The sequence below is a fragment of the Manis javanica genome, chromosome 7 (assembly GCF_040802235.1).
Source record: "Manis javanica isolate MJ-LG chromosome 7, MJ_LKY, whole genome shotgun sequence".
NCBI classification, from domain to species: Eukaryota; Metazoa; Chordata; class Mammalia; order Pholidota; family Manidae; genus Manis; species Manis javanica.
In genome coordinates this window covers 85,341,250-85,595,361 of record NC_133162.1, presented here as the reverse complement: position 1 = coordinate 85,595,361, position 254,112 = coordinate 85,341,250, and the positions used below count along the sequence as shown (strand labels likewise).

Genomic DNA, 254,112 nt, shown 5'->3' with positions numbered 1-254,112 from the left:
TATCTGTACCTGAGAGGTGAGCGGGAGGGCCAGTTTTGCTTCTGCTGGAGCAGGAAAGAGAGACAGCCCAGGGTTGCAGTTTGTGAGCAATAAACAAATTTTAAGCTTTATTTCTCCCTTTGACTGATTTTGGTTTTTAGAGGTACTTTGCTCTGGGATTTCCTTTCCCCAGACTTATGAGACGTGCTAACTAACACCTGAGAAATGATCATCTTTGGTGCACTTGCTTGTTTGGTTTTCCTTTTAATTCCAGTTCTCAGCCACCCTTCTCCCTCCCTTCCTTCTCTTGTCTGACCTCCAGAGAATCCCAAACCTGCTTGCCCTCCTTACAGCCTCTGCTCTTCCCTCTTCTCTTCCATGTACCAAATCTTCCCTTTTTTTGTGTCCATTCCTAGTTCCTTATTGTCCCTGCACCCTCCCTAACTCTGCACGTCCTTCTCGATCCATCCTAATCTCGTGACTCTCCCATCTCCTAATGATCGCTCCTTTCAGGGCCACTTGAAGCTGAGTCACTTTTGTTACAAAGAGGAAGAAGGTAAGAGGAGATGACAGGCCAGCACATGCCCTTCCCCAGCGACCAAGGATGGCTCAGGGCCATCACCGCCACCGTGGGGCATTCACCACACCTGATGGTGGGATCTTCCAAACCCAGGCCCCTGTGCTGCTGTGCAGGATTTTATGTCACTTTCAGAAGAACCAAAGAGGCTGATTGCCTAGCCTGCACAAGAAGAGCTATGGGTATTTGGTAAGGCTGGTTTAAGTCAGTGAGCACAGCACTTGTCGGTCCCAGATCAACCCAGAGAGACCCATTTCCTGTCTCCTCCTCTGGGACTCTACGTGCTCAAACCACCTCCTCAGCTTGTGGAGGGGGATGGCCTAACCTGCATGAGGGCCCTCCCTGCCCTGCCATGGGAGAGTGGTCCAAGGGTGGCTGTGGAGCTTGTCAAAGCCGAAGCTGGCCATGTCCCCGTGACGCAGTCGTGCTGAGGCATGTTGGTCAGGCCATGGCTACTGCGGCCACAGTGTGGCTCTGGGCTCCTGCTGTGGGCAGAGGGGAGAGGCATTCATCTGCCCATGGTTGCCCCAAACTGCTTCTCCCTAACACATCTGAGCTCTGTGATTCCTTGGACATTCGGACTTTGCCCTTTCCTCTAATTAGATGCTGCTATAAAGCCCAAAATTCATGTGTTAAAAAGGCCTAACCCCCACAGGGATGGTATGTGGAGTTGGGGTCGGTGGAAAACAACTGGGTTTAGTTGAGGTCATTTGGGTGAGGCTCTCGTGATGGGGTTAGTGCTCTTATAAGAAGAGACACCAGAGCACTTGCTCCCTTCCCCATGTGAGGACACGGCAGGAAGGTGGCCATCTACAAGCCAGGAAGAACCTCACCAGAACCCTGCCATGCTGGCACCCTGGGCACGGACTCCCAGCCTCCAGAGCTGTGAAGCAGTCAGTTCATCTGGCCTCGTGATGGCAGCCCTTGGAAACTACTCAGCTAGTTTCCTTATTCTCAGTCCCACCTAAGAAACCAAATGTGATTACTGTTGGAATGATGCTCTCTGGCGCTTTGCACATTTTGAGAGCATAATGAACAATCATTTTGCTTAGGATGCCTCTCGATCCTGGAACCAAGTTTAAATTCTGTCTACTCCAGAAAGGCCAGGCCATTCCCAGGACATCAAATCCTACTAGCCCAGCCCACTGGCCCCCCAGGGGCCTGGCCCCTCCTGCCCCCCAGGTACCTTCACCTACCTTCCTTGTGTCCTCTCTCTCTCCCACTTTCCTTGGACTCCATATGAGAGGGCACACGAGGTTACTCCCTGGCACTGTGGGCAGGAAGCTCATTCTTCCCTTTCTAAATACAAAGCAGTCACTATGTACAGCCTCACAGAGGAAAAATGCAAATGAGGCTCTGGGTGTGGCCAAGGCCTAGGGTCCCAAGTGCTGTCCTGCATTTTTAAACTAAGGTCTGTGTTTTCCCTTTAAGCAGACTGGGCCTGAAATATGAAAATAACCTAAAACACTTAATATGCCACAACGTGGACATCACAACAAACTAGGTAACAAGGGTCACTGATTGAAGGAATGCTTACTTAAGGTTAATCAAGAAAACTTAAGATGCCCTGAAAGCTGTGGATTGTAAATGAAGGAGAAATTAATTGCAGTTTTCCCAAACTGACAATCCCCAAATCTATGTGACTAACAATCATGAGTTGTGAAGCTGAAACTCTCCTGAACTTTAAAACAGTATTTGATCAATTGTGCCAAAGAAAAGAACTTGTTATATCGGCTTCTTTTTGTGTATGAACTACTCGAAGCATGACTGTTTCTGCAGATGAAAACATGGGTACCTATTAAATAGAAGAAGGTGAAACAATAGCAGACTGCTTAAATGCCTTTCCAAGGACTCCTGGAAAGAACTGGATCTAGTATTCCCCCCAGGAACTTGAACAAATTTAATGTGCAGTGACTTACCTAGAGCAGAGTATGATGCTAAAGTGCTCATTGGTCGTAAACTTTTCATTTTATTTTCAGGTAAATAGGGAATATTCCATGCTCTTGACCACTGTGAACCCAACTGATGCTGATTTCCCTTTCTATCCCATATACACTGAATATCAAAGTTTTAATGAGATTATTGAATCATTAAAGAAGCTCTTCTGAGCAACAACCCTGAGAGGGTTGTACCATTTGTCTGTTTGCTTAGATACCAGTTAAGGAGTGTTGTAGATTTGGAGTTTGTTACAAATGATTCCACTGTGGCTATCTGACTGAATTACAACCTAATACGCTCATTATTGGGAGGGATTAAACATTCTAACAGCTTTATGGTGATAGTTGCACCAGTTGGTGAAGTTACTAAAAATGACAGAACTGGATACTTGTAATGGGCAAATTTCATGATCCAAGAAAGTTGTTTTAAAAACCTAATTGGCTTTGTGGTCTTTAAGTTTAGGAATTAAAAGGAGGTGAGAAAAGCAATAGGTATTTAAGTTATTCATATTTCACAAAGAGTAAGATTTATTTGTTGTAATAGGAACTTAACACAGGAATAATTTTAGATTGCAAAATCCTATCACTAATGCTATCTCACCTACACCCCCTTGACTCCGTTAGCATTCCTGAAATCTTTGAAACCCTTAGCATTCAAAATTTAAGTTCACAATGATGCCGGAGTTCTTGTTCATGAAGCTGAAAAATGAGCTTCACAAACACTCAAGGTAGGAGAGCAAGGTACAGGCTTTTATTTAGAAATAAAGTGAGAAGAAAGAGCTTCTGGCTCATGCCAGGAAGGGACAAGAAGCCCAGGGTAGTGTGTTGTCTAGGGAATTTATAGGCAGTTGAGGATTTGGGGGAATTGAGGGTTTAGGGTGTGGATTTGTACCACCTGTCCTGCCCTGTGGGCTAGGTTGTTGCCTGTTTGCTAGGTTTATTTACAGTGAAGTCACGGGTTATGCTGAGATACCCTTGCAGAACACTCAAACATTCCAGGCCAAGTTGCTCCTGGCCTTTTAACCTTTAACTGATCTCACTGAAGATGTCTATATTCCTAGTCTGGTATCTTTACCCTAGAAAATTAGTGTGACCTAGACTTTGCATAATGCTGAACACAGAGTTGCAATAGGGACTTTACATTTGTTACATTGCTTTGACTGTAAATATCTTGCCTTGCTTTTTCCAGAGGCCCTCACCCTACTCTGTCTAAGCCCATGGTCCCTGTCTCAATAATACAGACCCAAAACTCCCCAAGAAATGGCTAAGAACAAAAACTACTACCCAAAACTCCCCAAGAAATGGCTAAGAACAAAAACTACTACTAGTATGAACCAGTTGCTCATTCAATGATGAATCAAATACCTAAAATGTGCTGATCACAGAAATGAAGAGATCACTACATTTTCTATCCCTTTATCACTACATTTTTCCATTGCTTTCTTTTTGGCAAAACAGATGTAACTCCAGGGAGAAAATCCCAGGCCAAAATGCCTTTGAGACTGAAATCAGTCAAAGGGAGAAATAAAGTGGGAGAAACCTGTTTATTGCCTACAAGCAGTCATCCACTTCTGCTTGTGTCTCACAACCCTGGGGCAGAAAAAAGGAACCCCACCCAACCTCTCTGGTTCATTCCCCATTGTAATTACCTATTGATATGGAGATGACTACTTCTCTCCAACCCTTGGAAGCACCTATTCTATGGAGATGTACTACGGCCAGGCCAGAGATTCTGAAAATGTTGCAATTCTACCCACAGCAGGATACATCATCACTAAGAGCAAAATCAAAGTCTTTTAGGAGTGGAATCTGGAGAATGAAAGCCACATGACACAAAGTTTTCGGGGGTTGAATTTTTAAAATGTCAAAAAAAGCAATAAGTCTGTGGCTACTGTAACTGCGGAAGTTTCATCTAATAATTTACATCCACAATATAAATACATACAGTTTCCATTGTCTAGGGGAATGCTTTCTTAGTTGAGTGATACTTCTGGTTACTGTGTTCCTTCTAGGGGCCTTTATTAATATCCAAAATTGAGTTGGTGATGTTGTTTCTAAAAATCATACATTTCTGTAGCTGGAAGCATGCATCAGACAGTACAGAGTGCTCTTTCCCTAGAAAATACCAGCAAATATTTGTTTATTGAGATGAGCTACTTACCACCTCAGAAATTCTCGCCCTCTGAAGTGGAACACAGAGAGAGACGTTTTATAGGGCCCTGGGTCTGGGGAGGAGGTGTGGCAAAGGTCTGGGGGATGGGCATGCCGTGATCAGTAGGCCTGGGGCAGCTGAACAGCTGGGGTTCCTGGGTATCTGGGAGCTCAGTTGGGGCAAAAAGTTCAGAGCTTAGTAATGATTCTTGCTGGTAGCTGGATCTCAGCAACCATGCAAGGGGCAAAACAGAAATTCCTTCACTGGTCTAACTTCTCATCCATTAAATATTTAAAAGAATTTCTAAGGACAGCTGACAGATAATAAAAAAGATAATTTCGTGCCAATGTTATATTTGTTTCCCAAAAGTTAATTCTGAACTTTTAAGTACCTGAACACAATAATCTGGGAAGGTCTATAACAATTACGGGGAGATATTTCTCACCATTTTGGCTTCCCAGCATCTGAACTCCCTTCTATCTTGGGAGATTTCCTGCTTTGAGAAATAGAAACTCCCACCATAGATGCTGAAGGTGCTAGATTCTCATGTTTATGGCTGCTGTGGGTACACAGTCTAGGCTCTGCTGTTCAGATGGCCCTGACCCACACTTTGAAGTGGAAATTCTTGACTTAGAGAAACATGAAATGCATAATCTACTCTAGAGAGAGATTCACTTGTCCAACACCATTTACAACACCTTCCCTGCCTGCCTCTACTATACAAGCTGGTCATGCCAGCATGTATGCTTTCCTAGCTTCCTCTGTATCTCTAAGGCAAAGATGGCTGTGTGGCACACTTCTGGCCAGGAAGATGGAGGTGGAGTTCTGTCTTAAGATTTTTCAAAAACTCTTGCCTTTCTGTTATGGTAGTCAGCCTTTCTGTCTTCTTCCAAATTCTGCCATGAATGCAGATGTGATATCTGGAGATGCAGCAGCAACCTTGTAACCACGAGGAGACAATGCTGAAGATTAAAGCCAAAATGCTGAGGTTGGTGCAGTAAATCAAAACAGCCAGGATCCCTGGCAGATTTTTTTGGACTCTTGAATTCATGCTTGCAACACGTTGCTTCCAGAATTGTAAGAAAAAGTACACGTTTATTTTTAAAGTATTATTAGCCAGGTTTTCTGTTATTTGCAGCTGTTTTTATTATTGCAGGCAGTTTCCAGTGTCCAGCATTGGTGTGGTCTGTGATGCAAACTACTGTGTCAGAGCTATTGGGGGAGTGTTGTGTATTTTCCTCAGTCACTGTCCCAACCACGACTAAGAATTGAAGGACAGAGATACAGCAGTGAAGCAGAGTAAAAGTTTTATTTAAAGTTACTTAAAGAGAGAAAAAGTATAGGCTACCTCAGCAACGGGAGGCACCCTGAAAGGTTGGAGAGAGAAAGTTTGAGATTAAAAGATTATGCTAGAAAGTGCAGATGACCTCAGAAAGAGGAATGCCCTGAGAGGTTGGGGATTCCCCTTTTTAAGGATTTTTTCAGGAATATGTCAAAGGGCTGGGGGTGCAGACCTGTTAAGTGGTCCCTGAATATTTAAAATTAACTTAACACAAACAATTTACTGCTTTGATTTCTCCATGAGATAACCAGCATCTTGGTCTGGGAGCATATCAAACAAGACCACCTGCCCACACCCCAAGTGGGCTGAGTTATTGTCTGTTTGCTAAAGAATAAGTTAAGAATCTTAATTCTTAACTTCCTAGGTGTTAAAATGCAAACTTATCTTTAAGATGAAATCCTTCTTGCCTTTTACTATGTTGTCTATGGCTGGGCCTCCTTGCTAAATTAGTTGCCTAGGTTGCACACTACTTGATTAGGTCCAAAGGAGAAAAAAACAGCATATAGGTAAAGTTAAAAAAGAAGCTGGGCCTACATGATTAACACAATAAAGACATGAGCTATGCTGAAGTACTCTCCTTTATCCTTTATCCGGGGAATATTCAAACATTCCAGGCCAAGCTGCTCCTCGCTTTTAACCTTTAACTGATTAACTCTGGGTTGTTGTTGTTGTTGTATTTTTTTTTGAGAGGGCATCTCTCATATTTATTGATCAAATGGTTGTTAACAACAATAAAATTCTGTATAGGGGGGTCAATGCTCAATGCACAATCATTAAGCCATCTAAAGCCTAATTCTCGTCAGTCTCCAATCTTCTGAAGCATAACGAACAAGTTCTTACATAGTGAACGAATTCTTACATAGTGAATAAGTTCTTACATGGTGAACAGTACAAGGGCAGTCATCACAGAAACTTTCGGTTCTGATCACGCATTATGAACTATAAAAAATCAGGTCAAATATGAATATTCATTTGATTTTTATACTTGATTTATATGTGGATCCCACATTTCTCCCTTTATTATTATTATTATTTTTATTTTTAATAAACTGCTGAAGTGGTAGGTAGATGCAAGATAAAGGTAGAAAACATAGTTTAGTGTTGTAAGAGAGCAATTGTAGTTGATCAGGTGTGTGCCTGTAGACTATGTGCTAATCCGAGCTAGACAAGGGCAATAAAACATCCATGGATGCAGAAGCTTTCTCTCAACACAGGGAGGGTGAGGTTCTAAGCTTCACCACTGTTGATCCCCAATTTCTCACCTGATGGCCCCCCTGCGACTGTGCCTGTCTTAGGTTGTTCCTCCCTTGAGGAATCTTACCCGTCTCTGCCTAACCAGTCATCTTCCGGGGCCATACAGGGAAATGTAAAGTTGGTGAGTGAGAGAGAAGCCATATTGTTTGAAAAGGTTAGCTTTTTACTGCCTTGCAGATTTATGCCCTGTGGCTTCTATGCCCAGCACTTGTCTCGAGGTATCTTTACCACCTGGAGGAATTTTGATACTCGGTAAATTCGATATGAGGCACGAATTCTATTTAAGGGTTGTAATTAGGAAGGAAGAAGAAAAGCTATAGAGGTAGCATATGGAAGAAAACATGGGAAGATTGATCATTTCTTCGACACATCTTCTTATAGAGTACCTTAAGTATGTATAGGTTTTAAACTACTAACTAACTTGCGCACACATATTAACATAATAGGAATACGGTGACATAAACAAAGCAAATCTATAATTACCAGCCATCTCCAGTGAAGCCAAGAAAACCATTTAGGCACACTAGGCAATTGTGAAAATTAGTCTATGATATGATGGATATTGTCCAACTGTACTTGAACAGTCTGAGAGAAATCAGACAAATTAAAACAACCCATTTCTGGGATCTGTTCACATCCTATATGTTCTTTTAACCGTAGATAGTCTATAGTCATAAGATTTTAGAGTGCTACAACTTGCACCCCTCCCAACTCCTGATTGAGTTTCAACAGTACAGATCCGGTCAAATTCCTTGTCTCACTGTATGCACATGCCAGCCTAGACATCTCCCTCCTCATTCCTATGGCAAGTCCAGGAAATGGTGGGGTGGACACAGCCACAACCACAGCATCGCCCGGATCCCTGTGGAGGCTTTTTGATGATCATCCCCTGGCACGAGTCCTCCAGAGAGTGCTGATGCCGGAAGCTCCTCCTCATATCGTATCTTAGTTCATTTTCTGGGTATCCAAGCTAGGCCTTGATCTTCTGCATAGAAACAAACAGACCCTTTGCCCACACTTTGACATGCCCTCTATACCACTGTGTAGAACTCATTGGAGGTCAGCACACCGGAACTGCTTTTTTTTTTTTTTTTTTTTATTAAGAGAAAGGAATATTATCAGAAAAGAGTACCTCCATAGCTGATCATCTGACACCCTTTAAGTGATCAACATTAAGGATATTTAAAGCATGCGCTAATCTTTGATTTACCAATTGTTTTATCCTGTCAAGGAGTAATCCCCCTTTTCTTTCTTTCTTTTTTTTTTTAAAATATTTAATCTACACTTACATGAAGAATACTATGTTTACTATGCTCTCCCCTATATCAGGTCCCCCCTAAAAACCACCTTACAGTCACTGCCCATCAGCATAGCAAAATGTAGAATCACTACTTATCCTCTCTGTGTTGTAGAGCCCTCCCTCCCCTTTCTCCCCCCCCACATGCATGCTAATCTTAATACCCCCCTTCTTCTTCCTCCCCCTTATCCCCCACTGCCCACCCATCCTCCCCAGTTCCTTTCCCTTTGGTACCTGTTAGTCCATTTTTGGGTTCTGTAATTCTGCTGCTGTTTTGTTCCTTCAGTTTTTCCTTTGTTCTTATTCTCCTCAGATGAGTGAAATCATTTGGTATTTCTCTTTCTCCGCTTGGCTTATTTCACTGAGCATAATATTCTCAAGCTCCATCCATGTTGCTGCAAATGGTTGGATTTTCCCTCTTCTTAGGGCTGAGTAGTATTCCATTGTGTATATGTACCACATCTTCTTTATCCATTCATCTACCAATGGACATTTAGATTGCTTCCAATTCTTGGCTATTGTAAATAGTGCTGCGATAAACATAGAAGTGCATCTGTCTTTCTCAAACTTGATTGCTGCATTCTTAGGGTAAATTCCTAGGAGGGGAATTCCTGGGTCAAATGGTAGGTCTGTTTTGAGCATTTTGATGAACCTCCATACTGCTTTCAACAATGGTTGAACTAATTTACATTCCCACCAGCAGTGTAGGAGGGTTCCCCTTTCTCCACAGCCTCGCCAACATTTGTTTTTGTTTGTCTTTTGGATGGCAGCCATCCTTACTGGTGTGAGGTGATACCTCATTGTAGTTTTAATTTGCATTTCTCTGATAATTAGCGATGTGGAGCATCTTTTCATGTGTCTCTTGGCCATCTGTATTTCTTTTTTAGAAACTGTCTGTTTAGTTCCTCTGCTCATTTTTTAATTGGGTTATTTGTTTTTTGTTTGTTGAGGCATGTGAGCTCTTTATATATTCTGGATGTTAAGCCTTTATTGGATGTGTCATTTTCAAATATATTCTCCCATACTGTAGGGTTCCTTTTTGTTCTATGGATGGTGTCTTTCACTGAACAGAAGCTTTTCAGCTTAATGTAGTCCCACTTGCTCATTTTTGCTGTTGTTTTCCTTGCCTGGGGAGATATGTTCAAGAAGAGGTCACTCATGTTTATGTCTAAGAGGTTTTTGCCTATGTTTTTTTCCAAGAGTTTAATGGTTTCATGACTTACATTCAGGTCTTTGATCCATTTTGAGTTTACCTTTGTATATGGGGTTAGACAATGGTCCAGTTTCATTCTCCTACATGTAGTTGTCCAGTTTTGCCAGCACCATCTGTTGAAGAGACTGTCATTTTGCCATTGTATGTCCATGGCTCCTTTATCAAATATTAATTGACCATATTTGTTTGGGTTAATTTCTGGGGTCTCTAATCTGTTCCACTGGTCTGTGGCTCTGTTCTTGTGCCAGTACCAAATTGTCTTGATTACTATGGCTTTGTAGTAGAGCTTGAAGTTGGGGAGTGAGATCCCCCCTACTTTATTCTTCTTTCTCAGGATTGCTTTGGCTATTCAGGGTCTTTGGTGTTTCCATATGAATTTTTGAATTATTTGTTCCAATTCATAGAAGAATGTTGCTGGTAATTTGATAGGGGTTGCATCAAATCTGTACATTGTTTTAGGCAGGATGGCCATTTTGACGATATTAATTCTTCCTAGCCATGAGCAGGGGATGAGTTTCCATTTGTTAGTGTGCCCTTTAATTTCTCTTAAGAGTGACTTGTAGTTTTCCGAGTATAAGTCTTTCACTTCTTTGGTTAGGTTTATTCCTAGGTATTTTATTCTTTTTGATGCAATGGTGAATGAAATTGTTTTCTTGATTTCTCTTTCTATTGGTTCATTGTTAGTGTATAGGAAAGCTACAGATTTCTGTGTGTTAATTTTGTATCCTGCAACTTTGCTGTATTCCGATATCAGTTCTAGTAGTTTTGGAGTGGAGTCTTTAGGGTGTTTTATGTACAGTATCATATCATCTGCAAATAGTGACAGTTTAACTTCTTCTTTACCAATCTGGGTTCCTTGTATTTCTTTGTTTTGTCTGATTGCCGTGGCTAGGACCTCCAGTACTATGTTAAATAACAGTGGGGAGAGTGGGCATCCCTCTCTGGTTCCTGATCTCAGAGGAAATGCTTTCAGCTTCTCGCTGTTCAGTATAATGCTGGCTGTGGGTTTATCATATATGGCCTTTATGATGTTGAGGTACTTGCCCTCTATTCCCATTTTGCTGAGTTTTTATCATGAATGGATGTTGAATTTTGTCAAATGCTCTTTCAGCATCTATGGAGATGATCATGTGGTTTTTGTCTTTCTTTTTGTTGATGTGGTGGATGATGTTGATGGATTTTCGAATGTTGTACCATCCTTGCATCCCTGGGATGAACCCCACTTGGTCATGGTGTATGATCCTTTTGATATACTGTTGAATTCTGTTTGCTAATATTTTATTGAGTATTTTTGCATCTACATTCATCAGGGATATTGGTCTGTAATTTTCTTTTTTGGTGGGGTCTTTGCCTGGTTTTGGTATTAGGGTGATATTGGCTTCATAGAATGAGTTTGGGAGTATTCTCTCTTCTTCTATTTTGTGGAACACTTTAAGGAGAATGGGTATTATGTCTTCTCTGTGTGTCTGATAAAGTTCCGAGGTAAATCCTTCCGGCCCTGGGGTTTTGTTCTTGGGTAGTTTTTTGATTACCGTTTCAATTTCTTTGCTTGTAATTGGTTTGTTTAACTTTTGTGTTTCTTCCTTGGTCAGTCTTGGGAGGTTGTATTTTTCTAGGAAGTTGTCCATTTCTTCTAGGTTTTCCAGCTTGTTGGCATATAGGTTTTCAAAGTAGTCTTTAATAAATCTTTGTATTTCTGTGGGGTCTGTCGTGATTTTTCTATTCTCATTTCTGATTATGTTGATGTGTGTTGATTCTTTTTTTCTCTTAATAAGTTTGGCTAGAGGCTTATCTATTTTGTTTATTTTCTCAAAGAACTAGCTCTTGGTTTCGTTGATTTTTTCTGTTGTTTTATTCTGTTAAATTTTGTTTATTTCTTCTCTGATCTTTATTATGTCCCTCCTTCTGCTGACTTTAGGCCTCATTTGTCCTTCTTTTTTCAGTTTCGATAGTTGTGATGTAAGACTATTCATTTGGGATTGTTCTTCCTTCTTCAGGTGTGCCTGGATTGCTATATACTTTCCTCTTAAGACTGCTTCTGCTGCATCCCACAGAAGTTGGGGCTTAGTGTTGTTGTTGTCATTTGTTTCTATATATTCCTTGATCTCTATTTTGATTTGTTCATTGATCCACTGATTATTTAGAAGAATGCTGTTAAGGCTCCATGTGTTTGTGAGCCTTTTTGTTTTCTTTGTAGAATTTATTTATAGTTTTATACCTTTGTGGTCTGAAAAATTGGTTGGTAGAATTTCAATATTTTGGAATTTACTGAGGCTCTTTTTGTGAGCTAGTATGTGGTCTATTCTGGAGAATGTTCCATGTGCACTTGAGAAGAATGTATACCCTGTTGCTTTTGGATGTAGAGTATAGATGTCTGTTAGGTCCATCTGTTCTAGTGTGTTTTTCAATGCCTGTGTGTCCTTATTTATTTTCTGCCCGGTGGATCTATCCTTTGGGGTGAGTGGTGTGTTGAAGTCTCCTAAAATGAATGCATTGCAGTCTATTTCCCTCTTTAGTTCTGTTAGTATTTGTTTCACAAATGCTGGTGCTCCTGTGTTGGGTGCATATATATTTAGAATGGTTATATCGTCTTGTTGGACTGAGCCCTTTATCATTATGTAGTGTCCTTCTTTATCTCTTGTTACTTTCTTTGTTTTGAAGTCTATTTTGTCTGATATTGGTACTGCAACCCCTGCTTTCTTCTCAGTGTTGTTTGCCTGAAATATGTTTCTCTATCCTTTGACTTTTAGTCTCTGCTTGTCTTTGGGTTTGAGGTGAGTTTCTTGTAAGCAGCATATAGATGGGTCTTGCTTTTTCATCCATTCTATCACTGTGTGTCTTTTGATTGGTGCATTAAGTCCATTTACATTTAGGGTGACTATTGAGAGACATGTACTTATTTCCATTGCAGGCTTTAGATTTGTGGTTACCAAAGGTTCAATGTTAGCCTCTTTAGTATCTTACTGCCTAACTTAGCTCGCTTATTGAGCTGTTATATACACTGTCTGGAGATTCTTTTCTTCTCTCCCTTCTTATTCCTCCTCCTCCATTCTTCATATGTTGTATGTTTTGTTCTGTGCTCTTTTTAGGAGTGGTCCCATCTAGAGCAGTCCCTGTACGATGCCCTGTAGAGGTGGTTTATGGGAAGCAAATTCCCTCAGCTTTTGCATGTCTGGGAATTGTTTAATCCCGCCATCATATTTAAATGATAGTCATGGTGGATACAGTATCCTTGGTTCAAGGCCCTTCTGTTTCATTGCATTAAATATATCATGCCATTCTCTTCTGGCCTGTAGGGTTTGTGTCAAGAAGTCTGATGTTAGCCTGATGGGTTTTCCTTTATAGGTGACCTTTTTCTCTCTAGCTGCCTTTAAAACTCTTTCCTTGTCCTTGATCCTTGCCATTTTAATTATTATGTGTCTTGGTGTTTTCCTCCTTGGATCCTTTCTGTTGGGGGTTCTGTGTATTTCCATGGTCTGTTCGATTATTTCCTCCCCCAGTTTGGGGAAGTTTTCAGCAATTATTTCTTCAAAGAGTCTTTCTATCCCTTTTCCTCTCTCTTCTTCTTATGGTACCCCTATAATACGAATATTATTCCTTTTGGATTGGTCATCTTAGTGTTGTTTCGTTCCTGGAGATCCTTTTATCTCTCTCTATGTCAGCTTCTATACGTTCCTGTTCTCTGGCTTCTATTCCTTCAATGGCCTCTTGCATCTTATCCGTTCTGCTTATAAATCCTTCCAGGGTTTGTTTTCACTTCTGTGATCTCCTTCCTGTCATCTGTGATCTCCCTCTGGACTTCATCCCATTACTCTTGCATTTTTCTCTGCATCTCCGTCAGCATGTTCATGATTTTATTTTGAATTCTTTTTCAGGAGGACTGGTTATGTCTGTCTCCTTCTCAGGTGTTGTCTCTGTGATCTTTGTCTGCCTGTAGTTTTGCCTTTTCATGGTGATGAGATACTTTGCAGAGCTGGTACGAGTGACCGCTGGAAGAGCTTTCCTTCTTGTTGGTTTGTTGCCTTCCTCTGCTGGGAGAATAGCGCCCTCTAGTGGCTTATGCCTGGCAGCTCTGTTCAGACAAGGCTTCTGCTACCTGCCTTGTCGCTATGGAGTTTATCTCCGCTGTAGCTGTGTGTGGGACCTGGCTGGGGTTGCTCCTCTAAAATGGTGGAGCCCCTTTGGAGGGGGAGTGGCTGGGAGGCTATTTTCCTCCGTAATGGACCTCTGTGCTCCCTGTTGCCCAGCGGGTTAGAGTGCCCAGAGATCCCCAGATTCCCTGCCTCTGTGCTAAGTGTCCTGTCCTGCCCCTTTAACACTTCCACAAAGCACTCTTCAAACCAAAACAACAACAGCAACAACGAAATGGGAAAAAAAAAAAAGAGGAAAAAGCACGTGATTTTCTTTGTTCTCACGCGCCGGTCTCAGGCACCCGCTCTCTGGTCTTGCTGCCCTGTTTCCCTAGTATTGGGTTCCCTGTCCCTTTTAGGCTTCCAAAAAGCAGTCACCAAAAATAAAAGGGGAAAATACATGATTTTCTTTGTCCTCAGGCGCCAGTCTCTGGCATCCGCTCACCGTTCTTTCTGCCCTGTTTCTGTAGTATTGGGGTCCCTGTCCCCTTAAGGCTTCCAAAAAGCACTCACCAAAAAAAAAGGGAAAAATGCGCGATTTTCTTTGTCCTCATGCGCTGGTCTCAGGTGCCTGCTCACTGGTCTTACTGCCCTGTTTCCCTGGTATTGGGGTCTCTGTCCTGTTATGGCTTCCAAAAAGCACTCACCAAAAAAGAAAAGAAAACTGCTCCGGTTTTTTTCCACCAGCCGGGAGCCAGGGGGAGGGGCGCTAGGGTCCTGCCTGGCCGGGGTTTGTATCTTACCCCCTTCGCGAGGCGCTGGGTTCTTGCAGGTGTGGATGTGGTCTGGATGTTGTCCTGTGTCCTCTGGTCTCTATTTTAGGAAGAGTTGTCTTTGTTATATTTTCACAATTCTATGTGGTTTTGGGAGGAGAGTTTCGCTGCTCTACTCACGCTGCCATCCTGGCTCCGCCTCTGTTGTTTTTTTTAGTGGTCTTTTTCTTAGCCTTATTCTCTTTCCACCCCACTCATATCTATTTTCCTGCCTAACAGAACCAGTAGTGGTAGCAGTACTAATTTTATAAAACCAGTTCTGTAGCATTATTTTGGATATCATTTCAATTTTTTAGCCTAAAATGTCCTCCATAAGTCCTGTAGGTTGTGCTTTTGATACATCCTTTTTATGCTTAAATTAACCAAGTTTAATAAAAAGTAAAAAAGACAAGGTCATTAGTATGGTTACGGACTCAATATGCCTAGCATCTTTATAAAATGGGGAAATTTAGACAGAGACACACAGGAACAACACCCTGTCAAAATGTAGGCAGAGATCAGGGTTTAAAAAAATTAAGGAAAGTTTATTTCTGTTGCTTGCAATTAAGAAACCTGAGAAATACAGAAATTGAAGCTAGGAGCAGAGGCAGCCACAAATCCTTGGGGATGGGGGTGAATTCGAGATTCATTACGTGGCTTGGTTGGACCTAAGGACAATGAAAATTCAAGTAGTATTAAGACAGTTCATGGCACAAATGATTATATGAGGTCACTTGCAGGGAAGGTCACCCCATACAATGAGGGTTCCTGAAGTCAGAGCATTGAGAAACCATGTGGTTGCTGCCAGAGAATAGCTGAAGGATCAGAAAACTGTTGGGTGGGGTGGTACGTGCTACAGATTAAGAAATGAATGGTGTAAGGTAAAATTGAGCCAAAATGACCAGGCGAGGAGGCAACAAAGGAGCCAAAAGTTTAATAGGGCGCAATCCTGGGCAATGTTCTCCAGTCTGGTTAATCACAGGCCGGAGAAGTCATGCCCGGCAGGGCAGGCAGTGAGTTTATAAAGAAGTTAGGGGGAGGGAGAGCATAGGTCTACAGTGGCACGAGGATTGGCTAGCCTAAGGCACGTGTCATTGGCCTTTACAGTAGACAAATTACTAGAAAGTTACTACTCCTTTTCCAGGTTCGAGGGGATAGCAGGTGGGGATTTTGGCATGTCATCAGGCCGGAATCTGCTGGTCTCTTTCCCTTACTAGGCTGGGGTTGGGGGCTTTGCTGCCGCCTTTCCTTATCTGATGAGGGCTGAGCTCATCTGATGTGCTCACCCCTCCCTCCGGTGCCTCCAGCCTTACATATGGCAGGTCTTAAATTCTAGTTCAAGGCACAGTCTGAAAACAGGGGACTATCAATGACCTTGCTAAAAGAATATCTTATCTTTTGCAACCAAAACTAAACCAAAAGGGAGACTCTCTGGGTTCCTGCTTTATGACATCTGTTAGATTCACAACCTTCTCTTACCTCTCACTGGTAGTTAGGAGACTGAACTGGGAAGAGTGAGAATTGGCATGTACAGGACTGATGACTCAGCACACACAGCTTCCCTGTCACAGGAAGTAACCCCTTCCTCCGTATGAGGCTCTTCTTCCCCAGCTTGAAAGCCTATAATGTTTTTGCCTTAAGATGTCACCTTGCAAGGGGAATCCAGGCCTCTTTTTCTCTCTTCCCCTCATTGTCTTCATTCCAAAACCAGAGCTAGATACCAACATGTCCCTTTCATTATGAAGCCGAACCAGCATTGAGGAGACTTGTGGATTTGGAAAATAATTGGCATCATTTTGCCCTTTATATTGAGAAAAGTCTTGGGAATGCATGTTGGAATTGATTCCCTCAGAACCAAATTGATTCCAAGAGATTCTATCTCCTTGTGCTTCCTGGAGCAGGGGGAGTGTTTCTGGCATTGGCTTGCTTGATTGGTTGAATGAAACCTGGTGGCCCACACCAAGAGATGTTGATATTCCTGAATTTCTATGGCTTAATGTAGAAGCAAATATCTAAGGAAATAGGAAGGTTGCTGTGGATTGATTGTGTATGACTCACCCACCCATCTCCTAACTCTGTACCCTGAGACAGACCTGAAGACATTCCCTTCATCAAGGCATTGAGAAATACATTGTAGAGGAAAGTGCCACCACCTCTCCAAAGCACTGTTGTGGCTATTTTATGTGTATCACACATGCTGTTGAGAGTTCAACAGACTCCCTCCTGTTTGCAAGGACCCCAGGTGTCAGAGGCCAGAGGTAGCACAGCCCCCAGGAGAGGCAAGGTCATCTCAGTAGGAGGCATGATTAAATGAGTGGGATGATTTCTGTCCCTTGGTAGCAGCTGGCCTTACAGAATGATGGAGTGACCAACTCTAGACTTAGTTATAGTGCCAGCTGGAAGACATCCCTGTGCAGAATGTAGAATACCTTTTGATCTCAAGGCCAGTATATGGTAGCGTTTCTCTTCCCCAGAATGCAGCGCTACAGGCCCCAAGAGCAAGGCATCTCTAACATGCCCAAAGGCTAATTGCACATTTTCTGTTTCTGTTCCCTTCACCTTGGGGCTCTGCTAGTTTGAAGACCTTACCAGCCAACGATGAATTCTTCCACCATAGAACTCAAGCATAGGTCCCTTGAGACTGAAATGGAGACACTGGCTATTTCAGGCCCCTTGCACCAGTGGGTAAGATTTCAAAAAGGAGTGTTATAGTGTTGGCTCTGATGATGGTGACAATCAAGGGGACTTAAGGTTGCTGTTGTAAGATGGGCAATAGGAGACGAATAGAGAGAATTCAGCCATAGTGGTGCCTCTTGCTACTGGCATGCTCAGTAGAAAACAATGTTTTTGTTAAAAAAGTTAACATACTCAGATACCTGACCTGTGAGTTATCCCCTGGCTAACTGAGATGCTTGGTAAAGGGAAAGGAGGATTTTGTAATGTGCATTAAAGAGAGGAGTCAAAAACAAGAATTCTAATCTCTACTTTTATTTTCTTCCCTGCTGTGTCACATGTATATTTACATATCTTTTAACTAACTGCTCTTTACTTTTAATTTTCTTCTGTTTAAATAGGATAAATTAGTGATAGATATCTTAACAATTTAATCAATGAGATCAAAATATCAAAATAGGACTGTGACAGAATTAGAGGAGGAATGAATATTGCCCAGAGATCCTGGAATTTGAGCAGACACAGAAAATTATCCTTTAGTGGGACCCCTTTGGGAGGAGCAGAGGTTATTTTTCAGTTGTATAAGGGGTGTTGCATTATATCAAGTGGGAGTATTTTTATTATATATAGTTTTTATTTTCAGAATTTTAAGAATAGTAAGAAGCACATATGATGCTGAGTAGTCAAAGGGACAGACTGTTGATGACATGTGGCATTCCTTTGGGCTGCTTTGGAAGTGTAGCAGACTGCTAGTTCCTCTGCACATCCATTTCCCCTTCATGCATAATAACAAAACTGTGACTTTTATTAGCTGTGCATATTGCCAAATGGAATAAAGACTAGAATCCTCAATCTCCCTTGCAGTAACCTTATTAAGGTACTTAAGTTCTAACAATGATGCGAATGCGAACATGAATGCTTTGTATGATATTTCCGGGAAATAGGGACAACCCTTTAGACCTCCATGTTCCTCCTAGCACCAGTCTGGGAGCTGGACACAATGGTTAGATAGCCAGCAGCTATCTTGGATCTTAAGTAATCTTGTGAATAGAAGTCTTGCACAGTAGAGGACAAATATCAGAGCCTGGGTTTCTGATGACAAACTGTCCTTTTCATTATATTAAAATGCATACAGATATTTTTTAAATGCCAAGGCAAGCACAGGGAAGGCGCTGGTAAACAAAACATAATTTCTATCCTGCGGGAACTTATAAACAAGTGGGGTGACTGACAAATACGCACAGTACATCTAGCCTAATCCTGAATAGATGGTGGGTAATGTGGTCTGGGAAGACTTTCTGGAGGAAGTAACCCCCTTCCAGATAAATTGGATTGGCCAGCTATTGAAGGGGTGGAAAGAGCTTTCTTGGCCTTGGGGACTCCTTAACACCTCCCAAGAGACAAGTCAGGGAGGTAAGGCAAGAGTTTGGACTTTATCCTCATAACAAGAGGCAAGTGAAAGGAATGTAAGCATGGGAGTGATGTGGTCAAATAGTCCTAACAAAGATCATGCCAGCTGCTCTGTGCAGAATGGATTGAGAACAAGATCAGAGGTGGATAGACCAATTCCATATTTTCTCTTTTAAATAGTGGTAGGAAGAGAGGGAAAGTTTGACACCAATGGCCACTTGGTCCTGATGAAGCACTGAAATACACTAGGAGGGTGCAAACACTAAACAATTTGGAGGAAAAACAGGACTGGATCCAGGCTCTACAGGGCCCTTTTTAGGAAAAAGAACACAGGATTGGTCATGAAGGTGACTATTAATTTACGATGAGAAAAAAAAACAAGAAATTACTGAAGCCTTGGAGATTCGGGTCCCTTTCTTCTGTCTACCCAAATTGCTTGCCTAAAAATGCTTCTAGATGGCAGCTCGGCGTCCTGACTCCGCCCAGAGCGCCCTACGACTCGCGGCACCCCCGGGATAAAGCTGGAGAGGCGCCCGAGGCTCCTCTGCAGAGCGGCTCGCTTAGCCGCAGCGAACCAGGGAAGCGAGGGGCTGGTGGACAGAAGGTCCTACGGTTTGGGTTGGGTGGATCGGAGTGGGAGGCAGGGCGCCGAGGGCGGTCACACGTCCCGCCACTCCGAAGTCCTGTAGGCTCGGCCGCTGAGCCGCCCCCTTGCTCCTTGAGGGGCTGGCTGCACTGGTTGGGAGGTGAGGGGTGCAGCGACCGCGTGGGGCGCCCTGCGTGGATCCTGGGAGAAAAAGTTCCTGCTTATCACCGGGACCGGAAGGCAGCCACAGAGACCATGCCTTTCCTCACTCTCAGCATAAAACTTAACCTCAAAACAACCATGTCTTTGGCATTTTGGATTTCGAAATAACATCACCAGAGCAGATGTCCAAGAAAAAACACCAGCCAGCGCAATAGCCACAGATCAGTAAAGTTTTATTTTTTAATGAGAAAGGGCTTGCAAAGTTCGTTCCTGTTGAAATAAAAGAATTAACTTCTGCAAAACAAGTACCCATTAGCAGGAAGCCCAAGGCGCGGAGCTCCGTCCTCGAAGCTGCAGGTGGCGCGGGCGCGGGCTGGCGCTCCTGAGGGCTCCGGGCGCGGGTTGGACGACCCTGGGGACTCCGGGCCCGGGGCGAGCGGCGCGGAGTCCAGTTGAAGCACCCGAGGGGGGCGCGGCGCGGGGTCGGGAACGCGCAGCGCGGGGGCGCGCTGGAAGGGTGGGCGCGCGGCGAGGAGCAGGGGTGGGGTGCCTGAGGGGGCTCAGGGCGCTGCGGGGAGCGCGGGGCTGGCGGGCGCGCGGGGGCGGCGGGCGCGCGGGGGCGGCGGGCGCGGCGGGCGCGGCGCTGCCAATCGCAGACAAAGGCCGCCCCAGTGAATCATGTGGTGTCGGGGAGGAAGTGCGGCTTGTTTTCTTTCCTCCAGTCGCCGGGCTTCGGCGGAGCGAGATGCGCGGAGACCTTCGCGGGGGCGGCGGCGGCGGCGGCGGCGGCGGCAATCGCCGCCGCGAGCCCCGATGAGGCCCGAGCGCCCCCGGCCGCGCTCAAGCGTCCCCGGCCCGATGGAGGTCCCTCCGTGGGGCCCTCTGCGCAACGACTCGCTGCAGCCCACGCTGACCCCGGCCGTGCCCCCCTACGTGAAGCTCGGTCTCACCATCGTCTACACCGTGTTCTACTCTCTGCTTTTCGTGTTCATCTACGTCCAGCTCTGGCTGGTGCTACGCTACCGGCACAAGCGGCTCAGCTACCAGAGCGTCTTCCTCTTCCTCTGCCTCTTCTGGGCCTCCCTGCGGACTGTCCTCTTCTCCTTCTACTTCAAAGACTTCGTGGCGGCCAACGCGCTCAGCCCCTTCGTCTTCTGGCTACTCTACTGCTTCCCCGTGTGCCTTCAGTTCTTCACCCTGACGCTGATGAACTTGTATTTCACGCAGGTGAGTCGCGGAAGCAGCCCCGGCGGTCAGGAGGTACCTGGAGGGCGCTCACCTGGCCGTGGGCCCCAACACAGCGCCGATGCGGGGGCGATGGCCTCCGCGGGTGCCGGTATCACAGCCCCAGGGCCGAGAGTGTGGGGAAGAGGCACTGGTCTGGGCTCACTGCAGGCCTTTCTCTCAGGTGACCCCCTCCCTTCCATTCCTAAAAGAGGCAGAGGAATAGTACAGGAGTGCTGGGGGTCCCCGCCAGTCTGCGCTTAGCACCATACCATGCAATCGGAAGTGGGCCTCCCAGCGCGGGGGCCTGCGGCATCTGTGCGCGCGCCAGAATTGGTGCTGATGGGAGGTGTGCGTTGCCAGGGAGGCTTGTACTCTAGAATTTCCCCTTCGTACTCTCGTTCCAAAGCATCAGACCCACAGCCTGGCAAGGGCATCTGCACATTGGCCTCCAGATTTGGGCCAGACCGCTCACTTTTTTGACTGATGGCTGAGTGGGACTGTCCTGCTTCGGATGAGATGTTTTGAATCTGCTGCCTAGGAACCCTGCTGAACTAAGACTTTCTAACTCATTTCATTGGATTGTTAAACGGAAATCTGGGGTAACACCCGGCCCCCAAGCTGCTGCGGCAGGAGGTCAGGCTTGCTGTCTGAGCTCATCCCAGAGGCCCCAGGAAAAAGCCATGAAGGTTTACTGGAACTCTTTTACAGGCAGGCGTTCATTTTATGATGCACGTTGTTAATAAGCTAATAGGAGCTCGTTCAAGTTGCCTTGGTCCCCATGACCACTGACTTAAAGAAAGCACACTAACTGTAAAGTACTTGCAAATGCTGTATAAAGTGCTGTGTCAAGGTTTAACAACACAGTGCGGCTACCATTGTCATTTATTTCCATTAGCTTCCCAAGCTCGAAAATGTCCATTTCACCAGGATTGTGCCCAAGGGAAAGGCATTAATCCCATCACCTGGGGAGGGTAATGTAAGAGCTGTCACGTGGGGAGGCGCCTCGAGCAAACAAGCATTCCATTCCTTTTAACAGTGTCTCTTTCTCTAAAGAAAATGTCAGTGATTGGAAAAAGGAAGACAAGAATATGTAGAAACGGATTGCCCTGGTATAGTGGGAGTTCCTGGCTGAAAATGTATCAGCATATTTTGCAGTCCACGAGTAATGCATATTGTCTGTCCAAATACTAGTTTTAAGACTGAAAACCAGGTCAAGCAGTCAGCTACATTGCAGATACTCCAGGTTTTTAATTGGATCAAAAGGGGTGGTCCCAACAAGACAGAGAGAGCAGGTCAGGTAGGTTGATGTTACTTCCAGAACTGTGACAGTGGTCACACAGTTTATTGAAATTTTAATTTGTGTGTCTCTTTTTGAGAAAAAACAGGGAAATGTAGGGCACTGCTATAGCTGCTATAGTTCTCTGCTAATCACATGCAAATCTGCACTCAGCTGGATTAAGGGCAGGGCTGTACATTTTCTGCACCATCTGCTGGTTGGCAAGTAAATGCTGAGTGAGGGAGAGTGACCAGGCAGCCAGGGTCACTCAAGCCCGAAGGCTGCAAGCCACGGCTGACTTTCCATCTCCTGCGTCTTTTTCTCCCTCTATCTCCAGGGTGGCTAGCAGGACAAGGTGGTACCTAAGAGCTGCCATCTCAGACCCTGGCAGAGCAAAGCCATTCCCTGGCTTCCTGATAAATACTCTGAGACGTGGCTGTGTCTACATCATAGGATCAACTTCACCCTTTGACTCCCAGCTGCTTACCACTCTCTTCCTCTCCCCTCCCACACACCTGCTCTAAGACAAGGTTCCTAACCATTTAAGAACTTTAAGAATTACTTTAAGTTTTTCTTTTTTTTTTCTTTTCACTAATTCTTTTTACTGCTATCTGGGCCTCATCTCAGAGCAAGTAAATCTGATTTTGGAAGGAATGTGGCAGCAGCTAACAATTAAGAAGTGTGTACTATGTGCCAGGCACAGTTCTCAGTGGTTTGTCTTATTTATTCTTCAGAAGATGCCTCTGAAAAAAACACCCATAGTGTCCATTTTATAGAGGAAGGTCAGAGAGGTTAAATGTCTTGCTCAAGGCCACATGGTCAGTACAGAGAGAAGCTAGGAGTCACATCCCCATCTGTGACACCTGTGTGTAAGGCTTACCTTTCTGGCCCAGCATTTGAAACTTTATAGTGAGAAAACATACCCTACTCCAAATGTCACACCTTATGCTTCAGACGCTGAACACCAAGTGGGGAAATACAAAGTTTACAAATGCCACAGTTATGTAGTAACTTCAGGGAATTAAGGGAGTGTATATTTAATTTTCAGGAGACTTGAGCTGGACCTGAGTCCTCAGAGAAGGAAGTGGGTTTGCGCCAGCTCCTGAGGCCGAGGGGCTGGGTGCAAAGGAGGAAAGGGCAGCAGTGAGGGAGCATGGGGCAGAAGTCTGGAGTTGGGAATGAACTGGAAGGGGGTTCCAGACAGAGAAAGCTTTTTTATTGGTGTCATGTCCTTTATGCCTGGCCTAGCACCTGGGGCTTACTTACCCATCTCTGGTAAGCCTCTCTGATAGGAGGGTATTATGACTCTCTCCTTTGAGACTCAGAGAGGTGAGGAAGCTTGCCCACACTGCTCGGCCCCCTGTGTGGCACCTCTGAGCCGGGTGTGGAGTGACCCTGCCCCTGCAGTTGGAGTGCCACTGGCCAGTCCCTCCAGGGTTTGGAGTGGAAGGAAGTATCCTGTTAGCCTCTTCCCCTCCATCTTTGCAATCTGGGTCTGGCCTGGGAGGGGGCAGGGTTGTCTCATGTGATTCTCTGCTTGTCCACCTCCCAGTCTTGCTCTTTCTCTGGCTCTGCCACATGGCTGTGTCTACATCATAGGATAAACTTCATCCTGGCTCCCTCTGCCCAATCCCTCCTTCAGGTGGGACCACACAGGTGACGGGCTGGCACCCACCAATTGTTTCCTTCTATGCCTCTACCTGCCCCTCTTCATTCTCTGCTGCCTAGAGGCCTTGCCACCTACAGAAATCTGTGAAGGTGGGGAGGTAGCTAGTGGTAGCTACTGGTCCTGCTAACTTTTAGCAGCCTGTGTGTGGTGTATGTACGGCTCACCCAAAATGTTTGCAGCTCTTGTTGGAACACAGAGTACTGAGTACCTGTTGTTTCCATTTCTGGGCTCTAGGACCATTTCTGGGGAACAGCAGACTCCCAGTCAGCTCCCTGCTGCTGAGGACATGCTAGAACCAAGTCCGGAACCCAGGCCTTTCTTGCAGCACCTGTTCTTCTAGCACTGTGTTAGTTTGCCTTTTAAGTGGGGTTTTTGAGCAGGGCAGGACTCTGAGACCTAGGCACACAGGGGTCTCTGTGCATGAGGTGGTAAAGTGCTCTTCACCACCAGACTGTAGAGCAGAGGCTTAGAAGCAAAGGCTGCCAGCTTCCATGCCAGGGCAGCCCCTGGCAAGGCAGGTCTGTCTGCAGAGCCAGGGCAGAGGGTCAGGTGTGGCAGTGGGCTAGGGGACACCTGGGCAGCCGTGCTTCCTTCAGAAGCCATTCTCATTCAGAATTGTGAGTCTGGACCTTAGATTCATGGAGTTCTGAGTTTGGTTGAATGAAACAGGCTCAGCTTCTGGTTCAGCTTCTTGAGTCCTTTGACAAATCCCTGCCATTCTAGCAGGGCAGTTTGCGGAAGGAGAAAGGAGAAGTGAGCCCTGTCAGCGGGGGAAGAGTCAGTGTGATTGATGCATGCTGACGCAGGAGCCAGGACCGGGATCCCCCTCCGAGGACAGCTGGGAAGCTGCAGGGGTTATTTTAGGGCCTGGGGCTTGTGGCAGGGGCAGGGCCTCCTGGTGGGTGTTGGAGCTCATCTTGGGGAACTTGAAGGCCTGTGTATCTGGAGGCAGCCCCAGGGGTGGAAGGAGCAGGTCTTATGTGGGCAGAGCTGAGTTTGAATCTTGGCTTTGCCCCTAGTGGGGCTCCCGCGGCTAGTTACTGACCTTCCTGAGGCAGTACTGACATTCTTTGTCAGGAAAACGGCAGCTGTGGTGCTCAGCCCAGGCCCAAGCAGGTCAGGGGAGACTGTGCTGTGCCCCTTTGCTCCTCTTGGCCCTCATCTAAGGTGCCCTTCCTGCATCTCCCAGTGGCAGCAACTCAGGCTCTTGTTCAGACACCAAACCACAGTCATGAAGGTCCGGCTCCAGCACTGGCTCTGCCCTTTATCAACCCACTGTGTCATCAAAACGCCTTTTACCACCAATTTGTAATACTGTGTTTGTAAAATGGCAGTGACACTCAGCTTACCCTTAGGGACAGCATGGAAATCACCCTTCCTCACAACTGCAGCTCCTGATGTGAGGACTGAGGAAATTGGAGCAGCCCAGCCCTTCATCCTGCAGGTTAGAAAATTCTGGAGACTTGTCCACGGCTGCTAGCCAGGCATGCAGAGCCAGGACGATGCCTGGCGCCACCGAGCTGTGCTGGCTGCACACTCCACCCCCAACTCGAATGCATCATTTCCTTATGCCTGCTGATTGGGAAATAGGAGGCAGTCAGAAACCTAATCCAGGGACCCTCTGTCCACCCTGCCAGGAAAAGGCAGGTGGTGATTGTAGGAACCAGTGGGTCTTGATATGGCTCTTGGCAGCCAATGTAATCAAGAAATGTTTGCCACATACCTCTTGTGTGTCAGGCCCTAATCTAGGAGTCGTGAAGAGGGGTGATTATGAAGAAGTAAGAAGCTTAGGAACATAAAAGGCAAGTCTTTGCCAGTCTTTAAGTGCCTCATTTCAAAGCTGTCACATGGGCAGGGAATATGCTCAGCCTCACCTCTGGTGTACCCTGCCCATGGCCTGCTGGCCTCTGGCCCCAGCTCCTTCTGGCCATTCAGTGGGCTCACAGCCGCCAAGATGTGTGTGTGTAGGTGTGTGCCTGCTCAGTGGGTGTGCCCGTGTGTGCCTGTGTGTGTACCTGGTGGGTGCCTGTGTGAGTTCATGCCCACTCAGAACCCAAGAGAAGTTTCCTTATTTGCATTCAGTTTACCATCCATCCGTCACCAGCACCTCCTTGGAAGTAGCGTCCTAGTTTTACTTCTAAAAATTTCCCCGAAGAAGCAGCCTTTTAATTCTACAGCCCAGCTTCCTGGAATCTGTCCTCCAAGCGCTACTTCTCAGTTCTCTCTGCCCCACCATTGCTGCCTCTCTGCCTAGGGGTCCCACTTGCCAACTTAAGGCCACCCAGATTTCGCTGATGCCCTCAGCACTCTTAGGAACAGTTAGACCTTCACGGCATATCTGAATTCCGACCCCACTGGCCACGGAGTCTTGATTTCCCCACAGCAGAGGCTGAGCTGAGCATGGCCAGCCTTGCCTTTGGACAGTGAGCACAGACTTGCAGCTCCTGTCGCCATTGAGAGCCTGAGTCTGGGTCCCATACTCCCCACTACCTGCAGGGTTTTGCTGTCGTCATTCCCTGAGTCAGCAGGGACCAGCCGGGAGGCAGAGAGAGATCACTGTCTAAGCCCTGTGACATTACTCAGGTGGGTTACCCACAGCCATGTCCCACAGCAGATACTCCCCAGCACACCCCCCAGAGGGCGGTGATGTGTCCGTCATCGAGGCGTCGGTGCCTGGGAGCATGTCCTCCGGGAGCCACGGGACAGGCTGGCCAGAGAAGAGCACTGGTGGTATGGAAGGCTGCTCATCCTGAAACATCACCAGAAGATTCTTGGGTTTTTAAAAACAGCGTATCATCTGATCCTCGAGCTGCTCTTGTCCATTGGTCCCTGTGTGCCTTGCCATTCCAGCCAGAGGAGAGCAGCTGCTCCAGGGTGGGTGGTCTGCCTCGGCCCTGACTTTCTGGAAGGCCAGTTTTCTCAGGACAGTCTCAGCTCATCAAATAGTGCAGACGGTACCTGGCACAGAGGCATTCACAGAAGTCTGCAGAGGCTTGTAAATATTTTACTTTCTATTTGTCCTGTGGCTAAAGTTTAGAGTCTGTTAGCCTGTGAGGACAGATGAAGTCCAAGGGGTTTTACTCTACAGGTGGGATGATTTCCTCAAACTTATGTGTGGAGAGCTGTAAGAGAGGAAGTAGCCACGGGTGCTGCGTCACTGTTTTACGTCTTGTGAGCCACGTATGGTTTCTGTGGCATATGTATTTTTTAAAGATATCTTTTAAAAGATAAAAACTATTCTTAGCTTACAGGCTATACAAAAACAGGCTGCAGGCTGGACATGGTCCTCGGACAAGATTAGGACAAACCCAGGGCTTGTCACCAAGCCCCCACCCACCTTTATTCCATTATTTTTGCTGGGACAAGTTGGAAACAGGCTTTGGCTTCTTGTCTTGTGGTTAGAGTATCATTCCATCTGAATAAATCTTGCTGGTCACCTATACACAGGTGCCTGGAGACAGAGACAGCATGTTGGGGTCTTGTCTCTGAAGGGCCACACAGTATTCAGTCCGTGGGAAGGACTGACATAAATAGAAGTGGCAATGCCAGGAGCCACGGCCACCCTAGGAGGGAGCCTCTTCCCTGCCTGCTGGCCGGGCTACAGGGAGAGGCATGGACAGTCATTTTGTCCACAGCCCTCCCACCTTTTCATGGCAGACACACTTGCGAAGCTCTGCAGTCTCTAGTCCACAGGGTAGAAGCCCATGTGCATGATAGAATCAGCTCCCCGGGCTGCACCCCAGCTTCCAGACCTAAAAGCTGTCAGAAGTTGAGTTGCCCATCAGGCGATGTGATGGTCCAACGGCAGTGCATGACCAGTGGCAGACAGAGAAGTGGACAGAATGTGAGCAACACAGGCTCCCAACAGGCCAGGCCCCAGTCAGGACCAGACTTCTGTCCTGATGAGAAGGCACACATCTGTCCACACAGAGGCCTGGGACCTCCCAGGGTTCACACAATAATACAAATTTCAGTTGGAACCTGGAGACTCATGTCATTGATTCAAAAAGTGCATGTTTATAATTGAGGTCAAATTCACATACCATAAAATTAACCAACTTTATATGTGCAGTTTAGTGGCATTTAGTATATTCACACTGTTGGGCAACTGCCACCTCTACTCCAGACTTTTAGCTCCAGGACATTTTTATCACATCAAACCCATTAAGCAGTCACTCTTCCGGCCCCCTCCTCAGCCTGGAAACCACCAGTCTACTTTGTCTCTGAATTTACCTGATGTTTCACATCAAAGGAATCATACAGTAAGTGGCTTTTTGCATCTGGCTGCTCTCACTTAGCATAATATTTTTGAGCTTCATCCATGATGTGGTGTATATTACTACATCATCCTGTTTTGGGTAATTTTGTATTGAAAGCTTAGACTATAATTTGTTTCCCTCCCATCCATTAATGGATAGGTTGAGTCATCATGTGTTTTTGATTGCCTGCCATTCTGTGGATGCTGTATAGACTGGATTAGGGTCAAGCATGGTTCCCTCTTCCATGGAACTTAGCATAGACCCGGGAAAACAGAGTACATACATGGCATCTCCATTGTGCCATTAAAGCGCAGACACGTATTGCCCACAGGTCTGGAGGCTGGAGTCCAGGATCAGGTTGTCAGCACGGCCCACCTCTAGCCAGGGCCTTCTTCCTGGTGCACACAGCCAGCTTCTCCCTGTGCAGTCTTCATGTGGTAGAGAGCAGAGAGGGAGCTCTCTGGAGTCCTTTTACAAGCACTGATCCCATTCATGGGGCTCCACTCTCTTGACCTTCCTGATGTCACCACGTGTGGGGTTAGGGTTTCACCATGTGAATTAGGAGAGTGTGAACATGCAGTCCACAGCAAATGCTAGAGTGGCTCCAGCAAGGGCACGAGGTCCCAGGACACCTCAGAATTCTCACTTCTGAGGCAGAAAATTATTTGGGGAGGAGAGAAAATGGAGGAATTTTCACTGCAAACTTACTTTGTAGATTTTGTATAATTTGCCAGAGGATCGGGATCTGGGTAGCGCAGTAAGACAGGCCCTGTGGCTGCAGCAGCACAGAAGCCTTCCCTCAGGGTGGCCTCTGGGCCTGGCCGGCTGGTTCCCAGGCGAGCTTCCTGCACTGAGAACTTGTCCTCCCTGTCCTCTGAGTGACTCACATGCGGCCTTATTTGAGCCCTGTTGGAACAGTGATGGGCAGGGTCCTGCCTGGTCAACTATGGACTGTAATTGTGGCCGGAGCTGTTTGGAAACATAATCCTCATAATAGTAACTTGTTTGGCCACAGCCCTTCCACTCATGAGACTAAAGATGGAATCCTGCCAGGGAGGCTGGCCTGCCTTGTTAGTCTCCACCTGTCCATGAGAGGACACAGGCTTCCTGACACAGCCTCCGGGCAGCAGGACTAGGCTGGGACCATCTGCTGTCCCTCCCGTGACCTGCTGGGCCCAGCCGCTCAGCAGCAAGCTCAGTATCACTACCTGTGGCACTTCTAGCATGGAGTACACAGGCTGCTTTCTGGGAAGGCACTTCCTGAAAGTTTTAAAAGTACACAGCCCCTCAGTGAATGTTTGTACCAACCCTTTTATTGTACTGAAAGATGCTGAAGCCCAGGCAGGGAAAGGGTATTCATCAGGGGTGAGCAGAGCGGGTTCCTGGCGGTCTGGCCAGCTGCACCCCTACATCTGGATTCTCAGGTGACAGGATGATGAGGAAAAGCAGGGGAACTGAAGGCTGGGCTGGGTGTGCAGCCAGGTTGACCCTGGAGCCTTTGGGTGGAGGCGCGCTGTCCCAGGACCCTGCTCCGCACGACTGTGACTTGCTCAGTGTGGGACCCACAGCCCTCGGGGCTGCCTGCCCGGCATTGGTACTATTGGATGGAGTCACAGTTCAGTTTATGAAGACAGACAGGGAGGCTTTCATGAACTAATGAAGGGGTGGAGGAGGCAGAGAAACCTGGCTGGACTGGTGGGAACTGGACAGGGGAGGAGCCCTCCGGGAGGTGGAGGAAGCAGGTGCAGCCACCTTTCTCACGGGAGACCTCTTTGCCTCCGTCATTCACTGAGTAAATGAAGGCTGAGAGTAATGTGAGGCCCACTGTGGGGAGAGAGAGAGAGAGAGACACACACACACACACACGTGCGTGTGCCAGGTCACTGAGTAAATGAAGGCTGAGAGTAATGTGAGGCCCACTCTGTGGGGAGAGAGACACACACACACACGTGCGTGTGCCAGGTCAGCTGGACAGGACAGTACATGGAGCTCTCAGGAGGGCTGGAGAAGGCCCGGAGTACTTCCAGGGAATTCCACACCTTAAGGAAGTTCAGAGGACAGGCAGTATCATTGCTGGCTCCGAGATCACAGCTTGCCTAAGTGCTGGCATGCTGTGTCCTGAGGGCAGCAGGAGGCCAGGCAGTAAGCAGGTGTTGCTCCTTGAGCCCTGCACCTCTCAGGTGCAAAGGCAGGAGCTGACAGCCTGAAGACCAGACCCTGGAACCCAGACATCTCCCTGGGCCTCTCAACCCTGGTCAGCCTGGGACACAGAGCACACCCTGGCTTCAGGCTACTGCACCCAGAATTCTGTGACATGAACAGCATACTCCTTTTTCTTACATGGGGTCCTGTGGTTTTACAAACATGGACAATCTCTGCAAACACAGAGACATTCTCCTGGTCCTTGCTTTCTTAGAGCTGACTTGAGTGCCCTGAGGCTGCTGACTAATGACTTCCCCTGGGGAGCCCAGGGCCTTAGGGTTTGCAAATTTCCCCAACATACCAGGAAGTGGGCTGTGCAGAGGGACCACGCCAGCCAAGTGCGAATGTGTCAGTGATTCATGACCTTGTTCGGTCCCAAAGTTCCTTTTATGGTCAACGAGTCACTTGTGATCACAGTTTAGTAATTGTGCATCTAGATTCACAGTTTGAGAACATACACCTGGACTAATAGTAATGACAGTGGTTGCTGCAGAGGTGGCAGACACTTACCTGAACATTTACATAGTGTCTCTTTAGTGGCAGGCATTTGTCTAAGTGCTCTATGTGTATTAGTTCACCTAACTGCAAAAACTGATAAAGTGGGTACTATTCTTGGTCTCATTTTTACAGATGAAGTGCTAGAGGCACAGAGAGGTTGGGTAACTTTTCCAAAGGCACACAGCTGTTAATAGGTGGAACCAGGATGCAAGCCCAGGTGAGCCAGCTCCGGAGTCCACACTCTTAAATCACCTGTTCAATGTCTCTGTGGTGGAGATGGACACACAACTGTGGCCTGTATACAGTGGAGCACTATGCCTCTGTGAGGATGCATCAGTTAGAACTGTGTGTTTCAACATCTGTACATTACAAATGCATCATGATGGATGAATGAACAAGTTACAGAAGGGTATGGAAGGTGGTTCAAATAAAGTGAAAGACCAGGCAAGATGGTCCTATGTGCTGTTTGTGAATACATACATACATAAACAAAGTATAACCCTGCCTGGGTATAACAGCACCAAATTCAGACAGTGATTACCTTTGCAGGGAGGCAGGCTTTAGAACCTTTAGAACTTGCAGCGAGAGAGATGCTGGGGGCTTCCATGGTGTCTTTTTGTTTATTTAAGAAAACACCAGTGGAACAAATGTGGCAGTGGTGTAAGGGCTGACTGCACTGGGAGGTGGTATGTGAGTATTGGCTGTGGTGTTTCCTTGTGTGTAGGTGACTTATAATAAAGTTTAGACCTACTGTAAATTTGTAACATTTTCAAATGAATTTGTGTAGCTGTACTTAATAGCAGCGCATGTGTGAGAGACAGGAGATGGACTGGTTTCTTTGGACTTCACTCTGCGCTTTGTGTGCACAGAGTCAGACCTGCCCAGGGACTCCGAGGGTGTTCCAGGGACCCCAGCCCTCAGGCAGAGCCATGGCACCAGCAGGGGCTTTGGGGCTTGGAGCCAATGAAGGGTGGGAGGGCTGTGAAGTGTCCACTCTGCCTGCATATTTCTAAGGGGGCAACACTTCAGGGGGTGGTGGCCCAGAAGAGGAGGCTCAGGGACGCAGGTTGTGGTTGGGTGTCCCCCCACTAATGGTGACACAGAGCAATTCTGAATAAAGTGCAAGTCTGGAAGCATAGTGCTTCATTTAGTCATCACAGACACTGCCTCTGGGGACAGAAGAGGTTCCTTTTGTTTGGTGTCACTGAATGCACAAGGGACACTGTCATACCCACAAAGGATAGATGGGACATTTCTGCCAGAAGCGCTAACATGACATTAGGGAAAATGATTATAAGGCAGCAGATGCCAATTGGAGTTAGCAGGGGATAAACAGGCAGGCAGGAGCTCAGAGCGGGGGAGCAGAATGGGTGGGATGTGAAAGGCTGTAATTTATTGGGATGCAGAGGTCAGCAACAGCTGCTGGAGCCTTTCTGCTTCTGTCGAAGCCAGTGCGTCATCCACCCATCTCTGGGCCCCTCTGCGTTATCTGATGGTGGTGGGTCGGCTGGGGTGGCTAAGAGGGCAGGCAGCGCCCACGGTGGGGAGGTGAGGGCCAGGCAACCCTGTGGAGAGAGCTGGGTGGGAGGAGTGTGGGCACCACCCCCTCCCCAGCCCCTGGCCTGGCTGGGCATCCTGCTTTGCCTCATGCCCACCGGGACTGGATCTTAAAACAAGAAGGAGAGAGGCCAAGATTACTCACAGCGGCACCCCAAAACCTGAATTCTGTCTTGGGGAGGATCTAGCTTTCCTCTCGTTGGCATTAGTTCTAGGTAGGATTTTTCAAAGCCGTCGAGATGATGCCGAGACCCAAGGAGACCTGTGACAGGGGTGGTGCTTTACTTCCAGGATGTGCCAAATGGATGTGGCTGCTTCAGTCCTGGTCCCGTCTTCTTCAGCCTGTTGCCCTGCCCCATACCCCCATCCCTTCACCACCCTGGGGGCTCCTGAAAAGCCCTGGTGTTTTCCAGACTGTGTAGACTTCTTCGGGAGGGGATGGAAAGGAACCCGACCCCCTTTTGTTTCCTGCTCATCTCTCCCAAAGCCACCATCCTGCTTTAAGGTCCCCCTGGGCCAACAGCAGGCAGCCACCTCCTTCCCTCCCTCCCTCCCTCCCTCTTTCAGCCCCTGGCCTCTCCTTTCCCTCCTCAGCTGCCCTGGGACCCAGGCTCCTTCTCCCAGTCTCCCCAGCGAGGTCCTAGCTCCCTGGAGGAGCCTCTGCTTCATTTCACAGGTGAGTTTTTAAAGAGCAGCTTATGCTGTGGGATTGATGCACTCCGCCACCTCCTGCCTGTGTCCCATTCACCGGGCCCACTCCTCGGGCTGCGACAATCAGCGCCATCCGCCCAGCTACTCTGCCTTCCTGGTGGGCAGCGGGGTGTGGCCTGGATCCCCCAGCGTGCCCTGCCTGCCTCAGGCTCTGACCACCCCGGCCGCTCCCCCGCCTGGCCTGTTTGCTTTCCTTTTGCCCCTTCCTATGGATGATACACAATTCACAATCCATACAGTTGCCCTGTTAAAGTGCACGGTGTTCACGGAGCAACTATCAACACCATCCGTTCTGGGACACTTATACGGCCCAGAGAGAAACCCTGTCACCATTAGCAGTTGCTCCCCTTTTTTCCCCAAACCCAGGCAGCCGCTCATCTACGTTCTGTCTTCAGTTTACCTTTAAACATTTGCCTTGGTTTTCACCTTCTCACTCAACCCACAGTTACCACCACTGCCGCCTCTCTTAGAACACAGACCTGAGCTCTAACTGTGTGAACTACTGACTCCACTGTGCCCTCTTGCACACGGTCGCATGCCCTGGACCTGGCGTTAAGGTGCTGCTTCCTAGCCTGGCCTTTCTGCTGCTCACACTGCTGCCCCAGGGCTTCCAGGTGAAACTCAGTCTCCCTCGCCTGCTCATGCTCCCTTGTGCCTCCCCACACGTTGTTTTGTACCTCACCCATCCCCTCACATCACCTCACACCTCCTCCCAGTTGCCCACATTACCTCCCACCTCCCTATACCACCTCCCACCTGCCTTCATCACCTCTCCCCTGTCCGCACCACCTCATACTGCCTTACATCTCCCTACACCACTTCACACATGCCCACACCTCCTCACACCATCTCACACCACCTCATACCTCCCCACACCTGCCCACATCTCCTCATACCACTTCATACTTCTCCACACCTCTTCTCACCACCTCACACCTCCCCACACCTTCATCTTCCTCACACCACTGGCATATGTGTGTCTTGTTGTGAATTTCCCAAGATCAGGAACCAACTTTTCCTTATTTTCACAGTTCTTGAGCCTTAATTCAGTGCTCTGTGTCAGTTGACATGATGTGGGTGGACACCACTAATCTGAATGTGGGGATGATTACAATTTTTAGCAGGCCTCATTTGTTCCTTAGCTACTCATACTGTCTGCCTGCCTCCTCTCCAGTTTTGTGAGTCCAGTTTTGCGTTGGGCAGGCAGAGCTCACCCTGTCAGCAGCACTGTGAAACAGGAAAGAGTAATTAATCTTTGTCTGCCTCCCGCTCAGAAGCCATCTCCTCCTTCTAGCTGAGTTCCTGCGAGGCCAGTGGGAGCCAGCACAGACTGTAGGAGATGGGCAGCCTGATAAGAGGTCTGCAGCAGGCCAGAGAGCAGGAGTTACCCAGGAGGCTTAGCTCCAGCTCTGGGCACCAATCAGTCTTTAATGAAGTCTCTTGGAACTCAGAGTGGGGTGCAGTGGGGAGGAGAGTTTGGATTTATTTACTTATTTGAAAACATGGTCCAGACATTTACACACTTTAATTAATGATGCCAAAAACTACTGTAAATAAATATATATATGTGTACTGCAGTTTAAAATGCTAGGTATTGAAATACAGCTTTAAGGAGCTGCAGTTTAAAGATTAACTGGGCAGTTACAGGAGGAGTTCCGAAGCACAGCTCGGACAGGCCCAGTGGAATTCAAGACCTGTAATTGCCACAAATCACAGAGTCGATGGAGCTTTTACAGATCATGGTCAAGGCTTCTGTATGATTTTATGTGGTTATCACCTTTCCTTTCAGCTTAGAGATGAAATGATTTAATTAGTATCAGACAGTGCTTTTACCTGGTGATGGCATTTTCCCATGGACAAAGATCTGGACTTAATGATGAAAGGAATTCAAGTTTTGTGGGGTTTTCTCATCTTTTATCACACAAGTCACTCTATAGGGTGGGTCCATGGGTCTCTTTTAGGGTGGAATGCCTAACCCACGCACCCCTCATACTTGGAGCACTATTTGATTGCTGTCCATGTTTATAGGGGTGAAGGCTGAGCATCATTTTAAAGTTGCTGTTGCTTCTTGTTTGTGTGTGGTATTATTATTATTCTCATTATTACTAAGGCTGCAGTGAACATTCCATGCATACGTAGCGCCATAGGCAGTGTTTCCAAACTCTGTTCCCTGGAACACTTACTAGGAAGACCTTAAGTGGCTAAGTAGGTTTGAAAAACTCCTGCCTAACATATGTTTCTCTTGAAGATTTACAATAGGTGTCAGGCTTTTAAAGTCGCTGGCAGTTTCTGCAGGAAAAAACAGTTTAGCAGCAGTTTCTAAATTTGTTTGATTACATGGCACTTATTCTAATATCATTTACTAATTTCCCAATTCTGTGAGAACTCCTGGAGTATCCCTGCCTCAGAATAAATTCTTACAAGTGGAACTGTTGGGACAAAGCTTATTATTGTTTATTAGGCTCAAATGCTGGACCAAATACTTGATGGTCATGAGTGGGAACCCTGTCCAGGAAGGGTGCTCTGGGCCCAAGCTGGTCTTAGAGGCTGTCCCACACCTGACTCTGTTCAGTCCACCACCATTGAATGTGGGCTGATGGAGCTGCAGGGGCCAGGGGCTGTGGGAGGTAAAGAAATGTCTCCTGTCTTATTTATAAAGGAGGATGGTGCGTAGGTGGGTGTTCTTGCAGTGGGGACCGTTGCTGCCTTTGCAGCTCTTGGCTAGGAATATTGTTCTCTGGGTCTCAGGCCCCAAAGACCCAGTACTGGCCGCGTGGTGGGAGTCAGTTGGGGACCTTATCAGCCTTGGCTTGATTTGGATCCACCTGTACTCTGTTGCATGCCCAGCAACTCATGTGCAGAATCAGGTGGTATATGGCCAAGGAGCAGAGAAGAGCCAATATGCCCACCATGAGGTCTTGCACATCAGCTGAGCCCAGAACCCTCCTGGTTTGCATCTCCTCTGTTGCTTCCTCTGTCTGAAGCCTACATGTCTGGTAGGGGTACAGGCCTGTTGAAGGCAGGACTAGTCATATTTTTCATTCCTGGTAGCACTTTGCACAGATCTGAGTCCATAGGACCGGGCCACCTGGTTGTGCTCCAGCTGGAGACGCCATCCCACAGAGTGCCCCATGGGTGGTGCCGGGGAGCCCTGCACTGGGCCCTGGTGTGTAAGAGCAAACCGAGTGACCTGGACTGAAGGTACTTGCTGCTGAGTAAGGGCCCTGAAGTGTGGCAAAGTATTAAAACAAGATTCGTATATCTCTTGACAAGGTAAAATGCCTTAAAAAATACTGTAGTTTCTTCTCACTTTAACATCTGTGAAGAATTCTGTTATTAAAAGGAAGCTCCCCAAGAATTGCTTAACCTGAGAGCATTTTTCTCAGAGCACTCTTTAAGTGTCGCATGAATGGGTGTTATATTTTGTAACAGAACCTGGAGTCAATGTAATCCATTCCTATTCCTAAGAGAGGTTGTTTTGTAACATTTCTCCTATGGGCTGTGGAGAAATAACCAGAGTGATGTGACTTGCCTAAAATCCCATGGAGGTTGTCAGATAAAGCTAAACTCAGGACTGCTTTAAAGTAAGGCACTGTACTCAGGCCATCTTTGTGTTTTTACCAGATATTTGAATTTACTTATGATGTTCAACCCCTAATTCCTACCTCCTTCCAAAAAGGATTTAGAACAGAGACAAAACCCATAGCAGAAACAATTCTGCTGTAAGTTCAGAATACTCACCTGTGAAGCTCTGAAAGTGTGTTTTTAAAAAAGAGAGGTGGGCCAACAGACACATGAAAAGATGCTCCACATCACTTGTCATCAGAGGAATGAAAATTAAAACCACAATGAGATATCACCTCACACCAGTAAGGATGGCTGCCATCCAAAAGACAAACAACAACAAATGTTGGCGAGGCTGTGGAGAAAGGGGAACCCTCCTACACTGCTGGTGGGAATGTAAATTAGTTCAACCATTGTGGAAAGCAGTATGGAGGTTCCTCAAAATGCTCAAAATAGAAATACCATTTGACCCGGGAATTCCACTTCTAGGAATTTACCCTAAGAATGCAGCACTCCAGTTTGAAAAAGACAGATGCACCCCTATGTTTATCGCAGCACTATTTACAATAGCCAAGAATTGGAAGCAACCTAAATGCCCATCAGTAGATGAATGGATAAAGAAGATGTGGTACATATACACAATGGAATATTACTCAGCCATAAGAAAAAAACAGATCCTACCATTTGCAACAACATGGATGGAGCTAGAGGGTATTATGCTCAGTGAAATAAGCCAGGCAGAGAAAGACAAGTACCAAATGATTTCACTTATATGTGGAGTATAAGAAAAAAGGAAAACTGAAAGAACAAAACAGTAGCAGAATCACAGAACCCAAGAATGGACTAACAGTTACCAAAGGGAAAGGGACTGGGGAGGATGGGTAGGAAGGGAGGGATAAGGGCAGAGAAAAAGAAAGAGGGCATTATGATTAGCATGTATAGTGTGGCGGGGGGGGGCAGTGGTGCATGGGAGGGCTGTGCAACACAGAGAACACAAGTAGTGATTTTACAGCATCTTACTACGTTGATGGACAGTGACTGTGAAGGGGTAGGTGGAGGGGACTTGGTGAAGGGGGGAGCCTAGTAAACATAATGTCCTTCATGTAATTGTAGATTAATTATACCAAAAAAAAAGAGAGGTGGATTGCTTATTGTAAAATCTGTAGGAATACCTTGCCTCCCCTGCCCCTGTATATGGAGTCTGTGGGCTGGGGTCTGCCATCGGCCACACATTGGAAGTTTGAGGTGGAACGTGTGTGTATGTGTGTGTGGGGCTGTCTGTGTACTTGAGCTTCCCTCATCTCTGCTCTTAGCACTACACCCTGACTCTTGAGGTGTCATCTGACTATTGTGATTGCCTATTTCAGTGTGTTTTAAAAGAACGATTGCAAAGCTATTCAGGAATATCAGCATCTTACTATGCTTATGGACAGTGATGTAGTGGGGTATGTGGTGGGGACTTGATAGTGGGGGGAATCTAGTAACATAATGTTGCTCATGTAATTGGACATTAATGATACAAAAATAAAAAAATACAAAATAAAAAAGAATGTCAGGTTTGGCATTTCCCTCTCTTTAGGTCAGTATTTCTGAGGAGGCGGTCCTTGGACCAGCAGAAACAGATTCATGGGAAGGTTTTAAAAATGCAGATTCCTTGGTCCATCCCAGACCCGACAGGTTTTCATCTCTGAAGGTGAGGACCTGCCATTTCCATCTTTTACAAGTTCCCTGGTGATTCTTAAATATGTGTAAGTCAGAATTACCACCGAAGATCCTCAGAAGAATGTCTTTTAAAGGGTCCCAAAGGGAAAGGACTTCTCCTAGTGCCTGCGTGTCCTGGGACTTGGCCAATCAAGTTGCCATAGAGGTCCCCTGCTCTTGCTGTGCCTGTGTTAGTGGACTTAGTCAGGCACCTGGGACCCCCTGAAGGATTTTCTGGGGTCATTTTCAAATATCCCTCTTGTAAATGGATTTCTCACTGCTTCCTTAGACAACTCCTGTCCTCCCACAGGTGCCAGAGCCACTGTCCCCTCTTCCCCTCCCTGCAGAGCTATACTCAGACCCCCCCACCTTGTTTCCCCTTTGTCATTCCTACAACTCAGGGGAGTTCACCTGGCATGTTTGTCCTCTTCAGAATCTGCAGAGGCTGAGCAGGTCCTGAGAGTAGAGCCAAGTGAGAAGAGGCCGAGAAGAAGGGCAAGCATGCATGGCCAGGGCTCGGGGGAGAGGCAGAGGTGGGAGGGGATGTCAGAGTGGTGGGTTTCCCAAAGACTCATGGCAGCTCGTAGGGCCACCATGAAAGGCTGAGGCCAGCAGCATATTCAAGTCATCTGATACTCTCCATCCCTATTAAGATCATCTGTGAAAAACTATCCTCACTTCTGCAGTCCTCCATACCCTTCCTTCAGTGCTACTGTCACTCCCCGAACACCAGGGATCCTATGCAAAGCTATGCACTCCTGTACTGCTGCCCCCACCCTCCCAACCAGGCCTTGACACCCTGTGGTCCTCCTGACTGCCCCTGAAGCTCCAGTGCACACACTGTGGACACAGCAGCCGTGTTGCTTGGGGCTAGAGCTCCATCTGACCCCTCTATTCTGTCTCTGTGCCCTCTCCAAGGCTCTGCCAGGCAAGCCACTGTGCCCCGCATGGACACCTTGGCAGTCTGGCAGGCTGCTAGAGACCTGGAGGGACGCCAACATGCAGCATTTCTCCTGTGGATGACGATCGACTTTGATACGTCCATCCTCCGGGGACGTTTTCAGTGTGCTGCGAAGTTTGAGGCCTGGGTAGATGGACACTTACATTCAATGTTAATTTGGTGCCAGTGAAAATTCTCATAGAGTGTGAGGGTGGGCTGTTTATCCCAAGGGCAGTACGGGCCCAAATACAAATCTTAATATAAGAGTCTTGGCAGCGGTAGAACAGTAATACTTTTGCTTTTTTTTTTTTTAAACCATTTTAACCATTTTAAGATACCTTTACTTTTGAAAATGTATGCATAGCTTAAAAAGTCTTGAGCTTAACAAATTTCCTTGCAAAGAAGACATCTCAGTTTCAGAAACTGCACTGCTACCTGGGCATAGAGGGAAAGGGCAATTCCAAGCAATGATGACTGTGTTGGTGTCATTGTATTGTATCCCCAACCTGCCATGTTTTTCTGTCATTGCAGGTGATTTTCAAAGCCAAGTCAAAGTATTCTCCAGAATTACTCAAATATCGGTAAGTATCCAGGGCATTTTTCTCTGCCATAACAGGTGGAAAGCTCATAGAGTATCCGTTTCTCTAGGTGGGGTTTGCACACATCACTCCTCTGTGAGCAGCCCCCAAACAGTCCTGCTGTGTTGGACTGCAAGTGTCATATCCATTGGCTGTAGCAGGCACTGAACCCCGACTTATAGGCCTTGCAGCATATTTACCTTGTTTAGAGACAAGAGCCAGGCATCTTTCACAACCAGGGAGAAAGCGGAGGGGAGAGAAGTGATGCATGCTGCATCGAAACCTTTCAGTGTCAATATGTGAACTAAGGGCCTCAGCAGAAGGAAGAAGGTTCCCCGAAAATGCCAGCTCATGGCCAGGTGTCCCTGCCACCCCCTAGGTACCTGTGAAGCTGTGGGAGAGCCTTGTCCCTCTGGGGCTTGGCCCTCCACCTGCTGGCCTGACCATCTCATCTGTAGCTGCTGACTGCTGGCAGGGGTTTTCTGGAACACCACAGTCCATTGTGTAGTTACTGTGACTCATTACACAGCTGCTTATTTGCATCTCCATCCACATCCAGCAAATGTGTTTTTGGCCATGGGGTATTCAGTCAGGCACCTGAGGCAGAAATGTAGTCTGTGTCCTTGAGAGGTACATGCTCTGTAAAGATGTCCTGAACCATACAAACACTTGCAGAATCAGGCCAAATAGCATGCTTGCAGGAGGTCTGTGCTGCTGCCTGTGGACTGTGAGAGTCCCAGGTACTTTGTGGACGTGAATTCTGTGCTGGGCTGCACAGGAAAGCCTCATAGTCTGGAAGGGAAGGCCTGAAATGGCATGCTGAATTTATGGGAAGAGGTGGATATGCATGTTTTTCTTGTGGAGAGGGTTCATAAATTTCCCCAAATTTTCAGAGAGGTCTGTGACTTTACAGCAGCAGAGCCAGTGGCTTTCTGCATGGTCAGACTTGGCCAGAAGAGGCAGGAGACAAGGTGAACAGAATGCATGAGGCAGGTGTTCTGATGTTGCTGCCCAGGAGACTTCCACTGCCAGGGGAAAAGCAAATTTGGCCAATCAATCTTCTTGAATCAAAATGAAAATTTAATTATTTTGTTACTTAAAAAATATGTAAAAATGTGTACATATCTTCTTTAAATACACATAATCAAATTTATGAAGAGTTTTTATTTGGAATTCTGTAAGTGTAATTTTTTAGAGATATAATTGATATAATGTTATGTTAATTTCAGGTGTACAACAACACAATTTGATAATTTGTGTATGTTGTCAGAAAAACTTTTTTCTTGTGATGAGAACTTAGAAGATCTTGAAAGTGTATGTTTTATCTGTCTTTATATATATATTTACACTTAATAAATATAATTGTATATAAGTACATGTTTATATCCCCAATTTTATACCCAAGGAAACTGAAATTCAGAAAGTATGTAACATTTAGTTTTAATGTATCTGCTCTCTCTGTTCACTACAAATGATGTTGGTCCTCAGGAAGACAGTTTAAAGAAGCAAGTCTGGGCAGACCATTCCCTCCCCTCTTTGCTAACACAATAGCTAGCTAGCCTTTCCTCTGCATGCATAGTCTCTACCCTCCATCCCCTGCAGATCAGCTGGGGGCCAGGGCTACGGAGCCAAGAATGAGACTGGAGTGGGTGAGGAATATTCTGATTGTATCATGGAGCCGATCTTCCCTTGAAAATGGTTGGCTGAGGCTGGGGAAATGAGGTGTCTTCTAGGCGTGAAATATGATAGCGATGGTCAGAAAGGAAGACAGTTTTAAACGTTAACCTCTTGGCACTTGGAGTGAGGTCTGTCAGGTGAGAAGATACGTGCGTGGGGCGGTATCTGACCCTTGAACCAAAGTACCAATAGCAAGATGGGCTGTTTTTATTGGGAGGGGATTTGCAGAGATGAAGAGAGAAGGGTAGAAATAAAATGGGATGAGAAAAAGTGCAAGTTTCTTGAAGCTATAGGGGGTTATTCCAGTGGGTTGACTCAGATCTAATAATTTAGTTACCAAGTGTAAAGAAATCCTTGGAGTTATTCGTGTTTGGGGAAATCTTCAGTGCCCTTTATTTAATTCCCCATTTTTCATAAGCCAGATGCCACTGTAGACATTTCAGGCCATGGTTTATCCCTTGAGATGCTTTGATATGTTCCCTTCTAGAGAGACTGGCTTTTCTCACTTAATCAAAACTCATTAGTCTAGAACTTGTTGAAACTTCCCATCTCAGGCTACACCTGTAGCAGTTGAAGATAATTTTGGGGAACAAACATTGTTCCCACAGGAACACGTTCCTTTGTGATATGGTCTCTTCTGCCCCCTCCTTTAAATCTCTCTCCACACCTCCAAATCTCTCTGTTTCTTCCACAGCTGCAGGCAAAGGGAGGAGAGCTAAATTTTGCAAGCTACTTTTTATTACAAGTTATGTAAGCTCATTAGAAAAAAGTATAAAATAGGAAAAGAGAGAATTTGTGAATATAGACATGTGGAAAGAAAGAAACCCAATCCACTGAACTGGCCCTTACCCCACCTCTGTAAATCCCCTCCAACTCTCAGGAAATACAATGCTGTATTTAGTTCCTTGTAGGTTTTCACACACATTTTGCAAGGTGGAGTTGTTGTTTTACTGCTTTTGCCTTCTGACTTTTTATCTTAATGTTAGGTGATAAGTACTTTTCCCATATTGTTTCACATCTCACAACCCAGCTTCTTTCTTTAAGACAATAAGACAGTAATGGTCTTTGGTTTAGCAAGTGGTCCTGTATGCCCGGAGAGTAGGATTTTATAGAAACCAAGGAGCAGGAAGATTTTAGGCAGAAAGATCAGCTTGTGTGAAGACAGGGAGGTGGGGACACCTGGATGGGCTTGAGGGCAACGAGTAGATGGGCTCAATCCTTGATTGACTGGCGGTGCAGCAGATACAGGGAGCACAGGCAGCTTTAGGGTGGGAGTGAATCAGGACCCTGTCAGTTTAGTTCTGAGCCGAAGGTGTAAGGCAGTGTGGTGGTGAGGATGCGGAAGGGGGCACAGATAGGAGAGCTGGTTTATAAAGAATGTGCTGAACTTGGCAACTGATTAAATGGGGGTGGAATCAAAGATCTTCACAGCTTAGAAGGCTATTAAAAACTCTGGTGCCTTTAACAGAAATGGAAATTTATGAAGTGCTGGAGGAGGGACATCAGGAATTGAGCTTGGATGTGGTCTGAGATGACTGTCTTGACAGCAGGCAGTTGGGAATGTGAGTCCAGACATGGGACAGGCAGTGGCTCTGGACAAGCTCTCGGTCGTACAGGAGCTATCATTGAAGCTCTGGGGGTGAACATATTCTCAAGGAAGAGGATATATAGAGAGCCAAGGATGCCGTCACTTGGGGGAAGAAGAGGGAGAGGAACAGAGGCTCCCCAGGGACAGGAAAACGAGGCAGGTGTGGCAAGGAGAGTTCAGTCTTTGGGCTCAGGGAAGAGGTCGTGGGCCATCAGGGGAGTCCCTGTGGAGGAGAGAAGGAAGGGAGCAGGTGAGGCTTTTTCTAGAAATTGCTGTAGATGGAAGGGGAAGCTACGGTGGGGGCTTGAGGCTCTGGGGGGTGAGGACAGAGCAGACACAAGACAAGAAGGCACAGGATTCACTGAGTGTCCTGGCAGCTCTGAGGCAGGTAGGAGTCGGTGTCTCCCTTACAGATGAGGATGTGGTAGCCGAGCATGGCCGGGAAGGAGGTGGCCTGCTGGCCACTGTATGAAAATTCCAGCTGGAAGGGGCAGCAGAGGCCATGCTAGCATCTGACAGGGTGGCGAGTCGTAGAAAGTGTGTGTGCACCAGAAAGGCTCCAGGAACAATGGGGCTGATTCCAGAGGGCTCTGGATGTTCCCAGCCTGTGTTCTTCACAGAAGCAGAGCAGACAATAATAAAATGATATTTTTAAAAAATGGGGCTTTCAAGGAACCAGAATGTAGACTTCTGGTGACTCCCAAATGATCCTGCTTTTGTCTCTCCTTCCATGCTGATTGCCCCCAGCACTGTGAGAACATGGTGAAGAAAGATAAATGCCTTAGTAATTTACCACGAGCCAAATACTGTACAGTACTCACTGTCCCACATGCATTCTGCATGGCCCCCCCAACAGCCCTGCAAGTCAGGTATAGAACTCCTGCTGTGCCTTGTACAGAGGAGGAAGCTGAAGCTTGGCCAGGAGAGGTACCTGGCCCAAGGTCACAGGCACTCTTCCTTTGCTACAATGTGGGCTCTGAAAATGATGTTGCCAACGATACTAAATTATTAATTGCAAGACATAAAATCCCATTCAGATTAGCTTGGATGAGTGGGGGTTTATGGTCTTGACACCAGGGAAGTAACACTGCAGCTGCACCTTGTCCGACTCCCATCTCCTCCCCCATCATGCGGGTGCCTGTCAGCTACTTGCTTTCTGAAGCTGGGCTAGAATCCAGGTTTCCGCGTTCCCACCTGTGATGTCTTTTGAAGATGCTGACATCACTCTCAGCTTCAAAGCAACTTTTAGTTGGCAGCTTTCTGCTTTTGGATTTACAGATGTATGCAACTTAAACCTATTTTTTAGCCAGCCTGTTCCCTATATACATGTCTACTGGATGATGTCCACCTGCAGTCAGTGTGGCATGGACAGTCCCGACGAGAATCTGAGGCTGCTGATTTCAGTTGTTATAAGTCTTTCTATAGACCTTGCGCAGGAAGGTCACTTAGGAAGTGTGCAGCATGGGGAAACTACAAGTTAGAAATGGCCCGTGATATATAGGTAGTTTGTGTCCATGCAGCCTTGGGCCAGGCCCTGGGCCGGGCAAGGACTGTTCCAGGTAGAAGCGAGTACTGCCCAGACTCCTACTGCCTCAGTGCCTTTTTTGGGGGTAAACATGCTCACAATCCTTAAAAACAACTTTTTTAAGTCTGTTTCAGATGATGTCACTAAGGCTCAAAAGGATTGATTTTGCCCAAGGTCACAGGTACAAAATTGTTCTGTTCTCACCAAAAACTCAGCTCTGCCTCCGAGCCCACGCTCTTTGCTGCCAGTGTGTCCTCGAGAGTAGCGAGCATTTGGTGGGAGCTGCAGCCAGTATGCACTCGTCTGGGTCCTCACCAGCCCCCAGTCAGGGAAGGTAAGGCTCACAGGGTGGAGTCTTCCTAGGGGCACAGTTTGTAGTTAATTTGTCTTTCTAATCCAGAATCTTCAGTGTTTAACTTTGGTGTGTTCTGCGTCTAGCAGTTAATCCCAGAATATCACAGTTTACTCTGGGTTGACCTGAACGTACACCAACATGCAGGGAATGGTGCTTTAAATTTCACCCTGGTCCTTTCCAGGTTACCCCTCCACCTGGCCTCGCTCTCCGTCAGTCTCATTTTCCTGCTGGTGAATCTCACCTGCGCGGTGTTGGTGAAGACAGGAGATTGGGAGAGGAGGGCTATCGTCTCCGTGCGAGTGGCCATCAATGACACACTCTTTGTGCTGTGTGCCATCTCCCTTTCCATCTGTCTCTACAAAATCTCTAAGATGTCCTTAGCCAACATTTACTTGGAGTCTAAGGTAAGGTGGAAACATGGCCAAGATCCTTCCATTAAACATGTTCTAAAAAGTGTCCTGGTTTGCAAACAGAACTCAATAAATACCCTTCACCCCTGACCTCCTGCAAATGATTAACCATCCTGTGGTTGCTGAAACCAAGGTGTGGAGTTCACTGAACTTTGTATGCAGGAAGAGTTCTATCCCAGGAGCCTCAGAGGGTATTGGAGTGTGCAGAATTACTGGCAGAGTTAGGTCTCTGGTTTAGCCAACCTTTTACCCTTTTACAGGATTAGTGGGGTTGATTGTGCTAATAATGTTAATAGAAGCACACATCTGTGCCTCTGTTCCAGGCATGTCATAAGCACTCTGTATGTATAAATAAATGGAATCCTCCCAGTTCTAGGGAGTAGGTATTTCCCCCACTTTGCAGATGAGGAAGCCATGGTGCAGAGGTCGGAAGCCTGCCCAGGCTATGCAACTTGCAGAGCCAAGATGTGGACTTGGTCTGACTGTGGGGCCTGTCCTCCTTCCCGCCTCTCATGCTGCAGTTCAGACTTGGTCCCAGATTGTCCGTGCCATGAGAGGGTTCCCTTGGACAGTGGGCCCTGCCCTGGAGTTCAGGATAACATTCCCATCATGTCAGTTGTTCAGAGGTGGAGCCCAACATGGCATGAGAAGAAAGCTCCTGCCTGGCCTCTTTTTGGGGGCTGTGCCTACCCTATTGAATCTCTGTCTTTTCCTCTCCTTTCATGTTATAAAGAAGTGCAGATATGCTGCATTGTGCTGTGGTGCCCCAGTGCCCCGGGTTAGCTTGACCTCAGATCTCCTGTCAGTGAGAAGCTGGTGACCTGTGGAGGTCAGGTAGCAGGTGCCCTGGGCTCTCACTGGCCAAGGGACCCCAGCCCCACCAGGCACATTGCCTCTCTGGGCCTTGACTGTCTCACTTGCAAACAGCTTATTCCTGGAGGTCCTCTGCTTGTGAACACAGAGACTTTATGGCCTGTGAACACCCACCGTCTGTCTGCTTTGCCAGGTGGCCCATCGGGCAGTCAGGTCATACGGGGTAGCTCCGTCTCCCATAGAGGCATGTGTTTAGTCATGATGAGATTAACATATGTGCTCTGTCTTAAAAATACAAAACTTGGCCAGGGCATCCTGTGATTTGGCTGCTCTTGCTAAATCCCGAAAGTTGGTGTGGCAGAGTAGTTTTTTCACTTATAAATTTTGATGACTTCTAGACTTATTTTACCTTAACTTCCTCTGTTATTTATATTGCCTCCCATATAATGGCTTTCCAAGGCTTTTAAAAACAGAATTGTAGTTTTAACAGGAGGTATTAATTTTAGATTGTCATGTGCCATTTGGATTACCCCTGTGGCAAGCAAGCTAAAGAATTACTATTGGCAAAATAAAATAATACCTTGGATTTAGTGTCTTCAAAAATAAATTTCAGTTTTTTGGTTATGTTCACTGTTTCTAGCTAGGAGTCCTTAACTGGCTTTGGAAATTGGTAGCTTATAAATTAGGGCACAAATCACTGGTTTCCACAAAATTCCACACCTTGGGTCACATTGGGCCTCCAGTGCTCCCAGCCTGGAAGATTCTGGGTTTTGAGAAAGGGCTCTCTGCCCTGAGCCCCCGTCAGCCACATAGCTCTCTCCCAGCCACCATCCCTCTGAGATTGTCGCTAAGCCAGCTGGGGATTGGGCTCAAAGGCAAGAGGGTTCTCTTGGAGCTGAGCAATGTGGCACTGAAAGATTTAATAGAATAAGCATTGACTTTCTTGTTTTTTACTCCCTAGCCTTAGGCAAATAACCCCTATTTTACATCTCCAAACCATGTCCCAGGTTTTGAAGTGTCTGTATGAAGATAATTTGAAAGTTCAGGAAGGGATGGGAATGAGGTGGGTTTAAGAAGGTTGGGTTTAACGTCTGAGGGTGGAGAGTTCTGACAGGAGTCAGGGGGAGTCTGCGGGGCCTGAGATCCAGAGCCCCTACCAGGTGTGAACAGAGGCCAAATTCTGGGAGGAGGCCCATGTCCTGGACCTAGAATGGTTGCATCCCTTACGGCTCCTGTTTTTCCAGGGTTCCTCCGTGTGCCAAGTGACTGCCATTGGGGTGACTGTCATTCTGCTTTACACCTCCCGAGCCTGCTACAACCTGTTCATCCTGTCATTTTCTCAGAGCAAGAACGTCCATTCCTTCGATTACGACTGGTACAATGTATCAGACCAGGTCAGTCAGTGCTGATGAGGTGTCACCTGAACAGTGACTCTGCAGCATCCTGTGTGGCAGAGAGGTATATACCCCTGCTTCTGATGCTCAATAGCTGGGTGGCCTTGAGAGTCACTTACCATGTGGTATCTGCATTCTCATCTATAAAATGGGATCATAGTACCTGCCTTATTCCAGCTCACATGTCTTTTGAGAAGATTAGGGTATATATATATATATATATTTACACACACACACACACACACATATATATATATATATTATGTATATACACACATATACTTCTTCATACTTTCCTGGGGCTCATGGGAAACATTTCTTAAATTTTTTTAAGTGCTTCCATATAAATATAAAATGGTCTTATTTAAAGGGTTGAACTTGCACAGGTAAAAACAAATTGTATTCAGGTTTCAAAAAATACATAAAACCATGACTTCTTAAAATAGAGCACATAAACTAATAGCATTTGCAGAAGTATCAACAAAAGTGACTGACGGTATTAAGGTGTTTGTAAAAGCTCATTTTACCTCTGGGATCAGTATGATACTCTTTTTTAGTGTATTCTAGAAATTCACAAATCAAATTATTAAGCAAATGAACAAAGGGAGTGAAATATCATCTGGCAACCATGTTCACAAAAGCTCAAAATAAGAAAGAGTGAGAATGAGTAAGGATTCTCTTGTTTGAAAGAGATGAATTCCTTGTCTTGAGACCTGGACAAAGTGCTGGGGATACAAAAATGGGTACTCACTCCCTGCCTGTAGGAGTCCATATCCACTGAGGAAAAGAGACACACCAAGAAGCCATTACAATAAAGAAATAGAACTTCTGTGATAGGAGTCGATTGGATTGAATTGTAAAAACTCTAACTTTTCTTAGAAAAATACTGGATACCTATCTATATACAAATCCACCTGTAAAATCCCAACAGTGCTCAAACCTGGACTGAATTAAGACTCTGGCAGAAAGAATAAAATGACCATGATACATCAAACCTGTGAGGACAAATGAAGTACAGAAGAGCACCTGGAAGGTAGTATAATTAGAAAGGGTTAAGACAACAGCGGTAACCATCATTAGTCCTAATGCAAACCAGCACCTCAAATATAGGATGGGACAGAATTGGGGAAGACATTGGTAAGGATGTTTTTTGAGGAAATCAAATATATAAAAGCCTGAACTTTAAAACAATGATAAATTAGAAATGTAACACACAGAAGATTTTATTATACACATAAAATTTACCATTCCGACCATTTCTAAGTGTGAAGTTCCAGTGTCATTAAGTACATTCACAGTGTGCAGCCTTCACCACCATCCATCTCCGGGACTTTTTCATCTTCCCAAACTAAAACTCTGTCCCCACTAAAGAACAGAGATTGGTTTCAACAAAATAATTATTTCAATTTTTCCTTCCATTTTAAGAGCTCATATTTATCATGAGTTTAAAGTATGATCATAGTTTTAGAATTCTTTTGCTTTTAGGGGTATTTTATTATGGATATATATCAAAACTCTCTGTTTCAACCAAAATAATCTAGGAGCAAGCAAAACAAATGGACCTAAGTTGCATGTGTTAATTTGTGTAGAATGGAAAAAGAACTGTATTATTGAGACATATCATAGGTGGAATAGGAGATGTAAATTGTGAGAGCAATCTTTTCAAAGAGTAGCGTGATTAGCTTTGGTTACTGCCCTTTAAATGCAATGTAATAGAGAAGACAAAAGGATTAAGTTGAAGTGATTGGCCCTTGATGGCTTGACTTGGGTGCTTTGTGTGTGAGGAAGTTATGTTTACTCAACCCTATCAAAAAGGTTGTCCTATTGAAGAAGGACAATAAGCCATAATGGGCCCTACAGGGACAGGGACAGGGAACACTCTACATGATGTCTGTTTGACCATCTCAGTGGGCCAGAACCCAAACATCCTGGACATGTTTGCTGAGAATTTTTTTTCTTAGTCTGGCCTGCAACAAGCTTTAAAGGGTAAAGAGTAGAATATGATTCATGTAAAGAAAAGTTTAAAAATTGACCTGTTTCTCTTAGGATAAAACTAAGGCTAACAGTAATATGCTGCTCTCAAAAATATGGAGCGCAACATAACATTGTCATTATTCAGTTGTTGAAGAGAAGAAAATCAGTTTAAAGTCATTATTCAGTTGTTGAAGAGAAGAAAATCAGTTTAAATTTGAGAGATAATTTGGGCATATGGGAAATTGTGGAAGGTGAAGTAAAAAAAACATCAGAGCTTTCTGCCTTTGAATATTTTGAGGATGGTAATTTATCTATCTTGTTTGGTTTAAATAACTCCGCACCTGAGGTCTGGACCGTTAGTATTATCTGGCTTCAGCATGCACATTTTAGGGGAGGCGAATTGTATCACATTAGAATTAGTCTCAGTTCACATAAGAAAGAAATCAGATTTATTTCCTCTGCGCTCTAATGACTCCATTTTGTCCCTCTTTTCAATAGGCCGATTTGAAGAACCAGCTGGGAGACGCCGGATATGTGGTGTTTGGAGTGGTCCTTTTTGTGTGGGAGCTCTTACCAACCACCTTAGTAGTTTACTTCTTCCGAGTGAGAAATTCTACCAAGGACCTTGTGAGTAAACCATTTTATATTTGCAGAAAATATCTCCTAATTCTAATCATAAACACAGCTAGAACTTTTTCTTAGATTTTCAGTAGAGAGCCTGTTCCATCCTATTATTATATAGAGTCCCTTGTTTACTTACTGAGACTTGCTTTTCCCCTAATTCTTTTTTGAGGGAAATTTATTTTTCAGTTTAGCTTTGTTTTACTAAAGAAATGAAAGTAAGTTGCATCTCAACGCCTGGATAGAGATTAACCATTTTCCTTAATGCACCAATAGGCTCACTAGTATTTGAGCTTTGACTTGATGTGAACCAAATACACTGGCAAAGGAAAATAATAGAAAATGGTAATTCAGTTCTTTACCCTTGTATTATGCTGGATGGCGATCAGGAAATGGGGTGCTAGGGAAATAAAAACATTGTGAAAATGCTAAATACCTCCCCTAGTTTGGTCACATTTCTGTTCAACCATCTTTATATAAATGTCTTTGAGGGCAGGACAGAAACTGCAAAACAGTAGACTGAGGAAGCCTCTGTGAGCTTTGATCCATAAATTATTCCATGTACACTAACTAGCGGTAGAATTTTGAATCACTGATCTATGAAACCCATAGAAGAGTAGAGTGGTTTTTGGCCAATATGAGAAAAGTGTGGGTGGTAAGGAATGTATAGATACAGTAATCAACCTGTTGTGTTTTGTTTGTTTTCTTATTCATCTCTGGGAAGTCACTAATGAGTCAGGAATAGGAAAGAAAAAAGTAAGACTGCAGGGCAGCAGGTGGTAAGAGAAGCACAGACTGATCGGACTCTTGCAGAGACAATGGCAAGGAGCAATGTTGTCTAGATCTCAGGAGCAGTTTCCTCCCCTTTATTACCTTCAGAACAGTGGTTCTGCAATTTGTCTGACCTTTACTTGCAGTGGGAAGACTTGGAAGCTTCTGTAAAGTCAAACCCTATTTATCTCCTCATCACTGGCAAAGAAACATGAGAAGTAGGCAGAGGATTCTGCCTACTTTTCATTGCCTTGTTTTTTATTCCCTCTTTTGAAGAAAGAAAGCTCAAGTTTTCTGGGAACCTTGTTTGACTAAGGGATAAGTGAGGGGAGTCTTAAGCAAAAATCTCAGTGCCTAGTGAGGCTACATGGAGGCTTTCCCTTTGCCTTTTCATCACTTCTGTTTTCATCATCTAGTGTTTCAGAGGCTTAGGAACTATACTCCCTAAACCCATGGCAGTCTAAGGAGTGAAAGGATAATGTGATGTTGTTAAAAGTACTAGTTTATTAAATGAATACAGAATAATATTGGTAGCCTAATCTGTACTCTCAGATCTCATTATCCAGGGAAACATGTCATCCTTAACATCTCTATATGTATATAGAGTTACTTGGCTATTGTGTTTGAATATATCTACTGTTTAGGATGTTACTTAGAGTGTGGTTCTCAAACTGGTCTCAGAACACATCACACTGATAAATTATTTTTTGTTTTGTATTAATTTTTAAATTTGTAATTTTTGTTGAAGTAGCATTGCCATTGTAATAGTTTCAGGTGTATGATATGATTTGACAATTTTATACATTTGTTCATCATGGTAAGTATAGTTACCGTCACCATACAAACTTATTACAATATTATTGACTATATTCCCTATACTGTACTTTCATCCATGTGACTTATTATTATAATTGGAAATTTGTATCTCTTAAGTCTCTTCACCTATTTTGCCCATCCTCCCATTCCTCTTCCCTCTGGCAACCACCAGACTGTTCTCTGTATTTGGATGTGTTAACTTTATAGATTCCATATGTAAGTGAAATCATAAGGTATTTGCCTCTGGTTTATTTCACTTAGCATAATACCCTCTAGGTCCATCCATGGTGTCTCAAATGGCAGGTCTCACTATTTTTTAGGGCAGAGTAATATTCCATTGTATATAAACATCTTTATTCATTCAATTATTGATGGACACTTAGGTTGCTTCCTGTATCTTGGCAATTATAAATAATGCTGCAATAAACATAAGGATGCATGTATCTTTTTGTATTAGTATTTTGTTTACATTGGGTAGATACCCAAAAGTGGAGTTACTGGATCATATGGTAGTTCTGTTTTTAATTTTTGAGAAGCCTCCATACTGCTTTCCATAGTGACTACATCAGTTTACATTCCTACCTACAGTGTATGTTCCCTTCCTTCATATCCTTGCAAACACTTGTTACTTCTTGTTTTGATACTAGCCATTCTGACCAGTGTGAGGTGATACTTCATTGTGCTTTTAATTTGTATTTCCTTGATGATTCATGATGTTGAGCATCTTTTCATGTGTCCATTGGCTACCTGTATGTCTTCTTTGGAAAAATGTCTATTCAATTCCTTTGCCCTTTTTAATCAGATTATTAATTTGTTTGGTGTTATGAGTTCTTTGCATATTTTGGATATTAACCCCTTATCAGACATATAATTTGTGAATATATTCTCCCATTCAGTAGGTTGCCTTTTCATTATGTTGAGGGTTTCCTTCACTATGCAGAAGCTTTTAGTTTAATATAGTCCCATGAACTTTGCTTTTGTTTCCTTTGCCTGAGGAGACATATCCAGGAAAAAAAGCTGCTAAGGCTAATGCCCAAGAGTTTACTGCTTGTGTTTTCTTTTAGGAATTTTACGTTTCAGGTCTTACATTTAGGTCTTTAATCCATTTTGAGTTTATTTTTGTGTATGGTTTAAGAAAGTAATCCAGTTTCTTTCTTTTCCATGTAACTGTCCAGTTTTCCCAACATCATTTATTGAAGAGGCTTTGTATCTTTTCTCCTTTGTATATTCTTGCCTCCTTTGTCATAGGTTAATTGACATATATAAGCAAAGGTTTATTTCTGAGCTCTCCATTCTGTTCCATTGATCTATGTGTCTATTTTTGCCAGTACTCTGTTTCGATTACTATAGCTTTATAGTATAGTTTGAAATCAGGAAGCATGATACCTCCAGTTTTGTTCTTGTTTCTTAAGATTGTTTTGGCTATTTGGGGTCTTTCGTGGTTCCATATAAATTTTAGGATTATTTGTTCTAGTTCTTTGAAGAATGTCATTGGTATTTTCTTAGGGATTGCATTGAATCTGTAGATTGCTTTGGGTAATGTTACCATTTTAACAATATTAATTCTTCCTATCCATGAGCATGAATTTTATGTTGTTTTCAATGTCTTTCATCAATGAAAGTACAGGTCTTTCACCTTCTTGGCTAGATTTATTCCTAGGTATTTTATTCTTTTTGGTGTAATAGCAATTCAGATTGTATTCTTAATTTCTCTTTCTGCTAGATAGAAATGCAATTGACTTCTGTATGTTGATTTTGTATCTTCCAGCTTTACTGAATTCATTTATTAGTTCTAATAGTTTTTCGGTGGAGTTAGGATTTTCTATTTATAGTATCATGTCATCTGAAAATAGTGGCAATTTTACTTCTTTACTAATCTGGATGCCTTTTCTTTCTTTTTCTTATGTGATTGCTGTGCCTAGGACTTCCAGCACTAAGTTGAAGAAAAGTGGTGAGAGTGGGCATCCTTGTCTTGTTCCTGAACTTATAGGAAAAGCTTTTAGCTTTTCACCACTAAGTGTGATGTTAGTTGTGGTTTGTCATATACAGCCTTTATTATGTTGAGGTATGTTCCCTCTATACCCTCTTTGTGGAGATTTTTATCATGAATGGATGTTGAATTTTGTCAAATGTTTTTTCTGCATCTATTGAGATGACTATATGGTCTTTTTCCTTCCTTTTGTTAATGTGGTGTATCACATTGATTTGCAGATGTTGAGCCATCCTTGCATCCCTGGCATAAATCCCACTTGATCGTGATGAGTGATCCTTTTAATGTATTTTTGAATTTGGTTTGCTAATATTTTATTGAGGGTTTTTATATCTTGTATATCAATGATACTGGTCTCTAATATTTTTTGGTAATGTCTTTGATTTTGGTATCAGGATAATGCTGGCCTCATATGTGAATTTAGAAGCATTCCTTCCTCCTCTAATTTTTGAAATAGTTTGAGAAGGGTAAGTATTGTCTTCAAATGTTTGGTAGTCCATAGTATAGGGACTAAAGTCATATAATCCTGGACTTTTCTTTGTTGGGAGTTTTTTGATTACTGACTCAATTGTGTTACTAGCAATTGGTCTTTACAGATTTTCTATTCCTGATTAAGTCTTGGAAGACTGTATGTTTCTAGGAATTTATCTATTTCTTCCAGGCTGTTCAATTTTTTTGCACATAATTTTTCACAGAATTTTCTTATAATACTTTATATTTCTGTGGTTTGGTTTGAATTTCTCTTTCATTTGTGATTTATTTGAGTGTTCTTTTTAATCTTGATGAATCTGGCTAAAGGTTTATTAATTTTTTTTTCAAGGAACCTGCCTTTAGCTTCATTGATTTTTTCTATTTTTTCTTTAGTCTCTATTTATTTGTGCTCTGATATTTATTATTTTCCTTTTTCAACTTTAGTCATTGTTCTTTTTCTAGTTTCTTTAGATGTAAGGCTAGATTATTTGAGATATTTCTTGTTTTTTTGAGGTAGGCCTGTATTACTATAAACTTACCTCTTAGAATTGCTTTGGCTGCATTCCAAAGATTCTGAACCATTGTGTCCCAGTCTCATTTGTCTCCATGTATTTTTTTATTCCTTTGATTTCTTCATTGATCCACTGGTTGTTTAATATCATGCTATTTAGCCTCTGCATGTTTGTTTGTTTCCCAGTTTTTGTTGTTTGATTGATACTAGTTTCATACAGTTGTGGTTGGAAAAGATTTTTGATACAATTTCAATCTTAAATTTAATTATTGAGACTTGTTTTGTGGCCTAATATGTGATCTGTCCTGGAGGACCTTTCCTGTACACTTAAAAACAGTGTGTATTCTTGTGATTTTGGATGGAATGTTCTGTATATATCTGTTCAGTCCATCTGGTCTAATTTGTTATTTGAAGGCACTGTTTCCTTATTATCTGTCTGGATATCTATCCATTGATGTAAAATGGTTGTTAAAAGTCCCCTAATATTGTACTGCTGTCACATTTTTCCTTTATCTCTGTAAATATTTGATTTTTATTAGGTGCTCTTATGTTGGGAGCACAACTATTTACAACTGTTACATACTCTTACTGGAGTGACACCTTTATCATTATGTAATGCCCTAGTCTCTTGTTCATTCTTTGTTTTGAAGTCCATTTTAAGTATTGCTATTCCAGATTTTTTTTTTTTGCTTCCATTTTTTCATCCCTTCATTTTCAATTTTTCTATGTCCTTAGGTCTGAAATGAGTCTCTTGTAGACAGCATGTAGATAGGTCTTGCTTTTTAATCCATTCAGTTACTCTGTGTCTTTTGATTAGAATATTTAGTCCATTTACACTTAAAGTAATTATTGACAGGTATGTACTTATTGCCATTTTGTTAATTGTTTTCTGGTTGTTTTTGTAGTTCTCTCATCTTTTCTTCTCTTGCTCACTTCCCTTGATTTGATGACTTTCTTTAGTATTATGTTTGGATTCCTTTTGCTTTATTTTTTTGTGTACCTGTTATAGGTTTTTGGTTTGTGGTTACCATGAGGGTCATATGTAGCATCCTATACATACAGCAATCTATATTACTTTGATGGTCACTTAAGTTTGAACACATTCTAATAGCACTTTAAAAAAAATTATTCTCCCATGTTTTGTATATATATCCTAATTTACATCTATTTTGTATATCCCTTGACTAATTTTTGTGTATATGATTTTACTTTTATATTTTGAACTTCATACTAGCTTTGTAAGTGATTGATCTTCCCCTTCAGTGTATGTCTGTTTTTACCAATGAAATTTTTTTCCTTTCATAATTTTCTTTTAGTTATGGCCTTTTCATTTTAAAGAACTCCTTTTTGGAATTTCTTGTTAAACTACTTTAGTGATGGTGAAGTCCTTTTTAACTTTTGTCTGTCTGGAAAACTGTCACTCCCTCAACTCTGAACGATAACCTTGCTGGATAGAGTATTCGTGGTTGTAGGTTTTTTTTTTTTTTTTTTTCCTTTTCAGCACTTTGAATGTATCATGTCACTCCCTTCTGGCCTGCAAAGTGTCTGCTGAAAAGTCAGCAGATAGCCTTCTGGATTTCCCTTGTATGAAACCAGCTGCTTTTCTCTTGCTGGTTTTAAGATTCTCTCTTTAATATTTGCTATTTTAATTATTTTGTGTCTTGGTGTAAATCTCTTTGGGATCATCTTATTTGGGGCTCTCTTTACTTCTTGGACCTATGTGTCTGTTTACTTCCCCAGGTTAGGGAACTTTTCAGCTATTGTTTCTCCAAATGTCTTCTGCCCTTTTCTTTCTTCTCCTGAGACCTCTATTATGTGAATGTTGTTTCACTTGAAGTTGTTGCAGAAGATCTCTTAGCATCTTTTCCTTTTTAAAAATTCCTTCTTTCTTCCATTCAGCTTGTCTTCCACTATCCTGTCTTCCAGGTTGCTGATCTATTCTGCATCCTCTCATCTGCCATCGATTCCCTCTAGTATATTTTTCATTTCAGTCATTGTATTCTTCAGCTCTGACTGGTTTTTATATTTTGTCTTTATTGCAGTCCTCCCTGAGTTCATCCATTCTCTCCAGTCCAATTAGCATCTTCATGACTGTTACTTTGAATTCTGTCTTGTAGACTGCTTATCTGTCTCACTTAGTTCTTTTTGTCTTGTCCTTCATTTGGAACTTATTCCTCTGTCTCCTCATTTTGTCTGCTCCTTGTGTTTCTATGTATTAGTTTGGTCAGCTTTGTCTCTAGGCCTTGAAAGTAGTGGCTTTGTGTGGAAGGCATCCTGTGGGGCCCAGCAATGCAATTTCTGGTCACCATAACCAGGTATTCCAGGGGTACCCTCTGGATGGGCTGTGTGTGCACTGGTGGGTAGGCTGACTGGCAGAGAGGACTGACAGCAGTGTGGGGGCTTACTGGTTGGTGGGATTAGCCCCTAGGGCTGAGAAGCCCAGCCGCAACTGCTGCAGATATGTTGGGGGGTTGGGCTGAACTGCTCCCCCCTCAGAAATTGCTTTGGAGGGGCATGATGAGTTCATGCTGCTTGGTGTGGCAGGGCACTAGTAGCTTTTTAGGGACACTGGTCCTAATTGAGGCTGCCTGCTGGGTGTGGTAGTGTGGGAGCTGTTTTGGAGGGGCACCTGCCAGGGCAGTTGGATTGGGTCCACAGAGGAATGCTGCAGTGGGGTGAACAGTGCTAACAAGATAGATAATGTCAGAACCAGTACCTGCCAGCAACAGGCCAGCTAGGCTAAAGGAAGGCAAGAGAAATGGTGCACACCAGCACTTCCATTACTGGACAAAGTTCCAATAGATGCCTAACCCTCTAGCACATACCCTAAAATTTGTCAGTTATTCTCCTTCCTGTATAGACCAGGCTTTTCTAACAGCTGCTTCCATGCTGTTTCTCAGAGTGAGTGATATAATCTTCTGGCTCTTTAAGAGCAGTCTCAGTTTCCTATAGCTCTCCTGCTCTACCAGAGTGAAGCCCTGTTGGTTTCCAAAGCCAGACCTATGGGGGCTCATCTTCCTGTTACAGGTCCCCAGGGTAGGGGTGCCTGATGTGGGGCTTGATCCCCTTGCACCTCAGGGAGGACCATCACACCTTTAATATCCCTCCTACTTGTGGGTCACCTTGCCAGGGTTTTGGTTCCAAGTGCACCTCTGTTCCTCCTACCCTTCTCAATGTAGCCTTCTCTTTACATCTTTAAAGAGGAAAAGTTGTTCAGCTAGTCTTCAGGTTGTTTTCAGAGTGAGTTGCACCATATGTAGCTGTGGCCTTGATGTGTCAGTGGAGGTGAGCTTCAAGACCTCCTCTACTATCTTCCCAAGATCCTCCTTTGCCCATTTATAAATTGAGTTCTAAGAGTTCTTTATATAAATGGTTTGTCAGGTAGATGATTTACATAAATTTTCTCCCATTCTGTGGCTATCTTTTCACTTTTTGAAATACAAGTTTAAATTTTAAGTGCAGTTTATCTGTTTTCTTTTGTGGCTTATGCTTTTGGTACATCTAAGAATCCTTTGTCCAGTCCTAGGTCATGAAGATGTGTCCCTATATTTTCTTCTGAAGGTTTTATAGATTTTACTCTTACATTTAGGTCTTTGATCCTTTTTGAGTTACTTTTGGTGTATGTGTGAGCTAAGGGTCCAACTTCATTCTTTTGCATAGACATTCTTGAAGTGCTACCAATAGCAAATTTCAAGGCATTCTATACTATGTAAGTTACACTTGGTTTCCTATATTTGGCTATATTAATCTTAGAAAAGCAGGAGTTCACAAATATCATAAAACAACTTTGTTTTACACCCTTATCAGTAAACTTTTATAAATAAACCACTAATGATATGTAAGTACAAGGATGACAAATGCTGGATTTTGTGCCGCATTTGGTTAGCCATTTAATACAATTATGATATGCTTACTTAAAATAAGTCACTTGAAATATCCTGAGAGGTGAAATCAGCTTGGGGACAGAACAGGATGATGGAAACTGGATTTAGAAAGCTTCTCAAAATTATTTCATTATTATTGTTTTAATTTGTTGTGAATGCTCACATTATGATGCAGATTTATATGCAATTTTGGATTATTAAGTTTAGCTAATTTGGACATTGGCTGGTTTTTTAATAAGGGATTAGAACAGTGATAATTCTTTTGTAAGAAGATTTTTGTCCATACTAGTAAGAGAAGTTGATACCTCTTAATATAAAACTAGTAAGAGAAGTTAATACCTCTTAAATATAAATATAAGAAGATTTTTGTCCATACTAGTAAGAGAAGTTAATACCTCTTAATATAAAACTAGTAAGAGAAGTTAATACCTCTTAAATATAAATATAAGAAGATTTTTGTCCATACTAGTAAGAGAAGTTAATACCTCTTAAATATAAAAGCAACTGAAATGAACACTCCAGCTGAACAGGCAGCCTCCATCCAGATGAGAACATCTTTAGTTTCCTGCAAGAAAGAGATCGATCTTTGTCTAATGGGAGGCACCCTGTCTGAAAATATACTAAACAAGTTACTGTCCTTCTAGACCAACCCTGGAATGGTCCCCAGCCATGGATTCAGTCCCAGATCATATTTCTTTGACAACCCTCGAAGGTATGACAGTGATGATGATCTTGCCTGGAACATTGCCCCTCAGGGACTTCAAGGAAGGTAAGACCATAGTCCTAGTTATGTTAGGTATGGTTGGGAGGATGAGGCTGCAACAATGAAATGGATTCAAAGTAGAAGAAAATGCCTATGTAAAAACCCTGGATCTGGCAATAGGGTGAGGCAAATGGGAAGAGGAGGGTAAGGGCCTGGGTATATGGGACTAACTGCAGGCAGTGGAGACCCAGTCCCAGGATTCTGCACTTTGCATACTTCAGCCACAGCCATGGCCTGAGAAACAGGAGTGATTAGCTACTGGGATTTCCCTCCCACCTGCTTTTTTTTAGGAGAGCCAGGGCAGAAGCTTTTATTGAGAGATACAGTAAGAGGACAGAGCACCTGGCTCACACCAGGAGGGGATGTGAGAGCCCATGGTGGTGCGTTGTCTAGGGGTTTTATAGGCAGTTGAGTATTTTTGGGAATGTGAAAAAGCTTAGGGGTGTGGACTTCTTAAGTGGTCCCTGAATATTTAGAATTAACATAAGGAATTTCCTGCTTTGATTTCTTCCTGGGATACCTGTGTCTTGGTCTGGGAGCATATCAAAAGGCTGCCCAAGGTGGGCTGAGGTATTGTCTGTTTGCTAAAGAGTAAGTTAACAATCTTACTTCTTAAACTTCCTGGGTGTTAAAATGCAATCTGATCTTTAAGATGGAATCCTTCCTGTCCTTCACTTATGTTGTTTAGGCCTGAGCCTGCCTGCTATATTAATTGCCCAGGTTACTTATTACTTGATTAGGGGTTGGAGGAAGAAAAGCAGCATCTGGGTAAAGTTAAAGATAAACGGCCTTTTAGCAGGTTAAAGTAAATTTTACAATAGCCTCATTTACTTGACACAAACAAGACATGGGCTATGCTGAGGCATTTTCTTATCTGGGAGCTGTTCAAACATTCCAGGCCAGTTATTCTTGGCTTTTTAGTTTTAACTAATCTTCACTGAAGAATGCTTATATTCCTAGTTTGATATTTTACTTTAGAGAATTAATGTGACTCTGACTTTGCTTAATTGTTTAATACGGAGTTTTGGTAGAGGTATTTTTCCAGAGGCCCTCACCCTACTCTGACTACACCCTTGGTCCCTGTCTCATTCCCCCCTCTACAGATAGAGACCCTAGCTGCTGCTAGGGAAAGGGGGCGACCACCGCTCTGGCTGCTTCATGCTGAGAAGGGGCACAGTAAAGGGTGCAGTTAGGTCTCCATCACTGGTCAGTTGAGAGGGCCTTGGAAGATGGGCACTTCTATTACAGATTCCATTTCTGTTACTATTTGCAGTTTTATGCCTTCTAGGCAAGATAGAACAAATCATGTTATTAGGTTAAGTAGCAACGTCTGGAGTTGGATTTTTCATTCTGGAAGAACTTGACAAGGAGATTAAGAATGCATGGCTAAATATGAGGATTAAGACTAGTAAGATTCTAATTGAATTTATGGGAGAAAACAAACATCTGGAGAATCATAGCCAAATATCTTGGGGAAACTAGAATTCTGGATCTAGTCTATGTCCCAGTGACTAGTATTAGGATAGTATAGATAAGGCTGCATTATTGAAACAATGAAGGCTCTGTTCTGATAGGGACTATGTGTGTTGTGTCTGGAAATGAAATGCAAGTATAATTTTAGCACCAGTTATTTAAAATCAGGCTGTATTGCAGAAGATAAATTTCTTCCGTTTCAGGGGGTTTAGTTTAAAAACCTCCCAATTTTTGAGGATAATGATGAACCCACTAAGCAGAATAGATTTTAACCAAAAAAAAAAAATTTAGAAAACTAGTACCATATTATAGTAGTCTACGGGACTTTTGACTATTTTCCTTCCTTGTGGCAAAATATATTTAGCTGCATAACCTTATTATATTGTATACTTCTTTCAGGGGTCAAGCCTCTCTAATGAGAGACTTAGTATTGAAGCCACACTTGTGTGAAGAAGATAAGGCACTACCCCCTTTTACAGCTTAGGGATCGAATTGCTCCCAGTTCCTCAGAATGCATGCCAGAGGCGTGTCTGGCTTTAAACTTGAAGAGGAAGCTCCCATCCAGAAGAGAGAGAAAGACAGGTGTGTGAAACCTGGTCGGCCCTTCTCTGTGAGGGCATCCCCTCGCCTTGGAGCCTAGGGACAATGGTCAGTCACCTCCTCTTCCAGGCCTACCGGACTTAACCACTCCTTACCAGCGTGGCCTGCACCTTGCCTTGATTCCCCTCTTGCCTTCCCACTCAGCAAGTCGCCTCGGAGCTCTGGATTTAGTGGGACCTTACCAGTGTGCTCCTACTTTATGGCTTTTGGGAGTTTTCCTAGTTTTTTCTACACAAGCTTTAGTCATTCCTTGAGGACCCCCTGCCTGTCCAATAAGTGAAGGGTCTGTGTGATCTCTCGCTGCCAGAGCCTTGGTCAGTCACAAGCCTGTTTCACTTCCTTGGGGCCACAGAAAAGGAAACTAGCCCAAGGATGACTGCCTCTAAGGAAGGCAGATCAATAGAATAGAGCCATTTACATGTTGGTCTCAGGTTTCAGCTTGGTTACTTTCCAGACGTCGTATACATTACACAGGAGAAAGTGGTGTAGGCCTAAGAGGACTGATTTGAATGGGAAGCAGGGGAACTTTTTCCAAGGCCAGAAGATAAAATTTAGAGGCTGCCACGGACATTTATGGGGGAGGGGGGTCTATACTCTTAAACACGAGTTTCTGCCACTGCCTGGAATTATCCTGCTAGTCACCCACTGTAAGAAATCCGATCTGTGTGTGGGACAAGAGGTTGGGGGGTCATCTGCAACTCTCCCATAGGTTCACTCAGCACCATCGGATCGATCAGCCAGTGCTGAGATCCAGGACCACTGTCTACTAGTCGGTCTGCTCTTGGAGTCCGCAGATAAGGATAGGAAAGTAGGAAATCGGCTCAGCCACTCCCCGACATTCCCGTCCATCTGGAGGCAGGGGATCAAGGAGCGGCAGACACCAGGAAACCTTTCACCTGAGATTTAAGACTGGTAGTCGACGCTAATCGTCTTATAGGTGGCTAACAGGTGCCCAGACACTTTTTTGTGAGAGAAAAAGTACAGCATTTAGTCAGGAATAAGAGTGAAGTGTAGGTCTCCTACCTTGTGGTGGTGAGCATGAGGTTTTGTGAAATTAATGAAGTTAGAAGAGAGTTTGGGATGCCCCCTGCTTCACCTAGAGGCCAGGGCGGCCTGAAGAAGCAGGCTGAAAGTCGAGAGACAGAGGGAGACACTCCTCAGAGATACCCAGTTGGACTGTCGGGGTCTGATTCCAGACATGTGGGCCTTTGAGAAGCTGCTGAACTGTAGCCTCAGCCTAGACTCAGGCAGTTGCCCACGGCTTTCCTCAGTCCCTCGCATCCAAGGAGATGCCTCTGAAAGGGAATCCTGGCCTCCACTCAGGTGACTTTCCCAGTTCCCAAGGGAGACGGGGGATCCACTGAGGGAGACATAGGGGAACATGTCACTCAAGACTGAGAACAGCAGCCGGGCTAGTCCCATTTATTTAAGTGGCTGACGAGTGCCCGATGTGTGCCATAGACAGCTTCTTTCTATAAGGACAGTGAAAGAAAAGGCAGGCTTAGATGCCGATACTCACCACTGAGGTTATCCTGGATGAGCCCCCAAAAAATGATGCCGGGGTTCTTGTTTGCAGAATTGAAGAATGAACTTAGCAAACAGTCAAGGTAGGAGAGTCAGGGCAGAGACTTTTATTGAGAGATACAGTGAGAGGACAGAGCTCCTGGCTCATGCCAGGAGGGGACAAGAGAGCCCTCCCTCCCCTTTCTTCAGCCTGCTGATGCTTCAGCCATCCTCCACTGCCCAACCATCAGGACTCCTCTTTCAGGCTGTGGATCTGGTACTTGAACACCAGTAGGGAAGGAAGGAGCAAAAACCGGTGGATCTAGTGCTTTCCGAAACTTTCTGTCTCCTCTTCTCTCTGCTTATCATGCCAGGACCCCTGTACTGTTTCTTGGAGAGGGAGGCTTCAGGATGTTTCTTAGAAGTGAAAGCTTATCTTACACAATCCTTTGTGAATTTGCAGACATATCATTAACATTTTAACAAAACCTTTTTTCCTCTGGGACAGAATGAGAGAAGATATGCTTGCTTTTCTATTCCTTATTACTGATGGTAAAAGTTCTTAGAAACCTTAAAAGAACTCTGAAAGTGTTTTAGGGACAGGAACACTGAGGAAAAGTTATACATTGCTTTCCTAGTGGATCAGGGAGCAGAGAAATCCTGGTAGATAGAATATAAGCAAGCAGACCAACCCACCACCAAGCCAGCAGAAGTGAAGAACATAGTCATTTAGAATGATAAATAAGGTAAGAAGTCCTAACCCTCTTCCCTAAAACTGTTCTGTTTTACAGTTAACCCCACTGCAGTTCCTACTAGCTATGTACATCCCTGTCAGAGCAGCCCTCACCCCTCACCTGCCAGAAGTAACATAAGAGCTTAAGGAGTACTCACTATCCACGTGAAGGAAGATCCTTTTTTCACTGCATAGGGGAAAATAGCAGTAATAATAATGTACATTATTGAGTGCCAACTATATCTTATACTATTCTAAGCACTTTAAAAGTATTAACTCACAAAAGCCTAATAAGGTAATTATACTATTACTTGCATTCTACAGATGATAAAATTGAGGCACCAAAGTTATTTATCCAGACACACAAGTAGTGAGTTATATTCTATATTAGGATTCAGATATAATTTGTTGCTAAAACATTTTGTTATACACAGTGATTGGTTTATGGTTCTAGTAGTATTAGATAAGTAACAGTATATACTTCTGGGGCCTATAGAGTTCAGTAGACTTGTGGGTAGATTTCTTGCCCTTGCATGTGGCACTGTTCTATGGGAAGATGGACTTTGAGAAGCTTTTAAAAACTTTGGTTTTCAATGTCTGTAGTTTATACCAAATCCCAGTTCTATATATCTAAAATAGGCATCAATAGTAAGAGTAATGCTTCAGATCACTCAAACACCTATTTTTCTTTTTAAGTTTCACTCCAGACTACTATGATTGGGGACAACCACCTAACAGCTTCCTGGCACAAGTAGGAACTTTACAGCCAGACTCGATTTTGGATCCTGAGAAAACCAACCATGGGTAGCACCAGTTAACAGTTTTATGGAATACTCCTCAGCTGAAAAGCTTCAGAAGACTAATTTAATGACAAGCTGAACTTCTAGGGCACTGTTCCTTAAGAAATAGGACTTGATATTTTTATCTGTTACAGGTTTCTAAAGGCTCCACAGGACTAAGCAATAATTTGGATTGATAAAACCTTATGTTAGTACTAAATAGTGAGCCTGACTACCTATATCAGTGGGTATAATTTAAACTTAAAAAAAATTCTGTACTTTTATAAAGATGCATTTTGTATAACAATGCTAAAATATACTAGGTTTTTGAGAATGTTTTTGCAATATATGTTGTAGTTTGCACAGATTTTTATGCATAATTCACTTTAAAAGTATATAATATATGGTCTGATGGTTTTTTAAGGCTTTTGGACTAAAGTGCTCTTCAAATCCTTACCTCTTCAGGTCACTCAGATTCTGTGCTCCATGCTGGTAGACTCTAAATATATTTTACATCTAGAAAGCCAGTTGCACCTCCAGTGTTCAAAGTTATAATGTAGCAAGAATATCAAGAGACTACATGTAAGGTAATTGACTCTTCACATAGTTAAGGCCCAGATGGTTGATCCCTCAAAGAATCTCTAAATTTTGCCAAAGTGTGGTACTCCGGTCAACAGGGCACTGATGTATACACTTCAATGATAAGTTGATGTTAAAAATAGTGACTTAACTTATACTATTAAAACTTCTCTGCTATATTCAGAGATTTTACATAGTTTCCAACCCAATGAAATCTAATATCTATTACCTCAGGACTTCAGCAGGACTGCACCTTTCCCACCTCACTAACATTCATTACATTCAAGGAACAAAAAAGAGGCTCTCAAAGGGTATTAATAATAAATACCCCTGGCCCTTGATCCACACTATGTGGTATCCTAACAGTTTTCCTGTAAATTCCAGCCATATTTAAAATAATTTCCTGTATTTGAAAGTAGCTGTGAAAGCAGCCTGCTGGAAACTGCATGTTTTAAAATGGGATTAGCACTGCAACCCTATATAGCATGTGTCCTGTCTTAGCCAGGTACAAAGATGGGTTCCAGACAACTGCTTCTAAGTCGTCTTCAAGTGAAACATGTCATGAAATACTAGTTCCGCAACCATAAATGCCATTCTAAAATCTTTGAGATTATTTACATATACATATAAAATTTATATATCTATGTATACATATATACAAATAAATAAATATTCATTCTGTGGTTGTAAACTGCCTATTATAGGAGACTGTGGCATATGGTTCTTGACAGGGAAGATAAAAGCTCTGATTTTCTGTAAAACAGAGGTAAGATATTAGAGGAAGTACTGGTACCATAGAGAAAGGGTCATTCTGCTCTGCCTAAGAAATCCCATCTCAGGACAAAAGGAGGGGCAGATGAAAGGAACTTATTAGTTCTATCTACAGGATGAAATCCATTTTAACTGTCTTTCACTTCCGATTTTGGTCTTCAGGAACAACTGGCTCTCTGGTGTTATTTCACAGAGATCAAGTCTACTCCTCCTATCTTGATGGTATTTAAAAATTGGGATCTCAATTTTTAAATGTGTCCCAATTGGATTTTTCACTTGTACAAAACATCTTTACCGTTCATAATTCGATAACAACGTTATTGCCTTTCAGTATATGGAAGGATTTGGATCACGTATCATTTAATATAGTAACTGTCAGGGAAAAATTCTACACTGAAGCGAAATTTGAACAGATAATTCAGGTTGCCTTAAAATACTGTAAGTTGTTATTCTCAATAGCTTTAGGGACCCCCTACTTGTCACACTTTGTTACTAAAACAGGAGAATTTAAAGGCAGACTCAGCATATGTTTAAAACTATGCTTTCAGAAAAGTCCTGCAATTCTTCAATATTAGGTCATTCAAGGGTTGATGTATCTTCTAAAATACAATGATGAAAGTACCACTAAAATCATGCAATTATTATACTCATCCTATAATGCATAAACACTTTATTATTTGTTATTACTGGCAGGAAAATTGAAATACCTAGCATTAACTGAAAAAACCACGATTTATTATGATAAAACTGCTAGTACTTACTTGAATGATTAAAGATGTTCTTAGTGCCCACTTTTCCCTTTAAAAACATGATGCCAGAGCACAACTACTGTAAACACATCTAGACTCTAAAAAAACTGCATCAAACTACCCTCCTCTCATAGTAAATGACCACATATACCCTGTGAAATGCTGTACAGGTATGGTGTGGAAAGGAAAACAGATTCCCTTTAGCTTCCTAATTTACTTGCACTGCTGACTATGCTAACAAAGCTACCTCATATGTGAAACACTAAAGGCTGAGAGAAGGCAAAGAATGGTGATTACAGGTTGTAAAATACTCAAATGTCTTCATGTTTTATGGCAACATGATGAAATTAAAACCCGGATCATTTGAAAGTTAAAAATGGGGAAGAGGCAATTATCAATGAAAAATCTGTACTGTCATTCATGATTGAACACTATAAGGCTGCTGCAGGAGAATGTTTCTGTAGTTATTGAAATAATGGGTGTCCACTTCTGCAGTTACTTGTCTAAAAATTCCAGCTGATCTGTGTAGGTATCTTTAGTTGGCTCTTTTTCCTTTTTATATAATTGAGCCATTTAACTGTGCCCAAGATGAAAATACCCAGTGTGTGTTACATGCAGAACTGGGGACTGCAAGTTTTGATTCTTACAGCATTTACATCAGTCACATTTAGTCATGCCAGTTGTCTCTTGAGTAGTATATCAGGTACATTAGTAACTATCCTGGCCACCATATTTAGCTGCTTAGATCAGGCACACGTGCATTGCATCCCCAGATGTCCTTTTACCCCAATCCAGAAGAACCGTTCTTTGTTGGCCTGAACACCTAAGCCCTATTACGAGGAAAGGAATAAGCGTCAGTAAACCCTAGAGTGTGCTAAGTGCTTTGATATCTGTATTTACATAATGGATATGACTATAATATTGCTTCTGCTTTTTTCACACAGGTGAATGTATATTAGAACTAAATGGGTCTAATTGGAACTATAAAGATTTCCAACTAAAGAAACAAAAAATACCTTGCTTTCATTTGAGTACTGCATGATAAAATATAGACTAGTATAGGTCTGATCAGACACACAGCTAATATACATTTCCATTTTTCATCCATGGAAGCAATGAACTGTTTTAATTAAAACCATTTATTGTGCATAATGCAACTTAAGACTTCTCAATACGGAAAATCCAGATAGAGGAGCTGTTAGAAAGATCAGGCTAAAATTAGTGGACTCCTTATCAAAGACTACATGGAATCCTCATCAAAGACTATAAACTGAGTAGAGGAAATATTTATTTAAAAAAGGACAGTGAGGATAAGGAAATGGAATTCAGTCCATGTCCACTGAGTGCCTATCATATGTTAGACACCGGGCTAGGTACTTGTCATGCATCTCTGGGGCCACCCTATAAACTTAGCACCACCCTTAAACCTTAATCCTACTCTTTGCCCTAGCAGGGGTATATGAAGAGTCCCGGCACCAAAGGGTCAAAGTACTTTCAAGTCTGTTAATGATGTCCCTGTGCCCCCCAACCTAGATCTCTTGTGCTGATTCCCCATGCCAGTCATCCAGTTCCTCTGCACCTGGGTACTGATGGTGGGGTCATTTGGTGTGGGGTTCTGAGATTGGCTGTATGTGTCATCAAGTAGGGGTTCAAAATCCTCGGATCCAAATCCAGTGACTCTACAGTTCCTAATGGTAACTACCTGGTTCCTACAAAGCTGTATTCCTTACCTCTGTTCCTTGACTGTGGCTGGGACTCAGCCTCTATTTATTTTCCCAGAAACTTTCCAGCATTTATTTAGCTTCCAAACCTGGTCTACTTTTGGACCTTGGCTGCCCTACCACTGAGAACACTGGACTCCATCTCCAGAATGGATTTTCTGCCTCTGAACTTCAGCCTAGTCAAAACCGAAGATCAGATGCCTGCTCTCTCCAGCTAGGTCACAGATCTAGCTTGTCTTTGGCCTCTATGAGCCTCAGAATCCCTCCCTTTCTCTCCTGATCCCTATTATTATGACTTTTCTTGCCCTTGAACCCCAACTTCCCGTGAACCTTGCCAACCTACAATAGTCCCTCCAGTCTCTCTGTAGTCCCAAAGCATGGTACTGCTTGAAGGCATTAACTGATGTGTGAAAAGGGTACATTTAGAATAAACAATGCTTTAACCAAGGCTATTCAGTTTGGATACTGAGTATCCCCGGTGCTATCCTCTTGGTGAATTCACTAACCCAGAGTCTGGGCTTCAGGTTTGCAGACTTAAAACTTGTCAAAGAGAACAGAACACTTACCTGTTTGGAGGTATATTCTGTGGAAGAAATCCACATGGAAAGTTAAATCATTTATCAGAATGTTGCAAGTTGAATGCTGACTCTGTTCTGACCGAAGGGTGTTAGGTGGATGTAACTGCTCTTAATCCATCTATGACAACTTAATGGCACTGTCAAGGAGACACTAAAATTCATTTGCATTGAGGGCATCTTTTCATAGACAAGTTTCTATGTTAGCTACTCTTCTTCAATTGAAAGATTCTTTCTCTGGATGCAGTCTCACTATAAACCAGATATAACCTAGTTAGGTCAGGACTTCCTAAGTTACACAATGGCAGGGATATTTATTTTGTTCACTGCTGTATTCCGAACTCCTCAAATAGTGAATGAACTGTCAAATCCTTTTCCTTTGGTAGATATTTTTTAAGTTAACTTCTTTCACTTGTACTTTTATACATTGCATATAGATTTTACAAGTTTAATACTCATTTAAGGGCCCCTACCTGTATTCTTTTTTAATTTTTTAATTTTGGTATCATTAATCTACAATTACATGAGGAACATTATCTTACTAGACTCCTCACATCAACAAGTACCCCCCACATACCCCATTAGTCACTGTCCATTAGCATAGTAAGATGCTATAGAATCACTACTTGTCTTCTCTGTGTTGTACAACCCTTCCCATGCCCCCACCCCACATTATGTCTGCTAATAGTAATGCCCCTTCTGCTAATAGTAATGCCCCTTTCTTTCCCTCCCCTTATCCCTCCTTTCCCACCCATCCTCCCCAGTCCCTTTCTCTTTGGTAACTGTTAGTCCATTCTTGGGTTTTGTGAGTCTGCAGCCATTCTGTTCCTTCAGTTTTTTTCTTTGTTCTTATACTCCACAGATGAGTGAAATCATTTGATACTTGTCTTTTTCCACCTGGCTTATTTCATTGAGCATAATATTCTGTAGCCCCATCCACGTTGTTGCAAATGGTAGGATTTGTTTTCTTCTTATGGCTGAATAATATTCCATTGTGTATATGTACCACATCTTTATCCGTTCATCTACTGATAGACACTTGGGTTGTTTCCATTTCTAAGCTATTGTAAATAGTACTGTGATAAACATAGGGGTGCATATGTCTTTTTCAAACTGGGCTGCTGCATTCTTAGGGTAAATCCCTAGGAGTGGAATTCCTGGGTCAAATGGTATTTCTATTTTTAATTTTTTGAGGAACCTCCACACTGCTTTCCACAATGGTGGAACTAATTTACATTCCCACCAGCAGTGTAGGAGGGTTCCCCTTTCTCCACAACCTCGCCAACATTTGTTGTTGTCTTTTGGATGGTGGCGATCCTTACTGGTGTGAGGTGATATCTCATTGTGGTTTTAATTTGCATTTCTCTGATGATTAGTGATGTGGAGCATCTTTTCATGTGCCTGTTGGCCATCTGAATTTCTTCTTTGGAGAAGTGTCTGTTCAGATTCTCTGCCCATTTTTTAATTGGATTATTTGCTTTTTGTTGAGGTGAGTGAGCTCTCTCTATTTTGGATGTCAACCCTTTATCAGATCTGTCATTTATGAATATATTCTCCCATACTGTAGGATGCCTTTTTGTTCTCTTGGTGGTGTCCTTTGCTGTATAGAAACTTTTCAGCTTGATATAGTCCCACTTTTTCAGTTTTGCTTTTGTTTCCCTTGCCCAGGGAGATATGTTCATGAAGAAGTCACTCATGTTTATGTCCATGAGATTTTTGCCTATGTTTTCCTCCAAGAGTTTTATGGTTTCATGACTTATATTCAGGTCTTTGATCCATTTCAAATTTACTTTCGTGTATGGGGTTAGACAGTGATACAGTTTCATTCTCTTGTATGTAGCTGTCCAGTTTTGCCAACACCAGCTGTTGAAGAGGCTGTCATTTCCCCATTGTATGTCCATGGCTCCTTTATCATATATTAATTGACTATATATGTTTGGGTTAATATCTGGGCTCTATTCTGTTCTACTGGTCTTTGGGTCTGTTCTTGTGCCAGTACCAAATTGTCTTGATTACTGTGGCTTTGTAGTAGAGCTTGAAGTTGGGAAGTGAGATCCCCCCACCCCTGCTTTATTCTTCCTTCTCAGGATTGCTTTGGCTATTTGGGGTCTCCTGTGGTGGTTCCATATTAATTTTAAAACTATTTGTTCCAGTTCGTTGAAGAATGCTTATTGGTATTTTGATAGGGATTGCATTCAATCTGTAGATTGCTTTAGGCAGGATGGCATTTTTTTTTTTTAGTTTTTTGAGGAACCTCCATACTGTGTTCCTACCTGCATTCTTATGAATCTTGACAAATATCTAAACTTTTGGATAAAGAATTCATAATGGAATAAGGAAATCATTTTATATGAAGATTTCAAATCACTCTTAGAGGCTATGTCTTAAAATAGAAGCACTGAGATAAAGTTCTGTCTGCACAGGCACTACATATCCTCTGCTCTGCCCTCACCTGCTGGGATACTAGCAAATAGAAATATTGAAGTAATTAACACAACAGATAGCAAAAGGTATTTATCAGGTAAAATATCAAATTAAAATAGTGACACATCAAGTGGTTAAAAGTATAACCCTTGAGAGAAAACACTTGAGTTGGGCAGAATGTTAGCATGACCCATCTGTTAAAGGATGTTTTTTAAGCTCATAGAGAATAAACATGAACAGCTAACAAGAATTATTTTTTAAAAAGTGGGGGAGAGTAAGAGATCGTTAACATACCAGATATTACAACATGGACCCTGAGTACTTAAAACAATCTGGTACTGGTGTGTAAGTAAATAGGTCCATAAAATAGAGAACCCAGATATAGAACTAAATTCAAATGGGATTTTAGATATAAACATAGCAACTCAAACTAGTGAAGAAAAAATGAAGTGTGCAATAAATGGTGTTGGAATAACTGGGTAATCATCCAGAAAGAAATTAGGTTGGATCCATAGCTCATACCTACTGCCAGAACACACCAAAGGAATCAAAATTTAGATCTAAAAAATAAAAAAAACACAAAATTCTAGAAGAAAACATAGGTGAATTATTGCTGTGGAATGAACAAGGCATTCTAACTGTGGCTCAAAATCCAGAAATCATTAAAAAATTCATAAATAAGATTGCATAAAAAATAAAATTGCATGGCAATTTTAAAAGAGAAAACAAATTGGAAAAAAAAGTTTACAGCTCTTTACAGTCAAAGGATTAATATCTGTAACAAAGCACTCCTAGAAGTTGTTAAGGAAAAGATGTAGAAAAATGGGCAAAAGATGGGAACACAAAGGACATACAGATAGTTTTTAAACATATTAAAGGTAGTCAACCTTACTTGTAATAAAAATACAAACTAAAACACACTGATACATAATTTTGCATCTATCAGAATGGCAAAAAACCAACTCTTAAATAACACCTTTGTTGGTAAGATTGTGGGTAAGCAGGCATAGTCTTAACTACAGGTGGGTATTTGAATTGGAAACTACCCCATGGAGGGCAGTATTCTGGTATCTTTCAAAATTACAAATACACATGGTCTGTAACCAAATTTTGGGGAATTTATTTTAGAAGTACAATTTATATATGTGTGAAATGATATACACACAAGGTCTGGAAATAATTCAAATGTCCATTAGTAGGGGATTAATTAAATGATTGCACATTCATGTAATGGACTACCAAGCAGTTACTTTAAAAAAAAAATATGGGAAGAAAGACTTTTAAGAACAAAAGCAAAGAGCGTGTATATGATGACACCCTTGGGTAAAAATGAAACAAAAAAAAGACTTTACATTTGTTATTTGTGTGTATATGCCTAAAAAGTATGGGTGGGAAAATGAGAAACCAAGAACAGAGATTAAATGCAGTGGGGGTGGGAGGAGGATGTGCAGTATGGGAAGATGGGTCAAGGCTAGAAAGAAGACATTCCATTGTATAGCTTTTTGTATTTTTTTGGTTTTTGAACCATGTGAATGTATTACCTATTCAAAAGATTAAATAAAATAAGTATATTTAAAAAGCCTTATGATTCAATACAAATCAAAAGATGCTAAAAAGTCCCCAATTTTTAGGTGAATGGTAACAAGCCAACTTATGAAATAACACAAACGCACCACATTCTGAGCAGAGACTCTGGAGTCAGACTATCTGGTTTCAAATTCCAGTTCCCTCAACATAGAATTTTAACTGGACAAATTACTTAGCCTCTCTTATCCTCAGATTTCTTATTTATAAAACAGAGAAGTAATTGTATCTACTTACTAGTGCTGTCAGGAAGACTAAATAATCCATGCAAAGCCCTAACACCAGGCTGTCAATGCTTTCCACTATAAGAAACAATCTCAGACTATTTATATATTTTCCCCTTCCTCTACAAATGGTAATCATATTCTTGTCTCATAAAAGGAAATATTTGAAATGGGAGGGAGTGAACAAGAGATTGCAGAAACATTCTTTAATTCACATTTTCTACAGTTTGGTGGGTACAATGGTAAATTATTTGGAATTATGTTCAAAATCAAAGTTGTACCTGTAGATGTAACAATAGAGTACTAATATGTATGTGTGTACGTTCTGTGTTTTGTTTTACCAAATAATTCCCATGATACCATGCGCTCAGTCTTTGTATTTTGATGAATAGCTATGGTTTCTGCAGGTACTTCAGTTTGCAAACATCTGAGAGGTTTACTGTGAACTGTTCCCAAATTTCCAGTGGAAGGTAATGCTGATGAAAATCAAAATAGCTGTCCTTTCTTATACGCAATGGCACCTAGGTAAAGTTGGAAAACATGGCACAGTGTTTCATATCCATATGAGATTACAAGTATTGAGTAATTCACAATGTTAAAATGTCAAAACAAAACATTTATCAGATTTCAAAATTGTGAAAACTTCTACTGTTCTGTCTTACCCTCCTAATCCAAGAATCAACACAGGAGAAACATCCAAATTTTACCAATTTTAATAAACAGTATTTTAAACACATAGTTTCCACTTAAGAAAAAAAAATAAGTTCATGGCATTGAAGGAAGGAATATGTCCCTTTTCATTACTTCATCAGCTGATACAATCACTTCTGTCAGTAATATTATCAAGTGCTGGATTTTTAAACGAGGTGATGAGATAAAGACAAAATGCCAAGAGGAATTACCAGCAAGCATTTTCACAATGCTATCAGTATTCTAGTATCACTTCACAACAAAAGGCAAGTGAACTGGAAAAACAGTGTATCACAAGAACCATAAAACACCACCAGGCTCACAAAACAATGATTCCTACAGCTTACACAATCATTTAAGAAATAACACACAGAAAAATGTAGCTGCCCTGCCCCCCCACCACACAATCCAACTTATGTCAAAATAAAGTTAATCAAATAAACTTCAGCTTAAGAATACTTGGATTTATTTTCCTGGTAGTGAAAAAATCCGTTAAAACATTGAAAAGAACTTTTTACCTACCTAGACTTTTTAATTTCCTACATCTCACTATAATACACAGTTTTTCCTAAGCTTGAAACAAAACACAGTACAAGTGGTAAATAGAAATGACCAAGGGTTCTTCTCCTGTATAGAGGTTAAATAATAGCATTTATTCTAGCAGTGGGAGCTAACAGTGAAGTAACTCTACCAAAGATTTTTAAACTTACAGTAGTAATAGACAAAGTGTAAAACGTTCCCATTTTCTTAAATTCTGAACACAAAATAATTCTTATTAATTTACCAGCAAGATTACTTACTCACTTTTTAGATAGATTTACCTTAAGGTCCCCCTCTCCCCTTACAATACTTACATTCCTAAAAATGAAAAAGTGGAGGAGGCTCCAATCAAGCCACCCTGTTTAATCTGACTTAACAAAAACAACAACAAAAAACCCTGTGTCTATAAAGGTTAGAATTTGGGTAAGAAAATTATTAGCTAGTAAAACTTTACTGCCTCCAACCATATCCCTCTAAGGGATGGCTAGCTATTTTTAAAAGAGGGGTTACCAACCAAATACAATTCAAAACACACCATTTAAATCACCAATGAACACATTTCAGACTTTGGCAAGATAAGATATGGGTTTAAGAGCACTTAATTTATTTACCTCATAAAAGACTGAAGACTCTAAGAATAAACTCTGTATTTTGTACATTACTTCACACATGCAACCTTCCAAATTAGTTGTATAATATCTACTAACAGCTCTTAAAAGAATCAATATTTTAAACACTCAGGATGTTTAAATCCCAGGTTTAAAAAATGACAGTTTAGGAATTAGGAGTGTTGTTGGTATAATTCACACAAAGTACAACTACAATGAACTGAAAAAAAGTTAGGAGAGGGGAAGTTTAAAGAAGGCTTGAACAGATCTACCTACTTAAACATCCTACCCAAGAAAATCAGATTGATAATATTGCATAGACTGTATTCTAAAATAAAATCCTTTCAAAATACTTACTTTAAAATAGTAAATTCTATGTATATAATGTTTTAAACTGGCATTTTAAATACATATAAGCCCACTCAAGTTTTTTCAAGAAGAAACTGTCAAATATTTAAGCAATTTTTTTGTTTCTTTAAATGAGAACTTATAAAATTGGAGTGGGGCAAAGAAATGCAAAATCAAAACAAACTGACTTACAGGTTCTAAGAGTCCTCTTGAGCCAGCGCACTACACACACACAACACCTGGCTGGGGCGCATGGGGGACAGTACTTACTTTTACAGAAGCAGTCTTTTAGACCAAAACAAAACAGCAACTAAAATCCTTAAATGAAAATCAGTGAAACTGAAGTTGAAGCCCTGGGGACTCTCAAGTAACTTCTGTAACTATACACTGAAAGGCCACTCGTCATGCTGACACTTTCATATTATAGAAGGTGACACACAGAGCCAGGCAAGGCTAAAAATACATTTAAAAGCCATAATAAACTTTTATCAGAGATAATCAGCTCTAAGCAACATTTGTTCTTTCGCTCTCCTGTTCCACAGCAGACTTAACAGCTTTATTAGGATGGTCATTTAAGTTTGACAACTGGAAATAAAAGATGACAACAAAACCAATTCTAAACAAATAAAATAGAATATTCAACAGATGGAAACATGAAATTAAACAGATTAGTTTTAACTTACATGTTTTAAAAGTACATACTTCATTTATAAATATCTAATGATATTCTAGTAAGAATCATAAATATTCAAGTGTGCATTTTCTCTAAGAGTTCAGAATTCTTCAAGCCTGAAGATTAGTCTCCTGCTAAATGTCCAAGACTAAAAGGCCCCACACAGTCTCTTAATGTCTCTAATCAGACATATAAAAGCCTTCATTACCTACTGTGTTGTAGTAAGACTTTAAAATTCTGTAACTCTCTTATACTTGTAGAAAGCCTGTTGGAGGAAAAAAAAAAGGCATATTAGTACAGCTAATATGTGTACATATGTCAAATTATTGATATTGTAACATAGGCTATAACTTGAAAGAAAAATCTAAAATAAAAGAATGTTAAAACACTGAACGTTGAAGCTTCCATTTTAGATGAGTATGCTGTAATTATGTATCAAAGACTGACAAAACACAGAGCTATGGTTCTTCAGTCTTGATTTAAAAGTGGCAAAAGGAAGCCAGTTATTCCTTACTATTAACAGAGTCTAATGACGGGAGCAATGATAATTAGTTACAATAAGAAAACTCAAATCACTTACAATTGGTCTTACAAATTCATTATGCACACTCCAAATGTCTGCCCTTTCTTCTTGCTCCCCAAACACACTAATTTGTTTTATGCTGTTAGCTCCGTGAGAGTAAAGATTCTGTTTATCAACTGTTGAATAATCCCTGTGTCCTCTACCCATCAATATTTATGGTGTTCAATAAATAATTATTGAATGAATCAATGAAATGTTTCTGGGCTCAGATCCAGAATTAAAATTCTGGAATGGGAATCACAAAAAAATAACTCCATAAGGTCAATTATCCTTATGTACAATTCAGGGTTGAGACAATAAAAATCTACCATTTTTCTTTCTGTAACTTAGGATGATTTAGTATGTGGTATTAAATTAATTTCTTTAAGTACTTAATAAATAATAACTTTTCTTATATTAAGAGCTCAGGATACATCAGACAATATTCTAAGAATATCACGCACATAATCTCACTAATAAAAACAAAATAAAACAAAACTACAAGGTACAGAAAATTAACCCTGATGTTACATTTTAGGAAAACTGAGGCTCAGATAATTCAAGTAATTTCCCCAAGATAACCCAGCTAGTAAGTGGGTTCTAATCAGTTCTTCAAATCTCAGAACTATATAGCCTCTCAAAAAAAACCTATGCTCTCTATGGTTCAAAAACATTTTCTTTATGCTTTTATAAATTGTGGGATTAATAGAAAAATGAATTTAATCCAGAATATCAATGGATAGGAATGGTTTTTAATTACTAGAAAAAACAATATGCTAATTAAATGTGTAAAATCATATTCTGTACCTCAAAGCTCAAAGTACCTGTTTTAAAAAAAAGCCTACCAAAACATACATGATGAGGAAAATACCAAGGTCCATGACTCAAGAGCAGAGAGCTGAGTAAATAGCAGATGAACATATATGATGAGGAAAATACCAAGGTCCATGACTCACGAGCAGAGAGCTGAGTAAATAGCAGATGTGTTGAGAATAAAAAAAGCCCATTCAAAGTCTGATTTAGATACAAAATAGTATGAGAAAACTCAAAGGTTACATACAAACTGCTATGGTGTGTCCCTTCTACTAGCAGAGCACACAGTGACCAGTACTATATGGGACCATTATAGCATAGTGTCTATGGAGATGCATTCTAGACCTCACTATTTATTACCTGAGACCACTTCTCATATTCTCTATTATTCTTCTGAGAGACAAACAGGAAAGCACAGTGCATTCCTGCATCTACCTCATGCTTTACCCTTTCAGAGGCAAACTAAGATATATTCTAATATCCAACAGGTATATTAATGCCATATCTATTTGTTCCCTGGAAAATAAACCATTTGATATTCATGTTGAAACTACCAAAAAAAAAAGAAAAAAGGCTGTTAGTGTAGGAAAGACATTTGCAGAATATTCAAGAGAAAGAAACCACATTTTCCAGGATTCACTGGCCAGAACCAAAAACAATGCTCACTTCATGTCCCTACCTACTAGTGTCACAAAAGCAACGGTGTGCTGGGTGCCCTGAGGTGGAACTGTATTAAACAGTCTGCCGGAACACTACCAATTCATTTAGGAGAAACTCGTTACTTTTGCACTGATGCATTCATCAACTCCCCAACCTGAAACAATCATTTTGTGTGTATCGGTGCAGCCAAAATCATTTACTATTTAAATGGACTGATAATCAGGTGTAAGATGTACCAAACAGACCTCATTAAAAATTAAGAAAAACTAATACTCTTTAAGGAAAAACTAACAAATGTACAGAAGCCTTATGAAGGAAACACTAAAACTCAATTAAGATATAAAAGGAGAATGACTAAATTGTGGTATGTCACTGAAGCAGAATATGGACATATATTAAAAATAATGCTTATGTACTTGAAAGTTGCTAAATTCTTAATGTTCTTTTAAGAAAAAAAAAATTCTGTAGCTCTGTATGGTGACAGTTGTTAAACAAGACTTACCGTGGTGATCATTTTACAATATATACAAAATCAAATCACTATGCTATACACCTGAAGCCAATATGTCAATTACACCTCAATAAAAAAAGAAAATAATGCTTACGAAAGAATTTTAACATTGACAAATCACAATATAATACCAAGTAAAAGAGAGTAACTACACAAAAAGTATGCTTTCAACTCTATTAATACATATATATACACACACTTATATATGTAAACTTTTTATTTGTAAGTAGTGGGAAAATACACGTTAAATATACATCATATGATGAAATAGTCCTGGGTGGTAGGGATATGAGTGATTTTTAAATTAATTTTTTTATTATATTTTCATTTGTTATTCCAAATTTTCTGTAATGACCATGAATTACTTTTATAATTGGGGAGTTAAAGGTGAATATTTTAAAAGAGCTTTAAAAAAGCAGATGGATAAACTGCTATTTGCTTGGCCCTTGGGAAGAAAACAAAGATTAGACTGTACCTTATTTGTGTAAAACCATCACAACCCTTCGTGTTACTACTCTTAAGAAAGGCTTCTCACATCTAGTTTAGTCAAGAAAAAAAATGAAAATGTTTTAAGTACTGAAAAATAAGAGAAACATCCAGTGGTGTTTAGAAATCACCATCACTGCATCCCCAATGACATCGAATTTAGGTAGCATCTTATAGTTTAAAAAGCACTGCCATAATATAATCTTTGTCTGCATGTTAACTCTGTGTGAACGATTTTTATCATCCTCATCTTACAGGAAAGAAAACAAGCTAGGAGAGAGAAATGACTTGCCTGAGCTCACACTACTAGTAAATGGCAGGGCCAGGACTCCAACACTAGGATCCCTGATTTTGAGTCCAATATTGTCTAGAGAACAATGAAAGGCAACACCAGACTTTAGACAGAACTGAAGCAGGAAGTGTTGCACTTACAAATATTTTTTCTGAGACTCAGAGAGATTTAGGAGGTTAACATCTGCTTTTTCCTCAGTTTAATTTTATTTACATTTAAAATGTTTAAAGTGTTTGAAATATTTTTCACTTACATTTTATTTTGAATAATTTAATTAGCTTTCTCTGCTTTTGTTTTACCACAGGCCTCATAAGTGAGTAGACTGAATTTTTCATGAAATATCAATTACTCATGTGTCTATTCTATGTCTATCTTATGTCTGAAATCTCAACGTATAGTCATCTTTAGATAAGGGAAACAACAGGTGAAATCTATGCTATTAAGATGGGGAAGGAGCAATTAATTTAATTCAACTTCCACTTTTTAACTTAAAGATGCATGTTAAGAAAGCATAAGAAATCATCTATCACTTAGTTGGTATTGCATATATCTGTTAGGCAAATTCAAAGTATTTTTGAGACAATCTGTGGTATAAAAAGAAAGCAAACTATATGTCTATTATGCAGAAAAAAGTGCAGTAAGAATGAGTGGAAGAAAAATGCCTCCTCAGCTTAAGAAGTAAAGAGCAGCTAAAAGGTCTAATCTCCTTTTCATCACCTTCTCAACCGAGCTTTCCTTACTCCTGTTATTGTACCTGAGTGAGTTATATACAGCTGAAGACAGTATTATTGGAATATTCTCCCCACAAAAATAAGATGACAAACTGAGAAATACCAGCAATCTAAAACTATTAATTTTTCCTATGACTGGTAGAGAAATTAGCTTATGAGTACATGAGTGACAATATATGATAATTCTTTCTCTTTGTCAACAAAACAAAGCAAAACAAAACAAACTATTTTAGCAGAGAAGATGATCTTAGCAGTTTGCTGAAACCAGCAGGGGAATCAGAAGTCTTCACTGAAAACAGTTCTTACCTTCCAAAAGCATTTAAAAGAGCAACTATTTCCTGTCGAGTGAGTTGGAAGCCTTTAGATGGGCTGTTCTCTGGAAGCTTTTGGATTTCTTTTTCAGAGAATAATATCTTCAGGGCAGTTCCTAAACCCTGAGTCTAGAGAAAATAGTGATAAATTCATAATTAAATTCATGTAATAATAACCATTATAAAGGTTTAAAGGATTACTCAATCACAGGGAGAAGAATCAAAGAATTAATCTGAACTGTTTACCAAAAGGTTAACTATATGAACTCAATTTTTACTTGCTCAGATTATTCATACGATAAAATTATCTAAGCTGTTAAGGAAACATGAATACTTGTTGGACTCATATCATACTATTCCAAATCACCGAAATATCTTTTCTTAAACCTAGAAAATATCACATTAGGATTACAACGTTCATTAATGTAACCTTGAAAGAATTCTTTATAGCCCCTAGCAATTCAAAACTTAGATAACTACACTTAGTAATTTCTCAATTGTTAGCATTAGAGAAAAATAAAAATCTGATTTCAGTTAAGCCTCCATTAAAAATAATTCTCTCTTCATTTTCTATGATTTGTTAACATCTTTGTAAAAAAGATAGGTAAAATATCAATCCCTTTTACACGGAATATATAGGGAAACAGGCCTACTTGGTAGAACTTTCCTATTTTGTGACCAGATGGTCTTCTTTTGATAATTAAACAAATCCAGTTGCCAGATTTTGATAGTCTTTTTTTTTGATAATTGAGTATTTTAAGATTATTATGCTTTATATTTTTTATAGGTATGTAAAATACTAATATGCTCCATTTATAACAATTTCGGAAATGAATCTCAGATTGTACCAACAGAAACAGATACAATAAAACCAAAATTATTAACATAGAGTAATAAGGAAAACATCCTTACACATAAGGATAACACACAGAGTTTACTATTAATTTTTTTCATCAGTAAAACAAAAACCACACTTTTGATCTCTAATTCAATGAACAATGAGGACATTTTAATAAAAACTTTCAACTTCTCAGTGGAAAAACTTAAGGTTAGTAATAGTTTCAAAACAGAAAACAATACACAAACCTGTAATTTCCCCCATAATCTGCATTTGTCACATCCAACACAGTCCATTATACGGGAGATATTCTTGAAATGTAATCGGAATTCCTCCTAACATTCACAAAATATTATCATTCTAATTAGACGTTTAAAATTAAACTGTATTTGTCTGAATTATAAGGAATAAAAGTGTTAAAAGTTTATTAATGAGTAAGTTGTATTTTTCAACAGTGAAGAAAAACAGTTGAATTTGTATAGCATAACATGGCACATGAAAGAACTAATATCAATGGAAATTTATAATTCATTCCACATATTCAATAATCTTTCAATTGAAGGGCTACTCTATGCAAAGCACTGACATAACTATGGGGAACACATAAGTAAAAAACATATAGTTCTTCCTTTTAAGGAACTTAACTGCTATTTCCACTTGACATCTGCATTATGTTTCATTTATTTTTGATGTGTTGCTTACTGTGAGTCTAAATGAGATAGCTTCTAGTCCTAGGACACTAACCAATTTCATCTCTCTCCTTAGTACCACACTGTTTGTTAACAGCACTGATGATCACAGGGCTGTGTGGTTTCACAGTCCCCACATTTGCTAATGCATCTCCAGGGGTGCTTGCTGATTGGACTCCTTGTATTTTACTGTAATCGTTTCCTACACAGAGGAGACTCTTCTGCCTGTGAGCACCTGTGCATAGTTTCTATGTCTCTAAGGTCAGTGTTGCCTTATTTGAGGATTAGACTAGTTAAAAGGAACTTTCCTCATCTTTTTCACATGGCAAACATAGAAAATAAAAATCATTTTATTGTATTGAGGTAAACATTTTATTGCATGAAGTTGGGGGCAAATAGCCTGAAAACTCTGGCTACCATGAGCTCCGGCCAGCTGCCCAAAGGGCTCCCAAGGAATCAATATCTTGGCCAAAGACAAAAACTCCTTTGCTCCATTTTTCATGTAATTCATGTTCTTTGGAGCAGATGGAAAAACGGACTCAAGTTCTCTTTAATATACCTTTGAAAAATAGCAAACCAAATTTCCAGGACTTTGTAGTTGAAAGCCAGTTTGAAACCTTAGTACTTTCTCAGTCTCATCTTCCTCATCTACTAAAGACACATAATTACAGGTGTCCTATTATACAAGGGCATTCTGAAGATCCAAAGTATATTTGTATAAATACTTAGAAAATAGGAAGCATTATGAAAATGAGTATTAAATAACAATATACCACTAAAAGAATCATAAAACAACTTTCCAAAACTAAAATACAGTTGTAGCTAAACTACTTTCATTTCAGAAATACCAAGAAACTCACCAGTGGAGAACCACTCAGTGCTAATTAGTTCTTACAGTATATCCACATCTAAAACACCACAGGGCCAAATGTTTCAGAATTCAGTATTTTCAGATTTTAGAAACACAGTACATATACACTATTTAATAAGAAATATCCCACTAAAGTGTGCAGCAACACCCTGTAATCAAATACATTGTTTCTGAAGCAAAATTGAGGAATATTCATACAGAATTAAAGAAAACTATAAATATTCTTGTATTAGTTCAGATCAGGTTTTGCTAATAAATTAATTTGCACCAACATAAGAAAAATGTTTCAGTTTTTGGAGCTTTTTGGATTTCGTAATTGCAGATAAAAGATTGTGGGTCTCTGCTAGAAGACTGCCAATTTCAAATACTTATATGAACATTTTAAGGGTACAGTGTATCCCTTAACACACTGTAAGCAAATGGAAACAAAGACCTCCTAACACAAAGTTTATGTCCCTAAAATACATTTTCCCTGTGATACCACAGATTAACAGGTCATTTTTGCCTTTTATGTTAGTCCATTAGGAAAAAAACATAATTTCAAAAACTGTAACATTCTATAAGATAAAATATAAACAATATCTTTTATTGCCTTCAAAGTGGCTAATAGCTCATGATTTCTAAAAAAATGCATCAGAAGAACACTGTGATTTTAAAGAAAACGTTCTCTCAAAATAATACCCTTTAAAAAGACACTTACAAAAGTGCCACACTCATTGGTCAGAATGACTGAGTAATTGCTAAGGAGTTTGTCAAACTAGAAAAGAGAAAAGAATTGAGAAGGAACTGTAGAGAAGGAGCTTTTTAAGTATCCTTTATGCTAAAATCCAATTTGACCAACTTCAACAAGATGGAGAACAGGGAAAGAACAGTTTAAGTGAACAGGATCAAAACAAGTCAACTGCTCCCCACCCTGACCGCCAGAGAAGAACTTTTTACCTTTAATGATTTGGCCCCCTTTTTGTCACCTGCAAACATGGATTTCTCATCAAAGTGCATGGGAAAGGACCTGAGGAAATGACAGATAAAAAATTCAGGTACAGTGTATTAGAGCTCTAGGAGTATTTTCTATCCCTACAAATATTTAAAATTTATAATTTACTTGTATAAGGCTTCGTAATGGAGGAAGGGGGCAAACAGTTCACATGTAAACTATTCAATAAAAGTATAAAGCAAGATAAAAATAAAGATGGCTTTGTAATTTATAAGACTAATGTTTTAAAGAAATTACATGGTAAAAATAATCTAAAAACTTAACTGAAAACAATTTATGTGAAAACATGTACAATACTCTCTTAACATTTTAAAACATCTTTAAAATTTTAATGCAATTTACTTTAAATACTTCCTTAATCCAACTTTCCTCCATGCTCATTTTAACCAGTAAACTCAAGTTTTATAGACTGAGCATTTTTTTAAAGGTTATATTCTACAAGTAAGGCTAATGTTCCCCTAGATATCTGCCTTATGCTAATGCACTTACAATACCATCTGAATTTAAATAGCAACTGGAAGAATACAAAATTAGTAGGGTAAAAACACAGCATTAATTTTTGATACTATGTAAAATTTAAAGTTATATTTAAAAATATAGTCTATTTTCAAGAGTTAAAAGTTTCTGCAACAAAACTTCATAGATGCTTTTCAATCAACACTTTTAGAAAAAAAAAATTAAATGCTGTTGTTTTACTGAACATTTTCCTTCTCAGATCTAAATTCTTCCTTTCCCTAACTTCTAGGGTCAGTTTTTGTTTTATTTCAAGTACTACACCTCATTTAAATACAAAGTGGAGAACTTCAGATCACTAATATTCAATTCTTACCTTGTATCTTGAAAAATATTCAGTAGAAGGGTTTTTGTGTCAGCATCTTCTTCTACATTTCCAGTGTAAAGATCAACAATTGAACGTTCAAAATATGGGGCCACCTTTGATAAAGCTCGAAGCTCAATTAAGTATAAAAAGTACAGATTCTTTAACCTTCTTGGACCTTCTCCCTTGGTTTCCACAGGATCAAAGCGGCGTTTAAATTCTTTCATATTAGGTCCCCAGCTAGGTTTGCCCCAGGTTTCTAAACAGAAAGAGAAATATGTAACATACTTTTAATAAATAGGACTTTTTTCTCTATAGAGAATATGTATTTCCCCACCGCAGTTTTTATACTAACAGAAGGCAAAATTTCTACATAAAAATTTAATTACCTTCCAAAAGATAATTTGCACACAGATGTAAATTGATACTAGCATGAAGTCCTGATATAAGCTTGTAAAAGACTCTTTTCTCCAGACACAAACCTATTTAGAAAAACATTAAGAAATCACATCCATTTAGATAACAGAAATACCAAGTCAAGAAGATTCATCACATAGGTTTATTTTTATAATTAAGATTCAAGGACATTAAAAATAAGTCAAGGGATAATATAAAATAATCAGATCAAAATTCTTGCATTAGAAAAGTAAGATTCTGACCTTAGAAAGGAGTTAACTGAATATGGTAATTTTCTCTTGCTGGAAGAGTAATATAGGCATTGTGAATGTACTTTATGCCACTAAATAGTAAACTGTAAAACAGTTAAGATGATCAACTTTATGTATATTTTCCCACACTAAAAAAAGCAAAAATTTTTAGAAAATATTCTTTACATAAAAATTTAAAAATAAATAAAAACACAAAAAAGCAAGTTTTAAGAATCCACCAGATGCAAAGCCATTAGTTTTTTCCCTCCATTGCCCCATCCAACAGGATTTTTTTTGTTTTGTTGTTTGTGCCTTTTGGGTTTGTTTGTTTTTTTTACCTCTCCCTGGGGAAAATGGGCTTTAATAGTGGACACTAAGAAAAAAACCTCACTTATTTACTGAGGGATTTTAAAATCTAAGAGTATATATGTGAAGATGTATCTATCTTCAATTTATTGTCTATGTTCTACCATAGATGGCTCTGAGGCAAGTAGCTTTTAATAGGAAAAAATAATCTTTTGAGATCTCATTCCCTAATTCAGAATTCTTGCTAGAATATTCTGGATCATGGATGGAGACCAAAAGATAGAAATTAAATTCAGTTTGTAACTTCCTCCTAAAGGATATAGCCAATTTTAAATGTTTACAGTACAAGGGATACAAACAATATGAATAAATTTGATAAAACATTAGGTACTGATTTCCTAGTAAAACTTTCAGTCAAACAACAAAATGATCAGATTTATAGTTGAGTTTCTTTTCCTTCCAACCTACTTCCCAATAAATGCCTAAAGACTAGAGAAGGGAAAACAGGCAAAGCAAAGCTGGTGAAAATTCATATGCCTAAAAAGGAGAACATGAAAAACTAGGAAGCAATTCAAATTTGTAAAGCCCACAAAGTCCCTTCCCTGAAACAGGTGATAGGGAGGAGGAAGGAGTGGAAGTAGATTTCCATTTATAAACCAAAAATTCAGTAAGTTAAGCAAAATGGTAATAGAATATGTGTCAACTGAGCACACGAACAAGACACACAACACACTTTGCAGGAAATTGCTGAACAGCTTTCCCTGTGTGCAGTCTGCCACTAGGACTGAGGCTGTCTCTGAACACTGAGGTCCAAGTAAAAGTCTTCACAGTCATACTCTTAGGTAACATCTGCAAAAGCTGATTTACAAATGCAAAATCCACCAACTTCTATTTCTAACAATACAGATCAAATTCAACCACCAAATTTAGAAAATGGTTCTCTTCTTTTGGATTTAATTTTATTCAAAAACATTTTCAGCAATTAACTTATAGGACACTGAGTTTTTTCTCTCAGAAAAGGGCAAGATTGATGGGAACAGTATTACCTGGCATTTGGACTAATTATTTGTTTAGTGATTTTCAAAGGAATTTTTACAGGCATTATCTACACTCACAGTGTAGGTAAGCTGAATGGCTAATGCCACTCTCACGCTCCAGAATAGGAAACTGAATCTCAGAGAAGTTGGCCTATTGCCTATAAATACTATGTATCAATATTCAGGGACTCCCACCAGTTGACTACTAGAAGAGTAGTTATCGCAGTACACCCTAGAATCCGACATTGCCCATAAAATTCATTCTCATCCTCTATTATCAATATTCAGTCTCTGACCATTTCTTTTAAGCTAAATATTCTTTTTACAATTTGTATTTCTAGAATAAAGTGTATTAAAACTAAGCATCTTCCACATAGGCTATTTATTAATATAATTCCCAGAAGTTTTAGCATATCAATAATGTTTGCCTTAATCATGGCCAAGATGTGCATAGTTCATTAAAGAGAAATCATTTTCAAAAGATAACATGACCAATTAACAAAGATAAAATAGAATTAACTAAGTTTAACTCTGTGGGAACTATGAGATTATGGTCATGAAATATCAATTTTCCTGTATCACTCAACTCATTTATCTTTCATTAACATATATTAACTTTTAGTTTCATAAATCAATGGCAATTTGGTAAATTTTTAAAAAGCATCATCTATCCTGTTATTAACCAAAGTTGTTATAATCTTAGAATGTTTCAGCTTTCTATTAATATCATTTTATACTTTCAACACAAGAAAACAGAAGAATGCGAAGTATCTAATTACTGGGATTTATACTGCTTTACCCTTTAATTAGACAAGTTTAGTTTATATTCACATGTGTACATATGTTTAAAACCTTTTGAATTCAAATTTACCTTCCCTCAATTTCCTATATTAAAAAACAATTTTATAATCATTACTAGAATTGCAGTTTGGATGACCAATTACACACAGAATGGAAATAAGACTACAGAGCCAGTTATGAAACCCCAATGACAGTATCTGCCTCATGTGTTTCTGTAATGCTGGTTTGAGGCTGATCAACAGCTTAAATTTTCAAGTAATTGTACCCCAAAATAATATAACACGTTATTTTCTTTCAAACACTGTCAAAATTAGTTGTTTAGATTATAAACCCTAAAACTGACCAAAATATTAAATAAACCAATACTTTTTTTTATAGGAAGCCAATAAATTTAAAATGCAGACATAGAAGTTTACCTTCTAGCCATGTGTAGAATGATTCTCCTTAAAAAACAAAAACATACACACACAGGATTGGGTTAAAGATCTTAATATTTAATCATTCACAAATTAGAATAAATTAAGTTTATAAAGTATTGTTTATGACATATTAAGAACTCTCTAGAAATGTCCACTGATTCATGGTTCTAGAAAATAAAACTCAAATATAATTTAACAACTTTTGGAGAATGTTCTTATGTATGGTATTTTGACTAGTAAAATTTTTGAGAAAACACTTAAATCAAAATGTTATGTAAGTTTTACTCAGTAGAAGTCTTAAACATCTGTTAAGTATGAGGGAAAAGAGTTTAAAAATCTTAAATTTGCTTTTGATGATGATAACCATAGCACTCTTTAAAAATTCCAGAAAAAATAGTCAATTATTAATACAATAATCAAATTATGAATTATTTCATTTTTCCTGAGCCAGTCAAGCTAGATATATTTCCTCAATTATAAGATTACTTAGTTTCAAAGGATAATTTAAGAATCCCTTAATTTTCAAGATAATTATTCAGAAAAAATGACTTGAATATGGAGAGACCTGACTTCTCTGTGTACTCATGCTAAAAGAACTATTTCTAGACCAATACTGTTCTGAGTGAAGAAAAACAACAGGCAGTCAGTAATGATCAAAATAGTAAATGCACTTCCTAAGTTACTTACCTTTATTTTATTTTAATTTAGAAAAGCAAAGCATGATAAGAAAAACTCAACACACAGATGAGCTGAGCAAGGAGTCTAGGGGATAAATTAGTGTAGAATTACTTTGCCTCCTTAGAGTCTCCACACTTTGCAAAACAACACAAAAACCTTCCTACAGATTCATCATTCAACATACTCTTAAAAGGATCATTCATCATTTCTCTCTCATTTATTCAAAAAACCCCAAATGCTAACAAAAAACTCTAGCTTTGTGGGCTCCTCAATAATCTGGTCTCCATTCATCTAATTTAAACTCCTCCCCCCCTATATATAACAGGGTCCCCCCAAACATGCTTGATTTTTCCTTTCTCAATGACTTTGGTCCATGCTATTTCCTCCAAAAAGCACACACTATCCAATTCTACTGGCCTAAATCTGTCCCATTATTCAAAATGTATCTCAATGCCGCCTCCTCTGGTAAACCTTCCCAGATCACTCCAGTGAGATATGATTTGTTCTACCTCTAAAGAGCTACATCACCTACTGTTTTTCCTATGTATGCATAGGACTTCCTTATCATTATTTTATGTGTAGACTTTATTATTATTTAGGCACAGTGTTATCATCCCTGCTATATATTGTCAGCTCCTAGAGGAAAGGCATTATGTTTTATACATCTTTCTATCCTACACAATGCTCATCACTGTGCTGTTGAACACAGATAAGTAAATATCCATTTGAAATAATTATTTTGGCTGTTTGGAAACACCTTATGACTGAAATTCATTCATTAACCTGGAGTACCCAATTATTGATAAATTAGTATTCATCAGATTAAACATTATAATGATAGAAGTGAGGTTTTAAATTACAAGTCCATTAGAAAATAAAGAAGTCACAAGACAAATTCCCTGGTAAACTATTTTGATCTCTCTCCATTTCTTCAGAACATATTCAAGTAGATTATAATAACCAGAAAATAGGGAACATAGAATGTGATCCTGATTTCTATCTGAACACTAAGGCAAAATGGTCTTTATACTTTAACATAGGATAACTCTACGTTATAAAAGAAACTCTTCTTTTTCTGTCACCATTTATTGGCAGCTATTATCTGAAAAAACAGGATAAATACTTTCTTCTGAATTAAATGAAGGACAAATCAATTTTTGATAGTTAAGAATATTTCCTCTATACTTGAAGCAAACACAAACACAAGAGTGTTTTAACTCACCATCATCTTCTCCTGAAAGAGAAAATAGACAGGATTTTAGAAAACATCTTATACAGTTAAAATTCTAATCCTTATTTTAATTATTTTAATTGGGATTAATTTAAAATTTACTATAAGTTAAACTATTAATTTTACTTGGTCATTGTGTAGTCATCCTGAAAATGAGACCTTTTAATAAGAATATGGGCCAAGAATGCTTCCAAATTCATTCTGTGAGACCAGCATTACCCTAGTATCAAAATCAGGAAGAAACTACAAAAAAATGAAAATTGCAGACCAATAACCCTGTGAATAAAGTTATAAAATCCTCAACAAAATATAAGCAAACCAAAATAAAAAATACATCAAAAGGATCATTAACCACAACCAAGTGGAATTTATCCCAGGAATGCAAGGATGGCTCAACATCAACAAATCAAGGTAATAAACCACATTAACAAAGGAAGGAAAAAAAACCTTATGATCATCTCACAATAGATGCAGAAAAAGCATTTGACAAAATTTGACATCCATGCATGATAAAAACTCTCAACAAGTGGGTATCAGAGTCATGCCTCAACACAAGAAAGGCCACATATAACAACCCCACAACTAACATCATATTCAATGATGAAAAGTGGGAAGCCTTTCTGTAAGTACAGGAACAAGAAAAGGATGCCTACTCTCACTACTTTTATTCAACACACTGGAAGTCCACTAGTACTGGAAGTCCTTGCTACAGCAATTAGACACTAAATACAAAGAAAAGGCATTTCAAGTTGGTAAAAAATAAGTAAACTTGTCACTATTTGCAGATGACATGATACTATAAATAGAAAACCCCAAAGACCAAAAAACTATTAGAATAAATTAATACAGTAAGTTACAGAATACAAATTCAATATACCAAAATCTGCTGCATTGCTATACACTAATAATGAACTAGCAGAAAGAGAGATTAATAAAACAATCCCATTTATAATTTCACCTAAAAGAATAAAATACCTAGGAATAAATTAACCAAGGAGGTGAAAGAACTGTACTCTGAAAACTTAAAGACACTGTTGAAAGAAATTGAGGGCAACACAAATAAATGGAAAGATATTCTATGCCCATGGATTAGAAGAATTAATGTTAAAATGGCCATTCTACCAAAAGCAAATCTACAGATTCAATGCAATCCCTATCAATTACCAATGGCATTTCTCACAGAACTAAAACAAATAATCCTAAAATTTGTATGTATGGAACCATAGAAGACCTCGAATAGCAAAAGCAATTCTTGAGAAAACAGCTAGAGGTATCATGCTCCCTGATTTCAAACTATACTACAAAGCCACAGTAGTCAAAATAGTAGGGTACTAGCACAAAACAGATCAATGGAACAGAATAGAGAGCCCAGAAATAGACCCTTGCTTATATATGTCAATTAATTTATGACAAAGGAGGCAAGAATATACAATGGGGGAAAGTCAGTCTCTTCAATAAATGGTGCTGGGAAAACTGAACAGTTACATGGAAAAGAATGAAACCTGACCACTGTCTTAAGCCATACATAAAAATAAACTCAAAATGGACTAAAGACCTAAATTCAAGACCTGAAACCGTAAAACTCCTAAAAGAAAATACAGGCAAACTCCTGCTGATTGGCATCAGCAATTCTTTTTCTGGATATGTCTCTCCAGGCAAGGGATTCAAAAGCAAAACAAACCAGTGGAACTACATTAAACTAAAAGCTTCTGCACAGAGAATGAAACCATAAACAAAATGAAATGGCAACCTACTGGATGATATTATCTGATACGGGAGTAATATCCAAAATATATAAGGAACTCATATAACTTAACACCAAAAAACCCCCAAATAATCCAATTTAAAAATGGGCAGAAGACCTGAACATTTTTCCAAAGAAGACATACAGATGGCCAAAAGACACATGAAAAGACATTCAAAATCACTACTCATCAGGGAAATGCCAATCAAAATCAAATGAGATAGTACCTCACACCAGTCAGAATAGCTTGTATCAAAAACAAGAAAAAAAGTGTTTGCAAGGATGTAGAGAAAAAGAAAACCTTGTGCACTGCTGCTGGGAATATAAATTGGTGAAGCCATTAAAGAAAATAGTATACAGTCTCCTTAAAAAATTATAAATAGATACAGCATACAACCTAGTAATTCCACTTATGGATAGTTAACTGAAGAAAACAAAACCACTAATCAAAAAGATAAATGTACTCTTATGTTTACTGCAACATTATTTATATGGCCAAAATAAGGAAGCAACGTAAGTGTCCATCGACAGATAAATGGATAGAGAAGATGTAGTACATATATTCAATGGAATGTTACTCAGCCACAAAAAAAAAAAAAAGAATGAAATCTTGCCATTTGTGACAGCATGGGTGGACCTAGCAGGTGTTATGTTAAGTGAAGTTAAGTCAGACAGAGAAAGACAAATACTATGTGATTTTACTTAGATATGGAATCTAAAAAAATAAAACAAACAAACAGAATAGAAATAGATTCATAAATACAGAGAACAAACTGGTGGTTGTCACAGGGGAAGGGCCTGGACTATAGGGGAAATAGGTGAAGGGGATCTAGCAGTACAAACTTCCAATTATAAAATAAGTCAGTCATGGTGATGAAAAGTATAGCATAAGGAATATAGTCAATAATATTGTAGTTACTTTCCATGTTGATGGATGGTAACAATACTGATCATGGTGAGATGTCATAATGTATATAATAGTCAAATCACTATATTATACAATATTATATTGGTTTCAGGTGTACATCAACTATAGTTGAATTTTAAAAAGTAAAAAAAAAGTACCTTTAAAAAAAAATAAGTGATCAGATTATTCAGCTATAAAAAAGAATGGAATCTTGCCATTGTGACAACACGGATAGACCTTCAGGGCATTATCTAAGAGAAATAAGTCAGAAAAAGACAAATACTGTATGATCTCACTTACATGTGGGATCTCTAAAAACAAACCGACCAACATCACAGATACAGAGAACAGATCAGTGGTTGCGGGAAGTGCAGGGTTGGGGGTGGACTGAAAGAAGTCAAAAGATACAAATTTCCAGTTATAAAATAAGTAAGTCCTAGATATGTAACATACAGCATGGTAACAATAGTTAATACTGTACTGCATATTTGAAATTTTTAAGGGAGTAGATCTTAAAAATTCTCATCATGAGAAAGAAAATTCTGTATGTATGGGGACAAATGTTAACTAGACTTATTGTGGTAATCATTTTGTACCATATACAAATATCAAATAATTAGGTTGTACACCTAAAACTAATATAATGCTGTATGTCAATTATACCTCAATAACAAAAATGTTTTAATTTATATCCTTAAAAATAAAGTGATCATAAAAAGTCCTGCAAGAATACGTTCCAAACTCTGTACTTATGAAACAGTGTGTGGAGGTAGGGTGAGGGGAGTTACTTTGTATAACTTTTATATCATTTCAAGTTTTATAAAATCTTGTGTAATAAAAATACTTGAGTTGAGAATAGAAAAGTTATGAGGTAAAAGTAGTAAAGACAAAGGATAAGCCATGCACACCTCTTTCATTATCCAATTCTCTTCTCCAGGCAGTGTCAGAATGAAGTTGGGGAAGAATATCTGCCACATGGTGATAGAGGGAGCATCTAAGAGAAGTCCATTCATTCAACCTTTCTGCATCATTTTAGTTCTCAGAGATGCCTAAAGATGCAAATCTACACCAGGAAATTCAAGTTCTTAAGTCAATCCTGGTCTAAAGAGAACATCAGAATGCTAAGTGGACTACAGGGCTTTTTGGCCCCTTGTTAAGAACAGATTGAGGGGATGCTCCATAGTTATATATTGAGTGAACCTCCAACTGCCTACAATAATGCTGTCCCACAGAAATCTAAAGTCAGTCAGTCATATACATAATTTAAAATTATTTCTAATACCCACATTTAAGAAGTTCTAAAAATTCAATGGTATGTGATGCAAAGATAAAATAGTCCTGCTGAAATAATAAAGTGCTGTTTAATGACAATAAACTAAAATCAAATAAAACATAAAATTCAGCTACACTAGCTACATTTCATGTGCATAATAGTCCGATGTGGGAAGTGGCTACCTTCTTGGCCAGTGCAAGTTTGGAGCACTGCTGCAAGCAAATTAGCTTTCTGAAACCTCTCTATGCCCTACGACTCCAAGTATGGTACATGGATCAGCACCCTGGATATGACCTAGGAGCTTGTGAGAATCCTGATTTTCACCGTGGACCTACACAATCAGAACCTGTATTTTATCAAGGCTCCTAGGTGATTTGTATGCACACTGAGGTTTGAGAAACATGTTATGTCCCATTATTTCTCAAATTTGCCTAAATACTGGGAATCATCTGGAGAATTAAAAAATACCAATGCCTAGGCCTAAAACCAAAGATAGTGATTTAATTGGTATAAGATAGGGCCTGGGCAGCCAGATTTTAAGAGTTCCTTAGGAAACCTCTGGTATATAAGTACTGGTCATATATTCTGACTTATTTTACATAAAACTCTTAGTTTAGGGCCTGACACATATCAGGCACTCAGTAAATGACAATAATTATATAAAACATGTAGAAGTCTTGAGACTGAATTTATCTCCCACTTTTGATCATTCAAATTAAGCAAAATATAAAATAGTTGAAAATTTTATCCAACTGTTTTGTTACAAAAAAATTTTGTAAACAATCTTTAAAAGCATGAAAATATGAAAAAACCCACCTCGGCTAGGTGCCAGAGGATTTAAAGGACGATAAACTGATCTAGGCCTGAAAAAGAAAGCACAAAACCCAACATAAGTTGGCTTGACTTTTTATGTAATCTTTTTCCAACAGAAACACATACTCCCCTTTCTCCACCCTCACTCAGACATTCCTCCTCCTTCCCCTACCCCCTCCAATTACTTGAAACAGTTTTCTTCATAGATGCTGTTCCACACTCTCCATGCAGAAGACCCTTTATAGCCAGTGTAACGCTCTGGGTTCAGCAAGAGGTCTACATATTGAGCAGCTGGAGATCTCTCATCTGAACAAGAAACACTTCATAAAAACCATGCATATTTCACCACTTACCTAAAATTTAGCATCACCAAATAAACAGGACTATTGAAAGGTTAGAGAAAGGCTACACTTTTCAAGTAATCTCCAACTTACATAGCAGCGTGATCAGCACACTTGTGACTGTCCCTGGTCCAGGGTTTCTAATAACTTGCATTTAAAAGAGGAAACAATTCCTCCTTTCCTTTGGACACTCAGTGCTCTCTTAATATAATATCCCTCACCTTATTAATCATTTCCTAAGTTTTAACCATCCAGAATTTTAAAGACCTAACGGAATGGAATCATAACCTCTTCTTATATTTTGATTTCTTGCCTATGCATATACCTACCTAAACACATATGTGGAAAGATGCTTATTTTGTTAGCACAGGTCATATTAAAAATAGAGATTTCCCTGCTACTCTCTACTTTTGACATTAGGTATATGGCTCATTAATTTTGTGATTCAAATTTGATCATTTATAGAATTACACAATGCTTTAGTTTAAAAAGTACCTTATGAATTTATTTTTACCACTATTAATATATTGAAGTGTTCTTCCCCCCCAGCTGAGTAGGTCCAACTTCAAGAACTTAAGGCAGTTAAAATTAATATTTTCTGTGTTGAGAACTAAATTAGTATTTACTAGGTCTCTACTATTTGCATATTTTAATAAGAGATCTCTGAAGCATATAAAAAGTAAAGAAAAATTGTCTTAATATTAAGGCTTAACATTTTGAATGGAAAAAGGCACGTGCTTTCATACCTATAGAAAAATGAAAAAGACTATGCTTCATAAATGTATGATCTTAATATATATAAACTTAAATGCTAGGTATGTTAGCACACATGTATGTATTCCCTTATTTATCTGCTTCCTACCTTTTGGTGTCATGAGATTAAATCAATACTATATAGACACCTAACTTAAAATATTAGCCAAATATGGTCCCTCCCCTTTCATTACCTGATAGTACTTTCTTGTTAGCCACCATATCTACTGGCCAAAGATTAAGATTATCCAAAATCATTAAGGGAAAATGGCACCCTGATCCATGCCTTCCAAGAACTACATGGTACTTTCATGTCGGAAGAAGAGTACAAAGATACCCACAACTTGTCATTACTAAATGAGTTGTACCTAGCTTGCAGACAAAGGAAAGGTGATTTTGAAGAATACTGACTCTACTTCTAGCCCTAACATTATGGATTCCACTATAAAAGTTAAGGCACAGAAAACAGTTAATTTACAGATAGATGAACAGAAGCTATCCACAGACATAGATTAAGACTTGAAAACAACAAATTTTTTTTAAAAACTTGATTTAAAAATATACATTCAAATTATTAATTAAAAGTCTGGCTTTTATAGTAAAACTTGAGCAGAAGTTTACAAGTCACTAGTTTCTGTTACATATTTTTTAATTTCTTTTGAGCTGTTCTTGATTAAATTCATTTGAAAAATTGATTCAATTATAAAATTTTATAAGTATTAAACATATAAATATATATTCACTGACATATATGTATACATGTATGAAGAATGTGTGTGTGCACATAAGCCTACCATATGTAGGGACATCTATGAATGCACAGACTGGCCTAGTATTGACTTCTTTGTCCAACAAAAGCAACAACTGATAAAGAAAAACAATCAGATTCAGATACTAAAGTACAATGACTTAAGATATATTTTAAGGGAGCAGAAATTCACAACAGTAAAATGGATTACATCAATTTGTAATGACTTAAGTAAAATTTGTATTCACAGTGTTCATAGTGTGTCGTTCTCCTTAATTCAATTAAAAACTTTAAAAAAATTTAATACTTTAAAAAATCACATAAAAGTTAGGTTTTTTTAAATTACAAGAAGTTAGCAACTACTATGGCAGTTGAGCAGTTACAACAGAGATCATGTGGTCCACATAGCCTAAAATATTTACCACAGTCCATTTACAGAAGAAAGAGTTTAGATAAGAATCTCATGCCATCCAGAGGCAGAAATGTGAGTGGGAAAAAGCATTCACAGTTTGAGTTACATCTATAAACACACCAGTCCTGGTGCCCTTTCTTACCCCTGGGGTCACCTGACATGATTTCAATTGTTTCTAAACTTTAACTTATTTCCATTTGTACAGCTGTATCATTCATTCAGATAATTATCTCTGGATCCCTATTATATCCTCCTCCCAGAAAGTTTTCTTTTCTTCCCCCCTCTACAAAGCTGCTCTAAAGGTGTTCTTTCTACTGGTCATGTTAACCACTACCTAAGGATGCAAAGAATTTCCATTGAATCAAAATACCTAATTCTGGGAATTCAAGAACTTGAACTAATATTTTCTCTTTCTTCTCAAGTATACCTTTTTCCCAATTGAATTTTTTTTCCCACTGTCCTAATCTAATGCTAGTGTTAGGAAGCTACACTGTATTTCCTACAATATATTAGATACTCCTTCCCCCCTCCTAACCCAAAAATCTCTTAAAACAGAATGGTACCACAGGCCAAATTAGCATGTAGGCTACTTGCTTTTGGATGCCAATCAGAAATATTAAGTAACAGACTCAATATTAAGCCTACACAAACTCTGTCTCAAATTGCTACTAGTACTAAATCACTGTTAAAACATAACTGAGTTGAGGAGAATCTAATTTATAAGCTTCCCATGTAATTTTGATATACAGTGAAATTTAGAAACTACTGTTTCAAAGAATACTTAAATTTATTCATGAACACGTTTTCAGGAAAAAGTAAAAGTAAAACTCTATCACACTATTGGGTTCTTTATGAACCAACTACTTCATGCAGCAAATATTTATGGAGTATGTACCCTGTCCAGGCCCTGTTCTAGGCACTAGGGATGCAAGCAGTGAACCAAAAAGACAAGGCCCTATCCCTCAAGTAGTTCACAGTGTAGGTAGAGAAGACAGACAACAACTGGAAAAACTAACATGTTATGCACTCTTAATTCTTAATGCTCTGGGAGCAGGCAGCTGTACAAAGACAAAGAGTGAGCAGTGGTTAGAAAGAGGTGAGAGCAAGCTTCTCTGATGATGTGACATTCGAGAAGAAACCTGAAGCAAAGGAAGATGCAAGCCATGCATAAAACAACCAAAAAAAAAATAGGGGTAGAGAGAACAGCTTACCTTAAACTGCTGAATTATTTAAAAACCTACTATTTGATCTATAAGGATCATCTTCCTTTAAAATAAAGATAGAACAACAAAACAGCAGAGAGCAGGGGCATATGGATATATTCCAATAAACTGGAGTGAATATTCTTCATATTTTTTGTTTTATTTTAATCCAATGATTTTAGATACCTGAGATAACTAAACAATGACTCTAATGTTATTCTGACAACCTTAAAATTGGCAGATATATATCACTGGGACACACATAAACATTACTACCCACAGGGGTAGTGCTAATCCTACTAGTAGCATGGTTTTTTAAGTTTAAGAACTATACAAAATATAAATATTACTAATTATTTTCATTATATAATCCTAAAAATCTTAAAGGATGTTTATGTTAATTCTTATAGAATATCCCTTCCACTATTACAATTTAAAAAGCTAATGTTAAAAAATTAGTTGTCATTATTTATACTGATGACAGGTAATCAGGCACATCAATTTAATTATGCCAAGTAATCTCTGCAATTGAGTTTATTTATTAAATAAAATATTAATATTAAATAAAAATAAAAATACTAATAATACTAAGGTAAAAGGTGAAGGCCATACGATTTAATAAGTTTTTTATTAAATACTTTAAATACATATGAGAAATATATATTCACATTTACTGTATGAGAATATATAGCAATAGAAATGATTTTTTAATTTGAAAACCTGTTAAATGAATACTACTGAAAATATGTATTTTAATCAAAGAATAGGTAAGATGAGAAGTTGGGAAGAAATGACTATGATTGTTGAACAATCAATTATAATTAGAAAGACAACCAAAGAACAACTGAGAGAGTCAGCAATGATATGGGTACTTGGGTACAATGGCTTTGATAAAATCTTTGCCAACTCCAACTATAATAATACAAGTATTTTATTAATTGCCTGTTATTATTATTATATCCAGATACCCAAAGAAACTTGCTCAGATTAAAAACTTTTGCTGAAACCATATAACTATAGTAATAAAAACCCATCTCACAGCATCTTTTCAATCTACCATACTACTGTAGCTCACTGTAACTTATTCCAATACAGACTGGATTAATAGCACAATCTGGCATACAAATCTTTTTAAAGGCTTTAGAAAGCAGCATGAAGTGTCACTTTAGATGCTTTAAGAGTTCAGAAGAACTCATCATTTCCAAGTATGCATGCCTGAACTCCAGACTGTTTTTTTCCACCACCAAAAATATTAATAATACTAAGGTAGAAGGTGAAGAGAGGCCAAATGAATGATTTAAGCCAATTCTTGGGAATATTTTTCTATTGATTAAAAACCTGAGTCACTTCAATTATCTTGTTGGAAGAGTAGTAGTTACTCTCAAGCAGTGCTCTGTTTGTACTAGTCCAGGGGACTCCTGAAGCAAGAGCTGTGGGAAAATCAAGTTAGAGTCCTCCCCCACATTGGAAAATATCTTTATGTTAGTTTGTTGAGACCTGCAGACTATTCCAGTGTGAACATTTTCTTTCTTTCTTTTTTTTCACAATTTCTTTTTTTGAACATCTTCATAATAGGTTCACAGACCTATAACTAAGTGGCTTGAATTGGAGGTCCATAGGAGATGGTGTGTCATATGGAAAGAATATAGGTTTTGGGTTCAGATGTGGGACTGATCCTGCTACTGATCATAAGCAAGTTACTCAGTCTTTCTGAAACTCAGTTTCCTCAGGTATGAAGTAAGACATAGCTAATGAGGTATATGTAAAGATCAGAAATAATGTACTTTGGACACTTAGCCTAGGACTAAAACACAGGCGCTCAATAAATGCCATAGCAACATCCAGTGTATTAAAGTTATAACTGGTAATATTTTCACTGACTTTAATGTCCTGTAAAAAGATGAAAGTTAAAATAACTTAATTACACTAGTTTATATTATTACCATCAAGTTCACAAAAATGATCCTGTGAATCATCGTATCTTGCCCAGTCAATGAAAGCTTCTTTGCTTTGATTACTATGGGAAAGAATAAGGAAAAAAAAATGATTATAGTTCGAATTGAAAATTTTAACACTCTAGCTAGTATAAATAAAAAAAATAATCTGGAGTCACTTCTATAGTATTTGGATGGTATCACAAATTCAGTTAGTTACATGAAAGAATTATAAAAACAAATTATATGAAAAACAAAGCTATTAGCCTCCGTGATGCCTATTTCTTAATTATAAATTATTAGCCCTAGTTTAATAATTACTTTGACTAGAAAATTATTTTACAAATATATATGATGTAAACACAGAATTCAAGCTGGCCTTTTCAATTTCAATGACTTAGAAATTATAGTAAATATTTATTATTTTTTACTAAAGTAGGACTTTACTTCATAATTCTTTCAATTCAAATTGTTTCTGTACTTACAGAACCCAAAACCCCAGAACTGCATTTCTAGGATCTCTTATCCAATGTGGTATTTATTAAATGGTAATGCCAATCTCATTTTTATCATGGTAGATCATTTATTTTATATTCTACCTCACATTTAACAAAATCTATGATCAAGGTTTCTGACTTGGAGAACTGATAAAGGAACAATGACATTCATCCAAAAAAACTTTGACCTACATTTACTTTAACCTATATTCAGACTTTCTCTGTCTTAAATATATGATGACAGTATCTGTATTAATTACCTTCCCTTTTTCACTACACAAAAGAAAAAAAATGTAAAAATATTTGTGTACCAGGTATAAAACAGATAATTCCTAAATGTGGTATTGTCACAGCAAGAATTTATTTTGTATTTAAGAAACTGCTGCATAACACAGCCATTACAAGAAGTAGATAAGTCTGGCTGCATCACATCAACTTTATCAATAAGTTTTTCCAATTCAATTTACTGTGTGATTTTTTTTTCTCCTATGGGGACATATAATTAACCTAATAATAAAAGTTAATGGAAAAATTTACATCATAGTTGACTCAGTTGCAATGTATGAAGCCATGAAACAAGAAGGTCTAAGTTTCAGTTATGGCTAAAATAACAATAGTTATATTTAATCAGATAACTCTTCTGTTGAAAATAGTAAAATATGAAGCAGTGGTGATAAACTCCTATTTTCTTGTTAGCAATATGACTGACTTAAAGGAGTTTTCTTCTTTCAGCATCCTTTTTTGATGAGGTTTTGTTGAATCTAATCCCTGCCTTAAGTCATGGTAGTGGAGAAGATATGGAATGCTAATGGACATTGGTAACAGAGCTAGCCCAGTTTGATTTATAAATGAGTTAGAAGGAACCTTAGCAATTACCTAGTACAGCTTTTCTGTAAGTCAGTTTGAAGATGGATGCCTTGCTACTTCCATAAGAATTTCTTGGGCTTAACCCAGGGCCAAGATGATGCTATGAATTCAAGTCTTTGATGTGGGAAACAGGGGCAGGAAGGAATGGGGTAGAGTCTAATAGGGGCAGGAAAAAAGTTTGGGGGTGATAAATATGACAGCTATATTGATTCTGATTTTCATGAGTACACATATGTCAAAACACCAAATTGCAAATTTCGAATAAGTGCAATGTCAAACTTCAAGAAAGCTATTTAAAATTTATAGTACCAATTGGAGAAGTTGTGGAATGAGGAACTACTGTACAATACCAGGGGCAATGAATTTTAGTGCAGTCATTTTGGAAAACCATTTGGCAGTAATTAATTCTACATAGACCATCCAAATGTAGTACCAAAATATTTTCTGACATGGCCCCAAAGGAGAAAACATCCAACTATCAACAGTAGGATGGAAACATGAAAGTCTTATTACGGAAAAATATACACCAATGAAAACAATTAAGTGCTGTTAAGTTAAAGAATATGAATAAATCTCACAGAAAAATGTTGAATTAAAGAAGCCAGATACAAAATAATACATTCTGTATTATTATCCATTTATATAAACAGGCAAAACTAAACTCTGCTAACATAACTCAAAATGGTTAACTTTGGAGGGCAGTAGTGACTAGGAAAGTATACATGGCAATCATCTGGGGAGCAAGTAGATTGTCCTGAATGGTAGCTGTAGAGTTGGGTTCACTTTGTAAAATTAAAATGACCATCACACTTAGGACTTGTATATTTTATTACATATGTGTTATACTTAAGATTTTCAAAATTAATAGCTTCTGTTCAACAACAAAGCTAAAAGCAAAATCAAAAGACAAGCCCTAACAACCCATATAACCAACAAAGAATTGTTATCAGATTATATGAAGAATGCTTACAAGTTAATAATAATTTAAAAATGCAAGCCCTCCCCCCGACCACCACCACCATGGAGAAACAATAGCAAAATAAAGAATATGAAAACGCAACTCACCTCAAAAAGTTTATGACTTAAGGCCCAGTCCCTGAATCCCTTCTCTATTTATATTCTTTCCTTGGTAATCTCATTCAGATTTATAGCTTTGAAATATCATATTCATTGAATGACTCCCACATTACCTCCAGCCCAGACCTCTCCCCTGAAATTGAGACTTGTATATCCAACTGCCTGCTCAACATCTCCAGCTGAATGTCTCACAGGCAGCTCAAACTTAAGAAGTCCAAGATTGAACTGTAATTTTGCATTAAACTTGTTCCTCCTGCAGTTGTCCCTAGTGCAGTAAATGGCAGCTCCATTTTTCTAGTTCCAAATTTTATAGCTCTTATCTTTTCTCATACCTCATCCATCCAATCCTTCAGCAAATCCTGTCAGCTCTACCTTCAAAATCATCCAGAATCTGACTACTACTCAGCATTTCCACTGCTATGCCTCTGGTCTAAGCTAAACTGGATGACTGGGTTACTACAAAATTCACATAACCAGTCTTCCAAATGTAATACCTGGCTCTGTCCATGCACTGTCTCAAAATCCTTCAATGACTTTTCATTCCACTCAGTTTAAGAGCAATATTCATAATAATTGTCTTCAAGGCTCTACAAGATTTCCACCTTGCCCTACCCCTGGGCCTATCCTAGCATCTTCTGTCTTGGTCTTCTACTGCTTGTCCTGATCACTGTACTCCAGCCACACAGGCCACCTTGTAGCTCCTTTCTACTTTTCTATATGAAAATTTTTCTTCAATAAATAAGACTGCTAGCTTTATTAAGTCTTTAACAATTACAATTTTGAATAGGGAAATTAAAAAGAATTTCAGTAATATTCCCTTCCCCTTCCCCAACCATAGATATTTTCAGTCATTTTATACTGCATAATCTGAAACCATTTATTAATTATTTATGTTGGCCTTCAAAGGAAGGTTTATACTTAAAGCAAATATAGAAAAGTCAACAGAAAAACTTTTTTTTGAAAGTTAAAGATTATGTTAAAAGTAACTTTTATCATTCAAAATGTTAACATATAGATTGAATTACTATTTATAGAAGACTTAGAGAATCAAGTTCCTTTTTTAACATCAGGAAGAATGGACCCATAAGCCTTGCTAGTTCAGTGATCTTCTACATTTTTATTTTTTACAAGAGTCACTATTAATGATACACTTAGAAATTTAAGAACAAAGCAGCCAAAAAGGGTAAGCAAAGCTATGAAGGAATCTAGGATAAAGAATAACTTCTTCCAGCAGGGCACCCAAACAGAAGATTCTGACATAAACTAAATAAGAGAATGTTTTCTTAATAATACTAAAATAAAACTTGCCTTAATGTGCTGTTAATTGCTCCCAGTTTATTAGCTTGCTCACAATCTTCTAATTCTTTGGTACTGTTTGCCACTTTCAAATACTGAAAGGAAGTTCATAATAAGTTTAGTAATAATTATTACCTCTCTATTTCAGGTTGTACTGGCAGAATAGTTAATCTGTCAATAATGATATATACTAAAAAATACAACCTATTATAAAGATCCCTAACATAATTAAGAAAATCAAAATAAGTCACAAATTTCCAGTAACTAAATAAGTAAAGACAGGAAAAGTAAAAAAATTAGCATTGGTATGTTAGTGATGACGTGAACTGAGAAAACCCTCTGGAAAAGTAATTTGACAATATTTATTTAGAGCTGTAAAAATGCATTAAGCCCATGAAAGAGCAGTCCTACAGCTGAAACCATATCCAAGCATCATTTAAAAACAAAACAGAAGAAGTACAACCACTTAAAGTTACTGATACTATCTTGTAATGTTGAGATAGGCATACCCTATGGCCTAGCAATGTACTTCTAAACAGAACTCTAGAGAAACTCATGTGCAAAATGAGACAAAGCACAAAGAGGCTACTGCATTTTTGTTTATATTAGCAAGAAACTGAGAACTGTAATGTCCATGAATAGAGGAAGGGCTAACCCATGGATATACAACTGAATACTATACAACTGCTAAAATTAAAAAATTTACACGTATCGACAGAGACCAAATTTCAAAAGCATAATTCAGAGTAAAAATAAAAACTGAAAAAAGGTTTTAATCTGAAGAAATACAAAACTACAATATTTTAATATTTTAAAATTTCATAGTAAGACATCAGTATTTTACTTGTGGATAAATGTGCAATGCAAGTGAAAAGTATTGCAGAAGGATACACATCAACTTCAGAAAGTGGCTAGCTCTGGGGAGGGAGGGAACAGGATAGGACTGGGAAGGAGTCCAGAGGAATTTTCACTGTCTTTATATTGTTTACTTATTTATCTAGATCTTAATATTGAGTACAAACCAAAGGCAACACAGGGGAGATGGCACAAAAAGAAAACAGAGAGGATGCATAAGGGAGCAGAGAGAGAGGGTATCATCTTTATTATGTATGTACTATAGTGAAAAACTAGAATTAAATTATTATCCAAAAACATGAATGGCAAAATTAATTATGGCATGCTTATAAAAGGAAAAGGGCAATCTTTAATAAAAGAATATTTTAATGCCATTTAAAAGTACTATGCTTTAAACATTTTGATAATTGTTTACATCATACAACATAATTCTGAATATGACAGGTTGACTAGTTGAAACAGAAGACTAAAAATTTGTGCATGAAAAACACCTGAGTTAGGTCCATCTGATACTGTAGTTACACTGTATAGTTCTTGTAGAGGTTCCAAAAACATAACTCAAAAGAAGTATCTCAAAAGAAGCTATATAAACGAATCATATAAATATACTATTGCTGCTGCAAGAACCACAATTTGGGATTCTGAGCAAGATGAGTCCATTCCTAACTAACCATGTTATGATTCTTTTCTACAATGACTGTCAGCAGTAAATGGTATGTTTGCTATGAAAGCAGAAATAGTCAAAAAAGAAAGTGACTCACCTTATTAGAACTCCCAGCTTTAATTCCAACTGGAATTTTACTCTTAAAAAAACAGTAACAAACAAAAATTTTTAAAGTGATCTTTGTATTTATTTTCTGATTTCTTCACAAGTTAGTAATGCTATAAACTCTAATACAAAGGCTGTTTTATTCTATGAGAAGAAATACACATTTACTCATTATTTTAAGTAAAAGTAAAGAGTCATACTAATTTACAGACTTGTAAGACTATAGAAAATTGAATGATAAAATCAGAGCATCAAAATCAGCTCTAATTTAAATTTCCAATGCAGTATTTAACATTTTATATAATTTTGTGGTTGAAAAGCCTAACTAAATAACTTTTTCCATAAACTTTCTTACCACAGCAACAGAAGCTTTAAAAAATTTCCATATTTATCTGAAATACATAATGTTCAATTTTAATTTCTGCTCTAAGTTGATATTTAAAGTGTAAGCAATTCTGGGTTAATACTAGTAAGCTCTTAGGCCCATAAGATTAACCTACAGTTGACCAATAGAAGAACTGCATGTAGGTTCAACTTTCTTTTCTTCAAAGCCAATGATTAGTTTTAGGCTTTAATAAGCAAATCTATCAATAATTACAACTGATTTGTCAAAGACAATTTTAAACAAAAATCATATCTGAAAGCATATGATCCTCTTAATTGTAACAAGTTTGGGTTCAGTATGAAATGCCCAATGAGTTTTCCCCCAAAAAAGAAAGAAATACAAATATCCTTACATTACTTAAAAGAACCAACATGACAGGATAGCTTTTATCTCTGGAGAGAAAGGGAATGAATGGATTGGGAAGGGGATAGGAATTTTAAATGCATGTAAGTGTTATATTTCTTATGTTGGGGATTCACATACAAATAAAGAATTTATTCTTATTAGAAATGTAAGACTAAAGAGGAAAATTTAGAATAAATACATGCCTGATTATTTTAACATAAAAACAATTCAGAAATCCATCTTGTACCAAGCTAAATAACTTACAACTCAGTAATTAAAAGGCAATTCAATATTTAAAAAATGGGCAAAGGATTTGAATAGAAGTTTCTCCAAAGAAGATACTACAAATGGCCAATAAGCACTGAAAAATATGATTAACATTATTGACCAAAATGAGATACCATTTACAAGGATGGTTAAAATAAAAAACACAATACCAAATGTTGAAAAGTATGTACAGAAATTGGAACTGTCATACATTGCTGGTGGGAATGTAAAAGGGTATAGCCACACTGGGAGCAGTTTGTCAGTCTCTCAGTTACCATTTGCTCCAGCAATTCCACTCCAAGGTACATACTCAAAGAGAACTGAAAACACATGTCCATACAAAAACTGCACCTTCATGTTCACAGCAGCATTACTCGTAGTAGCCAAAAAGTGTAACAACCAAAATGTCCATCAACTTACAAATAAACAAGATTAGGTATATTCATACCATGATATATTCATTCAGGAATAGGAATTAAGTACTGATATATGCTACAACACGGATGGCCCTTGAAAGTTTCATGTTAAGCAACAGAAGCCAGTCTCAAAAGAGCACACATGTTATGGTGTTATCTACATGAACCTTCCATAGCAGGCAGATCCACAGAGAAAGAAAGTAGAGCAGTGGTTTTTGGAGGGAGGAGGAAACAGGGAGTGACTGCTAATGGGTAGAGATTTCTTTTTTGGGGGTGTTGAAATGTTTTAAAATTTGACTGTGGTGATGGTGGCACAATCTGTGAATATACTAAAAACCACTAAATTGTACACTTTAGAAAGAGTAAATTTTATGGAATATAAATTATATCTCAATAAAGCTGTTATAAAAAAACAATAAAGCTCATCTCATTGTACACATGTCTGGATGGGGAAATGTAGCAGAATAGGTACCATTCAGACCTGGAGTTCTTAATCTGGGGTGTCCATGGGCTTCCCCTGACCCTGCCCCAGTCAGAGAGTCTGACTCTAGTTATGCTTGGGGGAAGAGTCTGTGAACCTCCTGAAATTAACTGCAATTATTTTGGGGTGGGGAGAGTATGGTACATTTTCTGGCTCCAAAGCACCTGGAATCAGACTGCCTAAAATTAAATCCTTGCCCTGGCTCTTGTGATCTAAGTAAGGTACTTAACATCTCTGCACTTGAATCTCCCTGTCTATAAAATTTTAAATAGTAACAATATACACCTTAAAGGCTTGTGAGAATCAAATGGATTGATACAAGTAACGTTCTTGAAAAGGTACCTGTCACATAGTAAATGCTCACTAAATTAAAAAAGTAATGATAATGAAAAAATAATCACTCAATTTCACAGTGACATGAACATACAATTAAGTAAATAAAGAAAAGACAAGAAAACACTTTTGTTTGTAGACTAACGCCAACTAATAAATGTAGAAAAAATGAACTCAGGAAATCACTATTTGGCAACCATCATATAAATCATACAGGCAAGAATCATCAATGGATGCTAAAACTATTATGGTGAAATGACGATTAAAAATGGGATATTTTCACAGTCTCAAAGATTTTTTTGACTCTACAGTGAAGAAATCTGGTAACCACGACCTTAACCAAGTAATCAAAATGGTATCATGTACCTCTCCAGATATGACACCTTGAGAAGGACACAAGGACACATCACTTCTGTATGTAGTATACCTGCCAAAAATACATGACCTGAATCTCACCATTAGGGAACATCAGAAAACCCCAAAATGAGTAGTCTATAAAATAACTGGTGTACAAGAAGGAAGGGAAGGAGGAAGGGAAGAAGGAAAAGAAAAAAAGTTTAAGTCAAGACAACAAAAAGCAAAGAAATACTGAGGACTATTCCAACTAAAAGACAACTAGAGACATGACATTCCATATAATTTACAATTCTGGATGAGAAACTTTTTTTGGGGGGTAAGGCACATTAGTAAGTCAGCTGGCAATATGTGATTAAAGTCTATAGACATTAGTGTTATGTTAAAGCTAACTTCCTGATTTTGTTAATTATGCTGTAGTTAGGTAAGAGAATAATTTGTTCTTAAGGAAATATATACTCAAGTATTTAGGGGTAAAGGATCATCATGTTGGTGATTTACACAGAAGAGGTTCAGAAAATACTAATAAAAATGATAATGAAGCAAATGTTAGATAGACATTAATTTAGGGAGTCTGGATAAATATATGGCAACTACTTGTATTATTCTTCCAGTTTTTCCATAGGTCTGAAATTATTTCAAACTTAAAAGTTAAAAAAATTTTATTCTCAAAGAAAAATGAAGATAATTCTTTTTAATTGTCCCTTTAGGAAGGACATTGGTTCAGATGGTTTTTTTCCTATTTTTAAGGACAAAAAAACTAGACTAATTGGGTAAGAAAAGCAAAAAGTGAAAACATAGCTTAGAACTAATAACTGTTTAACAAGAATATAATTATGTTAGGTGTCAAAAAAACAATATAAAATATAAAAACAATATAAAATATAAGTGAAGACCTAATTCTAAGCCTGAAATTTCCCCACTTCAATTCTAAAGTTGACATTTAAGGTCCAGAGCCTTTTACTTTGCCTATGAAACAAAATGCAGATTCAAAAAAGCATGAAGTAAAGAGTCAGCCAATTGTAGATTATCCTAGAATAGGTTTTTGATTTCCCATCCATTTTGTGGAATCAAACTACACTCCCACATCCAATCATCAACACCACTAGATACAAGAGTGTCTTCAAATCTATTTTGGTGACAAATATACAATAAATCTTCAATAACCTGGTTAAAAGAGAGCTGAGAGCATATTAATTTGATGACAAGTCCAACTCCACTGACACTAGCCTAAAATACAGTCATGCTTATCTAAAAGTCCAAGAGAATGCAATTTTTTCCATTATTTTAATTTATTTTACCTCTGGACAGGGCTCCACATGACAGTCTTTTATTGAACAATGGCCATCTTCTGCCCAGAAAGGACATGGTTGCTTCAGATTAACCTTGATGGAAACAAGAGTAAATGTGTGTCACAGTTCTGCAATGTTCTCTAAGTGTCACTGCGCTGGGCACCCGTGTCACAGTGGTGAATAAGAAGGAACAGCTTCCTATCCTGTGGCACCTATGCAGTGCAGAATTTAAAATTACAGCAGTTTTTCAGACATCCAGATGTATTATTAATCTTTAAAAATAAATGACTGCTATTAGTCCTCTGACACTTCAAAAAGGAATGAAGTTACATACACTGCCATTTGAAGCCCCTGGAAAGCACTGTAGGACTACTTTGATGTGTGTCAGCCCCATACTCCTACCTCACTGGCCAGGGCTTGCTCAGGCACCCATTTACCTAACAAGTATGCACTGCACACCCACTAGGCATCAGGCACTAAGTAGGCTCCAGGAGAAAAAGAGACAGAAACTGCTTTCTCCCCTGGAATTTAAAGTCTACTGGAGGAACAGAGATGATGTATTTTTATGTTCATTTATACAAATCTTGGTAAGTGCTACAAAGGAAAATCCAGAGTTTTGTGACAGAAAATAATGGGGCTGGCGCATGGAGGCCTCTGAAGAAGTGTGCATTTAGATATGGTGACAGAGCGTGAACAGTCCTGGGAACTGAGAAACTCCAGTTTAGCTGACTTTTAGTGGGGAAGGGGAAGGGTGGCAGGGAATGAGGGATAGAGGGAAGGGCCAGATCATTTTAACCACAGTAAAAACTCTGGATTTTCATATTGTAAACATGACAGGAAGACAATAATTCAGTAAGATTTCCAGAGGATTTCTGAAGCCCCAAATCAATTATTTTATTCTTGTTTCCTCCCTCTTGTATCCCCTTCAAACAACTCACTACCCACCCTTCTCCCCATGTCCACTGGCACCCCTCGTCTCTCACCAAGACTGTCCCAAGTCTCCCTGCTTCCACTACCATCTACTCTCCACACAGCAGCCATAAAAATCTCTTTGCAACACAAGACAGATCACATCAGTCTCTGCTCAAAACCACCCTGTGGCTCCCATCACCTTGAGAGTCAATCTGACTCCGCAGCAAGCTCCACGAGGCCCTCCACCATGTGGACCCTTCCCACCCTCTGGCCCATCTACTAACACACTCCTCTTGCCACACTGGCCTTCCTGCTGGGAATGCACCAAACTCCTGTCTATCTCAGAACCTTCACAGTGGCTGCTCTCTTTGCCTGTAGTGGTGCTTCTCCAGATCTTTCCATGGCTTACTCCCTTCACCTCCTTCAGGACTCTCGTAAATATCACCTGAGCAGTGACCTTCCCTGACCAGATGCTCTAATTAGTGCTCCAGATGCACCCCACACATAGTTTTATATTCTTATAGCACTTAGCACTACCCAATTATTTCTTTACTTATTTACTGTCCTCACCCCCCACTGTAAGGATTGGGCTTTTGCTTTGCTCGTTATTTTATCCCAGCACCTAGAACACACAACAGACACCTCAATAAATGTGTTAATGAAGTAAACAATAACTACATCACAGCGGAGGAGACAAAAATTGATACAGCCTGGGAACACAGGAGAGACTAGTCAATTCTGACTGCAGACTTGTCAGGGAAGGCCTCCTGTCAGTAACATGTAAAATGGGTGTGACCAGAAGTTTCCTAGAGAAAGTGCTTTCTAGGCAGAGGGATCAGGATATCTACAGACAAAGCAGCTTGAAACAGCATGGCACATCTGGGAACTGCAGGCTCCCTTGAGCTCTTGGCTTATAAATCCAACTGACTCCTTGATGTGTCAGTGGGAGAGCCACACGCAGTTCAAACTATTACCAGGTCCAAAACTGCCCCAGTCATCCCAGGAATGGCAAGTCTTTTATTCTCATTCTTCAGCCCAAAATCTTGGCATCTTCCTTGACTCCTCTCTCACCCCATGTACTATACCCTCTAAAAATTGGGTCAGTTCAAAATCCAAGTCCCGATAATGGCCAAGAATACCTTACATAGTTGGGTTCCCTGTTCTCTGCCCTTCGTTCACTGTCCTCTTTCTTCTTTCTGCACATACCCACATGGTTTTTTCATTCTTGTTACATTGTCCTCAAATGCTGCCTTCTCTACTTGCTGTTTTAAGTTGCTAAAGTTTAGGCTAATTTGTTATGCAGCAATAAAGAACTAGCAACAGTGTAAGTTGTGTACCATGGTGGACACCGCACCATGATCCCAGATTACCCTTCTGGATAAAGGCCTTATCATTCCAGCTCCCTACAGGCTGCCACACCTCAGCTGGAGAGAGCCCCTTTGCCCAAGGTCACACTACCCCTTACCATGGCTTTCATCCAAGGACTGATATATGGATATCAAGGCCTAGATCTTTCCTTCAAGGGCAGACAGCTCTGGAGGGTCATCCCATCTTAAGAACTCTCCAAAGGGTCACCTGAGGTTTCCACTAAGGCTGCACCATCTTTACTTCTCCCTTTGTCTAATCCTCATTTCCTTCCTTCGTTTTCCTCCCCTTGCTTGGTTCTAAGGGTAGTCCCTAATTAGCCTCTTGAGCACTAATCACTGTCTCAGAATCTACTTCCCCAGGAAATTAAGCCGTGACAACTTGTCCGTTTCCAGAAAAAGAAAAAAAAACCTGTTGATATTTTTATTAGGATATTAAATTTATATATTAACTTGGAAAGAATTAATATCTTGGTGCTAAAAGACATCTGTCCACTTGTTAAGCCTCCTTTTGTGTCTTTCAGGGGTGTCTTGAGGCTTTCTTCTTTTAGGTTTTGCTTGTTTTTTGATACATTTACTCCTATATATCTTTTTTCATTGCTAGTTTAAGTGGGGATTTCTTTTCCACTGTATGCTCTTTGTGTTAGTCACTGCTGCATCCATAGCACCTAGGTAGGACAGGGCCTGCTACAAATAATAGTTCAATAGATATTTGGTGAATAAAGGAATGGAATGCATTTTTCAAGAGGGAAATTATAAACATTAGCTATAGCGACCAACTGACCAGTTGACAGAAGTAGACTGTTGTTTCTACCTATATTGCCTTGCTTAACGAATCATAAGTATGTATGTGTGTTTTTAATTAACCTCTTAGCTTTCCTTTTCTGCCACAAGTATACTGGTGGTAGTTAAATTTCCTCTTCATTTATTCATAGGTTGACAGAACTAGAAAAATAGGTGTCACCAGGTATCCCAGACTTGGAGGTAACTGCATTAACTAGATCACTGCATTACCCTCCTTTGGGAGAGGGTGACTATATTCTGGTGACACATGGAGTAATTTCATTAAGTCAGTTGGAAGATTTTATTTAACTGAATGTATAAGAAGGACAAATTGTATGTTGGCTAGCCAAAAACCACATTGTTATTTTTGCCTAATCAACTTTCAATTCTTCCTTCTTCTCTAATATCCTCTAATATCCCTTTGAGAAATGATGACTCCCCTTACATTTATGCAAATAGGACTGTTAACCAAAGTCTTTCCCTCTTATGGTCAAGGGATCAGATGACCCTACTGAGGCCAATTAAACCCTTTCTTCCAGAAACTTGACTCTTGTATAAAGTGTTGCATATGGGAAAATGGTCAATTTGATCCAAAATTTTGGTGGTACCAAAAGAGAATGGCCATTAGTTTGTGCTCTAATTTTTTAATCCTCAGAAATATTTATATTTCTAAGATAGCCTATACAGAATCAGAATGAAGAGGAAATTATGCTCAATTTTTAAAATAAACTTAAAAATGAAAATCAAAGAAATTATAAACCCAATTTAACTGAGAGCGAGAGTGGAGGCAAAGCACAACAGCATAATTTTGAAACATTGCTCTTAAACTTAAAATATTGTTCTTGTGAATACTGTTTTATTGCTGCTGCTTTTAAATTACCATTGGTTTTCTGTAACTGTCTAGAGTAGGCTGTTGCTAGATATGACGATCAGTTCTGCAGTTACTATGGATGGTGTTCTGCCTGTATCCTCGGCCTGATCTGCCAGCCCTTCCAGTGAGCTACCCAATAAATGTCTGCCACTGTGGTACTATGACCTGCTAATGTTATGCCAGCATATGTCGCTGGCTGTCAGCAAACTCAAAACCTCGGCAGGTGTCCAGGTGCAGAGCCTAAGTTACAAGGGAGGCTGACAAAGCAAGTTCCTGGCATTTTCACCTTCTATAGAGGAAGGAGTGTGCTTCAAAATCAAAACTGAAAGATGAAGAATTCCCCAAGCATAGGAAGAGGGCTCAGATTCTCAGCATTCAAAAATATTGAAGTTTTTCACTACAATACTTAATACATGCCAATGATTAAAAAAACATATGTAGGGTACTAGAAGAGTTGAAATGGGCTTTCAAAAGGGTCACAAAGTCACATCTGTAAACAACTAATAAAAATCTTTAGCACCAATGTTATAAAAAATGTTAACTATACCTTGTAATAACGGAAATAGTCTCGCTCTTGTAGTTTTTTTATTTTAGGGAAGATTTTGAAGGTGTTGAAGTTATCTATGCTATCAATATCACACAAGCAATCATCCAGGACTCCAGTGACCTAGAAAAAAATACATACATAAAATTTTAAATATGTAAATTACTGATGTTTCAATCTTAACAAATCTGTACTATTACTTAGAAATATAATTTATTCACTCAAGTTAGCTAGCATTTGCTGATTAAGATACATTAAAGCAATCATACTTTTTACTATGGTCAATTAAATAAAAAACAGTAGGAGTAGATATACCCATTCTGAAGAACTAAATATTCTTGTTTAATGGTCAAAAAGAAAGATACTGAATGTTCCTTCCATTACCTCAACATATATAAAATCCAAGTAGTTGTTAGAATGCTAAAACAGTTTCTCCTAAAACTAACCTAGAAGTCACAAAGCACAGTGATACTGCCGTAGTAACCCTATCTTTCTTTTAGACTGCCATTTGTGGAACATATTATATTTTCATGTATTGTGTAAATGCTCTGTGAAATAGGTATTATTATCCTCATTTTACATATAAGGAAATTAAGGTTTACCAAGGTTAAAATAACTTTTCAAAAGTAGAATAGTCCCAAGGCCATCGCACTTTAAAATACAAGTTTTTACCCACTATTCAAAGTGTACGCTAATCAAAGAAGAGAAACTCGTATGCAAAGTGAATTCTTAGTCTAAAAACTCCATAAAACATCCTTCAGCTAAATTTTAAACTGGGACTCATTGACACCCACAACTTGGATGAATCTTCCGGGGATACTGAGTGAAAAAAGCTAATCCCAAAAGGCTACATACTGCGCAATTTCAATTATATATCATTTTAGAAATTGGAACAGATTATTGGTTACCTGGGATGAGTAGGAGCTGCAGAGAGGAAGTGGGGCAGAAAGGAGGTAGGTGTAGCTATAAAAAGGCAACAAGGATCTTTGTGTGATGGAACTCTTTAGTATCTGTGTGCTGGTGGGTCCACCAACCTATGCGTGTGATAAACGCATACAGAAATAATACCTGTATATACACCAAGGAACCTGAATGAGATCTGCGGGTCGTATCAGTGTCAATGTCCTGGCTATAATACTGCACTATATGTTAACAAAATATTACCATTGGGGAAAAGTGGATAAAGGATACAGGGTATTTCCTGTTATTTCTTACAAGTGTACAGAAACTACAATTATATCAATTAAAATTTAAATTTATAATCAAAAACGAGACCATCCGTAAGAGGAATATATGCAAAGGATGGTCAGAAAATGGAAACCAGTCCCTCCCAGTTGTTTCTTTCACACTTTTTCCCTCGGGGCATAAATGTGTTCCCAAACCTGCATACAACAAACAGAGCTCTATTATCTCAAGATAAAGAACAAGGAATCTTGGCAAGAATTTTGGCTCTAGAATTCCATATGCTTTGGTATCCTACTTATGAATTACTAAGACTGTCACTCTACTGAATGTCTTTTCACTGCTCTCTAGCTTACTACTTACAGAACTTCAAATTCTACATAATAGGAAAAAAAATACAAAGCAAAAAACTTCCTAGGTTTTAAAAAATATTTTATCCAGTGATTGCCCTTTCTTGTAATATTTTAAGTGTTAACAGTAAACCACACACACATATATATATATTTTCATTGTCGTAGGGGCTGGGGTATGGTCTACAGAATTATGTGTGCACATATTTCTAACCCTGGCATACTACTACTAAGACAAAAACCTGTATATCACCAAAATTTACAAAAGTAGCAATGAATACTGCCAGTATCTTCCAAGTCCTTCCTTAATTACATCCATCTCACTCCCCCTAGAGGTAAAAAATCTTATTTTTGTTTACTTTTCTTTGTAATTTCATCACATATGATATATCCCTAAACACTATAGAGGGTTTTCTGTTTTGAAGTTTAATATTGGTGGAATCTAATGTGTGAACTGTGACAGGGTTCCTATACAAACATTTTGACAGCTATCCAAGATGTTTTATAATATTTTCAATCATTTTCCCTGCTGTAAGAGTACATTATATGGATATATCAGTTTACTTGTTCTACTGTTGATCTGCATGGTAAGCAAAATAATGCCCCCCCAAAGATGTCCATGCCCTACAACCTTGAATATGTTACTTTACATGGCAAAAGGGGCTCTGCAGATGACAGTAAGAATCTTGAAATGGTAAGAATATACTGGATTACTTGGGTGGACCCAATATTTATAAGCTCCTTATAAGAAGGAGACAGGAGTGTCAGAGTAAGAGAGGGACTGGAAGATGGGACACTGCTAGCTTTGAAGATGGAGGAAGAGGCCACAAGCCAGGGAACACAGCAGCCTCTTGGGAAAGAAAACCATGCCCCCTCCTAGAGCCTCCACAAGAAACTGCAGCCCTACTGACACCTTGATTTTAACGCTATAGAACCCATTTTAAGACTTCTGGCCTACAGAACTATGAGATAATAAACTTGCATTGTGAATAACTACTAAGTTGTGGTTATTTGGTACAGCAGCAATAGGAAACTAATACAATCCATATTTAGGTTGTTCCCAGATTTAGCTAAAGAACAATGCTTTATATACATTTTTGTACAATTTTCTGATAAATACATGTAAGAATTTCTCCAGGTTATATGCTGACAAGTGGAATCACTATAGCTTGCTTCTAAAACAGTTGTACCAATTAACAATCCTACCAAGAGTGGATGGGAGTTACTGTTGAATCATATCCTCACCGATATTTGCTATTAATCTGTTTTAATTTTTGCCACTCTAGTAAGCATAAATGGGTATGATTTTTTTCTACCAAAGAGGTGCAATGTTCTTATGTTTTATGTTTGTTTCTTGTGTGAAATGTCTGTTTATGTTGTCTATTCATTTTTCTACTGGGTTCTCTCTTCAATATTGACATGGAGGAATCAATACTGCTGTATCCCTATTCTATTCTTTTGAAACTCCAATAAGACATATTAGATTTCTTACTTTATTCTCCATGTCCCTTAAGCTCTCTTTAAAATTTACTATCCTGATATGTAGAGCACTGGAGCCAAGATGGCGGCGTGAGTAGAGCAGCAGAAATCTCCTCCCAAAACCACATTTATCTATGAAAATATAACAAAGACAACTCTTCCTAAAATAGAAACCAGAGGACACAGGACAACATCCAGACCACATCCACACCTGCGAGAACCCAGTGCCTCGTGAAGGGGGTAAGATACAAGCCCCGGCCTCGCGGGACCCGAGCGCCCTGCCCCCCAGCTCCCGGCGGGTGGAGAGGAGTCAGCAGAGAGAAGGAGCCCAGGACTACTGAACACCCAGCCCCAGCCATCCCCACCAGAGTGCAGACACAGGGCGTGCGTGGGGCCCTGGATACAAGGGAAACAGGGCAGCAGGACCGGTGAGCGGGTGCCAGAGGCCAATGCCAGAGAACAAAGAAACGGGAGCGGCCTTTTTTTTTTTTTTTTTTTTTGCGAGTGCTTTTTGGAAGTCTTAAAGGGACAGGGACCCTAATACTAGGGAAACAGGGAAGCAAGACCAGTGAGGGGTGCCTGAGACCGGCGCCTGAGGACAAAGAAAATCGTGCGTTTTTCTTTTTTTTTCTTTCTTTTCTTAATTATTTATTTACTTTTATTTTTTTTTCTTTTGTTGTTGCTGTTGTTGTTTTGGTTTGGACAGTGCTTTTTGGAAGTCTTAAAGGGGCAGGGTAAGACACTTAGTCCAGAGGCAGGGAATCTGGGGATCTCTGGGCACTCTAACCCCCTGGGCAGCAGGGAGCACAGAGGCCCCTTACATAGATAAATAGCCTCCCAGCTGCTCCCCCTCCAATGGGGCTCCACCATTTTGGAGCAGCAGCATGAGCCAGGCAACGCCCAAAACAACAGCACAGATAAATTCCATAGCAGCACGGTAGGAAGCAGAAGACCTGTCTGCACACAGGTGCCCAGCACAAGCCACTAGAGGTCGCTATTCCCCCAGGAGAGGAAGGCCACAAACCAACAAGAAGGAAAGCACTTCCAGCTGTCACTCGTACCAGCTCTGCAAACTATCTCTATCACCATGAAAAGGCAAAACTACTGGCAGACAAAGATCACAGAGACAACACCTGAGAAGGAGACAGACCAAACCACTCTTCCTGAGAAAGAATTCAAAATAAAAATCATGAACATGCTGACAGAGATGCAGAGAAAAATGCAAGATCAATGGGATGAGATGCAGAGAAAAATGCAAGAGCAATGGGATGAAGTCCGGAGGGAGATCACAGATGTCAGAAAGGAGATCACAGAAATGAAACAAACACTGGAAGGATTTATAAGCAGAATGGATAAGACACAAGAGGTCATTGAAGGAATAGAAACCAGAGAACAGGAACGTATAGAAGCTGATATAGAGAGAGATAAAAGGATCTCCAGGAATGAAACAATACAAAGAGAACTATGTGACCAATCCAAAAGGAACAATATCCGTATTATAGGGGTACCAGAAGAGGAAGTAAGAGGAAAAGGGATAGAAAGTCTCTTTGAAGAAATAATTGCTGAAAACTTCCCCAAACGGGGGGAGGAAATAATTGAACAGACCACGGAAATACACAGAACCCCCAAGAGACAGGATCCAAAGAGGACAACACCAAGACACATAATAATTAAAATGGCAAGGATCAAGGACAAGGAAAGAGTTTTAAAGGCAGCTAGAGAGAAAAAGGTCACCTATAAAGGAAAACCCATCAGGCTAACATCAGACTTCTCGACAGACACCCTACAGGCCAGAAGAGAATGGCAGGATATATTTAATGCAATGAAACAGAAGGGCCTTGAACCAAGGATACTGTATCCACCACGACTCTCATTTAAATATGATGGCGGGATTACACAATTTCCAGACAAGCAAAAGCTGAGGGAATTTGCTTCCCACAAACCACCTCTACAGGACATCTTACAGGGACTGCTCTAGATAGGAGCACTCCTAAAAAGAGCATAGAACAAAACACACAACATATGAAGAATGGAGGAGGAGGAATAAGAAGGGAGAGAAGAAAAGAATCTCCAGACAGTGTATATAACAGCTCAATAAGCAAGCAAAGTTAGGCAGTAAGATACTAAAGAGGCTAACCTTGAACCTTTGGTAACCACGAATCTAAAGCCTGCAATGGCAATAAGTACATATCTCTCAATAGTCACCCTAAATGTAAATGGACTTAATGGACCAATCAAAAGACACAGAGTAACAGAATGGATAAAAAAAGCAAGACCCATCTATATGCTGCTTACAAGAAACTCACCTCAAACCCAAAGACATGCACAGACTAAAAGTCAAGGGATAGAAAAACATATTTCAGGCAAACAACAGTGAGAAGAAAGCAGGGGTTGCAGTACTAATATCAGACAAAATAGACTTCAAAACAAAGAAAGTAACAAGAGATAAAGAAGGACACTAAATAATGATAAAGGGCTCAGTCCAACAAGAGGATATAACCATTCTAAATATATATGCACCCAACACAGGATCACCAGCATATGTGAAACAAATACTAACAGAACTAAAGAGGGAAATAGACTGCAAAGCATTCATTTTAGGAGACTTCAACACACTACTCACTCCAAAGGATAGATCCACTGGGCAGAAAATAAGTAAGGACAAACAGGCACTGAACAACACACTAGAACAGATGGACCTAATAGACATCTATAGAACTCTACATCCAAAAGCAACAGGATATACATTCTTCTCAAGTACACATGGAACATTCTCCAGAATAGACCACATACTAGCTCACAAAAAGAGCTTCAGTAAATTCCAAAATACTGAAATTCTACCAACCAATTTTTCAGACCACAAAGGTATAAAACTATAAATAAATTCTACAAAGAAAACAAAAAGGCTCACAAACACATGGAGGCTTAACAGCATGCTTCTAAATAATCAAAGGATCGATGATAAATTCAAAATACAGATCAAGGAATATATAGAAAAAAATAACAACAACACAAAGCCCCAACTTCTGTGGGACGCAGCGAAAGCAGTCTTAAGAGGAAAGTATATAGCAATCCAGGCACACTTGAAGAAGGAAGAACAATCCCAAATGATTAGTCTAACATCACAACTATTGAAAATGGAAAAAGAAGAACAAATGAGGCCTAAAGTCAGCAGAAGGAGGGACATAATAAAGATCAGAGAAGAAATGAACAAAATTGAGAAGAATAAAACAATAGCAAAAATCAATGAAGCCAAGAGCTGGTTCTTTGAGAAAATAAACAAAATAGATAAGCCTCTAGCCAAAATTATTAAGAGAAAAAGAGAATCAACACAAATGAACAGAATCAGAAATGACAATGGAAAAATCACGACAGACCCCAGAGATATACAACGAATTATTAAAGACTACTATGAAAACCTATATGCCAAAAGCTGGAAAACCTAGAAGAAATGGACAACTTTCTAGAAAAATACAACCTCCCAAGACTGACCAAGGAAGAAGCACCAAAGTTAAACAAACCAAATACGAGCAAAGAAATTGAAACGGTAATCAAAAAACTACCCGAGAACAAAACCCCGGGGCCGGATGGATTTAACTCGGAATTTTATCAGACACACAGAGAAGACATAATACCCATTCTCCTTAAAGTGTTCCAAAAAATAGAAGAGGAGGGAATACTCCCAAACACATTCCATGAAAGCTAACATCACCATAATACCAAAACCAGGCAAAGACTCCACCAAAAAAGAAAACTACAGACCAATATCCCTGACGAATGTAGATGCAAAAATACTCAATAAAATATTAGCAAACAGAATTCAACAGTATATCAAAAGGATCATACACCATGACCAAGTGGGATTCATCCCAGGGATGCAAGGATGGTACAACATTCGAAAATCCATCAACATCATCCACCACATCAACAAAAAGAAAGACAAAAACCACATGATCATCTCCATAGATGCTGAAAGAGCATTTGACAAAATTCAACATCCATTCATGATAAAAACTCTCAGCAAAATGGGAATAGAGGGCAAGTACCTCAACATCATAAAGGCCATATATGATAAACCCACACCCAACATCATACTGAACAGCAAGAAGCTGAAAGCATTTCCTCTGAGATCGGGAACAAGACAGGGATGCCCACTCTCTGTTATTTAACACAGTACTGGAGGTCCTAGCCATGGCAATCAGACAAAACAAAGAAATACAAGGAATCCAGATTGGTAAAGAAGAAATTAAACTGTCACTATTTGGAGATGATATGATATTGTACATAAAAAACCCTAAAGACTATACTGCAAAACTACTAGAACTGATATCGGAATACAGCAAAGTTGCAGGATACAAAATTAACACACAGAAATCTGTAGCTTTCCTATACACTAACAATGAAGCAATAGAAAGAGAAATCAGGAAAACAATTCCATTCACAATTGCATGAAAAAGAACAAAATACCTAGGAATAAACCTAACCAAAGAAGTGAAAGACCTATACCCTAAAACTACAAGTCACTCTTAAGAGAAATTAAAGGAGACACTAACAAATGGAAACTCATCCCATGCTCATGGCTAGGAAGAATTAATATCGTCAAAATGGCCATCCTGCCCAAAGCAATAAACAGATTTGATGCAATCCCTCTCAAATTACCAGCAACATTCTTCAATGAATTGGAACAAATAATTCAAAAATTCATATGGAAACACCAAAGACCCTAAATAGCCAAAGCAATCCTGAAAAAGAAGAATAAAGTAGGGGGGATCTCACTCCCCAACTTCAAGCTCTACTACAAAGCCATAGTAATCAAGACAATTTGGTACTGGAACAAGAACAGAGCCACAGACCAGTGGAACATATTAGAGACTCCAGAAATTAACCCAAACATATATGGTCAATTAATATTTGATAAAGGAGCCATGGACATACAATGGCAAAATGACAGTCTCTTCAACAGATGGTGCTGGCAAAACTGGACAGCTACATGTAGGAGAATGAAACTGGACCATTGTCTAACCTCATACACAAAAGTCAATTCAAAATGGATCAAAGACCTGAATGTAAGTTATGAAACCATAAAACTCTTAGATAAAAACATTGGTAAAAACCTTTTAGACATAAACATGCAGTGACCTCTTCTTGAACATATCTCCCCGGGCAAGGAAAACAGCAGCAAAAATGAACAAGTGGGACTATATTAAGCTGAAAAGCTTCTGTACAGCAAAAGACACCATCAATAGAATAAAAAGGAACCCTACAGTATGGGAGAATATATTTGAAAATGACAGATCCGATAAGTGCTTGACGTCCAAAATATATAAAGAGCTCACATGCCTCAACAAACAAAAAACAACAATCCAATTAAAAAATGGGCAGAGGAACTGAACAGACGGTTCTCCAAAAAAGAAATACAGATGGCCAACAGACACATGAAAAGATGCTCCACATCGCTAATTATCAGAGAAATGCAAACTAAAGCTACAATGAGGTATCACCTCACACCAGTAAGGATGGCTGCCATCCAAAAGACAAACAACAACAAATGTCGGCGAGGCTGTGGAGAAAGGGGAACCCTCCTACACTGCTGGTGGGAATGTAAATTAGTTCAACCATTGTGGAAAGCAGTATGGAAGTTCATCAAAATGCTCAAAACAGATCTACCATTTGACCCAGGAATTCCACTCCTAGGAATTTACCCTAAGAAAGCAGCAATCAAGTTTGAGAAAGACAGATGCACCCCCATGTTTATCGCAGCACTATTTACAATAGCCAAGAATTGGAAGCAATCTAAATGCCCATCGGTAGATGAATGGATAAAGATGTGGTACATATACACAATGGAATACTACTCAGCCATAAGAAGAGGGAAAAGCCTACCATTTGCAGCAACATGGATGGAGTTGGAGGGTATTATGCTCAGTGAAACAAGCCAAGTGGAGAAAGAGAAATACCAAATGATTTCACTAATCTGTGGAGTAAAAGAACAAAGGAAAAACTGAAGGAACAAAACAGTAGCAGAATTACAGAACTTAAAAATGGACTAACAGCAAGGCGGAGCCAACATGGCGGCATGAGTAGGACAATGGGAATCTCCTCCCAAAAACATATATATTTTTGAATATACAACAAATACAACTAATCCTAAAAGAGAGACCAGAAGACACAGGAGAACAGCCAGACTACATCCACACGTGCGGGAGCACAGTGCCTGGTGAAAGGGGTAAGATACAAGCCCCGGCCGGTGGGACCCCAGCACACCTCCCCCCAACTCCCGGCGGGAGGGAGAGGGAGCCCAGGACTGCTAAACACCCAGCCCCAGCCACCCGGACCAGAGCGCAGACACAGTACATGCATGGAGGGCTAGAAACTAGGGAAATAGGGCAGCAAGACCTCTGAGCGGGTGCCGAAGCTGATGCCCCTGCGACAAAGAAAAGCCAGTGCTCTTTGAAAGTCTTAAAGGGACAGGGATTTAACAGCTAGATGCAAACAACACAAGTCACAGCCCAGTGGCTGGAAATTACAGGGAAAACTGGGCGCACTAACCCCCCGGGCAACAGCTCTGAGACCCCTCACAGTGGTAAACAGCCAAAGAGCCCCCCCCACCACCATCGTCCATTAACCCTCCTGGTGCTGCAAAAGCAGAGAAACAGCCTAAGGCAAAACACGCCCACAGAAAGGCAGAAGGGAAAATTCCTACACTTCCACCAGGCAAGACACAAAGACCCAGCCTACACGCAATTACCCAACACAAGCCACTAGGGGTCGCAGTTGCCCCAGTAAAGAAAGGCCAGTAGCAAGTGAAAAGTTTGGCCCTCCCAGCTGACAGTCAATAGCACCTGTCAACATGAAAAGGCAAAAAAATATGATCCAGACAAGACTAACCCAGACAGCTTCGGCATCTGCTACATCTTCCCCTGAGAAGGAACCTGGGGAGATAGATTTAGCCAGTCTTCCTGAAAAAGAATTCAAAACAAAAGTCATAACCATGCGGATGGACTTGCAGAGAAATATGCAAGAACTAAGGAAGGAGAATACAGAAATAAAACAAGCTCTGGAAGGACTTCAAAACAGAATGGACGAGATGCAAGAGACCATTAATGGACCAGAAAACAGAGAACAGGAACACAGAGAAGCTGATGCAGAGAGAGATAAAGGGATCTCCAGGAATGAAAGAATTCTAAGAGAGCTGAGTGACCAATCAAAAAGGAAAAATATATGCATTATAGGGGTACCAGAAGAAGAAGAGAGAGAAGAAGGGATAGAAAGTGTCTTTGAAGAAATAATTGCTGAAAACTTCCCCAAACTAGGGGAGGAATTGGCCTCTCAGACCACAGAGGTACACAGAACTCCCATCACAAGGGATCCAAGGAGGGCAACACCAAGACACAAAATAATTAAAATGGCAAAGATCAAAGACAAGGACAAAGTATTAAAGGCAGCCAGAGAGAAAAAAAAAGGTTACCTACAAAGGAAAACCCATCAGGCTTTCATCAGACTTCTCAACAGAAACCCTAAAGGCCAGAAGAGAATGCCATGATAAACTTAATGCAATGAAACAGAAGGGCCTCGAACCAAGACTACTGTATCCAGCACGATTATTGTTTAAATATGAAGGAGGGATTAAACAACTCCCAGACAAGCAAAAGTTGAGGGAATTTACCTCCCACAAACCACCTCTACAGGGCATCTTACAGGGACTGCTCTAGATGGGAGCACTCCTAAAAAGACCACAGAACAAAACACCCAACATATGAAGAAGGGAGGAGGAGGAATAAGAAGGGAGAGAAATAAAGAATCATCAGACCGTGTTTATAATAGCTCAACAAGTGAGTTAAGTTAGACAGTAAGATAGTAAAGAAGCTAACCCGGAACCTTTGGTAACCAAAAACTTAAAGCCTCCAATGGCAATAAGTACATACCTCTCAATAATCACCCTAAATATAAATGGACTGAATGCACCAATCAAAAGACACAGAGAAATAGAATGGATAAAAAAGCAAGATCCATCCATATGCTGCTTACAAGAGACTCACCTCAAACCCAAAGACATGCACAGACTTAAAGTCAAGGGATGGAAAAAGATATTTCATGCAAACAACAGAGAGAAAAAAGCAGGTGTTGCAATTCTGGTATCAGACAAAACAGACTTCAAAATAAAGAAAGTAACAAAAGATAAAGAGGGACATTACATAATGATAAAGGGCTCAGTCCAACAAGAGGATATAACCATTATAAATATATATCCACTCAATACAGAAGCACCAACATATCTGAAAGAAATACTAACAGAACTAAAGGAGGAAATAGAATGCAATGCATTCATTCTGGGAGACTTCAACACACCACTCACTCCAAAGGACAGATCCACCAGACAGAAAATAAGTAAGGACACAGAGGCACTGAACAACACACTAGAACAGATGGACCTAATAGACATCTACAGAATTCAACATCTAAAAGCAACAGGACACACATTCTTCTCAAGTGCACATGGAACATTCTCCAGAATAGACCACATACTAGGCCACAAAAAGAGCCTCAGTAAATTCCAAAAGATTGAAATCCTACCAACCAACTTTTCAGACCACAAAGGCATAAAACTAGAAATAAACTGTACAAAGAAAGCAAAAAGGCTCACAAACACATGGAGGCTTAACAACACACTCTTAAATAATCAATGGATCAATGACCAAATCAAAATGGAGATCCAGCAATATATGGAAGCAAACGACAACAACAACACTAAGCCCCAACTTCTGTGGGACACAGCAAAAGCAGTCTTAAGAGGAAAGTATATAGCAATCCAAGCATATTTAAAAAAGGAAGAACAATCCCAAATGAAAGGTCTAATGTCACAATTATCAAAATTGGAAAAAGAAGAACAAATGAGGTCTAAGGTCAGCAGAAGAAGGGACATAATAAAGATCAGAGAAGAAATAAATAAAATTGAGAAGAATAAAACAATAGCAAAAATCAATGAAACCAAGAGCTGGTTCTTCGAGAAAATAAACAAAATAGACAAGCCTATAGCCAGACTTATTAAGAGGAAAAGAGAGTCAACACAGATCAACAGAATCAGAAACGAGAAAGGAAAAATCACGACGGACCCCACAGAAATACAAAGAATTATTAGAGAATACTATGAAAACCTATATGCTAACAAGCTGGGAAACCTAGGAGAAATGGACAACTTCCTAGAAAAATACAACCTTCCAAGACTGACCCAGAAAGAAACAGAAAATCTAAACAGACCAATTACCAGCAACGAAATTGAAGCAGTAATCAAAAAACTACCATAGAACATAACCCCCAGGCCAGATGCATTCACCTCGGAATTTTATCAGACATACAGAGAAGACACAATACCCATTCTCCTTAAAGTTTTCCAAAAAATAGAAGAGGAGGGAATACTCCCAAACACATTCCATGAAAGCTAACATCACCATAATACCAAAACCAGGCAAAGACTCCACCAAAAAAGAAAACTACAGACCAATATCCCTGATGAACGTAGATGCAAAAATACTCAACAAAATATTAGCAAACTGAATTCAAAAATACATGAAAAGGATCGTACACCATGACCAAGTGGGATTCATCCCAGGGATGCAAGGATGGAACAACATCCGAAAGTCCATCAACATCATCCACCACATCAACAAAAAGAAAGACAAAAACCACATGATCATCTCCATAGATGCTGAAAAAGCATTTGACAAAGTTCAACATCCATTCATGATAAAAACGCTCAGAAAAATGGGAATAGAGGGAAAGCACCTCAACATAATAAAGGCCATCTATGAAAAACCCACAGCCAACATTATATTGAACGGCGGAGAAGCTGAAAGCTTTTCCTCTGAGATCAGAAACTAGACAGGGATGTCCACTCTCCCCACTGTTATTTAACATAGTACTGGAGGTCCTAGCCACGGCAATCAGACAAAACAAAAAAATACAAGGAATCCAGATTGGTAAAGAAGTTGTTAAACTGTCACTATTTGCAGATGACATGATACTGTACATAAAAAACCCTAAAGACTCCACTCGAAAACTACTAGAACTGATATCGGAATACAGCAACATTGCCGGATACAAAATCAACACACAGAAATCTGTGGCTTTCCTATACACTAACAATGAACCAACAGAAAGAGAAATCATGAAAACAACTCCATTCACAATTGCATCAAAAAAAATAAAATACCTAGGAATAAACCTAACCAAAGAAGTGAAAGACTTATATTCTGAAAACTACAAGTCACTCTTAAGAGAAATTAAAGGGGACACTAACAGATGGAAACACATCCCATGCTCGTGGGTAGGAAGAATTAATATCGTCAAAATGGCCATCCTGCCCAAAGCAATATACAGATTTGATGCAATCCCTCTGAAACTACCAGCAACATTCTTCAATGAACTGGAACAAATAATTCAAAAATTCATATGGAACCACCAAAGACCCCGAATAGCCAAAGCAATCCTGAGAAAGAAGAATAAAGTAAGGGGGATCTCACTCCCCACCTTCAAGCTCTATTATAAAGCCATAGTAATCAAGACAATTTGGTACTGGCACAAGAACAGAGCCACAGACCAATGGAACAGACTGGAGAATGCAGACATTAACCCAGACATATATGGTCAATTAATATTTGATAAAGGAGCCATGGACATACAATGACGAAATGACAATCTCTTCAACAGATGGTGCTGGCAAAACTGGACAGCTACATGTAGGAGAATGAAACTGGACCATTGTCTAACCTCATATACAAAAGTAAACTCAAAATGGATCAAAGACCTGAAACCATTAAACTCTTGGAAAAAAACATAGGGAAAAACCTCTTAGACATAAACATAAGTGACCTCCTCTTGTACATACCTCCCCGGGCAAGGAAAACAACAGCAAAAATGTACAAGTGGGAGTATATTAACCTGACAAGCTTTTGTACAGCAAAAGACACTATCAATAGAACAAAAAGGAACCCTACAGTATGGGAGAATATATTTGAAAATGACAGATCTGATAAAGGCTTGACGTGCAGAATATATAAAGAGCTCACACGCCTCAACAAACAAAAAACAAATAACCCAATTAAAAAATGGGCAGAGGAACTGAACAGACGGTTCTCCAAAAAAGAAATACAGATGGCCAACAGACACATGAAAAGATGCTCCACATCACTACTTATCAGAGAAATGCAAGTTAGAACCACAAGGAGATATCACCTCACACAGTAAGGATGGCTGCCATCCAAAAGACAAACAACAACAAATGTTGGGGAAACTGTGGAGAAAGGGGAACCCTCCTACACTGCTGGTGGGAATGTAAATTAGCTCAACCATTGTGGAAAGCAGTATGGAGGTACATCAAAATGCTCAAAATAGACTTACCATTTGACCCAGGAATTCCACTCCTAGGAATTTACCCTAAGAATGCGGCAATCAAGTAATGGAAAGACCAATGCACCCCTATGTTTATCGCAGCACTATGTACAATAGCCAAGAATTGGAAGCAACCTAAATGTCCATCGATAGATGAATGGATAAAGAAGATGTGGTACACAATGGAATACTACTCAGCCATAAGAAAAGGGCAAATGCTACCATTTGCAGCAACATGGATGGAGCTGGCAGGTATTATGCTCAGTGAAACAAGCCAAGCGGACAAAGAGAAATACCAAATGATTTCACTCATCTGTGGAGTATAAGAACAAAGGAAAAACTGAAGGAACAAAATAGCAGCAGAATCACAGAACTCAAGAATGTACTGACAGGTACCAAAGGGAGAGGGACTGGGGAGGATGGGTGGGTAGGGAGGGATAAGGGAAGGGGACAAAAAGGGGGGTATTAAGATTAGCATGCATGGGGGGGTGGGAGAAAGGGGAGGGCTGTACAACACAGAGAAGACAAGTAGTGACTCTACAACATTTTGCTATGCTGATGGACAGTGACTGTAATGGGGTATATAGGGGGGAGCTGGTATAGGGGAGGGCCTAGTAAACAAAATATTCATCATGTAAGTGTAGATTAATGATAAAAAAAAAAAGCAGTTCCTGTGTGGTGACCTCCAATGAGTTCTACACAATGACATAAAGGGCATATAAAAGTGTAGGCAAAGGGTCTGTTTGTGTTTATACAGAGGATCAAAGCCTAATGTGGCTACTCCGAAAATGAACTAAGATACGATATGAAAAAGAACTTCCAACATCAGCACTCTCAGGAAGACTCATGCCAGAAGATGACCATCAAAAAAACCCCAACAAAGATCCATGCACTGCTACAGGTGTAGATGCACTCATCCCACCAGTTCCTGGACTTGCCATGGGAACGGAGATATCTAAGCTGGCCTGTGCATACAGCAGAACAACAAATTTGACTGGATCTGAACTGTTGGAACTCAACCAAGAATTAGGAGAAGTGCAAATTGTAGCGCTCCAAAATCTTACAACTACAGACTATTTACTGTTAAAAGAACATATGGGATGTGAGCAGTCCCCAGGAATGTATTGTTTTAATTTGTCTGATTTCTCTCAGACTGTTCAAGTTCAGTTGGACAATATCCACCATATTATAGATAAGTTTTCACAAATGCCTAAGGTGCCTAACTGGTTTTCTTGGTTTCACTGGAGATGGCTGGTAATTACAGGTATGCTTTGGTTACGTAACTGTACTCCTATTATGTTAATGTGTGTGTGTGCAATTTAATTAGTAATTTAAAACCTATACATGCTGAAGTTACTCAACAAGAAGTTATGTTAAAGAAATCATCAATCTTCCCAGGTTTTCTTCCGCCTACTACTTCTATAGCTATTCTTATTCCTTCCTAATTATAACCCTAAAGTAGAATTCGTGCCTCATATCGAATTTACCGAGTATCATAATTCTTCCAAGTGGTAAAGACATCTCAAGACAAATGCTGGGCTTAGAAGCCACAGGGCATAAAATATGCAAAGAAGTAAAAAGCTAACCTTTTCAAACAATATGGCTTCTCTCTCACTTACCAACTTTACATTTCCCTGTATGGCCCCGGAAGATGACTGGTTAGCCAGAGACGGGTAAGATTCCTCAAGGGAGGAACAACCTAAGACAGGCACAGTCGCAGGGGGCCATCAGGTGAGAAAATGGGGATGAACAGAGGTGAGGCTTAGAACCTCCCCCCCTATTCTGAGAGAAATCTTCTGCATCCGTGGATGTTTTGCTGCCCTTGTCTAGCTTGGATTAACACATAGTCTACAGGCACACACCTGATCATCTACATTTGCTCTCTTACAACACTAAACTGTGTTTTCTACCTTTATCTTGTATCTACCTACCACTTCAGCATTTTATTAAAAATAATAATAATAAAGAGAGAAATGTGGTATCCACATATAAATCAAGTATAAAAATCAAATGAATACTCATATTTGAACTGACTGTTTATAGTTCATAATGCATGATCAAAACCAAAAGCTTCTGTGATGACTGCCCTTGTAATGTTCACCACGTAACTTATTCACTATGTAAGAATTTGTTCTCCATTTAAGAACTTGTTTGTTATGCTTCAGAAGATTGGAGACTGACGACAATTAGGCTTGGGGTGGATTAATGATTGTGCATTGAGCATTGACCCCCCTATACAGAATTTTATTGTGGTTAACAACCATTTGATCAATAAATATGAGAGACGCCCTCACAAAAAAAAAAAAAAGTACACACTTCCAATTGTAAAAGAAATAAGTAACCGGGATGTAATGTATAGCATAAGGAATATAGTCAAAATATTGTAACAACTTGGTATGGTGATAGCTGGTACCTAGAATTATCATGTATATAAATGTTCAATCACTGTGTTGTACACCGGAAACTAATGTAATACTGTGTGTCAACTACCCTTCAATAAAAAATACTTATTAAAAAAAAAAAAAGGACTAACAGGTAACAAAGGGAAAGGGACTGGGGAGGATGGGTGGGTAGGGAGGGATAAGGGGGGGAAGAAGTAAGGGGGTATTAAGATTAGCATGCATGGTGGGGAGGGAGAAAGGGGAGGGCTGTACAACACAGAGAAGACAAGTAGTGATTCTACAACATTTTGCTATGCTGATGGACAGTGACTGTAAAGTGGTTTGTAGGGGGGAGCTGGTATAGGGGAGAGCCTAGTAAACATAATATTCTTCATGTAAGTGTAGATTAAAGATTAAAAAAAAAAAGAAAGAAAGAAAAGGGGGATTACTCCTTGATAGGATAAAACTAATGGTAAATCAACAATTAATGCATTCTTTAAATATCCTTAATTTTGATCACTTAAAGGGTGTCAGATGATCGGCTATGGAGGTACACTTTTCTGATAATATTCCTCTTAAAAAAAAAAAAAAAAAGAAGCAGTTCCTGTGTGCTGACCTCCAAGGAGTTCTACACAATGGTATAAAGGGCATATCAAAGTGTGGGCAAAGGGTCTGTTTGTGTTTATACAGAAGATCAAAGCCTAATTTGGCTACCCAGAAAATGAACTAAGATACGATACGAAGAACTTCCAACATCAGCACTCTCTGGAAGACTCATACCAGAAGATGGTCATCAAAAAACCTCCACAAAGATCCAGGTGATGCTGCAGTTGTAGCTGCATTCATCCCACTGTTTCCTGGACTTGCCATTGGAATGAAGAAGCAGATATCTAAGCTGGCCTGTGCACACAGTAAAACAACAAATTTGACTGGATCTATACTGTTGGAACTCAACCAAGAAGTAGGAGAAGTGCAAGTTGTAGCGCTCCAAAATCTTACGACTACAGACTATCTACTGTTAAAAGAACATATGGGATGTGAACAGTTCCCAGGAATGGTTTGTTTTTATTTGTCTGATTTCTCTCTGACTCTTCAAGTACAGTTGGACAATATCCATCATATCATAGATAAATTTTCACAAATGCCTAGGATGCCTAACTGGTTTTCTTGGTTTCACTGGAGATGGCTGGTAATTATAGATCTTCTTTGGTTATGTAACTGTATTCCTATTATGTTAATGTGTGTGCACAATTTAATTAGTAGTTTAAAACCTATACATGCTTAAGTTACTCTACAAGAAGATATGTCAAAGAAATAATCAATCTTCCCATGTTTTCTTCCGCCTGCTACTTGTATAGCTTTTCTTCTTCCTTCCTAATTACAACCCTTAAATAGAATTCGTGTCTCATATCGAATTTACTGAGTATCATAATTCCTCCAAGTGGTAAAGATACCTCAAGACAAATGCTGGGCATAGAAGCCACAGGGCATAAATCTGCAAAGAAGTAAAAAGCTAACCTTTTCAAACAATATGGCTTCTCTCTCACTTACCAACTTTACATTTCCCTGTATGGCCCCGGAAGATGACTGGTTAGCCAGAGACAGGTAAGATTCCTCAAGGGAGGAACAACCTAAGACAGGCGCAGTCGCAGGGGGGCCATCAGGTGAGAAATTGGGGATCAACAGTGGTGAAGCTTAGAACATCACCCCCCCTGTTTTGAGAGAAATCTTCTGCATCTGTGGATGTTTTAATGCCCTTGTCTAGCTTGGATTAACACATAGTCTACAGGCACACACCTGATCATCTACATTTGCTCTCTTACAACACTAAACTATGTTTTCTACCTTTATCTTGCATCTACCTACCACTTCAGCATTTTATTAAAAATAATAATAATAAAGAGAGAAATGTGGTATCCACATATAAATCAAGTATAAAAATCAAACGAATATTCATATTTGACCTGATTGTTTATAGTTCATAATGCGTGATCAAAACTGAAAGTTTCTGTGATGACTGCCCTTGTACTGTTCACCATGTAAGAACTTATTCACTATGTAAGAATTTGTTCACCATGTAAGAACTTGTTCGTTATGCTTCAGAAGATTGGAGACTGACGAGAATTAGGCTTGAGATGGATTAATGATTGTGCATTGAGCATTGACTCCCTTATACAGAATTTTATTGTTGTTAACAACCATTTGATCAATAAACATGAGAGGTGCCCTCTCAAAAAAAAAATTTACTATCCTATTATCTTGCTGGCCTTCATTTGAATACCTTACATGCATTTAGTTTCCATTTACTTATGTGTTCATTCATCCAACATATTTATTGAAGACCTAACATAAGCCTTGGACTCAGTGCTGCAAATACAGAAGTAAAAGGAAGGAAGGAAGGAAGGAAGAGAAGGAGAGAAAGAGAGAAGGGAAGAGAGAAAAGAGGAGAGGGAAAAGAAAGGAGAGAGACAGAGGCAATTGGGGGAGAAACAGAGAGAAGGGGAGAGAGACAGAGAATGGAGGAGAGAGAGGGGAGAGAGAGAAGGGGGAGAGAGAGAGAAGGAGATAAAGAGAGAAAGACAAACAAAACCTTTGCCCTCCAGGAACTTCCATTCTTACAGGAGGAAAAAAAAAGGAATATTTATCATGTGAAGGATACAAAATGATTGTCTCATTCAATAAACATTTCTTCTGCTGTATATAATTAGCTATTTAAACCATCTACTGAGTTTTTAATTTCATTTCCAGAACTTCAGTCTATCTATGTTTTCATCTTTTTGGTTATTCTTTAAGATCTCTTGACTTTTCCTACACTCTGAAGTCAGTGCCTGCCTTTTTCTCTTCCTCTTTCTATTTAAATACATTAAACATAGGGATTTTAAAAATAGGTCTGATATTTTCAGAATCTAAGGTCATTACAGGTCTATTTCTATTGTCCATGTTTCTAGTACCTCATCCATGATGCCTTGTGTGCTTTGTGATTTTTTACTATTAGTTGCTTATTCTTCTTGGCACATTATCTTTGAGAATACATTAGGGCTTGGGTCAAAAGTAAATTCCTCCAAAAGAGATGGATATTTACTTTTATCAGTAAGCTGGGGGCCTATCAGCCTGAGCCTGCTATGAAATTTTCCATTTGAAGCTTTTCCCAGCACGGGTGGCACGAATTTGGCCAGTAAACGTGTACAAGAACTGGTTCATCATTACAAATTCTCAAGGTGGTTTTTCCCCCTCCCCTATCAAGTTTCTTTACTTTCCCCTTACTCGTGGTGGGACTCATTTTTTATTCACTCTGGTACTAAAGATGTAGCTCGGTGGGATCCAACCTTTGTGGTGAGGTCTTTCAGTTTCCTCTTTTGGGCAGACATAGGGCCCATTTCTTTCCCATTGTACCCCACACACCTGTGAAAGCATAAGCTCAGGGTTTGAGAAAAATCCTCAGGGTAATGGACTGGAACAGCACTGTTAGGATGTCAAGGATCTGGCTTTGGCAGGGGTTTGGGGAGGTGGGGGGACAGACTATATATTCCTTGATTTCCTGCCATATCAGTAATACATTTAGAAAGATTTTTAAATATATCCAACTGAAATTCCTTCTTTACAAGAAGAGTAACTTGTCATATCACTGTGTGTTACGTCTTTAGTTCCTAATGCTCTGCCATACTCCAAAGTATTGTATTTTATTTGTAAGAAAATAGGTATGACATATACAAATGCCTATTATTTTCTGTGCTCAAAAATAATTTATGGTTTTATTGCAAGGACATATATTCAATACAATCCCTTCCATAAACGCTTTATTTGTAAACAGAGGGGTTTTTTTAAATCTAATTTTTCCCTTTATGACTTACTGGGTTTTTTCCAACTTAATATTTGAAAGAAAAGTGAAAGAACTGTTTTAGTTCCACCTTTTAATTTTCTTGAGTCTCCCTCTGCTTTATTTCTATACCAAAGAAGCAAGCATACTGCCATGTACAGTACAGACCAGAAAGGGGCCAAAAGTAAACTTGTTCACTGAACAAGTGTGACAGTCATGTAAGCTCTTTGAAATTCAGTTACCTCATTAACCCACTTCTGAGAAATCTATCAAATAAAAGGAAAATGCATTTTTAAACGTTACCAATTAAAGTACTATCTAAAATACAAACACTGTATTAGAAAGCATCACTGAAAACAAAAACCAAATGTGTTCACTTTTGAGGGTCCTTTGCCAATGCTACTTTGAATATGCACAAATCTTTATTCATGTGGACATCATAAAATTAAAATTACATACTTCATCTGGATATAATAAAATTTAAGGCACACATAAAACATTAATATACATAATTAGGGGTAGGTGAAGAAACCTAAAATGAAGTTTCTAGATTGGTGACAAAGTATATAATTAATATGTTATATAAAAAGAAAAAGAGGAAATGAGAAAAATCTCATTTTAGAAAAATACCTAAATGTAAAACTCCACCCAAAAACAACCAACTAGTAACTAGAAAATAATTTTGCCAAAGACAATTTGGAAAATTTACTTTCCTTAAATCTGGTAGATACACCCAGATTTCCTCTACCTTCTTCAAGTGCAGTTTAGAAGGTAGTTCAATGGATAACTAATTGCAAGGCTTGTTTAAAATGCTGACTACTGGGTCACATCCAAATCCACTAAATCAGGATATTGGGTGGTGGGCCCAGAGAATCTACATTTTAACATGCTCTACAATACCAAAACCAAAAGTTTGCCCCTTTGACTTTTGTCAAATCACTCATTTAAAAACAAGTCAAAGGTGGACACAAATAGAATATATAGGCATTCTGGTATTTAGTGCAGAACACCAAGATCCATGAAAAAAGTGACTAAAATAGAATTCTAAAAACATGTTTACTGATTACACTCACAGCTGGCTTCAAGTTTTCTTAGCAATGAGCATTGCTTCAAATGACATCTCCCCTCATTATTGGGCCACCTGACACACTTTCTTTTTTTCTCTCAGTTTTGCCAGTTTGCAGCAGGTGCAGACAAGACACAGCAGCATCTGAAAGTCTATTCAAATGTTACTGTATAAAAAAGAAGCTAACATCTCTCTTAAGGCTAAAGCCTCTGGTCTGCGAAGCCTCCGATTTCCAGCAAACTGAGAATGTTCCTGTAATAGATGTTTCAGAAAGACAACCCCCCAACTCTAATTTACTCCCCAGCCCTCACCTCTCTACTGGTGGAGCCACGATCCCAGACACAGACCCGCCCCCCCCGCCCCTCCCCCCAAGTCTCTTACATGGGCTCATCTGGCGATGCCATTTAGCAGACATAGTACAAGTTGGGGAAAATGCAGCAGTCCTGAGCAGGGGAAGCTGCTCGAGCAAGGGTAAAAGCCGAGGGCCTCTCTAGTCCAGAAGTCCAAGGAAGTTAAGTCTCGTCCCCCTTCCCGGTCCGCCCGCTGTTTGCAGGGCCCCCGGGGCCTGTCACCTGCTCGCCACCTCCCTTCCAGAAGAGGAGAGCTTCACCATATCTAGGAGGGCTCTCTTCGCAAAACAGCTTATGTTTCCACTCCCATCCCATCTCCCGCCACACTCCCGGCCGCTCATAAAATCAGACAGAAAAGAAAACACCTCAGGGCACCGTCACCATCTTCCCTTTTCCCACGGGTGCCCCACAGTGTCGCCATCCCCGCACACCGCCAGCGATTCGTATACTTGAGGCGACTGGCTGTCAGCTTTCAGCCCTCTGTCCTTTCAGTTGGCCAGAAACCACCTCGGGGTCCGGCCGGCCCTCCCGCGCCTCCGCCGTGGCCCGTTCGCGGCTGCCGGGGGGTTCGGCCTGGCGCCCCGCCCCACCATTACTCGGGCTCACCTGGGCCTCGACGACGCTCGGGAGGAAGCTCAGGGTGACCAGCAGCTGCACTGCGGCCGCCGCCCCCTGCCCTGCGCCAGCCCGCCGGGCCCCCCGGCTCATGCTGACCTCTCCCCCACCGCTTCAGGCCAGGCCCCTCCGGGCCGGAGAACGCAGTTGGCCCTGGCGACAACCCCTGAGGACGGCTCCCAGCGACGGAGAGGCTCCAGGGTCCGAGGTCCGCGCGCCTGACTGGAGGCGGGGAGCACGCCTCCCGGCTCCCGACAGCTGCGAGTGAGGACGGAGCGCCGAGCGCCCCCACTTCATCCCCTAGGCGGCCCGCTCCCGGCTTCCCTTTCCTCGGCCACGCCCCCGGACGCGCGGCCTTGTGGGAGTTGTGGTCCAGTGCCGCCGCGGAGGCGCCTGCGGCAGGAAGGCGGGGCTGGAACCGAGCAACCCGGGAACTAAGGCTTCGGAGGCTGCTCCGTCTCCCTGGTCCTCAGGCTCTACGGCGGCCAATGGGGTAGAACCACGCAGGCCTCCAAAACGAAAGGAGGTGCAACTGCGGGACGGGGCGGCCTCCCTCTAGCAGGCCCGGTCGCTGCTCCCCTCCCCGGGCAGTTGCTCCTGAAATCAAGGCTGTTGTTCTCTGAGGCCGCCGGGCTTCAGAGTTGGTGCAGCACCTACGCAAACTGAGAACAAATGTTGCGGGATCTTCCCTTCTCAATCTGAAGCTTTGTCTCATTCATAGTTCCGTAGCCTCGCATCTTCTGCGGGTGGCTACGCAAGCCACCTGAGACTTGGAGAGGTGGCTTCAGCTATTTGATTTTTTACGGCCCGAAGTGCGTGTTATAGTCTGTTTTGTCCCACTCCCGCGTTGGTACAAAGCACGTTAAAGAATGGGAAGAAACACCAAAGTTTTTAATGAAATAGCGGGGTGGGGATAAATGAACCCCGCTTGACTACAGACTGGGTTCAGCTCTCAACTCTAAAACATTCCAGTTTGTTTTGTGGCTTTAGACACGTTATTTAACGTCTTTGAACCTCATTTTTGTCCATCTGTGAGTACCATAATACCTCAAACATTGTCCTATGATTACATAAGATTTTACACTAAAGCGTCTAGTATGTTACATAGCGCAAAGGAAGGATTCAATAAACGATAGCTATTAGTTTTATTAATATCCTTGATTTCTAGAAAACTAGTAATATATCACCTTACACTTATGTAGTGTACATTAGTTTCCCATCACCTCTATAACAGATTACCACAACTTTAGTTGCTTAAAACAAAACAAATTTAGAGCTCTGGAGGCCAGAAATCCAATTTGGATCAGCAGGGCTGCATTACTTCAAGAGGCTTTCCAGCACAATATGTTTCCTTGCATTTTCCAGCTTCTAGAGACCATATGCATCCTAAGGTCATGACTGTGCATCACATTGTCACCTCTTGGCCCCTTTGCTTCCATTGTTACATGCCTTTTCTTTCTGGTCCTAACTCTACTGCTCCTAGTTATAGAGACCCTTGTGATCTCATTATACCCATATCCTGGAGAGTCCAGGATAATCTCCCTATCTTAAAATACTTAAGGTAGTCACATCTGCAAAATCCTTTTTGCCATAAAGAGTAACACACAGATTGTGGGGGTTTTTGGTGAGGGTGCATTAATCAGCCTACACATAATACTTTATTCCTTTTGGAGCACTTATTCATAATTAATGGAGCCTAGTGTAAAATGAAAATGCAGGGTCCTGGTTCTAAAAATGTCAAGACAGTGACTACAGAGCATTAAACCAAGTGCAGTGCCCTTCTAGGCACAGAGCCCTGGTTGACTGCAGGTCTCATGCCCAGAAGGCAGCCCTGGTCAGTCCTTTTCCTCTTCAGCAGCTCTTTTCTAGCTTAAAAACAAATAGAATTTTTGCCTGATTCTTCCAACTACCTTTCCACGTCTCCTCTCTTCTTTGCCAAACCTCTGCTTTTGATCCTCCCATTCCCCTTTCTCTTGTTCTACTGAAGTTTCTTTCCTGTCAAATCCAGTGTAGTGGGCTCTTCTCAAGATGCCTTGTTTGTGTGCTGCATTTGAAATTACTGGTCACACATTCTGGGATTGTGTTATTAAAAATCCTGAGAATTTTTTTTTTTAGATAATTATTTTTTATTGAAGGGTAGTTGACACACAGTATTACATTAGTTTCAGGTATACAACACAGTGATTGAACATTTATATACATGATAATTCTAGGTACCAGCTATCACCATACCAAGTTGTTACAATATTTTGACTATATTCCTTATGCTATACATTACATCCCGGTTACTTATTTATTTTACAATTGGAAGTGATATATATATATATATATTTTGTGAGGGCATCTCTCATATTTATTGATCAAATGGTTGTTAACAACAATAAAATTCTGTATAGGGGGGTCAATGCTCAATGCACAATCCTTAATCCACCCCAAGTCCCTAATTTTCGTCAGTCTCCAATCTTCTGAAGCATAATGAACAAGTTCTTACATGGAGTACAAATTCTTACATAGTGAATAAGTTACATGGTGAACATTACAAGGGCAGTCATCACAGAAGCTTTCAGTTTTGCTCATGCATTATGAACTATAAACAGTCAGTTCAAATATGAATATTCATTTGATTTTTATACTTGATTTATATGTGGATACCACATTTCTCTCTTTATTATTATTATTTTTAATAAAATGCTGAAGTGGTAGATAGATACAAGATAAAGGTAGAAAACATAGTTTAGTGTTGTAAGAGAGCAAATGTAGATGATCAGGTCTGACAATTTTTTGTTATTAAAAAAAAGAGTGGATTATACATTTTCTTATTATAAAATCTCAGGTCCTTTAATGGGTCTTTGATCTCAGGTCCTCTGGTGCTTGAGATATCAAGTGCAGAATCCATGGCTTATAGTTAGAGCCCTTCAGGATGTGTCATTGAAGAACAGTTTGAGTGGTCAGTTGATGGAAAGTAAGCAGGCACGGAATTCCGATGCAGGGTCAGATAGCTTCTGTCCTCTTGGTTACCTAATCCAGAAAGTAACAGCAGCAATATCCTCTATTTTCAGCTCACAAGCCTGACAAACAACTTTTGGGGATAAATGGTTTTTTATCTTAGTGAGTGAAATTGGAATTCACAGGTGATTTTCATGAGATACCATGTACCCAAATTCATTCAGAATGATGTCTGTTGGGATCTTTTTTTTTTTGGTATCATTAATCTACAATTACATGAAAAACATTATGTTTACTAGGCTCCCCCCTTCACCAAGTCCCCCGCACATACCCCTTCACAGTCACTGACCATCAGCATAGTAAGATGCTGAAAAATCACTACTTGTCTTCTCTGTGTTGTAGAGCCCGCCTGTACCCCTCCACACATTATACATGCTAATTGTAATGCAGCCTTTCTTTCTCCCTTGCCCTTATCCCTCCCTTCCCACCCATCCTCCCCAGTCCCTTTCCCTTTGGTAACTGTTAGTCCATTCGTGGGTTCTGTGATTCTGCTGCTGTTTTGTTCCTTCAGTTTTTCATTGTTCTTATACTCCACATATGAGTGAAATCATTTGGTACTTGTCTTTCTCTGCCTGGCTTATTTCATTGAACATAATACCCTCTAGCTCCATCCATGTTCTTGCAAATGGTAGGATTTGTTTTCTTCTTATGGCTGAATAATATTCCATTGTGTATATGTACCACATCTTCTTTATCCATTTGTCTACTGATGGACATTTAGGTTGCTTCCATTTCTTGGCTATTGTTAATAGTGCTGCAATAAACATAGGGGGTACATCTGTCTTTTTCAAACTGAGCTGCTGCATTCTTAGGGTAAATTCCTAGAAGTAGAATTCCTGGGTCAAATGGTATTTCTATTTTAAGCATTTTGAGGAACCTCCATACTGCTTTCCACAATGGTTGAACTAATTTACATTCCGACCAAGAGTGTAGGAGGATTCCCCTTTCTCCACACCCTCGCCAACATTTGTTGTTGCTTGTCTTTTGGATGTTGGCGATCCTTACTGGTGTGAGGTGATATCTCATTGTGGTTTTAATTTGCATTTCTCTGATGACAAGCGATGTGGAGCATCTTTTCATGTGTCTGTTGGCCATCAGAATTTCTTCTTTAGAGAACTGTCTATTCAGCTCCTCTGCCCATTTTTTAATTGGATTATTTGCTTTTTGTTTGTTGTTGAGGTGCGTGAGCTCTTTATATATTTTGGATGTCAACCCTTTATCGGATCTGTCATTTATGAATACATTCTCCCATACTGTAGGATACCTTTTTGTTCTATTCATGGTGTCATTTGCTGTACAGAAGCTTTTCAGCTTGATATAGTCCCACCTGTTCATTTTTGCTTTTGTTTCCCTTGCCTGGGGAGTTATGTTCATGAAGAAGTCACTCATGAAGAAGTCACTCTTATGTCTAAGAGATTTTTGCCCATGTTTTTTTCTAAGAGTTTTATGGTTTCATGACTTGCATTCAGGTCTTTGATCCATTTCAAATTTACTTTTGTGTATGGGGTTAGACAGTGATCCAGTTTCATTCTCTTACATGTAGCTGTCCAGTTTTGCCAGCACCATCTGTTGAAGAGACTGTCATTTCCCCATTGTATGTCCAGTCCATGGCTCCTTTATTGTATATTAATTGACCATATATGTTTGGGTTAATGTCTGGAGTCTCTATTCTGTTTCAGTGGTCTGTGGCTCTGTTCTTGTGCCAGTACCAAATTGTCTTGATTACTGTGGCTTTGTAGTAGAGTGTGAAGTTGGGGAGCAAGATCCCCCCCACTTTATTTTTCCTTCTCAGGATTGCTTTGGCTATTTGGGGTCTTTGGTGGTTCCATATGAATTTTTGAACTATTTGTTCCAGTTCATTGAAGAATGCTTTTGGTAATTTGATAGGGATTGCATTGAGTCTGTATATTGCTTTGGGCAGGATGGCCATTTTGACAATATTAATTCTTCCTAGACAAGAGCATGGGATGAGTTTCCATTTGTTAGTGTCCTCTTTAATTTCTCTTAAGAATGTCTTATAGTTTTCAGGGTATAGGTCTTTCACTTCCTTGGTTAGGTTTATTCCTAGGTATTTTATTCTTTTTGATGCTTTTGTGAATGGAATTGTTTTCCTGATTTCTCTTTCTATTAGTTCATTGTTAGTATATAGGAAGGGATCTATTTTTTTTAGCTAAATATTTTAGGAACAATTTTTATAGAAAGATTACTTAATAAAAGTCTTACTAATATTCTTTAAAAAATTTTTTATTGACCTGTAGTTGATACACAATATTATATGGGTTTTAAGTATACAACATAGTGACTCCAGTTATGCACATTATTAAATGCCTACCCCAACTAGTGGCAACATGGAGAGATGTTACAGAACTATTGACTATGTTCTCTATGCTGTACTTTCTTCCCCACAACTAGTTTGTATTATGATTGAGATTTTGCGCTTCTTTATCTGCCTCACCTATTTCACTCACTTACCCTAAGCCATCCCCATGGTAACTACCCATCACATTTCAGTGTCTGTGAGTCTATTGCTGTTTTGTTCATTTTGTCTTTTTTTTGGATTCCACATATAAATGAATTTAGCTTTCTGTGCCTGGTTTATTTTACTGAGGATAATATGGTCACAAATGGCAGGATTTCTTTATTTAGTATGGCTGAATAATATTTCATTTTATTTATGTACTGCCTCATCTTTATTCATTCATCTGCTGATGGATACTTTGGTTGCTTCCATAGCTTGACTATTGTGAAAATGTGACAATATACATAGGAATGTATATGCCTTTTCTAATCAGAGATTTTGTTTTCTTTGGGTAAATTCCTATAAATGGAGTTACTAGGTCATATGGTATTCCTATTTTTAGTTCTCTGAGGAACTTCTGTACTACTTTCCATAGTGACTGCCCCAATTTACATTCTCACCAACAATGTAGGAGTTTCCCTTTTCTCCACATCCTTGCCAACATTGTCTTTTGGATAGTGGCCATTGTAACTAGTGTGAAGTGATATCTCATTGTGGTTTTGACTTGTATTTCCCTGATGATTAGTGATGTGGAGCATCTTTTCATTTGTCTGTTGGCCATCTCTATGTCTTCACTGGAAAAATATCTATTCAGGTCCTCAGCCATTTTTTATTTGTGTTATGTGTTTTTTTGACATTGAATTGTATGAGTTCTTTATACATTTTGGATATTAAGCCCTTATCAGATAAATCATTTATGAATATATTCTTCCTACTATAGGTTGCCTTTTTGTTTTGTTGATGGTGTTCTTTGCTGTACAGTAGCTTTTTACTCTAATGTAGTCAGTCCTACTTGTTCATTTTCACTTTTGTTTCCCTTGCCCCAGGGAGATGTGTCCAGAAAAAAAAAATTGCTCATGTTTATGTTCAAGAGATTCTTGCCTATATTTTCTTCTAAGAGATTTATGGTTTCATGTCTTACATTAAGGTCTTTAACACATTTTGCATTTACTTTTGTGTATGGAGTGAGACAGTAATCCAGTTTCATTCTCTTGCATATAGCTGTCCAATTTTTCCAACACCAGTTATTGAAGAGACTGTCTTTTCCCCATTGTATATTCATGGCTCCTTTATTGTATAGTAATTGACCATATGTGCATGGGTTTATATCTGGGCTCTCTATTCTGTTCCATTGATCTATGGGTCTGTTCTTGTGCCAGAACTATACTGTTTTGATTACTGTAGCTTTGTAGTATAGCTTGAAGTCAGGGAGTATAATACCCACAGCTTTATTCTTCTTCCTCAAGATTGCTGTGGCTATTCAGGATCATTGTTGGTTCCATATAAGTTTTAGGATCATTTGCTCTAGTTCATTGAAAAATGCCATTGGTGTTTTGATAGGGATTTCATTGAATCTGTAAATTGCTTTGGGCAGGATGGCCATTTTGACAATATTAATTCTTCCTATCTACAAGCACAGGATAGATTAGATTTCCATTTATTTGTGTCTTCTTCAATTTCTCTCATCAGTGTCTTATAGTTTTCAGAGTACAGGTCTTCCACTTCCTTGGTTAGGTTTATTCCTAGTTTTTTATTGTTTTTGATGCCATTGTAAATGGAAGTTTTTTCCTGATTTCTCTTTCTGGTAGTTTGCTATTAGTATGTATAGGAATGCAACAGAGTTCTGCATATTAATTCTTGTGTCCTATGACTTACTGAATCTAATTATTAGTTCTAACAGTTTTTGGTGGCATTTTTAGGGTATTCTGTATATAGTACCATGTCATCTGCAAATAGTGACAGTATCACTTCTTCCTTTAATTTGGGTGCCCTTTATCTCTTTATCTTGTTTGACTGCCATGGCTAGGAGTTCCAGTACTATGTTGAATAAAAGTGGTGAGAGTGGACATCCTTGTCTTGTGCCTGATCTTAGAGGAAAAGTTTTCAGCCTTGCACCATTGACTATGATGTTAACTGTGGGTTTGTGGTATATGGCCATTATTATGTTGATTTTTGTTCCCTCTACACCCATTTTGTTGAGAGTTTTTATCATGAATGGATATCAAAATTTGTCAAATGCTTTTTCAGCATCTATTGAGATGATCATATGTTTTTTATCCTTCATGTTGTTAATGTGGTATATCACATTGATTGATTTATGAGTATTGTACCATTCTTGCATCCCTTGAATAAATCTCATTTGGTGGTAATGGATGATCCTTTTGATGTATTTTTGAATTTGGTCTGCTAATATTGTGTTGAGGATTTTTGCATCTATGTTCATCAGGGATATTGGTCTGTAGTTTCTTTTTTGCATTGTTTTTGTCTGGGTTTTGTATTAGAGTGATGCTGGCCTCATAGAGTGAGTTTGGCAGTATTCTCTACTTTTCTATTTTTGTCAGGATCTGTTTTTGGTGTTAATTGTGGTGAGCAGTATGAAGGGATTGTTCCTTTGAAAACAGACTGCTCTCTTCTTTGTTCCCTCACTTGGTCTCTTTCTTTACCTTTGCTTTCCCTAAAATCAGCTACACTGACCAGTGCTGTTAAAAGAATCAGTGACGTCACCCTGCTTCCTGCAGAGCTCCTTGGTAATGCTCAGTTTAAACCTTTCCATCCCTAACACTGTGGTTGGAAGTTGCAACATAGGAAAGAAGGTTCATACACTAATCCCCTGTCATTGAAAGCCACAAAAACCAACTTTAGCTAAATTTTTAAAAAAGAAAATGTGGAATAGCTTACAGTACTAACAAGGAAGATTTCACCACTCAGTCCTCTGGATAGGTGAGTCCCTCAGGACAGCATTCAGGGACTCTAAGTAAAGTCTTTTCCAGAGCACTGCCATCAGACTGATCAATTACAGTTGCATTTAGTCCTTTGTCCCTTCTATCAAAATTCATATTCCTTCAGAGTTTACCTTGCTGGGAGGGAGCAAGACCTTGATTGACAACCTACAGAACCAAAGGGAATGAGCAAGAAGTAGTTACACTAATGAATAGTGTGTGCTGCAACTCCAGTTACTAATACAAAGGGAAGGGATGGTGGTCAGACAAAAGCAACAGATGTTTGCTTCAGGAAGACATGTTTTTATTCAGGTACTCTGTTCACACTTTTTTTTAAAGCTCAGCTTATATTCACACTTTCATTAAGTCATCACAGATGTCCTGAATGTGGAACACTGAAAAGCACACATCAGGACACTGGCAGCCCAGAAAAAGCAATGATATGCCTAATGTAGCTTATATAGTTTATGATTTACTAACAACACCTGGATGAGATGAGCCTAATTACTTGAAAATATGTTATGGAAAACTAATCATATTTTTCCAATGGAAGTATTTCCAATGGAACTATTAATCTAAGAAGGACCAGGACCAGATGTTAAGTCAATCAGTACAACTCCCTCACTGCAAACAATGATCATTTATAATGGATTTGCTTGGGACAGATTAAAGGAGGGAGTTAACCTAGAGAAATGATCTTAGCACAGATGGTAATTCCACTAGGGCCAGCCATGACTGTATTTCCCGTGTTTCTTAATGGAGACAAACAGAATCAGCCCTGGATGACCCAGGGTGCTTCACCTTTTCAAATGGATAGTGTCAAAATGTTCTTAAGTGAAGAGCAATCTTATTTATATTTGAAATGTGGTCACACTGGCACAAAAACAGACATATTTATTGAAGATTCACTCCATTTTGCTCTCAAATATGAATGATTCCCCTGCCCTCTTCACCCCTTTGTTTCCCATCCCCTCCTTTCCACTCCATCTCCCTCTACTCTAAGAGGATGGCTTAATTGTCTCATCCCATATTCCAGAGTGAGTCATCCAGAGTCCTGTAGCTGTTCTTGCCCATGACATGCATTTAACTCTAACAATCTGCTGCTCTGTATTAGGAGTTAGCTTTTCCTGTGTATATGTGAATCATGGACATCTAAGTATAAGATTTTAGAGGACTCTCTCCTCTTAAACTATATTCTTGTTAGTGGTCCTCTCAGTTCCTATGAACAGTAGTCAATAAATATTTGTTGATTGACTGGTTAATATTATTTAGGATCTCGGTTTATTTTAGGAGACATCTATCTCAGAATCAATCAAGGACGTGGTGTCCCTGAACATTTCCTGTGGACAACTGGGAAGTGGTTTCATTGGACAAAACATTCCTGGAGAAGGCTATAGAATTAAACTGGCAGCATGTCATTAGGCAAGGGACTACAGTTTCTTAAACAGGGTGTATTTGGGCACCATCAGAAAGACACAGGAAGTTACAGGAGACCAATTACTGAAAATCCATTACTTCAGGACTTTTGTTTTTTTCTCAAGAATGGTATTGAAAAAAGGCTGGAGATTTGTTTTGAGTAGATAACTGTAATGTTTAAGATACTTTGTGAGTTAATAAAATGGCACTATTTAGATTTCCAAGGTATCATAAAATGCATTGTGTTTTTTTGATGAAGAACACATCATCATTTTGGCTTGGTTAACTTGTGACTTCCAATAAAGGAGGAAATCCTTGATGAATGGTTCTAAATAAAAGTCAAGGTAATGGGGTGGAAACTTAATAACACCAATAGTTTTCGCTCTGATAGCAAGCTGACTTGGGATCAGTGAACCTGCTGAGTAATGGCGATCTGTTAAAAATGTTTAAACAGCTATTTGTAGATAGTACTGATGTGTTAACAACTGGCCACAGCAATGTTTTTAAAAGTCGATTTCCACCTGTAATTTAGTTATAAAGGGAATTTTGGCTTGATCACAGGATTTCTGAATTTTTCAGAGGGAATTTCTTCCCTTTCCTTTTGACAAGTAATAGTGATTAAAAGTAATTAAAATGAAAGAACGTGGTTGGTCTGTGGCCTGCTATTTAGTTACCTACCCAAAGCACTGTTTTTCTTTAATATTTACTCAGCTGTGACAGTCTCAAGTGTTTCCACTTAACAGCATGGAAGCTGATAAACTTGAGTAAGAATTATTTCCATTTCTAAGGGAGTTTACATAGTGATATATACAGTTTGGATAAAGCCTTCTTTTATATAATATATTATAGAATTATGCTAGAAGTCAGTATATAATGTGATCAGGGAAAACTCTATTAAATTAAATAATTGGGAAAGCTAGAATCCTAGTTCTGCCAACTTCATCCTCCCATCTAATATCTATAATGCAAAAGACTTCACATAGTCACAAAGGTCTGTGCGACTCTGCATATGGAGACTATCCGACTTCTATTCACTCTTCCCACTTCAACCCACTCCACACGGGGCACAGGGCACACAGCAGGGAGGGCTAACACCGAGGAAGTGTTTACAGTGTAAATAGGAATATCACAAGGAGGGAGGGACAAGGTCATGGAGGTGGGGTGGCAGATGGGGAGAGGCAGAGGTCAGTGCTGGGCATAAGTGGCTGCTGGAGGGGTTTCTGTGCTGGCACGGACTGCGTTCTTCCCTCATGTCAGTCTGTACCCCAATCTTTGGGAACCTCAGAAGTTTAGTTTCTCCAAATTCAGTTGCTCTTTCTTGAGTTCAGTCTAGTATGAATCTAGTAGAGAGTCAGTTGCTTCATTCTTGCTTTGTGCTGCTTCTCCCAGGGTCACATTCACACTTTCTTCCCCACTGCCACCCTGCTGCCCCCTCTTCTCTGCCCTGACCCCCAGGAGAGTCCGCCTTTCATTGTGCAGCCTCAGCTGGGCAGGACTGGGGCCTGCTGAGCAGCATTGTCTCTCACTCGCCTTCATCTTGGTTCAGCTCTGGAGTCCACTGACCTTAAAATAATCACATACTTGCTGGTTCCCATTTTTTTATTTTTCCTTTGCTCTACTTAGGGACTTTGGATGATCTCTGATGGATGCATATTACTCAAGGATCTTCTTCTACTCGAGCAGGATGACCATCCCACATTTAGAGTGTGACCTAAGAACACTGTGCTCTTTTCTAAAAAGAATATAAGCATAGCATACACTCTGGAAGGCACTACCTGCTTCTTACCTAATGCCTCCTAGGGTTGGAATCCCACATATCTCTCACTATTTGTGACTGTCTATAGTCACCTCCAGGAGCAGTCACCACCAGCAGGTGGCTCTTCCACTTTTCTAGTCCCCCAAGAATGAAACAGGTCATTTACACTTCTTTCTTCCACAATTCCAGGGATTCGCTTTCCATTCTGCTACATAATAAAATCAACTAGCTATATCTTAGAAAACACTATTTATTTTTACCAGTCTGCAATTGCCACTGGGTAAAAGCAATCAGAAAGCCCAGAGAAAATACCCTGTTATTTCAGAAATTACTTTTCAATTACTTAGAATATCTTTCCCCACAGTGTTTAGGTTCTTTCTTTAAAATGTCTTAAAATCTGATGCTTCTAGTCTGTGGTGCTCTTTTCAGACATTCCTGGATTTACATACAACTAAACTGGAGTGATTTCACTGTACAAAATAACAAAGGAGTTCTCTTATCAAATGCCTTCATTGTAGTTTTTAAATTGCCATGTATAAAAATTTACTAATTTATCAACAATGGCTCTGAGAGTTTTAATAACAAAAGAACATTTTGGAAATTAGAAGTCATGCTTGTTAAAAAACTTACATTTCAACCTGAAAGCTTTGTGAAGTTATTTTTAGAGGGCAGTTTTAGGTTTGCAGCAAAATTGAGTGGGAAATACAGAATTCCTGTATTACCCACACACACACACCAAAATGTATAGCCTTACACTACTTTATTAGCATTCCCCACCAGAATGGGACACTTGTTACCGTCAGTGAACCAACACTGACACAGCACCATCACCCAAAGTCCATAGTTTATATTAGGTTTCATTCTTGGTGTTATGCTTTCTATGAGATTTGACCATTGTGAGATCACATAGAATAGTTTCATTGCCCTAAAAATTCCCTGTGCTCCACCTGTTCATTCTTCTCTCCCCAGTGAAGTAATTTTTTAACATACTTTGCTGCCCTAAGGTTTATGTCATAAATGGAGAAGTCCATTATCAGCTGGAATTAATTCTAACCATGGAGATTAAAACAAAATGAAACATATTCATTAACCTGAAACAGTTTCTCTTCACTCCATCTGCATGATGTGCTTTCAAGAGGGAAAGAAATTGATGTATAGTGATGTCCAGGAATCTTATTAAACATTAGTGATTGTCAACTCAATCTGCTGACTGAAATTCTGAACCAGGAGGGTGGGATTTAAAATCTGGCAGCAATCCAGGTATCTTGAACTCAGTCAGAAAAGAAAGTGTCTGTAGCACCACAAGATTATGGAAGAAAATTGAAATATGGGACCTCCCTTGGGTAGCTTTGGAACACCATCCAACAGCTCAGACTTCCCACATCATTCTGTATCCTCACCTACAAGGTGACTAGTGCTTAAGAGCAGAATTAGCTTGGGATTCTCTGTACCTCAGCCTGGGGCACAGGTATTTATGCCTCCTGGATATCCCCACTTTGCATCTATATAAAAAGTTTAACTCTGATTTATATTTTTTGAGTAACAACTGGAAACTGTCTTGAAAAGTTACCTGAAGTTCATAATACAGTTGACCCTTCAACGTGGGTTTGAACTGTGAGCATCCACTATTAAATGCACGTTTTTTCCAATAAACTGGAAAATTTTTTGAAGATTTGCAACAGTTTGAAAACACATTTTCTTTTCTCTCAGTATTTTATTGTAAGAATACACTATATAATACATTAATAAAGTATGTGGTAATCAACTGTGTTAAACGTTAAGTCTTCTGGTCAATGGTAGGCTATTAGTTAAATTTTCGGGAGTCCAACATTATAAGTGGATTTTTGACTGAGGAGGGTTGATGAGCTGAAGCCCCATGTTGCTGAAGGGTCAACTGTAATTTTAAATAGGAACCTACTAATGTGTTCTTGTTTGTTGATGTCCATGATGTAGAAGAGTAAAGTAGTCACTTCCTTGGCACTATAGCTAAGAAAAAGGACTTAACAGGGCTGTGACAGGGAAGTTTGAGTGTCATATTAATGATTGGGCCAGATGATTTTTAAGAATTTCTCAATATTGACTTTCATCAATTCCACCTAAAAAACAGAGCTGTACGAAGCCTTTTTCAACTAACCAACAAACCAACCAACAAAAAGCCTTTTTCTAACATATTTTAAAAAATTTAGAATTATCCCTCCCAATTTTCAATATGAGCATCGATGTCAGCAACTTAATAAATGGCCCATTTAACAGTCTAAACTGGAAAGTGCTATAAATTGCAAACTGAGTAAATGGAGCAATCAGTAACCATACTTTACCAATTTTTAAAATAGACTAGACTACATATAATAATGCCCAAGAAATAGAAATGTAGTATATTCTGACAAAAATAATAACAAGCAAAACTTTCTGACTCAAAGTTCCAAACTAACAAATAGCTGATGTTTAAATGAAGGGAACTAATTATTGTGGAGCTATTTTAATAGATTTGATTATTCAGAAAACACTTTAAAACATCCAGATAGTGGTGTCAGAGAGAACTAATTGGGAGAAAAGTCTCAAGACTGTCTTGGTATACCAGTACACCGTCCGTCTCAATGTTCACTGCAGCAACATTAGAACTTACCAAATTTTAAAGACAATCTTTTTATTCCAAAATGAGCATCTCAGCCATCACACGTGAAAATATAAGTATGTTGACCAAAAATGTTTTGTCATTTGCAAAGAGCATACAGAAAACAAAGTACAGCCGTATGTCTCTCACCCCCACGTCTACCTACCGGCCTACACCTGTGCTCACGTGCCCTGCCTTCCCTCCGGTTGCCCACTCCTCCCCTGCACACCAGCCCTATCCCCTTTGCCAACTAAGGGCATTGCTCTAAAGATTCTCTCATCTCTTCCCAGCGTGATTAATTTCCTGCTCTATGGACTTATACTATCAATATATAAAAACATGCCATAATTACTCACATCTTTTAAAAAACTTTCCTGATCCTATTTCTGCCATGCCTTTTCACAGAACATGCATCGAGATAATTATGTTTGCTATATTCAATTCTGCTTCTCTTGTTCTCTCATTAACCCACTCCAATGAAGCTTTTGCTTTCCTTACTTGACCAAAGCTACTCTTAAGCTCACCACTGCCTTCTATATCACTCTGTATCCAAAGGTCTAGCCTCAGTTCTCATGTACTTGGCCTATAGCTGCATTTGGCACAGCTGATCACTCTTTCCTTGAAACCCTTTCTTCCCTTGACTTCCGGAACACTGCTCCCCTGCTGTCCCTCCCACCCCTTAGGTTCTTCCCTCCCAGGCTCTTTGGTGATTCTCCCTCATCTCCATGACCTCTAAATACAGTCTTCTCTTTCGTCATATGTTTTCACTCCCTTGACGATTTCTTCCAGTCCCTGTACATGCCGTTATATGTGAGTGACATCCAAATTTATATCTCCAGCTTAGACCTGTTCATTCAGCTCCAGACACCTGTCCACCCACCTGCTTGGCACACTGGTGTTGATATCCAATGAACGTCCCAGCTCCCATATGCTCTTCCTGCCATCTTCCCCATTTCGGGAGATGGCAACTCCCTTCTTCTGGTAATTTAAGTCACGATCATCAGTGTTTTATGGTCTTTTCTCTTTCTCTCTGACCCCAATCTGATCCAACAGAAAAATCCTGCTGGCTCTTTCTTCAAAATACAACCAGAATCTGATCACCCCTGACCATTTTCAGTACTACCACTAAGGTAGTTCAAGCCACCATCTTTCTCATCTGGAGTCTCCTAACAGTCTCCCTGCTTCTTTCCTCACCTGTCTTTAATTTTTCTCAACAAAACAATTGCAGTAGTCTTTTTAAAGCATACATTAGATCATGTCATTTCTCTGCTCATAACCCTTCAAGGACTCCCTTCTCACTCATCATAAAAGCCCCAGAGTTTACAGTGACCTGTGAGGCTATGGACTTGACTCCCTTATTCCATTTACTTTTTCCTTCGTTCATTCATCTTTAGCCACATTTGTCTCCTTGCTGTCTGTGGATAAAATGAGAATTCCTGTGGCCAGGATTCTCACCTGGCCCTGGTTGACTAGCTCACTGCGCACCTGTGGGCAATACATGGCTGTTGACTCTATATAAAGAGCTCCACCCAGTGCTCTGGGCATGACGCGGTGGCAGGGCTGCAAGGCTGCAGGAGAGCAGAGCAGAGGCTGGAGTGGTGGCAGCAGCGAGGACAGAGGTCCAGAGGATGGCTGTGTGGGACGGCTGTTCAGAGAGGCCCAGAGGATGACTGTGCAGGATGGCTGTGCAGGCAGAGAGGCCCAGAAGATAGCTGTGTGGGATGGCTGTGCAGAGAAGCCCAGAGGACAGCTGTGCGGACAGAGGGGCCCAGAGGCAGAGACTGGCTTGCTCCATACAAACTCGCTCTGAGTGAATGGGATTCTAGTGACTGACCTGCATCTGGAAATAAAGTTGGGTAAACCCTTTCACCCCAAAGAGCGTTCTGCTGTCAATTTTCTTTTGTCACATCGAATCCATAGCGAACTTGCCCAGGGCTGAAACCCATTGGCAAGACACTGTCCTTCAATGTACTAAGCCAGCTTCCACCAAGGGCCTTTGCAACTTCTGTCTTCTGCCTAGTATTCTCTCCTCCAGTATCTACATGGCTTCCTCCATCACCTTCTTCAGATACTCATTCAAAATTCAACTTCTCAATGAGCCTTCTGTAGGGAAAACTGAAGTGCTGATGGCCAGGATCCTAACCTGAACCTAAACTACTTGATGATGTAACTGGCCTACTGCTAGGCTACTGCTTCCACACCCGCAGGCAATAAGCTACTATTGACTGAGTCACTGTATAAAGAGCTCTGCCCAGTGCTCTGGGCAGAGGCAGAGATGAGGAGGATTACAGACCTACAGACTGCAGGATGCAGACGTACTTCTAGTGCTTGACCTACCGATGGGAGAACAAGCTGGGTAATAAACCTTTTTATCCCAAGGACATTCCATTGCCATTCCTCCATCTCACTGAATCCATAGTGAACTTGCCTGGGGCTGAAATCCATTGGCAAGACACCTTCCATGTCCAGACTTGTAATCCCTTTTGCCCTGATACTTCTCCCCTTTCTCTGCTTTATTTTCTCCTTAGCATTATTTAAAAATATTACATGTTTTACTTGTTTTGCTTATTTCCTTTCTTTTCAGCTATAATGTAAGCTCCATGGGGGTGAGGATATTCATTTGGTCTGTCCCCTCTACATCCTCAACACAAAGTATAGCACCTGATACATGGTAATCACTTAATAACTATTTGTTGAACAAATGAATGACAGTGTAGACTTTATGCCAAGCACTTTCTAACCCATGATGCAAAATGTCCTACAATCCCATTACAAAAATCACCTTGTGAGCAGTTAGGATAATACATTTGCCCTGGCTGAGGATAAGATATTTCCTATTTAGAATAGTAAAAACAGTGTAGTAGAGGTGAATAGTGAAAGCAAACGTGAATAATTTTTCTGGTGCTCCAGGTAGCAGGAGAATGTGAAGGGAAATATCCTCCAAGATATTTATACCATTGCTGGTTCAGACTCAGGAAGCAAAATGTAGTAAGCATAACATAAGTTTAATTAACCCTAAATTGTATAAGTTGTTCTGCAATAAGTGATTAGTTATTCCCTATTGTTCTTCTTTGGGTTCTCTCAGGGGTAGGGACTCATCTGGTGGGCATACAAATAGAGTAAGGCAGAAAAGCAATATTTGCACAGGTCATTTTGACCCATGAAGCAGGAACTTTTGCCAAAATTACTAAGCATGTTAATGGTTCTTAGAGGGTCCATAATTGATCAAGAAACAAATGTTTCTAGTTTTAATCTTCTTTTAAGCCTTTGGCAAACAGAAAAGCATATCCCTTAGGCACACTTGCCTATACTAGCTTTATGTCTTAGTGCAGAATTAATAGGAATCTACCTGAACTAGTTGAAGCAGGAACATATTATAAGGATGCAGGAGTGACTCAGGGGCCATCAGAGCAGGGAAGTTGTGAGGTTACAGGAATAAACCAGAATCATTGGCTCCAATTCCACAGGAGCCTCAGTGTTTCTCATCTTCCCACCTTTTCCTGGTTGCCAACGTTTCTTTTTCACAGCATAGCAGCTTTCTTTGCCTATCAGTCCATGTAGGCAGAGCACGGCAGCCCCTTTCTCTGATTTATTTCTCTTACTTCCTAGAATGAGAATATAGTCTCTTGGTCCCAATTCTAAATCATCAGAACCTGCCTGAGCCAGGTACCCACCCAGAATCACTGTATTTGTATAAACCTGGATGCCTTTATTTGAACAGAGCAGACAGTAGGCAGCTGCCACAATGCTTGGGAGAGGGTGGGAGCAGATTTGGTTGAGACAACCCAGCCGATATCTATGGTCCTCAGGTTTCATAGAATTCATGAAAAAGTGTTCCATTTGCAATATTGCCTTTTCTCCTACCCCTCAATTCAGGGCCAGTCTGATTTCTCAAAGGCAGTAAGTATTTTATAGTAAGATTGGAGCAAACATTTTTTACTTTGAGTACCTCTAGTGAGGTTAAATAAGAGAGTAGAATTGTCAAAAAGAAGAGACAATATTAAGCTCAGTGAGAATAAGGAGGGGCCATTCCTGACTTGTTCACTACTGGATCCTCATTCATAATATCAAGCCTGGGATAAGGACTGTTAATGTTAGCTGTTACTGTTATAATAAGGACTCAAGACTCATTGAATACTGCTGCTAACGGCAGGGTGGGGGGTGGGGGGTGAAGGTAGTTACTAGACTGAGGATGGCACGGTAGCCTCAATAAAGGCCCTAAAAGTCAGATATTTCAGTTTACCTTGCTATTGAATCAAAACATGTGGTAAGCAACTGACAATACCAAGGAGGATTTTATATTATTAAGGATCATTGCAAGAGAACAAGAAAAATTAAAACAAATAAAAAGAGCTTGATAAAGAGGATCCATATTGGCAGAGCCAGGATGGCGGCGTGAGTAGAGCAGTGGAAATCTCCTCCCAAAAACACATAGAGCTATGAAAATATAACAAAGAAAACTCTTTCTAAAATAGAGACCAGAGGACACAGGACAACATCCAGACCATATCCACACCTGCAAGAACCCAGCGCCTTGTGAAGGGGGAGAGGAAGGCCACAAACCAACAAGAAGGGAAGCTCTTCCAGCGGTCACTTGTACCAGGTCTGCAAACTATCTCTATCACCATGAAAAGGCAAAACTACAGGCAGACAAAGATCACAGAGACAACACCTGAGAAGGAGACAGACCTAACCAGTCCTCCTGAAAAAGAATTCAAAATAAAAATCATGAACATGATGACAGAGATGCAGAGAAAAATGCAACAGCAATGGGATGAGATGCAGAGAAAAATGCAAGAGCAATGGGATAAAGTCTGGAGGGAGATCACAGATGTCAGGAAGGAGATCACAGAAGTGAAACAATCCCTGCAAGGATTTATAAGCAGAATGGATAAGATGCAAGAGGCCATTGAAGGAATAGAAGCCAGAGAACAGGAACGTATAGCAGCTGACATAGAGAGAGATAAAAGGATCTCCAGGAATGAAACAACACTAAGAGAAATATGTGACCAATACAAAAGGAATAATATTCGTATTATAGGGATACCAGAAGAGGAAGTAAGAGGAAAAGGGATAGAAAGTCTCTTTGAAGAAATAATTGCTGAAAACTTCCCCAAACTGTGGGAGGAAATAATCGAACAGACCATGGAATTACACAGAACAGCCAACAGAAAGGATCCAAGGAGGACAACACCAAGACACATAATAATTAAAATGGCAAGGATCAAGGACAAGGAAAGAGTTTTAAAGGCAGCTAGAGAGAAAAAGGTCACCTATAAAGGAAAACCCATCAGGCTAACATCAGACTTCTCGACAGAAACCCTACAGGCCAGAAGAGAATGGCATGATATACTTAATGTGATGAAACAGAAGGGCCTTGAACCAAGGATACTGTATCCAGCACAACTATCATTTAAATATGATGGCAGGATTAAACAATTCCCAGATAAGCAAAAGCTGAGGGATTTTGCTTCCCCAAAACCACCTCTACAGGGCATCCTACAGGGACTGCTCTAGATGGGAGCACTCCTAAAAAGAGCACAGAACAAAACACACAACATATGAAGAATGGAGGAGGAGGAATAAGAAGGGACAGAAGAAAAGAATCTCCAGACAGTGTATATAACAGCTCAATAAGTGAGCTAAGTTAGGCAGTAAGATACTAAAGAAGCTAACCTTGAACCTTTGGTAACCACGAATCTAAAGCCTGCAATGGCAATAAGTACATGTCTCTCAATAGTCACCCTAAATGTAAATGGACTTAATGCACCAATCAGAAGACACAGAGTAATAGAATGGATAAAAAAGCAAGACCCATCTATATGCTGCTTACAAGAAACTCACCTTAAACCCAAAGACAAGCATAGACTAAAAGTCAAGGGATGGAAAAACATATTTCAGGCAAACAACAGTGAGAAGAAAGCAGGGGTTGCAGTACTAATATCAGACAAAATAGACTTCAAAACAAAGAAAGTAACAAGAGATAAAGAAGGATACTACATAATGATAAAGGGCTCAGTCCAACAAGAGGATATAACCATTCTAAATATATATGCACCCAATACAGGAGCACCAGCATATGTGAAGCAAATACTAACAGAACTAAAGAGGGAAATAGACTGCAAAGCATTCATTTTAGGAGACTTCAACACACCACTCACCCCAGAGGATAGAACCACCAGGTAGAAAATAAGTAAGGACACACAGGCACTGAACAACACACTAGAACAGATGGACTTAATAGACATGTATAGAACTCTATATCCAAAAGCAACAGGATATACATTCTTCTCAAGTGCACATGGAACATTCTCCAGAATAGACCACATACTAGCTCACAAAAAGAGCCTCAGTAAATTCCAAAATATTGAAATTCTACCAACCAATTTTTCAGACCATAAAGTATAAAAGTAGAAATAAATTCTACAAAGAAAACAAAAAGGCTCACAAACACATGGAGGCTTAACAACATGCTACTCAATAATCAATGGATCAATGAAAAAATCAAAATACAGATCAAGGAATATACAGAAACAAATGACAACAACAACACTAAGCCCCAACTTCTGTGGGATGCAGCGAAAGCAGTCTTAAGAGGAAAGTATATAGCAATCCAGGCACACTTGAAGAAGGAAGAACAATCCCAAATGAATAGTCTAACATCACAATTATCGAAACTGGAAAAAGAAGAACAAATGAGGCCTAAAGTCAGCAGAAGGAGGGACATAATAAAGATCAGAGAAGAAATAAACAAAATTGAGAAGAATAAAACAATAGCAAAAATCAAAGCAACCAAGAGCTGATTCTTTGAGAAAATAAACAAAATACATAAGCCTCTAGCCAAAATTATTAAGAGAGAAAGAGAATCAACACAAATCAACAGAATCAGAAATGAGAATGGAAAAATCACGACAGACCCCACAGAAATACAAAGAATTATTAAAGACTACTATGAAAACCTATATGCCAACAAGCTGGAAAACCTAGAAGAAATGGACAACTTCCTAGAAAAATACAACCTCCCAAGACTGACCAAGGAAGAAACACCAAAGTTAAACAAACCAATTACAAGCAAAGAAATTGAAACGGTAATCAAAAAACTACCCAAGAACAAAACCCGGGGCCAGACGGATTTACCTCGGAACTTTATCAGACACACAGAGAAGACATAATACCCATTCTTCTTAAAGTGTTCCAAAAAATAGAAGAAGAGGGAATACTCCCAAACTCATTCTATGAAGCGAGCATCACCCTAATACCAAAACCAGGCAAAGACGCCAAGAAAAAAGAAAATTACAGGCCAATATCCCTGATGAATGTAGATGCAAAAATACTCAATAAAATATTAGCAAACAGAATTCAACAGTATATCAAAAGGATCATACACCATGACCAAGTGGGATTCATCCCAGGGATGCAAGGATGGTACAACATTCGAAAATCCATCAACATCATCCACCACATCAACAAAAAGAAAGACAAAAACCACATGATCATCTCCATAGATGCTGAAAGAGCATTTGACAAAATTCAACATCCATTCATGATAAAAACTCAGCAAAATGGGAATAGAGGGCAAGTACCTCAACATCATAAAGGCCATATATGATAAACCCACAGCCAGCATTATACTGAACAACAAGAAGCTGAAAGCATTTCCTCTGAGATAGGGAACAAGACAGGGATGCCCACTCTCCCCACTGTTATTTAACACAGTACTGGAGGTAGTAGCCATGGCAATCAGACAAAACAAAGAAATACAAGGAATCCGGATTGGTAAAGAAGAAATTAAACTGTCACTATTTGCAGATGATATGATACTGTACATAAAAAACCCTATAGACTCCACTCGAAAACTACTAGAACTAATATCGGAATACAGCAAAGTTGCAGGATACAAAATTAACACACAGAAATCTGTAGCTTTCCTATACACTAACAATGAATCAATAGAAAGAGAAATCAGGAAAACAATTCCATTCACCATTGCATCAAAAAGAATAAAATACCTAGGAATAAACCTAAGCAAAGAAGTGAAAGACTTATACTCTGAAAACTACAAGTCACTCTTAAGAGAAATTAAAGGGGACAGTAACAAATGGAAACTCATCCCATGTTCATGGCTAGGAAGAATTAATATCATCAAAATGGCCATCCTGCCCAAAGCAATATACAGATTTTATGCAATCCCTCTCAAATTACCAGCAACATTCTTCAATGAATTGGAACAAATAATTCAAAAATTCATATGGAAACACCAAAGACCCCGAATAGCCAAAGCAATCCTGAGAAAGAAGAATAAAGTAGGGGGGATCTCACTCCCCAACTTCAAGCTCTACTACAAAGCCATAGTAATCAAGACAATTTGGTACTGGCACAAGAACAGAGCCACAGACCAGTGGAACAGATTAGAGACTCCAGAAATTAACCCAAACAAATATGGTCAATTAATATTTGATAAAGGAGCCATGGACATACAATGGCAAAATGACAGTCTCTTCAACAGATGGTGCTGGCAAAACTGGACAACTACATGTAGGAGAATGAAACTGGACCATTGTCTAACCCCATATACAAAGGTAAACTCAAAATGGATCAAAGACCTGAATGTAAGTCATGAAACCATTAAACTCTTGGAAAAAGACATAGGCAAAAACCTCTTAGACATAAACATGAGTGACCTCTTCTTGAACATATCTCCCCGGGCAAGGAAAACAACAGCAAAATTGAGCAAGCGGGACTACATTAAGCTGAAAAGCTTCTGTACAGCAAAAGACACCATCAATAGAACAAAAAGGAACCCTACAGTATGGGAGAACATATTTGAAAATGACAGATCCGATAAAGGCTTGACGTGCAGAATATATAAAGAGCTCACACACCTCAAACAAACAAAAAACAAATAACCCAATTAAAAAATGGGCAGAGGAACTGAACAGACAGTTCTCTGAAAAAGAAATACAGATGGCCAAGAGACACATGAAAAGATGCTCCACATCGCTAATTATCAGAGAACTGCAAATTAAAGCTACAATGAGATATCACCTCACACCAGTAAGGATGGCTGCCATCCAAAAGATAAACAACAACAAATGTTGGCGAGGCTGTGGAGAAAGGGGAACCCTCCTACACTGCTGGTGGGAATGTAAATTACTTCAACCATTGTGTAAAGCAGTATGGGGGTTCATCAAAATGCTCAAAACAGACCTAACATTTGACCCAGGAATTCCACTCCTAGGAATTTACCCTAAGAACGCAGCAATCAAGTTTGAGAAAGAAAGATGCACCCCTATGTTTATTGCAGCACTGTTTACAATAGCCAAGAATTGGAAGCAACCTAAATGTCCATCGATAGATGAATGGATAAAGAAGATGGGGTACATATACACAATGGAATACTACTCAGCCATAAGAAGAGGGAAAATCCAACCATTTGCAGCAACATGGATGGAGCTGGAGAGTATTATGCTCAGTGAAATAAGCCAAGCGGAGAAAGAGAAATACCAAATGATTTCACTCATCTGAGGAGTATAAAAACAAAGGAAAAACTGAGGGAACAAAACAGCAGAGGAATTACAGAACCCAAAAATGGACTAACAGGTACCAAAGGGAAAGGAACTGGGGAGGATGGGTGGGCAGGGAGGGATACGGGGGCGGGGGGGGGAAGAAGAAGGGGCGTATTAAGATTAGCATGCATGGGGGGTGAGGGAGAAAGGGGAGGGTGGGCTGCACAACACAGAGAGGACAAGTAGTGATTCTACAACATTTTGCTAAGCTGATGGACAGTAACTGTAATGTGGTTGTTAGGGGAGACCTGATATAGGGGAGAGCATAGTAAACATAGTATTCTTCATGTAAGTGTAGATTAAAGATTAAAAAAAAAAGAAAGAAAGAAAGAAAAGGGGGATTACTCCTTGATAGGATAAAACTATTGGTAAATCAAAGATCAATGCATGCTTTAAATATCCTTAATGTTGATCACTTAAAGGGTGTCAGATAATCAGCTATGGAGGTACTCTTTTCTGATAATATTCCTTTCTCTTTAAAAAAAAAAAGCAGTCCCTGTCTGCTGACCTCCAATGAGTTCTGCACAGTGGTATAGAGGGCATGTCAAAGTGTGGGCAAAGGGTCTGTTTGTTTCTATGCAGAAGATCAAGGCCTAGCTTGGATACCCAGAAAATGAACTAAGATACGATATGAGGAGGAGCTTCCGGCATCAGCACTCTCTGGAGGACTCGTGCCGGGGGATGATCATCAAAAAGCCTCCACAGGGATCCGGGCGATGCTGCGGTTGTGGCTGTGTCCACCCCACCATTTCCTGGACTTGCCATTGGAATGAGGAGGGAGATGTCTAGGCTGGCATGTGCATACAGTCAGACAACGAATTTGACCGGATCTGTACTGTTGGAACTCAACCAGGAGTTGGGAGGGGTTCAAGTTGTCGCACTCCGAAATCTTATGACTATAGACTATCTACGATTAAAAGAACATATGGGATGTGAACAGATCCCAGAAATGGGCTGCCTTAATTTGTCTGATTTTTCTCAGACTGTTCAAGTACAGCTGGACAATATCCATCATATCATAGACAAATTTTCACAAATGCCTAGGGTGCCTAAATGGTTTTCTTGGCTTCACTGGAGATAGATAGTAATTATATATTTGCTTTGTTTATGTCACCGTATTCCTATTATGTTAATATTTGTGTACAAATTAGTTAGTAGTTTAAAACCTACACATACTTAAGGTACTCTACAAGAAGATATGTCAAAGAAATAATCAATCCTCCCATGTTTTCTTCCGCCTGCTATCTCTATAGCTTTTCTTCTTCCTTCCTAATTACAACCCTTAAATAGATTTGTGCCTCATATCGAATTTACCGAGTATCATAATTCCTCCAGGTGGTAAAGATACCTCAAGACAAGTGCTGGGCATAGAAGCCACAGGGCATAAATCTGCAAAGAAGTAAAAAGCTTACCTTTTCAAACAATGTGGCTTCTCTCTCACTTACCAACTTTACATTTGCCTGTATGGCCCCGGAAGATGACTGGTTAGCCAGAGACTGGTAAGATTCCTCAAGGGAGGAACAACCTAAGACAGGCACAGTTGCAGGGGGGCCATCAGGTGAGAAATTGGGGATCAACAGAGGTGAGGCTCAGAACCTCATCCCCCCTGCTTTGAGAGAAATCTTCTGCATCCGTGGATGTTTTGCTGCCCTTGTCTAGCTTGGATTAATACTTAGTCCATAGGCACACACCTGATCATCTGATCATCTACATTTGCCTTCTTACAGCACTAAACTATGTTTTCTACCTTTATCTTGCATCTACCTACCACTTCAGCATTTTATTAAAAATAAAAATAATCATAATAATAAAGGGAGAAATGTGGGATCAACATATAAATCAAGTATAAAAATCAAATGAATATTCATATTTGACCTGATTGTTTATTGTTCATAATGCGTGATCAAAACCGAAAGTTTCTGTGATGAAAGCCCTTGTACTGTTCACCATGTAAGAATTTATTCACTATGTAAGAATTTGTTCACCATGTAATAACTTGTTCGTTATGCTTCAGAAGATTGGAGACTGACGAGAACTAGGCTTGAGATGGATTAATGATTGTACATTGAGCATTGAACCCCCTATACTGAATTTTATTGTTGTTAACAACCATTTGATCAATAAATATGAGAGATGCCCTCTCAAAAAAAAAAGAGGATCCATATTACATACAAGGTATATTTTTAAAATCCTAAATATACTTATCAACTACCAGTCCCTTACATCCATTAAGTCAGTACCTCCAGAGATGGCGAGGTGGTCAGTCTCTAAATTCTTTCAACCTGTGTTTATAGTCTGGGATGGGAGTCTCATTGACAGTAATCATGTATGCATCCTTCTCACAATAAACAGACCTTTGAAACAAAAGATCAAACATCACTAGTGGTTGCCCTTGGCTTAATTTCCCATGTTTTTCACACCAACAGAAACAGTAACGAAAACAACCCTCTGTTGTTTTCCTTGACGGAGGACAGGAGCTCCTACCAGGAATTAGCATTCTGATTATATTACTGTTGCCTTACCACCCCACCTTTCTTTCCTCCAGAGGAAAGGGAAAGTACCCTCTCTCAATCCATGGTTGGAGAACTCAGATGTAATCAAAACAAAGCAAAACAAAGCAGAATAAGGTCTTAACCCTGTGAGGAAGAGGAAACGGTCCTGTACTTTATACTGTGAGGAAGCTATTTCACCCAATAAACTGGGAACCAAGGAAAATAAAGATATTAAAAGGACAGTGAGTTGAAAGCTGACTGGTGGTTAGGAAACAAAGGGAAGTTGTACATAGTAAATGACATCACTATGATTCAGAGCCCAGCTTGTGCCCACTGCATGATGAAGTAGTCCAACCAAAGCACTCCCCTCCCTCATTTAGCCAAGCTCCTCAAACCAAACTAAAGTGATTTCCTGTTTGTAGTAACAACTGTTCTTGGTGGATATCTCAAAAGCCCTCTTGGAGGAAAACAACTCCAGACTAGGCATTATGGGTTCCAACAGGTTAACTTTAGTCAAATATGAACTCTCAATTTTGAAAAAAAAAATTCACCAAACACACAAGAAACATCTGCAATCAAGAGTCATTGAAACAACTAATAACAGATTTAAGCCTCAGGTTTCATCAGAACTTGAATATAAAATAACTAGGATATAGTTAAAATGTAATCAAATGAAGACCAAATTAAAAAAATAAGAAGGGACAATTGAAGTTGATATAAAAAACAATACACATAGAGGTGGAGCCAACATGGCAGTGTGAGTAGGACAGTGGGACTCTCCTTCCAAAAACATATATATTTTTGAAAATACAACAAACACAACTAATCCTAAAAGAGAGACCAGAAGACACAGGAGAACAGCCAGACTACATCCACACGTGCGGGAGCACAGTGCCTGGTGAAAGCGGTAAGATACAAGCCCTGGCCCGGTGGGAACCGAGCGCACCTCCCCCCAGTTCCTGGCGGGAGGAGCAGAGTCAGAGCGGGGACGGAGAGGGAGCCCAGGACTGCTAAACACCCAGCCCCAGCCACCCGCACCAGAGCACAGACACAGTGCATGTGTGGGGTGCTGGAAACTAGGGAAGCAGGGCAGCAAGACCCCTGTGACAAAGAAAAGTGAGTGCTTTTTGAAAGTCTTAAAGGGACAGGGATGCAACAGCTCGATGGAAACAACACAGGTCACAGTACAGCAGTTGGAAATTACAGGGAAAACTGGGTGCACTAACCCCCTGGGCAACAGCTCTGAGACCCCTCACAGAGGTAAACAGCCAAACAGCCCCCCATCCATTACCCCTCCGGGGCACGGGTAAAGCAGAGAAGCAGCCTAAGGCTGGACACGCCCTCAGAAAGGGAGCTTCCTCCATACCGGCCGGGCAAGACACAAAGACCCAGCCTACACGCAATTACCCAACACAAGCCACTAGGGGTCGCAGTTGCCCCAGTAAAGAAAGGCCAGTAGCAAGTGAAAAGTTTGGCCCTCCCAGCTGACAGTCAATAGCACCTGTCAACATGAAAAGGCAAAAAAATATGATCCAGACAAGACTAACCCAGACAGCTTCGGCATCTGCTACATCTTCCCCTGAGAAGGAACCTGGGGAGATAGATTTAGCCAGTCTTCCTGAAAAAGAATTCAAAACAAAAGTCATAACCATGCGGATGGACTTGCAGAGAAATATGCAAGAACTAAGGAAGGAGAATACAGAAATAAAACAAGCTCTGGAAGGACTTCAAAACAGAATGGACGAGATGCAAGAGACCATTAATGGACCAGAAAACAGAGAACAGGAACACAGAGAAGCTGATGCAGAGAGAGATAAAGGGATCTCCAGGAATGAAAGAATTCTAAGAGAGCTGAGTGACCAATCAAAAAGGAAAAATATATGCATTATAGGGGTACCAGAAGAAGAAGAGAGAGAAGAAGGGATAGAAAGTGTCTTTGAAGAAATAATTGCTGAAAACTTCCCCAAACTAGGGGAGGAATTGGCCTCTCAGACCACAGAGGTACACAGAACTCCCATCACAAGGGATCCAAGGAGGGCAACACCAAGACACAAAATAATTAAAATGGCAAAGATCAAAGACAAGGACAAAGTATTAAAGGCAGCCAGAGAGAAAAAAAAAGGTTACCTACAAAGGAAAACCCATCAGGTTATCATCAGACTTCTCAACAGAAACCCTAAAGGCCAGAAGAGAATGCCATGATAAACTTAATGCAATGAAACAGAAGGGCCTCGAACCAAGACTACTGTATCCAGCACGATTATCATTTAAATATGAAGGAGGGATTAAACAACTCCCAGACAAGCAAAAGTTGAGGGAATTTGCCTTCCACAAACCACCTCTACAGGGCATCTTACAGGGACTGCTCTAGATGGGAGCACTCCTAAAAAGAGCACAGAACAAAACACCCAACATATGAAGAAGGGAGGAGGAGGAATAAGAAGGGAGAGAAATAAAGAATCATCAGACCGTGTTTATAATAGCTCAACAAGTGAGTTAAGTTAGACAGTAAGATAGTAAAGAAGCTAACCCGGAACCTTTGGTAACCAAAAACTTAAAGCCTGCAATGGCAATAAGTACATACCTCTCAATAATCACCCTAAATATAAATGGACTGAATGCACCAATCAAAAGACACAGAGAAATAGAATGGATAAAAAAGCAAGATCCATCCATATGCTGCTTACAAGAGACTCACCTCAAACCCAAAGACATGCACAGACTTAAAGTCAAGGGATGGAAAAAGATATTTCATGCAAACAACAGAGAGAAAAAAGCAGGTGTTGCAATTCTGGTATCAGACAAAACAGACTTCAAAATAAAGAAAGTAACAAAAGATAAAGAGGGATATTACATAATGATAAAGGGCTCAGTCCAACAAGAGGATATAACCATTATAAATATATATGCACTCAATACAGGAGCACCAACATATCTGAAAGAAATACTAACAGAACTAAAGGAGGAAATAGAATGCAATGCATTCATTCTGGGAGACTTCAACACACCACTCACTCCAAAGGACAGATCCACCAGACAGAAAATAAGTAAGGACACAGAGGCACTGAACAACACACTAGAACAGATGGACCTAATAGACATCTACAGAATTCAACATCTAAAAGCAACAGGACACACATTCTTCTCAAGTGCACATGGAACATTCTCCAGAATAGACCACATACTAGGCCACAAAAAGAGCCTCAGTAAATTCCAAAAGATTGAAATCCTACCAACCAACTTTTCAGACCACAAAGGCATAAAACTAGAAATAAACTGTACAAAGAAAGCAAAAAGGCTCACAAACACATGGAGGCTTAACAACACACTCTTAAATAATCAATGGTTCAATGACCAAATCAAAATGGAGATCCAGCAATATATGGAAACAAACGACAACAACAACACTAAGCCCCAACTTCTGTGGGACACAGCAAAAGCAGTCTTAAGAGGAAAGTATATAGCAATCCAAGCATATTTAAAAAAGGAAGAACAATCCCAAATGAAAGGTCTAATGTCACAATTATCAAAATTGGAAAAAGAAGAACAAATGAGGCCTAAGGTCAGCAGAAGGAGGGACATAATAAAGATCAGAGAAGAAATAAATAAAATTGAAAAGAATAAAACAATAGCAAAAATCAATGAAACCAAGAGCTGGTTCTTCGAGAAAATAAACAAAATAGACAAGCCTATAGCCAGACTTATTAAGAGGAAAAGAGAGTCAACACAAATCAACAGAATCAGAAACGAGAAAGGAAAAATCATAACGGACCCCACAGAAATACAAAGAATTATTAGAGAATACTATGAAAACCTGTATGCTAACAAGCTGGGAAACCTAGGAGAAATGGACAACTTCCTAGAAAAATACAACCTTCCAAGACTGACCCAGAAAGAAACAGAAAATCTAAAAAGACCAATTACCAGCAACGAAATTGAAGCAGTAATCAAAAAACTACCCAAGAACAAAACCCCCAGAACAGATGCATTCACCTCGGAATTTTATCAGACATACAGGGAAACATAATACCCATTCTCCTTAGTTTTCCAAAAAATAGAAGAGGAGGGAATACTCCCAAACACATTCCATGAAGCTAACATCACCATAATACCAAAACCAGGCAAAGACCCCACCAAAAAAGAAAACTACAGACCAATATCCCTGATGAACGTAGATGCAAAAATACTCAACAAAATATTAGCAAACTGAATTCAAAAATACATGAAAAGGATCGTACACCATGACCAAGTGGGATTCATCCCAGGGATGCAAGGATGGAACAACATCCGAAAGTCCATCAACATCATCCACCACATCAACAAAAAGAAAGACAAAAACCACATGATCATCTCCATAGATGCTGAAAAAGCATTTGACAAAGTTCAACATCCATTCATGATAAAAACTCTCAGCAAAATGGGAATAGAGGGCAAGCACCTCAACATAATAAAGCCCATTTATGATAAACCCACAGCCAACATTATACTGAACAGTGAGAAGCTGAAAGCTTTTCCTCTGCGATCGGGAACAAGACAGGGATGCCCACTCTCCCCACGTTATTTAACATAATACTGGAGGTCCTAGCCATGGCAATTAGACAAAAAAAAAGAAATACAAGGAATCCAGACTGGTAATGAAGAAGTTAAACTGTCACTATTTGCAGATGACATGATATTGTACATAAAAAACCCTAAAGACTCCACCCCAAAACTACTACAACTGATATCGGAATACAGCAACATTGCCGGATACAAAATCAACACACAGAAATCTGTGGCTTTCCTATACACTAACAATGAACCAACAGAAAGAGAAATCCGGAAAACAACTCCATTCACAACTGCATCAAAGAGAATAAAATACCTAGGAATAAACCTAACCAAAGAAGTGAAAGACTTATACTCTGAAAACTGCAAGTCACCCTTAAGAGAAATTAAAGGGAACAGTAACAAATGGAAACTCAACCCATGCTCATGGCTAGGAAGAATTAATATCGTCAAAATAGCCATCCTGCCCAAAGCAATATACAGATTTGTTGCAATCCCTATCAAACTACCAGCAACATTCTTCAATGAACTGGAACAAATAATTCAAAAATTCATATGGAAACACCAAAGACCCCGAATAGCCAAAGCAATCCTGAGAAAGAAGAATAAAGTAGGGGGGATCTCACTCCCCAACTTCAAGCTCTATTATAAAGCCATAGTAATCAAGACAATTTGGTACTGGCACAAGAACAGAGCCACAGACCAATGGAACAGACTAGAGAATCCAGACATTAACCCAGACATATATGGTGAATTAATATTTGATAAAGGAGCCATGGACATACAATGATGAAATGACAATCTCTTCAACAGATGGTGCTGGCAAAACTGGATAGCTACATGTAGGAGAATGAAACTGGACCATTGCCTAACCCCATATACAAAAGTAAACTCAAAATGGATCAAAGACCTGAATGTAAGTCATGAGACCATTAAACTCTTGGAAAAAAACATAGGCAAAAACCTCTTAGACATAAACATGAGTGACCTCTTCTTGAACATATCTCCCCGGGCAAGGAAAACAACAGCAAAAATGAACAAGTGGGACTATATTAAGCTGAAAAGCATCTGTACAGCAAAAGACACCATCAATAGAACAAAAAGGAACCTTACAGTATGGGACAATATATATGTAAATGACAGATCCGATAAAGGCTTGACGTCCAGAATATATAAAGAGCTCATGCACCTCAACAAACAAAAAACAAATAACCCAATTAAAAAATGGGCAGAGGAACTGAACAGACAGTTCTCTGAAAAAGAAATAGAGATGGCCAACAGACACATGAAAAGATGCTCCACATTGCTAATTATCAGAGAACTGCAAATTAAAGCTACAATGAGGTATCACCTCACACCAGTAAGGATGGCTGCCATCCAAAAGACAAACAACAACAAATGTTGGCACAGCTGTGGGGAAAGGGGAACCCTCCTACAGTGCTGGTTGGAATGTAAATTAGTTCAACCATTGTGTAAAGCAGTATGGGGGTTCATCAAAATGCTCAAAACAGACCTACCATTTGACCCAGGAATTCCACTCCTAGGAATTTACCCTAAGAACGCAGCAGTCAAGTTTGAGAAAGACAGATGCACCCCTATGTTTATCGCAGCACTATTTACAATAGCCAAGAATTGGAAGCAACCTAAATGTCCATCGATAGATGAATGGATAAAGAAGATGGGGTACATATACACAATGGAATACTACTCAGCCATAAGAAGAGGGAAAATACTACCATTTGCAGTAACATGGTTGGAGCTGGAGGGTATTATGCTCAGTGAAATAAGCCAAGTAGAGAAAGAGAAATACCAAATGATTTCACTCATCTGTGGAGTATAAGAACAAAGGAAAAACTGAAGGAACAACACATCAGCAAATCACAAAATCCAAGAATAGACTGACAGGTACCAAAGGGAAAGGGACTAGGGAGGATGGGTGGGTAGAGAGGGATAAGGGGGGGAAGAAGAAAGGGGGTATTAAGATAAGCATCCATAATGGGGGGGTGGGAGAAAGGGGAAGGCTGTACAACACAGAGAAGACAAGTAGTGATTCTACAACATTTTGCGATGCTGATGGACAGTGACTGTAAAGGGGTTTATAGGGGGGACCTGGTATAGGGGAGAGCCTAGTAATCATAATATTCTTCATCTAAGTGTAGATTAATGATAACAAAAAAAAAAGAAAGAAAGAAAATTGGGATTACTCCTGATAGGATAAAACTAAGTGTAAATCAACGATTAATGCATTCTTTAAATATCCTTAATTTTGATCACTTAAAGGGTGTCAGATGATCGGCTATGGAGGTACATTTTTTTTGATAATATTCCTGTCTCTTAAAAAAAAGCAGTTCCTGTGTGCTGACCTCCAAGGAGTTCTACACAATGGTATAAAGGGCATATCAAAGTGTGGGTAAAGAGTCTGTTTGTGTTTATACAGAGGATCAAAGCCTAATTTGGCTACCCAGAAAATGAACTAAGATACGATATGAAGAAGAACTTCCAACATCAGCACTCTCTGGAAGACTCATACCAGAAGATGATCATCAAAAAACCTCAACAAAGTTCCAGGTGCTGCTACAGCTGTAGCTGCATTCATCCCACCAGTTCCTGGACTTGCCAATGGGAATGAAGAAGGAGATATCTAAGCTGGCCTGTGCGTACAGTAAAACAGCAAATTTGACTGGATCTATACTGTCGGAACTCAATGAAGAAGTAGAAGTGCAAGTTGTAGCGCTCCAAAATCTTACAACTACAGACTATCTACTGTTAAAAGAACACATGGGATGTGAACAGTTCCCAGGAATGGGTTGTTTTAATTTGTCTGATTTCTCTCAGACTCTTCAAGTACAGTTGGACAATATCCATCATATCATAGATAAATTTTCACAAATGCCTAGGATGCCTAACTGGTTTTCTTGGTTTCACTGGAGATGGCTGGTAATTATAGATCTTCTTTGGTTATGTAACTGCATTCCTATTATGTTAATGTGTGTGCACAATTTAATTAGTAGTTTAAAACCCATACATGCTTAAGTTACTCTACAAGAAGATATGTCAAAGAAATAATCAATCTTCCCATGTTTTCTTCCGCCTGCTACATGTATAGCTTTTCTTCTTCCTTCCTAATTACAATCCTTAAATAGAATTCGTGCCTCATATCGAATTTACCGAGTATCATAATTCCTCCAGGTGGTAAAGATACCTCGAGACAAATGCTGGGCATAGAAGCCACAGGGCATAAATCTGCAAAGAAGTAAAAAGCTAACCTTTTCAAACAATATGGCTTCCCTCTCACTTACCAACTTTACATTTGCCTGTATGGCCCCGGAAGATGACTGGTTAGCCAGAGACGGGTAAGATTCCTCAAGGGAGGAACAACCTAAGACAGGCACAGTCGCAGGGGGGCCATCAGGTGAGAAATTGGGGATCAACAGAGGTGAGGCTTAGAACCTCACCCCTCCTGTTCTGAGAGAAATCTTCTGCATCCGTGGATGTTTTATTCCCTTGTCTAGCTTGGATTAACACATAGTCTACAGGCACACACCTGATCATCTACATTTGCTCTCTTACAACACTAAACTATGTTTTCTACCTTTATCTAGCATCTACCTACCACTTCAGCATTTTATTAAAAATAATAATAATAAAGAGAGAAATGTGGTATCCACATATAAATCAAGTATAAAAATGAAACAAATATTCATATTTGACCTGATTGTTTATAGTTCATAATGCGTGATCAAAATTGAAAGTTTCTGTGATGACTGCCCTTGTACTGTTCACCATGTAAGAACTTATTCACTATGTAAGAATTTGTACTCCATGTAAGAACTTGTTCGTTCGGCTTCAGAAGATTGGAGACTGATTAAAATTAGGCTTGGGGTGGATTAATGATTGTGCATTGAGCATTGACCCACCCTATACAGAATTTTATTGTTGTTAACAACCATTTGATCAATAAATATGAGAGATGCCCTCTCAAAAAAAAAACAGTAATACCTAAAAAAAAAAAACAAAAAAAAAAACAATACACATACAAAAAATTTTTAAATGAAAAATATAACCATGGATATTTTAAATAAAACAGATTAAAAAGTGAACTAGACACAGGTGAGGGAATTAGTTAACTGGAAGATAGTTCTGAAGAAATTGCTGAGATTTCAGCATAGATACTAGAAGATAGGGGATATGGAAAAGAGGCAAGAGACATGAAATCTGGAAGGAGGATGTTCAACAAACACTGAACCGGAATACAAGAGGAGAGAAAAGAGAAAATGGAAGAAAGTGACATTCAAGTAGATAATGGGCAGAAATTTTCTAGAAATGATAAAATATACCCATCCATAAATTTAAGTACCTCAGTGACTCTCCATCAGGATGAAGTAAAGGAAATCTACATGTAGACACTTTGTAATGAAATTGCAGAGTAAGAAGTTATCTTGCCCCCGGGGTTTCAGCCCCCAGCACGTTCACTATGGATTCAGTGAGACTGAGGAATGATAATGGAATGTTCTTGGGGTAAAAGGATTTATACCCAGCTTTATTCTCCTGGCAGTAGGTCAAGCACCAGAACCACATCAGCATCCAACAGTCCACAGGCCGGTAATTCACCTCCATCTCTGCCTCACCCAGAGCGCTGGGCAGAGCTCTTTATATAGGGACTCAGTCAGTAATAGCTTATTGCCTACAGGTGTGGAAGCATTAACCTAGCAGTAGGCCAGTTACATCATCAAGTAGTTTAAGGTCAGGTGAGGATCCTAGCCATAGGAACTTCCATTTTCCCCACAGAAATCCAAGAAAAAAAATATCTTAAAACCAACCATAGAGAAAGGGCAGATCATGTAATCATTTCTCTGAAGACATGTCAATTCCATATACTGCAGACTTCTTGATGCAACCATTTGGAAGACAGTGGAATAAACAACTTCAAAGTCTGAGAGACAATGTCAACCTGAGTTATGTACCATCAAGCCTATCTTTCAAAAAAGGCAAAAATAAAGACATTTCCATATTAATTAAAGCCAAAGAGATTATCTCTAATGAATACTAACAAGAACTCATAAACAAAATGTCTTGCCAGTGGGTTTCAGCTCTGGGCAAGTTCACTCTTGATTTAGTGAGACTGAAAAATGACAATGGATTGTTCTTAAGGTGAAAGGTTTATACCCAACTTTATTCCCACGGTGGCAAGTCAAAAGCTAGAATCCCGTCCACTCAGAGCAGGTCTGCATGCAGCAAGCCAGTCTCTGCCTCTGGGCCTCTCTGTCCCCATGACTGTCTCAGTCTCTGTCCTTGGTGTGCTACATGCCACCACTCCAGCCTCTGCTCTCCTACAGCTGTGTGCCCAGAGCACTTGGTGGAGCTCTTTATATAGAGTGAATAACACCATATTGCCCACATATGTGTGGTGGGCAAGCCGACCAGGGTCAGGTGAGAATCCCGGCCATAGGAACTTTCATTTTCTTTATGGAATGATACCCAAAAATGAAAGTCTGAGATGCAAGAATAAGTAAAGAAATCAGTAAATACAAACTAATATAAACACACACTATCTGTATTTTTTAAAATAACATTAATGTCTAATGAATTTAAAAAGACAATAATAGCAAATAAATTGGGAAGGGTGCCCAGGTAACGTTCTATTTCTCTATCATGTGACTACAGGTAGTTTAAGGTCAGGTGAGGATGGGTGAAGTCACTTTGTGAAAATAAAGGTACATATTTGTGCCTTTACACTTTTTCAGATGTATGTTATACTTCAGTAAGTATATATTATGTATATGTATATATATATATATGTACACACATATATATATACATATACATATCTATTTTCTTATATATAATTTTTTTAAGAAAAGAAAAATACCTGCATCTGGCCAGTTTAAAAGCAAGTTCCCCCAAAACTTGAAAGGAATAGATTACTTGAAACTTATAAAACCTCCTTTGGAAAAAAAGAGGAAATAAATCTCTAATTCATTCTGTTAAACTAGTATAAACCTAATAGTAAAACCAGATGAAGACAGTTAGATAAAAGAAAATGGCAGGCCAGTCTCACTCATGAATAAGATGTCAAAAATCTTAAACCAAATATTCACAAATTGGATACAGCAGCATATAAAGAAGATGACAAAGTTGAGTTTATTTCAGGACTATAAGAGCAGACTAACGTTAAGCAAATCAATTAATAAACTTCAATATATTAACAGACTTGAGGAGAAAATCCATATAATCATTAGTAGATGCAATAAAAAAAATTAAAACTCAATAGCTATTTGTGATTTAGGGGAAAAAAACCCAGAGCAAATTAAGAATAGAAGGGAACATCCTTTATATAATAAAGTTTATATACCAAAACTACTGCAAACCTTATTCTTAATAGAAAATTTTTAAAGATCCCCTTTAAGATAGTAAACAAGACAGGTGATGCCCAACATCACTGCTACTGTTTAGTATAGTATTTTGAGGTCCTGACCAACACTATATGGGAAGGACATGAGATAAAGGATGTACACTTAAATAGAAGATGATTTAAATTTAAAAAAAAGGAAAGATAGCCCATGATTTTAGATTGAATACCTTTACATTACAAAAGTATCATTTATCTCCAAATTAATCTCTAAATCTATCCCCATCCTAAACCAAATTCCAATTGGATTTTTTTGTTGAGAGACTGATAAACTTGTTCTAAACTTTATATAGAGGTCCGTAAATAATTAAGCCCATCTTTAAAAAGAAAAGAGGGAGAAATTGCCCTTCCAGATATTAAGATACTCCAAAACCACTGAAATAAATTTTAAAATGGTATTAGTAGCCAAGGAACAGATAAATAGCCCATAGAACAGAGGAGAGAGCTTCGAGATGGACTTGTGTGTATATGGTACTCAAATATACCATAAAAGTGGTACCACACATTAATGGAGAAGGGACAGATTACTTACTACTAAATTGTTGGAAAAACCAGTTTACTATGGAAAAAGTAAATTATTTCTGTATAACACCATACAAAAGGACTCTGGGGGTGGAGGTTAAATATCTAAATTTGAAAGGCAAAGCTATAAAGATAATAGAAAATGATACAAGAGAATATCTTTGAAATTAAGAGGTGGAAAAGGAATTATTAAACACAACTTCGAAACTACAAACCAAACTGATAAATTTATTACAATAAAATTAAGGATTTCTGTTCATCGACAAAGTTAGGGTACACAGCACAATCATACTATCCTTAGAGTCCTTGTAAGTGTGTGAAAAGTAAGATCAATTTGGCAAATTTGTTATATCCCACTGTAAGCATTACAATTGCCAGTTTGTTTTTATTTTTCTTGGTTACTTATTCTACGTGTGTAGCCATTCAGTGTCACCAATGGTTACATGGTTACATGGCTAGGCCATCGTGGAGCCAGTGTTCCAGCAACAGACTTGGGGCCCTGGGATCCCAGTCACCGAAAATGCTATGAGGATATTTCATAATGCCAAGAGCAGTGGTTACTGTCCTAGTTCACCCACCCAGTGGAAGAAAGACTAAAAGCAAAACCTAACCTTTGGTCAAAGAATGATGCATATGATTTCAATGAAACAACTCACTTGTTTCCCTTCTTAGAGCCAGTATAAGGCTTATGGCATTGAAAGACTCAGGCAGTCTTTTTAGTCCATTACTTTATGGACTAAAAAGTATCTCAAAAGGCTGTAGTTCTTGGGTCAGAATTCATGAGAAACAGAAATGGTAACCCTGGGCCAAGGTAATGAGGGAAAATGGAATTTAACTCAGTATGTGAACCTTCTCAATTTAGGGCAGCATTAAATGCCATGGCTTTATACAGAGTTCCTGTAAGACAGAGGGATACTGAAATTACAGAATCTCATGCATGCAGTCCTTCAACCTCCATGCAGACAGGCAAGAATGGATCTCAAGCCTGGAACACTTTCTTTCAAGGAGATAAAAGGCCATCCCAGCCTGTGCTGGACCTGCCACCTTGTGTGGGAATACTCTTCTGCTGCACACTCAGTGTACACTCCTTTGTTCTGCTTACATTTGTGTGCCTTATGTTCCCTGGCCAACCCCACTGCTGTATCTGTCCCTGTGGGAAGCGATGGAGCCTTTCTGCTCCAGCTAATGAGGGGTGCATGCCAGCCAATTCCCCTGCATCGGCTGCCAGGGGGATCCCCTGGCCCTGGGGGGCCTGTGGTCACTAGTGAAGCTGATCTTGCTCTCTTCTCTGTGTGAGTGAAGCCGTATTCCACCCTGTGCTAGATTGCATGTGTTTTCCTTGGCCACTCCATTACCAAGATGCAGTGGGCAGAGATGTTCAGACTTCCACTCCTGACAGTTAGAAACCAATGACACTAGGGCAAGAAAAACCTTAAACCAACCATGATGAAAATGTATTACATAAATTAGAGACCACGTTAGAATTGCAGATAGTCCAAGTGCAGACTGTTGGACTAAAAATACCATTGCCTGGAAACTCTGAATTATTATTATTACTAGATGAGAAGTAATTATTTTGTTAGTTGTTGTCAAGTCAGGTGAACAGTAGTCCCCTCTGTTTAATTTGCTAATAAATATTCAGTTTCAGGTCTTGCATTTCTAACAAGCTTCCAGGCGTTGCTGAGGCTGCCTGTCCTGAACTATACTTTGAGTAGCAAGGTCCTTATCTAGCTTACAATTCTTGGTTTTATCAGTTGTGGTTCTGAGTGGTCTGAAGAGCTACAAAGAGCCTTGGCATGTAATAATATTCAGTCTTTTTGAGGAGGAACTCTAAAATCTAGCGGACCTGAAATCTACCCTGTGGGGGTTAAGTTACGTATAATGAATGAGCATAGAATCCACATCTCAAGGAGTCCTTCCTCTTTACTTGCCATACTAGACATTTTATGGTGAAGTTGTAGACTTTGAATATCAGGACATGTGCTTTGCCAATGCCAAACTTACTGTATTTACTTCTTGAATTTGCATCTTATCTAAGCTTCTTGAAGGAAATAATGGTCAACTAAAACTAGAGGGAAACCTCAGGTGGTGAAGATAGATTGTGAAGACATCAGTTAGCACCCTGCCTTCTGGCATCCTTTCACGTTGAATATCTTTTTCTGTTAAAATAGCTATTTTCCATCATGGAGCTACATAAGTAGTTTATTACGGACAATAAATGTTCAAAAGTACATATTCTGATTAAAATAATATTATACTCCAGTATACTTGCCATTTTTATCAGATTATTGGTGTTGTAAGAGAGCATTTAAATCAATCTTCCCTTTTTATTTTTTAAGCTTTAGACTAGTTTTTAATGGCTCATTTATTCTCTCACTTCCCCAAGGATTTTTTTCTTGTTCTATTTTTACTTATTCTCTCATCTCACCTCAAAGTACTTCCCATGATTAAATGCAAAACTGCTGCCCATCTCTCTTCTACTCCCTATGACCCACCAAGGAAACAATTTCTTTTTTCAGTTGAGGGCTGAAGTATGGAGCAATGGTCTTTGATGTTTCCTACTTTAGCTCAGTCATAAATCTTATAGGTGAATAAAATGAGTGTTTAAGGCAGCTGGGGTGTTATTATTTATGCACATTTTTAAAAAGTGAAAGGTGGACCATGATTAAAAACTGCATGCGACATTTGTGCACACAGGGGTCAGAACTGGACAGAAAATGTAGACAAGTGAAAGCACTTTGATATACCTGCAAGAATGCAGGTACATTTTAATTTTTTATTTAAATTTATGTTAATTAACTACCTTATATGTGAAATAGATTTGTAAAAACATTAAAGTCAGTGGTGACACTAAAGATCTACTAACTAGGGAGAAAGATAAGATGGGGGCAGGTAGGTATGTATGAGCAAAATTTTTTTCTCAAGTTTGTGATCTTTCAAACCAAGGTAAAATTTTAAGTATCTATATGCTCTTTCCAGTTCTTGAAGATTTACGACCAACTCAAAGAATCGGCCCTGAGTCCAGACTTTCAGAATTTGGAAAGTCTCTGGAAAAGATTTCTTGAAGTCAGAATTTGATAAGATAACTGGCTACAGGAGCCTTAATCCAGGAGCACTAATTTGGAGAATGCCTGATTTCTATGGGCTGCAATGCCCTAAAAATTTTCAGGCAAAAGTGGCTGTTGCTTTGGAAGAAGCAGAAAGGAACCTTTCTTAAACAAAGCAAAGAATAAAAAGAAAAGAGCAAAGGTCACTGGTAATCTGCCTGGTACCTAAAAAATATTCTAGTCTTTTTCCTACTACAAAGTAGTTTTAGTGACCTCAGCCAAATCATCCAACCTCTCTTCATATACCCTGACCTGTGAGGTAATTAAGCCTGATAAGGCTGCTGTGTGTGTGAAATGAAGTGACAGGTGGGGTTTGTCACTATTGACTCCTTGCTTGTTCCAGGCATTTCCCTTTAATTCCAATGGTTTGTCCAAACTTGGTCAGCAGATCCAAGTTTGTAATCAGAGGTGAGAGTTAACAGCCATATTTTGATCATAAGAGCTGTAAAAGTAGGCTCCACAGCAAACTAACCAAGTGACACCCAACTTGAACCCTCATGAAGGCAAAGTCTGCACTGATCTCAACTGAATGCTCAGCCCCAGACCAAGAGGTGAATGCAAAACGGTCAATTGGCAGTTATTCATCAAGGCAATGTAAAGACTGGCCTTCCTGGTTACCTCTATGGGGAAAATGACCCAGGAGGTCGCCCAACCTTCGGGTCTGAGTGCAGTGCTTACTGTTCTACCTGAAGTGGAAGGTAGCCAGCAGGGAGGAATTTGGAAAATGTCTACTCATGGCTCCTTACTTGCTTGCTTAAGCTGTATTACATATTTGGCTTTGAACCCTACATACTGTATAACTATGGATATGAACAATATGGGTAGAGATGAGACAAAATAACAGTACTTGATGCATTATATAAAGTTAAGGAAACCACTGGCTCTTCAAACTTTATAAGTAGTAGACTTGGTGTAAGTCAGAGTGTTTGCTGAATGGATTGCTGTTCATGGTTCATTCAGTTACGGATTCAGAGCCCAGTAACTATTTCTTTTCTATACTAGGTTATGTATATTCTATAATAAAGGATGGGCTGAATAAGAATTCTTATAATTATATAAAATTTTCATTTCTGGGTCATTTTGTAAAGAGTTCTTTCTCTCTCTCAGTCTCTCAAGAGCCAGACAAATACACTTAGGATCTTTGGAGCAAACATTTCCTTCACCTGATAGAAAAAGGGGAGATGGGAAAGAGGAAAGACACCTCCATGATCCAGCCTGTCCCTGTCTGGAGCACAGGCCTCAGAAGATGAGAGACGGCAGAATCAGTGTTTTGATCACTTGAAGGAGCCAGACAAACCCTCCACCAGCTTCCAGGACCCCTCTGTGAAAGCTGAGAAATCCAGGGCCCTCATTCTTCCTCCACCGACCTGCCCCTCTCTGTCACCAGATCCTGGCAGGGTAGCTGCACATGGTAGTCAGAGTCTTTTCTTGGTGTGTCCAGTGCCCCAGCAAAGTAGATGAGGTGGTGTGAAGAAGCAGTTGTGGGTAGTAATCAAAGGGGAGCCCATACCTGGGGCACGTGAAGTGGGGGGACCAGGGGGTTTGCAAATCACAAGGAAAAGGCAGGCTGACTGTTGGCTGGATTTTCTCTGCTCAGCCTCCAAAAGTTGTAGCATGTTAGCCCAAATGTGCCCAATTTGCTGTCCCCAGAGTCTGAACACCCCACTAAAACCCTATTTGCTACTCATGACTCATGGACGTGGGATGCCTGGCCAAACCTTCTCCAGGAGACACCTGGTAGAATCTAGTAGGTGCGAGTTGCCCAGGGCTTTTACTGCTGTGAGTTGACATGGGGGCAGAGATTAAAAGGTCTGGAAGCGTCTACCTATCAGCTCAACAAAACCGTCCTTGTATTTATTAAGTGGCTGACATGTGACTGGGCAGTTGAACGTGCTTTGTGTTAGCAGCCAGTAATGTCAGTGACAGTGGCATTTGGGTGCTCACTATGAGCCAGGCTTTATGTTGCTTTTCACAATCACGTCCTCAGAACAATAACATGAGACAAGTGCAGAGCTTTTCCCTGTCTTCAAAATGAGGAAACTGAAGCCCAGAAATAGTTTATAATTCTCCAAAATAATACAGTAAATGAAGCATTGTGGGACTTGGCTCCAAACTATCTGAATTAAGGGTCACAGTCCTAACCACTGACATATGTGTCCCTGGAGTCCAATTTTAATTCTGCCACAACTCACCATGTGACCTGACGTAAGTCATTCATCTGTCCAGGCCTTGCTTTTCTTATCACTAAGCTGCTTTTGAGCTGGAGTTTTATGACTCTTATTTGAGCACCTGTAACTTGGAAGGCCTTTGCTGATACATGTAGTAAAGTTGTTTTTGAGTGAAAGTTTTGGTATAACTAATTTCACAAGGTTTTTTCGTTCAGGAGGCCCTTTTTGATTTCTAGATTTGACTGCCTAGTTTCCTTCTCAACCCTGAATTTTTGCTCTACTACATTGACAAACAAGCACCTGGTGATAAGCTTTTAGTTTTCTCTATTTTTGAACAAACCTTTTTATTTGGAGCCCACTGTTTCTGAAGAGGCTTTTTTCTCCCCTAGGAGTCCTCTGGGTTATAGGATCTGTACCAGCTTTGCCTTGTAAATCCTCCCTTATTGCCTGAACCTGTTTTTCTCTTTAAAGAACTCAAAGTTAATCATTTAGAAGGCTATTTGTCTAAAAGTACTGCCATTGATTCCTGTAATATACTGAATTTCAAAGCAACCAGGATTTGCAGCAAAATCTGGTGGTATACAAATTACATATACTGAGCAGACAGACCCAACATCATTTTGAGAATTTAGGGGTGGGGTAGATAAACCAGAATACTGTATTTGGAACTAGAGAGACTAGAGTTCTAATCCCAGCATCTACTCTCTTTTTTTATTATTAAGGTATTGTTATACAATCTTATGAAGGTTTCACATGAGCAACATTGTGGTTAAAACATTCACCGATGTTGTCAGGTTCCCCCACACACTCCATTGCAGTCACTGTCCGTCAGCATAGTAAGATGCTATAGAGTCACTATTTGTCTTCTCTACCAGCATCTACTTTAAAAAGAAATATTAAGTAGTGTGACTTTGGACAAGTCGATTAGCTTCTCTGAACCCCAGTTTTCTCAAATTTCCAAAATAACATTTTTACTATAATAGCAAACAAGTGTATAGCACACTATTAACTTATTTAATCCTCATAACAACCTCATAGGTAGGTATTTTATTATTCCCACTTACAGATGGGTTAAGCCCAGACCATTACTAAGTAAATCATGGAGTTAGACTTTGAACCAGGCACTTGGCTCCAGAGCTCATGCTCTTTACTCATAGCAGAACCTTAATTGTCCTAGCAGTTTACATAACACCAGTTCCCAGCTCCCTGGCCTGACCTTCATACCCAAGAATCATCAGTACATGGAAGGAAAGTGGAGTAAGGTGAACATCTGATAACTTCGATGCTCTTAAATCCCTGGAAGAATTAACAGCCCCCCAAGCCCATGATTTTATTCAATTCAGAAGATTGACTTGTGACTTCTTGGAAACGACATGGCCTCCGCTGGTTCTAAATATGTCAACAGAGTTGAGTGTTTTCTTTGAACTCCATCTTCAGTGAGGGAGCTGACTTGGTCTATAGAGACATTTATTGTGCTAAACTTAATCAGCAACAGTACACAGGAGCAGAAGTGAGATTTCCTGGAGCTGATGGCTCTAGGTTCCGCTGAGAAAAGGTCAACCTTTGTTCTCAATATTTTTCAGCTTCCTTTGGGAAATGTTCTGTTGTGAGGGTTTTAAACAGATGGTCTGTGGCCCCATATGGCCCATAGAACAACCCTGTTTGGCTTGCAAACTGTTGACCTACAGATTTTTTTTAATGTAATTAGTTGTCAACATTTAGGAATAAGAAGAGTACACATTTATATCGAAGTTGCTGACCTATTGAAAAATCTGAAGGTTTGACAACAGTCTCACATGTCAACCATCAGCTAGAGCTCAGCAGATGCCTTGGCCATTGGACGGGGAATGCGCACCTTCCCTATGTACCCATCCCCCCGCTCCTCCCCCACCCTTCCACACCAAGCCCCTGTTGACCCCCCACCACCCCACCACTGCCCCAGCATCCCATTCACTAATGTCTGTACCTCCCGGACATCTAGTAGCAACTGAAATGGCCATCCCTCTCCCAGCGCCTTTCAGCAGATACCTAGCACTGTTCTGATTGAAGGTTGTCCACTTCATTTACTCAATTATGGACTATTTCCAAGTATAACAATAAAAACAAACAAAAACTGGGCCTTGCTGAAATGCAAACATGTCCTTAGAATCCATTAAGGAAATGATGCTGATAATGAGGATTTCAGGTATCCAGAAAATCCATTTTATCAAACAGCCTTTTGACAGGGTTTGCTTGCTAATAAATCATCTTCAGAACATAAAATGTATACATTTTAAACTATATTTTTTGAAGTCTGCATTTCACAAATGAACCTCCTGAAAAAAATGAGTAAGTCAAAATGCCAGCATTATATAGATAATATATACCAAATATCATGCCTGCACCAAACTATCATAATGAGCAACTTATAGCTAACTTATTAAGGGACTGCTTTTTGAAAACTCATATGTACATAAGAGAATTAAGATCCTTAACTGAGAGAATCTTCTTTATGACAGTTCTTAATTTTCAAATCTCCAAACTGGGATATGTGGTCTGTTTTATTTTATTCTTTTATGGTTTCTTTCTAAGAGAATATCCTACCCAGCATTACTTTTAGATATACTTCACAACTCATTATTCTTAACAGTTATTAAACCATATTAAATCAAGATCTCTGGAAAATCTCGAACTATAGTCCATGCATAGTGAAAGTGCATCCAGATACAGGTAGATATGAACCAAGGTACAGTATCATCAAAGCCTTAATTAAGAATATTGCTTCTCCTTTAAGTAATCAGTAATTACAAATTTATATTATATTTAGCATTTCTTAGACATGTACTGTACAGTATAAGAAGCATTACCGTTTATCAGTTTTTCACTGGGAATGAGAAAGCATTGCTGACAAGCAGCTGTGCTGTCCAGAAAGAACATGTGTATATGGTAGTTTGAAGTCTTACATTTGCAATCCTTGTCCTTGATGTACCACGTTCAACATAATTAAAATTACTTCCTATCTTTTTAAATATTTATAAGGCAACCCATGGTCTTTGTATACCTCTAATTTTCACAAAATAGTTTAGCCATAGTACATCAGAAAGAAAGAAAGCAGCCATTTACCTATTATATTTTATAGGACACTCAAACCTCACTGCCACTTAACATTCCTAAGCTTTGACAGACGCAGAATCACAGCTGTTGGAGACTTATAGTTAAGAAAATCTGCACTCTCTCATATTGGTGTCATCTCAATTCATAATACCACATGTTTGCAATCTCTGTCACCTCTGGTTTTACCCCTTTTCCAAAAAACAATATAAATCTGTGGCTTTTTTATTTCATATTACTCCATTGGCCACTCTGTTATTGTTAGAGTAGGTAGATAGCCAGACATAAGCAGGGAGGAGGGGACTTTGGCAGACTAAATGTCTACATTCTACTCATCCATGCAAGCTGTTCCTGTGGGATGTGGGGAGTGAAAATGTAGATAACAGACCTGCCAAAATCGGCTGGTTCCAGCATGGAGGAGAAGTTGACCCAAACTTCACCCTAAAATACATTATACATGCATTAACATAGGAAAATTATGCCTCCCCCATGCCATGACTGTTCCAATGAAAACCAAATACAGCCAACCACCCCCAACCGCAACCCTACCCAGTGTAAGGGAGGGGGAAGCCTCAACTCCAAAAAGACCACACCTGTTCCTTTTGGAACCTATCCCCACTTAGTGAATATTCATCTCCTTTTACATAAGAAGGCTCCCCGTTGATTCCTCAGTGCAAATTCCTCTGGGTCTACCCATGCTCCACTATTGGGTGGGTACTTTTGCCTTTCACTAAACTTTTATTTTCCAAATAAACTCAAAGCTCAAATGCTTTTTGTACCAGTTCTTGAATTCTTTCTTGCAAAAAGACCAAGGACCCCCAACTCCAATAATACTACTAGTGCTTATATTTCCTACATTATTTAGGCCACTTCTCCAAACATTTCTTGGTGGCATCTCTTTTTTTTTTGTTTTGGTATCATTAATGTACAATTACATGAGCAACATTATGGTTACTAGACTCCCCCCATTATCAAGTCCACACCACATACCCCATTACAGTCACAGTCCATCAGCGTAGAAAGATGCTATAGAATCACGGCTTGTTTTCTCTGTGTTGTACTGCCTTTCCTGTGCCCCCCTGCCACTACATTATGTGGCCTAATCCTAATGCCCCCTTTTCCCCCTTCTCTCTCCCTTCCCACCTATCCTCCACAGTCCCTTTCCCTTTGGTAACTGTTAGTCCATTCTTGGGTTATGTGAGTCTGCTGCTCTTTTGTTCCCTCAGTTTTTGCTTTGTTCTTATACTCCACAGATGAGTGAAATCATTTGGTACTTGTCTTTCTCCATCTGACTTAATTCACTGAGCATAATACCCTCTAGCTCCATCCGTGTTGTTGCAAATGGTAGGATTTGATTTTCTCTTATGGCTGAATAATATTCCATTGTGTGAATGTACCATGTCTTCTTTATCCATTCATCTACTGATGGACACTTAGGTTGCTTACATTTCCTGGCTATTGTAAATAATGCTGCGATAAACATAGGGTTGCATATGCCTTTTTCAAACTGGGCTGCTGCATTCTTAGGGTAAATTCCTAGGAGTGGAATTCCTGGGTCAAATGGTATTTCTATTTTTAGATTTTTGAGGAACCGCCATAGTGCTTTCCACAATTGTTTAACTAATTAACATTCCCACCAGTAGTGTAGGAGGGTTCCCCTTTCTCCACATCCCCACCAACATTTGTTGTTGTTTGTCTTTTGGAAGGTTGCCATCCTAACTGGTGTGAGGTGATATTTCATTGTGGTTTTAATTTGCATTTCTCTGATGATTAGCAATGTGGAGCATCTTTTCATGTGCCTATTGGCCATCTGAATTTCTTCTTTGGAGAAGTGTCTGTTCAGCTCCTCTGCCCATTTTTTAATTGGATTATTTGCTTTTTGTTTGTTGAGGAGTGTGAGCTCTTTATATATTTTGGTTGTCAATCCTTTATTGGATATGTCATTTATGAATATGTTCTCCCATACTGTAGAATTCCTTTTTGTTCTATTGATGGTATCTTTTCCTGTACAGAAGCTTTTCAGATTGATATAGTCACACTTCTTCATTTTTGCTTTTGTTTTTCATTGCCCAGGGAGATATGTTCATAAAGAAGTTGCTCATGTTTATGTCCAAAAGATTTTTGCCTATGTTCTTTTCTAAGAGTTTTATGGTTTCATAACTTACATTCAGGTCTTTGATCTATTTCAAATTTACTTTTGTGTATGGGGTTAAACAATGATTCAGTTTCATTCTCTTACATGGAGCTGTCCAGTTTTGCCAACACCAGCTGTTGAAGAGGCTGTCATCTCTCCGTTGTATATCCATGGCTCCTTTATTGTATATTAATTGACCATATATGTTTGGGTTAACATCTGGACTCTCTATTCTGCTCCGCTGGTCTATGGGTTTGTTCTTGTGCCAGTAACAAATTGTCTTAATTACTGTGGCTTTGTAGTACAGCTTGAAGTTGGGAAGCGAGATCCTGCCTGCTTTCTTCTCCCTTCTCAGGACTGCTTTGGCTATTTGGGCTCTTTTGTGATTCCATATGAATTTTAGAACTATTTTTTCCAGTTTGTTGGAGAATGCTGCTGGTATTTTGATAGAGATTGCCATGAATCTGTAGATTGCTTTAGGTAGGATGGCCATTTTGACAATATTAATTCTTCCTACCCAAGAGCATGGAATGAATTTCAGTTTATTAGTGTCCTCTTTAATTTCTCCTAAGAGTGTCTTGTAGTTTTTAGGGTACAGGTCTTTCAGTTCCTTGGCTAGATTTATACCTAGGTATTTTATTCTTTTTGATGCACTTGTGAATGTAATTATTTTCCTGATTTCTCTTTCTGCTAGTTCATAATTAGTGTATAGGAAAGTAACAGACTTCTGTCTATTAATTTTGTATCCTGCAACTTTGCTGAATTCAGATATTTGTTCTAGTAGTTTTGGAGTGATATCTTTAGGGTTTTTTACATACAATATCATGTCATCTGCAAATAGTGACAGTTTGACTTCCTCTTTACCAATCTGGATGCCTTTTATATTTTTGGTTTGTCTGATTGCCATGTATAGGACCTCCAGTACTGTGTTGAATAAAAATGGGGAGAGTGGGCATCCCTGTCTTGTTCCCAATCTTAGGTGAAAAGCTTTCAGCTTCTTGCTGGTAAGTATGATGTCGGCTGTGGGTTTGTCATATATGGCCTTTATTATGTTGAGGTACTTGCCCTCTATACCCATTTTGTTGAGAGTTTTTATCATAAATGGATGTTGATTTTTGTCAAATGCTTTTTCAGTATCTATGGAGATGATCATGTGGTTTTTGTCCTTTTTATTGATGTGGTGGCTGATGTTGAATGATTTTTGATTGTTGTACCATCCTTGCATCCCTGAGATGCATCACACTTTATCATGACTTATGATCCTCTTGACGTATTTTGAATTCAGTCTGCTAAGATTTTGTTGAATATTTCTACATCTATGTTCATCAAGGATATTGGTCTGTAATTTTCTTTTTTTGTGGGGTCTTTGCCTGGTTTTGGTATTAGAGTGATACTCGCTTCATAGAATGAGTTTGGAAGTATTCCCTCCTCTTCTATTTTTTGGAAAACTAAGGAGAATGGGTATTGTGTCTTCTCTAAATGTCTGAGAAAATTCAGCAGTGAATAAATCTGGTTCAGGAGTTTTGCTCTTGGGTAGCTTTTTGATTACTGATTCAATTTTGTTGCTGATAACTGGTCTGTTTAGATTTTCTGTTTCTTCCTTAGTCAGTCTTGGAGGGTTGTATTTTTCTAGGAAGTTGTCTGTTTCTTCTAGGTTATCCAGCTTGTTAGCACGTAGATTTTCATAGTATTCTCTAATCATTCTTTGTATTTATGTGCTGTCCATCATCATTTTTCCTTTCTCATTTCTGATTCTGTTTATGTGTGTAGATTCTCTTTTTCTCTTAATAAGGCTGACTATGGGTTCATCTATTTTGTTTATTTTCTCAAAGAACCAGCTATTGGTTTCATTGATTTTTTTCTATTGTTCTATTCTTCTCAATTTAATTTATTTCTTCTCTGATCTTTATTATGTCCCTCCTTCTGCTGACTTTGGGCCACATTCGTTTTTTCTTTTTCCAGTTTCATTAAGTGTGACTTTAGACTATTCATTTGGGATTGTTCTTCCTTCTTTAAATAGGCCTGGATTGCTATATACTTTCCTCTTAGAACTGCCTTTGCTGTGTTCCACAGAAGTTGGGGCATTGTGCTGTTGTTGTCATTTGTCTCCATATATTCCTTGATCTCTGTGATCTTAGAAATTGGTTGGTAAAATTTCAATCTTTTTAAATTTACTGAGGCTATTTTTGTGGCCTAGTATGTGGGGTATTCTGGAAAATGTTCCATGTTCACTTGAGAAGAATGTGTATCCTGCTGCTTTTGGGTGTAGAGTTCTGTAGATGTCTGTTAGGTCCATCTGTTCTAGTGTGTTGTAAAGTGCCTCCATGTCCATACTTTTTTCTGTCTGGTTGACCTGTCCTTTGGAGTGAGTGGTGTGTTGAAGTCTCCTAAAATGAATGCATTGCATTCTATTTCCTCCTTTAAGTCTGTTAGAATTTGTTTCACGTATGTCGATGCTCCTGTGTTGGGTGCATAGATATTTATAATGGTTATATCCTCTTTTTGGACTGACCTCTTTATCACTGTGTAGAGTCCTTCTTTATCTCTTGTTACTTGGTTTGTTTTGAAGTCTATTTTGTCTGATACAAGTACTGCAACACCTGGTTTTATCTTCCTATTGTTTGCATGAAATATCTTTTTCCATTCCTTCACTTTTAGTCTATATGTCTTTGGGTTTGAGATGAGTCTTTTTTAAGCAGCATATACATGGGCCTTGCTTTTTTATCCATTCTATTACTCTGTGTCTTTTGATTGGTGCATTCAGTTCATTTACATTTAGGATGATTATTGAGAGATATGTACTTATTGCCATTATGGGCTTTGGGGATTCATGGTTACTAAAGGTTCAAGGCTAGCTTCTTTACTATCTATTTGTCTAACTTAACTCACTTATTACACTATTATAAACACAGTCTAATGATTCTTTGTTTCCCTTCTTTTTCTTCTGCCTCCACTCTTTCTATGTTAGGTGTTTTTTTTTCTGTGCTCTTTTGTGTTTCCCTTGACTGATTTTGTGGATAGCTGATTTCATTTTTTGCCTTAAGTTAGTATTTGGTTGGTCTGCTTTCTTTGGTGTGATTTTATTTTCTCTGGTGACATCTATTTAGCCTTAGCAGTACTTCCATGTAGAGCAGTCCCTTTAAAACACCCTGTAAAGGTGGTTTGTGGGAGGCAAATTCCCTCAACTTTTGCTTCTCTGGGAATTGTTTAATCCCTCCTTCAAATTTAAATGATAGTCTTTCTGGATACAGTATTCTTGGCTCAAGGCCCTTCTGTTTCATTGCATTGAATATATCATGCCATTCTCTTCTGACCTGTAAGGTTTCTGCTGAGAAGTCTGATGATAGCCTGAGGGGTTTTCCCTTATAGGTGATCTTTTTTCTCTCCCTGGCTGCTTTTAATAGTCTGTGATTGTCTTTGATCTTTGCCATTTTAATTATTATATGTTTTGGTGTTGTCCTCCTTGGGTCCCTTGTGTTGGGTAATCTGTGGTCCTCCATGGTCTGAGAAACTATTTCCTTCCCCACCTTGGGGAAGTTTTCAGCAATTATTTCTTCAAAGGCACTTTCTATCCCTTTTTCTCTCTTCTTGTTCTTCTGGTACCCCTATAATGCAAATATTTTCTGTTTGGATTGGTCACACAGTTCTCTTAATATTCTTTCATTCCTAGTAATCCTTTTATCTCTCTATGCCTCAGCTTCTCTGTATTCCTGTTCTCTGATTTCTATTCCATTAACATTCTCTTCCACCTCATCCAGTCTGCTCTTATGTCCTTCCATTGATTGTTTCATTTCCATAATCTCCCTCCTGACTTGATCCCTTAGCTCTTGCATATTTCTCTGCAGCTCCATCAGCATGGTTATGACTTTCATTTTGAATTCTTTTTCCAGAAGATTGGTTAATCTATCTCACCAGGCCATCTTTCTGGCATTGCTTTAATGATTTTTGACTGGGCCAGGTTCTTCTGCCTTTTGATAGTGATAGAAGTGATCAGTGGCAAGAGGTGGGTATGTCAGCTGGGAGAAAAAGTCCCTTCCTGCTTGCTGGTTGCCTTGTCATTCTCCACTGCCTGTGCCAGTTACCTGCATGCTGGGAGCAGTCTCTGGGTTAATCCCCTTAGCTGCCATGGGTAAGGCGCCCCTTGGGATGGTATAGGGCACTGCTGGGTGTCGCAGGCACATGGCGTGTGGTCTCCTGTGAGAACAGCACCCCTTCATGCCTTCCGTACCTTGCACCGGCTTCCTCTGTCTGTGCTGTGCTGCTGTGTGCCGGTGGCAGTCTCTGGGTCTGGTCCAGTTAATTGTACACTGGGAGTAGGGTCTGTGTGGTTGCTGTGGGTGGGGCTGCTCCCTGGCTGGTCCTCAGCAATGGCAGGTCAGCCGGTTTGCTTTCAGTGCCAGCTGAGGAAAATGAACAGCAGGCTGCTTATTGCAGTGAAGGGCTTCAGAGATGCATTGCCACCCAGAGGGTTAGGGTGCCTGAAGTTCCTTAAGATTCCCAGCCTGCTAGGCTGAGTGTGCTGGAACGATTTTGTCCACCTGTTAAACCTTGTCCCTTTAAGACTTTTAAAGTGCCCTCTTGTCTTTTGTCCCAGGGAAGCCGGCTGTGGGGACCTGCTCTCAGTCTCCCTCTCGGATTTTACTTTTCCATTTTTCTAATACCCAGTACACCATGCAATGTGTGTCTGTGCCCCCAGTGAAGATCACCAGGGCTGGTAATTAGCAGTCCTGCACTTCTACTTCCTCCCCCACTCTGATTCTTTTCCTCCCGCCAGTGAGCTGGGCTTGGGGGAGTGCTCGGATCCCGCCGGGTCATGGCTTTGTATCTTACCCTTTTCCTGAGGTGCTGAGTTCTTGCAGATGTAGATGTAGCCTGGCTGTTGTGCATTATTTTCTGGTCTCTCTTTTAGGAATAGTTGTATTTGCTGTGTTTTCAAAATATATATATATTTGGGAGGAGATTTCCACCACCCTACTCATGCTGCCATCTTGAGTGCCTCCCCCTCCCTTCTTGGTGGCATTTTTATTGAGATATACTTTACATGTCATGAACCTCACCCACTTAAAGTGTACAATTCAATGGTTTTAGTTTATTCACAAAATCGGGAAACCATCACCACCATCATTTTTAGAATATTTCTGTCACCCCCAAAATAAACCCTATGTCCATTAACATTTATCCCTCCTGTGGGGACAAGTGCTGTCTGCTTGTAACCATTTGTCCCAAAATAACCATGAAATCACATGGCCCCCTCCTTCAGGCAGTATGCTAAGTATATGGTATGTTGAAGGCCTGCGGCTGGCCAAATCCAGGCCTCCTCATCTATAGAAACATTTCATTGGGAGGCAGACCCCTATGACTAAAGTTTTGGGGCATTGGTCAGACAAGAATGATCCCTTTTAGCAAAGCATATAGTCTTTGTCCCCTCACACCATATAGGCAGTTCCTTCCTTGTCGGCAATAGTCATACAAAACTTCATCTGGTGAGCTGCTCCTGGACTCCCTATATGCAAGGCCCAATAAATTCTCATTTCCTTCCAACCCCCTGAGCCCCTGTTAATCACTACTTTACTTTCTGTCACTGTAGCTTTGCCTATTCTGGATTTTTTATATAAATGAAATCATATAGTAAGTGGTCTTTTGGACTTGCTTCTTTCACTTAGCATAGTATTTTCAAGGTTCACTCATGTTATAGAACTTCTGTTAAAAAACAAAGTTCAACTGAGTAGAATTGAGTACCTAATTGGCTTTCATGAACTATTCATGAAGTGGGCAGCATCCCATCTAGCAAGTAGAGAGATGCTCTGAGGAATTGAATAAAATGTAAGTCTTTTATAGGAAGGAAAATGGGGCAGGAAGTTATTAACAAAAGAAAAGAAAAGATTGTTTAAGGCAAGATCACTTACCAATAAGGGGAAGAGCAGGAGGTTTTTTCATGCAGATTGCCACATCTTGTGGGGGAGAGGGATAGAGAGAGAGAGGCCGCTTGACAGATTACCTCTTTGTTACTGACCAGAAAATTCCTGATTAACTATTAACAGGTCGCATTCCTGGAATAGGTTGAACCTTTAATTAAGTCTTGGTATGGGGGAAGACAAGGTGCAAATGACTCCACTGGGCTTGTTGTTTCTTTTTATTAATACTCTATTCCTTTTTACTACCAAATAATATTCTATTTTATGTATATACCACATTTAAGAAGTTAAAGATTCCAAGTATTCAGTGATGTGCAACAATGAGAAATCTTCCACCAATGAATTGTACACTTTAAATGGGTGAGTTACATGACATGTAAAGTATATCTCAATAAAAACGCCACCATATTCCTGACAGGAGAGTAAATTGTTACAACCATTATGAAGAGTAATTGGCAACACTTCTATAGTTATGGAAGTGGATCCTCAGGACCCAGCAATTCCACACTTAGATATGGATTCTACAGAAATTCTTGCACAGGTGCACAAAAGATATGTGCATATACATTCTTTATGATTGCAAAAAACTCCAATATTTCTTATGGTATATCCATTCTCTTCTTTATAAACAGTATATTCATTTAGTTGAATAATCCATAGTGACCTACTGACATGGACGGAATCTAAAGATTTGTTTAGCATAATGCTAAACAAAAAAGCAACTTTTCAGAACACATCTAAGAGGATACCACATACGGGATTTAAAAAAGTAACAATACTATATGCCTACTTTTCTATTTCTCTCAAAGTGTTTATTCATTTTTTAAAACTAGCCCTTCCCCACCCTCCCCCCACCTAAGCTAGGGTTCTTTGAAGTTCACAAGCAATAGTAAATAACTCTAAAATGTTTTTAAATGAAAGGATATATTATGATCATACTGAACAATGCATCCTGTCAAAAAAGGGCTCAACAATAGCACCTGGAAATCAAGGCAGCACCAAAGTGCTCAGCAGCAGGGACTTCCCTGTTGGCTCTGCCATTGTGTTCTTCTCCTTTTGACACCTTAAGTCCTTTGTGTGTGTTTTCCTTGGAAATTAAAATTCCTGAAAGGGTATGTCACTGACCTAACGGCCTCACTTCACGTGTGATGGGAGTACCGAGTCCAGCATGTTCCCTTCTATTATTGACAGTGCAGTCAAGGGCAATGTGCCTTTAGATCTTCCACTGCTGGTCCCTAAGTGACACAGGGCTCTGACCCCGTGCTCTGAAATCCATGACTAGGTTAGCACAGGGCCCATGCTCCTGCACAGGCTGCTCCCAGACAATTGAGCCAGCATGGATGTGAGGCAAGCCCCTTCCTGGGAGATGCAAATGCCTCGGACACAGGACTTCCCCAAGCGGACTTGAGAATTATGCTTCAGTCTAAGACTCCTCTGCTCTGTCTTCTTTCCTACTTTCTTTCCTTTAATCAGACCTTTACCTAAGTCTGAAAGCTCTCCCAGCCTCTCCTGGCTCCCTTTTCATTTTTATGGACAGGCATTTCCCAAATAATCCGATCTTGCCATCTGATCTCAAAGGATTTGGGCTAATGTATTAAGTACCATACAGAGTGGATGGAGATTATTTTCCAAATGTCTTTTTGGAGAATTGCCAAATTTTCTGCTGGGCAGAAAACACACCTATATTCCAACACCACTATGTTCTAGCACTTAATGTCCCAACACACACATATATACACTACAAATCCTTCTTCTGAGGCTTTCCAAAAATGTTCCTGTCTAAAATCATACAAGTTTCCACATGCAAGTGTAAACACTCATCTCCTTACCAGTGAATGACAAACCAAAATCATTCCTGCCCCATACATCTAGAAGTAAAGAGAGATGTTTTCTGAGTTTGCAAGCTCCCAATAATGTCCATTCCACACCTTATTCCATCCTAATACTTTCTTAATATTCTGAAGTCCATGGTGAATTTGATCATTGCCCAAACACCTGTCAATAATGAGGGATGGAAGCACAAAAGAGAAGGAAAATTTTTAAAATAAATAAAAGACCAAGAAAATGAGGAAACACAGTGGAGATAAAGCATGGTCAAAGGATACAGCCGTCTCATGTCTTCCTTCCTCCATTGCAACATCTGACCAGCAGCTCTACCAGTCAGGGATCTGTGCTCAGTAGAGTTGCTGAATACTTTCTTCCTGTGGGCTCAAGTCATGGCCAGAGGGTAAGAATAGTCCTTCTGCACCTTTGCTATTAGGAACAGCAATTAAGCAGGATCCCAGAGTGGACCTCAGATTCCCACCATTCTTTTCATAGCCTCCATTGTATATGTTTACCACTTAGATGCTTTTGGGGAAAAATAAATAACATGAACTCCACCTAAAACTTAATCAAAAACAGTGAACTTTATCTCAAGGTCAGGAACTCAGAAGGTAGTTAAGTTTCAGGCTCATTTTGATCAGAGCTCCTGCTCAGTTTCTCACATTTCTCTTTGCTCTGCCCTCCTCTGTGGGTCAGCTTTACCCCTGTTACCAAGAGCGGCACAGAGGGGAAAGGCTACTGCCTTCCAGATGCAATGTATGCTTTGACTTAGTGACGTATATGGTTCTTTTTTCCCATAGCAGGAGGCACAGATACAGGAGTCCCAGAGTATAGTTGGGTGATGGAGGGCCAAGAGGATTCTACCCACGATTACAGCTCAATTAACACTCACTGCCTTTCCCAGGACTCTTGGTTCTGCCTGTCTGCAGGTTACTGACAAGTCCTCCCTCCCTTCCACCCCGTCCACAAGACAGAGTAGTTTATCGCTGAAACAGAGACTGACACTGCCCCCTAGCTGTGTTTGGCTTTTTGCACAACCAGGAGAACAGAGAAGTCGGGAGTTATAGTAATAGTATGGATATGTGTGTGAACCTGACTCTCCCCATAAAGAGAGAATTTCGCTTTTGAGGACACTCTTCCTTCAGCATCTACCTCTCCCTCCTTTACATCAGAACCCAATTTCCACCAAAGATCCATTTGTTCCCTGTTATGACCCATATGACTCCAGAATAATAATCTTATTCCCAGCCACTGGCTGTGTCCTGATTAGACAAAGCCAAACATGGTGATTTCATTGGCCTTACATTCACATAGCCAGAACCCTGAGTTAGTACCAATCCATGCAGGACAACCCTTGGCAATTAGTTTTGGTTCAGAGCTGGAGAAGTGACCAAAGTTGTCCAGTCAGACTTCTGGGAAGAAGAGCTTTTATTCCACTACTGAGACAGAAGTAAGTCAGTAAGTACCTTGTCCTCCAAGTTACTAGCAGCTGTCTTCTGATCTTTAGGGAAGGCGGTCTGCAATCTTCTCTGTAATCTGCTTAAATATTTAATAAGGGTTATAGATCTGTAGTCCTGTGTTAACATAATTCATTTCTAACAGCATGCTGCTAAAAGCAGAATTCTGTTTTTCCAAATTATGCAAAAGAAGGGAAATTCATTACTTAACATTTTATCTACAAATTAAATAGCATTTAAGCAAAGCAACAGATCTCTTGCAAGTCAGTAATATCTCTTTTTTCCATAAGCAATCAGCTAGGCCTCAGGTCATCTGTCTCCTTAATTAACAATCTCCTCTGCAGTGGGATATAAATACTTTTGTTAGCCTTTGGGGGACATAGTGAGGGCATGAATGACAGTAACATTCACTTAGCTCAAAGCCAGTATTTCCATTGTTCCAAGTCTTGGCCTTTCTTCCTCTGCATCAGGGTTTCTGTCTTGGCACTAGTCATTTGGGGCCAGTGCTGAGACCAGCTCTGCAAACCAGTTGAACCTGAGAGGGGTGGGAGGAGATTAAGGAAAACACAGAGATAGCAGAAAGACACTGAAATCAAAGTTGGGGTCAGGAAGTCCACTGACCACTGATGGTGGACCAGTGACGTAGTTTTATTTCACAGCACGGCTTACATACACAGGCTCACTTCCGCGAGCCGCCCACAATGATCTCATTTCCGGGCTGATTTCACATCTGGTGTTCTCACTTCTGGATCCAGTGATTTCACTTCTAGAAGTGAGCTCACTTCCAGCTCTCCACATCTCCCCCTTCTTTATTTAACAGAGACCTCAGGTGGTGGATAGATACAATAACGATTATAGCAAGTAGAAGATTTCCCAACACAGCCCTTTCTTTCAGCTGCCCTGTCTCTGTGGTCCAAGGTAGAAGTGGGAAACAAATTTTTGTGCAATGTGGGGGCAGCTGCTGTTGGCCAGATCTCTGTCTATTACCTGGGTATCAATCTGAACTGTGCATGGGCAGTGAAGCAGCCATGGGGGCAGGAGACCTCCCTCAGAAGTGGTGAGAATTCAGGCCTCTGCAAGGTTAAGGGGTGAGGGTCAGCACCCAACTTGTGTTCCAAGCTCTCTCCTGATGGCCCCTCTGTGACTGTACCTGTCTTAGATTGTTCCTCCCTTGAGGAATCTTACCTGTCTCTGGCTAACCAGCCATCCTATGGGGCCAAACAGGGTGATGTGAGGCATGCTAGTGAGAGAGGATCAGTATCCCCTGAAAGAGACAGTTCTCTGTCTCCTTGGTTACCTATGCCCCCTGTGGCTTCCCCACCCAGCATTTCCCTTGGGACTCTCTTGGCTGCTGGCAGGGCCCCAGCTCTGGTCACATGTCTTGGGGAACCCAGGTTTATTATGGCATGGCACCAGCCTCTTGACACAAGGCAATTCCATATACAGGGCATATACAAGAAACCTTTTTGGTTGCAGTAGACAATGGAAGATGCCCTTCCTGGCACAACAGGGTAGGGATATTCTAGAAGAGGCTATGTTCAGGAAGGAAGAAGAAAGATCACAGAACCAACAAACAGGTAGTCAGGTAAGAAGGTTGGAAAAGAGACCTCAGTGCAAAGCTGGAAACTCTCCCCGCTTGCTCTTTAACTGAAGCCATTTGTGTGGATTCCTTTCATGAGGGCTCACCAGCTGATTAGTAATAAGCAAAACAAAATGATTATCTCAGATACCAAAGCATATATCACAGTTTATGCAGGTACCAGAAGGTTTCAGTATATTGAATGGGTTAAAGCATATTGAATGGGTTAAAGCCATGAGCTGTTTCAGCATATTGAGTGGGTTAAAGCCCTTAAGATGTTCTAGGACTTCTTTTGCCAGTTCTCGTGGATCTATTGTATCTAATTGGGCATTTTGAATGTCTAATCTTTTGATGTAAGTTATGTAGATCAAGACTAAGGTTTGTATGTTGCCACATTCCTAGGAATGGCCACGAATTTGTTCCATTTCCATTGGGAACTGTTATAAGGTTCATTGGTAACACAGATGCTTTTAAATGCAGCATGACATCGGAGCCATAACTGCCACAAGGAGGGTTTCCACCTCATCACCTATGGCCATTACTGTACTTTCCAGGGTGGCAAGTCAGCTCTCTATCTTTACATCAATGGCCTCTTGAGTTTTCAAAGCTTGAGAAGTGTTATGGGCCAATTGACTGACATACTGGACAGTGTGTATGGATTGTGAAAGAGCCATAGCTGTGGTAACAGTGGTGATGAGGATAGAAATAGCAGCCATTAATCCAGCAATTATGAGTCCAACAGCTCTCTGGCTCCTGGAGAGCTCTTCTTCTTTTACCTAAGGGCCAGTGTCCCTGGGTCACCATACCACGGTTCAGATAGATTGGAGGGCAGCATAATATATGGTGGTTGGGAAAGGACTAAGACATTCTTTCCTTTGTTCCAGGTAGATACACATGAGGTTAGGTTGCAGTTTATGCAGGTAATGTTATACAGTTTTCCCTGGAAAGAGACGTTAAAAGGTCCTACAAGCAGCACATATGGGGGTTGCATGCAGGCTCGTACCCCATAGGGATGTATAAGATTTAGGTCACTTGTGGAGGAGAAGTTAACATAATCTGTGGTGGCACAAATACACCATAACTCTCGTTGCATCTAATGCTACAAAGTGGTAAGGATGGGTGATACATATACCTCCAGGTGTCATCCAGTCTTGATTGGGCCCAGTTAAGTGATGAGACCAATTAACACTAACTCTGAAGAATGACTAAGATTGTGTTGGGCAGCCAGAGGGTGAGCACAGTCTACCCAATGGATGAATTTTTCCAATTTTATACTGGTGCTGTTTGCACAGTAGGGTAAGGGAGGATGAGTTGGGGCCACAACAATGGTGGTATTAGGTGGCCCTACTATAGAAACAGTGGATATGTGTTTTCCAATGTCCCAGATAATGGTTGTTATCAGGTGTCTTGCCAATGGGTTTCAGCCCTGGGCAAGTTCACTATGGATTCAATGTGACCAAAGAAATTGACAGCAGAACGTTCTTTGGGGTGAAAGGGTTTATTACCTGGCTTGTTTTCCAGTGGTAGGTTGAGCACTAATGTCTCTGCCTCCACCCAGAGCACTGTGCCGAGCTCTCTATATAGCACAATAATAGCTTATTGCCTAAAGGTGTGGAAGCGGTAGCCTAGCAACAGGCCAGTTACATCATCAGGTGGTTTAAGTTCAGTGAGGATCCTGGCCATAGGAACCCCAACTTACCCACATCAGGGAACCTCCTGTAGCAGTTTTGTTCACTTGTCCTAACAAAAAGTACCCATCCATGGGTTGGTGGACTCCCCATAAGGGAGGATCCACTGCCTGTCCAGAATAGTTAAATAGTGGCGATTGCTGCCAGCATGGCCCAATGGTTCCTGGGTGCCCTCCCAGGACCCAGATGTCATTAACAGACACCGGGACCAATTCATCATCCCAGGTAACTGGGTGTAACACTGAAGGATCTGGATAAAAGGTCCAGTAAGCTTCTCCCTGTACTAATCCCACCTGAATTGTGACCATGGCCAACATTGCCAGGAACAGCTTATCAGGCATCAGAGTCAGACCCTGACGTCTGACCATCTCCTCTCCCTTTGAGTCGGCCTCTTGAGTGTCTCCACACCAGAGGACAGGCTCTCTGCTTTAGTTGTGATGGTGGGTGTTGAGGGAGGTGGACTTCTGGGGTGGTCCTCATCCTCATCCCGGGAGTTGACCACTGCCTGACAATGCTCGACCAGCTGCTCAGGGAGCTAGCAAGGACCTGCAGCAGACTTAGGGAAAACACAAACATGACCTCTCCCCCAGACAAATACCAGATCAGGTCCTTGCCAAAGACCGTGAGGGAGTCTCTCTGTCTGACCAATGCAAATTTTTTATCTAGGGGCTGTCCAAAATCTTTCTGCTGCTGTGAGGCCTTGCTCATCCAATGAATGAAAATTGAGTGTAAACAGGGTAAGGTTTAGTTGATTTGCAGAGGAGGTCCAATATTTTTCCCCCTTTTTGTTTAAATAACTGATTTTTAAGTCTGAGATGGGCTCTTTCCACTATGCCTTGTTCCTGAGGGTTATAAGGAGGTCCTGTCATGTGTTGAATCTGAAAAGTGGAACAGAAATGTCGGAAGGCTCCTATTGTGTATCCAGGCCCGTTATCAGTTTTATTGATTTTAAGAATACCCATGATGGAGAATGCATTCAGGCAGGGGGAGATAATGTGTTTACTGGTCTCTCCTGATCAAGGGGAAGCACATATGAATCCAGAATAAGTGTCAAGGGAAACGTGAATGAAAGGGGTATTTTTAAAGGATAGGACATGGGTAATGTCCATTGGGTTGACACCAAGGGATGCCATAGGCAGCAAGGAGTGACAATTTTGGCTTGTCCGAACTATCTGTTTAGCCTGTTCCTGGGTAATTCCAAACTGTTTTTTAAGAGTTCTGGAATTTTGATGGAATAACTGGTGAGAGTGTTGAGTGGCCAAGAGTGGAGAGTCTGAGATTAAAGTCAAACCCTCTAGAGGGAGCTCACAGGCAGCGGCATCAGCAGCCGCATTACTGGCAGTCAGAGGTCCAGGAAGACTAGTGTGTGCATGAGGATGTCCAACATGCACTGGATGGGTCCTCCACCTAAGAGTTACCTGAGTTTATGAAAAAGATGAAAGACTTCTTCAGCAGTGGCTTGATAAATAATGGCTGTTTCTACAGTATGGAACACTGTGAACACATCTACTATCAGTGTAGATATTAAGGGATTGTTCTGGGTACAACTCAAGCACCACCCAAAGCACAGCTTCCAGCTCTACCCTTTGGGTGGAGCAGTGGTGAGTGCAGTGGGAGTAAGCGCCTTCAGGGGTGTGAACAGCAGTGGTACCCAAACTGGATCTGTCCATGTAGATGGTAATCACACTGGGGATAGGTTCACAGCACATAATCCTGGGAAAGGTCAGAAGAGTGTCCTTAAAAAGTTGTAAGGCTTGTTGGACAGATAGTGATAATCAATCTTCCCAGGGAAATTAGTGAAGGCCAGCTGCCATTCCTCAGAAGTGGACCACAGCCAAGCTTGCTGCTGGGCACTGTAAGGGACAATAATGAGGGAAAGTTCAGCAGCCATAAGCTGCTTAAGCCAGGCCCTGGCCTTACAAACCACATCACACACCAGGACATGATAAGGAATAAGATGTTGAAGAGGAGAATTTGGGAGATGAACCCATTCAAGGGGTCCCAGGGGTTGCCATAAAACACCTGTAGGAGTTGGGCTGGTTGTACAAACAATAACAGAGACAGGTGCCTGGGGATCAAGGTGAAGCACCTGAGCACACTGAATGGCATCCTCAACAAGTTTTAAAGCATTTTTGGCATGGGCGTTAAGCGTCTGGAGGAAGAGGGGTTGGGGTCACCCTGAAGGAGTTGAAAAAGAGGTCATAACTGTCCCGTGGTAAGTCTCAGGAATCGTCTTAGCCAACTGAAGTCATTTTTGGAAATTGTTCAGGGTTTGTAGGTGCGTAGTTCTTATCTCCACCTTTTGGGGCTGACCGATCCTTTTTAAATATGACTTCCCAAGTAGGAGAATGGAGCTTGTGTTTGCACGTTCTCAGGAGCAATGCAGAGTCCATGGGTATCTAATTGTATTTTGAACGGCCCCTAAAGCTGAGACAAAACCTTGGAGTCTGCATGGGAACAGAGAATGTCATAGATATAATGGATAACGTATGCCTCTCGATATTTGTCACGCACCACTTGAATGGCCTGTGCCACAAATGTTTGACATAAAATGGGGCTATTGGCCATTCCTTGAGGAAGTACTTTCCATTGGTATCTTTTCAAGGGCTCTCTAAAGTTAACTGAGATCAAGCTGAAGGCAAGGTTTTCCCTATCTAGCAGATGTAAAGGAACAGTAAAGAAACAGTCTTTCAAGTCAATAACAATGAGGGAGTGTTTCCAAGGGATCATGTTGGGTGAGGGCAGTCCTGGGTGGGTTGCTCCCATTGTAACCGCGACTGCGTTAACCTTGCAGAGGTCCTGTAGGAGTCTCCAGTAACTGGATTGTTTCTTTTTTTTTCACAAAGATGGGAGTGTTCCAGGGAGTAAGGGATTCCTCAGTATGTCTGGCTTCCAATTGTTTGGACACCAGCTGTTGGGAAATTTTTAGCTTCTCCTGAGTCAGGGGCCATTGGTCCACCCACATGGGCTCATCAGCTAACCACTATATCTTAGAGACCATCAATATTGGGGATGCAGGAGATACGAAGGCCCCTAGGGCAAATTTGGTTGGTACATTAGGCCAGACCAAACTTGGTGGGGCTGTGGGGAGATTAGGAATGGCAAAACTTGGTCCTCACTTCCCAGGCCAGCTCCAGGCACATGCCCTTCATCCAGTATCATTTGAGCAACTTGGGGACTAGGGCTATAGAGTATGACTGACATTTGAGCCAAAACATCCTGTCCCCACTGATTAACAGGGAGATAGTCAAGGACATAGGGTTAGAAAGTCCCTGTATATCCCTCCTTGTCCAACCAGGCCAATATCTGAGAACTCTGTAGAGGACCTTGTGCCATACCAATACCTTGCAGATCAGTCATAGTCTCTCGGGTGGGCCAAGTGGTAGGCCAGTGCCATGATGAAATGACGGACACATTGGCTCCAGTATCCACAAAGCCTTCAAAATGCTTTTCATCAATCCAAAGAGTCAAAGTAGATCGTTCGAGTCCCACCCACTGGACCATCCAAGGAACCAAAGCCTTGGTCCCCTCTTGGTTGGGAGGACTGACAGTGGCCAGTTTGTACAAAAGGCAGCACAAGTTGAGCTTCGTGGTTATAGGATAACATTTGAATAATTCTGAAAGGTGAGCAACATATCACTTTAATTTCAACCGTGTAGTCAGAGTCTGACTCTGGGCTGCACCTGCCATCCTTTAAAGTTCCAGCTACTCCTGCCTAAAATAAGGCCCACTGTACTAGGAGGTAAGGGGCCATATACCCCAGTTAGGATAGCTTGGAGTCCCATGTCAAGAGTTAGTACAAATCAGGATGTCGGACTGAGGTCCAATATTGTGCTTCCTGGTGTTGCTTGACAAAGTTGTTGGACTGTCTTGCATGTGCAAGGACAACTGAGGGTGTCATAGACAAGGCCCCCATTATCTGCTGGGGTCGGTGCCCTACTTCAGGTGCCTTAACCCCCTAGGTGGCAATGCAGCACTGAAGCCCCTCATGGCGAAAAGCAGCCTGCAGTTCATTCCTGCCCACTGGTGCTGCAAGTGAACTGGCTGCTCCACCATTGCTGCAGAGCAACCAGGGAGCAGCCCCGCCCACAGCAACCACACAGAGGCTTATCCCAGCACACAGTTAACCGGGGCCAAACCCTGCCCATAGTTGACTGACACAGACAGCAGAGACCATTGCAGAGTCCGGAAGGCACAAAGAGGCTTTATTCTCACAGCAAACATGTGCTGCTTGACTGCAAACCAGACCACCTCCCTAGGCCATCCCAAGGGCTGCCCCATCCATAGCAACTCAGGGGATTAACCTAGAGGCTGCCCCCTGTGCACAGCTGACTGGCACAGGCAGAGGAAGCTGGAGTGGAGTCTGGAAAGCACATAGGAGCTCTGTCCCTGTGACAAACATGCACTGAATGCCTGTAACCACCGCCAGTGCCCTAGGCTTTCCCGAGGGTTTCCACATCCATGGAAGCTCAGGGGATCAACTCAGAGGCTGCTCACTGTGTGCAGTTGCCTGACACAGGCAGTGGAGACTTGCACAGAGTCCTGAAGGGACAAAGGGTGACCATTCTAATGGGAGAACACATGCCACTTGCCCATGACCACTGCCAGTGCCCTAGGCCTTCCTAAGGGGTGCTCCACCCACAGCAGATCAGGGGATTAACCCAGAGGCTGCTTCCTGTGTGTGGTTGACTGGTACAGGCAGCAGAGATGGGCAAGGCAAACAGCAAGCAGTCAGGGACTTTGTTCTCCCAACTGACACATGGGCCACTTGCTGGTGATCACTTCCATCACCATGAAAAGGTAGAAGAAGCTTGTTCAGTCCAAAATCCCACAAACACCAGAGAGAGGACCTGGTGAGACTGAAATCACCAATCTTCCTGAAAAAGAATTCAAAATAAATGTCATAACCATGCTGATGGACCTAGAGACATATATATGTAAGAGCTAAGGGAGAATTATGGAGGGAGATAACAGAAATGAAACAAATAGAAGAATTTAGGAGCAGACTAGATGAGGTGGAAGAGGCTGTTAATGGAATAGAAATCAGAAAACAGGAATACAGAGAAGCTGAGGCAGAGAGAGATGAAAGGATCTCCAGGAATGAAAGAATATTAAGAGAACTGTGTGACCAATCCAAACAGAACAATATTTGCATTATAGGGGTACCAGAAGAAGAAGAAGAGAGAAAAAAGGATGGAAAGTGTCCTTGAAGAAATAATTGCTGAAAACTTCCCCAAGCTGGTGAAGGAAATAGTCTCTCAGGCCATGGAAGCCCAACAGATCTCCCAACACAAGGGACCAAAGAGGAAAACACTGAGACATATAATAATTAAAATAGCAAAGATCAATGACAAAGACAGAGTAACAAAAGCAGCCAGGGAGAGAAAAAAGATCACCTACAAAGGAAAACCCATCAGGCTATTATCAGACTTCTCAGAAGAAACCTTACAGGCCAGAAGAGAATTGCATTATGTATTCAGTGCAATGAAACAGAAGGGCCTCGAGCCAAGAATACCGTATCCAGCAAGATTATCATTTAAATTTGAGGGAGGGATTAAGCAATTCCCAGAGAAGCAAAAGTTGAGGGAATTTAACACCCATAAACCATCTCTACAGTGTATTTTAAAGGGAATGCTCTAGATGGAAGTGCTCCTAAGGCTAAACAGATGTCACCAGAGAAAATAAAATCACAGCAAAGAAACTAGACCAACCAAACACTAAGTAAAGGCAAAAAATTAAATCAGCTATCCACAAAATCAGTCAAGGGAAATATAAAAGAATACAGAATAAAACACTAAACATATTAAGAGTGGAGGAGGAAAAGAAGGGAGAGCAATAAAGATTCATCAGACTGTGTTTATAATAGCATAATAAGTGAGTTATGATAGGCTCTTAGATAGTAAAGAAGCTACCCTTGACCCTTTGGTAACTACTAATCCAAAGCCTGAAATGGCAATAAGTACATATCTATCGATAATCACCCTAAATGTAAATGGCCTGAATGTACAATCAAAAGGCACAGAGTAATGGAATGGATAAAAAAGTAAGACTCGAGGCGGAGCCAACATGGCGGCGTGAGTAGGACAGTGGGAATCTCCTCCCAAAAACATATATATTTTTGAAAATACAACTAATCCTAAAAGAGAGACCAGAAGACACAGGACAAGGGCCTGACTACATCGACACGTGCGAGAGCCCAGCACCTGGTGAAAGGGGTAAGATACAAGCCCCGGCCGGCAGGACCCCAGCACACCTCCCCCCAGCTCCTGGAGGGAGGGAGAGGGAGCCCAGGACTGCTAAACACCCAGCCCCAGCCACCCGCACCAGAGCACAGACACAGTGCATGCGTGGAGGGCTGGAAACTAGGGAAATAGGGCAGCAAAACCTATGAGCGAGTGCCAAAGCTGATGCCCCTGTGACAAAGTAAAGACAGTGCTCTTTGAAAGTCTTAAAGGGAGAGGGATTTAACAGCTGGATGGAAACAACACAGGTCACAGCCCAGTGGCTGGAAATTACAGGGAAAACTGGGCACACTAACCCCACGGGAAACAGCTCTAAGACCCCTCACGGAGATAAACAGCCAAACAGCCCCCCCCCACCGTCCATTACCCCTCCCCGCCCAGCGAAAGCAGAGAAACAGCGTAAGGCAAAACACACCCACAGAAAGGCAGAAAGGAAAATTCCTACACTTCGGTGAGGCAAGACACAAAGACCCAGCCTGCACGCAATTACCCAACACAAGCCATTTGGGGTCGCAATTGTCCCAGTAAAGAAAGGCCAGTAGCAAGTGAAAAGTTTGGCCCTCCCAGCTGACAGTCAATAGCACCTGTCAACATGAAAAGGCAAAAAAATATAATCCAGACAAGACTAACCCAGACAGCTATGGCATCTGCTACATCTTCCCCTGAGAAGGAACCTGGGGAGATAGATTTAGCCAGTCTTCTTGAAAAAGAATTCAAAACAAAAGTCATAACCATGCGGATGGACTTGCAGAGAAATATGCAAGAACTAAGGAAGGAGAATACAGAAATAAAACAAGCTCTGGAAGGACTTCAAAACAGAATGGATGAGATGCAAGAGACCATTAGTGGACTAGAAAACAGAGAACAGGAATGCAGAGAAGCTGATGCAGAGAGAGGTAAAAGGATCTCCAGGAATGAAAGAATCCTAAGAGAGCTGAGTGACCAATCAAAAAGGAAAAATATACACATTATAGGAATACCAGGAGAAGAAAAGAGAGAAAAAGGGATAGAAAGTGTCTTTGAAGAAATAATTGCCAAAAACTTCCCTAAACTAGGGGAAGAAATGGCCTCTCAGACCACAGAGGTACACAGAACTCCCATCACAAGGGATCCAAGGAGGGCAACACCAAGACACAAAATAATTAAAATGGCAAAGATCAAAGACAAGGACAAAGTATTAAAGGCAGCCAGAGAGAAAAGAAAGGTTACCTACAAAGGAAAACCCATCAGGCTATCATCAGACTTCTCAACAGAAACCCTAAAGGCCAGAAGAGAATGGCATGATATACTTAATGCAATGAAACAGAAGGGCCTCGAACCAAGACTACTGTATCCAGCACGAATATCATTGAAATATGAAGGAGGGATTAAACAATTCCCAGACAAGCAAAAGTTGAGGGAATTTGCCTCCCACAAACCACCTCTACAGGGCATCTTACAGGGACTGCTCTAGATGGGAGCACTCCTAAAAAGAGCACAGAACAAAACACCCAACATATGAAGAAGGGAGGAAGAGGAATAAGAAGGGAGAGAAGAAAAGAATCATCAGACCGCGTGTATAACAGCTCAACAAGCGAGTTAAGTTAGACAGTAAGATAGTAAAGAAGCTAACCCTGAACCTTTGGTAACCACAAACTTAAAGCCTGCAATGGCAATAAGTTCATACCTTTCAAAAATCACCCTAAATGTAAACAGACTGAATGCACCAATCAAAAGACACAGAGTAATAGAACGGATAAAAAAGCAAGATCCATCCATATGCTGCTTACAAGAGACTCACCTCAAACCCAAAGACATGCACAGACTTAAAGTCAAGGGATGGAAAAAGATATTTCATGAAAACAACAAAGAGAAGAAAGCAGGTGCTGCAATTCTGGTATCAGACAGGACAGACTTCAAAATAAAGAAAGTAACAGAAGACAAAGAAGGACATTACATAATGATAAAGGGCTCAGTCCAACAAAAGGATATAACCATTGTAAATATATATGCACCCAATACAGGAGCACCAACATACCTGAAACAAATATTAACAGAACTAACTAAAGGAGGAAATAGAATGCAATGCATTCATTCTAGGAGACTTCAACACACCACTCACTCCAAAGGACAGATCCACCAGACAGAAAATAAGTAAGAACACAGAGGCACTGAACAACACACTAGAACAGATGGACCTAATGGCCATCTACAGAACTCTACATCCAAAAGCAACAGGATATGCATTCTTCTCAAGTGCACATGGAACATTCTCCAGAATAGAACACATACTAGGCCACAAAAAGAGCCTCAGTAAATTCCAAAAGATTGAAATCCAACCAACCAACTTTTCAGACCACAAAGGTATAAAACTAGAAATAAACTGTACAAAGAAAGCAAAAAGGCTCACAAACACATGGAGGATTAACAACATGCTCTTAAATAGTCAATGGATCAATGACTAAATCAAAATGGAGATCCATCAATATATGGAAACAAATGACAACAACAACACTAAGCCCCAACTTCTGTGGGACACAGCAAAAGCAGTCTTAAGAGGAAAGTATATAGCAATCCAAGCATATTTAAAAAAGGAAGAACAATCCCAAATGAAAGGTCTAATGTCACAATTATCAAAATTGGAAAAAGAAGAACAAATGAGGTCTAAGGTCAGCAGAAGAAGGGACATAATAAAGATCAGAGAAGAAATAAATAAAATTAAGAAGAATAAAACAATAGCAAAAATCAATGAAACCAAGAGCTGGTTCTTTGAGAAAATAAACAAAATAGACAAGCCTATAGCCAGACTTATTAAGAGGAAAAGAGAGTCAACACAAATCAACAGAATCAGAAACGAGAAAGGAAAAATCACGACGGACCCCACAGAAATACAAAGAATTATTAGAGAATACTATGAAAACCTATATGCTAACAAGCTGGGAAACCTAGGAGAAATGGACAACTTCCTAGAAAAATACAACCTTCCAAGACTGACCAAGAAAGAAACAGAAAATCTAAACACACCAATTACCAGCAACAAAATTGAAGCGGTAATCAAAAAACTACCAAAGAACAAAACCCCCAGGCCAGATGGATTTACCTCAGAATTTTGTCAGACACACAGGGAAGACATAGTACCCATTCTCCTTAAAGTTTTCCAAAAAATAGAAGAGGAGGGGATACTCCCAAACTCATTCTATGAACCTAACATCACCCTAATACCAAAACTAGCAAAGATCACTCCAAAAAAGAAAATTACAGACCAACATCCCTGATGAACATAGATGCAAAAATACTCAACAAAATATTAGCAAACGAATTCAAAAATACATCAAAAGGATCGTACACCATGACCAAGTGGGATTCATCCCAGGGATGCAAGGATGGTACAACATTCGAAAATCCATCAACATCATCCACCACATCAACAAAAAGAAAGACAAAAACCACATGATCATCTCCATAGATGCTGAAAAAGCATTTGACAAAGTTCAACATCCATTCATGATAAAAACTCTCAGCAAAATGGGAATAGAGAGCAAGTACGTCAACATAATAAAGGCCATCTATGAAAAACCCACAGCCAACATTATATTGAACAGCAGAGAAGCTGAAAGCTTTTCCTCTGAGATCGGGAACTAGACAGGGATGCCCACTCTCCCCACTGTTATTTAACATAGTACTGGAGGTCCTAGCCACGGCAATCAGACAAAACAAAAAAATACAAGGAATTCAGATTGGTAAAGAAGAAGTTAAACTGCCACTATTTGCAGATGACATGATATTGTACATAAAAAACCCTAAAGACTCCACTCCAAAACTACTAGAACTGATATCGGAATACAGCAACATTGCCGGATACAAAATCAACACACAGAAATCTGTGGCTTCCCTTTACACTAACAATGAACCAACAGAAAGAGAAATCCGGAAAACAACTCCATTCACAACTGCATCAAAGAGAATAAAATACCTAGGAATAAACCTAAGCAAAGAAGTGAAAGACTTATACTCTGAAAACTACAAGTCACCCTTAAGAGAAATTAAAGGGGACAGTAACAAATGGAAACTCATCCCATGCTCATGGCTAGGAAGAATTAATATCGTCAAAATAGCCATCCTGCCCAAAGCAATATACAGATTTGTTGCAATCCCTATCAAACTACCAGCAACATTCTTCAATGAACTGGAACAAATAATTCAAAAATTCATATGGAAACACCAAAGACCCCGAATAGCCAAAGCAATCCTGAGAAAGAAGAATAAAGTAGGGGGGATCTCACTCCCCAACTTCAAGCTCTATTATAAAGCCATAGTAATCAAGACAATTTGGTACTGGCACAAGAACAGAGCCACAGACCAATGGAACAGACTAGAGAATCCAGACATTAACCCAGACATATATGGTGAATTAATATTTGATAAAGGAGCCATGGACATACAATGGCAAAATGAGTCTCTTCAACAGATGGTGCTGGCAAAACTGGATAGCTACATGCAGGAGAATGAAACTGGACCATTGCCTAACCCCATATACAAAGGTAAACTCAAAATGGATCAAAGACCTGAATGTAAGTCATGAAACCATTAAACTCTTGGAAAACAACATAGGCAAAAACCTCTTAGACATAAACATGAGTGACCTCTTCTTGAACATATCTCCCCGGGCAAGGAAAACAACAGCAAAAATGAACAAGTGGGACTATATTAAGCTGAAAAGCTTCTGTACAGCAAAAGACACCATCAATAGAACAAAAAGGAACCCTACAGTATGGGAGAATATATTTGAAAATGACACATCCGATAAAGGCTCAACGTCCAGAATATATAAAGAGCTCACACGCCCTAACAAACAAAAAACAAATAACCCAATTTAAAAATGGGCAGAGGAACTGAACAGACGGTTCTCCAAAAAAGAAATACAGATGGCCAACAGACACATGAAAAGATGCTCCACATCGCTAATTATCAGAGAAATGCAAATTAAAACTACAATGAGGCATCACCTCACACCAGTAAGGATGGCTGCCATCCAAAATACAAACAACAACAAATGTTGGCCAGGCTGTGGAGAAAGGGGAACCCTCCTACACTGCTGGTGGGAATGTAAATTAGTTCAACCATTGTGGAAAGCAGTATGGAGGTACATCAAAATGCTTAAAATAGACTTACCATTTGACCCAGGAATTGCACTCCTAGGAATTTACCCTAAGAATGCAGCAATGAAGTATGAGAAAGACCAATGCACCCCTATGTTTATCGCAGCACTACTTACAATAGCCAAGAAGTGGAAGCAACCTAAATGTCCATTGATAGATGAATGGATAAAGAAGATGTGGTACACAATGGAATACTACTCAGCCATAAGAAAAGGGCAAATCCTACCATTTGCAACAACATGGATGGAGCTGGAGGGTATTATGATCAGTGAAACAAGCCAAGCAGAGAAAGAGAAATACCAAATGATTTCACTCATCTGTGGAGTATAAGAACAAAGGAAAAACTGAAGGAACAAAATAGCAGCAGAATCACCGAACTCAAGAATGGACTAACAGGTACCAAAGGGAAAGGGACTGGGGAGGATGGGTAAATAGGAAGGGATAAGGGAGGGGGAGAAAAAGGGGGGTATTAAGATTAGCATGCATGGGGGGCTGGGAGAAAAGGGAGGGCTATACAACACAGAGAAGACAAGTAGTGATTTTACAGCTTTTGGTACACTGATGGACAGTGACTGTAAAGGGGTATATAGGGTGGACCTGGTATAGGGGAGAGCCTAGTAAACAAAATTTGCATCATGTAAGTGTAGATTAATGATAAAAAAAAAAAAGCAGTTCCTGTGTGGTGACCTCCAATGAGTTCTACACAATGGTATAAAGGGCATATAAAAGTGTAGGCAGCCAAGAATTGGAAGCAACCTAAATGTCCATCGGTAGATGAATGGATAAAGAAGATGTGGTACATATACACAATGGAATACTACTCAGCCATAAGAAGTGGAAAAATCCAACCATTTGCAGCAACATTGATGGAGCTGGAGAGTATTATGCTCAGTGAAATAAGCCAAGTGGAGAAAGAGAAATACCAAATGATTTCACTCATCTGAGGAGTATAAGAACAAAGGAAAAACTGAAGGAACAAAACAGCAGCGGAATTACAGAACCGAAAAATGGACTAACAGTCCCTGTGTGCTGACCTCCAAAGAGTTCTGCACAGTGGTATAGAGGGCATGTCAAAGTGTGGGCAAAGGGTCTGTTTGTTTCTATGCAGAAGATCAAGGCCTAGCTTGGATACCCAGAAAATGAACTAAGATACGATATGAGGAGGAGCTTCCAGCATCAGCACTCTCTGGAGGACTCGTGCCGGGGGATGATTATCAAAAAGCCTCCACAGAGATCTGGGTGATGCTGCGGTTGTGGCTGCATCCACCCCACCATTTCCTGGACTTACCATTGGAATGAGGAGCGAGATGTCTAGGCTGGCATGTGCATACAGTGAGACAACGAATTTAACCGGATCTGTACTGTTAGAACTCAACCAGGAGTTGGGAGGGGTGCAAATTGTAGCACTCCAAAATCTTATGACTATAGACTATCTACGATTAAAAGAACATATGGGATGTGAACAGATCCCAGAAATGGGCTGCCTTAATTTGTCTGATTTTTCTCAGACTGTTCAAGTACAGTTGGACAATATCCATCATATCATAGACAAATTTTCACAAATGCCTAGGGTGCCTAAATGGTTTTCTTGGCTTCACTGGAGATGGATGGTAATTATAGATTTGCTATGTTTATGTCACCATATTCCTATTGTGTTAATATGTGTGTGCAAATTAGTTAGTAATTGAAAACCTATACATGCTTAAGGTACTCTACAAGAAGATATGTCAAAGAAATAATCAATCCTCCCATGTTTTCTTCCATATGCTACCTCTATAGCTTTTCTTCTTCCTTCCTAATTACAACCCTTAAATAGAATTCCTGCCTCATATCGAATTTACCGAGTATCAAAATTCCTCCAGGTGGTAAAGATACCTCGAGACAAGTGCTAGGCATAGAAGCCACAGGGCATAAATCTGCAAAGAAGTAAAAAGCTAACCTTTGCAAACAATATGGCTTCTCTCTCACTTACCAACTTTACATTTCCCTGTATGGCCCCGGAAAATGACTGGTTAGCCAGAGACGGGTAAGATTCCTCAAGGGAGGAACAACCTAAGACAGGCGGAGTCGCAGGGGGGCCATCAGGTGAGAAATTGGGGATCAACAGAGGTGAGGCTCAGAACCTCATCCCCCCTGCTTTGAGAGAAATCTTCTGCATCCTTGGATGTTTTGCTGCCCTTGTCTAGCTTGGATTAATACTTAGTCCACAGGCACACACCTGATCATCTATGTTTGCCCTCTTACAGCATTAAACTATGTTTTCTACCTTTATCTTGCATCTATCTACCACTTCAGCATTTTATTTAAAAAAATAATAATAATAATAATTAAGGGAGAAATGTGGGATCAACATATAAATCAAGTATAAAAATCAAACGAATATTCATATTTGACCTGATTGTTTATAGTTCATAATGCGTGATCAAAACCGAAAGTTTCTGTGATGAATGCCCTTGTACTGTTCACCACGTAAGAATTCATTCACTATGTAAGAATTCGTTCACCATTTAAGAACTTGTTCGTTATGCTTCAGAAGATTGGAGACTGACGAGAATTAGGCTTGAGATGGATTAATGATTGTACACTGAGCTTTGACCCCCCCATACTGAATTTTATTGTTGTTAACAACCATTTGATCAATAAATATGAGAGATGCCCTCTCCAAAAAAAAAAGTGTAGGCAAAGGGTCTGTTTGTGTTTATACAGAGGATCAAAGCCTAATTTGGCTACCCCGAAAATGAACTAAGATACAATTTAAAAAGAACTCCAACATCAGCACTCTCGGGAAGACTCATGCCAGAAGATGACCATCAAAAAACCCCAACAAAGATCCATGCACTGCTACAGGTGTAGATGCACTCATCCCACCAGTTCCTGGACTTGCCATGGGAATGAAGAAGGAGATATCTAAGCTGGCCTGTGCATACAGCAAAACAACAAATTTGACAGGATCTAAACCGTTGGATCTCAACCAAGAATTAGGAGAAGTGCAAGTTGTAGCGCTCCAAAATCTTACAACTACAGACTATTTACTGTTAAAAGAACATATGGGATGTGAACAGTCCCCAGGAATGGGTTGTTTTAATTTGTCTGATTTCTCTCAGACTGTTCAAGTTCAGTTGGACAATATTCACCATATTATAGATAAGTTTTCACAAATTCCTAAGGTGCCTAACTGGTTTTCTTAGTTTCACTGGAGATGGCTGGTAATTACAGGTATGCTTTGGTCATGTAACTGTACTCCTATTATGTTAATATGTGTGTGCAATTTAATTAGTAGTTTAAACCCTATACATGCTGAAGTTACTCTACAAGAAGGTATGTCAAAGAAATTATCAATCTTCCCAGGTTTTCTTCCACCTGCTATTTCTATAGCTTTTCTTCTTCCTTCTTAATTATAACCCTTAAGTAGAATTCGTGCCTCATATCGAATTTACCGAGTATCATAATTCCTCCAAGTGGTAAATACACCTCAACACAAATGCTGGGCATAGAAGCCACAGGGCATAAAATATGCAAAGAAGTAAAAAGCTAACCTTTTCAAACAATATGGCTTCTCTCTCACTTACCAACTTAACATTTCCCTGTATGGCCCCGGAAGATGACTGGTTAGCCAGAGACGGGTAAGATTCCTCAAGGGAAGAACAAGCTAAGACAGGCACAGTCACAGGGGGGCCATCAGGTGAGAAAATTGGGATCAACAGAGGTGAGGCTTAGAACCTCCCCCCCCTCCAGTTCTGAGAGATATCTGCTGCATACGTGGATGTTTTGCTGCCCTTGTCTAGCTTGGATTAACTCAGTCTACAGGCACACACCTGATCATCTACATTTGCTGTCTTACAACACTAAACTATGTTTTCTACCTTTATCTTGTATCTACCTACTACTTCAGCATTTTATTAAAAATAATAATAATAAAGAGAGAAATGTGGTATCCACATATACATCAAGTATAAAAATCAAATGAATATTCATATTTGAACTGTTTATAGTTCATAATGCATGATCAAAACCAAAAGCCTCTGTGATGACTGCCCTTGTAATGTTCACCATGTAACTTATTCACTATGTAAGAATTTGTTCTCCATGTAAGAACTTGTTCGTTATGCTTCAGAAGATTGGAGACTGATGAAACTTAGGCTTGGGGTGGATTAATGATTGTGCAGTGAGCACTGACCCCCCTATACAGAAGTTTATTGTGGTTAACAACCACTTGATCAATAAATATGAGGGATGCCCCCCCCCCACACACACAAAAAATACACACTTCTAATTGTAAAATAAATAAGTAACTGGGATGGAATGTATAGCATAAGGAATATAGTCAAAATATTGTAACAACTTGGTATGGTGATAGCTGGTACCTAGAATTATCATGTATATAAATGTTAAATCACTGTGTTGTACACCTGAAATTAATGTAATACTGTGTGTCAACTACTCTTCAATAAAAAAAAAAGGGAAGAAAAAAAAAACAAAAACGCTAGACTCATGTATATGCTGCTTACAGGATACTCACCTCAAACCCAAACACATACACAGAGTAAAAGTGAAGGGTTGGAAAAAGATATTTCATGCAAACAGTAGGGAGAAAAACCCAGGTGTTGCAGTACTTGTATCAGACAAAATAGACTTCAAAACAAAGAAATTCACAAGAGACAAATGAGGACATTATATAATGATAAAGGGATCAGTCCAACAAGAGAATATCACCAGTGTAAATATCTATGCACCCAACACAAGAGCACCAACATAGGTGAAACAAATACTAACAGAATTAAAGGGGAAATAGAATGCAATGGATTCATTTTCGGAGACTTCAACACACCACCCACTCTAAAGGACAGATCAACCAGACAGAAAATAAGTAAGGACATGGAGGCACTGAACAGCACATTAGAACAGATGGACCTAATAGACATCTACAGAACTCTACACCCAAAAGCAGCAGGATACACATTCTTCTCAAGTGCACATGGAACATTTTCCAGAATAGACCATATACTAGTGCACAAAAAGAGCCTCAGTAAATTTAAAAAGATTGAAATTGTACCAGTCAACTTCTCAGAGCACAAAGGTATAAAACTAGAAATAAATTGTACAAAGAAAACAAAATGGCTCACAAACACATGGAAGCTTAACAAAATGTTCCTAAATAATCAATGGATCAATGACAAAATTAAAACAGAGATCAACCAATATATGGAAACAAATGACAACAACAGCACAATGCCCCAACTTCTGTGGGACGCACTGAAGGCAGTTCTAAGAGGAAAGTATGTAGTAATCCAGCCCTATTTAAAGAAGGCAGAACAATCCCAAATGAATAGTCTAAAGTCACACTTAATAAAACTGGAAAAAGAAGAACGAATGTAGCCCAAAGTCAGCAGAAGGAGGGACATAATAAAGATCAGAGAAGAAATAAATTAAATTGAGAAGAATGAAACAATAGAAAAAATCAATGAAACCAAGAGCTGGTTCTTTGAGAAAATAAACAAAATAGATAACCCCCTAGCCACACATATTAAGAGAAAAAGAGAATCTACACATACAACAGAATCAGAAATGAGAAAGGAAAAATCATGATAGACACCACAAAAATACAAAGAATTATTAGAGAATACAATGAAAATCTATATGCTAACAAACTGGATAACCTCGAAGAAATGGAGAACTTTCTAGAAAATACAACCTTCAAAGACTCACCAAGGAAGAAAAGAAAAATGTAAACCATCCAATTACCAGCAATGAAATTGAATTGACAATCAAAAAACTACCCAAGAACAAAATCCCTGAACCAGATGGATTCACTGCTGAATATTTTTTGTCTTTTTTTAAGATTTTTTTTCCATTTATTTTTTATTTTTGTATTTTGTTGTCATTAATCTATAATTACATGAAGAACATTATGTTTACTAGGGTCCCCCCTTCACCAAGTCCCCCCCCGGCAAACCTCATTACAGTACTTTCCATCAGCGTAGTAAGATGCTGTAGAATCACGTCTTCTCTGTGTTGCACAGCCCTCCCTATGCCCCCCCACATTATACATGCTAATACATGCTAATAGTAATACCCCCTTTCTTTTTCCCCACCCTTATCCCTCCCTTCCCTCCCATTCTCCCCAGTCCCTTTCCATTTGGTAACTTTTAGTCCATTCTTAGGTTCTGTGATTCTGCTGCTGTTTTGTTCCTTCAGTCTTTCTTTGTTCCTATACTCCATATATGAGTGAAATCATTTGGTGTTTGCCTTTCTCCACCTGGATTATTTATACCCTCTAGCTCCATCCATGTTGTTGCAAATGGTAGGATTTTTTTCTTCTTATGGCTGAATAATATTCCATTGTGTATATATACTACATCTTCTTTATCCATTCATCTACTGATGGACACTTAGGTTGCTTCCATTTCTTGGCTATTGTAAATAGTAGCTTTTGGATTTAGTGCTCTATAGATGTCTATTAGGTCCATCTGTTCTAGTGTGTTGTTCAGTGCCTCTGTGTCCTTACTTATTTTCTGTCCGGTGGATCTATCCTTTGGAGTGAGTGGTGTGTTCAAGTCTCCTAAAATGAATGCATTGATTCTTTTTCCTCCTTTAGTTCTGTTAGTATTTGTTTCACATATGTTGGTGCTCCTGTGTTGAGTGCATATATATTTATAATGGTTATATCCTCTTGTTGGACTGAGCCTTTTATCATTGTGTAATGTCCTTCTTTATCTTTTGTTACTTTGTTCTAAGGTCTATTTTGTCTGATACTAGTGCAACACCTGCTTTTTTCTCCCTGTTGTTTGCATGAAATATCTTTTTCCATCCCTTGGCTTTTAGTCTGTGCATGTTTTTGGGTTTGAGGTGAGTCTCTTGTAAGCAGCATAGAGATGGGTCTTGCTTTTTTATCCATTCTATTATTCTGTGTCTTTTGATTGGTGCATTCAGTCCATTTACATTTAGGGTGATTATTGAGAGGTATGTACTTATTGCCATTGCAGGCTTTAGATTCATGGTTAACAAAGGTTCAAGGTTATCTTCTTTAGTATCTAACTGTCTAACTTAACTTGCTTATTGAGCTATTTTAAACAGTGTCTGGTGATTCTTTATTTTCTCCCCTTCCTTTCCTCCTCCTCTGTTCTTTATATGTTGGTTGTTTTATTCTGTGTTCTTTTGTGTTTCCCTTGACTGATTTTGTGGGTAGTTGATTTTATTTTTTGCCTTTAGTTAGTATGTGGTCGGTCTGGTTTCTTTGCTGTGATTTTATTTTCTCTGGTGACATCTATTTAGTCTTAGGAGTGCTCCCATCTAGAGCAGTCCCTCTAAAATACCCTGTAGAGATGGTTTGTGGGAGGCAAATTCCCTCAACTTTTGTTTGTCTGGGAATTGTTTAATCCCTCCTTCATATTTAATTGATAATCGTGCTGGATACAGTATTCTTGGTTCAAGGCCCTTCTCTTTCATTGCATTAAGTATATCATGCCATTCTCTTCTGGCCTGTAAGGTTTCTGTTGAGAAGTCTGATGATAGTCTGATGGGTTTTCCTTTGTAGGCGACCTTTTTCCTCTCTCTACCTACCTTAAAACTCTGTCCTTGTCCTTGATCTTTGTCATTTTAATTATTATGTGTCTTGGTGTCATCCTCCTTGGGTCCCTTCTGTTGGGGGTTCTGTGCACTTCCATGGTCTGATTGAATATTTCCATCCCCAGTTTGGGGAAGTTTTCAGCAACTATTTCTTCAAGGACACTTTCTATCCCTTTTTCTCTCTTCTTCTTCTGGTATCCCTATAATGCAAATAGTGTTTCTTTTGGATTGGTCACACAGTTCTCTTACTATTGTTTCATTCCTGGAGAGCCTTTTATCTCTCTCTGCGTCAGCTTCTATGCGTTCCTGTTCTCTGGTTTCTATTCCATCAATGGCCTCTTGCATCTTATCCATTCTGCTTATAAATCCTTCCAGAGATTGTTTCATTTCTATAATCTCCTTCTGGACATCATCATCCCTTAGCTCTTGCATATTTCTCTGCAGCTCCATCAGCATGGTTATGAGCTTTATTTTTAACTATTTTTCAGGGAGATTGGTTAGGTCTATCTCCTTCTCAGGGTTTGCCCCTGTGATCTTGGTCTGTATCAAATTCTTCTGCCTTTTCATGGTGATAGAGGTATTTCTGGGGAGTTGGTGGGTAGTTGGCTAAGAGAAATTCCCTTCTTGCTGGTTTGTGGCCTTCCTCTCCTGGGAGAACAGCAACTCCTAGCAGCTTGTGCTGGGTAGCTGTGTGCAGGCAGGGTTTCTAATTCTTGCCTGGTTGTTGTGGAGCTCCGTGGTTGCTGTGGGTTTGGCCAGCCTTAGGCTGCTTCTCCAATATGGTGGAGCCACGTCAGAGGGGGAAGGCGCAGGGGGCTGTTTATCACTGTGAGGGGCCTCTGAGCTGTGCTGCTGTCACTGCTGAATTTTATCAGACATTTAGAGAAGACATAATACCCACTCTTCTTAAAGTTTTCCAAAAAATAGAAGAGGAGGGAATATTCCCAAACTCATTCTATGAAGCCAGCATCTCTCTAATACCAAAACCAGGCAAAGACACCACAAAAAAAGAAAACTAAAGCCCAATATCCCTGATGAACAAAGATGCAAAAATACTCAACAAAATATTAGCAAACTGAATTCAAAAACACATCAAGAGGATCATAAGTCATGATCAAGTGGGATTCATCTCAAGGATGCAAGGATGTTACAATATTAGAAAATCCATCAGCATCATCCACCACTTCAACAAAAAGAAGGACAAAAAACACATGATCATCTCCATAGATGCTGAAAAAGCATTTGACAAAATTCAACATCCATTCATGATAAAAACCCTCAACAAAATGGGTATAGAGGGCAAGTACCTCAACATAATAAAGGCCACATATGATAAACCCACAGCCAACATCATACTTAACAGCAAGAAGCTGAAAGCTTTTCCTCTCAGATAGGGAACAAGACAGGGATGCCCATTCTCCCCACTGTTATTCAACACAGTACTGGATGTCCTAGCCACAGCAATCAGACAAAACAAAGAAATACAAGGAATCCAGATTGGTAAGGAAGATGTCAAACAGTCATTGTTTGCATATGACATGATATTGTACATAACGAACCCTAAATAATCCACTCCCAAACTACTAGAACTAATATCTGAATTCAGGAAAGTTGCAGAAGACAAAATTAATACACAGAACTCTCTTGCTTTCCTATAAACTAATGATGAACTAGCAGACAGAGAAATCAGGAAAACAATTACATTCAAATCTGCATCAAAATAAAACACTTAGGAATAAACCTAACCAAGGAGGTGAAAGACCTATACCCTGAAAACTACAAGACACTCTTAAGAGAAATTAAAGAGAACACTAATAAATGGAAATTAATCCACGCCCTTTGGTCAGAAGAATTAATATTGCCAAAATGGCCATCTTGCCTAAAGCAGTCTACAGATTCAATAAATTTCTATCAAAATACCAACAGCAATCTTCAACAAACTGTAACAAATAGTCTAAAATTCTTATGGAACCACAAAAGACCCTGAATAGCCAAAGCAATCCTGAGAAGGAAGAATAAACCAGGGGAATTACGCCCCCTGACATCAAGATCTACTACAAAGCCACAGAAATCAAGACAATTTGGTACTGGCACAAGAACAGACCCACAGACCAGTGGAACAGAATAGAGAATCCAGATATCAATCCAAGCATATATAGTCAATTAATATATGATAAAGGAGCAATGGATATACAATGGGGAAATAACAACCTCTTCAACAGCTTGTGTTGGCAAAACTGGATAGCTACATGTAAGAGAATGAAACTGGATTATTGTTTAACCCCATACACAAAAAGTAAACTCAAAATGGATCAAAGACCTGAATGTAAGTCATGAAACCATAAACCTCTTAGAAGACAACATAGGCAAAAATCTCTTGGACATAAACATGTTCTTCATGAACATATCTCCCTGGGTAAGGGAAACAAAAGCAAAAATGAACAAGTTGTACTATATCAATCTAAAAGGTTTCTGTAAAGCAAAGCACACCACCAGTAGAACAAAAAGACATCCTATAGTATGGGAGAATATATTCATAAATGACATATCTGATAAGGGGCTGACATCCAAAATATATAAAGAGCTCATGCATCTCAACAAACAAAAAGTAAATAATCCAATTAAAATATGGGCAGAGGATCTGAATAGACACTTCTCCAAAGAAGAAATTCAGATGGCCAACAGGCCATGAAAATATGCTCCACATCACTAATTATCAGAGAAATGCAAATTAAAACCACAATGAGATATCACCTCACACCAGTTAGGATGGCCACCATCCCAAAGACATCCCAAATGCTGGCGAGGATGTGAAGAAAGGAGAACCCTCCTACACTGCTGGTGGGAATGTTAATTAGTTCAACCATTGTGGAAAGCAGTGTGGAGGTTCCTCAAAACACTCAAAATAGAAATACCATTTGACCCAGGAATTCCACTCCTAGGAATTTACCCTAAGGATGCAGGAGCCCAGTTTGAAAAAGACTTATGCACCCCTATGTTTTTCACAGCACTATTTACAATAGCCAATGTAAGCAACCTAAGTGTCCATCAGTAGATGAATGGATAAAGAAGATGCAGTACATATATATAATGGAATATTATTCAGCCATAAGAAGAAAACAAATCCTACCATTTGCAATAACATGGATGGAGCTAGAGGATATTATGCTCAGTGAATTAAGCCAGATGGAGAAAGACAAGTATCAAATGATTTCACTCATCTGTGGAGTATAAGAACAAAGAAAAACTGAAGGAACAAAACAGCAGCAGACTCACAGAACCCAAGAATGGACTAACAGTTACCAAAGGGAAAGGGACTGGGGAGGATGGGTGAGATGGGAGGGATAAGGGGAATAAGAGACATTATGATTAGCATACATAACGTAGAGGGGGCATGGGGAAGGCAATATAGCACAGAGAAGACAAATACTGACTCTATAGCATCTTACTACGCTGATGGACAGTGACTGTAATGGGATATGTGGTGGGGACTTGTAATGGGGGATGTATAGTAAACATTATGTTGCTCATGTTAATTGTACATTAATCATACCAAAAAAAGGACATATGCACCCCTATGCTTATCACAGCACTATTTACAATAGCCAAGACATGGAAGCAATCTAAGTGTCTATCAGTAGACAAATGGATAAAGAAGATGTGGAATATTACTCAGCCATAAGAAGAAAACTTATCCTACCATTTGCAACAACATGGATGGAGCTAGAGGGTATTTTATTCAGTGATATAAGCCAGGTGAAGAAAGACAAGTGCCAAATGTTTTCCCTCATTTGTGCAATATAACAACAAAGCAAAACTGAAGGAAGAAAACAGCAGTGGACTCACAGACTCCGAGAAGGGAATAGTGGTTACCAAAGGGGAGCAATTTGGGAGAGTGGGTGGGGAGGGAGGGAGAAGGGATTTGAGGGGCACTACGATTGGCACACATGGTGTGTGTGGGGGTCACAGGGAAGACAGTTTAGCACAGAGAAGACAAGTAGTGACTTTGTGGCATCTTGCTACTCTGATGGACAGTGACTGTGGTGTGGTGTGTGGAGGGACTCAATAATATGGGTGAATGTATTTTCCACAATGTTGCTCATGTGAAACCTTCATAAGATTGTATATCAATGATACCTTAATTAAAAAATAATAATAAATTTAAAAAATAAATTGAGTGTCTTATTGGTAAAAAAAATGTACATAGACAACTGTCAAAGTGTCTGAAAAAAACTGCTCTATGGTGCCAAAGGACTCGTCTATTTATGTAACTTAACATAGGCACCATTAGGTCCAAGTTTTAGATAGCAAATCCAACAAACTGCTAAAATATAAGTAACTGTTGTAATAGAGTTGGCATGCTGAATGCAGACAGCAGTATTTTTATCTGGACTCAAAATGATAATCCTTTTAGTCAGTCTTCTAAATTCAAGTCCCACAGATATTCCCCCAGTTTCTGGGAAGTAAAGTCGTGAAATCTTATAGTTTCTTTTTTTTTTCTATTCCTACTCTGCAACTCTGCAAGCCCTCACCACATTGAGGCTATTTTGAGGTTGAAGCAGGATTCACTGCAAGCAACCACCGCTATTGCTACAGTTAGTGCGACCACCCTTAGTACCACCTCAGGCCAGGCCCTATTCTCTTCAAAGTATTAACTTATTTAATTCTCCCCAAAACATCACACAGTGCTGAGATGCCAAGAAGTTCAGCAAGTTGCCCCAAATCACACCACCGATCAGTGGTGATGCAGGATGATTTGCTTTCTCTCTAAGGAAGGCATGTCTTTGGCTGACAATGAGGGCTGGGGGTGAGGGCAGGGTCCTTCTCCTGAGCCTCCTGCCAGGGAGGAGAAATGAAGAGTGTTTGTGTGCGGACAGGCATTTGTACAATTCTGTCCGGCATTCTTTCATTTGATTATCTTATTTATGGGTGTTTTAAGTCTTTGTTCTGATCCGGACTAATAAAATCATAGCTCAAGTATGAGATGGAAAGGCTCTACTTAGCAGTTGTCAATGAAATGTTCTAAAGTAAAAATGACTGTTGACCCAGGTCCTATTAGAAAACAAAATTCTGAGCAGGGCTACAACTTGAAAGATTGTTAAATAGTTGAAGACTGGGAATTTCTATGACTTGGTGATAGTAAGAATATAAATTTTAATTCACGTTGCAGCAAAGTACTGGAAATGGGAGAGGGGGCTGACTTCAACATGTAGAACACGAAGGAGATCAAGAGTGGGCAAGTCCTGCTATACAGTGATTTTCACAATGGCCCTGGCCACTGTTCTGTAGCTCTGGATGGGCCAAGAAAGTCAACCACATATGCTTCTTCATCTTTTCAAAGTGATGTGAAAATATGCACAGATAAATACATCTGAAATATACCGAAATCTAATTTGCAGTCCACAAAAGAATACTTCAATTCATTGGGGACCTTTTCAGTTTGCTCTGGAAATATCACCCCTCCTCCCCCTTCAACACTTGCTGTTCTCTTTCCTCCACCCTGCCCCGATCCTCCAGTCTCCCAAAGCCCAGCTCAAATGCTACCTTTACCCTGAGGTGTAGCCAACATTATTAGCAGAGGCTAGAGCAATTGCTCTCATTTGAAGTCCAATGGCAGCTGTGGTCTCTAGCATTCATTTAGCACTCACCATTGGCTGCTCTGTATTAGGGGTATTCTCTTATGTGTGTGTGTATGTATTATAGCCTATCAAGACTCTAACATCCTAGAAGAGAGAACTACTTCCTCATCTAATAGCTCCCTGACAATTTATGACAATGCCTATACACACTTGCCAATTAACTTTTGTTGATTGATTTATTAATACTGTTTAAATTTTCAATTTGCTCTCAAGGGATATTCTGGATGGCCATCCTAGAATCAGTGATACTTATGGAAAGAGGAAATTATACACCCTAATTACTTTGCTTTTATTAAATTTGAAGTCTAGGCAAAAAGAGAAAAAAATCGTTTAATATTTTCTCGAAAGGACAAGATCAATGATAGAGGCACTTTTGAGAAAGCAACACTGAGCTTGTCTATTCTTGGACAGAGAAAAAGGAGAAGTCTGAAAAATATATATGTCAGCATAATGACACAAAGAGAAAAAACCATTAGCCAAGTGGGGTGAAGGACTGCATACATTCTGATTTTTAACATTATAAAATTGAGTTTCTGGCTAATTTTTTTCTCTGAAGGGCAAAAGAGTCTATTGTTATGATCTATTTTTAAGTGAAAAGATTTTTGCTCTCTTCTACTGAATTTAACTTAACCTTGAGTCTAGGGTTACAAGTTTGCTATAAGACTGTGTATTTCTTATGTGTTTATTAGAGGGAAATAGTTTTTAAATTCATTTGTTGTAGAAATTTAATTCACTCACCCAAAGTTTAACGTATACACCATCACTGTGATGATTAGCTTGTCATCTATGATTTTATATCTTTGCTCTATAACCTCACTGACTTATGTATATGTGGCATATGTTCATGGGAAGGAAGAACTAACACACTTCGTCTTGACATTCTCAGGCCTGCTTCAGAAAAATAATTTTGTTATTTTAATGGATTTACCTAAGTAAAACATGACTCTTGTGCTTCCAATATCCTGAATATTTCTCTTAGATGGCTTCAATATGGCATTTCTTGAAAAGGCAGTAAGAGAGAAATCGATCTTATATTAATAAAGGATAGTATAGCTTCTTCCAAAAAAGTCATCAGAGAGCCAAAATGTCTGAATGATTATCCTACGTATTGGTACCAATGCATGGAATCCTGTCAGCTCAAGGTTTTCTCTGAGGCTTTATTTTAAGTGACTAATGATGTTTTTTGTAATAAAGACTTTAGAGCTCCATGTGTTAAGAGGTTGCGTGAATTAAATTGTACTGGGTATTTGCATTTCCATGACACTAGCAAATGTACTGCCCCATGACGGGGTTTTTGGTTGGCTCGTCATGTTAATGAATGAGGAAACAGTTGGTGAGTAGTTCTATTTTGACCTGAAGGTGTTGGAATGAAAATATAATAAGATACTTTGTATTTTTAGCAATAGGATGAATTCATTAAGGATGAACCAGCTGGATATTGCTGTTTACAAAGACTCCTACAGAGGGGATGCTTGTTGTTTGTTTCTCGGATTTATATCTGTGACTCACGTGGGGGACTTTTTGCTCGACATTAGGTTTTCTGGCCTTTTCTGGGAACAGACACATCTCCCTTTTTTGAAGAGTAAAAGGAATAAAGCATAACCAAAGGAAAAGAGACCATTTTCCCCCTGACTTATTTCTTGAATATGAAACTTTCTTCTCTTTATCATACAAAATAGAAACACATGAAATGATCCAGAATCATTAATAAGTATAAGTGAGTTTATGTAATGAGAAATGTCACATGGAGAAAGATCTTTTTAAAATAACATACTGTGCTTGGCTGGTGTTCAATGTGCTAGACGTGTTCAGGAGACTCGAAGATTAAAACAACTGTTAAAACTCATGCCATAATTCTGACCCATTTCATTGCACATTAACTTTTGTAATGCAAACCTTAATGAGATCCTCCTAAAGGGATCAGAGAGTAATGTAACAGAACCAGTATGTTAGGATCCTCTTAACTCCTCTACCAACTTTCCTTCTCTGCTGCACTCCACCCAAGACCCTGGGGAAATCACCATGAGAACGACCACTGCGAGTGTCTGGACAGTGCAAAGCAAACATCATGGAGAGGAGGGGGCCGAGGCCATGGCAATGGTGGGTGCAGACTGGGAAAGGCTGATCGCACAGCTATGCCCATCACAGGTGGCTGGTGGAGGTGGTTTCATGTTGGCACTGACTGAGTTCCTCTCTTCTGTCAATCTGTACCGCAAGGCATTGGGTACCCCATAACATTGGGTTTCTGCAGTAGTAGCCTGGAACTCCAAGCTCAACACTTTTTCCCTTGGTTTGTTCAAAACCACATTGATTGATTCCATGTGGTTGCTCCCTTTTGCTTATTGGTGCTGCTTCTTCTCCAAGGGTCAGGTCTGTCATCCTGTAGAGCTCAGTGTGGCAGGTTTCTGTTCCTGACCCCATGTGTGTCACATCTCCACCCAGGATTAGAGTCCCTTCTGCCTTTGCACAGTCTTTGACCATTGGTTTCCATTCTCTGATTCCCTTCAAGGACTTTAAACTTCTCCTTAAGAAGGTGGTAACTAAAAGTTGTCTTTCCTTGGAAAAGTTAAGTAACTTGCCCAACATCACATTCTTATGAAATGGTGGACCTGAGTTTTATAGCAGCAAGTCTCACTCTGGGGCCTATGCCTTTTCCTTTTATGGGGTACCACCTCATTGTACTTTAGACTACCTTTCTTTTAAGGGAGTAGTGCAGAAGGAGGAGAAGTTACTTGATTCCAAATGTTAATGCCTCCTAGATCATACTACCATTGATTTAGATATAAATGCTTCTAATTTTTGCTTTCTATTCAGCTTTTATCAAACAGGAAAGTATTTTCTTTGAAATACATCAATCGGATCTTGCATCTTTAGTGTCCTAGTTACTTAAATTGGCTACACAAATGGGGGTTACAGGGTGTCTAATTCCAGAAACAAACCAGAAGTGGGCAAGTGAACACTGCCAGGATCCATTCTCTCTTCCCATTTTTCTCTTTAAACGTCTGTCTTCCCTTCATCTCTCATTGCAGTCCAGCCTTTTCTGCTTGCCAGTCCACAAGGCAGGACATGGACGCTCCAAGCTCCCAGGCTTCTATTGCTTCCTTCTAAAATCCACCTAGTCTGTGTAAGGTTGAAAGCACTGGGAGGAGGGGGGAGCACATCAGACACTGATGACGTGCCAAAATCCCGGCTGCTGACCCCTCCCAACCTGAAAAATGTGCCTTAGGCTAGCCAATCCTCGCACCGCTGTAAATCTAAGCTCTGCCTCCCCCTACCTTCTTTAAAACCTTGCTGCCTGTCTACTTTCGCATGACTTCCCCAGCCTGTGCCAGCCAGGTTGTGGAACGTCGCCTGGGGGCATTCAAATAAATTACCTGGCCCTTTGTTGCCTCTCTTTGTCTGCTTATTTTGGCTAGAATTTATCTTACATTTGGTGCCGAAATCCCGGGAAGGAGCGTGAGCACGGGGCCCCGACCGGCCACCGGCGGCCCCGCCCCCTTCTTCCCTGACCCAGGACCTCAGCCTGCTCTCTGCTGCATGGACTATTTTCTGGTGAGTCCCTCAGTTTCCCCCAGTCTGCTTCCTTTCCTAACTCCGTTTCACCTGGTCCATTAGAAATCATGTGTATGTCCAGGTCTGGGCATTCAGCCCATCCGTTGCAAGTATCTGGGATACCTGCCCCTGGCCCTGCGGTGTGGGAGACGTCCCTCACCCAGGCTCCCAGGCCATCTCCCCTGACTTGGTGCGCTTGGGACGCTGGGCACTCCTCTCAGTGGGATTAGTTGGGAAGTGGCGCAGACATGGGGAACCAGCCCTCAGAAGCGGAGGCTCAGACCCCTCTGTGGTGTCTCATTTCTAATTTGGATACTCTATATTTGTGCCGGGAAGTTCGCAAATGGAAGCTAATCTTTCTTTGCTCTGAGGCCGGGCCTCAGTATCCCTTGGACAATAAATCTCGCTGGCCCCCTGAGAGAACTTTTGATTTTGGCCTCCTCACAGACTTAACTAATTATTGCCACTAGAGCGGAGAGTAGAGTGAAATCCCATATGTGCAGGTTTTTTGGACTTTGCACTCCCATCCAGACCTTTATGTTAACTGTTCAGTGACTCAGGTTTCTCCTGGCCCGATCTCCAGTTAAAGATTGTCAGCCTCTTACTCTGCCCAGTCCTTCCTTCTCAGATCCATCAGAAAACCTCAGTCACCCGCCTCCCTCAGCTCGCAATCCCCTCCCCCTCTCTCCACCACCATCTTTAAGTCCTTTGTCTTCACACGTGTCGCTGCCATCTTAAAGTCCTGCATTCTCAACCATGCCGTTGTCCTGCTCTCCTCTTCCGGTGGCTGCACCACCCCTCCCCCTCTCCTTCCGCCTTCACTGCCCTCTTCCCTGACAAGAACATGCTCCTCCTGCCCTCTAGTTCCAGAAGCCACAAACAAGAAGTTGAAGAAAAACAAAGCAGTTAGATATCAGTAACTCATCAGTTTGTCTATCTGTGTATATGTTTTTATATAAAAAGTGGTACTGACTGTAGCAGTTGTGTCTCAATTTGTATGTTTGTGTGTCTAGGTGTGTAAATGAGAAATATTTTCCTACCTCTGGACGGTATTAATAAAAATTGATTTAAAAACAAGCGCTTGTGAAAATTAGGCATTCTAAAACTTCCAGGAAATCTGATAAAAAATGTTAAGCATTAATGGTAATTTGAATTTGGCTGAAGCAGGCATGTCCTTGTTATCAGCTGCCTAAGTTTACCTAATGTCATTTAAGTTGATGTTATCTGCTAAATCTTTTAAAAATAAATGCCTAAAAGCTTGGCTTTGTCTAATATTCAGTAAAGGTCTTCTAAATAACCTAGCATAGTTAAAAATAAGTAAATAAATAAGTGTAGCAAATAAATCCCAGTATCAAGTACACAGCAAAGCTAAATTTTGTTTTCAGTTAAAAAGACAAAGTTTTCTTAACTGTTAATCTGCTCTTAATATTAAAAGATTGCAATGAGTTCTCTAATTGTTTTATCAAAGCAGTTTCTCAAGCTTAAAGTCTCAATGAGTTGTCAGAATATTTAAGAAAATGAGATCTTAATATTAAAAGGACTAAAAGCTAAAGTTTGCTAACAACTGTATAACCTTCTTTATTTGCCTTTAAGGTATTTTGTTGTCATTCTGGTTAAATAGATAAGTATTGCTTCATAGCAACCTATAATCCTATTTAAGCAAGTGCCTTAAAACTTTAACAGCTTCCCAAAATCAAATTCAAAAAAGTGTTTTTACCTCTAGTTCACTCTAATATTTTCCAAAGGGCCCCTAGGACATGTCAGAAGAATTTCTTCTCATTGAGGAAAACATTTGGCTAATTTAGCTTATTTACCGGCTTAATTGCCTAGAAGGCACTGTCACAGAGAATGATGCTAAACTTTGTTACTGAATGTTTTGTGTTACAGAAATATCCAAATTTCCTTATGACAACTGTCTTACAGTAAGCTTTCATCAAATCTTTAACCATTGTCATTTGTAAGTCTTTTGTCATTTATACTCAGTTTTATTACTCCTAAACTAGTAAAAAACTAGATTTCAGCAGAACAAGTATTAGTTACATAAGATTAAGTAAACTAAAGAAAATGATTTTGTGACTTTTTGTTTCAAATATTGTTGATAAAATATTTTAAGCTTTTTCTCTTAAGCTGACAACAGTTTAGTAAATGACTGTCTTTATAAGCAGAATTGAAACTTTATCTTTCTACCTGATCCCTCCAGAATTTAAAAACTCTCAGTGACTATTTTTATATTTCATGGCAGTATATTTATTTGCACAAGTTCAATAAGAGTCTACTTTCCTTGTAAGAGGACCAATGAAAAACACTAGTTATATTACCAAAGCTTTGACTGGAACATCATACCTCAGAGACACGTGTGTAAACTCAGATATGAACAGACAACTTTAAGAAAGTAAGATTGACTTTATAGAGCCAACAAAGCCCCTTGGAAGAACTAGCCTGGTGCCTTGCTTACAGAGTTCCCAGCAGCCTTACCAGGTGAGTAAAGAAGGTCACTTCCTGGCACGTGCAGGAACCTCAAGAATGTCTTGGGAACCTCAAGAAGAGAAGAATTCACCCAAATCTACAGGTACTGCAGGCACAACCTGATGGCAAGTCTTACTTGGCTTTCTGGCCTTGACCTTTAAATGTTCAATCTGAAATTCCTTACAAAAAGTTCCAGCAAAGCACATTTAAAAGAGCCTGTGTAATCAATTGCTCTTCTTGCTGCACTTATCAAATAATAAAGCCAAGTGTTAATTATTTTCTTAATCTAGCTTCTAATAAAAATAAGGGTGACTTTAGAGAAAAGTATTGTTTCAATAATGCAGTCTTATCTATACTAAATCCTAATACTAGTCATTGAGATGTAAACTCAATCCAGAATTTTAATTTCCCCATAATACCTGGTTATAATTCTCAATTAAACTCTTCATATTTCTAGTTCTTATATTCAGCCATACATTCTTAATCTCATCAAATTTGTCCTTCCAGAATAAAAGCACCAACTTTCTGAAGCCCTCTCAACTGACCAGTGATAGAGACCTACCTACACTCTTTACTGCGCCCCTTCTCAGCATGAAGCAGCCAGAGTGATCGTCACCCCTTTTCCCTGGCAGCAGCTAGAGTCTCTATCTGTAGAGAAGAAAATGAGACAGAAACCATAAGCTAGATGAAGTGAAGTGAAAGCCTCTAAAAAAATCAGGGTGAGATATTTGCAGTCAGAGCAATATACATGCTACATGCTACGAAACTCCCCCCACGACGCCCCTTGTAAGCCAGAAGTAGCCAGATCAAGTCGTTGCCCATTATGACCAAAAGGCTGAAATGTAAGGTTGAAGGCACTGGGGGGAGGGGTGAATACGTCAGACACTGATGACGTACCGAAGTCCCCGGCTGCTGACCCCTCCCAACCTGAAAAATGTGCCTTAGGCTAGCCAATCCTCGTGCCGCTGTAAATCTAAGATCTGCCTCCCCCTACCTTCTTTAAAAACTCGCTGCCTGTCTATTTTTGTGTGACTTCCCCGGCCTGTGACAGCCAGGTTGTGGAACCTCGCCTGGGGGCATTCAAATAAATTACCTGGCCCTTTGTTGCCTCTCTTTGCCTGCTTATTTCAGCTAGAATTTATCTTACAGTCTGTGAGGAGAATATCTTGGTAATCATTCCAAATCCTCAGCACAGGGACTTTGATTGGCTCAGCATGGTCAGGTGTTAACGGGTCAGATTCTGGGTGGGGGCAAGGCCAAGTTCTCCACATGTGGCTGCTCCCTCAGCAAACTTGTGAAAAGGAAGTTTTCTGAGAAGGGTTGAAGGTTAGGAGTGGCAGTGGCATGAACAGACAACCCAGGAGGTATCTACCTCATGCAGATTTCACTGAAACTCAAAGGTGAAATAATTTTTTGGCCCCATCTCTTCCTGAACCCATTGACTTAGGCTTAGCTCTATTAGTTCACAGAATAAGCAATGGCTATTTGCTAGCAGGATCAGAAGCCACTTCCTCTGACAGCATTAAGTAATACTTGTAACAACCAAAAAGGACAGTGAGCTTTATTAGGTTTCCTTAAATGCAAGATGTCTGTCTCATTCCATTAGTTCCACAGCTCCTAGAGCAATCCCTGACACCTAGTAAACATTCATTAAGTATTAACTGCTAATTTTAATTTTTGAAGAAGGTCCAAAATGGATAGTATTGAACATTACTGAAGTGGGAGTACTAAAATGGGTGCTGGCCCCTCAATCTTCTCAGCCCTTAGAGACCAAGGCCCATTACAGAGCTCCCAGCTGACAGCACTCCATGCAACTTGGTATTAGAAAGCACCATTTTATCAGGAAAAGAAATTGAAACAAGACAAGCATTTAAAAGAGCAAGATTGTATAAACCATGGTGCATGTTAAAGTTAGTTTAAAATATTTAATTAGTATTAGTTTAAACATTAGTTATGTTTTTACTAATATATTGGTTAAATATTAGTAATATTACTTTAAATATTAATTTAAAGTATTTTGTGTCTTTTTGCACATTAACTCAAGTAAGTCATCAAAATTTCCCAATAAAAGTCCATCACGTAGAGCAGGATGAGGACCCCTCAGGAGAGCTTTGCTCTTCAAGCCTATTGCTGTAATGCCCTTGCCTCCACCCACCTCTGCTCTGTGGTTGGTATGGATTTTGATCAAAGACTGGATTAGAAACAATGGCACCTTCTGCCCTGTACCCCTCAGGGATGCTGATCTCACCTTCCCTAGATCCAGGTGTCCCCTGTCTCCATTCCAGGTGAGACAAACTGCAGCTCTGTCTGAGCAGTGAGCTCTGCTGAAGTAAAAAGTCTACTAGGATCTTGTCCTTTATACATGGAGGAAGCCACACCAACTGATAGGTTTAGGGAGACCTCTGCACTCACCTCAGGGCCACATGATCTCCTGGTGGTGTTTCCTAAAGCACGCAGGAGCCTCTGAGGCCCATCCCTAATGTACAAGTCTGTGCTTTTGGAAAGGAGGCAAATTAATGCCTGGCTTTCACACAAGTACAGCACTGGAGGTCCATGTGGTGCCCCAGAAAGTAAGTGTTGTTGACAATTGTTGGAAACCCCCAAGTGACAAGACTGAGTGCCAAGCACAGGCTGAGTGCCTCCAGGGTAGCTTCCCTAGTGGGCTGGTCAGCCCCAGAGTTCCCAGGTCAGTTTGAGTAATTGAGTCTAGTCCTCATTTGGCTGCAAGCCCAGCTTGTCCACACCACCAACCAGCACCATTTGTCCACCCCGCGGAGAACTGAGCAATGTCCACAGCAATGGGTAGGGGAGACATCCATAGGTGTTGACAGATGTTTTGTGCAGGAGGTGCGGGGGCTGGGGCCATCTCCTGCTGTGGCCAGGGGCCTTCTCCATCAGGTTAAAAGGAATGGCAATCAAATCATGGTCAGACCTATCTGGCAGAGGATGGCAGACCCATCACCAGCTGAGTTTAAGGGGCTTTCCAGAGTTTAGGAAAGCCATACCAAGACATTTCCCTTTGTGAGGAAGGCTTTGGGGGCAGTTCTGAAAGATAAAGTTTATTGATATCACTCCCTCTCCCATATCTCTTGGCATCAAGGATGTTTCCTCCCAGCTGATGTCCTCAGCCCTGTACCTGGGTGTTGCTCTCTTCACCAACCACAAAACCAGAGGGTAGCTATAATTTCACCTTTTCTAACCACCCTCCACTCCACCCGTACCTTTTGTCTTGAGTGGCCATGTGCAACAAGGACAAAACCATCTTTTAAAAATTTACGGAGATCTCTGCTCCCCTACTTTGGCTCACATGGGTCACGGTAGAACGACTTTGTGGACAGTGCACTTAGACAAGTGGTCGTTTATCTTCAGAAAGGCGGGAACTATGGGAGAATCAGGAACCAAGAGAGCAAGAACTACTGGGCCATCAGGAAAACGGACCATCAACCCTTTTTCATTTTCATCCTTGGGTTGAAGTCTCAAGGTCCAGTTTCCCAGAAGAATTTTAATTTTGGCCTAGTCTCACTCAGTTGCCTATCCTGGGCCAGAAAGACTCAGTTGGGAGTTCTACTAAGATCACTTGTAATTGAGATGGATAGAGTCTCAGAGGAAGAGGAAAATGGCATGGTCAGACAAACCTAACAAATGTCCATTACAGGAGGAGGCACTTTCTGTCCTGGTTCTGTGTTAGCACCCTGACAGTTAAGGAAAAATTATGATACTTGTTAAAGATTGTATTCAAGGGGGTTCCTTACAGTGGGGTTTTGTAGTATCAGAGAGAGATCCAGGTCAACACCAAATAATGGAAAAATGGAGATTTACAGCCGAAGAGCAGGGCAGGTGTCAGTGGATGGAATATTAAGAGGAAACATCAGGGATAAGGGGGGATGGATTCTAGCTAAACTAACTGGACAAGATTATTGCTGTAGACAAATCAGGCAGTGAAATATCAAGGGTGGGGCATGAGGAGTTTGATTAGATATCAAGGATAGGAAATTTCCAATGAAATGAGTCAGCCAGATTCTTGCTAAAACCAGACTAAATGGATAGAGCCCCTGGACTAAAGGACAGAGCCCAAGATCAGGGCATAGGCAGGAGTCCTCAGAGGAACCTGACTCAGGTGTGATCAAGGGGTCTTTGTCATGCAAGACTCATCCTGTTTTTTGCATCAGACATTTTACTAATTCTTTAGTCAAACATGCAGTAAGAAACATTAAAACAACATTAATATCAACTAAATGTAAGCACTCTGGCAGAGATGGGGCAGTGTAAGAATCCGCCTTCATCAGGTTTAGAATGCATGATTCCATGACTGAGTTACTGTCACCACTTGACTTAATTATTGAAAGTAAGGTGTAGCACAGCCCACATCTTTTGTGTGGACTTTCTAGACTTGCATTGTCTAAATACTGTGGCCAGTAGCCACATGTGGCTATTGACCACTTGAAATGTGACTAGTTCAAACTGAGCTGTGCTGTAATTGCAAAATACGCACTGCCTTTCAAAGACTTAGTATGACTGAAAGTCAGACAGTACTGCAACTGCAAGATTGCAAACATTGCAAATAACCTAGAGCTGATGGCAGTGGACCAGATGGAGAGGTCAAGCTGAAAGTCCATGACATCAGAGAGAACAGGGTGGAGACATGCTTACCATCCTGAGCACATGGGTTGCAGTCAGCCAGGATGACTTTCTTTGCAATTCTGCATATAGACAATATGGACAATATCTATGCCTCAGATTGTTAAATGAAAATTATCAAAATGTTTGATTTTTCCATAGGTTAATTTATGTCTGAACTGTATTTACACTTACCCAACCCCATTAAGTATATCCTTTCATGGCTTAGCTTCTCAGTTTTTCTGTTTGGCTCCTCCATTCTTGAAATCCCAGTACAAATCCCACTTCTTGCCTGAGGACCATGAACTACCTACCTCATTATCAAAGGCCAAAGTGATTCATTCAAAGTAGCTTAATTTTGAGTAGCTACAGTGCGCTGGGCACTGTCCTAGGGGCCAGTGACACAGCAGCAAAACAGCAAAGATCTTTCTCTCTTGGAGCCCAGATGGTATTATCTATATTAATAGACAATTCTATCTTAAGATATTGCAGGAGATGGTCTTGGAGGTGGGTCTCTTGAAAATTCCTTGGAGGACTAGTTCAGCCTTCTGAGTCAGGAACTTTTCTGAAGAAGGCAGTAAGCAGAAATGTGACAGAAGTGGCACTTTTGCATTAAGAAAAAGGATTACAATGCCTTAAACACACATAGGCTATTTGGTTGTCAAAGTCCACAGGGCTGCCAATGGTTTGTGGCCAGCTAATGGAACCCATCTAGGAAATCCCTCTGGTTAATGGCTCTCCTTAGTGGAGGTTTGACAATCTTTGTATCATGGAAAGGTAAGTGCCTGGTACAATTTTTAAAATTTGTATAATTACTTATACAAATTTAAAAAATTGTACCAGGCACTTACCTTTCCATGATACAAAGATATTGTTGCTTTCATTTATTTTAACTGGTATATTTGTATAATTACTTATACAAATTTTAAAAATTGTACCAGGCACTTACCTTTCCATGATACAAAGATATTGTTGCTTTCATTTATTTTAACTGGTGGTTTCTGACTTAGGAATCAGCTAATGAACACAGTGTCAAGGCAATGGAATAAAAATGTAACAATTTCTTTATACTTCTGAGAGTACTTTGACTTGTGAGTAATGAGCCAGCAGGGTTCTGGTAACTACTTTTACTTATATGACATAATAGAGATATTAAAAGGTGGGCTGAGGAGGCTCATGATTTATTTACTAAATTACATCTTGACTTAGCTATAAATTAATATTTGTGCTTGTAGATGAGATTTCTAATATTTACTTTTTCCTTTCTTTGGAGAAAGTCCACAAGATTCAAAAGTAACTAGAATGAATCCACTGTTTTTTCTTAAATGTTTATGGAGCTGTAAAACTCATTTTCTTTACTAGACAGGATTAGATATGTTTGTGATGCAGTTAGTGATTTGCATTGCTGAAAAAGGTTACATAATGAGAAATGGTTGCCAACAAACAGAAAGAAGAAATGCCCTGCCTCTTCTTCCACCATTCAAGGCAGAGGCAGCCTTAGGAGCTCACTGAGGACTCTGCAGCGCTTTGACAGAACAGACACTTCCAACCCAAGAAGCGCTGGACTGTGTTGCCCAGTGTCTGCAGAAGACAGAATGGGGATGGGACAGTGAAGAGAATAAGGGCTTTCAGGTCATGGGAGTGCAGCCATGTCTATTTTTATTTCTATTTTTGCCTCAGCACTATAAACCCAGGTCAAAGCACAGTGCCAGTAGAGGAAGTTCTTCAAAACTGATAACTGTTGCTCTTTATATTAGTGAAGTGCCCTCCACAGGGGCCCCGCGTCACAGCTGCCCCGTTTCTTCTCACTGTGCTGCCACAAGGACCAGGGGGCTTAATACAACAAAGAATCACACTATTAGATTGAACACTATTAGATTAACAGGGCCCAGATTACATCGGCCACGTTGCACCGGAGGGCTCAGCAGTGGGCAGGCATCTCAGTCTCTTACGGTGAGGATAGCTTCTCGAGTCTCCCTTTTCAACTCTTTAACCCTGGGTCTGGAGTTCAGCACCAGTGCTCCATTTATCATCATATTGACTTCCTTAATATTACAGAAAAAAATCTCATCAGAAACAAAAGAAAACATTATTTATCTCCCTTGTTTAAAATTTAATGCACTCTCATACACATATTTACAAAATCAAAATGGTATCTCCCACTCTAATTGCTCAACAAAGGCATTCTCTCCACCTGCTGCTGCTCCATCGCCACACCACTCCCTGCTCTATGCCCAACCATTCTCTGTGATGATGTAGAACCAGTGGTGGCACCTTCTGCCCTCCCTCCTAATGTCTGCCATCAGCACACTCTTCCCCCCACCTCACTCCTGGGAGCTGGCTGGCATCCCCCTGATGGTCTGTTTCTCTGGGGTTTTCCACTCTTCTCAAAAAGGAAGTGGACCATTATTTCTCAGCAGTTGTCAGGCATCATATAGATTGTGATGGTCAGACCAATTAAGAGACTGGTAACCAACAGACCTGTGTCTGGTTGTGGCTAAAACAAACGAACTCTGGGGCTGAGGACACATGACACCGCCATATGGGGTAGAATACAGATGGTTAACGAACTCACATCTGGTTAGCAGCAGAACAAAGGAGACATATCAGATCTCCTGTCTCCTGGGGCAGTAATCTTTATTTTACATGACAGCACGGTACTTTTCGGGTTTTGGGAGTGCTGCTTTTCAACTCCAAATTCCTGATTCCATGCAGTAAATTAGGTTGTGATAGATATTCACTTCAGAATCACCACTACCTGGAAGCAATGGCTGGCAGATAGAAAAGACTGTAACTGACCATGTTCTGGGTTTTCTCTGCCAAAGACTCAATCATCTGTCGAAGATGTGGGACTTCCCTTTAGCCTCCAGTACTAACATCCTACTTCGACTTGAAAGGTACGTTTTTTACAGCGGCTCACCTTGCACTTCCAACATCAGAGTGTGACTACTCTAGAATTCACTCCATCGTTTTTCTCCTATACTGATTGTTATGGACTGAAGTGTGTCCCTCAAAAGGTATATGATAAGTCCTAATCCCCAATGTGACTGTATTTAGAGATAAGGCCTCTACAGAAGTAATAAAGATTAAATGAGGTCACAGGGATGGGGCCCTAATCTGATAGGACTGGTGTCTCTCTAAGAAGTGGAGGAGACACCAGAGCTCTCTCCCTGTATCTTCGCCCTCTGAGTGCCACACAATAGGCCATGTGAGAATACGGCAAAAGGACAGCTGTCTAAGAGCCAAGAAGAGAGGCCTCACCAGATCCAACCCTGCTGGCACTTTGGTCTTGGACTTCTCGGATTCAGCACTCTGAGAAAATAGATTTCTGGTTTAAGATACCTAGTCTGTGGTATTTTGTTACATTTGCCTGAGCAGACAAATAAAACCTCTGCAAATACCACTTCTCAGGAAGCAGATATGGGATCCCTGCTTCCAGCTGCAAGTGGAGTATGTGAGCTTGGGTAAGAGAAACAAGCAAAATATGGATGATTATCAGATTGAGGAGTGGGGGGCCTCCAGGTAGCACCAGACTACAAATCTTGCTTCTTCCCATTTTCATTTAAAAATAAATAAATAAACCCTACAGCGCCCTTCTCTTCATTCTGCTGCAAAGAGAGCAAAAAAAACAGAGAATCTTAGGTACAAAAAAATGAGTATGACATCACACGAGCAATAACAAACATTTCAGCAAAACCAAACTATGGAAAGCAGAACAATGTTAACATACTATTTTTCTTTTTTAACAATTTGCACCTGAAGAAACTTTTTAAAAAAGTGATCAGGATATTAAAATCACTATAATTAAAATAATCATAGGGATACTCAAGAATATCACATCAATCATAAAGTGAGAGCTGGCAGTTGTGAAAAGAACCAGAGGTCTTGGAAATAAAGTCACTAAAATAAGAAACCTTTCAAGGCATGCGCTGATGACAGAATGGGCTAACGACCAAATTTGAGAGAGGGAATATCAAAGGCATTTCTTGAGGGAATCCTCGCAGAAGGAATAAAAGGATAAAAGCTACGAATGACAGGTAAGAATTACGAAGGACAGATGTAAAGTTTCAGCACAGGTCAACACATACCAATGATTTGGCTGTCTTTCCTGTTCATCTTCTTGGCCAAAATTAAACCACCTTAACGGTTGGGTTTTTTCCCAGAGTTACTGTTGGCTTCCAGCTCTAGGCGGTTCTGGGCCCAGGGCTTCCCCTTCCAGCATCGGTAACTTCCTGGGCCTCAGACACGCTCCCCAGTTAGCTGAGGACCACCAGCAGCTTCAACGCAACCACTCCCCACAGCCCTGCACCTCCCCCGCCAATACTCTGGCACACGCTGTCCATGGGTCGCCCGGCCGACGCGAGACTGCTGGACGGTGAGCGACTCCACGGATCAGAGGAACAGACACCAGCCCGGCAACAGGAAAGCTCCCCAGCTCCTGGAAGCCCCACGGAGACGCGAGCCGCTAGGCGCCAAGACCTCCTTTGTGTCACGGCCCCACCCCTTCGCCGAGGCCCGCACCCACCGACACGCCCCGGGCGCGCGGCCTTGTGGGAGCTGTGGTCCTGCGCCGCTGCGGAGGCGTCCGCGGCCGGAAGGCGGGGCCGGCGGCCGAGGGAACCCGGGAACTACAGTTGCGGAGGCCACTCCGCCTCTCCGGGCGTCGGGCTCCACGGCGGCCAATGGGGCAGGACTACACGGGCCTCCAAAACAGGAGGAGGGGCGGTGGGGGGAGGGGCGGGCAGGCCTGCGTTGTTCACTTCTGTCTTTACGAAGAGCGTTTCTGCCAAGACCTTGCACAGCGCCCAGCTCCCAAGATTTGGATCGGACTTTTTGAAAATAGAGCTCTCCCCCTCCCATTCGTCTTTAGTCTCTCACCTGCAGGCTCTTAAAATTACATCTGGACTTGTAGGATTCTGGGATAAATGGGCTGTTTTCAGAATCTTGGCACCCCGCGTAGTCTGCCGCAAACACAAAGACCTGACCCACCGGCAATCTGCCTTGCTCAGCTACTGCCAGCGAGGGTGCGACACCTACACCTGTGTGGGCGGTGGGCCCACCCATTCGCCTGCCCTTGATAAAATTCCTAAATGAACACATTTCAAGTTTAGACTGTGGCAAATTATTTCAGTCCCAAGTGCTGGTTGCCTACTGTTTTCTGTTGATTGGATGGTATTCTTTTTTTAAAAAGATCCCAGAAGTTTTTCCTGTGTCAGCACAATAAGTTGATTTTAATCAGACTGCAGAGGAGGAAAAAACTTTCCTTCTACCCAACTAAGTTCTCCATTTCTGGGGGCCTTGGATTAAATTGACAAAAGACGGTAAGAAGCCTGTGATAAGAAAAAATTCTGAAATGTCTTAAATTAAGTGACATAAGGGTGGGAGAATGAGGGAAAGACAGGGGAAGGTCATCAGTCAAGAGCTGCAGGCCACAGCTGACCAGAAATTCTATATTCCTGGATGAAGTCATTTCAACAATTATCTAGAAGGTCCCCAGATCCACTGAATGCCCCTTGCGGATGACCAGCATCTGACCATCATCAGCAACCAATCCATGAGCCTCCTCTACGAACTAACCACCTATTCCAGGATTTTCCCCTCTTTGCATTAGCCCACCTTCCTTATCTGTAAGCCAATGTGAATTTGAAGAACTCTTTCCTTGAAACCTCTCATAACTGCTCCGTTTCTTGAGTCTGGCAGACAAGTTATTTCTGTTAACTCGCCTTCCGGCTGGTGAAGCAGAAATTTCCTGTCCCAGGACTCAGCCCTATTTCTGGCACCTGTAAAGGCTCAAAAAAAAAAATCCTTTTATATTCAGAGATTTCTCAGTCTTGAGAGTTCTTTTTTGTTTGGTCACCTGGGAACTTCACAATGAAATGGTACTCAAGTTGGGGGCCAAATGATTGCAGATATACCCTCTTAAGCTAACCACAGGAAAAGAGGTTTGGGGCTTCTGGGAGGGAAGGCAAGTTAGAGGAAGGTGAGGGAAAGAAATGGTGAGGAAACAAAGGTTGTCTTGTTATGCAAATGTGAAATAAAACGAAATTTTTATGGTTCCCCGTCGTGGTCCCACAGACAAGGAAAGCTATATAAAGCTGTAGAGGTCCAAAGTCAGCCAGGCCAACTCATGCTGTGCTGTGGAGATGCCATGCCCCACAGCCATTCTCACCTGTGTCAGCAGATTGCCACAGTTCTTCATCCACGACTGAGAAAAGAAACACTTTTGAATGTTCAGAGATGAAACTGAGCCAAGTCCTGGTTCTCACCTTCTTGATAGAATTATTTAGGAGAATGAGTAGCAATCCTAAACCTTGCCTCCTCTTACACATAAACAGCACCAGAATGTGGGTTGTGTGGATTCAATCATCACAGTGAAGAATCTCAGATGTTCTAAGAATCTTAGAACATAAGAGTTGTCTCCGGGACATCTCTTTTGCTGGTACTAAGGTACCTTTACAAATGGACACTTCCTTTCTAGATGTAAATTTCCTTTTCAAAAGTGGAAATTTATACTCTATTTTAGTCAGGTCAGGATAGGTAAAGAAATTTCCTGCATCTGCTGGTTCTCAGTTGCCTTTAGTTTGAAATAGTCTATATGCCAAACGCATAGTTTGGGGTGGCATACTCTGACACCCTTCAAGACATTGAAAGAACAGCTGGCAGGCTGTTGTGGTAGAGGTTCACAGAGAAGGCGGTCAGTATTCATGGTACTAGGAGCAGTGAGTTTACATAAAGTATGCACGTCACCACCAGTCCTTAATGTGCCTTATCACAGAACTCTTCACAATATGTTCAAAGCCCAGATGTTACTTCCTACCTACATAGACCTGGGGGCTGTTTCAGCTCTGTGCAGCTCTGTGACCTAGGGCCAACTGCTCATCTCTCGGCCTCCCCTATCTCTTCTGTATCTGCACACTGCACACAGTTATGTTAGATGGCAGTAAAAACCATTCTCACTCTGAGACTGTGGAACTACTGTGTCCCCAGTGTGGGTGAGACACTTGCTGACACAGACATCTTGTACTAAGAAATTAGATGAAGGTTAGTGTTTAAAATGGAGACTTTTTTTGTAAAGTTATTAAATGTGTAATAATACTTTTAGTGACTGTTAAATGAGATGGAATCTTTTCATCATTTGGTTCTCTGCCTTTTACCCAGAGAGCAAGCACCAGATAATCCCGCTTTTGGTGTTGCTTAGCAAAATGACAGGCTATTTCCCTTGGAACTCATTAGTTCTATTTGTAGCTGAAGATAGTTTTCCTCCTGCTCTCTGCATTGTGAGGCTTAAAGATTCTAAGACACTAAGTAATCCTCTTTTACGAGGCTGTTCTTTTTCGTTTGAAGACTAACGCTCATTTAGATATTTAAAAACCTAGACACAGCACCATTTATTCCTATCATGCGCTGACCTCCAGTGCCAAGCAACTTTTGCAACATCTACCCAGGAAACAAATCCTGGATTGTGCACAAATGACTCAATGTTAAAGTACCCTGAGAAACCTGGGGATTTTTAGGGGAAAATGTCAGAATGAGAGAAAAGACTAGAACATGGGAGACCGGATATACATGGGCTCAAATCGCAACATCTTCACTTTTTGGTTGTGTGACCTTGGACAAATTAATTAACCTCTCTAAGCTTTGGTTTCCCCATCCCTAAAGTTATAATAACACTTCATAGAGTTGTTTTAAGCACTGAGTGAAAAACAACACAATATACATTTAGTGTATTACATTTACTGAAATAGATGGCTCATAATAATTGTTGGGCAAGTAGCTGCTTATTATTATCATAATTATTATCATATTTACTCTATTGTCATCACTTTTTACATTTTTCAAATCACTTCCACTCATTTTATTTACAATGAGGTCCCTTTACAAACGACTTTTTTATTCTAGATTAAGACATGTTCAGACCATGGCTAGCATTAACAATACATATATGTGTTAGACTCTCTTAGTCCTCTTCCATCTCTCGTCTCAGATGTTCTGCCAGTACATCCAGGCAAGGTCAGCTCTTATCTCACACTTAAAATTCACTCATTCTCTTCTTGACCTCATATATTATGGATCCTACCTTGATCAGAGCAAGTCCAGTGGAAAGTTCTAAGGCTTCCACTGGTGAACTCCTGTAATGTGAACTCCTACAGATAGTAGTGTTTGTTTTATATTGATAAAAAGACTCATCAGCAGTTCATGAGACTCCTGAGCCTGCTCTCCGGACCTTAGAGACCTGGGATGTGCATCTGACTCACCAGCAAAGAGCCGCCTCCTTGCAGAGAAGACACACTGATAAGAACAGGATTGTCCCTCATGCTATCACGTGGAACACTTAGACTTACTGGGTGCTTTGGCCCAGTCCTGAGAACAGTCCGGGACAGTGCTTCTCAATATGTGAGCCATGAATCCCTGGGGTTCTCCAGGGCTTTTTTTCAGGGAGTCCGTGAAAAACTATTTCACAGTATTTGTCTTTTTGACTGTGTTGACATTTGCACTATGGTGCAAAAGCAATTGACTGAAACATCTGGGGTCATGGCAAGAATCAAAGCAGTGGCTTCAAACAATAAAAGCATTTATATTCACCACCACATACTCACAGTTTTATTTCATTTTTTAATGTCAGTTTTGTTTAAGAATGTCCTTGATGGAGCAATAAAAATTATAGATTTTATTAAATCTTAATTGTTGAGTATGTATCTATTTAATATTGTGTGTGACAGAATAGGAAACACACATGAACCATCTGCTAAAAGCCCAAGTACAACAGTTATTTCAAGGAAAAGCAATTGCCTGACAAGGTTCTGAGCTGAACTAGCAGCTTTTTTTGAAGAACACCAGTTTTACTTGAAAGAACAACTGACAAACTACAAACTTGGCTAGTCAGTAGAAATTTTCTCAAAAGAAACAGACAAACCAAACAAAATTCCTATCACTTCAAGGAAAACCATTGAAAGTGTTTGTTACCAATTATAAAATTGGTGCTTATAAGTAAATATTAGAATTCTGGACAACTTGTATCTGCCACTGTGAACTTGACAGTCTTCCCAGCCTTCTAAAGATTTTCCTGATGGGATTGGGAATGATATTGACAAATGTGATTTCTTGATATGGTATTAATGAAATGTGAAAATCCTGCTATGTTCTCCTAAGTCAGGCATAAAGAGATTTGCAAACACATAAACACTGCTATGCTTATTACTACTTCCTTTGTTTTGGATAAAGTAGTTGTTTTCCATAAAATACACATTATTTATGTTAATAACCAAGGAATGTAGTTTTTATATTTTTTAAGTGAATCAATAGGTGGCTCAGGGCACAGTTGTGAGGAAGGTGATCTTCAAATTCTCCACCACTCCTTTGGAACCCTTCTGTCCTACCAGGAACTTCCCTGGCATCATCTCACCTGCACCGCTCTAATAATTAGTCCCTTATTGGCTGCTCACTGTCCTTTTTAATGACTAAAAAATTCTTTCCCAAAATATATGCACATCTCTCTAGGAGGCCAACAAGGAGTGACATTAAGAATGGGGATTTCAGGTGACAGGCAGGAGAGAAAATGAGGTTTTTGACAGTCTCCTAAGGTCACACAGAGATCCAGCTACCAGCTTAGAGAGAGAGAGAGAGAGAGAGAGAGAGAGAGAGAGAGAAGAGAGGCATATATATAAATACTTTTATATATATATATTTTTATTACTTGATGACCAAATATATTAGACTAGACTTCCCAGGCAAACAGAAGCAACTTCAAGCTGAGGACAGAGGGAATTTAATTCAGGAATATTTTTACATTGATGATGGAGGAGCTGAGAAGCCAAATGGGAAGTGAGGTGACTCAGAGGCCAGCTAGAGAAGGAAGGAAGCCAGCGCTGCTGAGATAAGGGAGGAGTCAATGTCACCAGTTACCAGAGTCCGGAAGCAGGTCTGTGGTGACACGTGAAACTTCCTCAAATTTTAAGTTTCTTTGAAAACAGCTTTACTGAGATATCATTGACATACTGTGAACTGTGCATATTTAAAGTATAAAATTTGATAAGTTTTGACATATGCGCGCACTCATGAAAACACCACAGTGAAGAAAATGAAGATATTCATTAGGTCCAAGTTTCCCATCATAACCCTTTGTAATCCCACCCGTCCCCTTCTCACTGCCACCAACAGTCCCCAGGTCACCATTGGTCTACTTTATGTCATTACAGGTTTCTTTGCATTTTCTGGAATTTCATATGAGTGCACTCATTCCTATATGTACTCTTTTTGTCTGACTTCTTTAACTCGGTCATCATTTTCGGATTCCTCTATGTTGTGGGTATCAGCATACACATATTCCGTTTTATTGTTGTTCAGTAGTATTCTTTTCTTTAGTTGTATCACAGTTTGTTTATCCTTTCACTGATTGATGCACATTTGGGTTGTTTTTAGTGTGAAGCTATTGTAAATAAAGCTTCCACGAACATTTATGTACAAATTTTTGTACAGGTATATGCATTCTTTTCTCTTAGGTAAATACCTAGAAGTGGAATGGCTGGATTATATGGTAGATGCTACATTTTAAAAGAAATGGCCCATGTTTTTCCAAAGTAGTTGTGCCATTTTACAGTCTCATAAGAAGTAAATTAAAGTCCCAGTTGCTCTGGTAATTACCAGTAATTGATATTGTCATCTTTTCAAACTTTAGCCATCGAATGATTATATAGTGGTATCTCACTGTATTTTTAATTTGCATTTCCATAACAACTATTGATGTTGAACATCTGTTTATGGGCCCATTTGCCACCCATATATCTTTTTGGTCATGTGTCTGCTTAAATCTTTTGCTCAATTTTAATTGGGTTGCTTCCTTTTTTGTTAAGTTTTGAGAAATCTTCATATATGCTGGATACAAGCCCCTGACCAGATAGATGTTTTGCCAAATTTTCCCCCCATCTGTGACTTTTCTTTGCATTCTTTTAACAATGTCTTTTCCTAGTTATTCTGGCTACAAGTTTATCCATTTTACTGATCTTTGCAAAGAAGCTTTTAGTTTCATTGATTTTCTCTATTGTTTCTCATTTCTATTTCATTAATTTCCATTCTGACTTTTATTATTTCTCTTTTTCTGCTTACTTTGCATTATATTTGCTTCTCATTTTTGTAGTTCTGGGGAAAAATGAGGTCTTTGATCTGAGACATTCTTCTTTGCTGATATGCTATAAACTTCTCCCTAAAAACTGACTTTATGGTATCCCACGAATTCTTATACGTTGTGTTTTCAGTTTAATTTAGTTCAAAATAGTTTATAATTCCCCCCTGCTTTGATGTCTCCTTTGTCCCTTAGGTTATTTAGAAGTGTGTTATTTAGTTTCTAAATATTTGGGGGTTTTCCAAAGAGATTTCTGTTATTGCTTTCTAATTCAACTCCATTGTTGTCAAAGAACCACTTCATATGACTGGAATCCTTTTAAATTTGTTGAGACTTGTTTTATGGTGCACAATATGATCCATCAGAAGAGATGTTCTGTGTGGATTTGAGAAGAACCTGTATTCTGCTCTTACTGGGTGCAGTGTACTATGAATGTCAAGTAGGTCAAGATTAATACCATTGTTCTAGTCCACTATATCATTGCTGACATTCTGCCTATTTTTTCTATCAGTTGTTCTTTAATTTATCACAGTCTACCTTCAAGAGAGATTACCATTTCGTATATAAGAACTTTACAATAATATCTTTCCATTTCTTTCTTCCTGGCCTAAATGCCAGGAGATATTGTTACCATGCATTTTATTTATACATATGTCATTAGTGACAATTCGTTGCACTACATTTTCTTCAAGCAATTATCTTTTTAAAGGTTTTAAATCACATGGGGAAAATTGTATGCATTTACTCATGTTGATGAACCAGTATTATACCTTATTATTAAATGAAGTCCATAGTTTGCATTAGAATTCATTCTTTGTGCTGTACCTTTCTATGGGTTTTGACAAATACGTAAGATGTTTTCTTTATTGCTTGTTTTAAGCAATTTGATTATAATGTGCCCTGGTTTAGTTCTCTTCATGGGTTTTGTATTTGGAATTCATTGAGATTTTCAAATCATGTTTAGAAAAATTTTGAACCATTATTTCTTCAAATATTTTTCTATCTGCTCTCCACCCCTCTGCCCACTTTCTCAGGACCCTATTTGTTCATATATTAGGTTGCTTGTAGTTATGTCACAGCACGCTGTCTTTAAACTTTGTTACTATTATTTCTTCTCACAGTATGTTGTTTTGTTTAGTGTCTATTGCTATGTTTTTATATTCACTAGTGTTTTCTTCTACAATGTGTACTTTGCCTTTAATCCCACCTAGTATATTTTTCTTGGATGTTATTTTCCAGAATTGTGATTTATGTTTTTTACAAATATTTTCCACATTTCTACTTTAACTTTTTGAACACATGAAACACAGTTTAATAACATAAAAATATAATTCTAAATGTACTGAATATAATCAATATTGTGTCAGTTTGGTAATAGTTATGATTGATTACACTCTCTTTTTGGGTTATATACTCCATGCCTGGCAATTTTTGATGACTGGATACCAGACATGACTACCTTCTTTGGTGCTGGATGTTTCTGTAGTTCTATAAATCTTCATGTGCATTGTTCTCGGAAACAGTTGAACATTTCAGTTCTTGTTTTTAAGGTTTCTTAGGCACATCTGGAGCAGTGCTCTGACATGGGCTAATTATTCCTCACTACTGAGATCAGACCTTCTGGATTTTAGCCATTCTCAAAGATGTGTAGTGATATCTCATTGTTGTTTTAATTTGCAATTCCCTAATCATACATGATGTGGAGCATCTTTTCGTATGCTTATTTGCCATCTGTGAATCTTCTTTGGTGAGCTATCGTTCAAGTTGTTGGTCCATTTTTAAGTCAGGTTGTTCATTTTTATTTGGATAACAGTCCTCTATCAGATATGCCTTTTGCAAATATTTTCTCCTAGTCTGAAGCTTGTCTTCCTAATCTTGTGACTGTGTTTTGCAGAGCAGAAATTTTTAGTTTTAATGAAGTCCAGCTTAACAATTATTTCTTTCATGTATCATGGTTTTGGTATTGTATCTAAAAGGCCATTGCCATACCCCAGTAGTTTAAGTCTTCTCCAATGTTGTCATCTTAAGTTTATTTATAATTTTGCTTTTACATTTAGGTCTGTGATCCATTTTTAGTTACTTTTTTGTGAAAGATATAAGGTCTGTGTCTAGATTCACTTTTTTTGCATGTGGATGTCTAGTTGTTACAGCACCATTTTGCTCCATTGTGTTGCCTCTTCTCCTTTGTCAAAGATCAGTTGCTGTATTTGTGTGGATCCTTCGGTGGGGGGAAATGGGTGGGTATGGAGAGAGATGGGAGTTACTTCTCTTTCCACAGCTCCAAGTCTTTGCACTGATTGAAATGGGAAATTTCGGAGTATCATAGGAAGTTCACTGTTTAAACAACTAAAGTCACCATCCCCTTTCTCTGATGGCCACAAAAGAAACGGGTAGTGCTGAAACTGAGAGAGCTTTTGGTATCCCAGTGGTGGGCATTTTCTAAAATACAAGTTCTTAATGATCACAAAAGAAAAGTCAATGAACCCGTACTATGAGAAATTATATTCTACAATGTGCAACTTAAACTTCCCCTTCTGTTTCAACAGATTTAAACGGCTCTCCATGCTAAGTGTCACTTACTGATTAAAAAGGCCCAAGTTTCTCCCACCCAAACTGCTGTCACTGATGCTGGCGCCAGGGGGCTCCTGCAGAGGCTCTCGGCACTCCTCCTTGCCTTTGGCGCCCCCTACTGCTCCTCTGGGTGCACTCCCTTCTCCTCGCTCGTCTTAGTTCCTTCCTTCCTGTCTCCTTGTTCCCAGAGAAAACCTGATTCGGTAAAAATATTTGATAATAGCATAAAACTAGTTTCATTTTAAAAGCGATAAAAGTAACGTGATGCAAAGAACTGAAATGCTAATGGTGTAAGCCTGGGTAGGAAACGTCTCAAATCACTCCACATATGCCAACCACCACTTATTCTGTAAACTTGATATAAAACCAGTATTTCATATTTATTTGAACATTTTAATGTCCTTAAAAGAGAAGAATAAAGGAAAAATTTTCGGATGACTAAATCTTTGCAAATAGATCAGTCTATAAAACAGTGTGGGGTCAGGAAGGTCAAGACTGATTTTGTTAAGCAATCATCTTTATGAAAATAATTCCTAAGTTTTCTATTGATTTTTTAATCAAATAGATATGCATATATGATAAATATATGAATGGATCAATTCATATGTGATCAATAAATATGAATAATATAATATAAATAAATATTCATATATGAAATTAGAACATTACAGGAAAAGCTAAAGTCTCCTTTAAACAATACTTTCTCCTAGCTAGTCCTGGTCCTTCCCCCATTACCCAGAGACAGCCATTAGTAGCCATTGTTCTGAGCCTGGCATGTATTCATTCTTAAAAAAAAAAGCTTTAGTGAGGTATAATTGTCATACAACAAATTGTGCCTATTTAAAGCGTACAATTTGATAAAGTTTTGACATACATATATGCCTATGAAACTACCACCAACACTTAGCTCTATGTACTGAAAACATCCCTCATCCCCAAAAGTTTATTTATTTCCCTTTGTAAACCTTCTTCCCTTCCCATCCTTGATCCCTGGCACCCACTGATCAGCTTTCTGTTCCTCTAGTGTGCATTTCAATAGGTTCATATAAATGGAGTCCTAGAGTACATACTTTTTCTGGCCTCCCTCATGGTGTAACTACTTTGAGATGCATTCATATTGTTATGTATATCAATAGTTCATTCTTTTTATTGTTGAGCAGTATTCCATTGTAAAGATATACCTCAATATTTTTACCCATTCAGCTGTTGATGGACATTTGGACTCTTTCCAGTTTGGAGCCCAATTTGACGTCACTGAAAATATGAAAATATCCTGGTTTCTGGCACTTAAGGGCTGATATTTGATCAGCTAGTATTTGCCCATCCTTTCCCTTCCAGCCTTTGTTTCCCATCCTTGACCATAGGAGGAAGACCATATGTGCAGATATTGAGTTTAAGCCGATAAACAACTCCCAGACGTACAAATACAGGTGTGGTGAACGTTTGTATACAAGTCTTTGTCCAGACATGTGCTTTTTAAAAACTTGGGTAAATACACAGAATAGCAAAATCATGTGGTACGTGTGTATTTTAATTTTTAAAAAACTCCCAAATGGTTTTCCAAAGAGGTTGTACCCCCTTAATATTGCAACCACCAGGGTATGAGAATTCTGGTTTCTCCACATCCTTGGCAACACTTGATATGATTAAATTTTAGCCATGCTGACAGGTGGTGAGTAATATCTCATTATGATTTTAATTAGAATTTCCCCAAAGACTAGTGGTGTGAACTTGTATTCACGTGCCTATTTGCCATCTTCTTTGGTGAAGTGTTTCTTTGAATATTTTGGGTTGTTCCCTTATGTGTTAAGGGCCCTTTTATACTTTGGATAAAGGTCCTTTGTCAAACACATGCTTTGCAAATATTTTCTCCTGGCAGTGGCTAGTCTCGCCATTCTAAATTTCTCTAGAAAAGTAAAAGTTTTGAAATTTGGTGAAGTCCAATATTTCCACTTTTTAAATAAGTATTGTTTTTTTGTGTCATACCTGAGAAATCTTTGCTTAACTCAAAGTTACAAAATTTTTTCCTGTTTCCTTCTATAAGTTTTACAGTTTTAGGTTTTACATTCATCTACAAGTCTTTCAAATATGCTTTATGCTCTTGGGTGAATAAGTAAAGGTGGAATGCCTGGATCATATAGTAGACATACATTTCGTTTCTTAAGACACTGACAAGCTGTATTATTTCTGACTTCATTTTATCTCCTTAATTGGCTCATTAGCCATAGCATTTTGGTGGCTGCTTTAGAGTTTATTGAATTCATCTTTAACCATTACAGTGTATCTTAAGTGATGTTATAACAATCCCAGCATCAGAATCTGAGAAGAGTATACTTCCATCGCTCTCTCCAGGCTTTTGAGTCATTATGGACATATTACCTCTACATACATTAAAACCCCCTTACACCTTGTCACTATTGTGCTTTAAAAATTGATTAGCTTTTGAATACATTTAGTAACAAGAAAAAGTCCTTCTCTATTTAAGCACACATATCTAATTTCTGGTGCTCTTCATTCCTAAGAATCTACTGAAAAACCAAGAGAAAGCAGAAGTAGATTTTTAAAAAATGGAATTAAAGAAACTAGTGTCATTTTCCTTCTGCGTGAAGGACTTTCTTTAACAATTCTTGTAGTGAAGGTCTGCCAGAGGAAGTTCATCTCTCTGACAGATGGCCTCTTTCTGGTAGAGTAGAAATAGTCTTTTATTTTGTCTTCATTTTTGAAAGCTGCTTCTACTGGCTAAACAAATCTAGGTTGACAGTTTTTTCTTTCAGTTCTTTTAAGATGTTGCCCCAGTGTTCCCTGGCTTGCCTAGTTTATGATGAGAAATCTGTCATCCTTTTTTACTTTTTTGGGCTCTGTGAAATGTCTCTTTTCTCCTGGGTCTGCTTTAGGATTTTGTCTTTTATCCATGGCTTTGAGCAAGTTGATTATGCTGCACCTTGGGGAAGTTGATTTCATGTTTCTGGTGTGGTGCTTGAGGTTCACTGAGCTTCTTGGGTTTATAGGTTTAAAGTTTTCATTTAATTTGGAAAACTTTCAGCCATTATTTCTTCAAACATTTTGGTCCCTCTCCCTCTTTCCATTTCAGGGATTTCAGCTACATGTGTATGAGGTGACTTGAAGTTTTCCATAGTTCTTTTCACTTTTCAAAAATTATTTCTTTCTCCTGAAGTTTCACTTTCAGTACTTTGAATTGCTATGTCTTCAAGGTCCTAATCTTTACTTCTGTAATGTCTTATCTGCTGCTAATGCCATCTAGTGTGTTTTTTAATCTATTATAGTTTTAACCTAGGAACATTCTGTTTTGAGTTTCTAAATATTTTCCATTTCTCTAGTTAGCTTGTTGGACTTTTGGAATACAGTCATAATAAAGTTTTAATGCCTTCTCTGTTAATTCTAACATCTCTATCAGCTCTGGGTCAGTTTCAATTGACTAATTTTTTCTCCTCATTATCAGCCTACATTTTCCTACTTCTTGAAACCTGGTAATCACTGTACCCCCAACTTTGTGCATGTACCTTGTTGGTTATTGGATATTTTTGTATTTCTGTACCTAGTAATTGTATTTCTTGAGCTTCTTGGGATGCAGCTAAGTTACTTGAAAGAGTTTGATCCTTTTGGGTCTTGCTTTTAATGTTTGTTAGGTGGAACTGGGGCAGTGCTTGCTCAGTCTATGGATAATTATTCCCTATGACTGAGCAAGACTCTTTTCTCTACTGTACCAGTGGCTCATGAAATGATTCCAGTCTGGTTGGTAGGATCAAATGCTGTTACTGGCCCTGAGTGAGCACCAGGTACTGTTCCCTCTAATCCTCTCACGTATTGCCTGTAACCATCCTTTCCCTAGCCTTGGAAAATTTCAGCATGAATGCACACATCAGTAAGTGCTATGCTGAGTAGTTCAGGGGACATTCCATGGACCTTTGGGACCTTTCTGTGAAGTCTTTACAGCACTCTGTCCTGTGGCTTCTAATGGCTTTGGTCTCCTCAGGGTTCTAGCTACGTCTCTTCAAATCAGGGAGTCCACTGGGCTCTGCCTGGGTTTTCTTTCTCTGCAATGCAAACTGGAAATTCAAGGCAGTAAAAAAACTGAGGCAATCACAGGAATCACCCAACTCTTAGGGACTGAGTGCAGTGCCTTAAAAACTGTTGTTTCATGTATTTTGTCTGAGGGTTTTGCTGCTATTGTTTCAGGCAGGAGGGTAAGTCTAGTTCCTATTACTCTATCTTGGCTGCAAGGCAAAGTTGACATGTATCCATTTAAAAATTTTTTACATGTAGAGAAACATAGATCAGTTTGTATTTACCCCTTACATCACCCCTGCAACTTCTTTTTTCATTTAAAATGTTTTTAAGCCTATTTTTAGTAACTTCTGGAAAATAATCCATTGTATGATTACATCATACTTACTCATTGTCCTACTGATGGACATGTAGATTGTTTCCAGTCTTTGCTATTGCAAACAGTGCTGCAACCAACATTCTTCTGCACATCTCCTTGTATCATGTATAAGAGTTCCTCAAAGGAATACACATAGATCAAATTGCTTTCCAGTGGGACCATATCAATTTACAGTCTTATGATATATAGAGACCTGCTGTTCCACAATGTGCCAATATTTGATATTGACAAGCTTTTAAGTTTCTGCCAAGTTGTTAACTCATTTTTGTTTTATTTTGCATTTCTCTTATTTTTAGAAGATTGAGTACCTTTTCATGTTTTATTGGTCATTTGTTTCTTTTAGGAATTTTCTTTGCCTAAACTTATACTGTTATTTTATCATATTTTATTTGAATAAATGCTCAATATTTTGTATACTAATCTTTTATGTGCATAAATCATATATTATATAACGTATTTTATAATTATAAATGTAAATATTTTATAATTACACTTTATTTTATATTTTAGAACTATAGAGTATTACATATATGCAATTAATTTCCCTTAGGTTTATCCTCTGTCTGATAATATAGCACAGAATTTGATTTTTTATCTGATTAGTTTTATCAGCTTTTCCTTTTATGTCTTTTGACTTTTTGCCTTAAGAATTTCCTGCTACCAAAGTTATTAAGAGAAACTCTTTTATTCTCTCTTAATAATTTTAAAGTTAAATGTTTTACAGTTGGATATTTAATCTATTTGAAGCTTACTTTTGTATATAGGGCAAGGTAGGGCTAGAAAGTGCATTGTTTATATAAATAGCAAAATATTCTAATGCTATTTTTTGAACTGTCCATCTTTTCACCATTTAACCATATTGATCATATTGCAGATTCCAGAAGGATACCCAAGTCTGTGTCTTGAAATTTTTTCTGCTCCAATTAATCGGTTTTGCCTTTATTGTACCAACACTCACTGTTTTAATTACTGTTGCTTTATAATATCTTCCTATTTTGGAGGGCAAATCCCCTCTCTGTTACTCTTCTCAAACTTACCCTTCCACATCGGTTTGCAATCAGTTTCATGTTCCACGAAAATATTGTTAGTTTGATTAGGTTTGTATTGATCAATAATTAATTTGGAAATCATGATGATCTTTACAATATTGAGGCTTCTTATCTACTAACCTGATAATAACTCCTCATTTAGACAGATTCATTATGTTTTTCAGTAAAGTTTTGTAGTTTTCGAAAAACTTTTACACAGCTTTATTGAATTTATCCCTAATTACATTATAGTTTTGTTTGCTGCTGAAAGTGGGATCATTTTTTCCCAGTTGGGTGTTGTTGGTTTATAGGAAAGCTGTCAGTGTTCGATATTTTGAGAATGTATCTCCTCTGAGCTAAATCACTTAGTCCTAACAGTTTCTCAGTTGACACACTTGAATTAAAGTCCATCTTCTTGTCTTTCTTGCCTCAGCTCAGAATACATTCTAAATGACAAGTTTTTTAATGATTAGAGATTATAGATTTCTAAGTGACTAAATTGAGCCTGTGTTCTGCATTCCGGGGTTACAAAGCCCAGGAAACTATGCTCTCATGTGCCAATAGTTTTCAGCTGGTCACTGATAACCAGATTTTCTTTTCATTTGCCCTTTCCTCCAACAACAAAAATGAAATGAAATCTCTTCTGGCTGACTTTCATTAGCTGGGTTTCAGATTTTAATACATAAAGTTAATCTCTTGAACAGGTTTTCTCTAAATATCTGCGAGAAATAAATTGTTATATGCAAAGATACTCACTAAGCAAGCAGCTGGAAATGATGCTGAGATATGAGATATGAGAGCACCCAAGATCCAGGCGCCAGAACACACACCAGGACACGTGAGTGGGGAGGGAGAGTCCTGAGACTGCAGGGGGATTTCTAGAATAAAAGTTCTCCCTGCACAGCACACCTCTGCACCCATCTCTCCTCTCCTCTCTGCATCTCTTACTCCCTACCCATGGCATTCTGTGGGTTTTTAGCAATCCACCATACTCTGAAACACTCACTATGTCATTCTTTACATGGGAAACTGAAAACAACACAAAAACTGTGGTTTCCTAGCTCATGTGTCTTAATGGATAAATAATTCAAAGTAAGCTAGGAATAGTAGGCAAGAGAGACTTAATCTCCTGCATGCAGAAGGGCATTGCATAAGGGTGAGGAAGAGGAACCTTTAAGAACTATTCATGCTTTAATATGTACACCTGTCAGGCAGGATTCAAATTAGCAAAAATCATATTTTTACTTACTTTCTTTAGTTCCTCTGTTAACATTTTGGAATACACCATTTTTATGCATATATGCAAATCAACAAGGCAATCAATTCGTGTGAGACAATGAATGCTTAAAAAGGTAACAAAAGAACATTTAAAAATTTCAGATGTGATTTCCTTCAGATTTGAACAAGGAGGTACATTCAATGCTAATAAATTACAGTGAGTTGCAAAGATTAAATGCTTTCAGCCTGCTTTCTCTCCTTGTTCCATTCTATCCTACACATACCTGCCAGACAAGTCCTCCAAAAACACCAATTTTTGTAGGCCATTTTTCAAAAACTATCTTCCTGGCTTTCCGTTGCCTGAAAAACGGTTTCAAATGCTTTTGTCTGACACTGAAGGCTCTCTGTGATGTGAACACTCCCAAATATCTGACTCTTGCCCATTTTTTCCACTGGGTATAAGCTGTGCGATCTTGAACTTGTTATTTAAAGACCCATCTCCCAGTTGTACCAGCACAGATTCCATGCATTTCCTGGGCTCATTGACTGAGTCAGGAATGTTCTGAAAGGCTGTTACTGGGTCACATGCCAACCCTAGGAGGAAGGAGGCCTTGGTTAGGTTGCCAGCACCTTATTGCTTGGACTGAGTGCGAGAATAGTGGTGTCCAGAAGAAAACTGGAGCATTCTGATGAGAAGTTAGAAGGCCATACAACTGAGATCCATTACAATTGCCTTACCACACTCTGAACAAAATTGAACCAATATCTGTTCTAAAAATGAGGAAACAAATGGATTTATTAATTCTTATAGAGGTTTCTTCCACCACACTCAATTCCACAAGGGTTTATCAAGCAACTTCAACTGAAGGGCCGTACCATTTTAGAATGTAGGGAGTCTATATAGTCCTGAATCCATGCAGGACCACCATGGTTCTAGATCCTGCCAGGAAGCCCAATTTGCTGGATTTGTGTGTACACAAGCACATACCCTTTGAAGTGAGAAAGTATATAGTCCAATAATGTAACTTTTTATCTCAGGTTGCATAAATTTAAGTAACACCCCAAATGGCACAAAATGAATAGAACTACCTATTCAGATGAATCAAATAAGATATCTTTCAAGTTGCTGTTTTCCCCATTTGAAGGTGACATTTCTGATAAATGTCATTATCTGTTTGTGAAAAGACACAAGACCAACAGTTTTCCCTGACTTAACGCTATAGCCATATTGTCAAGAATTTTTTTCACAAATCTGTCACAAAATTTGACTGAAAGCTTCCATAGCAAACAGATTCATCAGTCTGAGGGTTATCACCACCAAGTCACTTGGATTCTAAACATCTTCAGTGATTTCTTTCCACACATACCCTTTCCTGGTCTAAACTTTCATTACCCCTGTTCTATAGTGAAACCATATTTGCAAATCCCTCTTGGCCATAAACTGCTAAAAATCAGGGACTTCTAACTTTGGTTTCCCCAGCGCTTGCCACTTTGCTCGATGTGTGGGAGCATGGGGAAGTTCAAAAAGTGCACCTATGAATGCTATCAATCAATCCATTGATCCACACCATGCACAAATTCTGTAATAAATATTAGTTCTTTTCTTGTATAACAAAGATAATAGAAACTTCCTGCAATAAACTAAATTCCAAGGGAAAAATGAAGGCAGGAAAGTAGCTGGTTTATTTGTACCTACTACGTGACAAGCACTGGTCTAGGCATTTTTATATATACATCATTTCACTGAACTTTCACAATCCTGCAAATTCTTGTAGACTCGAAGATTTGGTTACTTGCTAAAGTAACAAAAACTCAATGGTGACCAGACCATGAGTCAAATCCAGCATGTCTGACTCCATGATTACCATGTTCTCTACCTCCATGTATGTGTTCTGAGATTCATGAGTATGTAGGTGCTATTAAGAAACATCGAAAATGTCCATTTTAAATAATATTTTAAAACATTGGTTGGGCAACAATAGAAGCAAAAGCGGAAGGACAGTGTGACAGCAAACAGATCGTATGGGAATACTTTGGGAACTCTGGTGGTTGAGAATTGCTTTTAAATTAATATTTCATAAA

The 254,112-nt window shown here is 40.0% G+C and overlaps 2 protein-coding genes and 2 long non-coding RNA genes across 7 annotated transcripts; 2 read left to right on the top strand and 2 right to left on the bottom strand.

The window, feature by feature from the left end:
- Positions 1–20,114: 20,114 nt before the first annotated feature.
- On the top strand, positions 20,115–94,173 carry GPR137B (G protein-coupled receptor 137B). Of its 4 annotated transcripts, none has more exons than XM_073241260.1 (8): positions 20,121–20,691; positions 38,007–38,120; positions 39,600–39,649; positions 44,973–45,195; positions 47,259–47,408; positions 49,881–50,009; positions 59,091–59,215; positions 93,066–94,159. In XM_073241260.1, the coding sequence occupies exons 1-8, from the start codon at positions 20,143–20,145 to the stop codon at positions 93,124–93,126; spliced, it is 1,401 nt and encodes a 466-aa protein (XP_073097361.1). In that variant the 5' UTR covers positions 20,121–20,142; the 3' UTR covers positions 93,127–94,159. The 4 variants fall into 4 exon arrangements, with proteins under 4 accessions (XP_036863206.2, XP_073097361.1, XP_017531678.3 ...); XM_017676189.3 differs by lacking the exon at positions 93,066–94,159 and adding an exon at positions 64,215–71,723 and having other exon boundaries at positions 20,136–20,691; XM_037007311.2 differs by lacking the exon at positions 59,091–59,215 and having other exon boundaries at positions 20,115–20,691; positions 93,066–94,173.
- On the bottom strand, positions 73,622–136,279 carry ERO1B (endoplasmic reticulum oxidoreductase 1 beta). The gene is made up of 16 exons (XM_037007312.2): positions 135,932–136,279; positions 113,316–113,435; positions 108,848–108,931; positions 104,958–104,999; positions 103,354–103,436; positions 99,614–99,687; positions 94,400–94,520; positions 94,218–94,264; positions 89,469–89,480; positions 87,566–87,592; positions 84,748–84,840; positions 84,371–84,617; positions 83,487–83,556; positions 81,236–81,322; positions 80,145–80,278; positions 73,622–76,048 (listed from the first exon to the last, which is right to left on the bottom strand). Exons 1-16 carry the CDS (start codon positions 136,031–136,033, stop codon positions 75,988–75,990), a joined length of 1,404 nt encoding a protein of 467 aa, XP_036863207.2. The 5' UTR covers positions 136,034–136,279; the 3' UTR covers positions 73,622–75,987.
- An 86,738-nt stretch (positions 136,280–223,017) lies between these two features.
- LOC108399213 (uncharacterized) lies at positions 223,018–228,175 on the top strand. The gene is made up of 2 exons (XR_005058307.2): positions 223,018–224,606; positions 227,580–228,175. It is a non-coding gene; the product is annotated as an uncharacterized lncRNA (long non-coding RNA).
- Positions 228,176–233,331: 5,156 nt separating this feature from the next.
- On the bottom strand, positions 233,332–236,208 carry LOC118970385 (uncharacterized). The gene is made up of 2 exons (XR_012133308.1): positions 235,778–236,208; positions 233,332–233,734 (listed from the first exon to the last, which is right to left on the bottom strand). It is a non-coding gene; the product is annotated as an uncharacterized lncRNA (long non-coding RNA).
- Positions 236,209–254,112: the final 17,904 nt, after the last annotated feature.

What these genes read in the sequence shown, in the direction of transcription:
- GPR137B (XM_017676189.3), top strand. Translation starts at nt 20,143, where the DNA reads ATGTGGTGTCGGGGAGGAAGTGCGGCTTGTTTTCTTTCCTCCAGTCGC. An exon ending in ACAGGTTTTCATCTCTGAAG is followed by an intron (nt 38,121 to 39,599) that starts GTGAGGACCTGC and finishes CTGTCATTGCAG; the next exon opens with GTGATTTTCAAAGCCAAGTC. An exon ending in GAAATTCTACCAAGGACCTT is followed by an intron (nt 50,010 to 59,090) that starts GTGAGTAAACCA and finishes CTGTCCTTCTAG; the next exon opens with ACCAACCCTGGAATGGTCCC.
- ERO1B (XM_037007312.2), bottom strand. Translation starts at nt 136,033, where the DNA reads ATGAGCCGGGGGGCCCGGCGGGCTGGCGCAGGGCAGGGGGCGGCGGCC. An exon ending in CGAGCGTCGTCGAGGCCCAG is followed by an intron (nt 113,436 to 135,931) that starts GTGAGCCCGAGT and finishes ATTTTTTTCTAG; the next exon opens with GTCACTGGAGTCCTGGATGA. An exon ending in AGGGGGCCAAATCATTAAAG is followed by an intron (nt 81,323 to 83,486) that starts GTAAAAAGTTCT and finishes TGTGAATGTTAG; the next exon opens with GAGGAATTCCGATTACATTT.